Source organism: Ranitomeya variabilis, chromosome 1 (assembly GCF_051348905.1).
Source record: "Ranitomeya variabilis isolate aRanVar5 chromosome 1, aRanVar5.hap1, whole genome shotgun sequence".
In the NCBI taxonomy this organism is placed as follows: Eukaryota; Metazoa; Chordata; class Amphibia; order Anura; family Dendrobatidae; genus Ranitomeya; species Ranitomeya variabilis.
Window position 1 is genome coordinate 497,695,868 of NC_135232.1, and position 288,358 is coordinate 497,984,225.

The 288,358-nt window shown below is 47.8% G+C and overlaps 1 protein-coding gene and 1 long non-coding RNA gene across 3 annotated transcripts; one reads left to right on the top strand and one right to left on the bottom strand.

Moving 5' to 3' along the window:
* Positions 1 to 16,795: 16,795 nt before the first annotated feature.
* Positions 16,796 to 112,173, top strand: HOOK3 (hook microtubule tethering protein 3). Of its 2 annotated transcripts, XM_077252159.1 has the most exons (23): positions 16,796 to 17,222; positions 49,985 to 50,070; positions 52,156 to 52,228; positions 56,431 to 56,481; positions 57,042 to 57,174; positions 73,177 to 73,244; positions 75,401 to 75,463; positions 77,178 to 77,261; positions 84,565 to 84,728; positions 90,136 to 90,276; positions 99,077 to 99,278; positions 99,366 to 99,476; positions 100,467 to 100,554; positions 100,670 to 100,739; positions 101,606 to 101,746; positions 102,042 to 102,129; positions 102,875 to 102,909; positions 103,944 to 104,026; positions 104,618 to 104,718; positions 104,824 to 104,928; positions 106,306 to 106,377; positions 107,065 to 107,201; positions 110,684 to 112,173. In XM_077252159.1, the coding sequence occupies exons 1-23, from the start codon at positions 17,166 to 17,168 to the stop codon at positions 110,697 to 110,699; spliced, it is 2,169 nt and encodes a 722-aa protein (XP_077108274.1). In that variant the 5' UTR covers positions 16,796 to 17,165; the 3' UTR covers positions 110,700 to 112,173. The 2 variants fall into 2 exon arrangements, with proteins under 2 accessions (XP_077108274.1, XP_077108281.1); XM_077252166.1 differs by lacking the exon at positions 110,684 to 112,173 and having other exon boundaries at positions 107,065 to 107,344.
* Positions 112,174 to 120,242: 8,069 nt separating this feature from the next.
* Positions 120,243 to 207,572, bottom strand: LOC143795191 (uncharacterized). The gene is made up of 3 exons (XR_013220435.1): positions 207,323 to 207,572; positions 120,964 to 121,112; positions 120,243 to 120,747 (listed from the first exon to the last, which is right to left on the bottom strand). It is a non-coding gene; the product is annotated as an uncharacterized LOC143795191 (long non-coding RNA).
* Positions 207,573 to 288,358: the final 80,786 nt, after the last annotated feature.

Below are 288,358 nucleotides of genomic sequence, written 5' to 3' on the forward strand. Positions count from 1 at the left end.
CGTCCGGTCGGTGGAACTTTCCTTTGTCATGTGACGCAGCACAGCCGTCATTTTTACCCCCTTGTCGCCGTGCGCCGCCTCCTCAGGGTTGTTTGAATCTGTCCCGGAGCCTGCGCTGTTAGGTTACCCCTTGGCCATGCACACATTTTGCGCTGCCCGTCTTCTGACATCATTTGCTGTCAGGCTGGCTGCGCCTGTGCGGGTGCGCTGTCCGAGATTCAGCCTCGCGGTGTCGTCTAATGTAATCCCACCGCGGGCCTGGGATCCGTGTCCATGCGCAGTGCATATCCTCGCCTCTCACTCCCCTCCCTACGGCTTCTAAAGACTGTGCGGTGTCACGGCCGTGGCATGCTATTAGGGACCAGCTGACACCGAACAGTCTTTAGAAGCCGTAGGGAGGGGAGTGAGAGGCGAGGATATGCACTGCGCATGGACACGGATCCCAGGCCCGCGGTGGGATTACATTAGACGACACCGCGAGGCTGAATCTCGGACAGCGCACCCGCACAGGCGCAGCCAGCCTGACAGCAAATGATGTCAGAAGACGGGCAGCGCAAAATGTGTGCATGGCCAAGGGGTAACCTAACAGCGCAGGCTCCGGGACAGATTCAAACAACGCTGAGGAGGCGGCGCACGGCGACAAGGGGGTAAAAATGACGGCTGTGCTGCGTCACATGACAAAGGAAAGTTCCACCTACCGGACGGTTGAACGCTGTGAGGGGACACATTTCATAAGTGTTAGGTTCAGCATATGCAAGGAGCACCACGAAAAGAGGCACTTTTTCCCTTTGCATCATTACTGCTGCACAAGGTGGCTCCTTCAGTAACAAACGCATGGGGGGGGGGGGGGGACAGGTTCCCTTAAATTTAACTTGTTGTGCCTGCGTGGTGGTCGCAGTACACGTTGCCGTATACACAGCAGGGGAACAGCTGACGTTACTGAACCCCAATAACAGAGGAGGGACTGTTGACTGTGCGTACAGCACTTCTGGACGGCAACTGGCGGTGTTGGAGCCCAGGGACAGGTGGAGGAGGAGGAGGTTGGAGGAGGTAGGAGGGATTGCCACACACACAGCAGGGGAACAGCTGACGTTACTGAACCCCAATAACAGAGGAGGGACTGTTGACTGTGCGTACAGCACTTCTGGACGGCAACTGGCGGTGTTGGAGCCCAGGGACAGGTGGAGGAGGAGGAGGTTGGAGGAGGTAGGAGGGATTGCCACACACACAGCAGGGGAACAGCTGACGTTACTGAACCCCAATAACAGAGGAGCGACTGTTGACTGTGCGTACAGCACTTCTGGACGGCAACTGGCGGTGTTGGAGCCCAGGGACAGGTGGAGGAGGAGGAGGTTGGAGGAGGTTGGAGGAGGTAGGAGGGATTGCCACACACACAGCAGGGGAACAGCTGACGTTACTGAACCCCAATAACAGAGGAGGGACTGTTGACTGTGCGTACAGCACTTCTGGACGGCAACTGGCGGTGTTGGAGCCCAGGGACAGGTGGAGGAGGAGGAGGTTGGAGGAGGTTGGAGGAGGTAGGAGGGATTGCCACACACACAGCAGGGGAACAGCTGACGTTACTGAACCCCAATAACAGAGGAGGGACTGTTGACTGTGCGTACAGCACTTCTGGACGGCAACTGGCGGTGTTGGAGCCCAGGGACAGGTGGAGGAGGAGGAGGTTGGAGGAGGTTGGAGGAGGTAGGAGGGATTGCCACACACACAGCAGGGGAACAGCTGACGTTACTGAACCCCAATAACAGAGGAGGGACTGTTGACTGTGCGTACAGCACTTCTGGACGGCAACTGGCGGTGTTGGAGCCCAGGGACAGGTGGAGGAGGAGGAGGTTGGAGGAGGTAGGAGGGATTGCCACACACACAGCAGGGGAACAGCTGACATTACTGAACCCCAATAACAGAGGAGGGACTGTTGACTGTGCGTACAGCACTTCTGGACGGCAACTGGCGGTGTTGGAGCCCAGGGACAGGTGGAGGAGGAGGAGGTTGGAGGAGGTAGGAGGGATTGCCACACACACAGCAGGGGAACAGCTGACGTTACTGAACCCCAATAACAGAGGAGGGACTGTTGACTGTGCGTACAGCACTTCTGGACGGCAACTGGCGGTGTTGGAGCCCAGGGACAGGTGGAGGAGGAGGAGGTTGGAGGAGGTTGGAGGAGGTAGGAGGGATTGCCACACACACAGCAGGGGAACAGCTGACGTTACTGAACCCCAATAACAGAGGAGGGACTGTTGACTGTGCGTACAGCACTTCTGGACGGCAACTGGCGGTGTTGGAGCCCAGGGACAGGTGGAGGAGGAGGAGGTTGGAGGAGGTTGGAGGAGGTAGGAGGGATTGCCACACACACAGCAGGGGAACAGCTGACGTTACTGAACCCCAATAACAGAGGAGGGACTGTTGACTGTGCGTACAGCACTTCTGGACGGCAACTGGCGGTGTTGGAGCCCAGGGACAGGTGGAGGAGGAGGAGGTTGGAGGAGGTTGGAGGAGGTAGGAGGGATTGCCACACACACAGCAGGGGAACAGCTGACGTTACTGAACCCCAATAACAGAGGAGGGACTGTTGACTGTGCGTACAGCACTTCTGGACGGCAACTGGCGGTGTTGGAGCCCAGGGACAGGTGGAGGAGGAGGAGGTTGGAGGAGGTTGGAGGAGGTAGGAGGGATTGCCACACACACAGCAGGGGAACAGCTGACGTTACTGAACCCCAACAACAGAGGAGCGACTGTTGACTGTGCGTACAGCACTTCTGGACGGCAACTGGCGGTGTTGGAGCCCAGGGACAGGTGGAGGAGGAGGAGGTTGGAGGAGGTTGGAGGAGGTAGGAGGGATTGCCACACACACAGCAGGGGAACAGCTGACGTTACTGAACCCCAATAACAGAGGAGGGACTGTTGACTGTGCGTACAGCACTTCTGGACGGCAACTGGCGGTGTTGGAGCCCAGGGACAGGTGGAGGAGGAGGAGGTTGGAGGAGGTTGGAGGAGGTAGGAGGGATTGCCACACACACAGCAGGGGAACAGCTGACGTTACTGAACCCCAATAACAGAGGAGGGACTGTTGACTGTGCGTACAGCACTTCTGGACGGCAACTGGCGGTGTTGGAGCCCAGGGACAGGTGGAGGAGGAGGAGGTTGGAGGAGGTAGGAGGGATTGCCACACACACAGCAGGGGAACAGCTGACGTTACTGAACCCCAATAACAGAGGAGGGACTGTTGACTGTGCGTACAGCACTTCTGGACGGCAACTGGCGGTGTTGGAGCCCAGGGACAGGTGGAGGAGGAGGAGGTTGGAGGAGGTAGGAGGGATTGCCACACACACAGCAGGGGAACAGCTGACGTTACTGAACCCCAATAACAGAGGAGCGACTGTTGACTGTGCGTACAGCACTTCTGGACGGCAACTGGCGGTGTTGGAGCCCAGGGACAGGTGGAGGAGGAGGAGGTTGGAGGAGGTTGGAGGAGGTAGGAGGGATTGCCACACACACAGCAGGGGAACAGCTGACGTTACTGAACCCCAATAACAGAGGAGGGACTGTTGACTGTGCGTACAGCACTTCTGGACGGCAACTGGCGGTGTTGGAGCCCAGGGACAGGTGGAGGAGGAGGAGGTTGGAGGAGGTTGGAGGAGGTAGGAGGGATTGCCACACACACAGCAGGGGAACAGCTGACGTTACTGAACCCCAATAACAGAGGAGGGACTGTTGACTGTGCGTACAGCACTTCTGGACGGCAACTGGCGGTGTTGGAGCCCAGGGACAGGTGGAGGAGGAGGAGGTTGGAGGAGGTTGGAGGAGGTAGGAGGGATTGCCACACACACAGCAGGGGAACAGCTGACGTTACTGAACCCCAATAACAGAGGAGGGACTGTTGACTGTGCGTACAGCACTTCTGGACGGCAACTGGCGGTGTTGGAGCCCAGGGACAGGTGGAGGAGGAGGAGGTTGGAGGAGGTAGGAGGGATTGCCACACACACAGCAGGGGAACAGCTGACGTTACTGAACCCCAATAACAGAGGAGGGACTGTTGACTGTGCGTACAGCACTTCTGGACGGCAACTGGCGGTGTTGGAGCCCAGGGACAGGTGGAGGAGGAGGAGGTTGGAGGAGGTAGGAGGGATTGCCACACACACAGCAGGGGAACAGCTGACATTACTGAACCCCAATAACAGAGGAGCGACTGTTGACTGTGCGTACAGCACTTCTGGACGGCAACTGGCGGTGTTGGAGCCCAGGGACAGGTGGAGGAGGAGGAGGTTGGAGGAGGTAGGAGGGATTGCCACACACACAGCAGGGGAACAGCTGACGTTACTGAACCCCAATAACAGAGGAGGGACTGTTGACTGTGCGTACAGCACTTCTGGACGGCAACTGGCGGTGTTGGAGCCCAGGGACAGGTGGAGGAGGAGGAGGTTGGAGGAGGTTGGAGGAGGTAGGAGGGATTGCCACACACACAGCAGGGGAACAGCTGACGTTACTGAACCCCAATAACAGAGGAGGGACTGTTGACTGTGCGTACAGCACTTCTGGACGGCAACTGGCGGTGTTGGAGCCCAGGGACAGGTGGAGGAGGAGGAGGTTGGAGGAGGTTGGAGGAGGTAGGAGGGATTGCCACACACACAGCAGGGGAACAGCTGACGTTACTGAACCCCAATAACAGAGGAGGGACTGTTGACTGTGCGTACAGCACTTCTGGACGGCAACTGGCGGTGTTGGAGCCCAGGGACAGGTGGAGGAGGAGGAGGTTGGAGGAGGTAGGAGGGATTGCCACACACACAGCAGGGGAACAGCTGACATTACTGAACCCCAATAACAGAGGAGGGACTGTTGACTGTGCGTACAGCACTTCTGGACGGCAACTGGCGGTGTTGGAGCCCAGGGACAGGTGGAGGAGGAGGAGGTTGGAGGAGGTAGGAGGGATTGCCACACACACAGCAGGGGAACAGCTGACGTTACTGAACCCCAATAACAGAGGAGCGACTGTTGACTGTGCGTACAGCACTTCTGGACGGCAACTGGCGGTGTTGGAGCCCAGGGACAGGTGGAGGAGGAGGAGGTTGGAGGAGGTAGGAGGGATTGCCACACACACAGCAGGGGAACAGCTGACGTTACTGAACCCCAATAACAGAGGAGCGACTGTTGACTGTGCGTACAGCACTTCTGGACGGCAACTAGCGGTGTTGGAGCCCAGGGGCAGGTGGAAAAGCAGAGGAACACAATGTAGGCCGAAGCCTGAGAAAGTCGAAAGGGAACCTTTAACCCCCCCCCCAAGGCGTTTGTAGCTGAAAGAGCCAGCTTGTGCAGCACAAAAGATGCAAAAGGAAAAGGTGGCTCTTTTCATCATGCTCCTTGCAAACACAGAACTAAACACTTATAAAATGTGTCCCCTGAAGCCGTGAAACCGTCCCGGAGGTGGGACTTTCCTTCGTAATATGACGCAGCACAGCCATCATTACTACCCCCCCGCCGCCGTGCCCCGGCTCCTCAGCGTTGTTTGATTCCGTCCCGGAGCCTGCGCTGTTATGTTATCCCGTGGCCAGGCACACTTAGCGCTGCCCATCTTCTGACATCATTTGGTGTCAGGCTGGCTGCGCCTGTGCGGCCGCGCTGGCCGAGAGCCCGCCTCGCAGTGTCTTCTGATGTAATCCCACTGGGGGCCTGGGATCCATGGCCATGCGCAGTGCATATCCTCGCCTCTCACTCCCCTCCCTACGGCTTCTTTTTCAGACTGTGCGGTGTCACGGCCGTGGCATGCTATTAGGGACCAGCTGACACCGAACAGTCTGAAGAAGCCATAGGGAGATGAGTGAGAGGTGGAGGTTCAGATATGCACTGCGCATGTCCATAGATCCCAGGCCCCCAGTGGGATTAAATCAGAAGACACTGCGAGGCGGGCTCTCGGCCAGCGTGGCCGCACAGGCGCAGCCAGCCTGACACCAAATGATGCCAGAAGACGGGCAGCGCTAAGTGTGCCTGGCCACGGGATAACATAACAGCGCAGGCTCCGGGACGGAATCAAACAACGCTGAGGAGCCGGGGCGCGGCGCCGGGGGGGTAGGAATGACGGCTGTGCTGCGTCATATTACGAAGGAAAGTCCCACCTCCGGGACGGTTTTACGGTATCAGTGGACACATTTTATAAGTGTTAAGTTTTGCGTGTGCAAGGAGCAAAACCAAAATAGCTACCTTTTTCCTTGTGCAGCATTACTGCTGCACAAGGTGGCTCTTTCAGTAACAAACGCCTTGGGGGGGGGGGGACAGATTCCCTTACATTTCAGTTGTTGTGTCAGCGTGGCGGTCGCATGACACATTGCCGGCTACACAGCTGGGGATCAGCTGACGTTACTGAAACCCAATAACACTGGGTCGTATGTTTTGACTGTGCAGACGGCACGTCTGAGCCTCAACTGGCGGTGTTGGAGCCCAGGAATTTAAGTTCAGGTGGTAGAAAGATGAACACAACAGGAGACCTGGATAACGTATACAGTGACCTAATTATTTAATCAGGAGGAGGAGTGGCAAATTCCTGCGAGATCCAGGCCTTGTTCATTTTCAGAAAAGTAAGCCGGTCAACGTTATCGGAGGATAGTCGCATGCGACGGTCAGTTAGTACACCACCTGCAGCACTAAAGACACGTTCCGATAATACACTGGCCGCAGGGCAAGACAGCACCTCCAATGCATACTGGCTTAGCTCTGGCCATGTATCCAGCTTTGAGACCCAAAACTTGAAAGGGGAAGAGCCGTCTGGGAGTACAGCAAGAGGGCAAGACATGTAGTCTGTCACCATCTGACGGAACCGTTGCCTCCTGCTGACTGGAGCCGTCTGTGATGGTGTAGACTTTTGTGGGGGGCACACAAAACTGTGCCACAGTTGGGCCATACTGGTCTTGCCTTGGGCAGAGGCACTGCTTCTGCTCCCTCTTTGTGCAGAGCCTCCACCACTGCCTGGACGCACTGAGCTGCTTTGGAATGCAGTAGCAGCACTTCTCTCAGTTGGAATGGAGAAGATGATGGAACTGACCAGTGTGTCTTGGTACTCCCGCATTTTTCGCTCCCGGTTCAACGGTGTGATGAGGCTTTCTACGTTGTCCCGGTAGCGAGGATCGAGGAGGGTGAACACCCAATAATCAGACATGTTGAGAATGTGGTCGATGCGGCGGTCGTTTCTCAGGCACTGCAGCATGTAATCCACCATGTGCTGCAGACTGCCAACTGCCCAAGAAACGCTGTCCCCAGCTGGAGGCGTGATCTCTGCCCGCTCGTCATCACCCCACCCTCGCTGTACACACTGAGTACTGGACAATTGTGTAACTCCCTCCTCTGGACGGATGTCTTCCTCCTCCATTGACTCCTCCTCATCCTCCTCACAAACTGTCCCCTGCCTACGCGTTTGTGAGGAACCACGTGGCGCTGACTGTCCAGAAGATGATGGAAGTGGTGAATCCTCATCCTCCACCTCTTCCACAACATCATCCCTTAGCGCTTGCAGTGATTTTTCAAGCAGGCAGATAAGGGGGACAGTCATGCTGACTAGTGCATCATCTGCACTCGCCATCCGCGTGGAATAATCAAAGGGACGCAAAACCTGGCAGACATCCTTCATAGTGGCCCACTCTGTGGTTGTGAAGTCTGTACGGCGCTGACTGCGACTTTTTTGCGCCTGATACAGCTGGTACTCCATTACAGCTTGCTGCTGCTCACACAACCGCTCCAACATATGTAACGTGGAATTCCACCTGGTAGGTAGGTCACATATGATGCGATGTTCCGGCAGGCGGTGTCGGCGCTGCAGAGCCGCAATGCGCGCTTTTGCCGTGCTGGAACGCCGCAAGTGAGCACACTCTAGGCGGACCTTGTGCAGCAGTGCATCAAGATCCGGATAGTCCCTCAAAAAACTCTGCACGACCAAATTGAGCACATGTGCCAGACATGGGATGTGAGTGAGGTTGCCGAGGCCCAGGGCTGCCACCAGATTTCGGCCATTATCACACACTACCATGCCTGGCTGGAGATTCGCTGGCTCAAACCACACATCGCTCTCCTGCTTGATGGCATTCCAGAGCTCCTGCGCTGTGTGGCTACGATTCCCCAAAAAAATTAATTTCAAGACGGCCTGTTGACGTTTGGCCACGGCTGTGCTCATGTCGGTCGTAACAGGTACACGTTCATCACGGGTCCATGTGGAGGTGGACTGTGACGGCTCCTGCAGCGATGATTCTGAGGAACTGGTGTAAGAGGAGGAGTCAATGCGTACAGAATGGATTCCTGCAATCCTTGGAGTGGGCAGGACACGTCCTGCGCCACTCGCACGGTCTGTACCCGGCTCAACTACATTAACCCAATGGGCAGTGAGGGAAAGGTATCGCCCCTGTCCATGTTGACTGGTCCACGCATCGGTGGTGAGGTGGACCTTGCTACTGACGGCGTTCAGTAGCGCGTGTTTTATGTGTCCCTCCACATGCTTGTGCAGGGCAGGGACGGCTTGCCTGCTGAAGTAAAAGCGGCTGGGCACATTGTACTGTGGGACTGCCAATGACATCAAGTCACGGAAGCTGTCAGTCTCCACCAGCCTGAATGACAGCATTTCCAGTGACAGAAGTTTGGCAATGCCTGCAGTCAGAGCCTGTGCTCGTGGGTGGTTTGACGAGAAAGGCCGCCTTTTCTCCCATGCCTGTACTACCGATGGCTGTAGACTGGGCTGGGAGTGTGTGGATGACTGGGAAAGTGGTGCTGCGGGTGGAATGACAGCGGGTCTCTGGACAACAGGGCCAGAGGTTCTTCCACGGCGATCCTGGGAGGAAGCCGAACCAGCTGCGTGTGAGCTAGAGGAAGAGGCAACACGAGCTGAAGAGGTGGTAGCTGCCGCTGTTGGTTGGCCTAGCTCTTCAGTGTGTTTGTCTAACTCCGCCGGGTGCCTGTTGCGCACATGTTTCCACATGTTGGAGGTATTGAGGTTGGCGACTTTTTGACCTCTTTTGATTTTTTGATGACACACCTTGCATCTGACATAGCAAATGTCATCTGCAACTGTGTCAAAAAAGGACCAGGCACTGCAAGTCTTGGGAGCCCCCCTTTTGACTTTTGGAAGAGACATGCTCCTTACGGGTGCCAAAGCGGAGGCTGCAGGATCCGCAGTCTTCCCCCTCCCTCTCCCTCTTTGGGCCGTACGGGGAATCTCTTCCTCAGAGCTGCTCCCACCACCTTCCTGTCCCTGACGCCAAGATGGGTCAAGGACCTCATCATCTACACTACCCTCTGCCCCCAACTGCTCCTCCTGGGTAGTCTCAGCAGCAGAGCACGCACCAGTAAGTGGCACCTGAGTGTCATCATCAGCTGATGCGGCCTGCGAGGTGGTGACCGGAGCCACTGGCCCACCCGCCTCTTCAGAGGAAGACAGAAAAAGCGGTTGGGCATCACTGCACCCTGCCTCTTCTTCCATTTCTCCAATGCTGCTTGGCTGGCCCCCTGTTTCCAAGCCAAGAGATGATTCAGAGAACAGAAGTAGAGACTGCTCCTGTCCTGGGATCTCTGTCTGCCTGGGCAATTTTGCAGGTGGTGAAGAGACAGATGGCTGCTCTCCAGTGCTCTGTGTCTGAGAGGATGTGGCACTAATGGAAGTTGATGCATTAGCTGCCATCCATCCCACAACGGCTTCAATTTGGTCTTCACGCAGCAGCGGTGTACGGCGCTCGGCGACAAAGCTGCGCATGAACGACTGTTCCCTTGTGAAAGTGGGTGCTGATGACTCACCGGTGCCCGCAGCAGGCACAGAATCCCCACGTCCCCTCCCTGCTCCGCGCCCACGCCCACGCCCACGTGCCTTACTCACTGCCTTCTTCATCTTGGTTGACTGATAAAGATAAGCAGAAAAGTACTAACGGCTTTGTGTGCTTATTCCTGAGCAACTCCTCCTAACAGGTATAAGACACACTAATTTTCTAAAGTGTGGACTAGACTTGAATATGAGCTAATGTGGCCTACACAAATGTAAAGTGGTGTGTAACTGGTGTGTTTGGTGAACTTTATTATTTATTTATTTTTTTGGGGCTGAACTGACAACGGATAGAGCTGCAATCACACGGAGACCGTGCAGACAGCCGTAAACGGCGCTGCAAGGCCCAAAAACCCTCCTCTACTTTATCCTATGTAGTGTTTTTCCACAAATTAGCTGGAGACGGGTGGAAAGACACTAATAGGATTTTTTAAAATAAATTAGCAGCAGACTACACTACTTTGAAAAAAAAGAAAATTGATTTGGCGGTATGACGCAGTGAAAAACCCTGAGCTGCAGACAACCAGGCTACGGCTGCTCACAGACTACAGGGCGAGCTGCAGTCACACGGAGACCGTGCAGACAGCCGTAAACGGCGCTGCAAGGCCCAAAAACCCTCCTCTACTTTATCCTATGTAGTGTTTTTCCACAAATTAGCTGGAGACGGGTGGAAAGACACTAATAGGATTTTTTAAAATAAATTAGCAGCAGACTACACTACTTTGAAAAAAAAGAAAATTGATTTGGCGGTATGACGCAGTGAAAAACCCTGAGCTGGAGACAACCAGGCTATAGCTGCTCACAGATTACAGGGCGAGCTGCAGTCACACGGAGACCGTGCAGACAGCCGTAAACGGCGCTGCAAGGCCCAAAAACCCTCCTCTACTTTATCCTATGTAGTGTTTTTCCACAAATTAGCTGGAGACGGGTGGAAAGACACTAATAGGAATTTTTGGAAAAAATGTGCAGCAGCCTGCACTACTTCAAAAAAAAAAAAAAAAGGACAGTATGAGGCAATGAACCACCCTCCCTGAACTGAATACAACCAGCTATGGATGGCCTATGTGGCTGCACTCAGACTAGAGAGTGGGCTGCACTCACACACACACACACAGAGAGACCTTGCAGATCGCTGTGAAAACAGCGCTACAAGGCAAAAGGAAGGTGAATAGTAGGTGAACACAGCGGTTGCTAAATTATCCTTTGGAAAGCACAAAGAAGCAAATCGCTATCTCTAAACTGTCCCTCAGTCAGCAAACAGCGTCCTGTCACTAACTGAATTCACAGCAGAGTGATCGCAAAATGGCGCCAGCGACTTTTAAACTGCATCATGACATCATTTCAGCAGCCAATCACAGCCATGCCAGTAGTTTCATGCCCTCCATGCTGAACAGGATGTGCCCACACTTGAAATCATTCTCATTGGCTGAATTTCTGCATTTTGAATCTGGGAACTTCCGATTCCGGTATCCGATACGCGGCAAGTATCGGAATCCCGGTATCGGAATTCCGATACCGCTAGTATCGGCCGATACCCGATACTTGCGGTATCGGAATGCTCAACACTACTGATGACATGACACACTGCGAGAGCCCATGAGGTGCCAGAACAGCAGAACCGCCCCCATAAGTGACCTAATTTTGCAAACTACACCTCTCAATGAATTCATCTAGGGGTGCAGGGATCATATTGACACCACAGTTGTGTCAGAGAATTTTATACCATTGGGCAGTGAAGACAAAATAACTAAATTTTTACCACCATCATTTTGTTTTATCCCCGGATTTTACATTTTCACACAAGAAGTGGGTAAAAATGGCACCATAATTTGTCCCACAAGTTCTACTGAACGTGGCAATACCCCATATGTGGCTGCACAGTACAACTTAGCCATACAGAGAGACTAGGGAGGAACAGCGTGCCATTTGCCTCCTGGAGCGCAGATTTTCCTAGAACAGTTTACGGACTCCATATACAGAGCCCTTAAGTGCTAGAAAAGCAGAATCGCCCCTCAAGTGACCTCATTATGGAAATTATACCCCTCGGGAATTTATCTACAGGTGTAGTGACTATTTTGACTCCATGGGTATCTTCTAGAAAGATGCAGCAATGAATGTTGCCGAGTGAAAATTGCAAACTACCGTTGTAGTGACCAGTACGTTGCAGTCACCAGTACTTTATGCCCAGCCCATGCTTCTGTAGACACGCACCTGTAAGTTAGGCGGGCTCTCATCACTTAATAAATGCCAAACGTGGACGCAATATGTGGTTTAGGCATACTGGGGCACTTGTATTTGGGAATGCAGAATCAGCTGAATTTCTTCTGGCTGGTGAGGAGCCATTTTGCTTTTCCAGAGCCTTTGTGCTACCAGTAATGTGGAAGCCCCCTATATTTCCGCTAACGGATGACAGACCTGAGTGGGGACTTGCTTTTTTGTGGATTGAGCTGAAGCTTTTATTGGGAACATTTTGTATCACAGTTATCCAGCACTCTACGCTTAGCAATTACTTTATGGTTTCCATCTAAATCTCGGAGTGACGTGATTCAGATGAAACCCTCGAGGGATCATTCACTATGAGGTAGCAGAGTTACTCTGTATTCCGTCTGGCCTCTGTTCAGCAGTGTCCTTTTCAGAAGAGCCCAAAACTGTGGCCAATGGCACTTTTATGCATTCCTAATTAGACGGACACCGCCGGATCACAGGTCAGACAACGTCCACAGTGCCTCCATCTGCCTCATTATAAGGAATCTTCTGCTGGGGGTTCTGTCTGAATCACGTATTTCAGAGATTTACACACAAATCTCGTTGTAAGCGATCAGCGCAGGAAAAATGTGTGCTGAGCCTTACTGTGATCTTTGGGAGGCAGAATGAAATAAATCAACAGCAGGTGAAGAATTGATTTTATTTTATTTTTTTTGCCCTTCCTCGTGTGGTATAAATGATTAAGTGACTTTATTCTTCGGGTCGGTGCGATTACAGCGATACCAGATTTATATCAGGTTTTATGTTTTGCAGCTGTCACACACTAAAAGACGCATTTTATTGCAAAAAATAGTTTTTGCATCACCACATTTTGAGAGCAATAATTTTTCCATATTTTAGCCGACAGAGTCATGCCAGATCGTTTTTTACGGGATAGGCTGACATTTTTATTGGTACCATTTTATGGCACATGACATTTTTTGATCGCTTTCTACTCTGATTTTTAGGAGGCAGAATGAACAAAAAACAGCAGTTCAGAAATTCCTTTTGGGGGGTTTATGCCGCTACGTGTGTGGTAAAATTGATAAGGCAATTTTATTCTTCGGGTCAGTACGATTACAGCAATACCTAATTTATATCTTTTTTTAAGGTTTTCACGCTTTTATTACAATAAAACCTATTTTATAGAAAAAAATATTATTTTTGCATGGCTTTATTCTGAGAACTACAAGTATAACTTTTTTATTTTTCGGCTGATGATGCTGTATGGTGGCACATTTTTTTGCGGGACAAGATGATGTTTTCAGCTGTACCATGTTTATTTATATCCGTCTTTTTGATCGCGTTTTATTCCACTTTTTGTTCGGCAGTATGATCATAAAGCATAGTTTTTTGCCTTACTTTTTTCTTATGGTGTTAACTAAAAGGGTTACTAGTGGGAGAGTTTTATAGGTTGGGTCATTGTGGAAGCGTCGATACCAAATATGTCTACTTTTATTGTTTATTTTTTCATTGAAATATTTATTTAGCGATACAATAACTTTTGATTTTTTTATTATTTTTGATTTTTTGAAAAATACTTTTAATTTTTTTTTTACTTTTTCATTAACATTTTTACTTTGTCCCACTATGGGACTATCATTTTTTTGCAGGCTGATTGTTTCTACAGCATGGAGATGCAGCAGCATCCCCATGCTGTAGTAACTGTCAGCTCTGCACTGACAGACAAACTTGCTCATCATGCACTGGGCATGATCAGCAAGTTTTCTAGGTCTGGTGACCCATGTCTTCACGTCGTGGGGTCACCGATCCAAAGCCAGAGGGACTGTCAGCCCTCGGCCAGCTCCCGGAATGCTGCGATCTCGTTCGGTCACAGCATTTCGGGGTTTAAAGTGCCGGGAGCAGTGTGTAGCAGCTGCTGGCACTTAGCGGCGATCGCCCGAATACCCCGTGTGCACAGGCGATTGAGCAGATGTAATATTCCGTCCCTGGTCAAATAGGCCCAGGACACAGGGAAGTATTATTACGTCTGATGTCAGAAAGGGGTTAAAGATGAATGTACAGAGAAGCTAAGAGCCTGTTAAAAGCTAAAATGTGCAAAAATTGGTGATGAAACCCAATGAAAAAAAGGGGGCCAACCATTAATATACACCTTCCCACCTGCTTGTTGTCCCTCAGTCTCCTCCCCCTCTATTATGATTGACAGCTGCGACTTCATAGAGCCAGAGAAGGGCTGAGATACAGGTCCTTCTCAAAAAATTAGCATATAGTGTTAAATTTCATTATTTACCATAATGTAATGATTACAATTAAACTTTCATATATTATAGATTCCTTATCCACCAACTGAAATTTGTCAGGTCTTTTATTGTTTTAATACTGATGATTTTGGCATACAACTCCTGATAACCCAAAAAACCTGTCTCAATAAATTAGCATATTTCACCCGACCAATCAAATAAAAGTGTTTTTTAACACCAAACAAAAAAACCATCAAATAATAATGTTCAGTTATGCACTCAATACTTGGTCGGGAATCCTTTGGCAGAAATGACTGCTTCAATGCGGCGTGGCATGGAGGCAATCAGCCTGTGACACTGCTGAGATGTTATGGAGGCCCAGGATGCTTCAATAGCGGCCTTAAGCTCATCCAGAGTGTTGGGTCTTGCGTCTCTCAACTTTCTCTTCACAATATCCCACAGATTCTCTATGGGGTTCAGGTCAGGAGAGTTGGCAGGCCAATTGAGCACAGTAATACCATGGTCAGTAAACCATTTACCAGTGGTTTTGGCACTGTGAGCAGGTGCCAGGTCGTGCTGAAAAATGAAATCTTCATCTCCATAAAGCATTTCAGCCGATGGAAGCATGAAGTGCTCCAAAATCTCCTGATAGCTAGCTGCATTGACCCTGCCCTTGATGAAACACAGTGGACCAACACCAGCAGCTGACATGGCACCCCACACCATCACTGACTGTGGGTACTTGACACTGGACTTCAGGCATTTTGGCATTTCCTTCTCCCCAGTCTTCCTCCAGACTCTGGCACCTTGATTTCCGAATGACATGCAAAATTTGCTTTCATCAGAAAAAAGTACTTGGGACCACTTAGCAACAGTCCAGTGCTGCTTCTCTGTAGCCCAGGTCAGGCGCTTCTGCCGCTGTTTATGGTTCAAAAGTGGCTTTACCTGGGGAATGCGGCACCTGTAGCCCATTTCCTGCACACGCCTGTGCACGGTGGCTCTGGATGTTTCCACACCAGACTCAGTCCACTGCTTCCTCAGGTTCCCCAAGGTCTGGAATCGGTCCTTCTCCACAATCTTCCTCAGGGTCCGGTCACCTCTTCTCGTTGTACAGCGTTTTCTGCCACATTTTTGCCTTCCAACAGACTTACCATTGAGGTGCCTTGATACAGCACTCTGGGAACAGCCTATTTGTTGAGAAATTTCTTTCTGGGTCTTACCCTCTTGCTTGAGGGTGTCAATGATGGCCTTCTTGACATCTGTCAGGTCGCTAGTCTTACCCATGATGGGGGTTTTGAGTAATGAACCAGGCAGGGAGTTTTTAAAAGCCTCAGGTATCTTTTGCATGTGTTTAGAGTTAATTAGTTGATTCAGAAGATTAGGGTAATAGGTCGTTTAGAGAACCTTTTCTTGATATGCTAATTTATTGAGACAGGTTTTTTGGGTTATCAGGAGTTGTAGGCCAAAATCATCAGTATTAAAACAATAAAAGACCTGACAAATTTCAGTTGGTGGATAATGAATCTATAATATATGAAAGTTTAATTGTAATCATTACATTATGGTAAATAATGAAATTTAACACTATATGCTAATTTTTTGAGAAGGACCTGTAGATGGAAACCAAGCAGGTGGGAAAATGAATGTACAGGTACTTCTCACAAAATTAGAATATGATCAAAAAGTTAATTTATTTCAGTTGTTCAATACATAAAGTGAAACTTATATTATATACATTACACACAGAGTGATCTATTTCAAGTGTTTATTTCTGTTAATGTTGATGATTATGGCTTACAGCCAATGAAAACCCAAACGTCATTATCGCAGTAAAGGAGAATACTTTCTGTCATGGCGTCCTATTACCTGACATAATTTGCGCTCTTTGGCGTTTTTGACAAGGCCTGCCCCGGACCACCCTTCTGCTAATGGGGAGATTCTTGTACCTTTACAAGTTCAGAGCAGCTCATGTGGCTCCTATATGGTGTGTGTTGGGGCCACTTCCAATTACTCCCTGTGGTGCTCTCAACCTATACAACCACCTGGTGCACAGACTCCGTATGAGGCCCCTCAGCACACTGGCACAGTATGAGACCCCTTAGAACAGTGGCACAGTATGAGACCCCTCGGCACACTATGAGACCCCTCGGGCCACTGGCAGACTCAGTATGAGACACCTCAACACACTGGCACAGTATGAGACGCCTTGGCACAGTATGAGACCATTGGACACACTGGCACAGTATGAGACCCCTCAGCACACTGGCACAGTATGAGACCCCTCGGCGCACTGACAGTATGAGACCCCTGGGTACACTGGCACAGTATGAGACCCCTCGGCACACTGGCATAGTATGAGACCCCTCAGCACACTGGCACAGTATGCTACCCCTCAGCACACTGGCACAGTATGAGACCCCTGGGTACACTGGCACAGTATGAGACCCCCTCGGCACACTGGCACAGTATGAGACCCCCTCGGCACACTGGCACAGTATGAGACCCCTCGGCACACTGGCACAGTATGAGACCCCTCGGCACAATGGCCCTCTTCTCCTGGGAGAGGCTGCCCAGTAATAACATCTGCACCCAGGGACCGTCCTCCTCACACTGACACACAGCAGCTGTATGAGGGAGAGAACCGGGCCTGCAGAGTATCCGGGGATTGTGCGCAGTGAGCGCTGGGTGTCAGCCGTGCATCACCCACAGACAGGCACTGCGAGCAGGGGAAGAGGAGGAGACCGACCACCCATCCCCCAGTAAGAACGCCAGGCCCGGAGCGGGGGGACAGCACCGGAACCCTCCCAGCATAGCCAGACAACAGCACGGAGGGGCTGCTACCCCGCACACAGCACTGGGAGCGCCGCCCGTTACCGCTGTCTGCACACGGTACATGTGATCTGTGGCTGACTGCAAAGAGGATGTTAAACGTGGAGAGCCTGGACCGGGTGGATCTGTGTGAGAGTCTGTTGACGTGGGTAAGTGTGGAAGGACTGACCCTTCCCCCACCATGGGGAGGCCCAGACTGTAGAGGAGGACACCTCCATCCAGGTCTTGTGCCCTACAAGTCACCATCACAGTGGTTTGGACCTTATGGGTTGGCAGACCGTAGTCCTGGAACCCATGCAATGCCAGCGCGTGCTGGACCACCATAGTCCGGTCTGTGACTCCTGCAATGGAATCCACAGCTGTAACAGATCCCATAAACTGTGACAGGGCACCTCTGGGTCCTCCTTTATGGGACAGTAACCGCACGCGCTGCTATACAGAGGGCCATACACCATGCAGTAGGCGTCCTTACACCGAGAGCCTATGGTGTCGTCTGAGCCTTCCATGCCAGGGACATTGCTGACCCAAGTCTGATGCCATGCACACCGCTAGATCCACAGCTGTAACAGATCCCATAGACTGTGACAGGGCACCTCTGGGTCCTCCTTTATGGGACAGTAACCGCACGCGCTGCTATACAGAGGGCCATACACCATGCAGTAGGTGTCCTTACACCGAGAGCCTATGGTGTCGTCTGAGCCTTCCATGCCAGGGACATTGCTGACCCAAGTCTGATGCCATGCACACCGCTAGATCCACAGCTGTAACAGATCCCATAGACTGTGACAGGGCACCTCTGGGTCCTCCTTTATGGGACTGTAACCGCACGCGCTGCTATACAGAGGGCCATACACCATGCAGTAGGCGTCCTTACACCGAGAGCCTATGGTGCCGTCTGAGCCTTCCATGCCAGGGACACTGCTGACCCAAGTCTGATGCAATGCACACTGCTAGATCCACAGCTGTAACAGATCCCATAAACTGTGACGGGGCACCTCTGGGTCCTCCTTTATGGGACAGTAACCGCACGCGCTGCTATACAGAGGGCCATACACCATGCAGTAGGCGTCCTTACACCGAGAGCCTATGGTGCTGTCTGAGCCTTCCATGCCAGGGACACTGCTGACCCAAGTCTGATGCAATGCACACTGCTAGATCCACAGCTGTAACAGATCCCATAAACTGTGACGGGGCACCTCTGGGTCCTCCTTTATGGGACAGTAACCGCACGCGCTGCTATACAGAGGGCCATACACCATGCAGTAGGCGTCCTTACACCGAGAGCCTATGGTGCCGTCTGAGCCTTCCATGCCAGGGACACTGCTGACCCAAGTCTGATGCAATGCACACTGCTAGATCCACAGCTGTAACAGATCCCATAAACTGTGACAGGGCACCTCTGGGTCCTCCTTTATGGGACAGTAACCGCACGCGCTGCTATACAGAGGGCCATACACCATGCAGTAGGCGTCCTTACACCGAGAGCCTATGGTGCCGTCTGAGCCTTCCATGCCAGGGACACTGCTGACCCAAGTCTGATGCAATGCACACTGCTAGATCCACAGCTTCACGGTTGCATCACAAGGAAAGGTTCAGCGTGCTGCACTTGTCTTGTTTTTTTTTTTTTTCCGTTACAGACACAATAACGGAATTAAAGCAAAACCCATTATTTTTGGTGGGGTCCGTCTGGCACGTTTGTGGTCTAAGGCAGCGGATCTATTTCATTCATGAGTTTAATTTTGCTGTTTTTAGAACAGAGGAAAAGTGTGAACCTGGCCTAACAGACTCGCGAGGGCATCAAAGGGTTATTCCTAAAATATTAAAGCGTTGTAAAAACAAGGCACTTTTTACTAAAAATCCTCTCCTTCTCAAGAACTGAGGTCTTCTTAAGGCCGGCGTCACACTAGCGAGTTTTATGGACGTATGAGAGGCGCAGAAAATATGGATTGCATACGGTACAATGATTCTCTATGGCCCAGCTCCTATCTGCCGTATTTTACGCATCTGTATTGTGCGGCCGTAGAAAATCACAGCATGCTGCCTTTGTCAGCGTATTGCGCAAAAAATCCACCAATGAAAGTCTATGGGGGCGAGAAAAATACGGATTACACACGGACCATGCGTGTGACTTGCGAGAAATACGCACCGGTGTTCTATAGAAAAGCCGGTAATTCAGTGCGGTGTACAGTAAAATCACACTGACAGGTTAGAATAGAATAGCTAAAATAAATAAATGTCTACACATAGTATAGGGGATATATATATATATATATATATATATATATATATATATATATATATATATATATATATATATATATATATATATATATATATATATATATATATATATATATATATATATATTTACACAAATATTTGAGCCCATGGATCCATTGTATGTCCGTTTTGCAAGCCTGCGAGAAAATCTCCCTGTACGGATGCCATACGGATTACATACGGAGGATGCCATGCGCAAAATACACTGCCACACCCTGCCTACGGATCACTGTTTTGGGAACATTTCTGCGTATTACGCATGTAAAATACGGACCGTATTTCCCTACGCTGAGTGTGACGCCAGCCTAAATCTGTAGTTTGCTGCTCAGTGCCTAAGTTACCAGCCACCCCTGCAGTCTATCAGAGGTGGCCAGTTTCCTAGGCAATGAGCAGAAGCTTGGAACTTTTAGAGCTCCAAGTATCCAGACACCTTAAAATGGATGTCCATTACACAGACGACCCATTCTGAATCCCAATGTTTGTCCTCTAAAATAATGAGTTATACTCCCCTCCAAAACGTTCTGACACTGACTCTCCCATGGCTTGAGGAACATTATTATATAATGTGACCCCTGCTGCCAATCGCCGCTGGCTTCATTCTGATCTCCTGTAGACAAATCACGACATCCTGAGGAAGTGAGAGCAGCAGCAGCTCTGTCGGTTCCTGCAGATGTCCGCTACGCCTGTAGGAGAGGAGGGCGAAGCCAGCATTGATTGTGCCTCAGGGATTGCGTCACCTAAGAATGTCACACGAGCCCCAGGAAAGCCCGTGCCAACACCGCTGCAATGGCACCATCACCACAGGAGAGCTTAGGTGTTAATACTTTACTGGAGTAAAACCCCGGGACTCCAGAATGGGTTGCCAGGGTGGTGGACAGCCCCTTTAAGTGCCACTGTGCTCCTGCACTGTTGTGGAGGTAAAGCTTCCATTGCACACAGTTCACACCAGTGTAGTGACAGTGCTGCTGATCCCAACCGCTAATTTTTAGAAGCAGCGGTGCGCTCCTGACTACAGAAGATAAGTACACCCCTTTATGTTATACCCTATAGGTATAAGAGACAAGTTACTGATCTCTACGGGTCCGCCTGCAGGTGTCGGAGGTGTCCCTGAGATCAGTTATCAGGACCCCGGCTCAGCAGAGCTCTGCACTAGAACAGAAATGCTCATGCTTGACTTCCACTCCATTCACTGTCTATGGGACTGCCGGGAAAAGCCAAAACGGGGCTCTGCCAAGTACTGCTTCTTGGGTTCCGGAGCCCTCCTAGCAGTGGTCAGAACCCCAGTGAATCAGTAAGTTATTCCCTATCCAAAAGGAATGAGACAACTTAATAACCCTTCTTTAATCCTTGCTCAGATGAAGTGCATTTTTTAATGCTGGTTTTATCTGGCCTTTAAGGGGATCTGTCATCAAGTAACATCCCCATTTGGTTATGCAGGTCTTCTAAATTTAAATTCAGTGACACCTTTATGTCTTCTATTTGTTGCTGCATTCGTGAGTATTGAGTATTTTATTTCATATGCAAATGAGGTAATAAGCGCTTTGGATGTGCCAGAGCCCCTAACAGGTTATTTCCCTGCCCAGTAACAGACTCTTTTGCTTAATTGATAGCTCACTGTCTGTGTGACCTCAGGTGCTAAGCAAATAAATTAGACATTAAGATATCTAAAGAGGCTAGTGGTGGGTGAGAGGTAGAGGCTTGAGAAGTGCTCTGTCATGTCCAAAGCACTTAACATCTATTTGCGTAAGTATGAAAACACAAATTTCCCTGGAAATGCAGCAACAGATAAAAGAAATGAAGGTGTTTATTGATTTATGTTTTACAGACCTACATGCCTACACTGTATATGCAGTTTGCAGGGTTGATCTTGCTGACAGATTCCCTTTGAGAATATCCATACAGGTGGTTACTACTATTTCTGTGTAGAAGAGGTCAGCTCCGACCAACTGTCATTCTAGGGAATCTTGGGACTATCCGATTAGCACTGATGTCTGCAGCACATATGTAAATCCAATTTAAAGCGTCCGCTGGCTTATTGTCTCCCATACATGCCGGCTTCCCTATGTATACAGGGGAATTGTAGGTGAGGTCAGCACTTGTTTGTACATTGTCTTATTGATGGCACAGTGATAGAGCAGACAATGCCGGCAGTGCTGTCAGTAATGAGGTGCTGTCCATGTGACTGTGTGTACAATGTGGTGACGGACGTGTCAGCTTTGTCACAGCCTCTTTGTCTGACAGGGAGCCTTCTGGATCTATCTCCCATTATTATATCTGCCCTGGGGATTTTACCACTTCTACAGTTCGGCAGTGACCCATTCATTCCTGGCTGTTCCTATGCACAGATGTAGCAGTGCTGACTTTGCCATTGTTACAGTGTATCATTATCAGTGAGACTTTACTGTCAATGATTTATTTGTAATCAAGGTGGAGAAAAAGTGAGGATTCCGCCTCTCTGGTCCTGCAGCATCTAATTGTTCTATTGTAGCAAACAAGATTTTTCACACAATGTAGCGCATAAGGCATTTGACTATTGTTTCATGTTTATTTTTCGGAGGTGAGTGGGATTTAAATGGAATGGTTGTTGTCAGGGTAATCACTATTGTGGTAGTACAAAGTGTGCCTAGGGGCCGACGTCTGTGTTACTGGACAGCCTCTGATTTTATTAGGCCCACGGTCAGTGTTGCTAGCATTCTGGGTGCTATTTTCTCTGCGTCCAAACGCCGTGTTGTACAGTAATACACAGTGGAGGGGATTAATACGAATCCCATGTGCTACTTTACACTGCATAAAATCACCTGCGGTGCGGATTCCAAGCCGCAGCATGTCAATTTCTTATGCGGAAAAGCTCAGTTTGCAAGTCTATAGGGAAATTCCGCACAGAAGACTGTTTCTGTGCGGAATTTCCCCATAGACTTGCATTAGGTGCAGAAAATCAACAGTTAAAAAAAAAGTGTGCTTCCGATGCGAAAACGCGCCCAAAAAACACAGAAAGTGATGTCTCCACACACATACACTTGCAAACTTTAGTACCTTTCATGTGCCACTAAAGGGTGTTTAGCCTTGTTTAACCAAATAAATAAAAATTAAAGTAAATAAATATATATTTATACATACTATTGAACCCCTTAGTGACTGAGTTAATTTTGACCTTAATGTCCAAGGCAAATTTTACAATTCTGACCAATGGTAATAACTCTGGAACACTTCAATGTATCCCACTTATCGTGAGATCGTTTTTCGTGACATATTGTACTTCATGATAGAGGTAATATTTCTTCTATATCACATGCATTTATTTGTGAAAAAAAAATGGAAATTTGGCAAAAATTGTGCACTTTTCAAACTTTAAAATTTTGTGAATGGAAAAAATGAACATTTAACTTTTTTTTCACAAAAAATTTACTTTAGACCCAAGCTTTTTTTTGTTTTTCACCAGGATAAGATAAGAAAATGGACCACAAAAGTTGTTGTGCAATTTCCCCTGAGTACGCCAATACCCCTTATGTGGGGCAAACCTACTGTTTGGGCACATGACAGAGCTCGGAAGGGAAGGAGCGCCATTTAACTTTTTGAACGCAAAATATGCTGGAATAATTAGCGGACGCCATGTCGCGTTTGGAGAGCCCCTGATGTGCCTAAACGGTGGAAACCCTCCACAAGTGGCACCATTTTGGAAACTAGACCCCTCAAGGATTTTATCCAGGGGTATAGTGAGCATTTTGATCCCACAGGTAAGACACAGAATTTGATAACATTTGATCATCATTAGCGTTGAGCGCGGGTGCTTGATTGACATGCTCTAGTCCCTGCCCCGCATGTTTTGCGGTTGTTATAGACAAAAAAACATGTGGGATCTGTGATACTCCATGCTTACCCGAGCACCCATTGCGCTCAACACTAGCCGTCATAGCGTTGTTGTTTTTTTAACGTTTGAAAAAAACCCAATTCTAATTCCAACCCTACCCCTAACTGCAAAGAATAGAAAAAATTTTAAAAAAATTTCTTTTACATAAAAATAACTAACGCGCAACAAAGGTTGATTTGATCAAAAGGAACCAATAGGAAAAATGCGCCCCCATTTTTTTTTTTCCAGGAAGATGATACGGAGCAGGAGGGCCCTGGGAATGGGCCATTTCTCTCTCCTGTTATGTAAGATCATATCAGAGTAGACAGAAATTAATTTTAAATCGAACCCTTTTTTTTTTTCATCCTGTGGTTGCCGTTATGTAATCACGTGACGGGGAACTGTAAAAAACAGCCCTGATCATGTTCTGAGCTGAGACCCCCAAAGATTTTCCGACTCTGGGGGAGGGGGGGGGCCCTATACCCTTATTTCTCAGCGCCGTTAAAAAGCAGTGCTGAGGAATAAGTACTCCCAACTGCCGCCACAACTGCGGTCGTTAAGGGGTTGATTAAGGCTTAAATGCATAAAATATCATCGAGAACACCAAGAACAAAAAATGCAAGCTAATAAAAGCAATGTAATCTTTATTAATATGAAATAAAAAACAAGCACATATAGATGGATGTCTTACTGCTATCTTTATATATTTATCCTCTGTAATTGACGCTTCTTGCTGGCTTACTATGTTATATAGTCACTTGCAGTACATACACTTGTTTGACTCTTATCTCTGTATACTTTGTTGACTTATATACTGATCTGTGACCCCTGTTGAACCTTCCAGGGTCTAGTTTTTCTGGATCATGAGGAAAACAGCATAGAAAAACAACTATTAAAACATAGAGTAACCAGTAGTGCAATAAAATTCTAAGAGGATATTTGACCACCAACGACATAAATTCTACAAATGTTGTGCAGGTATGGGTCAACAGCAGTATATACCGTCAATATAAGCTATGGGAAAAAACACCAAAATGAGAGCGCCTGTGTATTTAAAAATGGAAATTGCTTAGATCTCACCCATTTGAGCCAATGGGCTTCCAATTGTTATATTCTAGGGACAAACAGATCTGATCTTCTTTACTATATGCCCTGTGCCCAAGTTGGCTCTATAATCAAACCCCACAAAAAATGTCCCTCCCAAACTTTGTCGACTTCCCAGTCTATATTCTAAAGTTAATTGTTTAAAACAAATATACCCTGTACGTGGCCTTTTATTTATTATTCATTTATCAAATGTTTTTCATTATGGCTTTATTTTGATAGTGATATCCCCATGTTCTCTTTGCCTGTGGTTTTTTAAATTACGTTTTCATAATTTATGTGCTTGCTTTTTATTTAATATTAATCAAGGTTATATTGATTTTATTGGCTTGCATTTTTTTTTTGGTGTTCTCTAATAAAAAAAAATGATGTGGGGGTGCTCACTATTTTTAATAACCAGTCAAGGTAAAGTAGACAACTGCAGGCTTATATTATCCGGCTTGGAAGGTACCTGGTTATTGAGCAATTCCCAGCTTAAAAATACATGCCTGCAGCTGCCCCAGAATTGGCACATCCATTAGATGCGCCAATTCTGGTGCTTTGCCCTGCTCTTCCTGAGTGCCCTTGTACGGTGGCAATCGGGATAATGGTAGTTGATGTTAGCTGTAATTGAAACACAAGAGACATTCCTTTGTTCATCCATTTATTGGCAAAAATGTCCCCACAAAGCTTCAATGTAGTCCATGCTCCCCGAATCTGGCTTTGGCGAATGTGAATAGCTGTAAAGTTACCGCAGTTCACAGGCGCCAGGTAATGACACCGCTCGTCAGAGCCGCTGGGTCTTGCTGAGCACAGTGTGAGCCAGCGATACTGATGAGTATTGTCAGTACCTGGCACCTGTGATAGCAGGAACTATACTGCTATTCAGAGTTGCCAGAGCCAGATTCGGGGGAACGTGGACTACATTGGAGCTTCGTGGGAACATTTCTGCTAATAAATTGGTGAATGAGGAATTGTCTCATGGTTATTTCTCTTGTTTTATGTTTTCAGGTATCCATTTCTGAACTACATCAGATTAGGTGTGGATTACGGCGGACATCCATGGGATTTATTTTATTTTACAATTCACAGCTGACAACAACCCTGATTGCCACCGCATCAGGGCGATCGTGGAAGAGTCGGTCAAAGCGCCAGAATTTGCTTATCTAATGTTTATTTTTGGGCAGCTGTGGGCTGGTCTCCTTTACCTTGGCTGGTAATCAAAAATATGGGGGACCCCATGTCATTTTTTTCTTTAATTAGGTTAAACAAGGCTAACCACCCTGTAGTGACACATGAAAGGCACTAAAGGTTGAAAGTTTATAATATGTCTGGGGGCTTGTGAAATGATCGCATTCTATCTGTATCTATCCCCTTTGCTTTGGGACACTTTGTTTGCTCTGCTGTGTGTGTTTAAACCAATTTTATTAAGACCTAAAAGCCACAAAAGTGCATGCGGCGAAAACGCATACAAAAAAGCACATGAGCTGAGGTGTGATAATCATGTGAAAATTCAGCTGCATGAAAACCTGAACAAATACTGATCATGGGAACGTACCCTTAAGGCCCCGTCTCACATAGCGAGATCGCTAGCGAGATCGCTGCTGAGTCACAAGTTTTGTGACGCAACAGCGACCTCCATAGCGATCTCGCTATGTGTGACACGTACCAGCGATCAGGCCCCTGCTGCGAGATCGCTGGTCGTGTCGGAATGGCCTGGACCTTTTTTTGGTCGTTGAGGCCCCGCTGACATTGCTGAATCGGTGTGTGTGACACCGATCCAGCGATGTCTTCACTGGTAACCAGGGTAAACATCGGGTTACTAAGCGCAGGGCCGCGCTTAGTAACCCGATGTTTACCCTGGTTACCAGCGTAAATGTAAAAAAAAAACAAACAATACATACTCGCCTTCTGATGTCCGTCAGGTCCCTTGCCGTCTGCTTCCTGCTCTCACTGACTGCCGGCCGTACAGTGAGAAGTGAGAGCGCAGCAGTGACGTCACCGCTGCGCTCTGCTCTCACAGTACGGCGGCTCAGTCAGTCAGAGCAGGAAGCAGACGGCAAGGGACCTGACGGACATCAGAAGGCGAGTATGTATTGTTTGTTTTTTTTGGTAACCAGGGTAAACATCGGGTTACTAAGCGCGGCCCTGCACTTAGTAACCCGATGTTTACCCTGGTTACCCGGGTGCTGCAGGGGGACTTCGGCATCGTTGAAGACAGTTTCAACGATGCCGAACTCGTTCCCCTGATCGTTGGTCGCTGGGGAGAGCGGTCTGTGTGACAGCTCCCCAGCGACCACACAGCGACTTACCAACGATCACGGCCAGGTCATATCGCTGGTCGTGATCGTTGGTAAATCGCTAAGTGAGACGGGGCCTTTAGGCTATGTGTGCACGTTGAGTATTTGCTTGCAGAAATTTCTGCAAAGTTTCTGCATCTCTTGGCAGGAAAAATGCTGTGAAAAAAATGCACGTTTTTGTATGCTCTTTTTTCATGCGTTTTTGTACAGTAATGAATCATTTTTTTAGCTAACTAAGGATATTTAAAAAAAAAATTAAAAAAAATGTTGTGATGTAATTTCTTGGTTCAACACCAACTTTTTCATGCTGATACAGTGTGGTATCAGGGTAATGGGATTAGGGCTTGGTGTTGGCAGCCATCATTGACTCCTAGCTCTAGGCTGAGTAATGAAAAGGTGTCAGCCCGATACCCTCATTTCTAAGCCAATAAGTAAGCACAAACATACAAACACACATTGTCACCAACCTATGTAGCACCTGTTAATTTTAAAGAAAAAAACTCCGGTGAACTCTTATGGCAGCTCAGTGACACACCGCTGGAGCGATTACCTCTTGTCAGTGTATTGCCAGGTAGAGTGATCACATCTGTCAATGTGACTGTTCTATAGGTGAGATCGCAGTGGGACACTCTGGATTACATGGACTATGGCAGACAGGTGAGTATATGATGGTTTATTTTTTATTTGAATATGTATGTAATTTTACTCTTGGTTTTGTTTTTTTAACTGTGAGCACAGGCGCCAGCAGATGGGACTACGTCTCCCATCAGTGTCACCTGCTGTTATCAGTGACAGCAGACGTAGCCTGATGAGAGCAGTAGTCTCATCAGCCCACAGCTGCGTCATCTGACAGCATGACCCTGCAGTGCTCTGACCAACGGTCTTACTGGCGGTTGCGTTATCGCCTATTAGAACAACTGTGCCGGTGTTTCCCATGGTGTCACACAGATGACAGCGTGGGATACGCAATAGGAAAACAAGTAAATCTGCAAACATTTTTATACCTGTGGTTTTGCTGCGGATTTGACTTGCTCAATTGAAGTCAATGGGTGATAAACGCTGCAGAAATGTACAAAGAATTGGCATGCTGCAGAGAAAAACGCATTGAGTTTAATAATGCAGGAGGAGTCACTATGTGCTATGTCAGGCATCATTTTCAGCGGGATCTCAGGTGGGCGCACTAAATGCAACTGACAGCGTTTTGGTGGTTGCCTGAAATGGGTGAGTACTGCCGAAAATAAGCACCTGCATAGCACACATTAATCAATGGCTCTCTCAGCCAAACGTCAGAATCCTATTTTTCAGGTCTTTTGACGTAAGCACTGATGAGTGGAAAACCGTGATGTGAATGTAACCTTAAAGGAAATCTGTCTCCAGACTTTGCTATGTAATCTGAGAGCAGCATGATGTAGAGGCTGGGCTCCTGGGCGGCATGCGTTACAGTTTTGGTAAAATCACTGTTTGACCTCCTGCTGAGCTCCGTGTGACCCCCCCCCGACACACCACTGATTGGCAGCTTTGTGTATACTGCATAGGAAGAAAGCTGTCAATCGCAAATGGCGGAGGCGTTTTACAGATCTAATGAGTATGGTGGACTATATAGCAGTAGTTTTACTTGTTCTCTATTGATGATAATCTGCTGATCAATCTGGAATTTTCCTATACACTAAAGCCAGCAGTCCAGTAAGTGACACATCGCTGGAATCAGGGTATCCATTTCTACATCATATGCTCTTAGATTAGGTGTAGATAACTTGGTGACTGATTCCCCTTAAGCCCCCCATGCACTCTAGATGGTTGTCAGCTGACCAATGGGTCATCCGATTGTTAGCCAGCAGCTCTCTCTCCCAACCCATACACAGGATTTCTCGCATGGCCGAACGCTTCTTAGCTCTGAGAAACTTTTGCTGGCTGCTTATTTCTTAAGAAACTAAATTATTGGCAGCCTAAAATCAGGCGTGCCAGCTTCTTCTGTCACCTCATCTATTGGGACAGTTGAGAGACCCCCCATACTTATTAGTGTTGGTTGTATGCATCGATATTGGCGGGTTCAGCCAAGATTAAACAATTGTCTACGGGGGCCTTTCGGCTGCTTTTTTTCCAGACTCTGTATTAAATGGGCATTGAGTAATTGATCTGCGATATGGCCTTTAGGTTTTTGCCTTTTTAATATATTTTTTTTTTATGGCAAATAACTTATCTCCTTACACAGTAATAAAATGGCCAATTCTTTGTTTGCCATTAAAGGGGTACATTTACTAGGGACCGCCTTCATCTGTAATTCCACAGTGAAATCGCAGCAGAAAATAGAGATGCAGATATTGCTGGGAAAAATAATGTGGGCAAACAGGACATTTAAAGGGCTTGGACCAATATTGGAACTTCTCCCTGGTTTGTAGGATTAGGGATAACTTTGACTGGTGGCGGTCCAGCCACTGAAATAGAGGATACCCTCCAATCTTGGAACAAGCCCTTTAAGTCTTTGTATTGCACAGTGACACACACATTGAACGTTGCAGCATAAGCTGACATGCTACGGATCTGCATGCATATGAGATTTCTTATAGAAGCGTTCCCAGGAAACTTCTTCCTGTCTGAACCTGTGTATATGTAGTGTAGGTTACTCGCTGACCGCTGTCTGTGTTCCTCAGTTTCCAGCACCGTTATGGTCCTCTTCTGGGCCACCGGACTTTTATTCTGACTTGCCTGATAACACTGGAGATAAATTGTGAGCCAGCCATGTTTTGAAGCTCCATAGACTCTTATGTTAATACTAGATGGTGGCCCGATTCTAACGCATCGGGTATTCTAGAATATGCATGTCCACGTAGTATATTGCCCAGCCACGTAGTATATTGCCCAGCCACGTAGTATATTGCCCAGCCACGGAGTATACAGCACAGAGCCACGTAGTATATTGCCCAGCCACGTAGTATATTGCCCAGTCACATAGTATATTGCCCAGCCACGTAGTATATTGCACAGCGACGGAGTATACAGCTCAGAGCCACGTAGTATATTGCCCAGCCCACGTAGTATATTGCCCAGCCCACGTAGTATATTGCCCAGCCCACGTAGTATATTGCCCAGCCCACGTAGTATATTGCCCAGCCCACGTAGTATATTGCCCAGCCACGTAGTATATTGCCCAGCCACGTAGTATATTGCCCAGCAACGGAGTATACAGCATAGAGCCACGTAGTATATTGCCCAGCCACGTAGTATATTGCCCAGCCCACGTAGTATATTGCCCAGCCACGTAGTATATTGCCCAGCCACGTAGTATATTGCCCAGCCACGTAGTATATTGCCCAGCCACGTAGTATATTGCCCAGCCCACGTAGTATATTGCCCAGCCCACGTAGTATATTGCCCAGCCACGTAGTATATTGCCCAGCCACGTAGTATATTGCCCAGCAACGGAGTATACAGCACAGAGCCACGTAGTATATTGCCCAGCCATGTAGTATATTGCCCAGTCACATAGTATATTGCCCAGCCACGTAGTATATTGCACAGCCACGTAGTATATTGCCCAGCCACGTAGTATATTGCCCAGCAACGGAGTATACAGCACAGAGCCACGTAGTATATTGCCCAGCCACGTAGTATATTGCCCAGCCCACGTAGTATATTGCCCAGCCACGTAGTATATTGCCCAGCCACGTAGTATATTGCCCAGCAACGGAGTATACAGCACAGAGCCACGTAGTATATTGCCCAGCCACGTAGTATATTGCACAGCGACGTAGTATATTGCACAGCGACGTAGTATATTGCCCAGCCACGTAGTATATTGCACAGCCACGTAGTATATTGCACAGCGACGGAGTATACAGCACAGAGCCACGTAGTATACAGAGTTAAAGTAAAAAATAAACATATACTCACCCTCCGAAGGCCCGTTGAAGTCCTGGCCCTGTGTGCGATGCACGTGTCAGCTTACCGACGCTGCTCGTGCGCTCCGGTCTGAAGAGTGCATTGCGGTCTCGTGAGATGATGACGTAGCGGTCTCGCGAGACCGCTACGTCATCATCTCGCGAGATTGCAGCATGGACCAGTTACCGGAGCGTCGCGAGTGGGAAAGGCCTGTTGTCGATCCGGGGGCCGACGGACGGGGAGTATATAACGATTTTTTATTTTTTAAAATTATTTTTAACATTAGATCGTTTTACTATTCATGCTGCATGGGCAGCATGAATAGTAAAAAGTTGGTCACACGGGGTTAATAGCAGCGTTACCCGAGTGCGCTACACCACGGTCAATGCTGCCATTAACACTGTGTGAGCGCAGACTGGAGGGGAGTACGGAGCGGGCACTGACTGCGGGGAGGAAGGAGCGGCCATTTTTCCGCCGGACTGTGCCCGTCGCTGATTGGTCGTGGCTGTTTTGCCATGACCAATCAGCGACTTGGATTACATGACCGACCGAGGCCGCGACCAATGAATATCCGTGACAGAAAGACTGAAGTGACCCTTAGACAATTATATAGTAGATGGACTTCCGGCTGACCCCTGTGTGATCGGGCAGGGTGGAATAGATGTCAGGGACGCAGAAGAGGACCAGAGTGGCCCTGGGACCCAGGGAAGACGGCGAGTGTATGACTGCAATCAGACTGCAATACAGACCCACATACACACATTACAGAATGCAAATGTAACGGGAGTGCTACTTTAAAACCTCATCCACAGCACAGCAGATTTTCTGTCTGGCGGATCCGCTGAAATCTGCGTAGATACTAAAATAAGGTGGCAGGCCATAAGCTATGTGTAAAGCTCTTGTGTTCCCATTTGTTTTCCAGTCCGTATAGAGAAGGGTGAAATGAAACTGACCCTCCTTCCAGGCACTGTTTGTTTTTCCTCGTAATGTCGCAGGAAAGTTTCTTGTTGTCGTGGTTTACCCGAATTGCTTCACGGGAAGCCCAGCCTTTTATTGTTTGTTTAATGCTACAAGCCTAAATTATTGGCTGACATTTCTGAGCGGAAAAGATAAGTCACCTAATCGTAAAATAAAGATGATCACATTAGGAAAGCTGCATCGTGTGTGTAAGACCCTCCTTATACAGGGAATAAGGGGGATATTAGGCAGATAGGACCCCACTATATAGGGTCCGATCTGTGTACATCATAGCATAGATATAGGTATGGTAAAACGTGTAATTTATTCATGGAAATCCCTGGTGTTTGTGTACGAGTCCAGTGGGTGGTCCTGCTAGTGACTGACGGCTAGCTCTGCATGTAACGTCATCCAGGAGGAGACTGTCAATCACTGGATACGACCGCCCACTGGACTCATGTATACAAGCACCAGGGTTTTTAATGAACACAATGCAAGTTTTACCGAAACTTTTCCTAAAACATTCTTATCAATCTGCTCAGCTCCTCCTGCTCTAACATCCTGCCTGCATTTTCTACATGATGGGTTTCCCTAACTTAATTGCTTGGGAAGATCGCTCCTCAGTGTACGAAGTATGTATTGACACATTACATCTGCATGTCGTTTAACCATAATCTGCTCTGGTTTTGGGATGCAGTAATTGGTTGTGCAGTTTAATAAACGCTTTTCAACACCTGACCAATTACATACGTTATGTATTATAGATGCCATTCAGAATTACAGGGCCACTGCTGTTTGTGTATATCCATAGAACATATGTCATGTGTAGGAAAAGACATAAACGTCCAGCCCTCCTAGGCAGTGGTTTTGGGGCTCCCCATAGTGTGGGTTACACATTGCCCCTTATAGTGAGGTGATTGTTGGCTTCTTTCTCTGCAGAATCCTGATCAGTACAAGTGAATATCTTGTCCTGTGCATGTGTTCCGTTAGTCTCCCTGCCACCTCTGCAGTTTACCAGCAAGCCCTAAAGGTCAAGGCCTGTGTGAGGCAGCCAATGTCAATGTCAGCAAGGTATGCAGTGTGCTGGCGCCCACCCAGCGGATGACCGGCCCAGATATTCAGAGTTGTCACATTACAAGGAGGTCCTGCTTCCCATGCAGCTGGGAAAATAGTTCAGCTGCACAGTCATGGACAAGATGTACTTTCTGGGGACAGTACTCACTGGGAGCTGAGGAGTAGATTCTATTTTCCTAAACTTGTCTAAGGATACGTCTTCATATACGGTTTATATAATTTCTGTGTAGTACAACTTTCTAGGAATACCCTTTCTTCAATTATCCTCAAAAATTAGCCCTGCGCATGTGAAGGAAGCTTGTGCTTGTTTACTGGTGAGCTGCGCTGTTTTAGATCTTCATCTTCACACTTTTAAGATTGGCAGTGTTTTGTCCTTTTAAACGGAGTTGCCCATGAACAAATTACATTTTAATTAACAGATCATGGAATAATAATAAGTTCCACAATTGGATGTATTTAAACACAAAACAAATTTTTTTTTTTCATGTGCTGAGGAAGCAAAGAGTATACAGACATTACAGTACAGGCAGGGTCAGACTGGGGAGTCTGGGGCCCACATTACAGCTATATGCAAATATCTGTAAGCCGTTATCCCCGTTATAGTGTAGCATCCACTATAAAACACAGGAGGCTGCTGCATATATACCACTATAACTGTAATGTACAATTACGGTTAGTTTACATTAAAGGGGTTATTTTGTTAAAACAAGTTATCACCGATCCATGGGCTCCACAGGATAGATGATCACTTAGTTCCAACCGTTAGAAACTGCATCGGAAGAATGAGGACGTTTTACCCTGATAGGACATTTTAAAATGGAGCAGTAGGTGGGATATCTGACCGCAGCACCATTGATTTTCTTTGGGGCTTCTAGAAAAAAACAAGTGCAGCCACTGAGGGAATGAATGGATTAGTGGTCAAGTAGCACATGCTGCTCCAGTCTAATGGGGATAAAAGTTCCACATTCTGTTGACTGGGTCCAAGTAGTCAGACCCCCACTAATCACTACGTCATCACTTATCCTGTGGAGAGGTGATTACTTTTTTCACAGGAGAACCCCTGTAAGTGCATCTCTGCCGCTGTGTTCCAATTATCTAATCTCAAATGGAAATAAAGAATCTTCTCCTAATTAATATCAGAGAGAATAAATGACTGCCATATACAACTAAATACACTATACCAAGACCAATACTACCACATACAAGTAAGAAACACCACCACACCATGACCAGACCACATAGTGACCGAATAATACCTCATTCAAGGAAAAATACCACAACACCATGACCAGATCACATATTACCACCACAGTGACCAAATAATATCACATGCAAGGGACAAATACCGCACCACCGTGACCAGATCACAAATTACCACAACATAGTGACAGAATACTACAATACTGATCATGAATACAAACCACAATGCTAACACTGTACATAGGAGCTCTGTATATAGTGTCACTGTACAGGTAATACAGTGATCAACAGTGACATTATACACAGGAGCACTGTACACAGTGCATAGTGTGCGAGTACATGTAATATGCTGAGTCGCCAGTGACGTCTGTAGTTGAAATCCTTTATCTTCACTTTTCTTCTTCATCCAGCACAGTCCGCCATCACTTCTTCCAGCCAGGACTCGTCTCTGCAAAAAATAACACACATTCATCAATAGCTGATCGCTTCCAAAGCACATTCCTCACTTTTTCCCCGACTTCGGCACTACGTCAGATGAAGAAAAAAGCGACATAGTGCCGCACTGTAAAGTAACAGGACCCCCTTTTGTTCCCTCCATGGAAAACTATTTGCTCCCAAACAGTATCTAAGTTCCTCATCCTGGCCCCCTTTATTAATAATCTCGCCCAGCCTGGCACCCTTTATTTTATAATATGCCCCCTATGTCCCTCGTCAAGCCTGGCCCCAATATCTGCAGCCTGGACCCCAGATATCCCTCCCCCCCCAAGCTATTCACACTGGCCTCCGTGTGTCGTTTGTCCTGCCCCCCCATATATCCATCCTGGATCCCCCATATATCCAAACTGGTCCCTTATCCTGGCTTACATCTACCTATCCTGGCTCCCCCCCCCCCCCAGTGTATCCATCCTGGCTCCCCCCATGTATTCATTCTGGCTCCCCCCATGTATCCATCCTGGCTACCCCCCCCATGTATCCATCCTGGCTCCCCCTCCCCCCATGTAGCCATCCTGGCTCCCCCCCCCCATGTATCCATCCTGGCTCCCCCCCCCCCATGTATCCATCCTGGCTCCCCCCCCCATGTATCTATCCTGGCTCCCTCCCCCCATGTATCCATCCTGGCTCCCTCCCCCCCCATGTATCCATCCTAGATCCCTCCCCTCCATGTATCCATCCTGGCTCTCCCCCCATGTATCCATCCTGGCTCCCTCCCCCCCATGTATCCATCCTGGCTGCCTCCCCTCCATGTATCCATCCTGGCTCTCCCCCCATGTATCCATCCTGGCTCTCCCCCCATGTATCCATCCTGGCTCCCCCCCCCATGTATCCATCCTGGCTCTCCCCTCATGTATCCATCCTGGCTCCCCCCCCCCCCATGTATCCATCCTGGCTCCCTCCCCCCCCATGTATCCATCCTAGATCCCTCCCCTCCATGTATCCATCCTGGCTCTCCCCCCATGTATCCATCCTGGCTCTCCCCCCATGTATCCATCCCGGCCTCCCCCCCCCCCCCCCCATGTATCCACCTGGCCCCTTGTCCTGCACAGAGAAGAAGAAAAAAAAAAGATTTCTCACCTGTCTGCACTCCCAACGCCAGGCATCGTCATCCTCTGCAGGGCCTGAGTGCTCATATTAAGATGGCCCCTGACCTAGCAGAGGCCGGGGGCTGACTTGTGTGCGCCCGTCGAATGCGGCGCTTGACACTGACTTCATACGCTGGTGACGACAGGCGCACACTAGTTAGTGTTAATTAGGACATGCGCTGCCGCAGTTCAGCTAATGAATGCTGCGTGCGCACTCCTGCATATACTCTGCCTGCGCTTTTAAAGGGCCGTGCCCCTAAAAACTACAGAATTAGTTTTTTTTCCTCCCTCACATCTTTTTCTTCCCTTCTCTTTCGGGTTCATTGCAAGGGCCCATCGGGGATTTCCCCGATACTCTTCCGGGCCAGTCCGACCCGGAGTACAGGGATCGCAACTGCTGCTTTCTGAGTCGTAAACCCTGTATATGTATATATGTGCATGCATGTTTTATATTTCTATGATTTAATTCATGTATACCCATTAAGTGTTTTTCTACATATTATGTCCCTGTACGGTCAGACACAGCCATTACACAGTACACAGCAGGGGCACATGTATAAGATTATCTCAGCACAGGAGCATTTTATTTTTAACAACTCAAATTGTAGAGCTTATAAATACGGTATTCCAAGATCTATTAATTCAAGTGTACTTTGTTCATGGGAAAGCCCCTTTAATGCCCTGCAAAACTTCACCTGCATTCTAGATGGGATATTTTATTTAGTCTGCCCAATTTTTTATTTTTTATTGGTGGGAAGGGGCGAGTGCACATGTGGTCATGTCATATTTAATTCTACATGTACATCATATTTATTGGAAAATGGTCAGAACCAGGAAAAATATGCATCATTTTCTTTTTTCATGTTTCTGTTTGTTTAGTCTTTTTTTTAAAGGTTAAAAGGATTACTTTTAATTCTCTCATCAATATTGATAGCAAACATGTGTCCATTGTGTAGACTGTCTGCCCATCTATATATGTTATTGTCTAAGGTCCACTTCCGTCTGTCTGTCTGTCCCAGAAATCCTGCGACGCTGATTGGTCGCGGCCGCGTTCTTTACGCAGAATGTTTAATATTGGTGTGTGTGACTGGTGTGCATTTCATAGGCGGAAGGGAAATTTTTTGTTTACTACTTATGGAATATTGGGAATTTCACAAGGCGTCTACTTCTGTACATACATGTACTTGTCTTTGGTGAAACCCACTGACAGCACACATTTGGGAAGGTAATGTCAGTATAGCCCTGTCTCAACTGTAATTAATACCAAAAGAGATTTATAAAACGGCACCGCTTTTGGGCTAGACCTCAATATGCACGGTTGTTACCCTCTTCGTTGGATTTCTGTTATACCGCACTTCTAGACTCCGCGTGCTCATCTAGAAAAACAAGACATTCCATGTGCAAAAAATAAAAGTTATAGATAGCACTCACTGGTCCTTAAAACTTCATGCTTATTCAGATACTTAAACCATCATGGCTTGGAGAACGGGTTAACGGGGTGTGCGAGCCAGTGCTGACGACGGCCGTTTTGCGCTGCACGGCGCTTCAACATGACTGACCTGTTGAAGCGCCGTGCAGCGCAAAACGGCCGTCATCAGCACTGGCTCGCACACCCCGTTAACCCGTTCTCCAAGCCATGATGGTTTAAGTATCTGAATAAAGCATGAAGTTTTAAGGACCGGTGAGTAGGGTTGAGCGACTTTCATTTTTTTAAGATCGAGTAGGGTTTTGGGAAACCCGATTTTGTCCAGAGTCGAGTCGAGTGCAGTCGGCCGATTATCGCTAAAAGTCGGGGATCGACCGAAACACGAAACCCAATGCAAGTCAATGGGGAAGCATAGTCGGCAGTGAGTGGAGGCCAGGAAAACACCTACAGTGCCCATTTTAATGCCAAAAACATCCATTCTTGTTTCTGAAGCTTGCCAATCTTAATTAACTGTATAATAATAGTTGGGCATAGGGAATTGGGGGAAAGTTGTGGGGGGAGTAGGGCTGGCTCAAGTTTTTCGTGGGCCCAGGAAATGCGGACTACGTCACGGCGGTGTTGCAGGGAAAGGTAAGTATTTAAACGTTGCAAGTGCTGTGATCCTGAGCAAGCAGGGGGGGGCCCACTCGTTCGCATTGCCACTGGCACAGGGCCCCTCAAAGTACGGCGGTGTGTTTGCATGGCGGGGGCGCCTCCCACCAGCAGCGACACTTTTGCGTACTCTGAGGGGCCCTGTGCCAGTGACGTCGCCAACGAGTATGCCCCCCCACCTGATGAAGGAACCTGCACTTTCATCTGCACCTTCCTCTTTGTCCCTGTGTAAGGTGGTATAACATGCGGGAAGGGGAACCTTACTTTCAGCAGGGTCAGATTCTGGCTGTGTAGAGTACAAGGGGAATGTAGTGGTCTAGGTCAATGTACCAGCAGACTCATTTAGCAGTGGCTGGGCAATGGGCAGGATGAGGAGGAAACAGATATAGGGCCAAAGAATAAAGTAGGCTACATGCAGTTCAAAATTGGTAACAGGACTAAACAGGCGGCATTGCTTTGTTCAGTGGAGTAGCAAACCCAAGAGCAGCAGACACTGTTTCAAGGGCCTAACCACACTAGTAGGCCAAATGCAGTTTAATATCTGATAGTATAGGGCGAAAGCCAGAATGTGGAAGCTCAGCTTTGTTCAGTTGAGGACAACACCAGGGAGGGGCAGACACCTTTAGTAGGCCGGAAAAGCCTATTGCATTTTTTAAAATGGTAATTTGGAGCAGAAGGTTGAAGCTCAGCTTTATTTAGTTGAGGGCAACACCAGGCAGGGGCACACAGACAGACACCTTTAGTAGGCCGGAAAAGCCTATTGCATTTTTTAAAATGGTAATTTGGAGCAGAAGGTTGAAGCTCAGCTTTATTTAGTTGAGGGCAACACCAGGCAGGGGCAGAAGCCGTTAGTAGGCCCTAACCACCATTTTTTTTTTTTAAAACCACTTAATGAGAGCCGGAAGGTTGAAGCTCAGCTTTATTTAGTTGAGGACAACACCAGGCAGGGGCACACAGACAGACACCTTTAGTAGGCCGGAAAAGCCTATTGCATTTTTTAAAATGGTAATTTGGAGCAGAAGGTTGAAGCTCAGCTTTATTTAGTTGAGGGCAACACCAGGGAGGGGCAGAAGCCGTTAGTAGGCCCTAACCAAAGTTGAAGGCCAAATGCAGTTTAATTTCTGATACTATAGGCCGAAAGCCAGAAGGTGGAAGCTCCGATTTAGACAGTGGAGGACAATTTGAATTAGGGACTGCAGACAGACTTAGTAGGCTGTCCCCTGTGGACCATGCATCCACCACCTCAACCCATTGCGCCGTAATGGACACGTAATCTTCCGTGGCCATGCCTACAGGTCCATGCGTCTGTTGTCAGGTGCACCTTTGTACTCACAGATTGCCAGAGTGCATGGACAATGCGGTCTTCTACATGCTGGTGGAGGGTTGGGATGGCTTTTCTCGCAAAAGAAGTGTCGACTGGTTAGCTTGTAGCGTGGTACAGCGTAGTCCATCATGGCCTTATTAATAGTAAATAAAATATATAACTAGGCTCTATGAACTTTTAAATAGGTTCCAGGGGTACACGGGCAGCATTGGTGTGGTCAGTGGAGGAGTATTGCAAGTAGGGGCTGCAGACAGGCTATCAAAGGCCTAAAATAACAAACAGTAGGCAGTCATGGCAGTTTTACATCGGTTACATGGATACACAGGCAGGCACTCCAGGCAGCATTGTGGTCAGTGGAGGAGTATTGCAAGTAGGGGCCGCAGACAGGCTATCAAAGGCCTAAAATAACAAACAGTAGGCAGTCATGGCAGTTTTACATCGGTTACATGGATACACAGGCAGGCACTCCAGGCAGCATTGTGGTCAGTGGAGGAGTATTGCAAGTAGGGGCCGCAGACAGGCTATCAAAGGCCTAACATAACAAACAATAGGCTCATGGCAGTTTTACAGCGGTTACATGGATACACGGGCAGGCAGCTGGTGATGAGTGGAGGAGTATTTAAAGTAGGGACCGCAGACAGGCTAGCAAAGGCCTAAAATAACAAACAATAGGCTTATGGCAGTTTTACAGCGGTTACATGGATACACGGGCAGGCAGCTTGGTGGTCAGTGGAGGAGTATTGCAAGTAGGGGCCGCAGACAGGCTATCAAAGGCCTAACATAACAAACAATAGGCTCATGGCAGTTTTACAGCGGTTACATGGATACACGGGCAGGCAGCTTGGTGGTCAGTGGAGGAGTATTTAAAGTAGGGACCGCAGACAGGCTTCAAAGGCCTAACATAAGAAAATGGGCTGGCTGTAGGCACTTTATAATTGGTTCCAGGGGTACATGGGCAGCAGTGGTCTGGCCAGTGGAGGACTAGTGGAAGGAGGGACCGCAGACAGGCTTCAAAGGCCTAACATAAAAAAACGGGCTGGCTGTAGGCACTTTATAATTGGTTCCAGGGGTACACGGGCAGCAGTGGTCTGGTCAGTGGAGGACTAGTGGAAGGAGGGACCGCAGACAGGCTTCAAAGGCCTAAAATAACAAACAATAGGCTTATGGCAGTTTTACAGCGGTTACATGGATACACGGGCAGGCAGCTTGGTGGTCAGTGGAGGAGTATTGCAAGTAGGGGCCGCAGACAGGCTATCAAAGGCCTAACATAACAAACAATAGGCTCATGGCAGTTTTACAGCGGTTACATGGATACACGGGCAGGCAGCTGGTGATGAGTGGAGGAGTATTTAAAGTAGGGACCGCAGACAGGCTAGCAAAGGCCTAAAATAACAAACAATAGGCTTATGGCAGTTTTACAGCGGTTACATGGATACACGGGCAGGCAGCTGGTGATGAGTGGAGGAGTATTTAAAGTAGGGACCGCAGACAGGCTAGCAAAGGCCTAAAATAACAAACAATAGGCTTATGGCAGTTTTACAGCGGTTACATGGATACACGGGCAGGCAGCTTGGTGGTCAGTGGAGGAGTATTGCAAGTAGGGGCCGCAGACAGGCTAGCAAAGGCCTAAAATAACAAACAATAGGCTTATGGCAGTTTTACAGCGGTTACATGGATACACGGGCAGGCAGCTGGTGATGAGTGGAGGAGTATTTAAAGTAGGGACCGCAGACAGGCTAGCAAAGGCCTAAAATAACAAACAATAGGCTCATGGCAGCTTTACAGCGGTTACATGGATACACAGGCAGCTTGGTGGTGAGTGGAGGAGTAGTGCAAGGAGTGTCTGTCCCAGTACTCCCAAAATATAAATAGATGTTAATGTCTCGCAAAACAACCAAAACAAAAAAAAAGGTGGCATACTTAGGTACAGGGGTGGGCTCATCTACTGAGTTTCTGACATAGTAATTTGGCAGTAACTATTTAATGGTGCCAATATAGGACACAGACACAGACTACTTTAAGTTGCATCATAGATGTCTACAAATTTGTATTGTCAGTGCCAGACATTGAATGATGTCAGCGAATAGACTAAAGATTGGTGGAGCTGTGCGACATAATTTTGCACGTGGTAGAGCACATTTTGAGCTGGGGTAGGGGGGAACTCTCTTGAGGCCGGCGGGACCGCCCCAGGGCCCCTCATGTTACAACGGTGTGTCTGACGTTGGGTGCGCACCACCACCGCTAGAGACACTACATTGTACTATGAGGGACCCAGTAGCAATGCCGTCAACCAAAAGCGAGCACACCCACCTCTTCAGACAAACAGCAGTCTCACGGGTGCTTGCGCCAAGTCGCGATACCACGGCCCCGTGTGGGGAGTTTTGCCATTTAGGGAGGTGTAAACATGTCGTATGCTGTACAATCAGCTGCAGCAAATTAGACATTAGAAAAGTAATTCACAGGCAAGAGCTTTTCATAGGAAAGCTAGGTGTCGGCCGGGCAAGGTGGGGCAAAAGATTTCGAAATCCAGTTGTGGTTCATTTTAATGAATGTTAGATCGTCAACATTTTGGGTAGCCAGACGAGTCCTTTTTTCGGTTAATATTGAACCTGCAGCACTGAATACTCTTTCTGATAGGACACTTGCTGCCGGGCAAGCAAGCTCCTGCAATGCATATTCTGCCAATTCTGGCCAGGTGTCTAATTTGGAGGCCCAGTAATCAAATGGGAATGACGGTTGAGGGAGAACATCGATAAGGGATGAAAAATAGTTAGTAACCATACTGGACAAATGTTGTCTCCTGTCACTTTCAATTGATGCAGCAGTACCTGTCCTGTCTGCGGTCATAGCAAAATCACTCCACAACCTGGTCAGAAAACCCCTCTGTCCAACGCCACTTCTGATGTGTGCACCCCTAACACTCCTAATCTGCTGCCCCCTGGAGCTCGTGTGAGAACGATCACGTGCGCTGTGTGCTGGGAATGCCTGAAGCAAACGGTCAACAAGAGTTGATTGTTTGGTTGCTAATATTAGTTCCAAGTTCTCATGTGGCATAATATTTTGCAATTTGCCTTTATAGCGTGGATCAAGGAGGCAGGCCAACCAGTAATCGTCATCGTTCATCATTTTCGTAATGCGTGTGTCCCTTTTTAGGATACGTAAGGCATAATCCGCCATGTGGGCCAAAGTTCCAGTTGTCAAATCTCCGGTTGTGATTGGTTGAGGGGCAGTTGCAGGCAAATCTACGTCACTTGTGTCCCTCAAAAAACCAGAACCCGGCCGTGACACGCAACCAATTTCCTGTGCCCCCGGGAAAGGTTCGGCATTAAAAATATACTCATCCCCATCATCCTCCTCGTCCTCCACCTCCTCTTCGCCCGCTACCTCGTCCTGTACACTGCCCTGACCAGACAATGGCTGACTGTCATCAAGGCTTTCCTCTTCCTCTGGTGCAGACGCCTGCTCCTTTATGTGCGTCAAACTTTGCATCAGCAGACGCATTAGGGGGATGCTCATGCTTATTACGGCGTTGTCTGCACTAACCAGCCGTGTGCATTCCTCAAAACACTGAAGGACTTGACACATGTCTTGTATCTTAGACCACTGCACACCTGACAACTCCATGTCTGCCATCCTACTGCCTGCCCGTGTATCCTCCCACAAATAAATAACAGCACGCCTCTGTTCGCACAGTCTCTGAAGCATGTGCAGTGTTGAGTTCCACCTTGTTGCAACGTCTATGATTAGGCGATGCTGGGGAAGGTTCAAAGACCGCTGATAGGTCTGCATACGGCTGGCGTGTACAGGCGAACGTCGGATATGTGAGCAAAGTGCACGCACTTTGAGGAGCAGGTCGGAGAACCCAGGATAAGTTTTCAATAAGCACTGCACCACCAGGTTTAAGGTGTGAGCCAGGCAAGGAATGTGTTTCAGTTGGGAAAGGGAGATGGCAGCCATGAAATTCCTTCCGTTATCACTCACTACCTTGCCTGCCTCAAGATCTACTGTGCCCAGCCACGACTGCGTTTCTTGTTGCAAGAACTCGGACAGAACTTCCGCGGTGTGTCTGTTGTCGCCCAAGCACTTCATAGCCAATACAGCCTGCTGACGCTTGGCAGTAGCTGGCCCATAATGGGACAACTGGTGTGCAACAGTGTCATCTGCCGATGGAGTGGTTGGCAGACTGCGTTCTGTGGAAGAGCTGTAGCTTCTGCAGGAGGACGAGGAGGAGGAGGAGGAGGGGGTGCGAACGCCTACAGCCAACTGTTTCCTAGACCGTGGGCTAGGCACAACTGTCCCTAAATTGATGTCGCCTGTGGACCCTGCATCCACCACATTCACCCAGTGTGCCGTGATGGACACATAACGTCCCTGGCCATGCCTACTGGTCCATGCATCTGTAGTCAGGTGCACCTTTGTACTCACAGATTGCCTGAGTGCATGGACGATGCGCTGTTTAACATGCTGGTGCAGGGCTGGGATGGCTTTTCTGGAAAAAAAGTGTCGACTGGGTAGCTCGTATCGTGGTTCAGCGTACTCCATCAGGGCTTTGAAAGCTTCGCTTTCAACTAACCGGTAGGGCATCATCTCTAACGAGATTAGTCTAGCTATGTGGGCGTTAAAACACTGTGTACGCGGATGCGAGGATAAGTACTTCCTTTTTCTAACCAGAGTCTCATGTAGGGTGAGCTGGACTGGAGAGCTGGAGATCGTGGAACTTTCAGGTGTGCCGGTGTACATGGCAGACTGAGAGACGGTTGGAGACGGTATTGTTTCCGCCGGTGCCCTAGATGCAATATTTCCTCCTACAAAACTGGTGATTCCCTGACCCTGACTGCTTTTGGCTGGCAAAGAAACCTGCACAGATACTGCCGGTGGTGCGGAAAATGGTGGCCTTACAGTGACGGAAGGGATGTTGCGTTGCTGACTAGCTTCATTGGCCGAGGGTGCTACAACCTTGAGGGACGTTTGGTAGTTAGTCCAGGCTTGAAAATGCATGGTGGTTAAGTGTCTATGCATGCAACTAGTATTTAGACTTTTCAGATTCTGACCTCTGCTTAAGCTAGTTGAACATTTTTGACAGATGACTTTGCGCTGATCAGTTGGATGTTGTTTAAAAAAATGCCAGACTGCACTCTTCCTAGACTCGGATCCCTTTTCAGGGATTGCAGACTGAGCTTTAACCGGATGGCAACGCTGTGCTCCAACAGGTTTTGGCTTTGACACGCGTTTTGGGCCAGATACGGGCCCGTCAGATGGAACCTGTTGCGATGTTGATGCCTGCTGCGGCCCCTCCTCCACCTCCGCTTCTGAACTACTGCCGCCTGCACCCTGTTCCCCCAATGGCTGCCAATCGGGGTCAATAACTGGGTCATCTATTACCTCCTCTTCGAGCTCGTGTGCAACTTCGTCTGTGTCACTGTGTCGGTCGGTGGTATAGCGTTCGTGGCGGGGCAACATAGTCTCATCAGGGTCTGATTGTGGATCTGTACCCTGAGAGGGCAATGTGGTGGTCTGAGTCAAAGGAGCAGCATAGTACTCTGGCTGTGGCTGTGCATCAGTGCACTCCATGTCAGAATATACTTGTAATGGGCATGGCCTGTTAAATGTTTCACTTTCTAAGCCAGGGACGGTATGTGTAAAGAGCTCCATGGAGTGACCCGTTGTGTCGCCTGCTGCATCCTTCTCTCTTGTTGTAGTTTTTGCTGAGGAGGACAAGGAAGCGACTTGTCCCTGACCGTGAACATCCACAAGCGACGCGCTGCTTTTACATTTACCAGTTTCGGAAGAGGAGGCAAAAGAGCTAGAGGCTGAGTCTGCAATGTAAGCCAAAACTTGCTGTTGCTGCTCCGCCTTTAAAAGCGGTTTTCCTACTCCCAGAAAAGAGAGCGTTCGAGGCCTTGTGTAGCCTGACGACGAAACTGGCTCCACAGCTCCAGACTTAGGTGGAATATTTTTATCCCCACGACCACCTGATGCTCCACTACCACTACCATCATTACCAGCTGACAATGAACGCCCACGACGACCTCTTGCACCAGACTTCCTCATTGTTTTAAAATCTTAACCAAAGTAACTTTATTTGTTGCTGTCAAACAACTTACACGGTGAGCTATAACTTCAGTATGATTTCAATATCCCTTAACAGGTTGGTGAGACCACAAGGAAAATCAGGCACAATGTTACACACTCTGTTTTCTGTGGCACAAAATCACAGAGATGACACACACGCAGGACTGTCACTCAAGCACTAATGTCAATATTAATCTCCCACCTAATTTATTTATTTTTTTTTCTCAGGGAGACTTTAGAAACCAAATAATATTAAAAAAAAAAAAAAAAAAAAAGGCTTTCTATGGCCCACAATTAGAGAGAGAGAGGTGGCACACCCAGGAGTCAAGACTGGCGCACAAGCTGAAAGGGCAATATTACTCTCCCACTGTTTTTTTAAGTTTTTTTTTTATTTCAGGGAGACTTTAGAAACCAAATAATATTAAAAAAACCAAAAAAAAAAAATAGCCTTTCTATGGCCCACTGAATGAGAGAGAGAGGTGGCACACCCAGGAGTCAAGACTGGCACACAAGCTGAAAGGGCAATATTACTCTCCCACTGTTTTTTTATGTATTTTTTGTTTTTTAAGGGAGACTTTAGAAACCCAATAATATTTTAAAAAAATAAATAAATAGGCTTTCTATGGCCCACTGAATGAAAGGGAGAGAGGTGGCACACCCAGGAGTCAAGACTGGCACACAAGCTGAAAGGGCAATATTACTCTCCCACTGTTTTTTTTTGTATTTTTTGTTTTTTAAGGGAGACTTTAGAAACCCAATAATATTTAAAAAAAATAAATAAATAGGCTTTCTATGGCCCACTGAATGAGAGGGAGAGAGGTGGCACACCCAGGAGTCAAGACTGGCACACAAGCTGAAAGGGCAATATTACTCTCCCACTGTTTTTTTATGTATTTTTTGTTTTTTAAGGGAGACTTTAGAAACCCAATAATATTTAAAAAAAAAAAATAAATAGGCTTTCTATGGCCCACTGAATGAAAGGGAGAGAGGTGGCACACCCAGGAGTCAAGACTGGCACACAAGCTGAAAGGGCAATATTACTCTCCCACTGTTTTTTTTTGTATTTTTTGTTTTTTAAGGGAGACTTTAGAAACCCAATAATATTTAAAAAAAAAAAATAAATAGGCTTTCTATGGCCCACTGAATGAGAGGGAGAGAGGTGGCACACCCAGGAGTCAAGACTGGCACACAAGCTGAAAGGGCAATATTACTCTCCCACTGTTTTTTTAGGTATTTTTTTTTTTTCAGGGAGACTTTAGAAACCAAATAATATTAAAAAAACAAAAAAAAAAATAGCCTTTCTATGGCCCACTGAATGAGAGAGAGAGGTGGCACACCCAGGAGTCAAGACTGGCACACAAGCTGAAAGGGCAATATTACTCTCCCACTGTTTTTTTATGTATTTTTTGTTTTTTAAGGGAGACTTTAGAAACCCAATAATATTTAAAAAAAAAAAATAAATAGGCTTTCTATGGCCCACTGAATGAGAGAGAGAGGTGGCACACCCAGGAGTCAAGACTGGCACACAAGCTGAAAGGGCAATATTACTCTCCCACTGTTTTTTAATGTATTTTTTGTTTTTTAAGGGAGACTTTAGAAACCCAATAATATTTAAAAAAAAAAATAAATAGGCTTTCTATGGCCCACTGAATGAAAGGGAGAGAGGTGGCACACCCAGGAGTCAAGACTGGCACACAAGCTGAAAGGGCAATATTACTCTCCCACTGTTTTTTTTTGTATTTTTTGTTTTTTAAGGGAGACTTTAGAAACCCAATAATATTTAAAAAAAAAAAATAAATAGGCTTTCTATGGCCCACTGAATGAGAGGGAGAGAGGTGGCACACCCAGGAGTCAAGACTGGCACACAAGCTGAAAGGGCAATATTACTCTCCCACTGTTTTTTTATGTATTTTTTGTTTTTTAAGGGAGACTTTAGAAACCCAATAATATTTTAAAAAAATAAATAAATAGGCTTTCTATGGCCCACTGAATGAAAGGGAGAGAGGTGGCACACCCAGGAGTCAAGACTGGCACACAAGCTGAAAGGGCAATATTACTCTCCCACTGTTTTTTTTTGTATTTTTTGTTTTTTAAGGGAGACTTTAGAAACCCAATAATATTTAAAAAAAATAAATAAATAGGCTTTCTATGGCCCACTGAATGAGAGGGAGAGAGGTGGCACACCCAGGAGTCAAGACTGGCACACAAGCTGAAAGGGCAATATTACTCTCCCACTGTTTTTTTAGGTATTTTTTTTTTTTCAGGGAGACTTTAGAAACCAAATAATATTAAAAAAACAAAAAAAAAAATAGCCTTTCTATGGCCCACTGAATGAGAGAGAGAGGTGGCACACCCAGGAGTCAAGACTGGCACACAAGCTGAAAGGGCAATATTACTCTCCCACTGTTTTTTTATGTATTTTTTGTTTTTTAAGGGAGACTTTAGAAACCCAATAATATTTAAAAAAAAAAAAAAAATAGGCTTTCTATGGCCCACTGAATGAAAGGGAGAGAGGTGGCACACCCAGGAGTCAAGCCTGGCACACAAGCTGAAAGGGCAATATTACTCTCCCACTGTTTTTTGTATGTTTTTTTTTTTTTTTTTCAGGGAGACTTTAGAAACCAAATAATAAGAAAAAAAATAAATAAATAAATAGGCTTTCTATAGCCCACTGAATGAGAGATAGCACACACAGCAGTGGCACACAAGCCCTGACTGAGGCCAATATTTTTCTCCCACTGATTGATGTAGTGTTTTTGTGTTGAGGTAGATTTTAGAACACAAATCAAGGAAAAAAAAAAAAATGCTTTCTATGGCCCACTGAATGAGAGGGAGAGAGGTGGCACACCCAGGAGTCAAGACTGGCACACAAGCTGAAAGGGCAATATTACTCTCCCACTGTTTTTTTATGTATTTTTTTTTTTTTCAGGGAGACTTTAGAAACCAAATAATATTAAAAAAAACAAAAAAAAAAATAGCCTTTCTATGGCCCACTGAATGAGAGAGAGAGGTGGCACACCCAGGAGTCAAGACTGGCACACAAGCTGAAAGGGCAATATTACTCTCCCACTGTTTTTTTATGTATTTTTTGTTTTTTAAGGGAGACTTTAGAAACCCAATAATATTTAAAAAAAAAAATAAATAGGCTTTCTATGGCCCACTGAATGAGAGGGAGAGAGGTGGCACACCCAGGAGTCAAGACTGGCACACAAGCTGAAAGGGCAATATTACTCTCCCACTGTTTTTTTAGGTATTTTTTTTTTTTTCAGGGAGACTTTAGAAACCAAATAATATTAAAAAAACAAAAAAAAAAATAGCCTTTCTATGGCCCACTGAATGAGAGAGAGAGGTGGCACACCCAGGAGTCAAGACTGGCACACAAGCTGAAAGGGCAATATTACTCTCCCACTGTTTTTTTATGTATTTTTTGTTTTTTAAGGGAGACTTTAGAAACCCAATAATATTTAAAAAAAAAAATAAATAGGCTTTCTATGGCCCACTGAATGAGAGGGAGAGAGGTGGCACACCCAGGAGTCAAGCCTGGCACACAAGCTGAAAGGGCAATATTACTCTCCCACTGTTTTTTGTATGTTTTTTTTTTTTTTTCAGGGAGACTTTAGAAACCAAATAATAAGAAAAAAAATAAATAAATAAATAGGCTTTCTATAGCCCACTGAATGAGAGATAGCACACACAGCAGTGGCACACAAGCCCTGACTGAGGCCAATATTTTTCTCCCACTGATTGATGTAGTGTTTTTGTGTTGAGGTAGAATTTAGAACACAAATCACGGAAAAAATAAATAGGCTTTCTATGGCCCACTCAGTGAGAGATGGCACACACAGGGATGGCACTGTAGCAGAAATGCCAATCTTAATCTCCCACAAAAAAAAACAAAACAAAAAACAGGGACTGTCCTACAATTACTATCTCCCTGCAGTAATCTAAGCCAGGTATGGCAGGCAGCAATAGGAGTGGACTGATGCACAAATTAAATAAAAAGTGTGGACAAACAAAAAAGATAGCTGTGCAGAAAGGAACAAGAGGATATGTGCTTTGAAAAAAGCAGTTGGTTTCCACAGTGGCGTACACACAGCAATACAGCTATCACGGAGCCTTCTAGGGCAGCCCAATGAGCTACAACGCTGAGGGGAAAAAAAAAAAAATAGCTTCCACAGTCCCTGCACACCGAAGGTGGTGTTGGACAGTGGAAATCGCTGCAGCACAAGCGGTTTGGTGGTTAGTGGACCCTGCCTAACGCTCTCCCTGCTTCTGACGAAGCGGCAGCAACCTCTCCCTAAGCTCAGATCAGCAGCAGTAAGATGGCGGTCGGCGGGAACGCCCCTTTATAGCCCCTGTGACGCCGCAGACAGCAAGCCAATCACTGCAATGCCCTTCTCTAAGATGGTGGGGACCAGGATCTATGTCATCACGCTGCCCACACTCTGCGTTCACCTTCATTGGCTGAGAAATGGCGCTTTTCGCGTCATTGAAACGCGACTTTGGCGCGAAAGTCGCGTACCGCATGGCCGACAAGCACAGGGGTCGGATCGGGTTTCATGAGACGCCGACTTAGCCAAAAGTCGGCGACTTTTGAAAATGATCGACCCGTTTCGCTCAACCCTACCGGTGAGTGCTATCTATAACTTTTCTTTTTTGCACATCAACTGTAATTAATAACTACGTCTACTTCATTTTTTAATACAATTCTCAAAAAAGTGGCTTTAACAAGTGATATCTCCCAGAGACACTTTAGCTGTCAAATATGGTATATCTATGGCCAAACTCTGCACATCGCTCTATTTGGTTTGTGTTGGTGGGGAAAAGTATGGTCAGCGTTGGCTTGGCCATTCATTCTTCAAAGGTTGGGCCTACATAAGCTCCTATGACGCTATACCTAGGGTTTTTGTTGTAACAATCCCATGCAATGCTTGTGACCCTTCTTGTTGTTGAGTAAGGCTGCCGTCACACTAGCAGTATTTGGTCAGTATTTTACATCAGTATTTGTAAGCCAAAACAAGGAGTGGAACAAATAGAGGAAAAGTATAATAGAAACATATGCACCACTGCTGTATTATCACCCACTCCTGGTTTTGGCTTACACATACTGATGTAAAATACTGACCAAATACTGCTAGTGTCTGCTGCAGCCTAATTCTGTATAAGTGATATTTAAAATCATTTCTAACTTCCCTTTTGAGCCTTTCATGAGCTGTCCGTTTTTATGTGTATTTTCAGATACAGACGTTTCATGTAGATGCACCATGTAAAACCGTAGAAGACCTTACCAGTGGGGTTGCAATGGCTATGGTCCTTCAGAAAATGTAAGTTGACACATTAGATATATATTATCCGAATCTAAGTCTAGTTTTCACCATTATTCCCTGACTGTTGGTTACCTTTCTTTCCCCCAACATCCTCTGTCAAGTGAGCCCCTTACAGATAAAGTAGATGGTGGGTTTGGAAGACTTTGCTGTAATGTATAGGCATGGATTTAAAGGTAAATATTTGGAATGTTTCAGGAGACAGTTACATAGATTTGATGCCTTGGTTTTCCTTACTATTAGAGATGAGCTAACCCAAACTTTAAAGTTTGGGGTTCGTACTGTCCTGAACTCCGAACACAGACTTTCTCCTGAAAGTCCGTTTCATTGTTCGGCGTTCCGGAAGGGGAAAGAGTTTTTTTCAGCTCCACATTTCAGGTCCCCATTGATTTCAATGGGGTTCAAATTTGGGTACAGTTCTGGTACCTGAACTCTGGATTACAGATTGGTAGGGCAGCAGAACCCTAATATCCACAGATCCGCTCATGCCTACTTACAAGTACACTTATGGTAAGGAAGCCAGTAGGAGTAGTCCTCATAGGAAGTGCCATGTTGTATGGCAAGAAAACATAAAGGGAACCTGTCACCCCCAAAACCGAAGATGAGCTAAGCCCACCAGCATCAGGGGCTTATCTACAGCATTCTTTAATGCTGTAGATAAGCCCCCGATGTATTCTGAAAGATGAGTAAAGGAGGTTATATTATACTCACCCAGGGGTGGTCTGATCCGATGGGCGACGCGGTCCGGGGCCTCCCCATCTTCTTACAATGACGTCCTCTTCTTGTCTTCATGCTCTGGTGCAGGCGTACTTTGTCTGCCCTATTGAGGGTAGAGCAAAGTACTGCAGTGCGCAGGCGCCGGGCCTCTCTGACCTTTCCCAGCGCCTGCGCACTGCAGTACTTTGCTCTGCCTTCAACAGGGCAGACAAAGTATGCCTGCGCCGGAGCCGCAGCGTGAATACAAGAAGAGGATGTCATCGTAAGAAGATGGGAGGCCCCGGACCGGACCGCGATGCCCATCAGACTGGACCGCAGCTGGAACGCCCCTGGGTGAGTATAATCTAACCTCTTTTTCTCATCATTCAGGATACATCGGGGGCTTATCTACAGCATTACAGAATGCTGGGCAAAAGTGTCTCAGTGGGCCCCTTTTAACTCTTACCACAATTCATGATGCACAGATATGTAAGAAGTGAAATCTTTGGCTTTTTACAATACCTACATTTCTTGACTGATATCTATTGTAAATTCTACAATAGCTAAGAAACTGGCAAATACTCACAAATACTCTGGGGGATTCAAAAGCTGTCATTTTAGATTGGAGAGTATAGTCCTCCATACAGTATTATGGGCACCACATAGTCCTCCATACAGTGTAATGAGCCCCATATACTGCTCCATACAGAATAAATAATGGACCCCATATAATGCCCCGTGCAGAATAATGGGGAGCCACGTAATGCCCCGTGCAGAATAATTCGGTGCCACGTAATGCCCCTTGCAGAATAATGGGCTCCGTACATAAAAAAATAATCAAATACTTGCCTCTCCTTGTTTCCACTGGCTGCAGTTCCGGTCTCCTCAGCTCTGGTGTCTTCAGCCTATTCTGACTGCACCGCTCAGGACAGATGGCATGCTTTAGTGATGTCATCCCGCCGTTTGCCCTGAGATGTCAGAGTCAGAAGATGCGAAAGAGACTTGACCTGTGGCTAGTGGGGAGAGAGGAGAGGTGAGTATTTAAAACCGTTGAAAGCAAGGGGCGTTGGAAGGGGCCACAGAGCATGTCAGTGTCCCCAACGGTGAGTGGGCCCCTGCTCGCTTAGGGCCCCGGTGGGCCAGGTGGTGATGCCGGCCCTGCTTGGACTGCATCATTTATTATACATAATATATATGATTTCCGTGATTTTATTTTTTTCTGATAAATATTTTTAAATACTATAATTTAATCTGTGGGACTAATAAGACTAGGCATCATTTTTTTTTTATTATAATAAATCTGTTGTCTCTATAGAAATGCCACTTTTATGTTCCCATCCTTTATTTAGTAGAATATTTTGTGGCATACGATTTGTTTTCTTTTTACAGCGAACCTACATACTTCGATGAGAACTGGTTAAACAGGATAAAAACTGATGTGGGAGACAATTGGAGGCTGAAGGTACAGTTCTTTGGAGAATGTATCCACTATTTGTATGTGTTTGTGCTACCTTTTCCTCACACTACACTGATGTTTGTCACGGTATTCACAATGAACATATTGGAAAGTAATCTTATTTTCACAATTTGTCTGCTGCCATGCGGTGCTATATTAAGCTATACAATAACTATGTGCCAATATTTAAGAGGACTTTACAAAAAGTAGATTCCTTTGGCCTGAAATAGAGAAATAACAGACTTTTCAATATGTGTGATGACTTTTATCATGATCCAGTAACAAACTTCAAGGGACAATGTATGTGTATGTGTACACACACATTTTTCACTCACACTCGCACTCTCTCTCTCACACACTCTCACACTCTGTAAACCACATTTAGTGCCATATGTTTGGCATTTCAGTAGTGATGAGAACCCTCCTAATTTCCGGGTCCGTGTCTCCAGAAGCACAGGCTGGGCATAGTGTACTGGTCAGTACAACGAACTGGTCACTACAACGGCAGTTTTCAATTTTCACTCGACAACATCCACTGCTGATTCTTTCTGAAAAACGCCCATGGTAACCCTAGTTATTAGGGCTTCTGCATATGGAGTCTGCAAACTGTTCTTGGCAAATAGAGCTCCGTCCCTCCCGGGTATTTCTACATTCAGCAGAAATTGTGGGACAAAATTTGGTGCCATTTTTACCCACTTCCCTGTGTGAAAATGTAAAATCTGGGGCTAAAAAACAAAATGTTGCTGGCAAAAATGTAACAATGCCCAATGGTATAAAACTCTGTGAGGCACATGTGGTGTCAATATGATCACTGCACCACTGGATGAATTCATTGGGGAGTGTAGTTTGTAAAATGAGCTCACATATAGGAGGTTTCTGTTGTTCTGGCACCTAAATGGCTCTGCCAATATGACATGGCACCCTCAACCATGCCAAGAGTGTGCAAAGCAGTCATCAAAGCAAAAGGTGGCTACTTTGAAGAACCTAGAATATAAGACATATTTTCAGTTGTTTCACACTTTTTTGTTAAGTATATAATTCCACATGTGTTAATTCATAGTTTTGATGCCTTCAGTGTGAATGTACAATTTTCATAGTCATGAAAATACAGAAAAATCTTGAAATGAGAAGGTGTGTCCAAACTTTTGGTCTGCACTGTGTATGTATGTATGTATGTATGTATGTAAATATATAATTTTTTATTTTTTTTCATTTTCACAGAACAATGCTGTAAAATTCTGTGAAGCACCTGGGGGTCAAGGTTCCCAACCCATATCTAGATAAATTCTTTGAGGGCTCTAGTTTTCAAAATGGGATCACACGTGTGTGTTTTCTAAATTTTGTTGTAAAAATTAGAAATTGCTGGTCAATTCTCAACCCTTCTACCTTCCTAATCAAGAAAATTTTGTCAAAAATTGGGCTGGGAAATGTTATTAATTAACTATTTTGTGTGACCTGACTCTATGATTTAAGAGCATAAACATTAAGGGTTTAAAAATTGCGTAATGTTCGTGTTTATGTGTGAAAAAAAAATCACGTCATATCGAACAAATGTTACCACTAGGGTTGAGCGACCTTTAGTTTTTTAGGGTCGAGTCGGGTTTTGTGAAACCCGACTGTCTTAAAAGTCGAGTCGAGTGAAATCGGCCGACCACAGTGAAAAAGTCGGGTTTCGGCCGAAACACGAAACCCAGTGAAGATAATTTTTTTTTTGTTTGTTTTAAATTATTATTTTTTTTTTTCTCTCTCTCTCTCTCTCTCTCTCTCTCTCTCTCTCTCTCTCTCTCTCTCTCTCTCTCTCTCTCTCTCTCTCTCTCTCTCTCTCTCTCTCTCTCTCTCTCTCTCTCAAAAAATCAATCTCAGAATCGGTGGAATCCATTAATGCGTTCTAAAGTTATTACCTCATAAAGTGACACTAGTCAGAATTGTAACATTTCTGCTGGTCATGAATATGTAAACAGACTTGGAGATATTTTGAAATATTTGTTTTTAAATAAAACATGAAAAATAACTTTAAAATGTTTGATATTTCCACTTTTAAACACTAGGGGGAGCTGCTGATGACATTTGCCATGAAACCCTAGTGTACAACTAGCTCACATTACGACTGCAGTATATGTGGGCGGGATCCGCCACATGTGTGATGTCACTCCTCTCCTCCCCTTCTGGGTGTTTGCAACAGGATAATAAAGGATGAAGTTTAGGATCACACTGCAAAGTAATGCTGACAAGTAGACATTGTCACCGAGGACGGACGGTAGCATCGTTTTTGTTAGTTCTCCATATAGTGCACCATACAGTGTAATGGCCTCATATAGGGCTCAATGCAGAATATAGACTAGAATCACAGTGCAGCGCCATTTTGATGGTGACTGCCCTGATCTACACGTGCTCTATTAAACTGAAGGAACAGCGACAACAGGAGCGTGGCGGTGAGACCACTGGAAAGTATCAGGGCTGCAGCTGTGAAGGGCCAGGCATAGTTATTTTGTGTAGAGTCAAATATGTTAGGGGAGGAGACATGGAATATGCTGTCTTTACCCCCCATCATATTCCCTGCCCTTTTCCCCTCATATTCCATGTCTCCCCCACCCCTCCTCATATTCCATGTCTCTCCTCCACCCTCCTCATATTCCACGCCTCCCCCACTCCTCCTCATATTTCATGTCTCTCCTCCACCCTCCTCATATTCTGTGTCTGTCCCACCCCCCTCATATTCCGTGTCTCTCCTCCACCCTCCTCATATTCCACGCCTCCCCCACTCCTCATATTTCATGTCTCTCCTCCACCCTCCTCATATTCCACGCCTCCCCCACTCCTCCTCATATTTCATGTCTCTCCTCCACCCTCCTCATATTCTGTGTCTGTCCCACCCCCCTCATATTCCGTGTCTCTCCTCCACCCTCCTCATATTCCACGCCTCCCCCACTCCTCCTCATATTTCATGTCTCTCCTCCACCCTCCTCATATTCTGTGTCTGTCCCACCCCCCTCATATTCCGTGTCTCTCCTCCACCCTCCTCATATTCCACGCCTCCCCCACTCCTCCTCATATTTCATGTCTCTCCTCCACCCTCCTCATATTCTGTGTCTGTCCCATCCCCCTCATATTCCGTGTCTCCCCAACCCTCCTCATATTCTGTGTCTTCCCCACCCTCTTCATATTCTGTCTCCTTCACCCCGCCCATATTCTGTCTCCCCCAACCCCCCTCATATTCCGTGTCTCCCCAACCCTCCTCATATTCAGTGTCTCTTCCTCTCATATCCCGTGTCTGTCCCACCCCCCTCATATTCAGTGTCTCTTCCTCTCATATCCCGTGTCTGTCCCACCCCCCTCATATTCAGTGTCTCTTCCCCTCATATTACAATTCACCACCATAGCCCTAATACTCATTAAAGGCTGCTGCATCCTGTTTCCGAAAGTTGACATAACTGCCACTGCCCGTGCTGTTGTCATTGATCCTGGTACTTACTGCTTCTCTGATCCATGCTCTTCTGTCCACCTTCTTCGGCCTCTGCAGCGACTGGTCTGCTGCAGCTTGTCCTCCTCACAACACAGGACCTGTTATGCCGGCAGTGTATGGTCACAGGTCCTGTGATAGAGGATAAGTTGGGCTATAATAAAATGACGCCCGGCCACACCTCCAGCTGTGAATTGTGCAGTCCACAGAGGCGGGCCCAGTTCACAGCTGATGTGGCTACAGTGTTGGAGATGGGGCCGGCGTCCGCTACTGTCTCTTTGCCCAGGGGCTGCCATATTTGCGGCTTGTCGTACAGGGACTCTTACACACCTGCAAAGTAAATTGTCAGCCCCCAGTGGCTGCCAGTGGCTGCATTAAAACATTATAAAAACCCAAAGCCCAAGAAATGGAATTCGGTACAATATTGGTTATAACCACACGTTTTGTAACATTTTTATTTAAATATAAAAACGTGGCACCTTCCGTTTACACTGCTCACATTTGCCCACTGGCTAGCCAACAGTTATTGTAAGTTGTATATCCCTTTTAGAAATAGACAGCCACATATCACACTGCTGTGATTCCTAAACCCTCGCTCCAATTAGAATGTGAGCACCCTCACATTAAAGCTGAGTCTGCACATATAACTGTATCCTAATATATGTTTTGCCAAAAATGCCTAGTCTTGTGTCACTGTCCAAATATTTCTGGAGCTCACTGTGATTCTGATCTCATTGTCTCCTTTTAGATCAGTAACCTGAAGAAGATCTTGAAAGGTATTTTGGACTACAATCATGAGGTAAGCACATTGCAATGCTGAAGATAATGGCAGTGCTTGGGCTATATTGTACTTATTCCCTTTGGAGTCTGAGACATTGAGGCTGGTTTTCAGGTCCCAGATGAGGAATAGCTACCCCACTAGGATGTTGGAGGGGCAATAAGTTTCCCTTTTTTTGCCTTGGGTGGGAATTCAAAATTGCTGGACAAATGTTGGTGTATTAGTCAGAGTAACACCAGTTGACTATTGCAGTTTCAGGAGCAATCCTCCAGGTTTCAACCTTGAGATCCCTGTAATACATAGGTCCAGGCACAGAAGGGACACTCCAGCGGGATTGTGTGCTGAGGTTTGCATGGGCCCAAAAGGTCCGTCTTCCGCTAAATAAACCTGTTGGGAGTGCGGCCTCTTTTTGGAGAGAGATGAACCATATCGTATTATTAGACTTTCTACCACTCCATTCTTGTTATTTGCGCGATAAAATGGAAACTCCTAACAGCTTACGTTTTATTGTTGCTGAATCATGTGCGTGCTTTAGGTCTTGTTCATATTTCCTTTTATTGTTCTATCCCCACTGCTTTCAGATTTTGGGACATCAGATAAATGATTTTGCGCTTCCAGATGTTAGTTTGGTTGGAGAACACTCGGACGCATCTGAACTAGGAAGAATGCTACAGCTTATTTTAGGCTGCGCTGTAAAATGCGAACAAAAGCAAGGTAATCCATGTTTGTCTGTATTGTCCTTTTGATATGCAGTTGTCATAAGTTTAACCCCTTTCTGACATTAGACGTACTATCCCGTCGAGGTGGGGTGGGCCCGTATGACCACCGACGGGATAGTACGTCATATGCGATCGGCCGCGCTCACGGGGGGAGCGCGGCCGATCGCGGCCGGGTGTCAGCTGACTATCGCAGCTGACATCTGGCACTATGTGCCAGGAGCGGTCACGGACCACCCCCGGCACATTAACCCCCGGCACACTGCGATCAAACATGATTGCAGTGTTCCGGCTTTATAGGGAGGCATTACGCAGGGAGGAAGCTCCCTGCGTGCTTCCCTAAGACCCCCGGAGCAACGCGATGTGATTGCGTTGCTCCGAGGGTCTCTTACCTCCTCCTCCCTGCAGCAGGCCCGGATCCAAAATGGCCACGGCATCCAGGTCCTGCAGGGAGGTGGCTTCACAGGGAAGCCTGGATCTGTGCACGTCAGATCGCCAATCTGACACAGTACACAGCAAAGTGTCAGATCAGCGATCTTACACTATAACATGATGCCCCTCCCTGGGGCAATGTTATAGTGTAAAAAAAAAATATTCACATGTGTAAAAAAAAAAAAAATCCCCCCCCCCCAAAAAAAAAAAAAAAAATTAAATCAAAATTGTTCCTATAAATACATTTCTTTATCTAAATTAAAAAAAAACAATAAAAGTACACATTTAGTATCGCCGCGTCCGTAACGACCCCACCTATAAAACTGTCCCACTAGTTAACCCCTTCAGTGAACACCACAAAAAAAAAAAAACGAGGCAAAAAACAACGCTTTATTATCATACCGCCAAACAAAAAGTGGAATAACACGCGATCAAAAAGACGGATATAAATAACCATGGTACCGCTGAAAACGTCATGTCATGTCCTGCAAAAAACGAGCCACCATACAGCATCATCAAAGAAAAAGTAAAAAAGTTATAGTCCTCAGAATAAAGCGATGCAAAAATAATTATTTTTTCTATAAAATAGTTTTTATCGTATAAAAGCGCCAAAACATAAAAAAATGATATAAGTGAGGTATCGCTGTAATCGTACTGACCCGAAGAATAAAACTGCTTTATCCATTTTACCAAACGCGGAACGGTATAAACGCCTCCCCCAAAAGAAATTCATGAATAGCTGGTTTTTGGTCATTCTGCCTCACAAAAATCAGAATAAAAAGCGATCAAAAAATGTCACGTGCCCGAAAATGTTACCAATAAAAACGTCAACTCGTCCCGCAAAAAACAAGACCTCAGATGACTCTGTGGACCAAAATATGGAAAAATTATAGCTCTCAAAATGTGGTAACGCAAAAAATATTTTTTGCAATAAAAAGCGTCTTTCAGTGTGTGACGGCTGCCAATCATAAAAATCCGCTAAAAAACCCGCTATAAAAGTAAATCAAACCCCCCTTCATCACCCCCTTAGTTAGCGAAAAATTAAAAAATTAAAAAAATGTATTTCTATTTTCCCGTTAGGGTTAGGGTTAGTGCTAGGGTTAGGGCTAGGGCTAGGGTTGGGGCTAAGGTTAAGGCTACAGTTAGGGTTGGGGATAAAGTTAGGGTTAGGGTTTGGATTACATTTACGGTTGGGATTAGGGTTAGGGATGTGTCAGGGTTAGGGGTGTGGTTAGGGTTACCGTTGGGATTAGGGTTAGGGATGTGTTTGGATTAGGGTTTCAGTTATAATTGGGAGTTACCACTGTTTAGGCACATCAGGGGCTCTCCAAATGTGACATGGCGTCCGATCTCAATTCCAGCCAATTCTGCGTTGAAAAAGTAAAACAGTGCTCCTTCCCTTCCAAGCTCTCCCGTGCGCTCAAACGGTGGTTCCCCCCCACATATGGGGGGTATCAACGTACTCCGGACAAATTGGACAACAACTTTTGGGGTCTAAGTTCAACTGTTACCCTTGAAAAAATACAAAACTGGGGGCTTAAATATAATTTTTGGGGAAAAAAAAAAGATTTTTTATTTTCACGGCTCTGCGTTATAAACTGTAGTGAAACACTTGTTGGTTCAAAGTTCTCACAACACATCTAGATAAGTTCCTTGGGGGGTCTAGTTTCCAATATGGGGTCACTTGTGGGGGGTTTCTACTGTTTAGGTACATTAGGGGCTCTGCAAACGCAATGTGACGCCTGCAGACCAATCCATCTAAGTCTGCATTCCAAATGACGCTCCTTCCCTTCCGAGCTCTGCCATGCGCTCAAACGGTGGTTCCCCCCCACATATGGGATATCAGCGTACTCAGGACAAATTGGACAACAACTTTTGGGGTCCAATTTCTTCTCTTACCCTTGGGAAAATAAAAAAGATCATTTTTGTGAAAAAATATGATTTTTTTTATTTTTACGGCTCTGCATTATAAACTTCTGTGAATCACTTAATGGGTCAAAGTGCTCACCACACATCTAGATAAGTTCCTTAGGGGGTCTACTTTCCAAAATGGTGTCACTTGTGGGGGGTTTCAATGTTTAGGCACATCAGTGGCTCTCCAAACGCAACATGGCGTCCCATCTCAATTCCAGTCAATTTTGCATTGAAAAGTAAAATGGCGCTCCTTTGCTTCCGAGCTCTGCCATGCGCCCAAACAGTGGTTTACCCCCACATATGGGGTATCGGTGTACTCAGGACAAATTGTACAACAACTTTTGGTGTCCAGTTTCTCCTGTTACCCTTGGTAAAATAAAAAAATTGGAGCTGAAGTAAATTTTTTGTGAAAAAAAGTTAAATGTTCATTTTTATTTAAACTTTCGAAAAATTCCTGTGAAACACCTGAAGGGTTAATAAACTTCTTGAATGTGCTTTTGAGCACCTTGAGGGGTGCAGTTTTTAGAATGGTGTCACACTTGGTTATTTTCTATCATATAGACCCCTCAAAATGACTTCAAATGAGATGTGGTCCCTAAAAAAAAAAAATGGTGTTGTAAAAATGAGAAATTGCTGGTCAACTTTTAACCCTTATAACTCCCTAACAAAAAAAATTTTGCTTCCAAAATTGTGCTGATGTAAAGTAGACATGTGGGAAATGTTACTTATTAAGTATTTTGTGTGACATATCTCTGTGATTTAATTGCATAAAAATTCAAAGTTGGAAAATTGCGAAATTTTCTAAATTTTCGCCAAATTTACATTTTTTTCACAAATAAACGCAGGTAATATCAAATTTTTTTTACCACTATCATGTACAATATGTCACCAGAAAACAGTGTCAGAATCATCAGGATCCGTTGAAGCGTTCCAGAGTTATAACCTCATAAAGGGACAGTGGTCAGAATTGTAAAAATTGGCTTGGTCATTAACGTGCAAACCACCCTTGGGGGTAAAGGGGTTAAAGATCATATTTATCCTCCTCCACACGATCGCAGGTCAGCAAACCCTAGTTATAGTGGCTTGTTTCAGATGCCTACTTTTTAGATAACCCATTTTTCCAACAAATGTTAACAATTAGATAATTTTAATTTATAATTCACTATCTCAAAATTCCATTTGGTCAGAAGATTAACCCCTTCCCGACATTTGACGTACTATCCCGTCGAGGTGGGGTGGGCCCGTATGACCGCCGACGGGATAGTACGTCATCACCGATCAGCGGCGCTCACGGGGGGAGCGCGGCCGATCGCGGCCGGGTGTCAGCTGCATATCGCAGCTGACATCCGGCACTATGTGCCAGGAGCGGTCACGGACCGCCCCCGGCACATTAACCCCCGGCACACCGCGATCAAACATGATCGCAGTGTACCGGCGGTATAGGGAAGCATCGCGCAGGGAGGGGGCTCCCTGCGGGCTTCCCTGAGACCCCCGGAGCAACGCGATGTGATCGCGTTGCTGCGAGGGTCTCCTACCTCCTTCCTGGCTGCAGGTCCCGGATCCAAGATGGCCGCGGCATCCGGGTCCTGCAGGGAAGGAGGTGGCTTACCGAGCGCCTGCTCAGAGCAGACACTTGGTAAGCCTGCAGCCCTGCACAGCAGATCGTCGATCTGGCAGAGTGCTGTGCACACTGCCAGATCAATGATCTGTGATGTCCCCCCCTGGGACAAAGTAAAAAAGTTAAAAAAAAATTTTTCCACATGTGTAAAAAAAAAAAAAAAAAAAATCCTAAATAAATAATAAAAAAAAAATATATATTATTCCCATAAATACATTTCTTTATCTAAATAAAAAAAACAAAACAATAAAAGTACACATATTTAGTATCGCCGCGTCCGTAACGACCCAACCTATAAAACTGCCCCACTAGTTAACCCCTTCAGTAAACACCGTAAGAAAAAAAAAAAAAAAACGAGGCAAAAAACAACGCTTTATTACCATACCGCCGAACAAAAAGTGGAATAACACGCGATCAAAAAGACTGATATAAATATCCATGGTACCGCTGAAAACGTCATCTTGTCCCGCAAAAAACAAGCCGCCATACAACATTATCAGCAAAAAAATAAAAAAGTTATAGTCCTGAGAATAAAGCGATACGAAAATAATTATTTTTTCTATATTTTAGTTTTTATCGTATAAAAGCGCCAAAACATAAAAAAATGATATAAATGAGATATCGCTGTAATCGTACTGACCCGAAGAATAAAACTGCTTTATCAATTTTACCAAACGCGGAACGGTATAAACGCCTCCCCCAAAAGAAATTCATGAATAGCTGGTTTTTGGTCATTCTGCCTCACAAAAATCGGAATAAAAAGCGATCAAAAACGGTCACGTGTCCGAAAATGTTACCAATAAAAACGTCAACTCGTCCCGCAAAAAACAAGACCTCACATGACTCTGTGGAGCAAAATGTGGAAAAATTATAGGTCTCAAAATGTGGAGACGCAAAAACTTTTTTGCTATAAAAAGCGTCGCTGGTTTCACACTTGCGTTTTTGTCTGCAGCGTTTTTTGCACAAAAAAAGCATGCGTTTTTCCCTATATTTAACATTGAAAACGCATGCGGTTTTTTTGTACGCGTTTGGTCGCGTTTTCAAACGCATGCGTTTTTTTTCTGCATGCGTTCATTTTCAGAAATACAACCTGCAGTATTTTCTTGCGTTTTTAAGCACATGCGTTTGTTTGCGTTAAAAACGCATGCATTTTTATCGAAAAAAAAACAGAAAACACACTGAAAAGCCACCCACCACCATCAAGGTGATAAAGGGATCCAAACCCTAACCCTAACTCTACCCCTAACCTCACCCCTAACCGTTTAATGAACATTTTCTGACAGTCATAGTGCCACGTATTTCAGTGCCACGTATTTCAGTGCCACGTATTTCAGTGCCACGTGTTTCAGTGCCACGTATTTCAGTGCCACGTATCACATATTTCAGTGCCACGTATCACGTATTTCAGTGCCACGTATCACGTATTTCAGTGCCACATATTTTAGTACCACGTATTTCAGTGCCACGTATTTCAGTGCCACGTATTTCAGTGCCACGTATTTCAGTGCCACGTATTTCAGTGCCACGTATTTCAGTGCCACGTATTTCAGTGCCACGTATTTCAGTGCCACGTATCACGTATTTCAGTGCCACGTATTTCAGTGCCACGTATTTCAGTGCCACGTATTTCAGTGCCACGTATTTCAGTGCCACGTATCACGTATTTCAGTGCCACGTGTTTCAGTGCCACGTATTTAAGTGCCACGTATCACGTATTTCAGTGCCACGTATTTCAGTGCCACGTATTTCAGTGCCACGTATCACGTATTTCAGTGCCACGTATTTCAGTGCCACGTATTTCAGTGCCACGTATTTCAGTGCCACGTATTTCAGTGCCACGTATTTCAGTGCCACGTATCACATATTTCAGTGCCACGTATTTCAGTGCCACGTATTTCAGTGCCACGTATTTCAGTGCCACGTATTTCAGTGCCACGTATTTCAGTGCCACGTATCACGTATTTCAGTGCCACGTGTTTCAGTGCCACGTATTTAAGTGCCACGTATCACGTATTTCAGTGCCACGTATTTCAGTGCCACGTATTTCAGTGCCACGTATCACGTATTTCAGTGCCACGTATTTCAGTGCCACGTATTTCAGTGCCACGTATTTCAGTGCCACGTATTTCAGTGCCACGTATTTCAGTGCCACGTATTTCAGTGCCACGTATCACATATTTCAGTGCCACGTATTTCAGTGCCACGTATTTCAGTGCCACGTATTTCAGTGCCACGTATTTCAGTGCCACGTATTTCAGTGCCACGTATCACGTATTTCAGTGCCACGTGTTTCAGTGCCACGTATTTAAGTGCCACGTATCACGTATTTCAGTGCCACGTATTTCAGTGCCACGTATTTCAGTGCCACGTATCACGTATTTCAGTGCCACGTATTTCAGTGCCACGTATTTCAGTGCCACGTATTTCAGTGCCACGTATTTCAGTGCCACGTATTTCAGTGCCACGTATTTCAGTGCCACGTATTTCAGTGCCACGTATTTCAGTGCCACGTATCACGTATTTCAGTGCCACGTATTTCAGTGCCACGTATTTCAGTGCCACGTATTTCAGTGCCACGTATTTCAGTGCCACGTATTTCAGTGCCACGTATCACGTATTTCAGTGCCACGTGTTTCAGTGCCACGTATTTAAGTGCCACGTATCACGTATTTCAGTGCCACGTATTTCAGTGCCACGTATTTCAGTGCCACGTATTTCAGTGCCACGTATTTCAGTGCCACGTATTTCAGTCACGTTTAGGGTTAGGGTTAGGGGTAGGGTTAGGGCTAGGGTTGGAGGTAAAGTTAGGGTTGGGGCTAAAGTTAGGGTTGGGGCTAAAGTTAGGGTTAGGGTTTGGATTACATTTACGTTTGGATTAGGGTTGGGATTAGAATTATGGGTGTGTCAGGGCTAGGGGTGTGGTTAGGGTTACCGTTGGGATTAGGGTTAGGGGTGTGTTTGGGTTAGGGTTTCAGGTAGAATTGGGGAGTTTCCACTGTCCAGGCACATCAGGGGCTCTACAAGCGCGACATGGCGTCCAATCTCAATTCCAGCCAATTCTGCGTTGAAAAAGTAAAACAGTGCTCCTTCCCTTCCGAGCTCTCCCGTGCGCCCAAAAAGGGGTTTACCCCAACATATGTGTTATCAGCGTACTCGGGACAAATTGAACAACAACTTCTGGGGTCCAAGTTCTCTTGTTATCCTTAGGAAAATAAAAATTTGGGGGGCTAAAAATCATTTTTGTGGGAAAAAAAAGATGTTTTATTTTCACGGCTCTGCGTTATAAACTGTAGTGAAACACTTGGGGGTTCAAAGTTCTCACAACACATCTAGATAAGTTCCTTGGGAGGTCTAGTTTCCAATATGGGGTCACTTGTGGGGGGTTTGTACTGTTTGGGTACATCAGGGGCTCTGCAAATGCAACGTGACGCCTGCAGACCAATCCATTTAAGGCTGCATTCCAAATGGCGCTCCTTCCCTTCCGAGCTCTGTCATGCACCCAAACAGTGGTTCCCCCCCACATATGGGGTATCAGCGTACTCAGGACAAATTGGACAACAACTTTTGGGGTCTAATTTATCCTGTTACCCTTGTGAAAATACAAAACTGGGGGCTAAAAAATCATTTTTGTGAAAAAAAAAAAAGAATTTTTATTTTCACGGCTTTGCGCTATAAACTTTAGTGAAACACTTGGGGGTTCAAAGTTCTCAAAACACATCTGGATAAGTTCTTTGGGAGGTCTAGTTTCCAATATGGGGTCACTTGTGGGGGGTTTGTACTGTTTGGGTACATCAGGGGCTCTGCAAATGCAACGTGACGGCTGCTGACCAATCCATTTAAGTCTGCATTCCAAATGGCGCTCCTTCCCTTCCGAGCTCTGTCATGCGCCCAAACAGTGGTTCCCCCCCACATATGGGGTATCAGCGTACTCAGGACAAATTGGAAAACAAATTTTGGGGTCCAATTTATTCTGTTACCCTTGTAAAAATACAAAGCTGGGTGCTAAAAAATCATTTTTGAGAAAAAAAATAAAAATTATTTTCACGGCTCTGCGTTATAATCTGTAGTGAAACACTTGGGGGTTCAAAGCTCTCAAAACACATCTAGATAAGTTCCTTAGGGGGTCTACTTTCCAAAATGGTGTCACTTGTAGGGAGTTTCAATGTTTAGGCACATCAGGGGCTCTCCAAACGCAACATGGCGTCCCATCTCAATTCCAGTCAATTTTGCATTGAAAAGTCAAATGGCGCTCCTTCCCTTCCAAGCTCTGCCATGCGCCCAAACAATGGTTTACACCCACATATGGGGTATCAGCGTACTCAGGACAAATTGCACAACATTTTTTGGGGTCCAATTTCTTCTCTTACCCTTGGGAAAATAAAAAATTGGGGGCGAAAAGATCATTTTTGTGAAAAAATATGATTTTTTATTTTTACGGCTCTGCATTATAAACTTCTGTGAAGCACTTGGTGGGTCAAAGTGCTCACCACACATCAAGATAAGTTCCTTAGGGGGTCTACTTTCCAAAATGGTGTCACTTGTAGGGGGTTTCAGTGTTTAGGCACATCAGGGGCTCTCCAAACGCAACATGGCGTCCCATCTCAATTCCAGTCAATTTTGCATTGAAAAGTCAAATGGCGCTCCTTCCCTTCCAAGCTCTGCCATGCGCCCAAACAATGGTTTACACCCACATATGGGGTATCAGCGTACTCAGGACAAATTGCACAACATTTTTTGGGGTCCAATTTCTTCTCTTACCCTTGGGAAAATAAAAAATTGGGGGCAAAAAGATCATTTTTGTGAAAAAATATGATTTTTTATTTTTACGGCTCTGCATTATAAACTTCTGTGAAGCACTTGGTGGGTCAAAGTGCTCACCACACATCTAGATAAGTTCCTTAGGGGGTCTACTTTCCAAAATGGTGTCACTTGTAGGGAGTTTCAATGTTTAGGCACATCAGGGGCTCTCCAAACGCAACATGGCGTCCCATCTCAATTCCAGTCAATTTTGCATTGAAAAGTCAAATGGCGCTCCTTCCCTTCCAAGCTCTGCCATGCGCCCAAACAATGGTTTACACCCACATATGGGGTATCAGCGTACTCAGGACAAATTGCACAACATTTTTTGGGGTCCAATTTCTTCTCTTACCCTTGGGAAAATAAAAAATTGGGGGCGAAAAGATCATTTTTGTGAAAAAATATGATTTTTTATTTTTACGGCTCTGCATTATAAACTTCTGTGAAGCACTTGGTGGGTCAAAGTGCTCACCACACATCAAGATAAGTTCCTTAGGGGGTCTACTTTCCAAAATGGTGTCACTTGTAGGGGGTTTCAGTGTTTAGGCACATCAGGGGCTCTCCAAACGCAACATGGCGTCCCATCTCAATTCCAGTCAATTTTGCATTGAAAAGTCAAATGGCGCTCCTTCCCTTCCAAGCTCTGCCATGCGCCCAAACAATGGTTTACACCCACATATGGGGTATCAGCGTACTCAGGACAAATTGCACAACATTTTTTGGGGTCCAATTTCTTCTCTTACCCTTGGGAAAATAAAAAATTGGGGGCAAAAAGATCATTTTTGTGAAAAAATATGATTTTTTATTTTTACGGCTCTGCATTATAAACTTCTGTGAAGCACTTGGTGGGTCAAAGTGCTCACCACACATCTAGATAAGTTCCTTAGGGGGTCTACTTTCCAAAATGGTGTCACTTGTAGGGAGTTTCAATGTTTAGGCACATCAGGGGCTCTCCAAACGCAACATGGCGTCCCATCTCAATTCCAGTCAATTTTGCATTGAAAAGTCAAATGGCGCTCCTTCCCTTCCAAGCTCTGCCATGCGCCCAAACAATGGTTTACACCCACATATGGGGTATCAGCGTACTCAGGACAAATTGCACAACATTTTTTGGGGTCCAATTTCTTCTCTTACCCTTGGGAAAATAAAAAATTGGGGGCAAAAAGATCATTTTTGTGAAAAAATATGATTTTTTATTTTTACGGCTCTGCATTATAAACTTCTGTGAAGCACTTGGTGGGTCAAAGTGCTCACCACACATCAAGATAAGTTCCTTAGGGGGTCTACTTTCCAAAATGGTGTCACTTGTAGGGGGTTTCAGTGTTTAGGCACATCAGGGGCTCTCCAAACGCAACATGGCGTCCCATCTCAATTCCAGTCAATTTTGCATTGAAAAGTCAAATGGCGCTCCTTTCCTTCCGAGCTCTGCCATACGCCCAAACAGTGGTTTACCCTCACATATGGGGTATCAGCGTACTCAGGACAAATTGTACAACAACTTTGGGGGTCCATTTTCTCCTGTTACCCTTGGTAAAATAAAACAAATTGGAGCTGAAATAAATTGTGTGTGAAAAAAAGTTAAATGCTCATTTTTATTTAAACATTCAAAAAATTCCTGTGAAACACCTGAAGGGTTAATAAACTTCTTGAATGTGGTTTTGAGCACCTTGAGGGGTGCAGTTTTTAGAATGGTGTCACACTTGAGTATTTTCTATCATATAGACCCCTCAAAATGACTTCAAATGAGATGTGGTCCCTAAAAAAAAATGGTGTTGTAAAAATGAGAAATTGCTGGTCAACTTTTAACCCTTATAACTCCGTCACAAAAAAAAATTTTGGTTCCAAAATTGTACTGATGTAAAGTAGACATGTGGGAAATGTTACTTATTAAGTATTTTGCGTGACATATGTCTGTGATTTAAGGGCATAAAAATTCAAAGTTGGAAAATTGCGAAATTTTCAAAATTTTCGCCAAATATTCGTTTTTTTCACAAATAAATGCAAGTTATATCGAATAAATTTTACCACTAACATGAAGTACAATATGTCTCGAGAAAACAATGTCAGAATCGCCAAGATCCGTCAAAGCGTTCCAGAGTTATAGCCTCATAAAGGGACAGTGGTCAGAATTGTAAAAATTGGCCCGGTCATTAACGTGCAAACCACCCTTGGGGGTGAAGGGGTTAAACACACCAAGTTGAATGTTCCTTTATATATCTTGGTAAAATCCTGAAAATTATGTCATGGCTAGTGTTGAGCATTCCGATACTGCAAGTATCGGGTATCAGCCGATATTTGCTGTATCGGAATTCCGATACCGAGATCCGATATTTTTGTGGTATCGGGTATCGGTATCGAAACAACATTAATGTAAAAATGTGTAAAAGAGAGAATTAAAATAAAAAATATTGCTATACTCACCTCTCCGACGCAGCCTGCACCTTACCGAGGGAAGCGGCAGCGTTCTTTGTTTAAAATTCGCGCTTTTCTTTCCTTTACGTGAGTCCCGGCTTGTGATTGGTTGCGTGCCGCCCATGTGACCGGGACGCAACCAATCACAGCAAGCCGTGACGTAATTTCAGGTCCTTCAGGATTTTAAAATTACGTTCCGGCGTTGTGATTGGTTGCGTAGCAGTCACATGGGCGACGCAACCAATCACAGCAAGCCGTGACGTAATTTCAGGTCCTTAAGGATTTTAAAATTACGTCCCGGCTTTGTGATTGGTTGCGTCGCAGTCACATGGGAGACGCAACCAATCACAAGCCGTGACGTCACGGGAGGCTGGACACGCGCGCATTTTAAAATGGGCGCGTGTCCAGCCTCCCGTGACGTCCCGGCTTGTGATTGGTTGCGCCGCGATCAACCAATCACAAGCCGGGAGGCTGGACACGCGCGCATTTTAAAATTTTAAAATGCGCGCGTGTCCAGCCTCCCGACTTGTGATTGGTTGACCGCGGCGCACAAAATGAGTGAGGATGAACTAAACCAAACAAGGGGAAACTGCCAATGTTGTCAAAACATCAATTGTTGCATAATAAGTTTGGTCGAATTTGCAGGATGTGTCTCACATTCCCATGTATCACCTCTCAGCTGATGTATTATACAAGCCTCCCGGCTTGTGATTAGTTGACCGCGGCGCAACCAATCACAAGCCGGGACGTCACGGGAGGCTGGACACGCTCCCATTTTAAAAAGCGCGCGTGTCCAGCCTCCCGTGACGTCACGGCTTGTGATTGGTTAATGGCGGCCATGTTGCCGGGACGCGGACCAATCACAGCAAGCCGTGACGTAATTTCGTCACGGCTTGCTGTGATTGGTCCGCGTCCCGGCAACATGGCGCCGTGACCAATCATAAGCCGGGACGTCACTGGAGGCTGGACACGCGCGCTTTTTAAAAAGCGCGCGTGTCCAGCCTCCCGTGACGTCACGGCTTGTGATTGGTTAATGGCGGCCATGTTGCCGGGACGCGGACCAATCACAGCAAGCCGTGACGTAATTTCGTCACGGCTTGCTGTGATTGGTCCGCGTCCCGGCAACATGGCCGCCCTGACCAATCACAAGCCGGGACTTCACGTAACCAAGTAAAAGCGCGAATTTTAAACAAACAACGCTGCCGGTTCCCTCGCTGAGGTCCAGGCTGCGTCGGAGAGGTGAGTATAGCGATATTTTTTATTTTAATTCTTTCTTTTACACATTTATATGGATCCCAGGGCCTGAAGGAGAGTTTCCTCTCCTTCAGACCCTGGGAACCATCAGGAATACCGTCCGATACTTGAGTCCCATTGACTTGTATTGGTATCGGGTATCGGTATCGGATTAGATCCGATACTTTGCCGGTATCGGCCGATACTTTCCGATACCGATACTTTCAAGTATCGGACGGTATCGCTCAACACTAGTCATGGCTCTAAAGGCTTCTGATAGCCTAATTAACATAATTTGAATTGATCAAAAGTGTACATGTGGCAGTATATTTCACTGAATTCAGTTTTTGTGTTCAATTTATTATTTATATACCATATATGTTTTCATATGCATGTGAATATCATCCGTATTAAAAATGGAAAAAAAAAAAAAAAGAAATCTTGCAGTCTTCCCACTGGCCATTAGTTGTGCTTTTTTTTTTTTTTTAAGACTCTGTTGTTTCAGAAAGTTCACATGTACATTAGCCACAATAAAGTCAGTCCCTCTCTTTTATATTGAAGTATCTAATGAGCGTGTGCAAAGGTCACTGTGAGACTTAGGGTATGTGCACACGTTGCAGATTACCTGCGGATCCGTATAGTTTTTTGCGGTGCAGAAACGCTGCAGATCCGCAAGTGATTTACAGTACAATGTAAATCAATGTGAAAAAAAACCCCGCTGTGCTAATAGTGCGGAAAATTCCATGCGGAAACGCTGCGGATTCAAAGAAGTACCATGTCACTTGTTTTTTGCGGATCTGCAGCGTTTTTGTACCCATTCCATTATAGAAATCCGCAAGGGTAAAAAACGCTCCAAAAACGCACAAAATCCACGACAAATCCGCACCTGCGTTTTCTGCCAAGAGATGCAGAATTCGCACCAGAAATTCCTAAGCCTAATCCGCAACGTGTGCACATAGCCTAAAGAGGCAGACAAAGAAGGCACCACTGTAATTATCCAAATTAAAGTGTATGTGCCCATGGATTAAGTAACCGAGGTTCAATACAATAAGCAATATAATCCAACCTGAAAAAATGTAGACATTGAACCACTATAATATATAAAATATAATTTGATTAAATTTACAAAACAAACAGGTTGCTAAAAAAGGTGATTCTTAAAAAATGGGAAAATCAGTAGGTGGCGCCACAATTCAATTTGCATTGCAGGAGGAAAATGTATGTAATCATAGGTTAAATCCCACAATAAAGAATAATAGTTAAGTCCATTCTTTAGTACATATATACATGCTTTCAATAACTTGCGACAGTCATAATAGAACAAATAGTGTAAGGCTGTGTGCACATGTAGCAGATTTTTCGCATTTTTTTCGCTATAAAAACGCTATAAAACCGCAAAAAAAACCGCTCACATTAAGCATCCTATTTAATAGAATGCAATCCGCATTTTTTGTGCACATGCTGCGTTGTTTTCCTGAGCGGAATCACATTCCAGAAAAAAATGCAGCATGTTCATTAAATTTGCGGAATCGCGGGGATTCCGCACACCTAGGAATGCATTGATATGCTTACTTCCCGCATGTGGCAATGCCCACCATGCGGGAAGTAAGCAGATCATGTGCGGTTGGTACCCAGGGTGGAGGAGAGGAGACTCTCCTCCACGGACTGGGCACCATATAATTGTTAAAAAAAAAAGAATTAAAATAAAAAATAGTGGTATACTCACCTTCTGATGGCCCCGGAGTCTTCCCGCCTCTCAGCGGTGCACGCGGCGGCTTCCGTTCCTATAGATGCTTTGTGTGAAGGACCTGCGATGACGTCGCGGTCACGTGACCGTGACGTCATCGCAGGTCCTGCACACAAAGCATCTATAGGAACGGAAGCCGCTGAGATCGGCTGCCTTCGAAAGGTGAGAATAACCATTTTAAAAAATTTTTTTTTTATTATTTTTAACATTCTATCTTTTACTATTGATGCTGCATAGGCAGCATCAATAGTAAAAAGTTGGTCACACTTGTCACTATGTTTGACAAGTGTGACCAACCTGTCAATCAGTTTTCCAAGCGATGCTACAGATCGCTTGGAAAACGCTAGCATTCTGCAAGCTAATTATACTTGCAAAACGCTAGTTTTTAGCAGGAATACGCTTGCCAATTCCGCATGCGATATACCTGCGGCAGGAGTTGCAGAATTGCCGCGGAAATTTCCGCTGCAATTCTGCGACGTGTGCACTTAGTCTAAAGGTATTTTAGTTGTAATAATTTATAACCATGATTAATAGTAGGTAGATTGCCATAAAATGGCTGCCGTGGGACATAAGTCATAAAATAGAATAAGTAAAGGGGAGGGAGAAACATATTGTAATTACCTCCAGTAGAGACTGGTGCCAAGTCCCGACATACATTTCAACATTTAAGTCTTCTTCTGGGGGTCATTGTGAAAAGAGGGTGAGGAGGGTCAGCTGTGACATTGATTGTTGGATCCTGGGTTATCAGCTGTGCATGTGTTACCTGTCATTATAAGGCCACGCTCACACTATTGGTCAGTATTTGGTCAGTATTTTACCTCAGTATCTGTAAGCCAAAACCAGGAGTGGAACAATCAGAGGGAAAAGTATAATAGAAACATGTCACCACTTCTGTATTATCACCCACTCCTGGTTTTGGCTTACACATACTGAGGTAAAAAACTGACTGTGAACGTGGCCTAATATTACATCTGCTGCTAAGTCTAAAAAAGCCCCAGTGGCCAGTGTAAAAATTACTAATTTTATTTTTCATGATATGAAAAAAAGGGCAACGTTTTTGAAAATACATGTAACACAAAAACCTGATTTAAAAAATAGGTAATTTTCTTATTGTAGCTTCCATTTTAAGACTGGTCTTCAAGGCCCGTTTGCCTCTTTGGCGTCATTGGAAAATCAAAAATTGGTCAGCATGTTAGAAAAAGAATTGTGGACCTCCACAGGTTAGATACATCTTAGTGATTACAGAAGGTAACCCTATATGTACCTATTAAAAGAACAATTTTATTAATTTCAATATTAAACCACTCAAATATATACTCAACAAAATAATTTTTGACATGTATAGGAAGGAGAAATCAATTCACTTAGACGTCCACTAACTGGCTATATTCCTCAAGGGAGTACGTATGTATGTATCTATCTAGTCCAGTAGTGGAGGTTTTGAGTCCTGGTTACCTCTATCTAAAATTGGTGATTTTACCAGTGGAAGGTCTCCCTAAAGAGAAGTATGACATTAATGTGCAATTGTTTATACTTATTTATTAGTAGGAAATTAGTAAAGCACTTTTCAAGGATTTCTATTAGGGAGAGCGGGGGTGACCATATCTAATTCTAGGGTGCCAGCCACCATGCAACACATGTTTTTGTCATTCTAGGGATCTTTTAGGGATCTAATAAATCTAGTAGGTTCCCTTGCCCTTTGTTCAGTCCCTACTTGGACTTCTGTATCAACATGACCTGAAAGGCTGCTCAGCAAGGGAGAAGCGAGGTTACAGTTTGCAAATGCCCATGTATGTGCTTGTGTCCCCCATTGTACATATATTAATGTATGTGACCTTTCTTTGCAGAGTACATCCAAACCATTATGATGATGGAGGAGTCCGTACAGCATGTGGTGATGACTGCCATCCAGGAGGTATGCCATCTTCCGGTATACTTTTCTTCCCTGTTTGCTCTTAATAAAGAATGCTGGCTAGTTTACCAGTTCCTGACCATGTACTGCACCTGCCTATTGGCTTTTACCTCTATGCTACGGAGGACTTAAAGGGATGTTCCTACAAGCAAAAGTTAATTTTAATCAATAGATCTTGGAATAATAATAATTTCCACATTTGGATGTATATAAATAAAATGTTCCTGTTCTGAGATAATCTTATAAACGTGCCCCTGCTGTGTACTGTGTAATGGCTGTGTCTGACAGTACAGGGATATGCAACAAAAATAAATCAGACCGCACCCAATACTGACATTGTCTCTATGGACATCGGGGCGCACGTCCACACCAGGGGGTCCATCCCAGTGGAAGAATCTACGATAGAAATTGAAGAGAAGGACAGCGCCACACCAGGAAGTGGCAAGCAGCAACACACTTTATTCTGCCTCCTGCGGCAACGTTTCGGTCCGAGGACCTTTATCAAGCAAGTGCTTGATAAAGGTCCGAGGACCGAAACGTTGCCGCAGGAGGCAGAATAAAGTGTGTTGCTGCTTGCCACTTCCTGGTGTGGCGCTGTCCTTCTCTTCAATTTCTATCGTGTACAGGGATATGGTCTGATCATACCACAGCTCCTGGGCAGGGGAGGAAGCAAGAGATGATGCAGACATTACAGCACAGGGATTGCAGCTCTGAAGTAAGACATTGCTTAAAACCAGGAAGGGAAATGTTTTACCTCACAGAGAGAATCAGCAGTGACCCCGTACTGTAATGTCTGTGTACATTCTCCCCCGCCCAGGATCTGTGGGATGATCAGGCCATCTTCCTACACGGTCAGACACAGCCATTTATGCTACGTGAGAACTTTGTCTGTCTAAGAGTATTTCCAACTTTCCCGGTGCCACCTGGCATTGCATTTGCCACATAGGAAAAGTATGGAAATTGCTTCCATTTTGAAAGATTATTTCCATCTTCCATAGTGATGGCATTTCTCCCATTTTTGAGCTGTGATCCTGAGAATGAGCAACCTGCAGCGGTGGTGTGTGGTAATTTTTCCCACACAAATGCAGCGTAGGTATGTGCAGCGTATCCTCCTGTAAGTGACGGTGGATGTACACAGCTTAGCGGGTTGTGTTACTGTGCAGGGAAACGCTGAGAGAGGACTACCAGGGGTCTTACAGTAGTGGCCTACAGTATGTCCCACTTCATAACATGGGGAAACCCATTTTATCACTGTATGCTTCACTTAAAGCAAAAATAATTTTAACCAAAATACTTTTTATACTTACTGGCACAGTAAGATTATTTCTTACTACATAATGTTGAATTAATGCTTTGTTCTGCTTTACACTCTTCTGCATTGGCACTGTTGGGTATTTTGCAGTTACACTGATAGGTTTTGGTTCATGATATGCCCTCACATTACGTTAGTTTCCAATACTGTCAATTTTTAGAAATGGGAATGTAGGCAAAACCCCTCTTCACAACTGGGCATTGCCCTGAGCTCCTAATACTGCTGTGGCTGGCGGAATAGATAGCAGCCCTCTGACTCCATTAGGGGAAGCCAAGCCTTACACCTGTGGCAGCCGATAGGCTTAATATGTGATGGTGTCGGGTCCAGCAGAACGGGATCTAAGTGGGCTACTGAGCATGGAAACCAAGTGGCCTGCATCCCTGCTTAGATATTATGGACATAGCTATATATGTAGTCACATTTCCTTTAAAATGAGGCTACTACTGCATTTACCGCACTTTTTATTTTTTCCTAGCCCCTGGATTTACCTGATAGGTTAAACTTTTTTTTTCAGTGTACATTTCATGTGTCACTAACTCCTTCATATTCTCAGGTGGTTTTTGTACTGCAAACCTTGTCCACTTTCCTTTTACCATTCAGTGCGGTACTGTTTGGAGTGGAAGTAAAACGTGGCCACTAAAAAGTAACATTCCCTTTATTTTCCCTGACTCCATCAGCACCTTTTTTGATAGAGCTTTGCCATACTCTGTGATTGCTATTTTATAATTCATTGCTTAGCACAGTTTATTCCTGGAGCCATTTCTTCTAAGCGAAGCGTGGGGCTGAGGAAGGAACTGGTTTGAATATTCTCCAACATGTCTGTTCTAACATTGTGGTCTCTTTCCAGCTAATGAGTAAGGAAACCCCAGTGTCTATTGGGACAGATGCCTATGCCGAACTGGACAAACAGGTAACACTTGGGGGTTGGGGAGGGGATTTAAATAAATCTTTAATACCGGGATTCTGATACAAAAATGTGCAAAATATTTCTCCATTGGCTGAACAGTTTCTTAAAAAGTGGGCAGAGCTTAGCAGTATGGGGCGTAGTCAAATGCAAGCCACCAAATTTCCATACTGGCATAAATTGTAACGGAAATGTCAATTTCTGGGGTATTGATAGCCCAAAATGCATCGGCTTTCTTAAGAGATAAGTGCTTCTCTCTTAATAAATTTGAACCACTTGTGCCATTTGAGGTGTTCTTTTGTTGTTTTTAAGACTGGAGTATCATATGACTGTCTTGATAAAATCACCGAATTTACTCCAGTTTCCCTATAAAGGCCCCGTCTCACATAGCGAGATCGCTAGCGAGATCGCTGCTGAGTCACAAGTTTTGTGACGCAACAGCGACCTCAGTAGCGATCTCGCTATGTGTGACACGTACCAGCGATCAGGCCCCTGCTGCGAGATCGCTGGTCGTGTCAGAATGGCCTGGACCTTTTTTTGGTCGTTGAGGTCCCGCTGACATCGTTGAATCGGTGTGTGTGACACCGATCCAGCGATGTCTTCACTGGTAACCAGGGTAAACATCGGGTTACTAAGCGCAGGGCCGCGCTTAGTAACCCGATGTTTACCCTGGTTACCAGCGTAAATGTAAAAAAAAACAAACAGTACATACTCACCATCTGTTGGCCGTCAGGTCCCTTGGCGTCTGCTTCCTGCTCTGACTGCCGCCGTATAGTGAGAGCGCAGCAGTGACGTCACCGCTGCGCTCTGCTCTCAGCTCTCACTGTACGGCGGCACACAGTCAGAGCGGGAAGCAGACGGCAAGGGACCTGACGGACATCAGATGGTGAGTATGTAGTGTTTGTTTTTTTTTACATTTACGCTGGTAACCAGGGTAAACATCGGGTTACTAAGCGCGGCCCTGCGCTTAGTAACCCGATGTTTACCCTGGTTACCCGGGTGCTGCAGGGGGACTTCGGCATCGTTGAAGACAGTTTCAACGATGCCGAAGTCGTTCCCCTGATCGTTGGTCGCTGGAGAGAGCTGTCTGTGTGACAGCTCCCCAGCGACCACACAGCGACGCTGCATCGATCAGCATCGTTGTCTGTATCGCTGCAGCGTCGCTGTGTGAGACGGGGCCTTAAGACATGATTTTTCACACTTAGGCTTTTCATACGTTGAATGAAAACCCCAATTTGAACCAGAACATGTGCCATAACAAAATAAGTGAAATAAAATAAAAAGCAACAGGTAGCATTAATTTTCTATATTCAGGGAGAATTCCAGTTTGCCAAATGGCACAGAGCAACAGCAGTAATGTAAGTGCAGTAATTGAGGTTCTGTGTGTTTTTCAGAGGATCTACACAACTCTCCTGCTCATGCATCCTTGCTTTACTAATGCAGCATTGCTTCCTATGCTTCATTTGGGACTGGGTTGTAGTTTGTGCCACCTTGTAAGGAGCTACTCTGAGCAGGAAAAATGCCAATGGGTTCTCATGCCTTCATTATAGGGCTAGGTGGGGTCCTTGTGATTGGGCCTTCAAAGAGCAGTATTCCATTCCAGCAATTTCCCTTTATTGTGATTAACTTATTGTGGTTGAAAAAAAAAAAACCCTTTTGGGATAGTTTTACACTAGACCTAATAGCTAAAACAATATTTTTTTGTTAAATTTCTCTATAGCTGAAGAAATCGACAGAAGAACTGAATGAAGCACTGGCAGCAAAAGAGGAAATTGCTCAGAGGTGTCATGAACTTGACATGCAGGTTAGTATCTATGTGTCATCTCAAGTAGCCTGATGTACACTTTTCGGATTAAATATTAATATCATCGAACATATTGATATGACTTCCTTAAAGTGTACCTCTCAGATAGATTTGTCTCACTGTATATATGTCAGGTTCTCATTCCTCTTCTCTGTAAATTAGATAAATTCTTTATGCATTGTTATTATTGTTAGCTTGTGTCGAAGACTAGGTTAACACCATTCATTTTGGTTTTCATAATATTGATGAGACCATAGCACTGCATCTGGCACTCTTCTTTCTGTCAAATGTTCTCAGCCTGACGACAGATACTTCTGATGGCAGTGTGAACCAAGTATTGAAATCAGTAGCCATTATAATCATTTAAAGTGTAACTGATTTTTTTTTTTTTTTTTTTTTTTTATTATTATTATTATTATTATTGCTAATTGGCTTTTGCAAGGTTGACATTTTGTATTTCTATTTAATTACAATAGCTTCTTTTATCTCCTCTCTGAAACACCATGCTTGAGTGCTATTTTAACTTACGTGTTCAAGCTCTCTTAGAATTTGCTTACAATTGTTGCTCAGCTAGAATCTGTAATCTGTTTAAAAAAAATAAAAAAAAGTGTCTGTGTACAGGAATTCCCCTGTCTGATCATGGAGGAATGGAGCAGATGGCGTCAGACACGGAAAGTCACCTACTGATAGGAAATAGAGTACTGAATCTAAAGGTACCTTCACACTAAGCGACTTTGCAGCGAGAACGACGACGATCCGTGACGTTGCAGCATCCTGGATACATAAAGCAGAGCACAGCGGTGACATCACCGCTGTGCTCTGCTTTACTGCTGGCGCTGACACATTCAGTGCAGGAAGCTCTGAGCAGCAGCGCGTAACCCTGTGGACGCCGGGGGACGTGACAGACATCAGAAGGTGAGTATGTACTGTTTTTTTTTTTAGTTTTACAATGGTAACCAGGGTAAATATCGGGTTACTAAGCGCGGCCCTGCACTTAGTAACCCGATGTTTACCCTGGTTACCCGGGTGCTGCAGGGGGACTTCGGCATCGTTGAAGACAGTTTCAATGATGCCGAAGTCGTTCCCCTGATCGTTGGTCGCTGGAGAGAGCTGTCTGTGTGACAGCTCCCCAGTGACCACACAACGACTTGCCAACGATCACGGCCAGGTCGTATCGCTGGTCGTGATCGTTGGTAAGTCGTTTAGTGTAACGGTACCTTTACTGAGCAGCAGTTGAAAGTAGACTCTGAAGGAGCTTGAACCAGGTTGCTAATATAGTACTGTGCTTGGTGTTTATTAGAGTAGGAGGTAAAATAATGAAATTATTTTGCAAAAATTAATAATTTGCAAAGACTGATCAATAAGTGTAATTAAAAAAAAAAAAGGTTCAGTTATTTTTTAGAACTACAGTGTAAAGCAAAGGAGACAGAGGAGCATCACAAACCTTTGGTAAGACAGGATATGAATATCTTGACTACCTCAGACTTTCTTGTATCATAATGAAGCAGAAACAAAACCAATTTCAAGTCCACAATGAAGAAAATTAATTGTGGGAACACATTACCCCTAAGTAATAGCTTACGTGTATTTTTAAAGTCTATAGTTAGACATCTACTTCAGTAACTATAATAAAACGCGCAATCAAAAAGACGAATGTAAAAAAAAAAAAGGTACCGCTGAAAACGTCATCTTGTCCCGCAATAAAACAAGCCACCATACAGCTCCGTCAGCAGAAAAATCAAAACGTTATAGCTCTCTGAATAAAGCAATGCAAAAATAATTATTCTTTTCTATAAAATAGTTTTTGTGTAAAAGCGATAAAACATAAAAAATGATATAAATTGGGTATCACTTTAATCGTACTGACCTGAAGCTGCCTTATCAATTTTACCACACACGGACACGGTATAAAAAAAAAACCAAAAAGACAATTCCTGAAGAGAAAGTGATTAAAAATGTCATGTGCCTGAAAATGGTACCAATAAAAACGGCAGCTCGACTCTCAAAAAATAAGCTATAACATGACTGTTGGCCGAAATATGGAAAAATTATAGCTCTCAAAATATGGTGATGCAAAACTAGTTTTCACAATTAAAAACATCTTTCAGTGTTACAGCAGCCAAATATAAAACCAATATAAATCTGGTATCGCTGCAATCGCACCGACCTGAAGAATAAAGTCATCTAATCGCTTATACCGCACAGGGAACGGTGTAAAAAAAATAAAACCAATTCTTCACATGCTATTGTTTTTTTTTCTTTCTGCCTCCCAAAGATCGCAGTAAGGCTCGGCGCACATTTATCCTGTACTCTACGCTGAGCGCTTGTATGGAGGTTTCCATGTAAATCTCTGAAATACGTAATTCAGACAGAACCTCTGGTGGAAGATTCCCTATAATGAGGCAGATGGAGGCACTGTGGATGCTGTCTGACCTGTCATATGGCGGTATCAGTCTTTTTAGGTGTCCATAAAAGCACAGTGTTTTGTGCACTTCTGAAAAGGACACCGCTGAACAGAGGCCAGACGGAGTACAGAGTGACTCTGCTGCTTCATTATAGTGAATGGATCCATCGGGGGTTTCATCTGTCACGTCACTTGGAGATTTAGATGGAAACCCCAATATAAGTGCTCAGCGTAGAGTGCCGGATAAATGTGATCATAAATGTTATGTAAAATGTTCCCAGTAAAAGCTCAAACTCAATCCACAAAAAAGCAAGTCCCCACTCAGATCTGTCATCTGTTAACGGAAATATAGGGGTCCTCCACGTTACTGATAGTACAAAGGCTCTGGAAAAGCTAAGTGGCTCCTCGTCCCCCAAAAGAAATTCAGCAAATTCTGTGCTCGCAAATCCAAATACCCCCTCCCATCTCAGCCCCAGTCTGCCTAAACCACATTTAACGCCCACATGTGTGGCATTTCTGTAGTGATGAGAGCGTGCCTAATTTACGGGTGCATGTCTCCAGAAGCATGAGCTGGACATAATGTACTGGCCACTACAATGGCAGATTGCAATTTTCACTCAGCAACATCCACTGCTGCTTGTTTCTGGAAAACACCCATTGATTCAAAATCATCACTACACTTGTAGAAATGTTCCCAAAGGTTTATAATTTCTAAAATGGGGTCACTTGAGGGGGGATTCGGCTTTTCTAGCACTTAGGGGCTCTTTATATAGAATTCCCAAACTATTCTAGTAAAGTCTACGTTCCAGGAGGCAAATGGCGCTCCTTCTCTCCGTATGGCTAAGTTGTACTTTACAGCCACATATGGGGTGTTGCCACGTTCAGTTGAAATTGTGGGACAAACTTTGCTTCTGTGATCAAGACAATGAAACTTTGAAATTTGTTTGTTTTCGGGAAAATTCTCCATTCGTATTCAATACTGAGTAGTCTTCATTGTCCTGATCACAGAACATAGAAGTTTTCTATTTGTTTTAGGCATAACGGGTTAGGAAAACACACTTTGGACCCAGGAACAAAAAAATAAATGAATTTGTTACATAGTGAGTGCGAAATAAGCTAACTAATAGGTGGTGTGAGCTTGAAGCAGATGGCTGATAGATGCATTGGATTTCTCATTCATGACGAGTCACAGTAATCCCTTTGACACATTTCTAGATTGCTACCCTATGAAAAAAGTAGACATATTAACATTAAAAGTATATTTTGTAAATGCCCTCTGTTGTTATCAAGGCAAATATTCTCTTTCACAACCAGTATGACAGTTACTCAAATGTCCCTAATATTTTGTTTAGCAAGTTGCCCAAAGATATTACTTGAACTACCTTCTTAGCCTTCATGAACATGAGCATGCACCCTTGTGTGAAGACCGTTACCACCTCATGTAATGTTTGTGAGCACCTTTGTAGAATCTATAGCATTACACTAATCTTACAGTATATCAGTTGATTGCCGCCATATTCTAGTCACATCTTTAGTTGACTACACATAAAATAGTAAATCTGTATTATGTTATGCTAGACTCCAATGAAATCCATTAACTGCTTTTTTTATTTTGCTTTCCGTGCCAATAAAGGCGTACTCTATCCAAGAGGAGCGAGATAAGCTGAGATATGAATGTAATGAGCTAGAAGAAAGGGTAAAGTTGTGAATGCCCACACCCCAGCATCAAACACTTGGACCTCATTCATGTGTCCATTTTTTTTTCCACATACATGGTTTCTAATCAATGTGTTGGGTCAGAATTTCATCAGTGTTTGGTCAGTGTGTCCATTTTTCACATTAGTAATTTTCCCATCTGCCAGTGAATAAAAAATTGCACAGCTCCTCTTACCCATTGCAATGTTAAAAAAGGACAGCCCACTGACATCAACACTGGCATCCATGTGTTGGCCTTCATGTTGACAGACCTGACCTGCAGACTTATGTGAGTGATTTTGATCCATGAGTCAGATCAAGAACAGACAGTCAGCAAAAAAAACTCTGACCTAAATAGCCCCCATAAACTAACGAGTACATGTTCTATGCATGAAAAACATGGATGGAACGTGCTTGGAAAAATGGACATGTGAATGAGGCCTTATTAACACAATGCTGCTTTGGTTTGCATATGCACTGTGCTTTTCTACTCAGAAATACTAACATTGGTTAACTCTTCTGTCAGAAAAATGTTTCCCAAGATTGCACTTCCAGCTGTATTACATCAGTAGAACCCAGCGGAGGGCAACAATTTAGTAGCATGACTTCTGTTTCTGCATCAGATGTTAATATATGATGATGAAATATGGTTTTATGGTCTGGTACTGAGGTTGGACTTGCTGACTGAATGTTTGTTGTGTTTTTTTTTTGTTTGCTTTTTTTTTTGTTCTGCTAATAACCGTTGATGCTGCTGTCAGCATTAAAAGTCTGGACCAATCTGTGACATTTATGACAACTTGACAGGGGTACGCCTACATCTTTTTAAAAAATGGGCCCCTGTTGAACACTTGTGTTAGATGAGAGGAGGTCATGCATGTGCGGCTCTCTATTCATGTCTATGGGAGCTTCAAAAATTGGAGAGCAAAAAACTTTCTGACTTCGGAGTGAGAGACCATGCACGGTCACCTCTCATTCCTGGCAGTGTGCGTCTGGGTTTCTCGCTCTCTCTCTCCAACTACTTGGACTCTGCATTTATCAAACGGTTATGTCATATCTTGTCACTGTGCCCTTCAATTGGCAGAAGTGGGTACCAGCATAACATATTAAAACCCTTTTTTGGTGAAAAATGCATTATATGTGAAAGGAATCTGTAAAGTTTGTTCTTTTTACATGGGACATACTGCTGGTAGTTTAAAGGGAATCTGTCAGCAGAATCCCCCCCAAAAAAAAACCATTTCTATGCGAATATACAGGTGCTTCTCAAAAAATTTGAATATCGTCAAAAAGTTAATTTATTTCAGTTCTTCAATGCAAAAAGTGAAACTCGTAAATTATATAGTCATTACAGGGTGATCTATTTCAAGTGTTTATTTCTGTTAATGTTGATGATTATGGTTTACAGCTAATGAAATCCCAAAAGTCAATATCTCAGTAAATTAGAATAATTAACAAAAAACACCTGCAAAGGCTTCTTACGCATTTAAAAAGGTCCCTTAGTCTATTTCAGTAGGCTCCACAATCATGGAGAAGACTGTTGACTTGACAGATGTCAAGAAGGCAGTCATTGACACAATCTACAAGGAGGGTAAGCCACAAAAGGTCATTGCTAAAGAAGCTGGCTGTTCACAGAGTGCTGTATCTAAGCATATTAGTGGAAAGTTGAGTGGAAGGAAAAAGTGTAGTAGAAAAAGGTGCACAAGCAACCAGGATAACCGCAGCCTTAAAGGATTAAGAAAAGGCCATTTAAAAATATGAGGGAGATTCACAAGGAGTGGACTGCGGCTGGAGTCATTGCTTCAAGACCCACCACACACAGACATATCTAGTAGGGCTGCAAATGTCACATTCCTTGTGTCAAGCCACTCATGACTAATAGACAACGCCAGAAGGTTCTTTCCTGGGCCAAGGAGAAAAAGAACTGGACTGTTGCTTAGTGGTCCAAGGTGTTGTTTTCACATGAAAGTAAATTTTGCATTTCATTTAGAAATCAAGGTCGAAGAGTGGAGAGGCCACAATCCAAGCTGCTTGAGGTTTAGTGTGAAGTTTCCACAATCAGTGATGGTTTGGGGAGTCATGTCATCTGCTGGTGTAGGCCTACTGTGTTTTATCAAGACCAAAGTCAGCGCAGCCATCTACCAGGAAATCTTAGAGCACTTCATGCTTCCCTTTGCCGACAAGCTTTTTGGAGATGGAAATTTTATTCTCCAGCAGGACTTGCACCTGTCCACACTGCCAAATGTACCAATACCTGGTTTAAAAACAACAGTATCACTGTGCTTGATTGGCCAGCAAACTCACCTGACCTTAACCCCATAGTGAATCTATAGGGTATAGTCAAAAGGAAGATGAGACACCAGACCCAACAATGCAGACGAACTGAAGGCTACTATCAAAGCAACCTGGGCTTCCATAACACCTCAGCAGTGCCACAGGCTTGAGTGCATTTACTGAACATACATTTCAGTAGGCCAACATTTCGGATTTTAAAATCATTTTTCAGCTGGTGTTATAAAGTATTTTAATTTACTGAGATAATGACGTTGGGGTTTTCATTGGCTGTAAGCCATAATCATCAACATTAACAGAAATAAATACTTGAAATAGGTCACTCTGTTTGTAATGATTCTATGTGAGTTTCACTTTTTGTATTGAAGAACTGAAATAAATTAACTTTTTGATGATAATTTTGTGAGAAGCACCTGTAGCTCTATCAAAGACAAGTCCAGTAATACCTTTACATGGCCAGTCTGTTTCTCTGTTACTGAGAAATCAGTATTTGAAGTGAAGTGAAATGCAAATGAGAATGAAGAGCTATCTGTAAATCCAAAGACTCTGTCACTCCAGCTTTATGTACTGTATGTAGGGGGGAGAAGAACTTTCACCTGAGCCAACAACTACCTAAAATGTATGACAATTTTTTATTTTTTTTTACTCTGGAATTTGCTTATGTCCTGACTTCAGCTTTTTATGTGATCTGCCAAGAAGATTGTAATGTTTTAAAATCTAAGCAATTTTACAATGATTAATACAATTATTTGTACTTGTTATAAATGTGGTTGCAGTGCCATCATATACTGTAATAACAGTGTGACGGTTACACGAGTGCTCTGAGTGGATGGCATGTTCCCTGGATTGCACAAGAAAATGTTGTCTCCTACAAGTACTTCTTTTAATTGAATAATGAATTTTTGTTTGCTTTTTAAGGTCGCTGCCCTCCAAGAAGAGAAGAGTAGTTTACTTGCTGAAAACCAGGTTCTTATGGAACGTCTAAATCAGTCTGATTCTTTAGAAGATCCTAATAGTCCAGCTGGAAGAAGGCACCTCCAACTTCAGACACAGCTAGAGCAACTACAAGAAGAAACCTTTAGGTAGAATGCATATTATTTTATGTTGAGTCCAGGTTTTAGATGAAAGTCTACAGTCACTATATACTGCAGACTTCTGAATCCTCACAGCACGCGCATTGCATGCTGTCAGGATTCTCCGATTGCGAGAGCGGGCAGTCTTGTGAATACAAATATGTGATTTGCATGCTTCCGGTCACATTCACATCCACTTGCACCAGTGACCCCATTCTGTCACATCTCCTCCAGTCCCTTTCCCCGGCTGTCACCTCTCACCTGACAAAAATATTCAACCTTTCTCTCACTTCCGGTATTTTTCCCTCCTCATTTAAGCATGCCATCATACATCCATTACTTAAAAAACCATCCCTCGACCAAAACTGTGCCGCTAATTATAGACCTGTCTCTAATCTTCCCTTCATCTCCAAACTCCTTGAACGCCTGGTCCACTCCCGTCTTAGGCTACGTTCACATTTGCGTTGTGCGCCGCAGCGTCGGTGACGCAACGCACAACGCAAACAAAAACGCAGCAAAACGCATGCACAACGCTGCGTTTTGCGACGCATGCGTCCTTTTTTTGCTTGATTGTGGACGCACAAAAAATGCAACTTGTAGCGTCCTCTGCGCCATGACGCGTGCGCCGCAGGGATGCATGCGTCGCAAAACGCAAGTGCAACGCATGTCCATGCGCCCCCATGTTAAATATAGGGGCGCATGCTGCGGCGCCCGACGCTGCGGCGCAGAACGCTAATGTGAACGTAGACTTACCCGCTATCTCTCAGATAACTCTCTTCTCAACCCTCTTCAATCTGGCTTCCGCTCTTTACACTCTACTGAAACTGCCCTCACTAAAGTCTCTAATGACCTACTAACAGCTAAATCTAATGGTCACTACTCCATGCTAATTCTCTTGGATCTCTCCGCAGCATTCGATACTGTGGATCATCAGCTCCTCCTCACTATGCTCCGCTCCATCGGCCTCAAGGACACCGTTCTCTCCTGGTTCTCCTCCTATCTCTCTGACCGATCCTTCACTGTATCTTTTGCTGGTTCCTCCTCCTCTCACCTTCCCCTTACTGTTGGGGTTCCTCAAGGATCAGTCCTAGGCCCCCTCCTCTTCTCTTTGTATACTGCCCCTATTGGACAAACAATCAGTAGATTTGGTTTCCAGTACCATCTCTATGCTGACGACACCCAATTATACACCTCTTCTCCTGTTATCACGCCGACCTTTTTAGAAAACACTAGTGATTGTCTTACCGCTGTCTCTAACATTATGTCCTCCCTCTATCTGAAACTGAACCTGTCAAAAACTGAACTCCTCGTGTTTTCGCTCTCTACTAACCTACCTTTGCCTGACATTGCCATTTCCGTGTGCGGTTCCACCATTACTCCAAAGCAACATGCCCGCTGCCTTGGGGTCATCCTAGACTCTGAGCTTTCATTCACCCCCCACAGCCGATCACTGGCTTGCTCTTCTTATCTGCATCTGAAAAACATTTCTAGAATTCGCCCTTTTCTTACTTTTGACTCTGCAAAAACTCTTACTGTTTCACTTATTCATTCTCGTCTGGACTATTGTAACTTTCTACTAATCGGCCTCCCTCTTACCAAACTCTCCCCGCTCCAATCTGTCCTGAATGCTGCAGCCAGGATCATATTCCTCACCAACCGTTACACCGATGCCCCTACGTTGTGCCAGTCATTACACTGGCTACCCATCCACTCCAGAATCCAGTACAAAACTACTACCCTCATCCACAAAGCACTCCATGGCTCAGCACCACCCTACATCTCCTCTCTGGTCTCAGTCTACCACCCTACCCGTGCCCTCCGCTCCGCTAATGACCTCAGGTTAGCATCCTCAATAATCAGAACCTCCCACTCCCGTCTCCAAGACTTTACACGTGCTGCGCCGATTCTTTGGAATGCACTACCTAGGTTAATACGATTAATCCCCAATCCCCACAGTTTTAAGCGTGCCCTAAAAACTCATTTGTTCAGATTGGCCTACCGCCTCAACACATTAACCTAACTATTCCTGTGTGGCCTATTAAAAAAAAAAACAAAAAACATAATCAGGTTCCTCGCATCATGTTCTCATACACTTTATGCAGTTAATAGCCCTCTGTGTCTGTACTGTTACATACTTAGGCAGTTAACTGGTTCATGCAGCTTTACATGAACACCCGATCCTTACACTATGGCTGATCCAAATAACTAAAGCAATTGTTACCATCCACCTCTCGTGTCTCCCCTTTTCCTCATAGGTTGTAAGCTTGCGAGCAGGGCCCTCATTCCTCTTGGTATCTATTTTGAACTGTGATTTCTGTTATGCTGTAATGTCTATTGTCTGTACAAGTCCCCTCTATAATTTGTAAAGCGCTGCGGAATATGTTGGCGCTATATAAATAAAAATTATTATTATTATTATTATTATTATTATTATTCCGATTCGCTTAGTTGTGCGCAGCCTTGTTTAACGCAAGTGAATTGAGTGAGGCCGTTCACATCCAATCGTCACATGACTGCCTGTATGCTTTCGGCATCATTACGGAGAATTCTGACAGTGTGCGGTGTGCGCTCTTTCAGGATTCAGAAGTCTTTAGACTTTCATCCCAAACCTGGACAACCCCTTTAAACTTATAGATCATGTCCAGCATGGTCAAATATAGCATACACCATGTTCCAAATTATTATGCAAATTACATTTTTCTCGGATTTTCCTAAATGGTTGGTGCAAATGACAGTCAGTCTAATAAGTCATCACCTGTTAGATTATACATCGAATTTTATTGAAGAAACCTCCCAATGATAACAGTATAATCTCCAAAATGAATAAAAACTCAAAATGCACTGTTCCAAATTATTAGGCACAGTAGAATTTGTAAACATTTGATATGTTTTAAAGAACAGAAAATTTGCAGCATTAGGAGGTCACATTCACTGAACAAAAAAGCTATTTAACTCCAAAACATCCTAACAGGCCAAGTTACATGTTAACATATGAACCCTTCTTAGATATCACCTTCACACTTCTTGCATCCATTGAACTTGTGAGTTTTTGGAGAGTTTCTGCTTGTGTTTCTTTGCATGAAGTCAGAATAGCCTCCCAGAGCTGCTGTTTTGATGTGAAACGCCTCCCACCCTCACAGATCTTTTGCTTAATGATACTCCAAAGGTTCTCTATAGGGTTGAGGTCAGGGGAAGATGGTGGCCACACCATGAGTTTATCTCCTTTTATGCCCATAGCAGCCAATGACTTAGAGGTATTCTTTGCAGCATGAGATGGTGCATTGTCATGCATGAAGATGATTTTGCTCCTGAAGGCACATTTCTGCTTTTTATACCATGGAAGAAACTCTATATACTTTGCAGAGGTCATTTTCACACCTTCAGGAACCTTAAAGGGCCCTACCAGCTGTTTCCCCATGATTCCGGCCCAAAACATGATTCCGCCTCCTTGCTGACGTCGCAGCCAAGTTGGGACATGGTAGCCAACCACCAACCATCCACTACTCCATCCATCTGGACCATCCAGGGTTGCTCGACACTCATCAGTAAACAATACTGTTTGAAAAGTAGTCTTCATGTATGTCTGGGCCCACTGCAACCGTTTCTGCTTGTGAACACTGTTTAGGGGTGGCTGAATAGTAGGTTTATGCACCACAGGAAGCCTTTGAAGGATCCTACACCTTGAGGTTCGAGGGACTCCAGAGGCACCAGCAGCTTCAAATAACTGTTTGCTGCTTTGTAATGGTATTTTGGCAGCTGCTCTCTTAATCCAATGAATTTCTCTGGCAGAAACCTTCCTCATTATGCCTTTATATGCATGAACTCTGTGCTCAGATTCAGTCACAAATCTCTTCACAGTACGATGATCACTGTTAAGTTTTCGTGAAATTTCTAATGTTTTCATCCCTTGTCCAAGGCATTGCACTATTTAACGCTTTTCAGCAGCAGAGAGATCCTTTTTGTTTCCCATATTGCTTGAAACCTGTGGCCTGCTTAATAATGTGGAACATAATTTGTAAGTAGTTTTCCTTTAATTAGAATCCCCTGGAAAACGAATTATCTCATGTGTTTAAGATTGATTTCAATGATCCATTGAGCCCTGAGACACAATACCATCCACGAGGTTATTTGAAAAACAAAACAATTACCGTAAACCTTTATGACACTTAAATCCAATTTGCTTAATAATTTGGAACATAGGGTATACCAGACAATGTAGAGCCAGGTTTATATGGTTAGGAAAATATCTGGCAGCCATTGAGCTTTCCACAAAATCCTCTTAACGGTTTGCTGTCCATCCTAAAATCTGTGTGAACTTTCTTTGCAGAGTTTAACATCTGTGGCATACCTTATGGGTTATTCAGATAGCTTTGAAATTTCAAACATTAAAGTTTTTTTAAGGGAAAATCTACTTCACATACAGAATGCAAATCCTCCATCAGATTTACAGTGCACATCCTTGGCAGATGATGTGAACATAAGGGTGCAACAGTGTAGGTAAATGTTCATATTCAGCAGTCTTTAGTCTACAGACCAGAATTTGTATAGCATCTTTTACCAGACAGGTTTTCTATTACATTGATTAGCTAGGTGCTAATATTGTGCTACTTGCCATTCCCTCACTCTTCATGTATATTGATTGTGGGGCACCTTTTGAACTTTACTGTCTATTGACTGTCTTGACTGTAGTAGCAGCCACACACTAGTACAGATGCGTTGTAATTCTGTGACTCGCCGAGTATTAAATGGTTAAGCTTTAATAAAAAAAATCATTTTACTTACTTGAGATGTTTTCATCGATGACATTGATTGCTTTGGAGTTCCGGTAGAATAGTTTCATTCCTGTAGAAAGGGTATTTTATTAAATATGGTGCAACATACAAACCTATATTTGACTATCAGCACAAATTTCTTATTTTTGTGAAATCTCCCACTTGTTTGTTAGCACAGCCCTTTCCAAGGACCTTACAGTACTCCTGTCCTGAAAATGGCCAATGGTTGAGGGGCATATGACTAGAGTCGTCCATTAGCAACCTCCATTTAAAAAACGCCATTGTTTACTAGTTTCACGGTCTGTTTAAACTAGCGCCATGGCTTACTTTTATAATTGTCATGACATGACCTGTTTTAAGTGATCCAAATGACTTGTATGAATGTCTGTCTGTCTGGTTTCTCTGGTTCAATTTTTTTGATAAGCTAGAAAAACACTGCAGATAAGACTATTCTTGTCATCCAGAACACTGGACAGTCTTCCAAAAAGCAACTGGCCCCATTGTGAACAGGATTTGACAACTTTGTAAACCAACACAAGAGACATAAGATTATGTGTAGGTAATACCAGTCATTTTTGCGAACTTATATCTATTTTTTCTATTCTTGTTTTGTTACCCTAAACAAAGGTTTTCATCTTCTCTAGGCTTGAAGCGTCCAAAGATGATTACAGGATACGATGTGAAGAGCTTGAAAAAGAGATCACAGAGCTAAGGCAGCAAAATGAAGATTTAACAACACTAGCCGATGAAGCACAGTCACTGAAAGATGAAATGGACGTGCTAAGGTACAGGCCAAGACTTTATCTCATTTTTATTTTGTCAAACTTCCAACCAGCTTATCCGCTGTGTTCTGTTGCTAAAAACTATTTCTCAGATTTAGATAGATGGCTATACAGATATAAATACACCCCTCAACATTTGAAATAACAACACCAATAAGGAAAAGCTGTGGAATTATTAAAATCGCAGGAACAATAAAGATGTAAATGATATGCAAATGATGAAAAAATGGAAACCAAATTTTCAAAACATCTCCATTTTTTCAGTGCCCTGTGCAGAGATGCACACACTTTACATGCATGCCTTTGCTGCTATCAACATAATATCACCAGGACACATGTTGCTTGTGCTACTGTGAGTGGCCTGCATGGTCTGAACGTGCTACTATGTGCTACAACTATGGTCTGCAGTATCTCTGAACTTGTCTCTCATCGAATACATCCAGATGTCATTGGTTAGCAAATGAAGAGGAAGCCACCAGCAGCAGATCTTGATGAATTTCCAAGCTGTATTCAGCAAGGCAAAACATTCCTCAGACAACCATTAATAACCTCAGTGAAAGCTGCCAAGGCGTGTAAGACGTGTATTTTGGCTCTCGTACGTAATATTGACTAAATTGAGATTGGTGTTGAAAAATGCTGAAAAGTAGGAATGCTTTCAAAAACAGAAATGTTAATACTTTGTATTTTGTTAAAAGATAAAAATAAAATGAATGCACAAAAGAGAAATATAAATGAAATAAATAATTTGTGTGGTGTGACCACTCTTTGCCTTCAAAACAACATCCATTGTTCTAGGTATACTTCACAGATTTTTTTTTCCAATTCTTTATTTATGATTTTAACAAAAGAAACATATAACACTCGTCATATCATATCTCATAAGGTGCAAAAGTTTGTAGTACAAATAAGGTTATGCGTATATATATAACCCATATAACAAGAGAACTAAAAGAAACGAAACAATCGAAACAGGTGTCACTTGTAGTCCAGAGTTGGCGAAAGACCAGCATCTACGTATCAGTTTACAGCTGAAATTCAAATTATAAAAACAATTTTATCATCAAAGTAGGAATAATAAGTTTGTTTACTGAAGCTAAAATAGGGGAGGGAGACTCCGTCACGATAGCATAGATGACTAAAACACCGTAGTACACAAAAGAGAAAATTTAAGTCTGATAATTATCTAATTTTTTCCTATCCAGTTAGACCAAGGGGACAAGATCTTTAGGAAACGGTCATGGGAGAGCGTTTCCCATACTTCACAGATTTTGTAAGAACTCAGCAGGGAGGTTATTCTAAATATCTTGGAGAACTAACCACAGATCTTCTGTAGATGTAGACTTGTACGAATCCTTCTGTCTCTTCATGTAATCCCAGACAGACTAGATGATGTTGAGATCAGGGCTCTGTTGGGACCATACCATCACTTCCAAGACTTTTTGTTCTTTACACTGATGATACTAAGGGACAATTTTTATATGTCTGGGATCGTTTTCCTGCTGCAGAATAAATTTGGAGCCAATCAGACACCTAACTGAGTACTGCATGATGGAGACTGTATTTCTTTGCAATTTGGTTAAGATTAATTGTGTCTTAAATCCTAACTCCATTTGCTGAAATGGAGCTCCAAACTTGCAAGGAACCTCCACCATGCTTCACTGTTGCCTGCAGACACTCATTATTGTACTACTCTCCAGACACTCCGCTAATAAATTGCCTTCTGATACAGCCAAATATTTCATATTTTGATTCATCAGTCCAGATCACTTGCTGACATTTTTTTAAGCTCAGTTTTCATGCATGGTTGAGTAGCTTGGCCTTGTCTCCATGTTAAAGATGTGGCTATTTGGCCTCATTTCTTCCATGAAGATCATTTCTGGCTAGATAAAAGCAGAAAAAAAACCCCCACATCATTCTATTGAAAATAAAAGCAGCAAAGCCAATATATGACCAACGAATTCAATGCTGCAAATATCCCACATTCATACGAAATGTATATATATATATATATATATATATATATATATATATATATATATATATATATATATATTATACTGCTCAAAAAAAATAAAGGGAACACTTACTGTAAATAACAGAATATAACTCCAAGTAAATCAAACTTCTGTGAAATCAAACTGCCTCTTAGGAAGCAACACTGTTTGACAATCAGTTTCACATGCTGTTGTGCAAATGGAATTGACAACAGATGGAAATTATTGGCAATTATCAAGACACACTCAATAAAAAAGTGGTTCTGCAGGTGGGGACCATGGACCACATCTCAGTACCAATGCTTTCTGGCTGATGTTTTGGTCACTTTTGAATATTGGTTGTGCTTTCACACTCGTAGTAGCATGAGACGGACTCTACAACCCATACAAGTGGCTCAGGTAGTGCAGCTCATCCAGGATGGCACATCAATGCGAGCTGTGGCAAGCAGGTTTGCTGTGTCTGTCAGCGTAGCATCCAGAGGCTGGAGGCACTACCAGGAGACATGCCAGAAAACGTGGAGGGGGCCGTAGGAGGGCAACAACCCAGCAGCAGGACCGCTACCTCAGCCTTTGTGCAAGGAGGAACAGGAGGAGCACTGCAAAATGACCTCCAGTAGGCCACAAATGTGCATGTGTCTGCAAAAACGGTTAGAAACTGACTCCATGAGGATGGTCTGAGTGCAAATAATAATTATGGTAATCCTAATTCACCAAAAACAAGAAGGTTTATTCTGATTTCATGTCAGATATTGAGAAAAACATACATATATGTCTTTTTATATAGTGTATGTGAACTTCTGGTTTCAACTGTACATAGCTTTAATTAACCGAAAGAAACACCTTCACATTGAGCCAGTAAAATATACATAAACTTTATTAACCCCTTAACGACCGCCGATACGCCTTTTAACGGCGGCCGCTAAGGGTACTTAAACCACAGCGCCGTTAATTAACGGCGCTGTGGAAAAAGTGAATAGCGCCCCCCAGAGTCGGATTTTCTCTGGGGTCTCGGTTGCCGAGGGTAGCCGAGACCCCAGAGAACATGATTCGGGGGGTTTTTACCGACCCCCGAGTTGCGATCGCCGGTAATTAACCGTTTACCGGCGGTCGCAACAAAAAAAAACAAAACGCGATTTGCCGTTTAATTTCTCTGTCCTCCGATGTGATCGCACATCGGAGGACAGAGAAATGTGGTCCCCGATGGCCTCCAATAGCCCCCCGATACTTACCTACCTCCCCCGGTGCTCCTCGTGGCTCCCGATGGGCGCCGCCATCTTTTTTCCGGGAAAAAATGGCGGGCGCACGCGCAGTACGCCCGCCGCCTGGCACCCGGAAGATCTTTGGGGTCTCGGCTGCCGGGGGTAGCCGAGACCCCAAAGAACATGATCGGGGTCGGTTTGCACCGACCCCTGCTTTGTGATCGCCGGTAATTAACAGTTTACCGGCGACCGCAAAAAAAAAAAAAGCGATCAGTTATTTCTCTGTCCTCTGATGTGATCGCACATCAGAGGACAGAGAAATAGGGGAATTCGGGGACCCTAACATACTCACCCGGTGTCCCTGGGTCCTCCTGTGTCTCCTCTTGCCGGCCGGCTTCTTCGTCGGGAAAGAAAATGGCGGGCGCATGCGCAGTGCGCCCGCCATCTGCTGCCATCTGCCGGCCTGCAGGAGAAGAGGAGTTGGGGCTAAAATTAGGGTTAGGGTTAGGGTTAGAGTTAGGGTTAGAGTTGGGGTTAGGGTTAGAGTTAGGGTTAGGGTTGGGGCTAAATTTAGGGTTAGGCTACTTTCACACTAGCGTTTTTTGGCTTCCGTCGCAATGCGTCGTTGGAGAAAAAACGCATCCTGCAAAAGTGCTTGCAGGATGCGTTTTTTCTCCATTGGCTTGCATTAGCGACGCATTGCGACATGTCGCATCCGTCGTGCGACGGATGCGTCGTGCTTTGGCGGACCATCGACACAAAAAAAAATACATGTAACTTTTTTGTGCGACGTGTCCGCCATTTCCGACCGCGCATGCGTGGCCGGAACTCCGCCCCCGCCTCCCCGCACCTCACAATGGGGCAGCGGATGCGTTGAAAAAACAGCATCCGCTGCACCCGTTGTGCGGCGCTTACAACGCTAGTGTCGGTACGTCGGCCCGACACACTGCGATGGGCCGAGTACGACGCTAGTGTGAAAGTAGCCTTAGGCTTCTTTCACACTTGCGTCGGTACGGGGCGGTCGCAATGCGTCGGCCCGACGTACCGACGCACGTTGTGAAAATTGTGCACAACGTGGGCAGCGGATGCAGTTTTTCAACGCATCCGCTGCCCAGTCTATGTCCTGGGGAGGAGGGGGCAGAGTTACGGCCACGCATGCGCGGAAATGGCGGATGCGACGTACAAAAAAAAGGTTACATTGAACTTTTTTTGTGACGACGGGGGCTAAAGTTATGGTTAGGGTTGGGGCTAAAGTTAGGGTTGGGGCTAAAGTTAGGGTTAGAGTTGGGATTAGGGTTTGGATTAGGGTTGGGATTAGGGTTACGTTTGGGATTAGGGTTGGGATTAGGGTTAGGGTTGGGATTAGGGTTAGGGGTGTGTTGGATTTAGGGTTTTGATTAGGGTTATGGTTAGGGTTGAGATTAGGGCTGTTTTGGGGTTAGGGTTGTGATTATCGTTAGGGTTGTGATTAGGATTATGGATCGGGTTGAGATTAGGGTTAGGGGTGTGTTGGAGTTAGGGTTGGAGTTATAATTTGGGGGTTTCCACTGTTTAGGTACATCAGGGGGTCTCCAAACACGACAGCCAATTTTGCGCTAAAAAAGTCAAATGGTACTCCCTCCCTTCTGAGCTCTGCCGTGCGCCCAAACAGTGGTTTACCCCCACATATGGGGCATCAGCGTACTCGGGATAAATTGGACAACAACTTTTGGGGTCCAATTTCTCCTGTTACCCTTGTGAAAATAAAAACTTGGGGGCTAAAAATCTTTTTTGTTGGAAAAAAAAATATTTTTTTATTTTCACTACTCTGCATTATAAACTTCTGTGAAGCACTTGAGCTTTCAAAGTTCTCACCACATATCTAGATAAGTTCCTTGGGGGGTCTATTTTCCAAAATGGGGTCACTTGTTGGGGGTTTCTACTGTTTAGGTACATTAGGGGTCTGCAAACGCAACATAACGCCCGCAGACAATTCTATCAAAGTCTGCATTCCAAAATGGCGCTCCTTCCCTTCCGAGCTCTGCCGTGCGCCCAAACAGTGGTTTACCCCCACATATGGGGTACCAGCATACTCAGGACAAATTGTACAACAACTTTTGGGGTCCAATTTCTCTTGTTACCCTTGTGAAAATAAAAATTTGGGGGCTAAAAAAATCTTTTTTGTGGGAAAATTTTTTATTTTTATTTTCACTACTCTGCATTATAAACTTCTGTGAAGCACTTGGGCATTCAAAGTTCTCACCACATATCTAGATAAGTTCCTTGGGGGGTCTATTTTCCAAAATGGGGTCACTTGTTGGGGGTTTCTACTGTTTAGGTACATTAGGGGTCTGCAAACGCAACATAACGCCCGCAGACAATTCTATCAAAGTCTGCATTCCAAAATGGCGCTCCTTCCCTTCCGAGCTCTGCCGTGCGCCCAAACAGTGGTTTACCCCCACATATGGGGTACCAGCATACTCAGGACAAATTGGACAACAACTTTTGGGGTCCAATTTCTCTTGTTACCCTTGTGAAAATAAAAACTTGGGGGCTAAAAAATCTTTATTGTTAAAAAATATATATTTTTTATTTTCACGACTCTGCATTATAAACTTCTGTGATGCACTTGGGCATTCAAAGTTCTCACTACACATCTAGATAAGTTCCATGGGGGGTCTAGTTTCCAAGACCCCTAGTTTAGGCACATCAGGGGCTCTCCAAACGCGACATGGCGTCCGATCTCAATTCCAGTCAATTTTGCATTGAAAAGTCAAATGGCGCTCCTTTGCTTCCGAGCTCAGCCATGCGCCCAAACAGTGGTTTACCCCCACATATGGGGTGTCGGCGTACTCAAGACAAATTGTACAACAACTTCTGGGGTCCATTTTCTCCTGTTACCCTTGGTAAAATAAAAATTTGGAGGCAAAAAAATCATTTTTGTAGAAAAAATGCGATTTTTTTATTTTCACGGCTCTACGTTATAAACTTCTGTGAAGCACCTGGGGGTTTAAAGTGCTCACCACACATCTAGATAAGTTCCTTAAGGGGTCTAGTTTCCAAAATGGTGTCATATGTGGGGGGTCTCTACTGTTTAGGCACATCAGCGGCTCTCCAAACGTGACATGGCGTCCGATCTCAATTCCAGCCAATTCTACATTGAAAAAGTAAAACGACACTCCTTCTCTTCCAAGCTCTGCGGTGCGCCGAAACAGTGGTTTACCTCCACATATGGGGTATCGACGTACTCAGGAGAAATTGCACAACAACTTTTGTGGTCTAATTTCTCCTGTTACCCTTGTGAAAATAAGAATTTGTGGGCGAAAAAATCATTTTTGTGAAAACAAATGCGATTTTTTATTTTCACGGCTCTACGTTATAAACTTCTGTGAAGCACTTGGGGGTTCAAAGTGCTCACCACACATCTAGATAAGTTCCTTAAGGGGTCTAGTTTCCAAATTGGTATCACTTGTGGGGGGTTTCCACTGTTTAGGCACATCAGGGACTCTCCAAACGCGACATGGCATCCGATCTCAATTCCAGCCAATTCTGCATTGAAACAGTCAAACGGCGCTCCTTCACTTCCAAGCTCTGCGGTGCGCCCAAACAGTGGTTTACCTCCACATATGGGGTATCGGCGTACTCAGGAAAAATTGCACAACAAAATTTGTGGTTAAATTTCTGTTTTTACACTTGTGAAAGTTAAAAAAAATGGTTCTGAAGTAAAATGTTTGCAAAAAAAAGTTAAATGTTCATTTTTTTCTTCCACATTGTTTTAGTTCCTGTGAAGTACGTAAAGGGTTAATAAACTTCTTGAATGTGGTTTTGAGCAGCTTGAGGGGTGCAGTTTTTAGAATGGTGTCACACTTGGTTATTTTCTATCATATAGACCCCTCAAAATCACTTCAAAGGTGATGTGGTCCCTAAAAAAAACATGGTGTTGTAAAAATGAGAAATTGCTGGTCAACTTTTAACCCTTATAACTCCCTAACAAAAAAAAAAAAAAATTGTTTCCAAAATTGTGCTGATGTAAAGTAGACATGTGAGAAATGTTATTTATTAACTATTTTTTGTGACATCTCTCTCTGATTTAAGGGCATAAAAATACAAAGTTTGAAAATTGCAAAATTTTAAACATTTTCGCCATATTTCCATTTTTTTCATAAATAATTGCAAGTAATATCGAAGAAATGTTACCACTAACTTGAAGTACAACATGTCACGAAAAAAACAATCTCAGAATCAGCGGGATCCGATAAAGCGTTCCAGAGTTATAACCTCTTAAAATGACACTGGTCAGAATTGTAAAAATTGGCTCGGTCATTAAGTACCAAATTGGCTCTGTCACTAAGGGGTTAAACACCATAAAAACCGCTATAAAAGGCTAGGTATCTTGCCACAAGCACAGGCAAACAAACAGGTGGGTAACCCAGGTTATACCTCCAAATAATGGTACCATGTAAACAATTAGTTACAACTCTAAGGTAAATAGTACATAGTGTTTGTGTGACCATATACACAAAAGGTACAAGTAACAATGAGTAATAAATATAAGGTGCACAGGTTATAACATAATAAGCATAGGTATAGTTACCAATGGAGTACTCCTGAGGACCCACCACACCCGACGCGCATTTCGCAATGACCCCTGGACGAAGCATTTAATTGCGAAACGCGCGTCGGGTGTGGTGGGTCCTCAGGAGTACTCCATTGGTAACTATACCTATGCTTATTATGTTATAACCTGTGCACCTTATATTTATTACTCATTGTTACTTGTACCTTTTGTGTATATGGTCACACAAACACTATGTACTATCTACCTTAGAGTTGTAACTAATTGTTTAAATGGTACCATTATTTGGAGGTATAACCTGGGTTACCCACCTGTTTGTTTGCCTGTGCTTGTGGCAAGATACCTAGCCTTTTATAGCTGTTTTTATGGTGTTTAATAAAGTTTATGTATATTTTACTGGCTCAATGTGAAGGTGTTTCTTTCGGTTAATTATTATTATGTGCTTCATGGCCCTATATAGTGGATATATTTAGGTGTGTGTACATAGCTTTAGATCGTTGTTACCTTTCTTTGTGTTGGTAAGTATATAGCATTGGTTATAAGTTGTTTTTTCCAATTATTTGTCCCCATTGATTTCACCGGGTTCTATAAATGTTGCCAAGAAAGCTTTAATTTTTAATCACAGCTCTCATGCGTCTTGGCATGCTTTCCACCAGTCTCTCACACTGCTTCTGGCACAAAAATGTAAGCAGTTCTTCTTTGTTTGATGGCTTGTGACTATCCATCATCCTCTTGATTACATTCCAGAGGTTTTCAATGGGGTTCAGGTCTGGAGATTGGGCTGTCCATGACAGGGATTTGAAGTGGCAGTTAATTTTTGCCAGAGCTGTATGTGTATTGTGAGATCTCACCAGTTAGTAATAGCGAGCTTGTAGGTTCATTTAGAAAGCTGTTCGAATGAACCGATTGTGGACAATAAACAATAAAAACTGTGTGTGCTGGGCCCTGCTGGTCGACTTATGAGCTATAATGAATTCTTGAAACATCTATGACTAGTTTAATTATGTTTGTAACCTTTAATAACCTTTAATTTGCCTTGTGTTCTGTTCTTTCAGGCATTCGTCAGATAAAGTCGCAAAGCTCGAGAGTCAGGTAGAGTCTTACAAAAAAAAGCTAGAAGACCTGGGAGATCTCCGTCGGCAGGTGAAACTGCTAGAAGAAAAGAACACCATGTACATGCAAAATACAGTCAGCTTGGAAGAGGAGCTCCGGAAAGCGAATGCTGCTCGGAGTCAGCTGGAGACCTACAAGAGACAGGTGCGCCTGGGCCTCTCCATAGTTTTCAGTTAATGTTTTCGGCCTTTGTTTGCCTTTTTAATGTCATGTGGATTCATTTCTTAACAGGCCGTGGAGCTTCAGAATAGACTGTCAGAAGAATCGAAAAAAGCTGACAAATTGGATTTTGAGTACAAGAGATTAAAAGAAAAAATTGACAGCTTACAAAAAGAGAAGGATGTAAGTATTTGTCACCTTGCTCAAGAAGCCAGGTACTGGGGCAGATTTCCCACCGTATTTACTACATACTCGTGAGATCCACATCTCTCCACAACCCATATAATTATCTGGCACACAGTCCAGTGATTCTCGCACTCGGATAGAGATCCCAAATGTGCAGAGCATCAAATGCCGAGCTGAGAAATACGCCTTACAGGTTGAAACTGTGTGTTAAGGATTCACTTTTCTGGAAATTGAGATCTCCACCCTTTCCATTGAAAAGCAGGGTTTTGAATTGATCTGCATATTTCTGGAACACATTGCAGTGTGTCTCTAAATGTGGCAGTCTTCTGTGTATTAGCAGGAAAGGTGCTGAAAAACAATGCCAGGTGTTGATTTTCCACCGAGACATTCATCAGCGGGCAGTGCTCCCTTGTTGATGAAGTCTTGCACACTCTGCCCTATGGGAGAGGCTGTCTCACCCTTTGTATGGTAATAATAAATCTCCTACCATATTCCTCAGTCCATACATAAATCTTCTGTGTTTGAATTCTGTATGTACAAATATTATTAAAGGGGTTGTTCCTATAGCTTCCATTAGTAATTAATGTTTGACATTAAATACCGGGTGCAGAGGCTGGACTTGGGGAGGGTGAGAAAAGCTCAGTTTTTTTGTTTTTTTGTTTTTTTTATTTACTATCAAAACTTATTGGAAAAACTTTTCTGAAAGAGGACAACCACTTTATGCTGCAACGTGGTATACCACACAGAAATCCTGAAAAGTCTGAGAATCCTAGCAATGAATGTTCAGCTGTCACATTTGCTTTGCGTTTAGTTGTGTGCAGTAGCATTGTTACAGTTAATCACGCCATTATCCTCAGTATTGTGTATGCCTAAACAATGTGTGCGTGCATACAGGTGGAACATCCGAGATGTGTTAATGCTGACATCATTGTTGTCTATCATTGTCCATTCTCCCTAAAACCTTATTTTTGTATTCTTCTAAAACAGAGGCTAAGATCAGAAAGGGATTCTCTGAAGGAAACTATTGAGGAGCTAAGATGTGTGCAGGCTCAAGAGGGTCAGCTTACTACAGCAGGTAACAACATGTCCGTGACCACAGCCATATCGTCCATTGGGTTCTTCCATAGGGCGCATACTCTTATGTATTCAGTTAGACTTTCTTTTTAATATTTCTTTCTATACCTTCACAGGGTTAATGCCATTAGGTAACCAGGAACCAGCAGATAGCTTGGCTGCAGAAATTATTACCCCGGAAATAAAGTAAGAGTAGTTTGGACTTATTTCCTGATATTTTACTTGTCTAAGAGGACTCTGTATATGTCTCTCTTGCCACCCAACAGATAATTTGCCAAAAGCAAGGAGTTTGTGAAAGAAGTAATAACTCTTGGCTTCCTAGCATTATACCTTACAGGAGGTAGTGCTATTTAGCCCACCACGATAATTAGCTCTGGGGGCTGAAGAATAAGTCCTCTTAATCTGGAAGTTGTGGCAACATTTAAGTTACAAGTACCCTTTAAATGTCGTAAATGAAAGGTTTCAGATTCTGTCATTGCTTGTCGTTTCTGTTCCATGAGCAATATTTGTGTCCGCTTTTCTATTGTATCATAGACCCAACTTCATACATAGATGGTATCGCGTATATAATCCCCAATTGATGGAGATATAATCCCACCATGGGCCTGGGCCTCTAACAGCAGCCAGCAGAGCTGAGCTCCATGCTCTTCTGTTAACCACTGTCATTATCTGATAACAGCACTTAAAGCACACTGTGTGTGAGTAGGTGCAATACCAAATCAGCCTTTCCCCCCACTGAGATTAAAGAAATAAAGAATAAATATAAGTGGTATGGTGTAAATGACGTAACAAGAAATGATGGTGATGAAATAATTGTCCTATCCTTCATTGTGTTTTGGGGCAGTTGATGTATTTTGTGTATGTACAGTAGCTAGATACTCCCAATTTCTGCAAAGAGCGAGTGAGCTCATTTCTCATAGGAAGTATAATGAATGATCTCTGGCTGCTGTCTGGAAAGCTGCATACACGATACGGCCATGAACATGCGGTAATTGCGGAGGCATGCAGAAATGAAGGAGCAGCAACTAATCTTCCTGTGTTTTTTTCTCAAGGGAGAAACTGATTCGCCTTCAGCATGAAAATAAGATGTTAAAAATTAATCAAGAAGGATCAGACAATGAGAAAATCACTCTGTTACAGAGCTTGCTTGATGATGCAAACACGCGGAAAAATGAGCTGGAGACGGAGAACAGGTGTGACAAACCATATACCGCTTTGGCCTTGCTCTGAGAAAGACTGAGGAAGAACACAAGCTGGCAAGAATCTGTCTTTCTCAAAGCAACGGTGTGTGTTTCTATTATGTACAGTGTAGCACACCTGACATACAATTATGTGCACATGAATATTTCTGGGCACCAAGCACTAGCTGTTCTTTCTGTATAGATAATAATGTATATTTTCCTGCTGACCTGTTTTTCCACAACCGTTTCTATCCTTTTCCATTAGTTCATGTATGTGATTTCCATTTCACCCTTTGTGTTTTTCCAGACTTGTTAATCAGAGACTGATAGAAGTGCAGTCACAAGTAGAAGAATTGCAGAAGTCCCTACAAGAACAAGGAGCAAAGGCAGAAGATGTAGGTCTCCATGCATGTTCCCATCAGTGCTGGCAGGCTTCTCTTACTAGCACGTGTCCTTACTATTCTAGTGCTATTGTACCTTACATAGAGAGATATTATAGAGTGTAATCACAGCATCATGGTTGGGAAAACATCAGCAAGTATAGATCAGTCTGTGTTCACATTTCAGACCAGTCATCATTTTTTTGAGTGACATGTCACACTCCGCAAGGAGAAACGATACTTCTTGGTTCCCGGTTAGATGCCTCTCACTCAGACAAACCAGATCTCCACTTTGCACTGACGAGGGGCAGTACCCTAAAACACAGTGTCTGCAAATTGAGATTCTGGTTTGGCTATTATCCTAAGTCATGTGACAAGGCTCGTTAAAGGGTCGACATTGACTCTTAGGATTGCTACTTCCAATAGGTGGCACTAGAGTTCTAGTCCTCTTCCTCTCTGAAGAGGCAATTTGAAGAAGCTGTGCATGCTCACTGTTACTTTAATAATTGTGTGCATGTCGCCCTCTACTGGAGGTAGAAGAAAACCTTTACACAAAAAAGTACTTTGAGCTGTAATAACTCCATTTACTTTATTCTCCTTACAATGCTTCTCTTAATTGGACTTTCACAAGGCAATAGTAAGTACAGGATTGTGATTACCAATTACTTTTTAGTACCTTAAATAATAGGTGTATAGAATTTTAATAGAAATTGTGTACATTGCTGGAAAATGATCCTTCTTCTTTTTTTTTTTGCTAAAGTCACTTCTCTTAAAGAAGAAGCTTGAAGAACATTTGTAAGTATACTCTCTCTCCAAAAATTAAGATATAAGGTATAATTGCCGTCCTGTATAAGCTAATTTAAAGGAGCTGGTTTTGTGCCCTTATGCCAGGTGCACATGATCCGGCACTAGCAGCGCTGTGGACTCAGTGCATCCAAAACACTGCGGTCTATTGAGCACAGGTAAATCTGCATGTGTTCACTGAGCCATGTGGATTCACCACGTCCAGTGCATTTTATGGATGCAATTTCTCTTGCGGAGACTCGCATCTCCACGAGATAACTAGACATGCTGCAGTATGGAAAGACGCGCCTCATGTCCGTCTCCACAGATGAGCCGCGGGCGTCTGTGCACACATTATGCTGCAACATTTGGACGCTGCACAAGTACGCCACATCCAACCCGCAGTGTTTACTGATCATGTGCACATACCCTTACAGTGCACCGGTTGTCTCTATGCAAGTCAATCAGTGGTTGCTTACTGGCTTGTTCACATGGGGTGTCGAAAACCTATGGAAACGGAACGTTGGTTAACATGATAGTTCTGTCTCCATACAGTATTTTGCTGCCAGCATATTCCCCTTTGAAATGGGAGACCTGCTTCTGTTAACAATGGTTTTTATGAATGATCCGGTCAAAAAGCAAATTAATTAACATGGACAGGATGAGTTTAACGTAACTATCTAGGCATGTTATAAAATAATCAGAAAAGCTAATAGTCTTAAAATATTTCTTTTTTTCGCGCTACTGATCAAAGGATAGAGTAATCCCACATTCACAGATATTGTGCTGTTGACTTTGTGTTAAATACATTATAAAAAAAACTGCAGCAAATTCTCCACATCTCGGCATGAATTTTTTTAAATTAATATAGTAAGTTGTAGTATTTTATTTTTCTTTACCTTTCTTTAGTTTCAATCTCTTGAGCCTGCATGTGTTATTAAATTTGCTACTTGGTAGAGAGGCTTAATCTGGTTGTGCGGTTTCAGTGTTAGGATAGTGTATTTGAATACTCTGCCATCGTAACTGTTTCGTCGGTATATTTCCAGAGAGAAGCTTCATGAAGCCAACAATGAGTTACAGAAGAAGCGAGCAATTATTGAGGATTTGGAGCCACGTTACAACAACAGCTGTAGGTTTCTTTTTTCGGATTAGAAGAACATTATGTCAAAGTGACTAAAATGAATAGGATAGTCTTTGGACCAACCAATTTTTCCCATTAGTAATGGGATATAATATATTGACATGCTCCTGCATCCTAATACATTATGTCCTTTCCTCTATGATGCATTGGCTGCTATTTGGGCAACACTTGTGGTACTATAATAACAGGCTTAAACTTCCAGGGTCCTTTGTAGGTTCTAGGGCAAATGATTCTCCCGGTGACCTGATCAAAGCAGGGAGTCTCTTATTATCCCTCCTCCTCCTAAGCTGCATAGTTTCTGTGACTTTTTATGACCACCAGAGGTCATCGGGCTTAGATTTGGGGAGTAGCGCCAGTCTGTGAATTACATTTTTTTTTTTTAACTTTATGCAGCACTTTGGGAACATTCATAACAGTTGTCCAGTAGGGGACAAGCACTTTTGGATGAATCTATTTTCAGGCTGCATTTGGCAGAAAATATATTTCTTATTTTTCTACAAGTTTGAAAGAACAAAGCTTCTCCTCTGTCTATTAATCGTACCAAAATGTACTCATTGTATAACTTTGCTTCTAATAAAGCGATGAAAATTGAAGAATTGCAAGAAGCTTTAAGGAAGAAAGATGAAGATATGAAACAAATGGAAGAACGCTACAAAAAATACCTAGAAAAAGCGAAAAGTGTAAGACTCTAAATGAATCCTAATACATGTGTTTCTGATGCTGTGATTGTCAGTTAAGTAGCCCAGAGCTGGTCTTCAGTGGACTGTTTGTTTCTGATTCCCTAGGTTATTCGTACACTGGATCCCAAGCAGAATCAAGGAACAGGGCCAGAGATCCAAGCTTTAAAAAATCAGCTGCAAGAAAAGGATAAAATGTTCCATTCTTTAGAGGTGAGGCTTTAGAGGTCTTTGATTTAGAAATGTGTTTGTTTTTTTTATAACTGCAGAAATCCATACTGCAGACAGGTTTGAGAACACAATGGGGATTATTAGACATGGGCCCATCTGGTGCCACCTCCCTACTTTTCTTCCCTTCCTGGAAAAATGTTCCCAAGGACAATTGAGCCAAATTATTTATTTTGTAGTTTATCCACAGAAATAATGGGGGGTGGAGTATACTGCAGCAAATGTGTAAAGTTTTGTGTAGTGGTCCTAGCAGCTCCACTGTATTGTTGGTACATACCTTAGGTCAGCGGCCTTACTTGTGCCATCTGTTACCGACAAGTCATGCATAGTTGTTTTTAGTTGGAGCTACGCCTCATAAAAGTAATTGCAGTTTTGAGAAAATCATCTAATAGGAGCGTACGGCTCATAAATTGAAATTGTGATTGATTGCTATTGCGTTAAGCACTATGCTATATCCCAGGGTGTTAAACTGTGTATTCAAGGCGGTATCGTCTTCGTACAGTACCCTGTATGCCCTATAATACACAATACTAGTTATATTTAATATTAAAGTGTCTCAAAGGGGTTTAAAGGGGCAGTGCCGTAAGTAGCATTAATAACAGTCATAAATAACTAATAAGTGGGGGATCTCTTTTCTAGCACCTGCAACACACACCCATTTGCCTTCTGAGCCTTCCGATTCAATGAATAGATGGATGTGGTCCTGAACACCACCTTCCATTGTAGTCTCTTATTCCTATAAATGTCAGTGGGACCCCCTCAACCGGTAATATATGGCTTGTTCTGTTGACAGGCATTTAAAGGGGTTGTCCACTACTGGACAACTCCTGCATAATTACTGCAGGGTCCCATATAAAAATAAAAGCCACGTGTATTTACCCCCACAGCGGCACCGTACCAGCTATGTCGATGCTTCTATTCTCAGCAGGTCACATGGAGCTGTTGTGTCACAGGCGTGCTGCAGCCAATCAGCTGTGGACGACCGCTCTGGCAAAATAGTGAGGGCTGCCGCAGCCAACAAGATTCCTCTGATTGTCTGCATCAGGCCTGTGAACCACCAGGACTAGCCGCACCATCTAGCTGGAAGGGAGACACTATGGGAGGTAAGTATACATTGTTTTATCTAATATGGGATCCTGTAGTGATTAAGCAAAGGTTGTTAATTAGTTAATAACTCCCTTTAAGGTCTTAAAATGAGTGTCCCTTAACTATTTTGAGTGAAGCTAATATAGCTTTAATAATACCGTGAAATGTTTTCTATTTTTCATATTTACTTGTATAGTTTATTATGTTCCAAGTTAAAATAAAGTATGACTTTTTTATTTTTTTCCTAATTTATTTATTTGATTTATATTTGTATAGAAAGAGTATGAGAAAACAAAGTGTCAGAGAGATCAAGAAGAAAAGCTGATTGTCAGTGCGTGGTATAATATGGTAAGGTTCTCCACTTTTCTAGTATGTTCCGTTTTTGTAGACTAGTTAGAGGGTAGGGGGACAAGCTTTGAGAAGGCTAATGTCGATAGGTTGTCAGTGATGAGTGAACGTGCTCGGATGAGGTGTTATCTGAGCATGCTCAGGTGCTAACCTAGTGTCTTCGGCATGCTCAAAAAATATTCTTGAGTCCCCGCGGCTGCATGTCTCGCTGCTGTTCGACAGTCACAACACATGCAGAGATTGCTTGTTTGTTAGGGAGACACGCATGTGTTATGACTGTCGAACAGCCGCGAGACATGCAGGCATGGGGACTCAGGCATATTTTTTGAGCACGCCGAAGACACTCGGTTAGCATCCGATCATGGTCTGATAAGTCCTTATCCGAGCACGTTCGCTCATCACTAGTTGTCAGTACTTCCGACCTTATGAAAGGGATCAATAATGGCAGTGTCAGACGCCAAGCAATATGCCCTTCAGAGTTAACTTGTAACAGGGCCCTTTATTGATCGAAAATGCATTCACTAGCTCATCTTCGTTGATTCTAGAAGCCTTTTAAAGGGAGTCCGTCAGCACAAAACGACCAAGCACAGGCATTTGGTGCACCCTTGGCATGGGGCACTTTATGCTACGTAACAAATGGTTAAGTGGGCTAGAGCTCCCTAGTGATCGGAGTATTTTTCTTTGCAGGGTATGACCCTACATAAAAAAGCCGCAGAAGACAGACTGGCAAGTACAGGCTCAGGCCAGTCATTCCTTGCAAGACAGAGGCAAGCTACAAGTTCCAGAAGGTCTTACCCAGGGCATGTACAGCCGGCCACAGCGAGGTAGAAGAGCCTTATGCCAGGAAATCTGCACCATAACCTTGTGTTGCACATAGCTGCATTTCAGGAAATGTCACCATTGTGCTTTTACTTTGTTTCTTCTCTTTTTAATAAGTTTTTCAGAATTCTGTCTCCTTTTTGTTCTTTATTTTACATGTGCCAAATCGCTTTACACCATAATGACGTGTAAAGAGTTTCCTTTCCTGTGACTTTTAAATAACAAACTGTAACTGGCTGCTCTTTCTATGTGATCTTATGACGATTCCCACCAGTGATCTGCTATCTGGGTGGAAATTGTCTTCTATATGAGAACGGAGGAACAAATCCCACACTGCTGGGAGGGCAATTACTGTTATTTCATGGACTTCCAAAATTAATTTCAGGAGGGATTCTTTACCAAAAACATCTGTGGGCAGCCAGGCACCAAATGACAAGGGCTGAAGTGGTCATGTCACTTTAGAAGGAGGAACTGAATGTTTGCGCTAGTCTGTGCACTGTGCCCATGCAGCAGTTTCAAAACCACTTGTGGTTGATGGCACACGTTACATTTGCACATGTCCTCCTCTTAAGTGTACATACATGCAAGCGTGTGGTTACATTTCCTAGAGAGAATCTTTTGTCTTGTTAAAGGGTGATTGATTTACTGCCTGAAAAATGCCATTTGTAAGCACAGAATGTTCAACTATATTTTCAGGAATATGTATATAACTCATAGGTGCTACAATTGGCCGGGTGGACAGGATGCACTTTGCCTCAGTAACTCGCTCTGACCACACACTTACCATACTTTTATTTTACAAGGGTTTTATGTAATTTATCTTTTTTAAAAAAATTCTGAACAGACTGATAGATGTATTAGAGTTGAGCAAACAGATTTGCAGGACCTTCTCATAAGAGGAGGTGGGCATCCCACCCAGCAGGTAAGAGAAGGTTCTCAGGGCTCTGGTTTGGTGGTCACGGACTGCCAACAATGCCACCGGAACAGGGTCCTGCAAATCTTTTTGCTCAACTCTAATTGGCAATCATTTAGACATTTTTGTAACAAAAATGGGCCCATGTAAACTAGGGCACCTATAGGGTGCCAGAATTGAAATGCATGTTTAGACTTTAGTGGGTGCTGATACAGTGCCTAAAAGACCTAGGGACATTATGTATGTGCCTAATGTAAAGGTGTTTGTCCCTGATAGAGAGGCCCTTTATATGGAGTTTACAAAGTTGGTAAACCGTTGATCTGCATGTCTTCAGTAATTTATTCGGCGTATAAAATGAACATAATTTGTGCCACTCTGAGTGTTTGGGGGTGTGCAGTGACTGGTTCATTACGTGTACAGTAAGGTAGCACTTTAAATAACCTGTCACTTGGCTCTACCTTGTAATGTTCGTTAGTGTTTTTTGTTTTGTTTTACTTGTTAAGTAAGGCTACACCTATGGTTCTGTAAATTTAGACTAGATTTGTCTCTTCCACGTTCTGAAATATTTTGGGTGAGACCCCGCGGGGTGAAAAATAAAACTCAACAGCTTTGCTGTTGCGGATCTGTGTACAGAAAACACTTTGCGCTTTTCAGTAGCACAATTATGAAAGAAATGATTATGTTTAATAGCATTAAATTACTTGTCTGGATGCGGGGAACCTTTCAAAGTTTCACACATGTAAATTATTATTTTTTTATCATTTTAATGAAAACTGCAAGTTTCACTCTTTGCAGATGGGAGTTTGGGTTGTATTGGTATTCCATTCATTATTTCTTTGAAACTTTGACAACCAGTTGTGAGACACAGGAATCCATGGTGAATGTATACCTCCGGAAAATAATGTATACACATATTAATGTATAGATGAGTCAATACTGTCCATTAATCTTATTTATACTGAAGCGAGCACAGGGTTGCCAGCCATCCTTTCCCTGGCTTGCCCTTACTGCTATAACAGACCTGTTGATGATTAGCTAGATCTCATGGGAGAAAATTATGGCAAGTCAATGATTGCAGCCAGGCTTTAATGTTAGCCCTATTTGTATGCGATGATCAACAACCTTACATTCTGACTATCTCTTGTTATCTATACTCAGTTAATAGTCTTAAAAGGGTTGTCCACTACTCCACAAATGCTGATACTCTAAGTAATAGAAACACAAACACCAGGCACGTTATGGTACATAAGTATCAGGCCATAATAAACCATAAAACAATGGGCAAACATGCTTGAAAAAGAGCCACTCCTAGATCAAATGACAACAAGAGAAGTAAATGGAGTTTTAAGGCTAGAAATTCCCGTATTAATGAGATATATATATAATATATATATATTCACTTAAATAAAACTAACACAAACAAACAGGTAACAGAGACAGAGGGGGAGAAGAATAAATACTGAACCAGTGAAAGGCATACAAATCCTGTAGGTGGATAAGGAGGGAGAGATAAAGAATATTATTTTTTTTCATAGTCTGGTAAAAGACATGTGTTGTCGTAAAGTATGTAACTCCTCCGTTCCCCAAAATATCTACGAATATTTAACGAAGGCATATCAAAAATTGCCAAGCCTTACCCATTCCATTGGACAAGCCCCTGAGATTAAACAAGATCCCCAATGCACGTTTTGCTTCTTTGTAATATCTCCCCTTGAGAAAGCCATGGAATAAAGAAGCAAAACGTGCGTTTTGGATCCTGTTCAATAATGTAACTTTATTTACTTTATAGTTACTTTTCAGTAAAATTACTTTTGAGTGCATTGCAGCACAGTAGCATGATACTCGTCTTCCGCTTGCAGCAGAGAAGGAGCTGAGGGTCATTAGCATTTTGCATCGGATGCCATTCACTGGTGTGACTCCAGCCCAAGTTTGACATCCGCCAGTATGTGTGATTGACTTTGATACTTCATCTGCATATCTTGTGGGCGACTGTCCTAATTCTTATTTTTGCAGTACTAGATTACAGATCTACTTACATTAATGCTAATATTACAATCTAGTCTTTCTATAGCCACATATTTATGGGAATTACGACTGACAGACCTTTATAAGCAATGTACATCAGAGTTGACATTCTTTGACTGCCATGATTTTTATCGAAAAGGCGTAAGACTTCCTAACTGTCATAGACCACCTTTCAGAGTGACTCTCCTCCAACATAGTAGGGAGATTCGTTGGCAGATCAGATGGCAGGCCAGTAGATAGAACTGTATAGAAAGGAGCTGAGAAACAAGTAGACAAAGATATCTCATTCTTGTTTGGAATAACCCCAAACTGGGCGAAATACATGATATCCATAAGCCTTACTGCATTGACCAGCCACAGAACAATTGTAATACCACCATCTTCCTTCCCTGAGGTTTTCAGCCATGTGTAAATAAAACGAAATTGTCATCGTCTACTTATTTCTGTACAGGTATATTGCACGTGTATGACTTGCATTGGATTGAGGGGTTTTAGACTTAATGCTCATCTTCACGCCATTAATATTTTCTCCTTGCTATTTATTTTCAGTGATGTCATTGCATGACCGTGGCATGATGTGCAGTCAGATATTTCATGAAAATTTGTGTGCGGACGGCCTAACCAGCAGACTAACCACCATTAGGGGCAGTGGTCTAACCTATGCTTGCTTCCTTCCATTTATGCTTCTAATTGAAGCGCTTTGTATCTTTGTCACAGCTTGGCATCAAGGTATTGTGCTTTTTTTCTTTATATATTTGATAACAAAGTGCACCTCATATGGATCGGACTCCAATCATGTAGCCTATCTGGCTACCATGTAATAAAATGAGTGGCACAGCTTCTTCACGTACTATACCCAAAGTAAAGCATGGAGGGGACTGACACTGGTTATGGGCAATGCTGCCTTCAAGCTTGCTAATGTAGAGCGAACATTTAACCACTTGTACACACAAAATGGCTGCCAAGAAGGACTGGCGAGTATACCTACTTAATAAAGTTTGTTGTACACTTCCTGTTGTATAGATCATTGCAATATGTAATTAGTACATTTTGTTAATATGACTGTTCAACTAAGAAATGACTTGTTTACACTTTCATGTTCTCACTTTTCTTTAAAAAAAAAAAATCACATTTTATTTGAACTTCTCCAACTTATTGTATGTCATTGCCACTTAGGATTCATTTTCCGATATATACTTTCTAGGGACTCATTTGGATATACTTGCTGCCTTAGCCTTTATTTAAATAAACCAAGCTCATATTAACGTATTTCTACTTACACTTCTTGTATTTATATGAATATATTTGTATTTAGACCCGCCGCGTCTTTGGCTATAGTTCTGCCTGTTTTATTGTATAGATTAAAATGCAACTTTTTACTGCAGTGTTACTTCAAATAGAACAGTACATTTACATTTTTAATACTGAAGCCGATGCAATGTACATTATATTTCAGCCTTTATCGGATTGTAAAAAAAAACAAAACAAAATCCTTTAACTGTATGTGCGACATCCCTTCGCAATGTCAGTGGTTTTAATATTTTGTAAAAGTAAATACAAAAATGATGATTTAGCCTTTACAAACCTAGAAACATGATCAAGACACGATGTCCTTTTTATCACAATGGCGAACAAACTTCTAGTCAACTTTTATAATGTAACGGCAACTTCCGTCCAATTGGAGACGCTTAGAGCGTTGTTGTTGTACCATACTCTATCAAGCGTGATGGATTATGTCTACCCAGCATGCACTAATTTTCCTTTGTACTCTAGTTGCTTGCCATTTCTTTTATGGTCCCTGCTTGAAAATTGGATAGCGAGTAGAAAAATTGTATTCTTTTCTGTAACTTGCATAACCCATATCACTACATCTGTGGTCAGCGGTACATAGTAGGACATGTTGGAATCAGTCGTGACAAGGCTCGTGTATATAAGATGAATGGTTATCATTATGAACATGAAATGTACATTTTTCAGTCAATTCTTCCAGTGTAACCAGAAGTGTACTTTTGTTAAGAAACTTGTAAATAAACTATTTTAAAAGAAATTAACTCTGTATAATCTGTGTTTCCTCTTCATGCAAATGCTACTTGTAATAGGTGGCACAAGAGTTTCTGCCCTCTTCCTCTTTATGAAATTAAATATGCAAATTGCTTCTTCAGAGGTGCATTGCGTAGCCTATAAGACTCCTCATACCAGCATGTTACTTTCCACATGGAGAGATGTCGTCCCTTAGATTCCTCATCCAGCCATATCATACCTCTTACTTTGCACTAATGAGAGGGAAAACATTGTTAAATGGAATTTGTCAGTAGGATCAACTTTCCTAAGCTGTCTATATGGGCATGTAGGTAAGAGAAAGCTGAATAAAATTATACCTTGGCATCTCCAAAGTGTTGTTTTTTTCTGTGAAATCTGTATTTTTTCCTTCCCCACGACAGCACCATGGAGAAAGAGAGGGGATCAGCACCCAGTGACAGGAAAACCTACAGCTTTAAAAGGCAATTCATCTCTTCCCATTTCAGTGGTTTCCTGTCATTGAAGGGAGATCTGCAGCCCCCAGTACTGCCAGGGGATATTAGTTTTTTAGTTCCAGTTACTAGGAGGGGGGTTGGTTATACCTGCGGAGCCCAGCATATAGGCGCTGTAGTTGGAAGGAGGCTCTGGGGGTGGAGTCCTGGGACGTCGATTTCCTGCAAGGAAAAGATTTTCTAGGGTGTTTGGAAACCGGTTTCCGCTGGGATGGACTCGCATAGAAGGAGGGGGATGCTGACCTGAGGCTGAAAGTCAGGGATAACTTCCAGAGAGTGCAACCTAGTAGGGCGCGGTTGTTCTAGAGCTAGCACTAGCATACCCTGATGCAGAACGTCAGTGGTCACGTCTGGGAGAGGGCTGAAGAAGCAACTCCAAAGCAGGCTTCCCAGAGAGATAAAGTTTGCGCTCTGTATTGCAGTGTGGCCATGAAGGACTTCAGCCAGTCCAGAGATCCTGGGAAAGATCCAGCCCCACTAAGCATGGTTGTTCCTGCTTTAAAAACGTGGGTGTTATAAGCTTTTGGATTGCCAGTCTAATACTGTTATTTCTTCAAATGTATTCCAAGACAGGCCTAAGAAGGCACAAGCAAAAAATAAGGAATGTGACCTACAGTACAGACCAAAAGTTTGGACACACCTTCTCATTTAAAGATTTTTCCGTATTTTCAGGACTATGAAAATTGTACATTCACTCAGAAGGCATCAAAACTATGAATTAACACATGTGGAATGATATACTTAACAAAAAAGTGTGAAACTGAAAATGACTTATATTCTAGGTTCTTCAAAGTAGCCACCTATTGCTTTGATGACTGCTTTGCACACTCTTGGCATTCTCTTGATGAGCTTCAAGAGGTAGTCACTGGGAATGGTCTTCCAACAATCTTGAAGGAGTTCCCAGAGATGCTTAGCACTTGTTGGCCCTTTTGCCTTCACTCTGCAATCCAGCTCACCCCAAACCATCTCGATTGGGTTAAAGTCTGGTGACTGTGGAGGCCAGGTCATCTGGCGTAGCACCCCATCACTCTCCCTCTTGGTCAAATAGCCCTTACACAGCCTGGAGGTGTGTTTGGGGTCATTGTCCTGGGGTGAGAAAGGCAGTAGCCGAAACGCGCGTCGGGGTGGACAGGGGTGAGGTGCCTATCTGTACTGGATATACTCCTGCATTAACCGGTATGTATTTTGTGCATATTCTGTGTGGACTTTGCTGCTAATGTGGACCTCATTGTTCTTTACATGCAGTTACTATTTATTAGTCTTACACGACTACTGGTTTTTCATTATGGTTAATGTGTGGACTTGTTTATGCTAGAGGCACCTATCCCCTGCCCTTTTCAGGTGCATGCCATGGGTAGCACGGGGATTGCTTCCTTCTGTCATATTTTTATCTGTCATTATTAATAATAAAGCTTTTTGTAAATTTATATATATTTGGACTATTGACTGTATTTTCTTGGTTGGTTTGGTGTTTATTGTCGCAGTCTGTCCATTATGGTCCTATTTTTGGTCCCATTGTATTGTATTCTGTTATGAGTATACCTCATTTGAGGTGAATAATAATGTTGGTGACCTCTTTGTCTTCCACAATATCTTTTTGCTTAGAACTCTGTGTGGCATTGACCTGGTCTCTAATCTGAGCTGCTGTTAACCTGCGATTTCTGAGGCTGGTGACTCGGATAAACTTAGCCTCAGAAGCAGAGGTGACTCTTGGTCTTCCTTTCCTGGGGCGGTCCTCATGTGAGCCACTTTCTTTGTAGCGCTTGATGGTTTTTGCCACTGCACTTGGAGACACTTTCAAAGTTTTCCCAATGTTTTGGACTGACTGACCGTCATTTGTTAAAGTAATGATGGCCACTCGTTTTTCTTTACTTAGCTGCTCTTTTCTTGCCATAATACAAATTCTAACAGTCTATTCAGTACAACTATCATCTGTGTATCCACCAGACTTCTGCACAACACAACTGATGGTCCCAACCCCATTTATAATGCAAATCCCACTTATTAAACCTGACAGGGCACACCTGTGAAGTGAAAACCATTCCGGTGACTACCTCTTGAGGCTCATCAGGAGAATGCCAAGAGTGTGCAAAGCAGTCATCAAAGCAAAAGGTGTTTACTTTGAAGAACCTAGAATATAAGACATAATTTCAGTTGTTTCACACGTTTTTGTTAAGAATATAATTCCACGTGTGTTAATTCATAGTTTTGATGCCTTCAGTGTGAATGTACAATTTTCATAGTCATGAAAATACAGAAAAATCTTTAATGAGGTGTGTCCAAACTTTTGGTCTGTACTGTATGCAAAAGTAAACTGTTACTGGCATATGATAAGAAGTTATGTCAGCAGTGTATTGATATAGATTATCAGAAGAATCCCCATCCTTAATGGAAAATTTGAGTTCCATTGTTAAATTCAAAATTTAACTTATTGGATTCAGGGGTAAAGCGTTCTGAAAGGCCTCATCAGGGAAACAGGACATCACGCTAGACTATAGCTCTGATTGAGAGATTAATTATGGAGAATTAGGTGTTTTATTCAGATGTGTTTACCTCTTGACTTTGTCGTTTGACGACTATAAAGGCCAGCCATGTTTTCCCGCTGAGGCTATGGGTGAGCTACTAAAAACAGATCCACAATGAAGATAGAGGATATAAAAGAACCTAAAGTCATGCAAGATTTGATGTTCGGCGGCATAAAGGTCAGTTAACAAAAATATTTTCTCGATCATAAAAAAAAAGTGTTCTCCTTCGTAAAGAAAGTGAAAGAGCACCGATAAATTCATTTATTCCAAACAGTGTGAAAAGAAAGTACCCGTCAGTCAGCTGGCACTAACCAGGTCCCTATAACTAGTGGTGCCCTAGTCTATGCCTGTTTGCTCAGATTACTCCTGAAGGTGGAAATGCAGAGTTCACATGCCTTGCTATGCCCAGAGATCAACCCTTATCTGTCCCCTACTAAACCTAGGATAGTGGTATGCAACAGTGTATAGGAACACACTAACCAGACAAACAAGGCAAGATGTACAGGGATACATGAAAATGCTAGCCATACAAAATACTCACCAGAGTGAGACATGGGAGGGAATTAAATGAAGGAGAAACAAAATAGGTGGGGATGAGGATGTGCATAAAAGCAAACACCAAGCAACAGTCTCCTGAACAAAGCTCCAAATGCCTACTCCAACCACAAACTACACCTACAACTCCAGAACCAAGCACCAAGAACACTGGCAATCCCTAAGCACCAGAAGCAAGCATATATAGCAGAGGGGAGTGACCAACACTGATCAGTGAGACAATCTAAGTAGGAAAGCTCAGGAGCTTCAACTGAGGTTTAACCCTTTCACAGCAAGTTAAAAACCTGCTCTGTTTAATAAGAGGGTGACATTCTTCTAACCAGTGTAGGTGTTTGAGAAGCCAGAAATCGGTCTTCTGGTCACTCTGTCATATCCCTTTGACAGTTCCTCCTCTTCTGAGACCACAAGGCAGGGTTTATCAGGGTGTGCCGCGTGAAGAGACCTTACCAACCTAACCACATGGACATTTGATGCTGGTGCCTATGTTATCTCTTCAGGACCGTATGCCTTCCAGTCTACCAGATACTGAAGAGACCGATGAACCAAGCGAGTATTGATAATCTTATCTAGCTGAAATTCCAAATTCCCATCAACAATAACCAGGGATGATGGTGGTGGTGATGGTTCAGAAAAATCATTGTATATTTTTGAGTAGAGAGCGTTGAAACACATTGAGTCTTAAAAGTGTGTGGCAAAGCAAGGCGAAGCGCTACTGGACTGACGATGGCCACAATATCATAGGGACCGATGAATCTTGGTCACAATTTCCAAGAAGGAACCTTTAACTTAATATAATAGATGAAGAAAACCGTTCCTCCTCAGATACTCCTGAAGAACGATACCTATTGAAAGAGCAGAACTGAGGATAAAATCCGTATGCACCACAGTGCAGGGACTAGTCAGTAGACTCATGACAACGGTTATTCACCGTGAACTTAGCTAGAGGTAAGAAATCCAATATTCCTGATTATCAGGCACAAAACACCTTAGATAAGTTTCAAGATTTTGGTTTACACGTTCAGTTTGCACATTAGACTGTGAATAAAAGGCTGAAGAAAATGAAATATGGATCCCCAAACGAGCACAAAATGCTTCTAAAATTTGGAAATGGTTTCCAAAAGGGTGGTGCAATTTGTCAGTAAAAATCCCATGATAACTTCCTGATTTCTTTTATATAAATTTGTGCCAAAGTCTAGGTATTCGGTAAAGCAGGTACCGCAATCAAATAAGCCATTTTGCTGAATCTGTCCACCACCACCTTTTTAACAGTATTAACCTGCCTATACAGGTACATAAATTAATAAATATACCTACAAATGAGTCCAAGGTCTACTGGCAATCGCCAAGGGTTGAAGAGCCCCATATGGACGAGTATGAGGGGTCTTAGATTGCAGGCAGCTACATACTCTCGAACATCCAGGTGCACCCCAGACCACCAAAAACGCAGTGTAAGGAAATCTGTGGTGACTCTTCTACCAGGATGCCCGGCAAAGACCGAATCATGATGTTCGCTTAAAACTTTAAGACGGAGACAAGAACAAACAATTTACTTAAAGGACAGGCAGCAAGGGCATGCCTCTGAACCTCTACAACCTCCCTCTCCAGAACACATGATATAGTAGCAATAACTACCCTTTTCTGTAATATATGAACTGGAAAACAATTATCTCCACCCCCATGAAAAGAACAAGATAAGGCATCTGCCTTAATGTTCTTATTCCCCGGCCTACACATCACAAAAAAGTTGAATCTGGTGAATAACAGTGACTATCTTGCCTGTCTACGTCTCGGACACTTAGCAGATTCCAAATATAAAAGATTTTTATGATTGGTGATTACCATGACCAGATAAACTGCCCCCTCCAAAAAATGTTGCCACTCTTCAAAAACCCACTTTATTGCCAAAAGGGAACCTATTACCAATGTCATGTTTTTTCTCAGCGGATGACAATTTCTTTGAAAAGTATGGACACTTGACGCCATTGACTTGGAGATGCGCTCTATGACAATACACACCCCACCGTCATGTCTCAGACATGACAACCTCTACAGTGAATGGCTGTGTGACAGCAGTATAAGAATTGGCACGGAAGGTAAAAATTTCTTTAAAATATCAAATGCCTCACTGGCTGGACTGGACCATTTGGAAAAGTCCATCCCTTTCCTGGTCCTATCTGTCAGAGGTTTGGCCATTACATAAAAGTTCTTGATAAAGTTACGGTAGTAGTTGGTCAAACCTAAAAACCTTTGTAAAGCCTTTAAGTCCTCAGGATGATCCCAATCCAGTATCGCCAAGACTTTAGCTGGATTAATGTGACAACCAGTGGGTGATAATAATGTGGTTTGGGATTCCATTATTAATGACCTTGTGGATGGGATTGAGAGTAAAGTGTCAGTCTTTGCTGATGACACCAAACTGTAAATTATTCTAATTTGAGTCATATGTGTCACATTTGGTCAAAACATTTAGAATCCAAAATTTGTATGCTGAACATAGTGTGAAACAGGGTGATATCTAGAAACACCAAAGTTACCAAAGGTAATCCTATATTTGTAAGGGGCACTGCTAATAAAGTGCATGTGCAAAATATAAATACTCTATTACAATGATTAAGGAGCTAAAATCATCAGCTCTAAAGGTGATCAATGACATCCCCATCAATCTATTCCCCAGTTGTAAATTGCAAGTCTATTATCTCAATAACGTGCATAATGAAATTGTCAGTATAAAGTAATTGCTTCCTACATGCAACAATGATCTCCTAAAAATCACATTACTAGAGCAGTCAGACTGGAATGCCTTACCTCAAGATGTAGCAATGGCAGACACTATGAGACATTTAAAAAAAAAAAGGCTGGATGATTTCCACCTATGTAACAAATAATAAACCAGAAAAAGGATCTCCTGAACTGAGAGCATACATTTCACTGGTTAGACAAATAATTTATTATCTGAGTATCTGTAAGACCTGCCTGACATGTACCTCATGGGACTTGAGGTCAGGCGAATAAATCAATATGTCAACAAGATAGAATTGTTGTGGACTATCTGCCAGGTGACAAAAACAGTCATTCACAAACTGCTGAAAGACAGCAGGGGCATATTTCAACCCAAATGGCATAATCAGGTTTTCATAGTGTCCCTCAGGTGTATTAAAGACTGTCTTTCACTCACCCACGCCCTTATTAATTTGAATGAGATTATATGCCCCCCTGAGGTCCACTTTAGAAAACCATTTTGACCCGACAATCTGATTAAACCAGTCCGGAATGAGAGGGAGAGGATTTGAATCCTGGACCGTGATGCGATTAAGTTTGCTGAAATCTAGGCAGGGGTGTATAATCCCCCATCTTTTTTCTTAACAATGAAAAATCCAGCAACAATGGGAGATGAGGAAGGTCTGATATGTCCCTTTTCCTGACTTTTGGCAATATAGTACTTCATAGTACTTCATGGCCTGCCTCTCCGGACCAGAAATATTATATAACCTGCTCTTAGGCAGCTTTCCCCCAGCCATAAGATTAACGGTGAAATCATAAGGAGGATGAGGACAGAGTTCTTAGAATAAAGAGGATAGGAGGAGACATGTATATACACAGGGATCACAAAAGATAAGGAATTATAATAATTTATTTAATTTTGCAGTGGTGTGTATAATTATTATAAACCTTTAAAATAAGCCAAACCCAATAAGCCCATGATAAGGCAAAGACCTACCCCCTCCTCTCTCAATAACAAGAATATACCTTCACACAAATCAAATCATGATTTTTTAGTGAGGTAGCAGTATGCACATATGCAAAAATATCCTTGATATGAATGTGATTGTAAATCAAAACCCAAGGAAACCCTTTAATACAGAGCAGGCAATACACTAATGTAAGCAAATATCACAGGGCAAATGAGTTCCATAGGTAAGAGGCACCCAAATAAATGTAAGTATAATACAACCTGTGGTCGTCCAAACAATCCTTTTGGTAGACAGGGAGCCATGTGTATTAAGAGATCCTTGGTATCAGAGCGGTGGAGAAAGGAAAGGGGAAGGACAAAAATTGCCCAACACGTGTCGCCAGACACTGCTGGCTTCTTCAGGAACTGAAGATGCAATAGTGTGAGTTCAGTATAAGTATCATTCATGATAAACTATTGATAAGGCACAGCTGAGGAACTTACTTGGAGCCGCAGTCATGTCAGTTTCGCTGCGCACTTCAGAACCGGAAGTGACACAACGCCTCTGTTTGCATTGGTTACCGAGGGAGCGACCGGATCGCGCATGCACTTAGGAACCAGAGCAGTGTGAAGCCCAGGCAAGTGGCGTAGCCAGGTAACAAATAAACAAGCCGAAATTATGCTTGCGCAAAATGTACAACCCCAATGGCATCAAGCAGGAATAAAGTGTAAGATGAGGTGGCAGTAATGTGATTTTCAGAGGGTGAGGTTTGAGGCTCGTGGTTGTAAGGTTTAATGAAAGAGACCATGGTCTATTGCAGATCGAACCCAGTTCATCTGCTAATGTAATTTGTACAAAGTGGCATAATGAGTCAGGAAATAAGGAGAAGAATTTAATGTGAAGTACATTTCAGGAGACAATATTTACTGGAATGAAAAATTAATAAAAAATAAATACAGAAAAATACGTGAAAAGTTGAACACCATCTGCTGGAGATGAAAAATGTAATAGAAAAAATGTGAGTAAAGAAACTAAAAATAAAAGTAGGAATTAATATATACTATTCTCATTCATTGACGCAATTGTCAGTGATACAGAGTAAGAAGATACTATAAGACTGCAAAAATTAAAGAGGAAATAATGTTTTAGAGGTAAAAAACGTAGAAGGTTATGAAGGAGAAGGTGATCCATATTTTCTTCGATTTGAAGTCCTGGGTAACATCTTGAGTTGGACGTTTCAAGAGGCATAGATTCCCTGGGTGGTAGAAAGGATGTTCTTGGGTTCTTGAAGTTTTCAGTTTATTCCTCATGTCTTGCTGGGCTGGGCTGGGCTGGGCTGGGAGAGGACAAAAAAGAGAGAAAAAGTTGTTTTGAGTCAGACAGTAAAACACAGATTATTTATAAAAGCCTGTAAACAACAATTCCCCGTTTAGTCCATGGGGTGCTAGGCTGTGTAAATTGTGGATCCATCTGGATTCGCATCTTAGGAGCTTGTTGGTGATATCTCCACCCCTGATGTTCATTGATATCTCCTCGAGGCCCATTACCTTCAGTCTGATCACATGACTTCTATGTGATTTCAGGCAGTGTGAAGCTATCGAGGCGAGAGTTTTTCCTTTTTCTTGGTCTTTTTTCACCGTAGATATATTGGACAGGTGTTGTTGGGTTCTTCTTCAAATCTCTTGTGTCGTCTGGCCTATTTAAATTTTTGGACAATTACAAATTAGATCATATACCACATTATGAGATCTGCAATAAAAAAACTGTTTTGGGGCAGATCTTGAATGGAGTGATAGAGATGGAGAGATCTTCTTGTGCAATAGTGTGCTGGCAGATGTTACAGATGCCACATGGGTACGTCCCAAATGTTCTGACACCCCTATTCAGTTTTGTCGAAGGATGAGTGTAATGGCTGTGACATAAAGTGTATTTTTACTTTTCTTGCTCGTCTAGCTACCAGACTTGGCACTGAATGCTATTCTTTCCCCGAGGAAGCCGCAACTTGTGCGGCGATACGCGTGGGAACCTATCCCACATCTCTTCCCCCACTGCTCACATGGCTCCATTCTGAACCCTTGGACTGTTGGTATGAGGGTATATTGGTTTGAGGATTAGGCTTTCTCATATTAGTCCAGAGAAAAAGAAAAAAATGGTTTGCACTCACCAAGCCCGATAAAACAGATAAGACTTTATTAGGACATATGCGAAATGGACAAGGAGATCATGGATGACAGCTGTTTCGCGCACGCAGCGCTTCCACAGATCCCGATTCTGTGGAAGCGCTGCATGCGCGAAACAGCTGTCATCCTGTGGTCAACATGATCTCCTTGTCCATTTCGCATATGTCCTAATAAAGTCTTATCTGTTTTATCGGGCTTGGTGAGTGCAAACCATTTTTTTCTTTTTCTCTGGATTTCAAGCACTTTTTTGGTTATGCACCCGAAGCACCCGTGTATGGAGTAGGTGGTATGGGTTCTGGCATAGCAGCTTAAGGCAAGCTGATAGGTGATCGCAGAAAGCGGCAGTGCGGGTATATATATATATATAATTTTTTTAATTTTTTTATTTTTTCTTATATTAGTCCCCTTTCCTCTTATTACTCTCTCTCCCCACTCCACATGTCCAATTGATTTTTCTCTTTTGGTGCCCTGGACTAGGCACCACATTTTGTGTCAGAGTGATATATCTTTTTATGGGCCCATATGGTACTGTGATATTGACACAGTTATGTATATAAATTGATTGCAGACCGTGGTTCAGATTGATTTCATTTTAAGAGCAACATATCATGCCATATCAGGGCATGATACTTGTATAGGCTTATGTTGCATGTTTGCAATTTTTAAGTGTTTTTAATTCTTCCTGTGTTTTATCTTTCATGTATTTTTTATACCTACCAATAAAGTATTGTATATTTTTTTTATACATTGAGGTGTTCCCCTATATGTGGGCATGATCTTTTCTTGTTTTTTGTTACCAGACTGGGCACTGTTGCAATATGGGGGACTCAGTAGAACAAGAAATTCTGTTACTGTTGAAGAAGGGTGTCCTAGCTCCAGTTCCCAAATCAGAACATTGAAAAGGTTTCTACAGCTCTTTATTTTTGTAACAGAAACCAGATCTTTTGTTCAGGACTGTTGTAAACTTAAAACTGTTCCTAAAAGTAAAACATTTGAAAATGGAAACTATAGGGTTGGATGTAAAACTTCTGTTCCAGGGACATCTTTTGGTCACATTAAGTCTCCAGGATGCCTATCATCATGTGGTAATCTTTCGAGATCATCAAAAATTTCTGAGGATGGTGGAAAATATTCCTGGGGTTTAACACTTAATTTACAATTCCAGGCCCTATCCTTCAGCCTCTCAATGACCCCAAGGGCATTTACAAAAAATTGTTTCAGAAATGTCAGCCAATATCGGGGAAGAAACATCGACAATGCTTTTAAGATTTAATTGAGGGGGTGGGGGAGGATACTGATGTATTTCAAAAACATGAGACTAATTCTGATTCACTTTCAATTCTTTTTCTAGGAACTGAAAATTAGCTTCTAAAATACGAAAGGTAATGTGATCCAATCCTCTGAGCAGTAGCATAGTGCATTTACTTGTCAAGTTGACACACTGTCCAAAAAATATTCTCAAAGGAGAGCATTCTTTATATTTATGTACTGAAATCTGTATTTTCATAGAGAAAGTTCTCCATAATGTAGGTACCTTTGAGAGGGGTCAAAGTCCAGGTTGGTCCCATACAAATTCACTGTGCATGCTGTTCTTAACCCCTTTACCCCCAAGGGTGGTTTGCACGTTAATGACCGGGCCAATTTTTACAATTCTGACCACTGTTCCTTTATGAGGTTATAACTCTGGAACGCTTCAACGGATCCCGGTGATTCTGACATTGTTTTCTCGTGACATATTGTACTTCATGATGGTGGTAAAATTTCTTTGATATTACCTGCGTTTATTTGTGAAAAAAAACAGAAATTTGGCGAAAATTTAGAAAATTTAGCAATTTTGGAAATTTCGCAATTTTCCAACTTTGAATTTTTATGCAATAAAATCACAGAGATATGTCACACAAAATACTTAATAAGTAACATTTCCCACATGTCTACTTTACATCAGCACAATTTTGGAAACAAATTTTTTTTTTGTTAGGGAGTTATAAGGGTTAAAAGTTGACCAGCAATTTCTCATTTTTACAACACCATTTTTTTTTAGGGACCAGATCTCATTTGAAGTCATTTTGAGGGGTCTATATGATAGAAAATAACCAAGTGTGACACCATTCTAAAAACTGCACCCCTCAAGGTGCTCAAAACCACATTCAAGAAGTTTATTAACCCTTCAGGTGTTTCACAGGAATTTTTGGAATGTTTAAATAAAAATGAACATTTAACTTTGTTTCACAAAAAATTTACTTCAGCTCCAATTTGTTTTATTTTACCAAGGGTAACAGGAGAAAATGGACCCCAAAAGTTGTTGTACAATTTGTTCTGAGTACGCCGATACCCCATATGTGGGGGTAAACCACTGTTTGGGCTCATGGTAGAGCTCGGAAGCGAAGGAGCGCCATTTGACTTTTCAATGCAAAATTGACTGGAATTGAGATGGGACACCATGTTGCGTTTGGAGAGCCCCTGATGTGCCTAAACATTGAAACCCCCCACAAGTGACACCATTTTGGAAAGTAGACCCCCTAAGGAACTTATCTAGATGTGTGGTGAGCACTTTGACCCATTAAGTGATTCAAAGAAGTTTATAATGCAGAGCCGTAAAAATAAAAAATCATATTTTTTCACAAAAATGATCTTTTCGCCCCCAATTTTTTATTTTCCCAAGGGTAAGAGAAGAAATTTGACCGCAAAAGTTATTGTACAATTTGTCCTGAGTACGCTGATACCCCATATGTGGGGGTAAACCACTGTTTGGGCGCATGGGAGAGCTCGGAAGGGAAGGAGCGCCGTTTGATGTTTCAATGCAAAATTGACAGGAATTGAGATGAGACGCCATGTTGCGTTTGGAGAGCCACTGATGTGCCTAAACATTGAAACCCCCCTCAAGTGACACCATTTTGGAAAGTAGACCCCCTAAGGAACTCATCTAGATGTGTTGTGAGAGCTTTGAACCCCCAAGTGTTTCACTACAGTTCACAACGCAGAGCCGTGAAAATAAAAATTATTTTTTTTTCCACAAAAATTATTTTTTAGCCCCCAGTTTTGTATTTTTCCAAGGGTAACAGTTGAAATTAGACCCGAAAATTTGTTGTCCAATTTGTCCTGAGTACGCTGATACCCCATATGTGGGGGGGAACCACTGTTTGAGCGCATGGCAGAGCTCGGAAGGGAAGGAGCGTCATTTCAAATGCAGACTTAAATGGATTGGTCTGCAGGTGTCACATTGTGTTTGCAGAGCCCCTAATGTACCTAAACAGTAGAAACCCCCCACAAGTGACCCCATATTGGAAACTAGACCCCCCAAGGAACTTATCTAAATGTCTTGTGAGAACTTTGAACCCCAAGTATTTCACTACAGTTTATAACGCAGAGCAGTGAAAATAAAAAATCCTTTTTGTTTCCACAAAAATTATATTTTAGCCCCCAGTTTTGTATTTTCCCAAGGGTAACAGGAGAAAGTGGACCCGAAAAGTTGTTGTCCAATGTGTCCTGAGTACGCTGATACCCCATATGTTGGGGTAAACCCCTGTTTGGGCGCACGGGAGAGCTCGGAAGGGAAGGAGCACTGTTTTACTTTTTCAACGCAGAATTGGCTGGAATTGAGATCGGACGCCATGTCGCGATTGGAGAGCCCCTGATGTGCCTAAACAGTGAAAACCCCCCAATTATAACTGAAACCCTAATCCAAACACATCCCTAACCCTAATCCCAAAGGTAACCCTAACCACACCCCTAACCCTAATCCCCAACCCTATTCCCAACCGTGAATGTAATCCAAACTCTAACCCTAACTTTAGCCCCAACCCTAACCCTAACTTTAGCCCCAACCCTAACTGTAGCCTTAACCCTAGCCCTAACCCTAGCACTAACCCTAGCCCTAACCTTAGCCCTAACCCTAGCCCTAACCCTAACCCTAATGGGAAAATGAAAATCAATGAATTTTTTTAATTTTTTAATTTTTCGCTAACTAAGGGGGTGATGAAGGGGGGTTTGATTTACTTTTATAGCGGGTTTTTTAGCAGATTTTTATGATTGGCAGCCGTCACACACTGAAAGACGCTTTTTATTGCAAAAAATATTTTTTGCGTTACCACTAGTGTTGAGCATTCCGATACTGCAAGTATCGGAATTCCAATACCGAGATCCGATATTTTTGTGATATCGGGTATCGGTATCGAAACAACATTAATGTAAAAATGTGTAAAAGAGAGAATTAAAATAAAAAATATTGCTATACTCACCTCTCCGACGCAGCCTGCACCTTACCGAGGGAAGCGGCAGCGTTCTTTGTTTAAAATTCGCGCTTTTCTTTCCTTTACGTGAGTCCCGGCTTGTGATTGGTTGCGTGCCGCCCATGTGACCGGGACGCAACCAATCACAGCAAGCCGTGACGTAATTTCAGGTCCTTCAGGATTTTAAAATTACGTTCCGGCGTTGTGATTGGTTGCGTCGCAGTCACATGGGAGACACAACCAATCACAGCAAGCCGTGACGTAATTTCAGGTCCTTAAGGATTTTAAAATTACGTCCCGGCTTTGTGATTGGTTGCGTCGCAGTCACATGGGAGACGCAACCAATCACAAGCCGTGACGTCACGGGAGGCTGGACACGCGCGCATTTTAAAATGGGCGCGTGTCCAGCCTCCCGTGACGTCCCGGCTTGTGATTGGTTGCGCCGCGGTCAACCAATCACAAGCCGGGAGGCTGGACACGCGCCCATTTTAAAATTTTAAAATGCGCGCGTGTCCAGCCTCCCGGCTTGTGATTGGTTGACCGCGGCGCAACCAATCACAAGCCGGGACGTCACGGGAGGCTGGACACGCGCCCATTTTAAAAAGCGCGCGTGTCCAGCCTCCCGTGACGTCACGGCTTGTGATTGGTTAATGGCGGCCATGTTGCCGGGACGCGGACCAATCACAGCAAGCCGTGACGTAATTTCGTCACGGCTTGCTGTGATTGGTCCGCGTCCCGGCAACATGGCGCCGTGACCAATCATAAGCCGGGATGTCACTGGAGGCTGGACACGCGCGCTTTTTAAAATGGGCGCGTGTCCAGCCTCCCGTGACGTCCCGGCTTGTGATTGGTTAATGGCGGCCATGTTGCCGGGACGCGGACCAATCACAGCAAGCCGTGACGTAATTTCGTCACGGCTTGCTGTGATTGGTCCGCGTCCCGGCAACATGGCCGCCCTGACCAATCACAAGCCGGGACTTCACGTAACCAAGTAAAAGCGCAAATTTTAAACAAACAACGCTGCCGGTTCCCTCGCTGAGGTCCAGGCTGCGTCGGAGAGGTGAGTATAGCGATATTTTTTATTTTAATTCTTTCTTTTACACATTTATATGGATCCCAGGGCCTGAAGGAGAGTTTCCTCTCCTTCAGACCCTGGGAACCATCAGGAATACCGTCCGATACTTGAGTCCCATTGACTTGTATTGGTATCGGGTATCGGATTGGATCCGATACTTTGCCGGTATCGGCCGATACTTTCCGATACCGATACTTTCAAGTATCGGACGGTATCGCTCAACACTAGTTACCACATTTTGAGAGCTATAATTTTTCCATATTTTGGTCCACATAGTCATGTGAGGTCTTGTTTTTTGCGGGACAAGTTGTCATTTTTATTTGTAACATTTTCGGGCACGTGACATTTTTTTATCGCTTTTTATTCCGATTTTTGTGAGGCAGAATGACCAAAAACCAGCTATTCTTGAATTTCTTTTGGGGGAGGCGTTTATACCGTTCCTCGTTTGGTAAAATGGATAAAGCAGTTTTATTCTTTGGGTCAGTATGATTACAGCGATACCTCATTTATTTTTTTTATGTTTTGGTGCTTTTATACGATAAAAACTATTTTGTAGAAAAAATAATTATTTTTGCATCGCTTTATTCTGAGGACTATATCTTTTTTATTTTTACTTTGATGACGCTGTATGGAGGCTCGTTTTTTTGTGGGACAAGATGACGTTTTCAGCGGTACCATGGTTATTTATATCCGTCTTTTTGATCACGTGTTATTCCACTTTTTATTTGGCGGTATGATAATAAAGCGTTTTTTGCCACTTTTTTTTTACGGTGTTCACTGAAGGGGTTAACTAGTGGGACAGTTTTATGGGTCGGGTCGCTACGGATGCGGCGATACTAAATATGTGTACTTTTATTGTTTGTTTTTTTTATTTAGATAAAGAAATGTATTTATAGGAACAATATATTTAAATTTTGGGGGTTTTTTTTTTTTTTTTTTTTTTTACACATGTGCAAATTTTTTTTTTTTACACTATAACATTGCCCCGGGGGGGGGGGGGGGGGGGGGCGGGCATGATGTTATAGTGTAGTGTATCTGACACTTTGCTGCACAGCTCCTGGAGGCTTCTCGGCGCCTGCTATGAGCAGGCGCAGTGAAGCCACCTCCCTGCAGGACCCGGATGCTGCGGCCATCTTGGATCCGTGGCTGCGTTGCTCCGGGGGTCTCAGGGAAGCCCGCAGGGGGCCCCCTCCCTGCGCGATGCTTCCCTATACCGCCGGAACACTGCGATCATGTACGATCGCAGTGTGCCGGGGTTTAATGTGCCGGGGGCGGTCCGTGACCACTCCTGGCACATAGTGCCGGATGTCAGCTGCGATAGTCAGCTGACACCCGGCCGCGATCGGCCGCGCTCCCCCCGTGAACACGGCCGATTGCGCTGGACGTACTATCCCGTTGGTGGTCATACAGGCCCACCCCACCTCGACGGGATAGTACGTCCGATGTCAGAAAGGGGTTAAAAGACACGGTAATATAACCATATAATGAAGAAAGAACTACCTTGAGACCATGCCCGAGTATTGATATCTTTTATCTATGAATGGTGATGCATGATGGTGGAGTATACTGTCTGCTTCAGGGGACTGATCATTAGTGCACACTTTAGAGCAATATACTGTGTATACTTGAGTATAAGCTGCCCTAGTATAAGCCAAGACTCCTAGTTTTGCCACAAAAAAACTGGAAAAACTTATTGACTCGAGTATAAGCCTAGGGTGGTAAATGCAGCAGCTACTGGTAAATTTCAAAAATAAAAATAGATACCAATAAAAGTAAAATTAATTGAGACATCAGTAGGTTAAATGTTTTTTAAAATCCATATTGAATCAGGAGCCCCATAAGATGCTCTATACAAAATACGCCCCATATTATGCTCCATAAAGTTCATGATGGGCCCCATAAGATCCTCCTTACAAAAAATATGACCCATATAATGCTGCACAAAGGTTAATAGTGGCCCCATAAGATGCTTCATATTAAAATATGCCCCATGTAATGTTAATGATGGCCCCATAAGATGCTCCATAGAATAATATGCCCTATATAATGCTCCATAAAGGTTGATGGCCCCATAAGATGCTCCATAGAATAAAATGCCCCATATGCTGCTGCTGCAATAAAAAAAAAATGACATACTCACCTCTCGTCACTGGGGGCCAGGTGCTGGTGTCACCGCTGGCTTGGGCCCCTGGCACTTGCGAAATTCACCTGTCCCTGTTCCACCGCCGCGCTCCGCTGTGTCTTCCGGGTCTTCTGGCTGTGACTGTTCAGGCAGAGGGCGCCTTCTTGTGTCTTCCTGCAAACACATTTTTTGCTTCTCTCACAGTTCTGCTGTATTGCAACAATATAGCAACCTTGTCTGCCTGTGAGATGGAAGCTGAAGCACTGGAAGGAACCTGCAGATGTGTCAGGTATAGTCACACACAGCTCTGCAGTGAGATCAGGAGAGCAGAGAGCGGCCATCACACATCACACTGGTAACTCCCCCTTTTATATAAAATAAGCTCTGGAGGCATGGTTATAATAATTAATAATTTTAATAATAATTTTTATTTATATAGCACCAACATATTCCGCAGCACTTTTCAATTAAGCGGGGACATGTACAGACAATAAATTCAATAAAAGTTAAGACAAGTTAAACAGTGACATTAGGGGTGAGGTCCCTGCTTGCAAGCTTACAATCTACAAGGAAATGGGGGGACACAATAGGTGAAAAGTGCTTGTTATTTCAGGTCTGGCAATTATAATAAATAGGGATTTTCATATAAAGCTGCATGATCCGGTCATCAGCCCGTGTGTTTAAGTGCAGTAGTCAAGTATCAAGTGCAGTTATCATGTGCATGGGGGGGTGTGGAGACAGATGAATAGTAGGGTGCAGATTCAGAATAATATTTGGAAGGAGGGAACAGGGCAAAGTTAGTTTACGGAGTAGTTGATGTGGTAGGCTTGTTTGAATAGATGGGTTTTCAAAGCGCGCTTGAATAGGTCGGGGCTAGGTATCAGTCTGATCATCTGGGGAAGTGCATTCCAGAGAGCTGGCGCAGCACGAGAGAAGTCTTGGAGACGGAGGTGCGAGGTTCGGATCACGGGAGATGTTAGTCTTAGGTCATTTGTAGAACGGAGGGCACGTGTAGGGTGATAGACAGATGAGAGAGGAGATATAAGGCGGTGCAGAACTGTGGAGAGCTTTGTGGTGAGAGAGATGAGTTTATACTGGATCCTGTAGCGAATGGGTAGCCAGTGTAATGACTGGCACAAGATAGAGACATCGGTGAAGCGGCTGGACATAAATCTGACCCTGGCTGCCGCATTCAAGATGGATTGGAGAGGAGAAAGTTTGGTAAGAGGGAGACCGATCAGAAGAGAGTTGCAGTAGTCCAGACGAGAATGAATATTAGCGACCATAAGAGTCTTAGCCGTTTCAAAGGTGAGAAAAGGTCGGATTCTGGAGATGTTTGTAAGATGCAGGTGACAAGAGCGAGTGAGTGATCGGATATAGGGGGTAAATGAAAGTTCGGTGTCGATTATGACCCCAAGACAGCGGGCATGCTGCTTGCGAGTTATGGTTGAACCCTCCAGGGTAATTTCGATGTTGGGTAGAGTGAGGTTAGTAGACTGGAGAAACACAAGAAGTTCCGTTTTGGAAAGATTTAGTTTCAGATAGAGGAAGGACATGATGTTAGAGACAGCAGACAGACAATCCTTGGTATTTTGAATTAGGGTAGGGGTGATGTCAGGGGAAGAAGTGTATAATTGGGTGTCGTCAGCATAGGGATGATACTGGAACCCAAATCTGCTGATTGTCCAATAGGGGCAGTGTATAGAGAGAAGAGGAGGGGGCCTAGGACTGAGCCCTGCAGAACCCCAATAGTAAGGGGACGAGGAGAGGAAGAGGAGCCGGCAAAAGATACAGTTAAGGAGCGGTCAGAGAGGTAGGAGGAGAACCAGGAGAGGGCTGTTTCCTTGAGGCCTATAGAGCGGAGCATATTGAGGAGGAGCTGGTTATCCACAGTGTCAAATGCGGCAGAGAGATCCAGGAGAATCAGCAATGACCTTTGGATTTAGCTGTTATTAGATCATTAGAGACTTTAGTGAGGGCAGTTTCAGTGGAGTGTAAAGAGCGGAAACCAGATTGTAAGGGGTCGAGAAGAGAGTTATCTGAGAGATAGCAGATTAGATGGGAGTGGACCAAGCGTTCCAGGAGTTTAGAGATGAAGGAAAGGTTAGAGGCAGGTCTGTAGTTAGCAGTGCAGTTGTGTTCCAGGGATTGCTTTTTAAGTAAAGGGGTTATGATAGCATGTTTAAATGAGGAGGGAAAGATACCCGAAGAAAGAGAGGGGTTAAATATTTTAGTCAGGTGAGTGGTGACCACTGGTGAGAGAGACTGCAGGAGATGTGAAGGAATGGGGTCACTGTTGCAGGTTGTAGGCCGAGCAGAAGCGAGGAGATTGGAAACTTCTTCTGAAACAGGCTCAAAGATGTCTAGTGAGCTTAAGGTGCGGCAGTGAAGGTGATCCAGGCAGTGAGGAGATTGGGCTGAGATATCCTGATGGATGTGGTTGATTTTTTCTAGGAAATTAGTGGCCAGATCCTCACTGCTGAGGTTGGTGATGGGGGTCTGTACTTTAGGCTTCAGGAGGAAGTTTATGGTTTCAAAAAGTCGATTTGGGTTGTTGGATAGTGAGGTGATGAGGGTGGTGAAGTAGGATTGTTTGGCCAGATGAAGGGCAGAGTTATAGGTTTTGAGCATGAACTTATAGTGGATGAAGTCTTCTGCTAAGAGAGATTTTCTCCACTGCCGCTCTGCACACCTTGAGCAATGCTGAAGAAAGCATGTTTGCATAGTGTGCCAGGGTGTTATGGACCTGGTGGTTAGGTGCACCTGGAATGACCTGATGGTTAAACTAGAAGACAGGACGAGCTCTGGGAAGTGGGAACTCTGCTGACCGCAAATCCTAATCCTATAACACACACACTAGAAATAGCTGTGGAGCGTACCTAACTCTCCCTAGACGCCTCTTCACAGCCTAAGAGCTAACTACCCCTAAAGATAGGAAAATAAGCCTTACCTTGCCTCAGAGAAATTCCCCAAAGGTAAAGGCAGCCCCCCACATATATTAACTGTGAGTTAAGAGGAAAGTCATAAACACAGGGATGAAACAGGTTTCAGCAAAGGAGGCCAGACTTACTAGATAGACTGAGGATAGGAAAGGGATCTATGCGGTCAGCACAAAAAACTACAAAAAGCCACGCAGAGTGTGCAAAAAGACCCCCGCACCGACTCACGGTGCGGAGGTGCCACTCTGCAACCCAGAGCTTCCAGCTAGCAAGGCAATATCATGTTAGCAAGCTGGACTAGAACTTAGCAAGTACTAAGAAGTATATTCAGTACAATATGAACAACAAATGAACTAGCAGGGACTTAGCTTCTGCTGAAGTAGACAGGTCATCAGAAAGATCCGAGAGAGATCTGAACCAGTGCTAATACATTGACAGCTGGCATGGAGTAACGATCTGAGTGGAGTTAAATAGAGAAGCCAACCCAGCCGCAAACGAGGGCAGCTGAGGAGGCAACTTCAGAACCAGCAGTTCCACTCACAGCCACCAGAGGGAGTCCATGGACAGAACTCGCCGAAGTATCATTCATGACCACAGGAGGGAGTTCAAGAATGGAATTCACAACACCAGGGCTGCCGTTGTCTGTCGGGTCTTTCTGTGTGTAGAAGGTGCTGCTTCATCTAGGGGATTCTTCAGTGTATTATTGAAGTGTGACAATGCTAAGTCTGGACAGGAGAGGGAGGAGATGGGGGCTAAAGATGTGTGGAGATTGTCCATAAGCTGCTGGGTATTAATGGTACATGTATTCCGATAAGTGTGGTAGGTGGGGATGTTCCGGGTGAGAAGACAATTCTTGACAGAGAAGGAAAGAAGGTTGTGGTCCGAGAGCAGGAGAGGGGAGTTAGTAAAGTCATGCAGCGAGCCAGGATGGGAGAAAACCAGGTCCAGAGTATTCCCGTCCTCATGCGTAGGAGAATTAGCAAACTGTGAGAGGCCGAATGAAGAAGTTCGAGAAAGAAGATGAGAGGCAGATTGGGAGAGGGGATCATTGATGGGGATGTTAAAGTCTCCCATGATAAGGGCGGGGATGTCACAGGATAGAAAGTGAGTAAGTCAGGTGGCAAAGTGGTCTAGAAACTGGCAGGAGGAGCCAGGAGGGCGATAAACAACCGCCACTCGCAAGGAGAAGGGCTTAAAGAGTCTGACGCATGGACTTCAAAGGAAGGAAATTTAAGTGAGGGAACTGGGGAGGATGACCTGGAAAGCACATTGTGATGAAAGGAGCAAACCAACACCTCCACCCTGTCTGTTCTCAGGTCTGGTGGTATATGAAAATTTCAGCCCACCAAGCGAGAGAGCGGCGGTGGTGTCTGAATGCTGGATCCAGGTTTCTATAATAGCGAAAAGGTTAATGGAATTAGAGTTATCTTCAGGCATCATCCTCCCCAGAGCCTGGAAGAGGTCATTTATATAAAGTGATAAAAGATGACTTCTCAGCAACAAGGCACCTGATATGAGACATACAGGTATCATTTTTTTCAGCAGTTTATAACCTGTATGCCCATATTAATAGTTTAGATAGGTCAAATGTGGTGACAGATTCCCTTTAACTTTGTTCTGCTTGACTGTTTAGGCTTCAGTTTAGACAGCATGCAATTGTATAGTTGTTTTTTCGTGACATATTGTACTTCATGTTAGTGGTAAAATTTCTTCGATATTGCGATTATTTATGAAAAAAATGGAAATATGGCAAAAAAAATTTTAAATTTAGCAATTTTCAAACTTTGTATTTTTATGCCCTTAAATCAGAGAGATATGTCACAAAAAATAGTTAATAAGTAACATTTCCCACATGTCTACTTTACATCAGCACAATTTTGGAAACAAATTTTTTTTTTGTTAGGGAGTTATAAGGGTTAAAAGTTGACCAGCAATTTCTCATTTTTACAACACCATTTTTTTTTAGGGACCACATCACATTTGAAGTCATTTTGAGGGGTCTATATGATAGAAAATAACCAAGTGTGACACCATTCTAAAAACTGCACCCCTCAAGGTGCTCAAAATCACATTCAAGAAGTTTATTAACCCTTTACGTGCTTCACAGGAACTGAAACAATGTGGAAGGCAAAACTGAACATTTAACTTTTTTTGCAAACATTTTACATCAGAACCATTTTTTTTTATTTTCACAAGTGTAAAAACAGAAATTTAACCATAAATGTTGTTGAGCAATTTCTCCTGAATATGCCGATACCCCATATGTGGGGGTAAACCACTGTTTGGGCGCACTGCAGAGCTTGGAAGAGAAGGAGTGCCGTTTTACTTTTTCGATGTAGCATTCGCTGGAATTGAGATCGGACGCCATGTCGCGTTTGGAGAGCCCCTGATGTGCCTAAACAGTGGAATCCCCCCACAAGTGACACCATTTTGGAAACTAGACCCCTAAAGGAACTTATCTAGATGTGTGGTGAGCACTTTAAACCCCCAGGTGCTTCTCAGAAGTTTATAACGTAGAGCCGTGAAAATAAAAAATCACATTTTTTCTACAAAAATGATCTTTTCGCCCACAAATTTTTATTTTCACAAGGGTAACAGGAGAAATTAGACCACAAAAGTTGTTGTTCAATTTCTTCTGAGTACATCGATACCCCATATGTGGGGGTAAACCACTGTTTGGGCGCACTGCAGAGCTTGGAAGAGAAGGAGTGCCGTTTTACATTTTCGATGTAGAATTGGCTGGAATTGAGATCGGACGCCATGTCGCGTTTGGAAAGCCCCTGATGTGCCTAAACAGTGGAATCCCCCCACAAGTGACACCATTTTGGAAACTAAACCCCTTAAGGAACTTATCTAGATGTATGGTGAGCACTTTAAACCCCCAGGTGCTTCACGGAAGTTTATAGCGTAGAGTCTTGAAAATATAAAGTCGCATTTTTTCTACAGAAATGATCTTTTTGCCCCCAAATTTTTATTTTGACAAGGGTAACAGGAGAAATTATACCCCAAAAGTTGTTGTGCAATTTCTCCTGAGTACGTCGATACCCCATATGTGGGAGTAAACCACTGTTTGGGCGCACCGCAGAGCTTGGAAGAGAAGGAGTGCCGTTTTACTTTTTCAATGTAGAATTGGCTGGAATTGAGATCGGACACCACGTCGCGTTTGGAGAGCCCCTGATGTGCCTAAACAGTAGAAACCCCCCACAAGTGACCCCATTTTGGAAAGTAGACCACTTAAGGAACTTATCTAGATGTGTGGTGAGCACTTTAAACCCTCCAAGTGCTTCAAAGAAATTTATAAAGTAGAGCCGTGAAAATAAAAAATCCTTTTTTTTTTTTCCTCAAAAATGATTTTTTAGCCTGCAATTTTTTATTTTCTCAAGGGTAACAGGAGAAATTGGACCCCAAAATTTATTGTGCAATTTATGCTGAGTAGGCTGATACCCCATATGTTGGGTAAACCACTGTTTGGGCGCATGGCAGAGCTCGGAAGGGAAGGAGCGCCGTTTTGGAATGCAGACTTTGATAGAATGGTCTCCGGGCGTTATGTTGCGTTTGCAGAGCCCCTGATGTACCTAAACAGTAGAAACCCCCCACAAGTGACCCCATTTTGGAAACTAGAGCACCCAAGGAACTTATCTAGATGTGTGGTGAGAACTTTGAATGCCCAAGTGCTTCACAGATGTTTATAATGCAGAGTCGTGAAAATAAAAAAAAAAAAATTTTCCACAAAAAAGATTTTTTAGCCCCCAAGTTTTTATTTTCACAAGGGTAACAAGATAAATTGGACCCCAAAAGTTGTCCAATTTATCCCAAATACGCTGATGCCCCATATGTGGGGGTAAACCACTGTTTGGGTGTACGGCAGAGCTCGGAATGGAGGGAGCACCATTTGACTTTTTGAGCGCAAAATTGGCTGTGGCGTTTAGAGACCCCCGATGTACCTAAACAGTGGAAACCCCCCAAATCTAACTCCAACCCTAACCCCAACACACCCCTAAGGCTTCTTTCACACTTCAGTTGTTTGGCGTCAGTCAGCTCCGACATAGTGACGGATCGACGGATCCGTCACAATTGTTGAGAAAACGGTTCTAACGGATCCGTTTTTTTGACAGATCCGTTACTTGGGGGTTGTCTGGGAAAAGTATCTACTTTTTGGAGCATGCGCAATTGAAAAAGTGGATTGGGGCGACGGATCCGCCGAAATGATGGTAACGACGGATCCGTCGCCCATAGGCGGCTATTCTATGGAATGACGAAAGCGACGGATCCGTCGCGAACCACAATTTCGGCGTAGACAAAAAACGTTACAATGGCCGTCAATGTCTAGATGACGTCTGCCAAATCTCGACGGATCCGTCGCATGGCGGATGGAACGGACGACCATCCGCCACAATCCGTCGCTAATGCATGTCTATGGGAAAATAGCAGATACGCCAAAAAAAATGGCGGATCAGCTATTTGACGAAAATGGCGGTTTCAGACTGACGCCAAAAGACTGAAGTGTGAAAGAGGCCTAACCCTAATGCTAACCCGATCCATAATCCTAATCACAACCCTAAGGATAATCGCAACCCTAACCCCAAAACAACCAGAACCCTAATCAGAACCCTAAATCCAACAGACCCCTAATCCTAATCTCAACCCTAACCTCAAACCTAACCCTAATCCCAATACACCCCTAATCCCAACCCTAACCTTAACCCTAATCCCAAACCTAACCCTAATCCCAAACCTAACCCTAATGCCAACCCTAATCCAAACCCTAATCCTAACTCTAACCCTAACTTTAGCCGCAACCCTAGTCCTAACTTTAGACCCAACCCTAACCCTAACTTTAGCCCCAACTCTAACTCTAGCCCTAACTTTAGCCCCAACCTTAACCCTAGCCCTAAATTTAGCCCCAGCCCTAACCCTAAATTTAGCCCCAACCCTAACCCTAAATTTAGCCCCAACCCTAGCCCTAACCCTAATTTTAGCCCCAACTCCTCTCTCCTGCCGGCCGGCAGATGGCAGCAGAGAGCGGGCGCACTGCGCATGCGCCCGCCATTTTCTTTCCATAGGAAGAAGCCGGCCGGCAGGAGAGGATGCAGGAGAACCCAGGGACACCGGTAAGTATGATAGGGTCCCCGAATCCCCCTATTTCTCTGTTCTCTTTTTTTTGCGGTCGCCAGTAAACAGTTAATTACCGGCGATCGCAAAACAGGGGTCGGTAAAACCGACCCCGATCATGTTCTTTGGGGTCTCGGCTACCCCCAGCAGCCGAGACCCCAAAGATCTCCCTGGTGCCGGCCGGCGGGCGCATTGCGCATGCGCCCGCCATTTTTTTGCCGGAAGAAGATGGCGGCGCCCATCGGGAGCCACGAGGAGCACCGGGGGAGACAGGTGAGTATCGGGGGGCCATCGGGGGCGATCAGGGACCCCATTTCTCTGTCCTCTGATGTGCGATCACATCGGAGGACAGAGAAATTAAATGGGAAATCGCGTTTTGGTTTTTTTTTGTGACCGCTGGTAAACGGTTAATTACCAGCGATCGCAACTCGGGGGTCGGTAAAAAACCCCCGAATCATGTTCTCTGGGGTCTCGGCTACCCCCGGTAACCGAGACCCCAGAGAAAATCCGACTCTGGGGGGCGCTATTCACTTTTTCCACAGCGCCGTTAATTAACGGCGCAGTGGTTTAAGTACCCTTAGCGGCCGCCGTTAAAAGGCGTATCGGCGGTCGTTAAGGGGTTAAAGGGAATGTGTGATTAGAAAATAACCTAGTTATTTTTTATGGTACATAACGAATAAATTTTTTTGGTGGCGTTTTTATTTTTAAATCTGTGTGACTATTACAACAAATAACAAGAATCTGAAATCCTGCAGTTTTCTCTTTGATCATTGAACCTAATATTAGTCTACTACTTCTCGATCTCTTAATAATCACTATTCAGAAGTTATATTATAATCACAAGCTTTATTGCAAAGCCAGTTATTATCAATACATAGATATCAGATCACACCATGCATGATAGGTGATAGTCACAGTGCATTACTATGGCATACAACATAAAGAACTGTGAGAAATGTGCACATCTAATCTAATAATTATAAGCTCATTTTAAGACATTATAATTAAATCTGTCCCAGTAAAAGTAAGTATCTGGTTTTATTTTGTAAAAAATATATAATTGATATGAGCCTGAGCACTTGTCATAGAGATAAAGGGGTCTTCCCCACAATTAAAGGGGTTTTCTCAACATCATATATAGGTAGAAGTACTTGTTAAACAAGCAGCTGGCTTATAATTAAAAGTTCTCTAACTTCTCAAAAACTAAGTTATTTTTCATTTCTATAGTTTACTGCTGTATTTTCACGAAATTGTTTCATTTAGTTTTACTATATTTTGTTCTGTAATGTTTTTTCTATAATTTGTTTTGTTCATTCTAAACCTGATAACAACAATTACAATTATGGGCATAATTTGAAAATCATAGAAGAACAATATTAAATCTCAAACAGGTTCTCTCTCTGAAGGGAGGTTTTTTTTCTAATGCAAAATGGAAAATGTACCCAACATTCCAGAAATATGGTAGACAGTGCCTTTCTTCTCTTTGCAATGCTAGCTAGTGTCGGAGATCCTTGTGTGCCAGCTGAAAAGGTGTGATGAAGACCTTGTGCAGATATCTAACTAAAGATTCTTTTTACCTTTCTTTTCTGTAACGCTCAGTAGGTGGCGCTCTAAACTTATCTTTAACAGTTTCTGTACTGTTAACATGAACTATTTCTGGCACAAAGTTTATTTTTTATTTAAGCGATGTCTGCAACAAAAATTTTTTTTACAAACAAAGATATGCATTGTTAAATGCATGTAATATTTGTCACATACATTAGATATTTGCTATGTCAACAGGATCTACTAATGATCTAAAGTTTATGCAGAGGCTTAGTGTCTACACAGCTAAACAGTCTTTTACACATTAGATAGCTGTCAGTTGAATGATTGTTTGGGTGACAGCCATCTTTCCCAGCTTCCTCATACATAAGCACAGTCAGCAAAACGCTCGTGTGTTCTCATAGAGAGCGCAGCTGGTATAGACTTATCTCTGTGTTGAACAAAAGGATTAAACTTTTGAAATTTAACAAGTCGAATCTTAAGGTACCTTCACACGAAGCGACGCTGCAGCGATAGCGACAACGATGCCGATCGCTGCAGCGTCGCTGTTTGATCGCTGGAGAGCTGTCACACAGACCGCTCTCCAGCGACCAACGATGCCGAGGTCCCCGGGTAACCAGGGTAAACATCGGGTTGCTAAGCGCAGGGCCGCGCTTAGTAACCCGATGTTTACCCTGGTTACCAGCGTAAAAGTAAAAAAAACAAACAGTACATGCTCACCTGCGCGTCCCCCAGCGTCTGCTTCCTGACACTGACTGAGCTCCGGCCCTAACAGCACAGTGGTGACGTCACCGCTGTGCTTTCACTTTCACTTTAGGGCCGGCGCTCAGTCAGTGTCAGGAAGCAGACGCTGGGGGACGCGCAGGTGAGCATGTACTGTTTGTTTTTTTTACTTTTACGCTGGTAACCAGGGTAAACATCGGGTTACTAAGCGCGGCCCTGCGCTTGGTAACCCGATGTTTACCCTGGTTACCAGTGTAAAACATCGCTGGTGTCGTTGCTTTTGCTTTCAAACACAACGATACACAGCGATCGGACGACCAAATAAAGTTCTGGACTTTATTCAGCGACCAGCGACATCACAGCAGGATCCTGATCGCTGCTGCGTGTCAAACTAAACGATATCGCTAGCGAGGACGCTGCAACGTCACGGATCGCTAGCGATATCGTTACAAAGTCGTTTCGTGTGAAGGTACCTTTACTCTTTCCCCCATAATAGACTCAAAGCCTATTAGTGACGCCATATGGCGGGCTTAATCAGTGCTGACTAATGCATCCTGTGTGAACAGCGGCCACAGTATACAGAGCCAACTAGGGTCCAACTGCACCCCGAAAGATATAAAGTGCACAAAAACATAATAATGTATGCAAGGTATTGGTTGAGTCAGATGCTCGGCATTTCTGTGTGAACATGCCACATACAGATTATTTGTCTGCACTGGTGTGCCAAGCGGCCAATCCCTGATTGTAGGCTGGCTGCCTCATCGGTATTATTGCACCTGTGTATTTGCCATCTTAACTTGGGTCCGCTGCACCTTGATAGTGCATTTGTTTGGAGGCCGCGACAGGTAAGCACCTTTACCTGTGTACTGTTTTTTTTTCTAGAAGTTAGTGGAGGTTTTTCCTCTTATGGTGTTTTTTGTTTAGAGTAGGACCGGCAAGATACAAGGACCCTTGACGCGGGTTGCCGGCTTAAGTATTGTGGCCATAATATAAACCAATACCTTGCATACATTATTATGTTTTCGTGCACTTTATATCTTTCGGGGTGCAGTTGGACCCTAGTTGGCTTTGTATACTGTGGCCACTGTTCACACAGGATGCATTAGTCAGCACTGATTAAGCCCGCCATATGGTGTCACTAGTAGGCTTTGAGTCAGATGTTCTGCATTTCTGTGTGAACATGCCACATACAGTTTATTTGTCTGCACTGGTGTGCCAAGCGGCCAATCCCTGATTGTAGGCTGGCTGCCTCATCGGTATTATTGCACCTGTGTAGTTGCCATCTTAACTTGGGTCCGCTGCACCTTGATAGTACATTTGTTTGGAGGCCGCGACAGGTAAGCACCTTTACCTGTGTACTGGTTTTTATTTCTAGAAGTTAGTGGAGGTTTTTCCTCTTATGGTGTTTTTTACATTAGATTGTTGGCCGATATTGGTGTTTTTGGCCCTCTTTAGTCTACAGTCAAGGCCAAAAGTTTTGAGACTGACAAAAATTTTGGTTTTCACTGCTCTATTGTATTTAGATCTTAGATGTTTTGATGATTACAGAAATACACTGCAGAAAAAAATAACGGGAACACTTAAACAACAGAATATAACTCCAAGTAAATCAAACTTCTGTGAAATCAAACTGTCCACTTAGGAAGCAACATTGATTGACAATCAGTTTCACAAGCTGTTGTGCAAATGGAATAGACAACAGATGGAAATTATTGGCAATTATCAAGACACACTCAATAAAGGAGTGGTTCTGCAGGTGGGGACCACAGACCACATCTCACTACCAATGCTTTCTGGCTGATGTTTTGGTTACTTTTGAATGTTGGTTGTGCTTTCACACTCATGGTAGCATAAGACTCTACAACCCACACAAGTGGCTCAGGTAGTACAGCTCATACATGTGACAGATGTGACAGAGTCTGGAGACTCCGTGGAGAGCGATATGCTGCCTGCAACATCCTTCAGCATGACCGGTTTGGCAGTGGGTCAGTAATGGTGTGGGGTGGCATTTCTTTGTATGGCCGCACAGCCCTCCATGTGCTCACCAGAGGTAGCCTGACTGCTATTAGGTACCGAGATGAGATCCTCAGACCCCTTGTGAGACCATATGCTGGTACGGTTGGCCCTGGGTTCCTCCTAATGCAGGATAATGCCAGACCTCATGTGGCTGGAGTGTGTCAGCAGTTCCTGCAAGATGAAGGCATTGAAGCTATGGACTGGCCCGCCCGTTCCCCAGACCTAAATCTGATTGAACACATCTGGGAAATCATGTCTCGCTCCATCCACCAACGTCATGTTGCACCACAGACTGTCCAGGAGTTGGCGGATGCTTTAGTCCAGGTTTGGGTGGAGATCCCTCAGGAGACCATCTGCCGCATCATCAGGAACATGCCCAGGCGTTGTAGGGAGGTCATACAGGCACATGGAGGCCACACACACTACTGAGCATCATTTCCTTGTCTTGAGGCATTTCCACTGAAGTTGGATCAGCCTGCAATTTGATTTACCACTTTGATTTTGAGTATCATTCCTACTCCAGACCTCCATGGGATATTAGTTGTCATTTACATTGATCATTTTTAGGTTTTACTGTTCTCAACGCATTCCACTATATAATGAATAAAGATTTACAACTGGAATATTACACTCTAGGATGTGGGATTTTAGTGTTCCCTTTATTTTTTTGAGCAGTGTATAATTATGAGTGTAAAGTTCTTTAATTCATCCTGACATGCAAGATAGCTTCTAGGCCAAATCCTGACTAATGACAACCCATTCTTACCTAATCAGTAGGGTTGAGCGAAACGGGTCGGCCATTTTCAGAAGTCGCCGACTTTTGGCAAAGTCGGGTTTCATGAAACCCGACCCGACCCCTGTGTGGGGTCGGCCATGAGGTCGGCGATCTTCTGAATCTGGTATCGGAATTCCGATACCGAGTTCCGATATGTTTGCGATATCGGGAATCGGTATCGGAATCCATATTTAAGTGTTAAATAAAGAATCAAAATAAAAAATATTGATATACTCACCCTCGGACGCGCCCTGATACTAATCGGCAGCCTTCCTTCCTAAGAATGAGCGCGTGAATGACCTGCGGTGACGTCGCGGCTTGTGATTGGTCGCGAGCGGTCACATGGACAAGCCGCGACGTCATCTAAGGTCCTTCACGCGCTCATTCTTAGGAAGGAAGGCTGCCGGAAAGAAGCAGGGCGCGTCCGAGGGTGAGTATATTCCTATTAGGTATATACTCACCCTCGGACGCGCCCTGCTTCTTTCCGGCAGCCTTCCTTCCTAAGAGCGCGTGAAGGACCTTAGATGACGTCGTGGCTTGTCCATGTGACCGCTCGCGACCAATCACAAGCCGCGACGTCACCGCAGGTCATTCACGCGCTCATTCTTAGGAAGGAAGCCTGCCGGTTAGTACCAGGGCGCGTCCGAGGGTGAGTATATCAATATTTTTTATTTTGATTCTTTATTTTACACATTAATATGGATCCCAGGGCCTGAAGGAGAGTTTCCTCTCCTTCAGACCCTGGGAACCATATTATCCCATTGCACTGCATTGGGTTTCGTGTTTCGGCCGACCCCGACCCAGACTTTTTTATAGGATCGGCCGATTTCACTCGACCCGACTTTTGAGAAAGTCGGGTTTCGTGAAACCCGACCCGATCCTATAAAAATAAAAGTCGCTCAACCCTACTAATCAGTGCTTGGTGTTTATCACAATTCTTGTGTTTTTGTTTGTCCATCTGCTTTTTGTGGATTTACCAAAGGGTCTCAATGGGATTGAAATATGGAGCGTTTTCTAGTTGTGGACCCAAAATGTCAATGTTTTGCTCAAAGATCCTCTAAGTTATCACTTTTGCCTTGCCTTGAGACATGGTCTCCATGATGCTGGAAGAAGCATTGTTAATCACCAAATTGCTCCTGGATCATTCGGAAAAGTTGTTCTTGGAGGATAATATTTAGACACTATTATTATTCAGGCAGTGTTCTTAGGTAAAATAGTGAGTGAGATCACTCACTTAGATGAAAGTCAACCGCACACTTGAATGGTCTCAAGATGCTTTACTGTTGGCATGTCACAAGACTCATGATAGTGCTCACCTTTTCTTCTCCAGACAATCATTCTTCAAGCTGTACCAAACCGTTTGAAAAAAATTACTTTTCCCAAGTCCTCTGGAGTCCAATTTCTGTACTTTCAGCAGAATGTCAGTCTGCCTTTAAAGGGGTATTCCCTTCTCCAAGATCATATCCCAATATGTAGTAGTTGTAATAATAATATCTTTAGCAAATATCTCCAATTAGAAATGTAGCATAGTTTTTCTGATTCGTTATATCTCTTTCCTCATGTGCAAGTGGAGCGCCCCCAGACGCAGGGCCGTGAGGCACTCGGTACCGGGCCTCTCTGTCTCGGTCTTGGGGTTGTCACGGTGGCCTGACCCGGTCCGTGACCCTGCTAAGGGGCGTCCAATTAAAGGTGGTGGTGCGATGAAATAACGAAGACACAGGGTTGCAGTCTCTTTACCTCTTTACTGTAGGCTTCAGGATCCACAATCCGGAGCACTGCTAACAGGGCTGGCTGAGACCGGCCGGTCCGAAGGCACGTCCAGAGTTCCCTTTGCAGGTGGAAATCGGTGCCTACCTTCTAGCGCCTGTGTGTTGTAGTACTTCCCTGCTAAGCACCACGGGATAGTCCTCACAACTGTTGTGTCTGTTTCTGATGTTCTTTCTCACAACTCTCGTTTCTATTCTGATGTTCCTTCTCTCCGTCCCCCAGATGATTTGGCTAGGACGCACCCGTATGATGGTTAGGCCTGGAGTTCTTCTGGGACCCTAGTGTCGCCCCTCTCCCACAATTGCCTCCTATGTCTGCTTAGGTGAGACAGCCAACCTATAATTAACTGTCCTGTCGTTGGTTTGAAGTAATGCTTGGAGCCTAATACTTCCTCGGCGTTCTGGCCACCGGCTATGCACCTCAGTAGGATGTTGCCTCGATCTTACCGCTCGACTCCTACTGGTATTATCTCCTTTTTGCTGTGATCTCGTTTCTCACTTCTCCACAATAAACCTCGCTTCTTGTCCTTTCTTGAGATACCGCCGCAATGTAGTGCAGGCGCGGTTCTTTAACGTTCTGTCTTGTTCGCTAGGCCTCTGTCAGGATCCCACCCCTGACAGGGACCCCCCTGAATCTTCCCCCACAACACCCTCTGCCACAGGATGTTGCCTGGTTCCAACCCAGTCAGCTTCTTTCTAACTTCCTATCCAACCCCCAGTTTTACCAGATTGCGAGGAGTGGCCTAATACATAGTACCCTTTGCTCCCCCTGGAGGTCACACTGTGAAGTGTATTGGTGCCTGTGATACCTGGTCAGGTGAACTCCTTCACTGCAATCAGACGTACCATCACTCCCCTTAGTGGCAGAGCGATGTTACTGCAACGACCAGGTCTTTGGGGCGCTGCACAAGCATTGCAGGGCCTTAGGTATCCATGGTTATGACCACTGATAAGATGACAGCTAGCTGCTAGTGATCGTAACCATGGATGCATAAGGTCCTGCAATGTCTGCACCTGTGTTAGGCCTCTTTCACACTAGCGTCATGCACTGCACGTCGCTATGCGTCGTTTGGTTGAAAAAACGCATGCTGCAAAAGTGCTTGCAGGATGTGTTTTTTCACCATTGATTTGCATTAGCGTCGCATTGCGACGCTTTGCCACACGTCGCAACCGTCGTGCGATGGTTGCGCCGTGTTGTGGCCGACCGTCGGCTGCAAAAAACGTTACATGTGACGTTTTTTGCTGCCGACGGACCGCCATTTCCGACCGCGCATGCGCAGCCAGAACTCCGCCCCCACCTTCCCACACCTCCCCGCACCTCACAATGGGGCAGCAGATGCGTGGAAAAACAGCATCGGCTGCCCCCGTTGTGCGGCGCATTCACTGCTAGCGTCGGTACATCGGCCCGACGCACTGCGACGGGCCAAGTACGACGCTAGTGTGAAAGTAGCCTTAGCTAGCTGCTAGTGATCGTAACCATGGATGCATAACGTCCTGCAACGCCTGCACCTGTGTTAGCTAGCTGCTAGTGATCATAACCATGGATGCATGAGGTCCTGCAATGCCTGCACCTGAGGAAAGAGACGTAGTGAATCAGAAAAGCTATACTACATTTCTAATTGGAAGTATTTGCTAATATTATTACATATTGAGATATGATCTTGGAGATGGGAAGACCCTTTTAAAGTTTTCCTTTGATACGACTGGCTCCTTGGATACCTTTCTTGATGCCAGGCCAGTCTCCAAAGCCTTTTCCGAGCTGTGAATGCAGATGCGCTGACACTTGCGGCCATTTCTGAGCAAGCTCTGCACTGGTGTTGAACTCGTCTTACATCTGAATTCTCTTTAGGAGACTCCTAACACTTGCTAGACTTTCTTGGGTGCCCTGAAGCCTTCTTCACCAAAATGTAACCTTTCTCTTGAAAGTTTTTGATGATCTGATAAATAGTTGATTTATGGGCAATCGTACAAGCATCAGTGTTCTTGCCTGTAAAGTCCTTTCGATGCAAAGAAATGATGACTGCACATGTTGGAGATAACCATGGTTTGCAGAAGAAGACAGTGATTTCCCCCTTCTAACCCCTTCATGACCTATGATGTATAGATACGTCATAGGTTGTGTCACTGTATTTGATGAGGGCTCCGGCACTGAGACCGCGTGTTTTCCAGCACATGACAGCTGATTTGATCAGCTGTCATGTGCCCCTAACAGCCGTGGCTGGAATCGCAATCCACCCACAGCAGTTAACATTTTAAATGCCACTGTCAATCTCTGACAGCAACATTTAAAATGCGTACGTCGGAGGCGCGTCACAAACCCTGTCCATCGGCGCCCTTGTCACATGATCGCTGTTTGGTATCTGCAAACTCAGAATGACCTGGAGAATCATATTGCAAGCTCAGGGTTAGCATTTAGTGAATATGGTTAAAAAAATAAATAAATTGTGGAAGTGCACTTTTTTTTGCAATTTCACCACACTTGGATTTTTTTTCCTGATTTCTAGTACACTACATGGTAAAAATCAATCAAGAAGGTAAGGAGAGGAGTCGAGATAAAAACATAATTATTCATTATAATTATATATTATAATGAATAATTATGTCTATATCTGACTCCTCCCCTTACGTTCTTGTCCCTCCCACTATTTTTTACATTTAGAATTGCTTTAGGTAATATGAGTTGCTATAAATCACATATGTTTTGCAGCTAGTGACAATCGCAATAACATGACCTGGAAGGGTTGATCACTTGACATCATGGGGGAAGTCTTGATGCCGTGGTTACCACTGTGGCTTTGAGGACACCCTATGATGTTGCTGAATGTTGTGCACTGGCCACACGTGTGCACTGTGCTCGCGCATCATCGGGCTTGTGGCCATGTGACGAATGTCATGTGACTAATAGTAAGAGAGCTAGCACTCAACTTTAGGTAAGATGCAGCAGGAAAAATTCCGAATGTCATGTGACTGACCTCTCCTGTGTGACACGTGATTGCGAGAGATGAGTGGGTATGGTGGGCAGATCATGTATGAGAGGGATGTAACGATAGGTCTGCGGGTCCGTGATGACAATATGATGCGGCCATATCACTGGATGTGATAGGCTATCACTATGTCACGCCTGTTTATTTATGATTTTGGCACACTTTTTTTGGCGATCCGCTATTGGCTCCCCTAATGGTGCTAATTACATATTTATGATCCACTCTAGAGTGATTGGGTCTTGGTAACCATGAGTATGGGGATGCCATTATCTGATTGGCTGATCACTCTTAGCAATTTATGTAAACAATGGGTGTGCTGCATTACATAGGTGATTTTTTCCACCTTTTAAATTCACAATGTGTAGACTATGTATTTTAATTAGAGTGTGTGTAATATTTGTACATATGATGTATTTAATATGAGTGGGTTTGACTTTCATGGTGATTGGTACAGATATGGTCCCCACACTATATAATTCAGCCCCTGGTGTTTTTGTGTATACTTGATAGAGACCTATTAGGCCATGTTCACACTTTGCGGTGTGTTCTGCGGGTTCTCCCGCAGCGGAATTGATAAATCTGCAGGGCAAAACCGCTGCGGTTATCCCTGCAGATTTATCGCGATTTGTTTTGTGATTTCCGCTGCGGGATTACTCCTATACTATTGATGCTGCATATGCAGCAATATGCAGCATCAATAGTATGTTAAAAATAATAAAAATGGTTTATACTCACCCTCTGATGTCCGGATCTCCTCGGCGCTGCACGCGGCGCTCCGGTTCCAAAGATGCTGTGCCGAGAAGGACCTTCGTGACGTCACGGTCATGTGACCGCGACGTCATGGTCATGTGACCGCGACGTCATCTCAGGTCCTGCTCGCACAGCAACTGAGACCGGACGGCCGCGTGCAGCGCTGAGAGGTGAGTATAGCATAATTTTTTATTTTAATTCTTTTTTTTTTTACACTATTTATGCTTCCCAGGGCCTGGAGGAGAGTCTCCTCTCCTCCACCCCGGGTAGCAACCGCACATTATCCGCTTACTTCCCGCATCGTGGGCACAGCCCCATGCGGGAAGTAAGCAGAACAATGCATTCCTATGGGTGCAGAATCGCTGCGATTCTGCACAAAGAAGTGACATGCTGCGGGTTGTAAACCGCTGCGTTTCTGCGCGTTTTTTCCCGCAGCATGTGCACTGCGGTTTGCGGTTTCCATAGGGTTTACATGTTAATGTAAACGCTATGGAAACTGCTGCGGACGCGCAGCATCAAAATCGCCGCGGATCCGCGGTAAAACCCGCAAAGTGTGAACATGGCCTTACAGGTCGAATCTTTGCATTATGATGGCGGAATAAAATAATAGTAAATAAAACTTTGTTCTTTGAAACTCATCACCTGGGACTGGACAGCTGTTTTCTTCCACTTCGATGTTGCTGACCTATAAAACTGTCACATTAGTTAACCCCTTCAGTGCACACCCTAAAAAAAACTTCAAAAAGTGGAATAAAATGTGATCAAAAAGTCAAACGTAAATAAAAATGGTACCGATGAAAACGTCATCTTGTCCTGCAAAAAAACAAGCTGCCATACAGCTCCATCAGCAGAAAAATAAAAAAGTTATAGCTCTCAGAATAAAGTGATGCAAAAACAATTATTTTTTTCTATAAAATACTTTTTATTGGGTAAAAGCAGCAAAACAGAAAAAAAATATAAATGTGGTATCGCTGTAATCACACTGACCTGAAAAATAAAGCTTAGTTATCCATTTTACCACACAAAGAATGACAATAAAAAAATCCCCCAAAAAACAATTCCTGATTTGCTGTGTTTGTTCATTCTTCCTCACAAAACTCTGAATAGAAAGCCATAAAAAAAGTCCTGTGCCCAAAAATGGTACCAATAAAAATGTCAGTTGACATATGGAAAAATTATAGCTATCAAAATATGGCTATGCAAAAACTTGTTTTTGCGAAAAAAAAAACAAAAACATGTTTTAGTGTACGACAGCAGCCAAACATAAAAAATCTGGTATCGCTGTAATTGCACCGACCCAACTAATAACTTTGTCTAATCACTTATACCACACGAGGAACAGCGTAAAAAATAAATAAAACCAATTCTTCACTTGCTTAGGCTCGGTTCATATTTATCTTGCACTCTATGCTGAGTGATTACTCCAGGGTTTCTGTGTAAATCTCTGAAATACAACAATTTGTTCTAAAAGATTTTGTGTAAATCTCTGAAATACAATGATTTGTTCTCCAAGAGTCAAATAGCACTCCTTCCCTCTCTGTTTGGCTAAGCAGTACTGTACAGCCACATATGGAGTGTTGCCACATCCTGCAGAAATTGTGTGACACATTTTGGCTCCATTTTTTACCCATTTCCCAGTGTGAAAATGTAAAATATGGGACTAAAACTATTTTTTTGTGATAAAAATGTAATTATTTTTTCTTCAGTGCCCAATGGTATAAAATTCTGTGACCGCCCCTGTGGTGTCAGTATAACTGCACCTCTAGATAAGTTCATTGAGAGAGGTTATTTGTAAAATGGGTTCCCTTATGCAGGTTTCTGCTGTTCTGGAACCCCAGGGGCTCTGCCAATTAGACATGGTACCCTCAAACCAGTGCAGCAAAATATGCACTTTAATATGGCGCTCCTTGCCTTCTGAGCTTAGCACTGTGCCTCAAAAGTTGTTTTCGACTACTTATGGGGTATTGATGTACTCAGGAGAAATTGCATAATAAATTGTATTGTTTGTTTTCTCCTATTGCCCCTTTTGAAAATTTAAAACTTGGTGTGAAAGCAACATTTTAATGGAGAAAATAGTAATATTTAATTTACTTAGCCCAGTGTTATACGAGTTTGTGACTCGCCTGAGGATTAAAAATACTTATTACTGACCTAGATGAATTCCGTGAGGGGTGTAGTTTACAAAATGGGATCAATTGTGGGGGTTTCTGTTGTTTTGGCATGTCAGGGGCTCTTCAACTGTGACATGGTATCTGCAACCTATACCAACCAAAATAGCCCTTATTCCTTTTCCAGCTAGTTTTTCTCTACATATATGGCATTGGCATACTTTTTGGGGTCCAATTTTTCCATCCTTGGGAAAATTTGGGGCTAAAATAACATTTTTGTGGGAAAAAATTTGTTTTTTTAATATTCATGACTCAACATTATAAAATTCTGTGAAACCCCTGAGGGTTCAAGGTGTTCACCACATATCTAGATAAATTCCTTGGGGGGGTGTAATTTCTAAAATGGGGTTATTTGTGCAGGATTTCAACTGTTTAGGTACTTCAGGGGCTCTCCAAATGTGACATAGCATCCGCAATCGAGTCCAGTCAATTTTGTATTCCAAAATTCAAATGGCACTTCTTCCCTTCCAAGCTTTGCAATACGCCCAAACAGTAGTTTTCCTTCACATATGTGTTAGTGGCGTACTCAAGAGAAATTGTGCAACAAATTTGTGGTCAATTTTTTCTTGCTACATTTGTGAAAAAAAAATTGGGGCTAAAATAACATTGTTGTCTATATGTGTATTTGCGCTGCAGGTATCGTACAACTCCACTCTAAAATTCCAAGTGATGACAGTAATTACAGATAATAACACCACAATGTGTACCAAGAGGTACCGTGTATTATTCCTCACACGTACCTTTACCGTTCTTAGTGTGGTTATAGCAGTTTTCATAGAGCGTTGTCGAAGGTCCTTGTGGCTTCCAGATAACTTTGTAAAAAATGTCCAAACTGTAACTCATCCACAGTATTTCCAAAGCATGGAGAGTGGGGTGTAATACTGTCCCGGCCGGTGACAGTCACCCCTATTCCCTAATGAACAATTTGCTCGCTCACTTTGCAGTGACACACGCTTATAATAGCAAATTGCCGGCGAGGTGCAGTGAAGCTGCAGGACCTCGCGTGACGTCACAACCCCGTGATACCTCACGTGATCGGCTTCAGAGTTAGTACAGAACGCACCATAGACCAAAATACATCCGACGCGTTTCGGAGTCGGATCATCCCTGAGGAAGGAGTCTGCCGACTCCGAAACGCGTCGGATGTATTTTGGTCTATGGTGCGTTCTGTACTAACTCTGAAGCCGATCACGTGAGGTATCACGGGGTTGTGACGTCACGCGAGGTCCTGCAGCTTCACTGCACCTCGCCGGCAATTTGCTATTATAAGCGTGTGTCACTGCAAAGTGAGCGAGCAAATTGTTCATTAGGGAATAGGGGTGACTGTCACCGGCCGGGACAGTATTACACCCCACTCTCCATGCTTTGGAAATACTGTGGATGAGTTACAGTTTGGACATTTTTTACAAAGTTATCTGGAAGCCACAAGGACCTTCGACAACGCTCTATGAAAACTGCTATAACCACACTAAGAACGGTAAAGGTATGTGTGAGGAATAATACACGGTACCTCTTGGTACACATTGTGGTGTTATCTGTAATTACTGTCATCACTTGGAATTTTAGAGTGGAGTTGTATGATACCTGCAGCGCAAATACACATATAGACTATAATTTGGGCCTCCTTTTGCCTCTTACTGGACTATTTGGTAGTTGTGTCCTGATATTTGCTGCAGCAGGTTCAGTTAGTATACTGGTTATGCAGCGCCCTTAATTTTTGTTCACTTTTTAAAATAACATTGTTGTAGGAAAAAATGTGTTTAATTCTCACAGCTCAACATCATAAAATTCTGTGAAACCCTGAGGGTTCAAGATGCTCAACAATCATCTAGATCAATTCCTTGAGGGGTCTAGTTTCCAAAATGGGGTCACTTGTGGGGTTTTTCCACTGGTTAGGCACATCAGGGGCTCTGCAAATGCAGCATGGTGTCCGCTACCGATTCCATCCAATTTTGCATTCCAAAACTCAAACGATGCTCCTTCCCTTCAAAGCCTTGTTATGCACTCAAACAGTAGTTTTCCACCACATATTGGATACTGGCATACTGAGGAGAAATTGCACAATACAATTCATGGTGCATTTTCTCATGTTACCCTTGTGAAAATGAAAAATTTGGGGTTAAAGTCACATTTTTGTGGGAAAAATGTAGATGTTCATTTTTTAATTCTTTCATTCCATTAATTCATGTCAAGTACTTGAAGGGTTAATACACTTCCTGAATGTGGTTTTGAGCACCTTGAGGGGCGCAGTTTTTAGGATGGTGTCACTTTTGGATGTTTTCTGTCATATAGGCCCCTCAAAGTGATTTCAAATGTGATGTGGTCCACAAAAAAATGGTTTTGTTAATGTTATAGAAAAATGAAAAATTGCTGGTCACCTTTACACCCTTCTATCTTCGTAACAAAAAAAAATGTTGAAAAAATTGTGCTGATGTAAAGTAGACATGTGGGAAATGTTATTTATGTACTTTTTAGTGTGACATAACTCTTTTGTTTAAGGGCATAAAAATTAAAAGTTTGAAAATTGTTAACATTTTCACCAAATTTCGGATTTTTTCAGAAATAAGTGCATGTTGTATCGAACAAATTTTACCACTGTCATGAAATACAATATGTCACGAAAAAGCATTCTCAGAATCACTGGGACACGTTGAAGTGTTCCAAAGTTATTACCTCATAAAATGACACTAGTCAGAATTGAAAAAATTGGCCCGGTCACAAAGGCGAAAACAGTCTCTGGCGCTAAAAGGTTAATTTGTTCATGACTGTATAATTCTTAGGTCTTGCAACTCTGTGCTTTAACTTTTATATTTTTCTTTCGCTAAAGCTTTGTGAGGGCTTTTTTATTGTAGTATGGACTGACATCCAACCATTCAGTTTACTATATAATGTACTTTTAGAGTTTGTTGCACAGTGAAAATTACCTGGAAGCTTGATGTTCATGTCTGTGATACCAAGTGTAATTTTTTTGCATGAGTTAATTCATTTTATATTTTCAGAGATTGGACTTTTAAAGACACTGCGATACAAAATGTTAATTTTTTTATTTTTGAATTGTGGAAATGAGGGGTGATTTAAATTTCATTTACATTTTTTTTAATTTTTATTTATTTTTACTTATTTTTATTTAATTTTATTTATTTTTACTTTAATATTACCGTATTTTTCGGACTATAGGATGCACTTTTCCCCAAAAATATTTTCCCCAAAAATGTGGGGGTGCATATTATAGTCGGAATGTACTTACAAAATAAAGTGGCAGCGGTCCCGGTCCGATGCTGCAGGGCGATGCAGCCTCCCTTCCCAGGCTGGTGCGGCGGTCGTGCTCTGTGGTGAGGCAGTTGTGCTCTGTGGTGCGGCGGTGGTGTGGGGGGGGGGGCTCCGCAGACATTTTTTGAAAGCTTGGAGGCCCAGCAGATCCATTGCTTTGATGCAGTGGACTCTGGGAAAATGGCCACCGGGGGTGGCGCATGCTCAGATTGAGATCTCGGCAATTTAACCCCTCAGATACTGCTGCCAATATTGGTAGTGGTATGTGAGGAGTTTGACAGAGGGAGATCACTCCTTTGTCAGTCCTTGGCCACCACCACTTCGCAATATGCCTAATATGAATTGAGCAATCCTGTTGTATTTGTACATAGAGATGTTACCTTTCACTGCAATCCTGCCTGTGATGACTGATATAATAAATGGAGCTAGTTAAGGCCGCCCAAGCTACGGGCATAATGAATCGGAACCTGGCGGTGTAATTACAGTCAGTTATATTTTTTCTGAAACGCTCCCATATTGAGAGAATTGTTAGTTATCTACAGTTGGTCTGTGAAGAGCCGGCTAGTCTCCGGCTATGGTCACCAGTTACATAGTTACATAGTTATTAAGGTTGAAGGAAGACTTTAAGTCCATCTAGTTCAACCCATAGCCTAACCGAACATGCCCTAACATGTTGATCCAGAGGAAGGCAAAAAAAACCCATGTGGCAAAGAGTAAGCTCCACATTGGGGAAAAAAATTCCTTCCCGACTCCACCTACGGCAATCAGACTAGTTCCCTGGATCAACGCCATATCAAGGAATCTAGTATGTATACCCTGTAACATTATACTTTTCAAGAAAAGCATCCAGTCCCCTCTTAAATTTAAGTAATGAATCACTCATTACAACATCATACGGCAGAGAGTTCCATAGTCTCACTGCTCTTACAGTAAAGAACCCGTGTCTGTTGTTATGCTTAAACCTTCTTTCCTCCAGACGTAGAGGATGCCCCCTTGTCCCTGTCACCGGTCTATGATTAAAAAGATCATCAGAAAGGTCTTTGTACTGTCCCCTCATATATTTATACATTAACATAAGATCACCCCTTAGCCTTCATTTTTCCAAACTAAATAGCCCCAAGTGTAATAACCTATCTTGGTATTGCAGACCCCCCAGTCCTCTAATAACCTTGGTCGCTCTTCTCTGCACCCGCTCTAGTTCAGCTATGTCTTTCTTATACACCGGAGACCAGAACTGTGCACAGTATTCTAAGTGTGGTCGAACTAGTGACTTGTATAGAGGTAAAATTATTTTCTCCTCATGAGCATCTATGCCTCTTTTAATACATCCCATTATTTTATTTTACACCGAAAAAAAGATGGACACTAAAGCTAAAATTTATAATTTATTAATGAACCATAAAACCAGTTGGAAACTGCACAAATGTAGCAAATAACAATAAATATACAAAAAGGGTATAGAAGAAAGGCAACACTAGTGCCGCATACAAAATAACATAGTAGTACCTGATAAATATAAATATAAGTAAATGGGATATGTGCCACAAAGTGACCAATCAATATAAATAGATATTAATAAATATTCATAATGGCACACATACAATGTGTCCAGCCGAATATAACCACCCAAATAAAAACAGGTACGAGGGGACAAAGAGTGTGCATGTAAGTAATAACAAATGTCTCATATATAGTAAAAAGTTGCAAGTAAGTCATATATATCTCTATAACATATATATCTCTATAGGGCGCCCCCCGAGGAAGCAATAAGTGCGAAACGCGCGTCGGGGCTCCCCCTTTTCCGCATACCGCAACAGCGAGGACTCAGTGTGTGCCTGCATCTTTATATTGTTTGTAAGTATAAATACGGCTCTATTTATGTGGTTTTATGGGACTCTTCCCGGTATACTTATACACATTTGTTATAGAGATATATATGACTTACTTGCAACTTTTTACTATATATGAGACATTTGTTATTACTTACATGCACACTCTTTGTCCCCTCGTACCTGTTTTTATTTGGGTGGTTATATTCGGCTGGACACATTGTATGTGTGCCATTATGAATATTTATTAATATCTATTTATATTGATTGGTCACTTTGTGGCACATATCCCATTTACTTATATTTATATTTATCAGGTACTACTATGTTATTTTGTATGCGGCACTAGTGTTGCCTTTCTTCTATACCCTTTTTGTATATTTATTGTTATTTGCTACATTTGTGCAGTTTCCAACTGGTTTTATGGTTCATTAATAAATTATAAATTTTAGCTTTAGTGTCCATCTTTTTTTCGGTGTACTATATATGTTGATGGCAGAGCGCATACTTTGAGCGCCCTCTTTATAGGTTTAACCATTATTTTATTTGCCTTTGTAGCAGCTGCCTGACACTGGCCACTGAATGTGAGTTTGTCATCCACCCATACACCCAGGTCTTTTTCAGTTGGCTCTTCAAACTATATATACCATGCTCCAAATTATTATATAAGCCTATGGGTGCGAGTGACACAGCGCACATCACTCAGATATCATCCGAGTGATGTGCGTTATACACTGACCCCGGCAATGGAGGAGATGGAGAAAGTAATTTCTCCGCCTCCTCCGCAGCTGTGCTCTGATATGCTCTCTGCGAGAGGCTCAGAGCACAGATGCATGATACTCGGCTCCTGCTGACAGCAGAGCAGGAGCCGAGGGTCATTAGCATATCGCATCGGATGCAATACGCTAGTGTGACCCTGGCCTTATGATCAGACCATGTCCCTGTACTGTCAGACATGACAATTACACTATACACAGCAGGGACACATTTACAAGGAACATTTTATTAACCCCTTCATCCCGAAGCCTATTTTCACCTTCTTGACCAGGCCAATTTTTACAATTCTGACCACTGTCACTTTAGGTCATAACTCTAGAACGCTTTAACAGATCCCTCTGATTCTGAGATTGTTTTCTAGTGATATATTGTATTTATTTGTGAAAAAAACAGACATTTGGCAAAAATTTTGCAATTTTTAAACTTTAATTTTTTTATGCCCTTAAATCAGAGAGTCATATCGCACAAAATAGTTAATAAATAATATTTCCCACATGTCTACTCTACATAAGCTTTTTAAGGAAATTATAAGGGTTAAAAGTTAACCAGTGATTTCTCATTTTTACAACAAAATTTGCAAAACCATTTTTTTTTAAGTGACTTTGAGGGGCTATATGACAGAAAATACCCCAAAATGACAACATTCTAAAATATGCACCCCTCAAGGTGCTCAAAACCACATTCAAGAAGTTTATTAACCCTTCAGGTGCTTCCCAGGAATTTTTCGAATGTTGAAAAAAAATAGATCTTATCCAAAGTCATATTGCAAGACTCGTTAAAGGGTTGATTGTGACTTGTAGGATCGCTACTTCCAATAGCTGGTGATATATAGAGCTCAAGTCCTCTTTTTCTCTGAAGAGGCAATTACTACTCTTTCAAAAAATTTTCCTTTAGACCTAATTTTGTTTTACTTTTGCAAGGGCAACGGGAGAAAATAGACCATACAATTTGTTGTGTGATTTCTCCTGAGCATGCCGATATCCCGTATGTGGGGGAAATCTACTGTTTGGGCGCATGGTAGGGCTCGGAAGGGAAGAAGTGTCATTTCACTTTTTGAATGCAAAATATGCTGGAATAATTAGCAGATGCCATGTCGCATTTGGAGAGCCCCTGATGTGCCTAAACAGTGGAAACCCCCAAAAAGAGACACCATTTTGGAAACTAGACCCCTTAAGGAACTTATCTAGATGTGTATTAAGCACCTTAAACCCACATGTGCGTCACAGAAGTTTATAAAGTTAAGCTGTGAAAATAAAAAAATCCAATTTTTCCCGCAAAAATCTATTTTAGCTCCAAGTTTTGTATTTTCACAAGGGTAACAGGAGAAAATGGACCCCAAAATTTGTTGTGCAATTTCTCCTGAGTTCGTCGAAAACTATTTTGAGGAACAGTGCGAAGCTCAAAAGTGAGGAAACGCCATATTACAGTGCAGATTTTGCTGCACTTGTTTGAGGGTGGCAGCAGAACCCCCCCATAGGTGACCCCATTTTACAAACTAAACCTCTCAATGAATTCATCTAGTGATGCGGAGATTATATTGACACCACAGGTGTGTCACAGACTTTTTTTATCATTGGGCAGTGAAGATAAAATAATTTACATTTTTACCACCAAGATTGTGTGTTAGCCCCAAGTTTTACAGTTTCATACTGGTAAATGGGTAAAAATGGCACAAAAATTTGTCCCGTAATGTCTACTGAATGTGGCAATACCCCATATGTAGCTGTACAGTAATGCTTTGCCATACGGAGTGACTCGGGAGGGACAGAGCGCTATTTGCCTCCTGGAGCGCAGATTTTCCTAGACTAGTTTGCAGATTCCACATAAAGAGCCCCTCAGTGCTAGAAAAAGCAGAATTAAATCCCCCTCAAGTGACCCCATTTTGGAAATTATTCCCCTTTGGGAATTTATCTACAGATGTAGTGATGATTTTGATTCCATGGTTGTTTTCCAGAAACAACCAGCAGTGGATGTTGCTGAGTGAAAATTGCAAACTGCCATTGTAGTGACCAGTACATTATGCCCAGCTCATGCTTCTGGATACATGCACCTGTAAATAAGGTGGGCTCTCATCACTACAGAAATGCCAAATATGTGGGCGGTAAATGTGGCTTAGGCACACTGGGGCTGAGATGGGAGGGGGGCTTTTGGATTTGATGGCAGAGAATTTGCTGAATTTCTTTTGGGGGGTGAGGAGCCATTTCACTTTTCCAGAGCCTTTGTGCTACCAGTAATGTGGAAGCCCCTATATTTCCATTAACAGATGGCAGACCTGAGTGATGATTTGTTTTTTTTTGTGGATTGAGTTGAAGCTTTTATTGGGAACATTTTACATAACATTTATGATCACATTTATCCGGCACTCTACGCTGAGCACTTACATCGGGGTTTCCATCTAAATCTCGGAGTGACATGACAGATGAAACCACCGATGGATTCATTCACTATAATGAGGCAGCAGAGTCACTCTGTACTCTGTCTAGCCTCTGTTCAGCGGTGTCCTTTTTTTCAGAAGTGCGCAAAACTGTGTCTTATGCCACTTTTAAGCAATCCTAAAAAGACGGATACCGCCAGATCACAGGTCAGATGGCGTCCATAGTGCTTCCATCTGCCTGATTATAGGGAATCTTCCACCGAGGGTTCTGTCTGAATAACAGATTTCAGAGATTTACACGGAAACCCCGATGTAAGCACTAGGCGTAGGGCGCAGTATAAATGTGCCCCGAGCCTTACTGCGATCTTTGGGGAAAAAAAAATCAACAGCATGTGAATAATTGGTTTTATTTTTTTTGTACACTCGTGCAGTATAAGTGATATGGCGACTTTATTCTTCGGGTCGGTGCGATTATAGCGATACCAGATTTATATCGGGTTTTTATGTTTGGCTGCTGTCACACACTAAAAGATGCTTTTTATTGAGAAAACTAGTTTTTACATCACCATATTTTGAGAGTTCTAATGTTTCCATATTTCGGCCAACAGTCATGTTGTGGCTTGTTTTGTTGCGGGACGAGGTGACGTTTTCATTGGTACTATTTTCGGGCATATGAATTGGTACTATTTTCAGGCATATGACATTTTTTGATCGCTTCCTATTCTGATTTTTGAGACAGGATGAACAAAAACCAGCCATTCAGGAATTGGTTTTTTTTTACACCGTTTCACATGTGGTAAAATTGGTAAGCAGCTAACTAGCTGTCATGATATAAGTGGTTATAACCATGGATATCTAAGCTACTGCAATGTCTGCATATGGGGTAGTGTCATGTCGAACGCTGTTCAGACCAGGTCGTTCGACAGACAGCGGTAATTCCGCTTTTGACCACTATGTGCTCATTGGCGTCGGCTAGATTTTATCTAGCTGGTCCGGGGTTAATTTACCTGATGCTCGGATTGGAAGCTGGGCCATGCCCATTGCCTTTAAATAGTTCTCCTGAACATTGGGCGTCGCCGATTATAGCTTCTGTCTTGTGCGTTGTTATCTCGGTCTGGAGTGGTGAGCTAGCAGTTGGAGTATCGTTGCTGGTGGTGTATTTCCCTTTGTCTTATTTACTCCTTCGTATATTTGTATTTATTTTGCCCTGCGCATTTATAGTGTATTCCTGAGTGACTGCTGCGTGGTGTATATTTTCCGTTATCCTTGTCTGTTCTAACTGTGGGTATTGGTGTATGATCTTTTCACTGGGTGGTGGGCGGTGGTTTCAGCCTAGGGTTGAAACAGGAGACAGGGCGAGGGTCGAGGCCTAGACATGCACACCATCAGTGTAAACTCTAGGTAGAGGGTCAGTCAGGATTTCCCTAGTCTGAGGGAAATTGCAGGGGCCCGGGTTATTAGCTCTTGCCCACCTAGTCTCCCCGTGACATTATAATCGGCCTTTAAAACAAAAAAAAAAAAAAAGGGGTTTCCTTTTTTTTGTCTTGTCATGGATCCCATGACCCGCCAGTTGGAGGCGCTGTCCCTACAGGTCACTGAGTTGAGGGGGGCAGTGCAGCAACAGGGACTAGCAGTATCTAATGTTCAAGCTGGAGTGACAGGTAGAGTTGCTGAGCCTAAGTTTCCTTTGCCTGAAAAATTTGCTGGGGAACGCAGTAAATTTGTTTCTTTTCGTGAAGCTTGCAAACTATATTTCCGTATGCGCCCGATCTCCTCAGGTAATGAGGCTCAGCGTGTGGGCCTGGTGTTGTCATTGTTAAGCGGGGATCCCCAAGCATGGGCGTTTTCTTTGCCATCTGATTCTGCTGCATTTGACTCTGTGGAGAGTTTTTTTTTCCTTTCATGGAAATATTTACGATGAGCCAGACAGAATGGCTCTAGCAGAATCTAAGATACGCACTATTCGCCAGGGGGAGCGAGTAGCAGAGGATTACTGTTCTGAATTTCATCGCTGGGCGATCGATAAACAGTGGAATGATCCAGCGCTGCGGAGTCAGCTTATTCATGGGATTTCTGGAAGGGTTAAAAAAGCCCTTCTGATGTACGAGACTCCTACTTCTCTAGATTCCGCGATGAGTCTGGTTGTCCGTATTAATCGCCGTTTGCGTCAGGGGGAGCATGAGACACCGCCTATGGGAGAGGGTTTAGGTTCATGTGTTGCTGCAGGTGAGCCCACGGAGCCTATGCAAATTGCAGGAGTGTCACATGTGAAGCGTCGAGCCCCTGAGCTCAGGAAACAGGGAGCCTGTTTTTACTGCGGTAAGACTGTTCATTTTATTAACATCTGTCCTCTACTGTCTAAGAAAGACGCAACGGCGGAAAACTTCTAAGCTCAGAGGGTGTGGAGGAGACCAATCTGAGCTTATGTATATCCTCCATGGTGGTTTCTCAATGCATGCTCCCTGCTAAGGTTATAATCGCTGGCAGTGAGCTGCCAATTACTGTGTTTGTGGATAGTGGTTCAGCCACAAATCTCATTGATGAGGAGTTTGCGCACACAGCAGGTTTTAGGATTGAAAAACTGCCTCATCCTATCCGCGTGGTCACCATCAATGCTGCTCCTCTCTCACAGGGGGAGATTACTGAATTTGTGGCTGAGGTGAAACTCTACATTGGGGTTCTACATTCCGAGCAGGTTACATGTAAGGTGCTCAGGAATCTTCCTGCTCAGGTGGTTTTGGGTTTTCCATGGTTGTCTATGCACAACCCGGTAATTGACTGGAAAACTCAGGACATAATTCAGTGGAGCGAATTCTCCCAGGAGAATTGCCTGGCCACATGTGTGTCTGCTGTGACTTCAAACGTTCCGGAGTCACTTCTGGATTTTGTGGATGTGTTCTCTGAGAAGGGTTGTTCAGAGTTTCCGCCACATCGCCCCTATGACTGTACTATCAGATTTAAACCAGGGGCCAAATTGCCTAAAGCAAGGATGTTTAACATCTCCGGTCCGGAGAGACAAGCATTAAAGCTTGACCTCAGGGGGGCGTACAACCTCATAACAGTCCGTCAAGGTGATGAGTGGAAGCCGGCTTTTAATACCCCTGAGGGTCATTTTGAAAATTTGGTGATGCCATTTGGGTTGACTAACGCACCTGCAGTGTTCCAACATTTCATTAATGATGTGTTTTCGCATGTTTTGGGGAAATTCGTTATCGTGTACCTTGATGACATTCTCATATATTCTTGCAACTGTGATACTCATTTAGATCATGTCAGGCAGGTGTTACAGCTTCTCAGAGAGAATAAGCTGTATGCTAAACTTGAGAAATGTGTATTTTCTGTTCAAGAGTTGCCTTTCTTGGGTTATATTGTGTCTGCTTCTGGTTTTAAAATGGACGCCGCTAAGATGCAAGCGGTGATGCATTGGGAACGGCCTGATAACCTGAAAGCACTTTAGTGGTTCCCTGGGTTTTCTAACTACTATAGGAAATTTATCAAGGATTTTTCCATCATTGCTAAACCGCTAACTGACATGACTAAAAAGGTAGCAATTTCTCTTTTTGGCCTGAGGCTGCTGTGCGCGCATTTGAATTTCTTAAGAACCGTTTTGTTTCGGCCCCCATTCTTGTGCAGCCAGATGTGTCGAAGCCTTTTGTTGTGGAGGTCGATGCGTCTGAGGTTGGTGTGGGGGCGGTGCTGTCACAAGGCTCATCTTTGAGTGATTTGCGTCCATGCGCCTATTTCTCCAAGAAACTGTCGTCCGCCGAACGTAACTACAATATCGGCAACAGGGAGTTGTTGGCAATCAAGTTGGCCTTTGAGGAATGGCGACACTTCTTGGAGGGGTCGGTACATCAGGTTACTGTTATTACCGATCATAAGAATCTGCTGTATTTGGAGTCAGCCAAGCGTCTGTTCCCCAGGCAGGCTCGCTGGGCATTGTTTTTCACGCGGTTCAATTTTGTTGTCACTTACAGACCGGGGTCTAAAAACACTAAGGCGGATGCTCTATCCAGGTGTTTTCCGGGGGGAGAACCTCGGGAGGATCCAGTACCCATCCTCCAAAAGGGTGTTGTGGTTTCGGCTCTCACTACCGAGGTTGAGGCTTAGATTGCCGAGGCTCAGGAGGAGGTACCATCTGAGCTTCCCATCAACAAATCTTTTGTACCGCTTCATCTGCGCCTAAAGGTTTTGGCGGAGCATCGTGATGCTGTCCTGGCTGGCCACCCAGGTGTTAGAGGTACCTTGGAGTTGGTGTCACGTCGGTTTTGGTGGCCCAAGATCTGACAGGACATGGTCTCATACGTGTCAGCTTGTACCACGTGCGCTAGGGCTAAGACGCCCCCGCTCCCGTCCTGTTGGCACACTACTTCCTCTTGAGGTACCTAGTAAGCCATGGACGGAAATCTCCATGGATTTCATCACTGATTTGCCCTCCTCAGCTGGGAACACGGTCATCTTGATGATTGTTGATCGGTTTTCAAAAATGTCGCACTTTGTGTCTTTGCCTTCGTTGCCTAACACTAAGACTCTGGCTCAGGTATTCATGCATGAGGTGGTCAGACTTCATGGGGTTCCGTCTGACATCATGTCTGATAGGGGTACTCAGTTTGTGGCAAAATTTTGGAAAGCATTTTGCTCACGGCTGGGGATCAAGTTGTCTCATTCTTCGGCGTTTCATCCTCAGTCAAATGGTCAGACTGAGCGTATGAACCAAAATTTGGAACAGTACTTACGCTGCTTTGTCTCTGATAACCAGGATGAGTGGTCTACCTTTCTTCCTTTGGCTGAGTTTGCCATCAATAATCACCGCCAGGAGTCATCTGGGGAGTCTCCGTTTTTTTGTGTTTACGGGCTACATCCTCAATTTTGTACTTTGAGTCAGAGGGGCTCTTCTGGCGTTCCGGAGGAGGACCAGTTAGGAGCACAATTGTCATCAGTCTGGAGGAGAGTTAAACAGCGCCTGTTGAGTGTGGGTGCTAGGTACAAACGTGTGGCTGACAGTAGGCGTGTGCCAGGTCCGGACCTGAGTGTGGATGACTGGGTGTGGTTATCCACAAAAAACATAAGACTCAAAATACCATCCCTTAAATTGGGTCCACGGTTTATTGGTCCATTTAGGGTCACCGCCATCATTAACCCAGTAGCGTACCGATTGGAGCTTCCTACGGTGTATAAGATACACAACGTGTTCCACAGGTCTCTTTTAAAGAAGGTGGTGGGTTCTGTGGACGCGGCCCCTATGCCACCTCCAGTCTTGGTGGATGGTAATTTGGAATTTGAAGTCTCCAAGGTGGTTGACTCTCGTGTAGTGCGCCGCACTTTACAGTACTTGGTACACTGGCGTGGTTATGGGCCTGAAGAGAGGTCCTGGGTACCAGCCTCGGACATTCATGCGTATCGACTGGTCAGGTTTTTTCACCATCGCCATCCGGACAAGCCGGGTCCTATAAGCCGTGAGGGCCCTGGGGTCCCTCGTAGAAGGCGGGGTACTGTCATGTCAGACGCTGTTCAGACCAGGTCGTTCGACAGACAGCGGTAATTCCGCTTTTGACCACTATGTGCTCATTGGCGTCGGCTAGATTTTATCTAGCTGGTCCGAGGTTAATTTACCTGATTCTCGGATTGGAAGCTGGGCCATGCCCATTGCCTTTAAATAGTTCTCCTGAACATTGGGCGTCGCCGATTATAGCTTCTGTCTTGTGCATTGTTATCTCGGTCTGGAGTGGTGAGCTAGAAGTTGGAGTATCATTGCTGGTGGTGTATTTCCCTTTGTCTTATTTACTCCTTCCTATATTTGTATTTATTTTGCCCTGCGCATTTATAGTGTATTCCTGAGTGACTGCGGCGTGGTGTATATTTTCCGTTATCCTTGTCTGTTCTATCTGTGGGTATTGGTGTATGATCTTTTCACTGGGTGGTGGGCGGTGATTTCAGCCTAGGGTTGAAACAGGAGACAGGGCGAGGGTCGAGGCCTAGACATGCACACCATCAGTGTAAACTCTAGGTAGAGGGTCAGTCAGGATTTCCCTAGTCTGAGGGAAATTGCAGGGGCCCGGGTTATTAGCTCTTGCCCACCTAGTCTCCCCGTGACAGATAGGTGACATACAGTGCTTTGCGAAAGTATTCGGCTCCCTGGAACACTTCAACCTTTTCCCATATATCATGCTTCAAACATAAAGACACCAAATGCAAATTTTTGAAGAATCAACAACAAGTGGAACACAATTGTGAAGTTGAACGAAAATTATTGGTTATTTAAAATTTTTGTGGAAGACAAATCTCCGTCCCAGTCTCAGGTCTTTTGCAGACTCCAACAGGTTTTCTTCAAGAATGATCCTGTATTTGGCTCCATCCATCTTCCCATCAATTTTAACCATCTTCTCTGTCCCTGCTGAAGAAAAGCAGGCCCAAACCATGATGCTGCCACCACCATGTTTGACAGTGGGGATGGTGTGTTCAAGGTGATGAGCTGTGTTGCCTTTACGCCAAACATATTGTTTGGCATTGTTGCCAAAAAGTTTGATTTTGGTTTCATCAAACCAGAGCACCTTCGTCCACATGTTTGGTGTGTCTCCCAGGTGGCTTGTTGCAAACTTTAAACAACACTTTTTATGCTTATCTTTGAGAAAAGGCTTTCTTCTTGCCACTCTTCCATAAATGCCAGATTTGTGCAGTGTACGACTGATTGTTGTCCTATGGACAGATTGTCCCACCTCAGCTGTAGATCTCTGCAGTTCATCCATAGTGATCATGGGCCTCTTGGCTGCATCTCTGATCAGTCTTCTCCTTGTTTGAGATGAAAGTTTAGAGGGACGACCGGGTCTTGGTAAATTTGCAGTGGTATGATACTCCTTCCATTTCAATATGATCTCTTACACAGTGCTCCTTGGGATGTTTAAAGTTTTGGAAATCATTTTGTATCCAAATCTGGCTTTAAACTTCTCCACAAAAGTATCACGGACCTGCCTGTTGTGTTCCTTGGTCTTCATGATGCTCTCTGTGCTTCAAACAGAACCCTGAGACTATCACAGAGCAGGTGCATTTATATGGAGATTTGATTACACACAGGTGGATTATATTTATCATCATTAGGCATTTAGGACAACATTGGATCATTCAGAGATCCACAATGATCCTCTGGAGTGAGTTTGCTGCACTGAAAGTAAAGGGGCCGAATAATATTGCACGCCCCACTTTTCAGTTTTTGAATTTCCACAAAATTTAAAATAACCAATACATTTCGTCCAACTTCAACTTTGTGTTCCACTTGTTGTTGATTCTTCACCGAAAATTTACATTTGGTATCTTTATGTTTGAAGCATGATATGAGGGAAAAGGTTGAAAAGTTCCAGGGAGCCGAATACCTTCGCAAGTCACTGTAGCTAATCAAAAAAATGATACTACATTTCTAATTGAAGGTATTTGCTAATATTATTATTATTATTATTATTATCAACATTACACTTACTACATATTAGCATAGGATCTTGGAGATGGGATTACTCCTTTAAGTCCATTGAGTTCAACATATCTCCTAACATGTTGATCCAGAGGAAACTGTTGTGTATAATAATTTGGGACAGTTCATTTGACTTTTTTTAGTTTTGAAAAAAGTTCTGTCCTCCCATCGATGTGTCTGGACGAAGTGAATGACAATTCTACCTTCCAATCTAGGACAGGGTGTGCTGAGATTGATAGCTCAGCCATCCAATCGGATGCGGGAGAGTGCTGAGCTGACAGTTTAGCCAGCTTTCGGCCTTAGATTGTTGCCAATTTTAACTTTGCTCAAGAGGAATGTGTTTGCTTTGTGCACCTAGTCTTCTATTCTGATCTTTGCTGCTCGACCTTGGATTTGCCTTGACCATCTGTAGCTCCGGCAGTCCCTCTCTGTTTTGTGTGCGGTCCCTCTCTCTCCCTGCAAAGACACCAGCATGCTCACCCCCGCGGCCCTTGACCTGCTCCATCTTTTCCTTCCGGGTCTGCAGCTGCCCGGGGTGCGTGCACCACACACAGGTCCCCGGACACTGTGCTTATGGCTCTCATGTGCACACTTCCCCTTTCTTAAAGGGGTCGAGCGTGTTACCCTAAAGTGTCCCCTGCCAATAGTTGGAGGACACTTACTATTTAAGGCTCAGCCTCCAACATGGAGATGCCTGTGCAATGTTGTGAGTTTGTTTCCTAACACTCTTGTGAGTTCTCATGTACCTGTTTAAAGCCACATCAGCTGGTCCCGCTGCACCTGCCTGTGCCCATCTCAACATCAGCCAGTTCCATTGCACCTGCAGTGCTAATCTCAATGTCAGCCGGGCCTGTTGCATCTTCTAGTGCTCATCTCTATGTCAGCCAGTCCCGTTGCACTTGCCAGTGCTCAGCTCAATGATAGCCGGTACCGTTGCACCCACCAGTTCTCATCTCTACGTCACCTGCTCCAGTTGCACTTGCTAATGTCAGCTCTCTGTCAACCGCTCCAATCTGCATCCATGGTTCCTGTCCTCTTACACTGTCGGGCCATCTCAGCTACCCATTCCTAGAGGGTCAGCTGCCACCTACCCAAGGTCAGTCCTGGAGTAACATCTAGACCACCTCCCTTGTCTCTCCTCATATCTCGGTATAGTATGCTGCTGCATATCCATGGTCAGATTAGGGGAGGCTCCCAGTCCCTCTTCTCCAGGTCTTCCTTGGGCTCAGCACAGTGGTTCCACCACCCAGCCCATTATACCATCCGTTTATCTAACCCATTTGTCGTGATCCGCTACCTTCTTGGAATTCTAACCTCGGACTGTTACCTGATTATTATACAAATTAGGTCACCTGTGCTAACAAAATGAAAAAGGGTTCAATGAGCAAATGAGACAACGACTTTAGTAAGCCTTAGAAGGCTAGTATGCATGAGTATGAGTGGATGGCCAAACAAAAAAAAACAAAAAAACAAACAAACAAAAAAAACAATAGTGCACTGGCTGGTTTCACAATGCCAGATAATAATAAAACATTACCTCACAGTAACCAGTGATAGCAGTCGGATGTTATAAAGCAACAACAAGTGAATGCCTGAATAAATATAGCAATTGGAGCAGATATATGTGAAGCAAACACTTACTGTTGTTGCACAGCTGCAGTGTCAGTCCTATAACTACTCCGGAATGGTAAAATGTCGGAGGGGAAGGGGCGACCTGCGGCCTGTTTGTCCAGGGCTTTGGGGGTCGGAGCAACGGTGTAAGGTGGCAGAGCTGCGGGGAGCGTCCTCCCCTGCTGCTGCTCAGCCACCACATGCACCTGGAGCACCGCTGGGCGGCAAGCCTCGGCCGAAGGCGCCGCTAGATGGAAGCGGTGTGTGAAGGGGACGTGGTCTGGGTGACGTCACCTAGAGTGGAAAGCAAAGAGCGGGGGACGGGTGCCGAGCTGGACCAAATTTCCTACGCGTTTCGAAGGTCACCGGACCTTCTTCGTCAGGGCTAGAGGTCCCGGCAGTCTCCTGCTCTCTATATATAGACCCAACCCACCGTCACTTGGGAGAAAAAAAAAAAAAGATAAAAAATGGTAAAAAGATTTTTGAAGTGTGGGTGATATTAAATCCTACAAAGAAAGCGCATGCGATGCACATGATAACAAACAAAACAAAACAAAACTTTTATTAAATTCGAGTGAATAAAAATGGGGATTTTACATACAAATTTGATTAAAAACCAATATAATATAAAAAATCAAACCAAGTTAAAAATATGAGTATTAGCCAACTCATAAAGGTAATTAAAAAAAAAATAAAAAAATTGGGTGACCCAATACACGCAAGGTCCTACCAGGAGCAAAGAAGGAAAAGGGGAATATAAAGAAAAAGGGGAAAAGAGGGGGGGGAGGGGTTGGGGGAATATTGTTAGGGATAGTTAAAACGAATGGAGAGCAGTGAAGGATTATAAAGGCAATGATTTATTCATTAATAAAAATCTAAATTATTATTTAAAAGCATATAGCTCTACCTCATGGTTCAAACCCCTGGGGGTTAAACTGTCCAGCATAAAAATCCACTTGGATTCAGTGCGCGACATTGATTTTATATAGTCACCTCCCCTCCAATTCTTATGTACCACCTGGATGCAACAAAATGTTAGCTCTCTTGTGGACTTCCCGTGGTGCTCTTTGAAGTGTCTCGAAAGAGGATGACCTACAAAGCCTTTTTCTATATTATTGAAATGCTCCTTTAGTCGGTCCATAAGCTTACGCTTGGTGCGGCCTACGTAGGTTTTATCGCAAGGGCATTTAATTAGATAGATAACTCCAGATGACCAACACGAAATGCCGTCCTTAATTAAAAATTCCTGGGTACCATGTGCATCGCATGCGCTTTCTTTGTAGGATTTAATATCGCCCACACTTCATTTACTGCCCATTTATTCATCTGCATTTAGACTGAAACTAGACCTCCAGCTTGGGGATGCAGTGCGGTTTAAAAATCTTTTTACCATTTTTTTATCTTTTTTTTTTTTCTCCCAAGTGACGGTGGGTTGGGTCTATATATAGAGAGCAGGAGACTGCCGGGACCTCTAGCCCTGACGAAGAAGGCCCGGTGACCTTCGAAACGCGTAGACAATTTGGTCCAGCACCCGTCCCCCGCTCTTTGCTCTTCACTCTAGGTGACGTCACCCAGACCACGCACCCTTCACACACTGCTTCCATCTAGCTGCGCCTTCGGCCGAGGCTTGCCGCCCAGCGGTGCTCCAGGTGTACGTGGTGGCTGAGCAGCAGCAGGGGAGGACGCTCCCTGCAGCTCTGCCACCTTATACCGTTGCTCCGACCCCCAAAACCCTGGACAAACAGGCCGCAGGTCGCCCCTTCCCCTCCGACATTTTACCATTCCGGAGTAGTTATAGGACCGACACTGCAGCTGTGCAACAACAGTAAGTGTTTGCTTCACATATATCTGCTCCAATTGCTATATCTATTTAGGCATTCACTTGTTGTTGCTTTATAACATCCGACTGCTATCACTGGTTACTGTGAGGTAATGTTTTATTATCGTCTGGCATTGTGAAACCAGCCAGGCATTATAACATCCGACTGCTATCACTGGTTACTGTGAGGTAATGTTTTATTATCGTCTGGCATCGTGAAACCAGCCAGGCATTATAACATCCGACTGCTATCACTGGTTACTGTGAGGTAATGTTTTATTATTATCTGGCATTGTGAAACCAGCCAGTGCACTATTGTTGTTGTTTTTTTTGTTTTTTTTGGGCCGTCCACTCATACTCATGCATACTAGCCTTCTAAGGCTTACTAAAGTCGTTGTCTCATTTGCTCATTGAACCCTTTTTCATTTTGTTAGCGCAGGTGACCTAATTTGTATACTACTCTTTTCTTTTGTTTTATGACAGATCTAGCACAGTGACTGTCTAGGCACCAGCAGCTTTCTACCTACCTACTTATATATTTCTTTCTTACACTTTCTGTGAGTGCCGGTGTGTTCTTATCCCTTTTTTGTTACCTGATTATACCTTTGTCTTGCCCCTCTTTCTATGATGTACTCTCCAGCATTTTGACCTTGCACCTCTTGACTAACCTGCCTCACGGCATGTCCATGAGTAGTGACTAGGGTCACATTATCCTTGGGAGGTTTGTCCAATAAAATGTGATTTATCCTCTAATGGTTGATGATTTGAATATTACACTGACTCATTTTCATTGATCCTTTAGGAAAATCAGAGAAAAATAGCATTTGCATATTAATTTGGAATGCTGTGTATTCTCTGAAACGCTAGAACTTTTCAAAGAAAGACATACCTGGCTGCATAATTGGCTGAACCTGAACCTGATTCTTGTTGCCAAGTTGGTCAGTATTATGCCAGGTTCCTTTAAAATAGCCCAAACAATAAATTAGGAAAGTTATTATGTCCCTGAGTATTCTAAGCATTTCTGTGTTATGTGCTATTATGTGACATATGACATGTTGTATATTTTATATACTTTTTATACATAGTTTATCTCGTTATCAGTTTAATCTTGGCTTATGTCTATGTTCCTTAAATGCAAAATGGAAAGATAGCCAGAGAGTTGTTTTTTAGAACCCAGGTTTGATTGAACATGAGCATCCCCAGACATGGAAATGAAAGGAGGAAGATGAGCAACACTAACTACAATATATCTTTGACTAAGGCCAGCTGCAAAGGAGCATATGAAAAATCGTGTACGTGTCATCCAGAAAATACAGACAATTTTCAACTAATTTTCATTTGTGTGTCCATTTCTCACATCTATCTGACATCTGCAATCTGACTGCATGACTAAGCTGCAAGCGTAGGGCACTGTGAGACACCATTTCTAGGCTGCCTCTTTTAAACCGTACTCACACGCAGTGATGTCCTCAGATAGTTTTAACTCAACTGTAGGAAGCACTCATGAAGATTCCAGAAGAAGGTGTCACGGCGCCACCTGCTGCCGCTCCTGCCGCTGCGCCTGCCGCTCTCTCTATGTGCCAACATATTTACCCGTCCCGGCGCGCTCCAGCGGTGGGCGCGCGCCTTCCGGTCTCTTCTCTTGACTCGCCGCAGGTCCCTGGCTCTCGTCGGGTGTGCGCCTCTCACTGCGCATGCTGTTATGGACCTGGTGGTTAGGTGCACCAGGAATGACCTGATAGTTAAACACGGAATCGGGACGAGCTCTGGGGAAATGGGAACTCTGCTGACCGCAAACCCTACTCCTATCAACACAACTAGAAATAGCCATGGAGCGTGCCTGACTCTGCCTAGACGCCTCTTCACAGCCTAAGAGCTAACTACCCCAAAGAAAGAAAACAAAGCCTCACTTGCCTCAGAGAAATTTCCCCAAAGGTAAAAGCAGCCCCCCACAAGTATTGACTGTGAGTTAAGAGGAAATCACAAACACAGGATGAAATAGGCTTTAGCAAAGGGAGGCCAGTCTAACTAAACAGATTGAGGATAGAAAAGGGATCTTTGCGGTCAACACAAAAAACTACAAAACCACGCAGAGTGTGCACAAAATACCCCCGCACCGACTCACGGTGCAGTGGTGCCACTCTGCACCCCCAGAGCTTCCAGCTAGCCAGGCAGTTTCATGATAGCAAGCTGGACTAGAACTTAGCAAGAAAAACCATATGTAACAAATGAACAAGCAGGAACTTAGCTTCGCTGGAGTAGACAGGTCCTCAGAAAGATCCAGGAGAGATCTGAACCAGTACTAGAACATTGACAGCTGGCATGGAGTAACGATCTGAGTGGAGTTAAATAGAGAATCCAGCCTAGCCCTAAACGAGGGCAGGTGGGGAAGGAATCTCAGAACCAGCAGCTCCACTCACAGCCACCAGAGGGAGTCCACGGACAGAACTCACCGAAGTACCATTCATGACCACAGGAGGGAGTTCGAGAACGGAATTCACAACAGTACCCCCCCTTGAGGAGGGGTCACCGAGCCCTCACCAGAGCCCCCAGGCCGATCAGGACGAGGCAAATGAAAGGCACGAACTAAATCGGCAGCATGGACATCAGAGGCAACAACCCAGCAATTATCCTCCTGACCATAGCCCTTCCATTTGACCAAGTACTGAAGTTTTCGTCTCGAAATACGAGAATCCAAAATCTTCTCCACCACATACTCCAACTCCCCCTCGACCAACACCGGAGCAGGAGGATCAATGGAGGGAACCATAGGTGCCACATATCTCTGCAGCAACGACCTATGGAACACATTATGGATGGCAAAAGAAGCAGGAAGGGCCAAACGAAATGATACAGGATTAAGAATTTCAGAAATCTTATAAGGACCAATGAAACGAGGCTTAAACTTAGGAGAAGAAACCTTCATAGGAACATAATGAGATGATAACCAAACCAAATCCCCAACACGAAGTCGGGGACCAACACGGCGACGGCGGTTAGCGAAACGTTGAGCCTTCTCTTGGGACAAGGTCAAATTGTCCACCACATGAGTCCAAATTTGCTGCAACCTGTCCACCACAGAATCCACACCAGGACAGTCCGAAGGCTCAACCTGCCCTGAAGAAAAACGAGGATGAAAACCAGAATTACAAAAAAAAGGCGAAACCAAAGTAGCCGAACTGGCCCGATTATTAAGGGCGAACTCAGCCAATGGCAAGAAGGTCACCCAATCATCCTGATCCGCAGAAACAAAGCATCTCAGATAGGTTTCCAAAGTCTGATTGGTTCGTTCGGTTTGGCCATTTGTCTGAGGATGGAAAGCCGAAGAAAAAAACAAATCAATGCCCATCTTAGCACAAAAGGACCGCCAAAACCTTGAAACAAACTGGGAACCTCTGTCCGACACGATGTTCTCCGGAATGCCATGCAAACGAACCACATGTTGGAAAAATAATGGAACCAAATCAGAGGAAGAAGGCAATTTAGGCAAGGGTACCAAATGGACCATTTTAGAGAAGCGATCACAAACCACCCAGATGACCGACATCCTTTGAGGAACAGGAAGATCTGAAATAAAATCCATGGAAACATGCGTCCAGGGCCTTTTCAGGACCGGCAAGGGCAAAAGTAACCCACTGGCACGAGAACAGCAGGGCTTAGCCCGAGCACAAGTACCACAAGACTGCACAAAAGAACGCACATCCCGCGACAAAGAAGGCCACCAAAAGGACCTAGCCACCAAATCTCTGGTACCAAAAATCCCAGGATGACCAGCCAACACCGAACAATGAACCTCAGAGATAACTCTATTAGCCCATCTATCAGGGACAAACAGTTTCTCCGCTGGACAACGGTCAGGTCTATCAGCCTGGAACTCCTGCAGCACCTGCCGCAAATCAGGGGAGATGGCAGACAGAACTACCCCCTCTCTGAGAATACCAGCTGGCTCAGGAACCCCAGGAGAATCAGGCACAAAACTCCTTGAAAGGGCATCAGCCTTCACATACTTAGAACCCGGAAGGTACGAAACCACAAAATTGAAACAGGAGAAAAACAGCGACCAACGAGCCTGTCTAGGATTCAACTGCTTGGCAGACTCGAGATAAGTCAGATTCTTGTGATCTGTCAAGTCCACCACGCAATGCTTGGCTCCTTCAAGCCAATGTCGCCACTCCTCGAATGCCCACTTCATAGCCAACAACTCCCGATTGCCAACATCATAATTACGCTCAGCAGGCGAAAACTTTCTTGAAAAGAAAGCGCATGGCTTCATTACAGAGCAATCAGAACTTCTCTGAGACAAAACAGCCCCTGCTCCAATTTCAGAAGCATCAACCTCGACCTGAAACGGGAGCAAAACATCTGGCTGACACCACACAGGAGCCGAAGAGAAACGATGTTTCAACTCCTGAAAAGCCTCAATGGCCGCAGAGGACCAATTCACCACATCAGCACCCTTCTTGGTCAAATCAGTCAACGGTTTAACAACACTAGAAAAATTAGCAATGAAGCGACGGTAAAAATTGGCAAAGCCCAGAAATTTCTGAAGGCTCTTCACAGATGTAGGCCGAGTCCAATCATAAATAGCTTGGACTTTAACAGGATCCATCTCGATAGTAGAAGGGGAAAAAATGAAACCCAAAAAGGAATCCTTCTGAACTCCAAAGAGACACTTAGTTCCCTTCACAAACAAGGAATTAGCACGAAGGACCTGGAACAGCATTCTGACCTACTTCACATGGGACTCCCAATCATCCGAAAAGACTAAAATATCATCCAAATATACGATCATGAATCTATCCAGATACTTTCGGAAGATGTCATGCATAAAGGACTGAAACACAGAGGGAGCATTAGAAAGGCCGAATGGCATCACCAGGTACTCAAAATGGCCCTCGGGCGTATTAAATGCTGTTTTCCATTCATCGCCCTGTTTAATACGCACGAGATTATACGCCCCTCGAAGGTCTATCTTGGTGAACCAACTAGCCCCCTTAATCCGAGCAAATAAATCAGACAGTAGAGGCAAAGGGTACTGAAATTTGACCGTGATTTTATTAAGAAGGCGGTAATCTATACAAGGTCTCAGAGAACCATCCTTCTTGGCCACAAAAAAGAACCCTGCTACCAATGGTGACGACGACGGGTGTTGTGAATTTGGATTCTGGGCTCCCCCGGTGGCTACTGGTGGAATTGAACTGGTGTCTTCATCTTCTCTGTTCACCTGTTCCCATCAAGATGTGGGAGTCGCTATATAACCTTGCTGCTCTGTTAGTTGCTTGCCGGTCAACAATGTTATCAGAAGCCTCTCTGTGCTTGTTCCTGCTCCTAGACAACTACTAGATAAGTTGGACTCTTGTCCATGTTTGTTTTTGCATTTTTGTTCCAGTTCACAGCTGTAGTTTCGTTACTGTGTCTGGAAAGCTCTTGTGAACAGGAATTGCCACTCTGGTGTTATGAGTTAATGCCAGAGTTTTAAAGTAATTTCTGGATGGTGTTTTGATAGGGTTTTCAGCTGACCATGGAAGTGTCCTTTCTGTCTTCTGCTATGTAGTAAGTGGACCTCAAATTTGCTAAACCTATTTTCATACTACGTTTGTTATTTCATCTTAATTCACCGCCAATACATGTGGGGGGCCTCTGTCTCCTTTCGGGGTATTTCTCTAGAGGTGAGCTAGGACTAATATTTTCCTCTGCTAGCATTATTTAGTCCTCCGGCTGGTGCTGGGCATCTAGAATCAACGTAGGCATGCTACCCGGCCACTGCTAGTTGTGCGTTAGGTTTAGTTCATGGTCAGCTCAGTTCCCATCTTCCAAGAGCTAGTTCCTTTATATGCTGATGCTATGATCTCTTGCCATTGAGATCATGACAGTTTGACCGGCCCACTAAAGGGTTAAAATCCTTGGCTGAGAAAGGAGAGAAATAAGTAGTCTGCTGAAATTTTTTTTTTTTTTTCTCTCCTTCTAATCTTTGAATGGTTCTGTGTCCACCTGTTTGTAATGGATCTTCAGAGTGTAACTGCAGGTTTGAATAATCTCGCCACGAAGGTACAAAATTTGCAAGATTTTGTTTGTCATGCACCTGTATCTGAGCCGAGAATTCCTTTGCCGGAATTTTTCTCGGGGAATAGATCTGGGTTTCAGAATTTTCGAAATAATTGCAAATTATTTTTGTCCCTGAAATCTCGCTCTGCCGGAGACCCTGCACAGCAGGTCAGGATTGTGATTTCCTTGCTCCGGGGCGACCCTCAAGACTGGGCTTTTTCATTGACACCAGGGGATCCTGCGTTGCTCAATGTGGATGCGTTTTTTCTGGCCTTGGGGTTGCTTTATGACGAACCTCATTTGGAGCTTCAGGCAGAAAAAACTTTGATGTCCCTATCTCAGGGGCAAGATGAAGCGGAAATTTACTGCCAAAGATTCCGTAAATGGTCTGTGCTTACTCAGTGGAATGAGTGCGCCCTGGCGGCGACTTTCAGAGAGGGTCTCTCTGATGCCATTAAGGATGTTATGGTGGGGTTCCCTGTGCCTGCGGGTCTGAATGAGTCCATGACAATGGCTATTCAGATCGATAGGCGTTTGCGGGAGCGCAAACCAGTGCACCATCTGGCGGTGTCCACTGAGAAATCGCCAGAGAGTATGCAGTGTGATAGAATTCTGTCCCGAAGCGAGCGGCAGAATTTTAGACGGAAAAATGGGTTGTGTTTCTATTGTGGTGATTCTACTCATGTTATATCAGCATGTTCTAAGCGCACTAAAAAGCTTGGTAAATCTGTTTCCATTTGCACCTTACCGTCTAAGTTTATTCTATCTGTGACCCTGATTTGCTCTTTGTCATCTATTACCACGGACGCCTATGTCGACTCTGGCGCCGCGTTGAGTCTTATGGATTGGTCCTTTGCCAAACGCTGTGGGTATGATTTAGAGCCTTTGGAGACTCCTATTCCTCTGAAGGGGATTGACTCCACCCCATTGGCTAATAATAAACCACAATACTGGACACAAGTAACTATGCGTATTAATCCGGATCACCAGGAGATTATTCGCTTTCTGGTGCTGTGTAATCTACATGATGATTTGGTGCTAGGATTGCCTTGGCTGCAATCTCACAACCCAGTCCTCGACTGGAGAGCTATGTCTGTGTTGAGCTGGGGATGTAAGGGGGCTCATGGGGATGTACCTGTGGTTTCCATTTCATCATCTATTCCCTCTGAAATTCCTGAGTTCCTGTCTGACTATCGTGACGTCTTTGAAGAATCCAAGCTTGGTTCGTTACCTCCGCACCGAGAGTGCGATTGTGCCATAGATTTAATTCCGGGTAGTAAATACCCAAAGGGTCGTTTATTTAATCTGTCTGTGCCTGAACATGCTGCTATGCGAGAATATATAAAGGAGTCCTTGGAAAAGGGACATATTCGTCCATCGTCATCTCCCTTAGGAGCTGGTTTTTTCTTTGTGTCAAAAAAAGACGGCTCTTTGAGACCATGTATTGATTATCGGCTTTTGAATAAAATCACTGTTAAATATCAATACCCATTGCCGTTGCTGACTGATTTGTTTGCTCGCATAAAGGGGGCCAAGTGGTTCTCTAAGATTGACCTTCGTGGGGCGTATAATTTGGTGCGAATCAGGCAGGGGGATGAGTGGAAAACCGCATTTAATACGCCCGAGGGCCATTTTGAGTATTTAGTGATGCCTTTTGGTCTTTCAAATGCTCCGTCAGTTTTCCAGTCCTTTATGCATGATATTTTTCGCGATTATTTGGATAAATTTATGATTGTGTATCTGGATGATATTCTGATTTTTTCGGATGACTGGGACTCTCATGTCCAGCAAGTCAAGAGGGTTTTTCAGGTTTTGCGGTCTAATTCTTTGTGTGTGAAGGGTTCTAATTGTGTTTTTTGGGTACAGAGGATTTCCTTTTTGGGATATATTTTTTCCCCCTCTTCCATTGAAATGGATCCTGTCAAGGTACAAGCTATTTGTGATTGGACGCAGCCCTCTTCTCTTAAGAGTCTTCAGAAATTTTTGGGCTTTGCTAACTTTTATCGTCGATTTATTGCTGGTTTTTCGGATATTGCTAAGCCATTGACCGATTTGACTAAGAAGGGTGCTGATGTTGCCAATTGGTCCCCTGATGCTGTGGAGGCCTTTCGGGAGCTCAAGCGCCGTTTTTCCTCTGCCCCTGTGTTGCGTCAGCCTGATGTTGCTCTACCTTTTCAGGTTGAGGTCGACGCTTCTGAGATCGGAGCTGGGGCAGTGTTGTCGCAGAAAAGTTCTGACTGCTCCGTGATGAGGCCTTGTGCCTTCTTTTCCCGTAAATTTTCGCCCGCTGAGCGGAATTATGATGTTGGGAATCGGGAGCTTTTGGCCATGAAGTGGGCTTTTGAGGAGTGGCGCCATTGGCTTGAGGGGGCCAGACATCAGGTGGTGGTATTGACTGACCACAAAAATTTGATTTATCTTGAGACCGCCAGGCGCCTGAATCCTAGACAGGCGCGCTGGTCATTATTTTTCTCTCGGTTTAATTTTGTGGTGTCATACCTACCGGGTTCTAAGAATGTTAAGGCGGATGCCCTTTCTAGGAGTTTTGAGCCTGACTCGCCTGGTAACTCTGAGCCCACAGGTATCCTTAAGGATGGAGTGGTATTGTCAGCCGTTTCTCCAGACCTGCGGCGGGCCTTGCAGGAGTTTCAGGTGGATAGACCTGATCGTTGCCCACCTGATAAACTATTTGTTCCTGATGATTGGACCAGTAGAGTCATCTCTGAGGTTCATTCTTCTGCGTTGGCAGGTCATCCTGGCATTTTTGGTATCAGGGATTTGGTGGCAAGGTCCTTCTGGTGGCCTTCCCTGTCATGAGATGTGCGAGGCTTTGTGCAGTCTTGTGACGTTTGTGCTCGGGCCAAGCCTTGTTGTTCTCGGGCTAGTGGATTGTTATTGCCCTTGCCTATTCCTAAGAGGCCTTGGACGCACATCTCGATGGATTTTATTTCAGATCTGCCTGTTTCTCAGAAGATGTCTGTCATCTGGGTGGTGTGTGACCGTTTCTCTAAGATGGTCCATTTGGTTCCTCTGCCCAAGTTGCCTTCTTCTTCCGAGTTGGTTCCTCTGTTTTTTCAAAATGTTGTTCGTTTGCATGGTATTCCTGAGAATATCGTTTCTGACAGAGGGACCCAATTCGTGTCTAGATTTTGGCGGGCATTCTGTGCTAGGATGGGCATAGATTTATCTTTTTCGTCCGCTTTCCATCCTCAGACGAATGGCCAGACCGAGCGGATTAATCAGACCCTGGAGACATATCTGAGGTGTTTTGTGTCTGCTGACCAGGATGATTGGGTTGCTTTTTTGCCATTGGCGGAGTTCGCTCTCAATAATCGGGCCAGCTCTGCCACTTTGGTGTCCCCGTTTTTCTGTAATTCGGGGTTTCATCCTCGATTTTCCTCTGGTCAGGTGGAATCTTCGGATTGTCCTGGAGTGGATGCTGTGGTGGAGAGATTGCATCAGATCTGGGGGCAGGTGGTGGACAATTTGAGGTTGTCCCAGGAGAAGACTCAGCTTTTTGCCAACCGCCACCGTCGTGTTGGTCCTCGGCTTTGTGTTGGGGATTTGGTGTGGTTGTCTTCTCGTTTTGTCCCTATGAGGGTCTCTTCTCCTAAGTTTAAGCCTCGGTTCATCGGCCCGTATAAGATATTGGAGATTCTTAACCCTGTTTCCTTCCGTTTGGACCTCCCTGCATCCTTTTCTATTCATAACGTTTTTCATCGGTCATTATTGCGCAGGTATGAGGTACCGGTTGTGCCTTCCGTTGAGCCTCCTGCTCCGGTGTTGGTTGAGGGTGAGTTGGAGTACGTTGTGGAGAAAATCTTAGACTCTCGTGTTTCCAGACGGAGACTCCAGTATCTGGTCAAGTGGAAGGGATACGGCCAGGAGGATAATTCTTGGGTTAATGCATCTGATGTTCATGCCTCTGATCTGGTTCGTGCCTTTCATAGGGCCCATCCTGATCGCCCTGGTGGTTCTGGTGAGGGTTCGGTGCCCCCTCCTTGAGGGGGGGTACTGTTGTGAATTTGGATTCTGGGCTCCCCCGGTGGCTACTGGTGGAATTGAACTGGTGTCTTCATCTTCTCTGTTCACCTGTTCCCATCAAGATGTGGGAGTCGCTATATAACCTTGCTGCTCTGTTAGTTGCTTGCCGGTCAACAATGTTATCAGAAGCCTCTCTGTGCTTGTTCCTGCTCCTAGACAACTACTAGATAAGTTGGACTCTTGTCCATGTTTGTTTTTGCATTTTTGTTCCAGTTCACAGCTGTAGTTTCGTTACTGTGTCTGGAAAGCTCTTGTGAACAGGAATTGCCACTCTGGTGTTATGAGTTAATGCCAGAGTTTTAAAGTAATTTCTGGATGGTGTTTTGATAGGGTTTTCAGCTGACCATGGAAGTGTCCTTTCTGTCTTCTGCTATGTAGTAAGTGGACCTCAAATTTGCTAAACCTATTTTCATACTACGTTTGTTATTTCATCTTAATTCACCGCCAATACATGTGGGGGGCCTCTGTCTCCTTTCGGGGTATTTCTCTAGAGGTGAGCTAGGACTAATATTTTCCTCTGCTAGCATTATTTAGTCCTCCGGCTGGTGCTGGGCATCTAGAATCAACGTAGGCATGCTACCCGGCCACTGCTAGTTGTGCGTTAGGTTTAGTTCATGGTCAGCTCAGTTCCCATCTTCCAAGAGCTAGTTCCTTTATATGCTGATGCTATGATCTCTTGCCATTGAGATCATGACAGTTTGAACGGCCCATTAAAGGGTTAAAATCCTTGGCTGAGAAAGGAGAGAAATAAGTAGTCTGCTGAAATTTTTTTTTTTTTTTCTCTCCTTCTAATCTTTGAATGGTTCTGTGTCCACCTGTTTGTAATGGATCTTCAGAGTGTAACTGCAGGTTTGAATAATCTCGCCACGAAGGTACAAAATTTGCAAGATTTTGTTTGTCATGCACCTGTATCTGAGCCGAGAATTCCTTTGCCGGAATTTTTCTCGGGGAATAGATCTGGGTTTCAGAATTTTCGAAATAATTGCAAATTATTTTTGTCCCTGAAATCTCGCTCTGCCGGAGACCCTGCACAGCAGGTCAGGATTGTGATTTCCTTGCTCCGGGGCGACCCTCAAGACTGGGCTTTTTCATTGACACCAGGGGATCCTGCGTTGCTCAATGTGGATGCGTTTTTTCTGGCCTTGGGGTTGCTTTATGACGAACCTCATTTGGAGCTTCAGGCAGAAAAAACTTTGATGTCCCTATCTCAGGGGCAAGATGAAGCGGAAATTTACTGCCAAAGATTCCGTAAATGGCCTGTGCTTACTCAGTGGAATGAGTGCGCCCTGGCGGCGACTTTCAGAGAGGGTCTCTCTGATGCCATTAAGGATGTTATGGTGGGGTTCCCTGTGCCTGCGGGTCTGAATGAGTCCATGACAATGGCTATTCAGATCGATAGGCGTTTGCGGGAGCGCAAACCAGTGCACCATCTGGCGGTGTCCACTGAGAAATCGCCAGAGAGTATGCAGTGTGATAGAATTCTGTCCCGAAGCGAGCGGCAGAATTTTAGACGGAAAAATGGGTTGTGTTTCTATTGTGGTGATTCTACTCATGTTATATCAGCATGTTCTAAGCGCACTAAAAAGCTTGGTAAATCTGTTTCCATTTGCACCTTACCGTCTAAGTTTATTCTATCTGTGACCCTGATTTGCTCTTTGTCATCTATTACCACGGACGCCTATGTCGACTCTGGCGCCGCGTTGAGTCTTATGGATTGGTCCTTTGCCAAACGCTGTGGGTATGATTTAGAGCCTTTGGAGACTCCTATTCCTCTGAAGGGGATTGACTCCACCCCATTGGCTAATAATAAACCACAATACTGGACACAAGTAACTATGCGTATTAATCCGGATCACCAGGAGATTATTCGCTTTCTGGTGCTGTGTAATCTACATGATGATTTGGTGCTAGGATTGCCTTGGCTGCAATCTCACAACCCAGTCCTCGACTGGAGAGCTATGTCTGTGTTGAGCTGGGGATGTAAGGGGGCTCATGGGGATGTACCTGTGGTTTCCATTTCATCATCTATTCCCTCTGAAATTCCTGAGTTCCTGTCTGACTATCGTGACGTCTTTGAAGAATCCAAGCTTGGTTCGTTACCTCCGCACCGAGAGTGCGATTGTGCCATAGATTTAATTCCGGGTAGTAAATACCCAAAGGGTCGTTTATTTAATCTGTCTGTGCCTGAACATGCTGCTATGCGAGAATATATAAAGGAGTCCTTGGAAAAGGGACATATTCGTCCATCGTCATCTCCCTTAGGAGCTGGTTTTTTCTTTGTGTCAAAAAAAGACGGCTCTTTGAGACCATGTATTGATTATCGGCTTTTGAATAAAATCACTGTTAAATATCAATACCCATTGCCGTTGCTGACTGATTTGTTTGCTCGCATAAAGGGGGCCAAGTGGTTCTCTAAGATTGACCTTCGTGGGGCGTATAATTTGGTGCGAATCAGGCAGGGGGATGAGTGGAAAACCGCATTTAATACGCCCGAGGGCCATTTTGAGTATTTAGTGATGCCTTTTGGTCTTTCAAATGCTCCGTCAGTTTTCCAGTCCTTTATGCATGATATTTTTCGCGATTATTTGGATAAATTTATGATTGTGTATCTGGATGATATTCTGATTTTTTCGGATGACTGGGACTCTCATGTCCAGCAAGTCAAGAGGGTTTTTCAGGTTTTGCGGTCTAATTCTTTGTGTGTGAAGGGTTCTAATTGTGTTTTTTGGGTACAGAGGATTTCCTTTTTGGGATATATTTTTTCCCCCTCTTCCATTGAAATGGATCCTGTCAAGGTACAAGCTATTTGTGATTGGACGCAGCCCTCTTCTCTTAAGAGTCTTCAGAAATTTTTGGGCTTTGCTAACTTTTATCGTCGATTTATTGCTGGTTTTTCGGATATTGCTAAGCCATTGACCGATTTGACTAAGAAGGGTGCTGATGTTGCCAATTGGTCCCCTGATGCTGTGGAGGCCTTTCGGGAGCTCAAGCGCCGTTTTTCCTCTGCCCCTGTGTTGCGTCAGCCTGATGTTGCTCTACCTTTTCAGGTTGAGGTCGACGCTTCTGAGATCGGAGCTGGGGCAGTGTTGTCGCAGAAAAGTTCTGACTGCTCCGTGATGAGGCCTTGTGCCTTCTTTTCCCGTAAATTTTCGCCCGCTGAGCGGAATTATGATGTTGGGAATCGGGAGCTTTTGGCCATGAAGTGGGCTTTTGAGGAGTGGCGCCATTGGCTTGAGGGGGCCAGACATCAGGTGGTGGTATTGACTGACCACAAAAATTTGATTTATCTTGAGACCGCCAGGCGCCTGAATCCTAGACAGGCGCGCTGGTCATTATTTTTCTCTCGGTTTAATTTTGTGGTGTCATACCTACCGGGTTCTAAGAATGTTAAGGCGGATGCCCTTTCTAGGAGTTTTGAGCCTGACTCGCCTGGTAACTCTGAGCCCACAGGTATCCTTAAGGATGGAGTGGTATTGTCAGCCGTTTCTCCAGACCTGCGGCGGGCCTTGCAGGAGTTTCAGGTGGATAGACCTGATCGTTGCCCACCTGATAAACTATTTGTTCCTGATGATTGGACCAGTAGAGTCATCTCTGAGGTTCATTCTTCTGCGTTGGCAGGTCATCCTGGCATTTTTGGTATCAGGGATTTGGTGGCAAGGTCCTTCTGGTGGCCTTCCCTGTCATGAGATGTGCGAGGCTTTGTGCAGTCTTGTGACGTTTGTGCTCGGGCCAAGCCTTGTTGTTCTCGGGCTAGTGGATTGTTATTGCCCTTGCCTATTCCTAAGAGGCCTTGGACGCACATCTCGATGGATTTTATTTCAGATCTGCCTGTTTCTCAGAAGATGTCTGTCATCTGGGTGGTGTGTGACCGTTTCTCTAAGATGGTCCATTTGGTTCCTCTGCCCAAGTTGCCTTCTTCTTCCGAGTTGGTTCCTCTGTTTTTTCAAAATGTTGTTCGTTTGCATGGTATTCCTGAGAATATCGTTTCTGACAGAGGGACCCAATTCGTGTCTAGATTTTGGCGGGCATTCTGTGCTAGGATGGGCATAGATTTATCTTTTTCGTCCGCTTTCCATCCTCAGACGAATGGCCAGACCGAGCGGATTAATCAGACCCTGGAGACATATCTGAGGTGTTTTGTGTCTGCTGACCAGGATGATTGGGTTGCTTTTTTGCCATTGGCGGAGTTCGCTCTCAATAATCGGGCCAGCTCTGCCACTTTGGTGTCCCCGTTTTTCTGTAATTCGGGGTTTCATCCTCGATTTTCCTCTGGTCAGGTGGAATCTTCGGATTGTCCTGGAGTGGATGCTGTGGTGGAGAGATTGCATCAGATCTGGGGGCAGGTGGTGGACAATTTGAGGTTGTCCCAGGAGAAGACTCAGCTTTTTGCCAACCGCCACCGTCGTGTTGGTCCTCGGCTTTGTGTTGGGGATTTGGTGTGGTTGTCTTCTCGTTTTGTCCCTATGAGGGTCTCTTCTCCTAAGTTTAAGCCTCGGTTCATCGGCCCGTATAAGATATTGGAGATTCTTAACCCTGTTTCCTTCCGTTTGGACCTCCCTGCATCCTTTTCTATTCATAACGTTTTTCATCGGTCATTATTGCGCAGGTATGAGGTACCGGTTGTGCCTTCCGTTGAGCCTCCTGCTCCGGTGTTGGTTGAGGGTGAGTTGGAGTACGTTGTGGAGAAAATCTTAGACTCTCGTGTTTCCAGACGGAGACTCCAGTATCTGGTCAAGTGGAAGGGATACGGCCAGGAGGATAATTCTTGGGTTAATGCATCTGATGTTCATGCCTCTGATCTGGTTCGTGCCTTTCATAGGGCCCATCCTGATCGCCCTGGTGGTTCTGGTGAGGGTTCGGTGCCCCCTCCTTGAGGGGGGGTACTGTTGTGAATTTGGATTCTGGGCTCCCCCGGTGGCTACTGGTGGAATTGAACTGGTGTCTTCATCTTCTCTGTTCACCTGTTCCCATCAAGATGTGGGAGTCGCTATATAACCTTGCTGCTCTGTTAGTTGCTTGCCGGTCAACAATGTTATCAGAAGCCTCTCTGTGCTTGTTCCTGCTCCTAGACAACTACTAGATAAGTTGGACTCTTGTCCATGTTTGTTTTTGCATTTTTGTTCCAGTTCACAGCTGTAGTTTCGTTACTGTGTCTGGAAAGCTCTTGTGAACAGGAATTGCCACTCTGGTGTTATGAGTTAATACCAGAGTTTTAAAGTAATTTCTGGATGGTGTTTTGATAGGGTTTTCAGCTGACCATGGAAGTGTCCTTTCTGTCTTCTGCTATGTAGTAAGTGGACCTCAAATTTGCTAAACCTATTTTCATACTACGTTTGTTATTTCATCTTAATTCACCGCCAATACATGTGGGGGGCCTCTGTCTCCTTTCGGGGTATTTCTCTAGAGGTGAGCTAGGACTAATATTTTCCTCTGCTAGCATTATTTAGTCCTCCGGCTGGTGCTGGGCATCTAGAATCAACGTAGGCATGCTACCCGGCCACTGCTAGTTGTGCGTTAGGTTTAGTTCATGGTCAGCTCAGTTCCCATCTTCCAAGAGCTAGTTCCTTTATATGCTGATGCTATGATCTCTTGCCATTGAGATCATGACAGACGGGCGAATATGCCCTTTCTCCAAGGACTCCTTTATATAACTCCGCATAGCGGCGTGTTCTGGCACAGACAAATTGAAAAGTCGTCCCTTAGGGAACTTGCTACCAGGAATCAAATTAATAGCACAATCACAATCCCTATGTGGAGGTAGGGTACTAGACTTGGGCTCATCAAATACATCCCGGTAATCCGACAAAAACTCAGGGACTTCAGAAGGAGTGGAGGAAGAAATTGACAACAATGAAACATTCCCATGTACCCCTTGACAACCCCAACTGGACACCGACATTGATTTCCAATCCAATACTGGATTATGGACCTGCAGCCATGGCAAACCCAACACGACCACATCATGCAGATTATGCAACACCAAAAAGCGAATATCCTCCTGATGTGCAGGAGCCATGCACATGGTCAACTGGGTCCAGTACTGAGGCTTATTCTTCGCCAAAGGTGTAGCATCAATTCCCCTCAAAGGAATGGGATGCTGCAAGGGCTCCAAGAAAAAACCACAGCGCCTGGCAAACTCCAAGTCAATCAAATTCAGGGCAGCGCCTGAATCCACAAATGCCATATCAGAATAGGATGACAAAGAGCAAATCAGAGTAACGGACAAAAGAAATTTAGGCTGTACAGTACCAATGGTGAAGGACTTAGCGAACCGCTTAGTGCGCTTAGGACAATCAGAGATAGCATGAGTGGAGTCACCACAGTAAAAACACAGCCCATTCTGACGTCTATGTTCTTGCCGTTCAGCTCTGGTCAAAGTCCTATCACATTGCATAGGCTCAGGCCTCTGCTCAGAGGATACCGCCAAATGGTGCACAGTTTTGCGCTCACGTAAGCGCCGATCGATCTGTATGGCCAAGGACATTGATTCATTCAGACCAGCAGGCGTGGGGAACCCCACCATAACATCCTTAAGGGCTTCAGAAAGACCCTTTCTGAAAATTGCTGCCAGGGCACACTCATTCCACTGAGTAAGCACAGACCACTTTCTGAACTTCTGGCAATATACCTCCGCTTCATCCTGACCCTGACACAAAGCCAGCAAAATTTTCTCTGCCTGATCCACAGAATTCGGTTCATCATAAAGCAATCCCAGCGCCAGAAAAAACGCATCTACATTACACAATGCAGGATCTCCTGGCGTCAGGGCGAATGCCCAGTCTTGAGGGTCGCCACGCAACAAAGAAATAATGATTCTTACTTGCTGAATAGGGTCACCAGAAGAGCGGGGTTTCAGAGCAAGAAACAGTTTACAATTGTTTTTGAAATTCAGAAATTTAGATCTATCCCCAGAAAACAAATCAAGAATTGGAATTCTAGGCTCCAACATAGGATTCTGAACTACATAATCTTGAATGTTTTGTACCTTTGCAGCGAGTTGATCTACACTAGAGGACAGACCTTGAATGTCCATATCCACACCTGAGTTCTGAACCACCCAGAGTTTAAGGGGAAAAGAAAGGCAAAACACACTGCAGAGGAAAAAAAAAATGGTCTCAGAACTTCTCTTTTCCCTCTATTGAGATGCATTAACACTTTGTGGGCCAGCTGTACTGCTATGGACCTGGTGGTTAGGTGCACCAGGAATGACCTGATAGTTAAACACGGAATCGGGACGAGCTCTGGGGAAATGGGAACTCTGCTGACCGCAAACCCTACTCCTATCAACACAACTAGAAATAGCCGTGGAGCGTGCCTGACTCTGCCTAGATGCCTCTTCACAGCTTAAGAGCTAACTACCCCTAAAGAAAGAAAACAAAGCCTCACTTGCCTCAGAGAAATTTCCCCAAAGGTAAAAGCAGCCCCCCACAAGTATTGACTGTGAGTTAAGAGGAAATCACAAACACAGGATGAAATCGGCTTTAGCAAAGGGAGGCCAGTCTAACTAAACAGATTGAGGATAGAAAAGGGATCTTTGCGGTCAACACAAAAAACTACAAAACCACGCAGAGTGTGCAAAAAATACCCACGCACCGACTCACGGTGCGGTGGTGCCACTCTGCACCCCCAGAGCTTCCAGCTAGCCAGGCAGTTTCATGATAGCAAGCTGGACTAGAACTTAGCAAGAAAAACCATATGTAACAAATGAACAAGCAGGAACTTAGCTTCGCTGGAGTAGACAGGTCCTCAGAAAGATCCAGGAGAGATCTGAACCATTACTAGAACATTGACAGCTGGCATGGAGTAACGATCTGAGTGGAGTTAAATAGAGAATCCAGCCTAGCCCTAAATGAGGGCAGGTGGGGAAGGAATCTCAGAACCAGCAGCTCCACTCACAGCCACCAGAGGGAGTCCACGGACAGAACTCACCAAAGTACCATTCATGACCACAGGAGGGAGTTCGAGAACGGAATTCACAACAGCATGCGCACTTCCTCTCTCTGGTCTGCAGACGCTCCATTCCTCCACTCTATGATTCTGGAGGATCTTGACCCAGTAGTTCTGCTGCACTCGGTCTATTTAAGGTAACTCCTTCCTCTGCTCCATGCCTAATTGTCATTTGTCCTCATTTGACCCAGGTCCCTCTGTACCTTGCTCTGTCCTGTGCGTCTGTCATACCTTTCTTTGTCCTGTGCGTCTGCCATACCTTGCTTTGTCCTGTGCGTCTGTAATACCCAGCCTGTCCTGTCTTCCCACCATACCCCGCCTGTCCTGTGTTTACGCCATACCCCGCCTGTCCTGTGTTTCCGCCATACCCTGCCTGTCCTGTGTTTCCGCCATACCCTGCCTGTCCTGTGTTTCTGCCATACCCTGCCTGTCCTGTGTTTCCGCCATATCCGGTCTGTCCTCGGCATCCGCCATATCCTGCCTATTCTTAATCTCAGTTGTTGCCAGTCAGTCCTGTGTCTCCATTATAGCCAGTTCTGCATCTTTTCCGCTCCTACTTCCTGTCCCCGGGTATCAGCTTCTGCAGCAAAAGTCTCCCTTGGGCCTGCCCCTAACACTCCCTGTATTGGGGGTGGTCCACCAGGCCAGCTCACTCTTGGGAGGTTCGTTGTTGTGGTTCTGCGGGTTCACTTTAGGTATTCCAAAAGATATGACAGAAGGTTTATTTTTCATCTGAATTCTTCAAGATATGCACACACACAGCAGGTAAAAAAGACTTTTCAGAAACAGGACTGCATACACTTGAGCTTCTAAGATGGCTGTTAGACAGTGAATGAGGAAGGAAGGGATGGGTTAGTTAAATCAGAGACAGACATGGAAAGAGGAAGGACAACCTTATAAAAAGGGCAAACCTTATTGCATAGCAACAAAACAGCACAATAAAACAACACAATGATAATGCAAAACTGTCTGTATGATTCCTAAATCATGGGACATGGCAATCCATGTGACATGTGGATTTTCTATGTATGACCTATTTTTTTTTTTTACTCACTTATAGATTTAAATGGATGGCTCGGAAAAAAGTAGTGCATGCTGCGATTTTTTTCTTCTCGTGGACACTCGGACCGAGAAAAAAATAATCTGAACAGCATTACTGAATGACATCGGTCAATGTGCTGTCCGATGAAAAATCTGACATCACACGGTCGATTTATGCACTCATCTGCATGAGCCCTAAAGATGAGATTTGGGGAAAAACAACAGGGCGGTGACAGAAATATAAATTTCAGCAGACTATGATCTCTGATTGACAGAGAGAGTATATTGTTCACATTGCTTACTCCATATATAGGAGCAACGTGGGCCACAATACAAAATATGTAACAGGCCTTCCCACCTACCACGTGCCATTTATAATTATGGTTTATAAATGACCCCTCAGGCACCAAAGCAGGTTATACTGCCACTACTTCACCCCAATAGTTTTGCCCACAGCTGCTTGAGAAATACTTTATTGCCATCACTATAGATTCCATGTGAAATAAACAAATCCACAAATTTGTCTCATTCATCCAGTTTTATATTGCACCTGGGTTACTTTGTATTCTTTAATGTATTCTTTCTTGGAAGAAAGCTGATTGATGCATAATCTTCATTTTATATCACTGCACTTAGCTGCTATTTTTATCTACATCAGAACATATTATGCAGTTTCTTTCTAGGTGCACATTATTATTTCTAATATGGCTTATTCTGTGTAAATTACATGTAAAATAATGGTCCATGACTAGAGATGAGCGAACCTTTCAAGGTTCAGTTCGGCGAACATTCCGATGGTCGCCGAACATATTGGGGCCCCATTGAATTCAATGGGAGGATAAACCAAAGGCCTAGACAACATCTTAAGGGGAGCCAAAAAGCTTCACAAACAGCTTAATTTAGGGGCAGACACCAGGAAAAGTGGCATCAATTGACCCAGAGTACAAATAGTATAGTTGTGCAGCACGGATGCATGGGACAGGGTTTAGACTAGCATTTTTAGCTGAAACATTGATCAGTAACAGGTGGATGAGTGACAGGTGTAGGTCTGGTGCTCTGAGAGCCCTGCCAAATTCAGGCAACACACATGAAGGAGACTCAACTAGGAGTCCAAACATTTTACAAAATTAAGGGCAGACAACAGGAAAAGTGGCATCAGTTGACCCACATTAGAATATTTTATAACGGCACAGCAGCACTCAGCCATGGACCGGTGTAAGCCTGTTAAACTGGGAGAATACCTATAGAGAAAATAAGTACCATCAATATATAAATATCACGGCAGCGAAACGTGCGTTGGAGTGGTGTGTGCATTGGACAGTGGAGCTTCAGACTGGTTGGTATTATGGATTGACATCTGCATTTATTATATCAGCGATCCTTAGGTCTTTTGATCACTTGATCATTGAATTGTATACTAGCTATTAGGTACTGTATGGACATAAGTTTTTCATTTTATGTTTCATGATTTAATATTTTTGGTATTCGCCATATATTTGCTATTATGTATTGCACTAAAAAATAGACTTATTGATTATTTTTTTGTGTTGGTTATACCTCACTTTTCAACACACATTTATAATGAAATTTTGTTTTCACAAGGTAATCATCACTTATCTAATTTTTATACACGTGGTGATGTCCTACAAGATTTAGCTATATATATGTTGCTGGTATATAGATTTTTTTATATTTTATTTTATTTTTTTACCATACAGTCTGTTGTTACTTGTCCCTTGCTAAACATTTTATAAATACTAAATGTTGATTTTTATTTGTCATTTATTTTAATTAATTGTAATAAATTCTTTTTGTATCACCAATTGTTTCCTGTATGTGTACATTATTATGATAACACTTTTTTAATCTCTGTGTAATCATGATTTTATAATTATCAATAAAAGGGAATCTATTATCTATTCTGTTTTTTTGAATACTTTGTTTGGGTAATATGTTGTACTGGGAACCCTGATACCTCATGCAACACCTCAAACAACTTTTCTGCTCAGCCACACTCAGGTGGCACAAATATCAGCTTCGTAGACCACAACTGTTAGAAGCATTTAAGGATAGGAGTGCAGCGCCCCAGAGTCCTGGTCGTTGCAGTACTGTCGCTCCGCCACTAAGGGGGGTGATGGTACATCTGATGGCACTTAAGGAGTTCACCTGACCAGGTATCACAGACACCAATACACTTCATAGTCTGGCCTCCAGGGGGAGCTAAGGGTGCTCACTCCTCACAATCTGGTAAAACTGGGGGTTGGATAGAAAGTTAGAGAGAAGCTGACTGGGTTGGAACCAGGCAACATCCTGTGGCAGAGGGTGTTGCAGGGGAAGATTCAGGGGGGTCCCTGTCAGGGGTGGGATCCTGCAGTAAAGAATAATAATAACGGTCCTAGGAGCCCTGGAAATGAGACCAAAACAAGGATTTTAGTGTTGAACCACAATGCGTTTCAACGGTTAAACCGTCTTCATCAGGTGGAAGTTTATTCATGGAGAGCAGGAAGGGGTATTTAAACACATAGCAACCAATAAAATTCAAAGTCAGCAGGTCACATGATAATAACAAGTCACATGATACTGACTTTGAATTTTATTGGTTGCTATTTGTTTAAATACCCCTTCCTGCTCTATTTTACTGCATTTTGTATCCTCCTAGAAGGTTAACGCCTGGAGCTGCGGTGGACCCTTTGCTTTTAATTTTAACTGTGACCCTCACAGCGCTCCCCAGTGACCGCTTTCTTTTCCCTTGAATTTCAGGGGTGGGATCCTGACAGAGGCCTAGCAAAAAGGACAGAACGTTAAGGAACCGCGCCTGCACTACATCGCGGCGGTATCTCAAGAAAGGACAAGAAGCGAGGTTTATTGTGGAGAGTGAGAAACTAGATCAAAGCAAAAAGGAGATAACACCAGTAGGAGTCGTGCCGTAAGATCGAGGCAACATCCTACTGAGGCGCGTAGCCGGTGGCCGGAATGCCGAGGAAGTATTGGGCTCCAAGCATTACTTCAAACCAACGGCAGGACAGTTAATTATAGGTTGGCTGTCTCACCCAAATCACCTAAGCAGACATAGGGGGCAACTGTGGGAGAGGGGCGTCACTAGGGTCCCAGAAGAACTCCAGGCCTACCTGTCATACGGGTGCATCCTATCTATATCATCTAGGGGACGGAGAAGAACATCAGAACAGACATAAGTTGTGGGAAAGAACATCAGAAACAGACACAACGGTTGTGAGGACTATCCCGTGGTGCTCAGCAGGGAAGTACTACAACACACAGGCGCTAGAAGGTAGGCACAGATTTCCACCTGCAAAGGGAACTCTGGAGGTGCCATCGGACCGGCCGGTCTCAGACAGCCCTGTTAACCGTACTCTGGATTGAGGATCTTGAAGCCTTCAGTAAAGAGACTGCAACCCTGTGTCCTCGTTATTCACCGCGACCTGCACCACCACCTACACCTTTCACTGGACGCCCCTTAGCAGGGTCACGGACCGGGTCTAGCCACCGTGACAATCCCAGAACTGAGACAGAGAAGCCCGGTACCGAGTACCCCGCGGCCCTGCGTCTGAGGCGCTCCACAACTTGGCGTCACGAACAGGATCTACTTAAGCCTGAAGAATCAGGTCATGTGTGCCTTGGAACTGTGATTTATTGTGCTTGGACTGTGAGTTATTGCAAAGACTGTGTATTGCCACTTGCCGCCTGTCATGAATCCCCAATGGCTAGGGATAGCACAGGATTAGCAAAGTATAATAAATATCGGACGAGCTCTAGGGTGATGGAACCTGGGCTGACCGCTGCCCTACGCCTGACAAACGCAACTAGAGATAGCCAGGGAGCGTGCCTACGTTGGTTCTAGACGCCACGCACCAGCCTAAGAGCTAACTAGTACTGCAGAGAAAACAAAGACCTCACTTGCCTCCAGAGGAATTAACCCCAAAGATATAGTTGCCCCCCACATGTATTGACGGTGAAATGAGAGGAAGGCACACACATAGAGATGATGTATATAGCTTTAGCAAATAGAGGCCCGCTGAAAACTAGAAAGCAGAATGACACAAAAGGGGACTGAGCGGTCAGCAAAAAACCCTAATCAAAAAAACCATCCTGAGATTACAAGAACCCATGTGCCAACTCATGGCACATGGGGAGAACCTCAGTCCACTAGAGCAACCAGCTAACAAAGAGACATTCTAAGCAAGCTGGACAAAAAAAAACCAAACAACTGAAAATCAGCACTTAGCTTATCCTGAAAGATCTGGGAGCAGGTAGGCAGGAACCAAACAGAGCACATCTGAACACATTGATAGCCGGCAAGGGAAATGACAGAAAGGCCAGGTAAAATAGGAAACACCCAGCCTCTGATGGACAGATGGAAACCAAAGGCCGCAACCCACCAAAGTCACCCAGTACCAGCAGTAACCACCAGAGGGAGCCCGCAAACAGAATCCACAACAGTACCCCCCCCTTGAGGAGGGGTCACCGAACCCTTTTTGTGCGTTTAGAGCATGCTGATATAACATGAGCTGAATCACCACAATAAAAACACAAACCATTTTTCCGCCTATAATTTTGCCGTTCACTTCTGGACTGAATTCTATCACATTGCATAGTCTCAGGTGCCTGTTCAGAAGACACCGCCAACTGGTGCACGGGTTTGCGCTCCCGTAAACGCCGATCAATCTGAATGGCCATAGCCATAGACTCATTCAGACCTGTAGGCGCAGGGAACCCCACCATAATATCCTTAATGGCCTCAGAAAGACCATTTCTGAAGTTTGCAGCCAGGGCGCACTCATTCCACTGAGTAAGCACCGACCATTTCCGAAATTTCTGACAATATATTTCCGCTTCATCATGCCCTTGAGAGAGGGCTAATAAAGCCTTTTCAGCCTGAATCTCTAGGTTAGGTTCCTCATAGAGCAATCCCAATGCCAGAAAAAACGCATCCACACTGAGCAATGCAGGATCCCCTGGTGCCAATGCAAATGCCCAATTCTGAGGGTCGCCCCGTAGGAACGATATAACAATCTTGACCTGTTGAGCAGGGTCTCCAGAGGAGCGAGATTTCAAAGAGAGAAACAATTTACAATTGTTCCTGAAATTCAGGAAGGTAGATCTATCTCCAGAAAAAAAACTCTGGAATAGGAATTCTAGGTTCAGACATGGGAGTGTGAACAACGAAATCCTGTATGTTTTGAACCTTTGCCGCGAGATTACTCAGGCTGGAAGCCAAACTCTGGACATCCATGATAAACAGCTAAGATCAGAGCCATTCAAGGGTTAAGAGGAGGTAAGAAGCAGCTAGACAGCAATTAAGGGCTAGGCAGCAAAACTCTGAAGGAAAAAAAAAAAAAAAAAAATTTCCCTTGAACACTTCTTTTTCTCCTGCTTCAGCCCAAACAATTAACACTTTGTGGGCCGGCTATACTGTCATGAATCCCCAATGGCTAGGGATAGCACAGGATTAGCAAAGTATAATAAATATCGGACGAGCTCTAGGGTGATGGAACCTGGGCTGACCGCTGCCCTACGCCTGACAAACGCAACTAGAGATAGCCAGGGAGCGTGCCTACGTTGGTTCTAGACGCCACGCACCAGCCTAAGAGCTAACTAGTACTGCAGAGAAAACAAAGACCTCACTTGCCTCCAGAGGAATTAACCCCAAAGATATAGTTGCCCCCCACATGTATTGACGGTGAAATGAGAGGAAGGCACACACATAGAGATGATGTATATAGCTTTAGCAAATAGAGGCCCGCTGAAAACTAGAAAGCAGAATGACACAAAAGGGGACTGAGCGGTCAGCAAAAAACCCTAATCAAAAAAACCATCCTGAGATTACAAGAACCCATGTGCCAACTCATGGCACATGGGGAGAACCTCAGTCCACTAGAGCAACCAGCTAACAAAGAGACATTCTAAGCAAGCTGGACAAAAAAAAACAAACAACTGAAAATCAGCACTTAGCTTATCCTGAAAGATCTGGGAGCAGGTAGGCAGGAACCAAACAGAGCACATCTGAACACATTGATAGCCGGCAAGGGAAATGACAGAAAGGCCAGGTAAAATAGGAAACACCCAGCCTCTGATGGACAGATGGAAACCAAAGGCCGCAACCCACCAAAGTCACCCAGTACCAGCAGTAACCACCAGAGGGAGCCCGCAAACAGAATCCACAACAGCCGCCAAAACCGCCGCCATTGCAGCACCACGGGGGGCGCAGAGGAAGAAGAAGGGCATGCCATGGGAGGAGACTACCAAAGCGGCGCCAAAAGTGGTGACCTCCCCCTTCCGACTACTGCTGCGAGATGATGACCTGCCCAGAAGCAGAGAAGAACCGCCCCCTGATCTGCAACGGCGGGAACGAGGGGAAGAAGAAGCTACGCCCTCAGAAAATGGAGGGGCAGCGTGCATGTGCCACCGAAGATCCCGGAGCAGGGATGGCGACCAGCGAGTCCCAGAGCGACGGCGAAGTGATCCCGCCCTGTCCTCGACTACCGGAGATGGATCCGAACCCACCGCAGCTGGAGGCCCCGGACCTCTTGGAGCCCTGGGCTGCGGAGCCGAGCCAACCTATCCCGAATATGGAGCCAGCCGATGCGAAGCAATGGAGGTCAGAGCTGTGTCAGGAGACCGCCCTGGAAGAACCGCTTTCCGGGCTGCAGCCGATTCCAGTGTCCTTGTCAACGGAACAGATCGACATCGGTGGAATCACATCAGACGCAGGTATGGAAAGCGTCCCTGCTCCCCCACCGATCCTGCTCTCCCGACCGACCCCGCACCCGTGACCGCTCCCCAGCCCGACAATAACCGAGTTTTCACCGCCGAGCTAGTAATACTAACCCCAGGCACCATGGAGAAGCTGGTGCCTCCGTTACCAACAACGATGGGGAAACCGCTAGACGTGAGCTCAGAGGGGGTGACCTTTCAGTGGGATACCCCACGGATCGGGCCGGATGGGGCCAGGCAGGAGGGCCTCAGCATTGCTGCGCTCACCTGGGAACAGTATAAGCAATGCTTAATTCGACAATGGCAAAACCAAAAAGAGACAGAACCAAATGACCCACCGAAAGTACAAAGACCAAGGACTGAACACAATAAGAGGAACTCGGTAAGGCAGTGGACTGTACTAGCCTTTCACCCGAAGTGGGGTTGGGGCTCCATACAAGAACCGGGACTGCCGACTGAAATCTTCTTTACCAGCTACAATGTGAAAACCCCGTCCCGCAATAGATGTGACAACCAGCTACCATGTAAAGGGGACCAGGTGACCTACACTCGCCACTGGAGTGCGCAGGGGTGGTGCTCTCGAGACGTCCAACGATGCGAGCCGGCCGTAGCGCCACCTGCTGTCCCGACTACGACTAACCAAGATTTGACCAATGCCACTACTGTCGCCACGGTGTGTATCATCGCCGCTACTGAACTTGCAACCACAGCCGACATCCGAATCCAGACACCGGGTGATCTGACCGTGTCTGGGAGACCAACCAATCATACTGATTCTGCATCCGCTGAGGACAGAGGACCGCAGCCTTCCCGGCCGGCGAGTGTCCGTCACCAATTGATGCAGTGTAACCTTCTGTGAGGATAAACCTCGGAACCACGAGTATGTAAATAGTTAACTGTTCGTCTTTTGTGTCTTCTGCTGCTAGTATCCGACCAGGGTTGTTCTTAAAGGGATCCCTTTGTTTACCCGGGATCCCTATTGCTTTTTATTTTTGCTTTTGGTTTTCCTTTTTACTCCTTTATACCCCCTATTTTGAAAAGACTGCCGAATCATGGACGGTGAATGGTGCACAAACTGTGATGTAAATAGTTCGCACCCTATTAAGGGTGCCCCCTACTGGTTTTACAAGAAAAAGAACTCTTTGCGAAGAAACTGTTCCTGGAAACAGTGCCGGAGTTCCTGCCCTACACGGACTTGCAACTTGAGCAGTTGCACTACCTCAAAGAGACTTGGTTCCCTCTTAAAGGGAATGTTCACCATTTGCACTTAATGTACAATGTTGCTTTAAAAGAGAGTGAACAGTAATAATGTTTTACATAGTAAGTTATATGTAGCCAGTTAGTTAGTTATAGAAAATGTTTGATAATGTTGCTAGAAGATTGAGGACAGGAAGTGAACCCGTAGGGGTTAGTGGGTGAGTCCTCCTAGGAGCCATAGAGAGATGGCTCAGTGATCCTGTACTACGAAAAGAGGCAGTAGGCCTGGGCAGATAGACAGGCGGTCCTGCATTAGACCAATCAGAGAGTAAGAAGAAAATATTGCACTTAGAAGAGAAAAATGAAGAAAAGTTAATTTATATTTTAGGAGTTTATTAGTAAGCCTTTAGTGGATCCAGCTTATACGTCCTTAAAGGAGAAGTTAAATTATTGTTGAGAATTTGCACTTAAGTAGAATACCCGGCTGGGTAAGCAAAGTTATTTATAGACTGTTATTTAAAATATTTAACCATGTTTCAGTTTGTAACGTTCAAGTGCCCTCACCTCACATAAAGGGAAGCTCTGTTCAAATGTACTTGTTTCATGCATTTCAAAATTTGTATGTCTTTTTGCTGACATGTATTGTTATTTTCTTCCCAGTCCAGGAGTACTGGATTTAACCGGGGGGGGGGGGGGAGTGCAGCGCCCCAGAGTCCTGGTCGTTGCAGTACTGTCGCTCCGCCACTAAGGGGGGTGATGGTATGTCTGATGGCACTTAAGGAGTTCACCTGACCAGGTATCACAGACACCAATACACTTCATAGTCTGGCCTCCAGGGGGAGCTAAGGGTGCTATGTATTAGGCCACTCCTCACAATCTGGTAAAACTGGGGGTTGGATAGAAAGTTAGAGAGAAGCTGACTGGGTTGGAACCAGGCAACATCCTGTGGCAGAGGGTGTTGCAGGGGAAGATTCAGGGGGGTCCCTGTCAGGGGTGGGATCTTGACAGAGGCCTAGCGAAAAGGACAGAACGTTAAGGAACCTCGCCTGCACTACATCGCGGCGGTATCTCAAGAAAGGACAAGAAGCGAGGTTTATTGTGGAGAGTGAGAAACAAGATCAAAGCAAAAAGGAGATAACACCAGTAGGAGTCGTGCAGTAAGATCGAGGCAACATCCTACTGAGGCGCGTAGCCGGTGGCCGGAACGCCGAGGAAGTATTGGGCTCCAAGCATTACTTCAAACCAACGGCAGGACAGTTAATTATAGGTTGGCTGTCTCACCTAAATCACCTAAGCAGACATAGGGGGCAACTGTGGGAGAGGGGCGTCACTAGGGTCCCGGAAGAACTCCAGGCCTACCCGTCATACGGGTGCGTCCTATCCATATCATCTGGGGGACGGAGAAGAACATCAGAACAGACATAAGTTGTGGGAAAGAACATCAGAAACAGACACAATGGTTGTGAGGACTATCCCGTGGTGCTCAGCAGGGAAGTACTACAACACACAGGCGCTAGAAGGTAGGCACAGATTTCCACCTGCAAAGGGAACTCTGGAGGTGCCATTGGACCGGCCGGTCTCAGACAGCCCTGTTAACCGTACTCTGGATTGAGGATCTTGAAGCCTTCAGTAAAGAGGTAAAGAGACTGCAACCCTGTGTCCTCGTTATTCACCGCGACCTGCATTACCACCTACACCATTCACTGGACGCCCCTTAGCAGGGTCACGGACCGGGTCTAGCCACCGTGACAATCCCAGAACTGAGACAGAGAAGCCCGGTACCTAGTACCCCGCGGCCCTGCGTCTGGGGGCGCTCCACAGTAACACAGGTAGTTGACTGAAAGTAAGTGCAGGCCTGGTGGTCTGGGAGTCCTACAATTGCTACAGGCAACACACATGAAGGAGATCCAACTTGGAGTCTAAACATTTCAAAAAATTATTGACAAACATCAGTAGAGTGGCATCAATTTTCCCAGAGTAGAAATTAGTATAAAGGGCCTCTCAGACCCCTTCCACTTTAGGTAACCCATCCACGAGATAGAGACCCAACTTGGAGTCTCAACATTTCAAAAATTTTTTGGCACATACTGTAACAGGCTGGGTGGTGGAACCACTTTGTCGAAGCCCAAGGAAGACCTGGAGGAGTGTGACTAGGAGCCTCACCCAATCTGACCACCAGGGCCAGTTTTAGACAAATTGGGGCCCTAGGCAAAATTTAAAGTGGGGCCCCCATGTCAATATAAAACACGTACATGATACACTGATATCGGTGTCACCAGTGTTTTCAATCAGTGTGCCATCCATGTGCCATCCATGTTAAACACGGATGGCACATGGACGGCACATGGACAGCACGTTTACACGGACTCATAGACTTCTCATCTGTGCTGCTGGTAAAACACAGACATGAGTGCAGCACCGTAGGTCAAATAGGGCACATGTGGCATCCGTGAAAAACATGATAGGTCGTGTGAAGGGGCCGTATAGTCACGTCTTTTTCTACATCCTACCTCACTAACAGCAGAATAAAAGGCGATTAAAAAAAACTCCTACATGTCCCCCACCCTACTTTGCTAAATCCCCTCTGGCTCTGTGGCCGATGGTTCGGGGTCTCTGATGGTTATTATTCACTTTGCAGCTATAATATAAGGTGAAGCCACAAGACTCCTTCAGCCCAGTGCTGAGACTGGCAGAGACCCCCAAAGCCACAAGACCCCTGCAGCCCAGTGCTAAGACTGGCGGAGCCCCCGGAGCCACATGACCTCTGCAGCCCAGTGATAAGACTAGTGGAGACCACCGGAGCATCAGTGCTGGAGCCACTGGGGATTTATAATTTCATGCTAATTATTTTACATTCTCAGAAAGCCCTTGTAGACACTGTTCACATGCACGGATTGATCTACAGTGTTGGCAGGAAATTTTCTGGCCGCTGTCTGTGTCTGGCAGAACGCACTGGGAGCAGTAAAGAAAGTGTGGACGGGCCCTAATATAAGACATCAGACATACCGTATTTTTTGGATTATAAGACGCACTTTTTTCCCCAAAAATTTGGGAGGAAAATGGGGGTGCGTCTTATAATGCAGATATACCTTACCAGCCGCGGAGCAGGGTCCAGGGTCTATGCAGGCCGCAGGCTGGGATAAAGGGGTGATTGCATGTGCGGTGTGCCGCTGTGGGTGTACGGTGCTGCGGGGGCTCTGTTGACATTTTGTGAAAGGCCAGAGCGCCCGCAGTTGGATGGTTTCCTATGGGTGGACTCCGGGAAAATGGCTGCCCGGGGCGGCGCATGAGCAGATGGAGATCTCGGCACCAAGATCTTGGGAGATGCCCCCGGCAGCCATTTTCCCGGATTCCATCGCATAAGAAACCATGCCATGCAACTGGAACGGCACGGTGGCTCAGTGGTTAGCAGTGCAGCCTTGCAGTGCTGGGGTCCTGGGTTCAAATTCCATCAAGGACAACATCTGCAAGGATTTTGTATGTTCTCCCCTTGTTTGGATGGGTTTTCTCCGAGTTCTCCGGTTTCCTCCTACATTCCAAAGACATACTGATAGGGAATTTAGATTGTGAGCCCCTTTGGGGACAGTGCCACTAATGTCTGTAAAGCCCTGTGCAATTAATAGCGCTATATAAATAAGTAAAAATAAATAAACTGCGGGGGTTTTGGCCTTTCACAAAATGTCGGCAGAGCCCCCGCAGCACTGAACACCCGTAGCCGCACATCCGAACACCCTCACATGCCAGCCTGCGGCCTGCAGCAACGCTCCAGCAGCCACCACCCCTGGTAAGCAATAAGACGCATGGATTACAAGAAGGACCACCATTTTATTAAAAAAAGGTTTTTTCCTATTTTTCTCCTCAAAATTTGGGGTGCATCTTATAATCTGGAGCATGTTATAATCCGCAAAATACGGTAAACTACTGATTTCTATTATAGCGACACTACAATTGAAGCACCGCCTTGTGAGATGCAGGGCCTAGTATCTCGGAGGATGGTTCAGTCACGGTGACTCCGATGGCTCTAACAATCAGTGGCAATTATAAAGGGGAGACGACGGATATATGAGACTATGAGTTATGTTGATGCCCGCAAGGGATGAGGCCACGGACGAAAGAAGAATACACCGGGGTCCCATGCAAACTTGAAAGATGAACTTTACTGAAGACTTGTAACAATTCTTAGGCCATGTTCACACGTTGCGGTTTTTACCGCAGAACCGCAGCGATTTTGCCGCTGCGGGTCCGCTGCAATTTCCATTGCGTTTACATTTACATGTAAACCTATGGAAACCGCAAACCGCTGTGCACATGCTGCAGAAAAAAAAGCGCAGAAACGCAGCGGTTTATATTCCGCAGCATGTCACTTCTTTCTGCAGAACTGCAGCGGTTCTGCACCCATAGACCTCCATTGTGAGGGTCAAACCCGCAGTAAAACCCGCAGATGAAAAAATATCTGCGGGTTTTCTGCGGTTTTGGGTGTAGAAACCGCTGCAGCAGGAAGTGCAGGGAAGCGGGCGGAAGTGCGTGGGCGGAAGTGCGTGGGCGGAGTGTGACCGTCAGCATGGAGGCATGTATGTGTGCGTGTGTGTATGTAGGTTAAGTCTGTGTGTGTGCGTCTGTCTGTGTGTGTGTGTGTGTGTGTGTGTCCCCATGCGACGATAGTGCCACCCAATTGTGCTAAGTTGCCGTATGGGATTACTACTCCCATCCGATATTAGGATGGGAGAGTTGTCCCTGTGTTTCCGGCGACTTAGCACAATTGTCAGTAAAACACAAACACATACAATACACGTAACATACATGACAGACATTACATACAACATATAACATAGAGTATGTACTCACCATACAGCACACTGGTACGCGAAGCCCTCGGTCCCCTAGCGAAAAAATCCAAAAAAAATAAACCAAATCCATACTCCCTGTCCGCAGAATCCAATACCGAGTGTCCCACGCCGATCGCTTGCTCTCCGGCGATACACTACCAGGAGCGAAGCTCCTAGCAGTGTATCACGTCCTTTACCGGAGTTCAGCGGCTCTGGCGTCTCTATTTACGGCAGTACATGGAGCGCCCCCACACCGCCGCAGGGCCAAGGGGTACCCGGAGCCGGGCCTCTAGGTCTCAGTCCTGGGGTTGTCACGGTGGCTAGACCCGGTCCGTGGCCCTGTCTGTCAGTGGGGGACGTCCGGTGCAATAAGTCGTGTTGTAACGGTGCAGTTGTGGGGTGCAGGTCGCGGTAAATAACGAGGACACCAGGTTGCAGTCTCTTTACCTCTTTACTGGAGATCTCTGAGTCCTCAGTCCAGAATACGGTTCACCAGGCTGCGCAAGTCCGGCCGGTCCAATGGCACCTCCAGAGTTCACTTCACAGGTGGAAATCGGTGCCTTCCTTCTTAGCGCTATGTGTTGTAGTCCTTCCCTGCTGTGCTTACGGAAAGTACCCCACAACCGTTGTGTCTGTTTCTTAAGTTCCCTCACAACTCGATTAAATGATGTTCTTCTAATCTTCCGTCCCTTCCTGATGTTACAGTTGGAACGGCACCCGTTTGTCGGATAGGCCTGGAGTTCTTCCGGGACCCTAGAGACGCCCCTCTCCCGCAATTGCCTCCCAAGACTTCATAGGTGATATGTGTTAGACAGCCCGCCTTAAACTGACTGTCCTGCCGCTATTTAGAGTATTGCTTGAAGCTGAATGTTATAATACTCCCTCGGCGTTCCGGCCACCGGTAATGCGCCTCAGTAGGGTGTTGCTCCGGTCTTACAGCACGACCCCTACTGGAATTCTCCTATTGCTTGATCTCGTTTCTCACTCAGCACAATCTATCTCGCTTCTAGTCCTTTCTTGGGTCCCGCCGCTTCCCGGAGCTGGCGCGGACCCGTTACGTTCTTTCCAATGCCAAGCCTCTGTCAGGATCCCACCCCTGACAGAGACCCTACTGTCTCTTCCTCCACGACACCCTCTGCCACTAGGTGTTGCTTCGTCCAATCCAGTCAGCTTTCTGATCTAACTTCCTGCCTGACCCCCGGTTTACCCACTATGGTGGGGAGTGGCCTAATGAATAGCACCCTTAGCTCCCCCCGGAGGCCCTGCTGTGAAATGTATTGGTGTCTGTGATACCTGATCAGATGAACTCCTTCAGTGCCATCGGACGCACCGTAGCTCCCCATAGTGGCGGAGCCACAGTACTGCAACGACCAGGACTCTGGGGCGCTGCACTCCCCCCTGGTTAAACACAGTACTCCGGGACTGGGAAGAAAACAACAATACAAGTTAGCAAAAAGACATACAATTTTGTTGAGTGCAATAACAATAAGTATACTTGAACAGGCTTCCCTTTATGGGAGGTAAGGACACTTGAACGTTACAAACATGGCAAAAATATCATAGCAACATGCTATAATTAACTTCTGTTACCCAACCGGGTATTCTATTAAGTACAAAAATTGTTGAACAATAATTTAACTTTGCCTTTAAGGACATACACTCTGTATCCACCAAAGACCTTCCTATAATCACATTATAAGGCAATTTAACTTTTACATTCTCCTACTTTGAATCTGCAGGACCGCCTGTCCTATCGGCACCAGACCCACTGCCTCTCCTTTCTGTTACAGGACCGCCCCGTTCAGCCAGGGCCTACTGCCTTTTCAACTACTATACACAGTATAGAACATAACTTTTCTTTCAGTTTGAGAACACCGAGCCGGCTCTACTTGGCTCCCATAAGGACTCACCCACTAACCCTTACAGGTTCACTTTCTGTCCTTAGTAACACATTACTAACTTTCGATGGGGAACGCAGGGTTTACCTTCTATCCCCCCCCCCCTTTTCTTATCAACATTATCAACTATCTTCTTTTCACAACATTAAACTTTCTCATTTCTTCCTTCTACTTTTTCTTTCAGAGAACATTATCAATATTTCTTCACATTTAACCAGTTAAACACATATAACTTTTCTCATATAAACATTATCATTATTTCCTTCGGTCAAGACATTATTGCTACTCATCTTAAGCAATATTACTATCGAAGCATAACAAATGAACATCCCCTTTAAGAGAAGACCAAGTCTCTGTGAGGTAGCACATCTTCTCAAGCTACCAGTCCATACTTATCAAAGGTTCCAGTACGGTATCTTCGCAAAGAGTCCTTGTTTAAGTAAAACCAGTAGGGAGCACCTTTAATAAAGGTGCAAACTATATACAAAAGAGTTCGGATCATGCACTGTTCATGATTTCTCAGTTTTTAAAACTTGTGCAAAACTTTTGGTAACAAAAACAAAACAAACAAAACAATAGGGATCCCAGGTCCGTAGAAGGATCCCCTTAAGAGTTTACCCTGAACGGGTGTTAGCAGTCATAAAGGCAATAAAATAGTAACTATTTACAAATAAAAGAAGTACAGTAAAATCTTACTGTGGTGAAGCGGAAGGTGATCTCCTATCCGGTCTCACCAGGGCAACAGCTCGCACTGGTGAGCCAGGACGCGGTTCTGGTCCCAGCAACGCTAAGATCCCTCGCCGGGAGGCCCTTCTTGCTGGCAGGCGCACACGTCCCTCCGGGGCACGGCGAGGCCGGGCTTCTCGAGGTTCCGCGGGGCCGGGCTCTGCTGCTTTCCCCACGGGAGCATCCTCTTCCGGTTTTCCGGCAGCAGCCTGGAGGGCAATGCATCGCTGCACGCCTCGCGCCATCCAGCCAGCCTCTCCCGTAGCCCTCCTCCATCGGGTGTAAGTCACCGCATCACCGGGTTCCAGATCGCGGGGAAATCTTCCGCTGCAGGGCTCCACCTCTTCCCGATCCACGTGGATCTGTAGCGGCTTCCCGATTTCCTGGATAACCCCGCGTCCGTATTGGGGGTTAAAAGAAATCATGACCCCCCAGTGGGATGAGGGAACCTCTGCAGTGGGGGTCAGGTCCACCTGCACGGCCGGCCGAGGTCGGGTTCGCCATGCAGCCATCAAGCGCCGCAGATGTTCGGCCTCTGGCGTGATCTTTAGGCCCGATGCCTGCGGCATACCTTCAGCCGCGGCCAGGTTGGGAGAAGCAGGGGGCACTGGAACCAGGCAGATCTCTGTGGGCTGGCCCAGCCTAGCAATCACGCGGGCATCGGCCTCCAGGCGGGTAGCAATTTGCCGGGCCTCTGCCGCGGCCATGCTTTCTTCCGACGGCGGCCGGGGAGGTCGGCCCATCGTTGGTCCTGCTAGGGTCAGTCCCCTCAGCGACGGCGTACCCGGAGCTACATTGGACTGTCCGACCTCTCTCCGCACCCGATCCTTCTCATGCGGGGCTTCTGGCGTGGCCATCTTGGTCTCTTCTCCCGCGGTCTCTTCCGTGGGCGGCCCCGTCCCCATGGTCTCCACCCTCCGACCAGAATCAGGAGGCGGACCTCAGCTGTTGACGGACACGTCCTCAGGACACAGAAATATTTGGACTGGGCGGCCATTGTTGTTCGCGCTCTCCAGATTGTCTACGCCCACCTCACGCCCCTCTTCTCTTCCTGCGCTCCCCTCAGTGCTGTAATGGCGGCGGATTTTGGTGGCAAATGACACGGCACACAGTCTTTGTAATAAAGTACAGTCAAAGCACGGTAAATCACAGTTCCAAGGCACACATGACCCGATTCTTCAGGCTTAAGTAGATCCTGTTCGTGACGCCAAGTTTGGAGCGCCCCCACACCGCCGCAGGGCCAAGGGGTACCTGGAGCCGGGCCTCTAGGTCTCAGTCCTGGGGTTGTCACGGTGGCTAGACTCGGTCCGTAGCCCTGTCTGTCAGTGGGGGACGTCCGGTGCAATAAGTGATAACGGTGCAGTTGTGGGGTGCAGGTCGCGGTAAATAACGAGGACACCAGGTTGCAGTCTCTTTACCTCTTTACTGGAGATCTCTGAGTCCTCAGTCCAGAATACGGTTCACCAGGCTGCGCAAGTCCGGCCGGTCCAATGGCACCTCCAGAGTTCACTTCACAGGTGGAAATCGGTGCCTTCCTTCTTAGCGCTATGTGTTGTAGTCCTTCCCTGCTGTGCTTACGGAAAGTACCCCACAACCGTTGTGTCTGTTTCTTAAGTTCCCTCACAACTCGATTAAATGATGTTCTTCTAATCTTCCGTCCCTTCCTGATGTTACAGTTGGAACGGCACCCGTTTGTCGGATAGGCCTGGAGTTCTTCCGGGACCCTAGAGACGCCCCTCTCCCGCAATTGCCTCCCAAGACTTCATAGGTGATATGTGTTAGACAGCCCGCCTTAAACTGACTGTCCTGCCGCTGTTTAGAGTATTGCTTGAAGCTGAATGTTATAATACTCCCTCGGCGTTCCGGCCACCGGTAATGCGCCTCAGTAGGGTGTTGCTCCGGTCTTACAGCACGACCCCTACTGGAATTCTCCTATTGCTTGATCTCGTTTCTCACTCAGCACAATCTATCTCGCTTCTAGTCCTTTCTTGGGTCCCGCCGCTTCCCGGAGCTGGCGCGGACCCGTTACGTTCTTTCCAATGCCAAGCCTCTGTCAGGATCCCACCCCTGACAGAGACCCTACTGTCTCTTCCTCCACGACACCCTCTGCCACTAGGTGTTGCTTCGTCCAATCCAGTCAGCTTTCTGATCTAACTTCCTGCCTGACCCCCGGTTTACCCACTATGGTGGGGAGTGGCCTAATGAATAGCACCCTTAGCTCCCCCCGGAGGCCCTGCTGTGAAATGTATTGGTGTCTGTGATACCTGATCAGATGAACTCCTTCAGTGCCATCGGACGCACCGTAGCTCCCCATAGTGGCGGAGCCACAGTACTGCAACGACCAGGACTCTGGGGCGCTGCATACAGCTGCGTGTGAACTTTCCCACGCAGCACTGCCGTAAAGCGAGAGTACCGTGGTCAATGAACGCCGGTAAACGCTCGCGCATGCGAAGTTACACACCAACAGGAGCCGGAGCTCATGTCAGTGTGTTGCTGCAGCCGTGGAGAGCAGACACATCTCTGGATGTGTCTGCTCTCCATGGCAGATCATCGTGGGACCCTCGTTGGATTTCTGCGGACAGGGCCAGGGAGTATGAATTTGGTTTGTTTTTTTATTTCTTTTGCAGGTCGAGGGTCTTCAGATAGATTGAGCGTATAATAAAGGAATTGTCAAAAAGTGGGTGTCTTTATTTCATTAAAATATTTTTTTCTAGTGTCTGTGTTTTTTTTAACCCTTTAATAGGATTAATAATGGATAGGCGTCTTATTGATGCCTCTCCATTATTAATCTGGCTTAATGTCACCTTACAATAGCAAGGTGACATTAACCCCTTATTACCCCATATCCCACCGCTACATGGGAGTGGGAAGAGAGGGGCTAAGTGCCGGAATTGGCGCATCTTTTAGATGCGCCTTTTCTGGGGCGGCTGCGGGCTTCTATTTGTAGCCGGGGGGGGGGGGGGGGGCAAATATCCATGGCCCCTTTCCTAGGCTATGAATATAAGCCCACAGCTGTCTGCATAGCCTTTCTGGCCTAAAAATATAGGGGGACCCCAACACTTTTTTTGGGGGGCTCTCCCTATATTTGAGAGCCAGAAAGGCTACGCAGACAGCTGTGGGCCTGGGAACAGCCATGGGTATTTTAACCCCTTCCCAGGCCAAAAATATTGGCCTACAGCTGTCTGCCTAGCCTTTCTGGCCTAAAAATATAGGGGGACCCTACGCAATTTTTTTTTCGGGCCCCCCTGTAGTTTAGAGCCATAAAGGCTACGCAGACATCTGTGGGCTAATATTCCTAGGCTGGGAACAGCCATGGGTATTTTAACCCCTTCCCAGGCCACAAATATTGGCCCACAGCTGTCTGCTTAACTTTTCTGGCCTAAAGATACAGGGGGACCCTATGTCATTTTTTTTTTTGGGTCCCCCTATATATTTATTTAACCTTTTAATAGGATTAATAATGGATAGGTGTCTTATTGACGCCTCTCCATTATTAACCGGGCTTAATGTCACCTTACAATAGCAAGGTGGCATTAACCCCTCATTACCCCATATCCCACCGCTACAGGGGAGTGGGAAGAGAGGTGTTAAGTGCCGGAATTGGCGCATCTCATTTTGATGTTTTCACAGGGTTGGACAAGGAAATGACATCATGTGTTTTGTTTTCCCACTGCAGTTCAAGCTTTATTTGTGTCAAAAACACAGACAATCTGCAGGGAAAAACGCATCAAAAACCGCACTAAAAAACGCATAAAAAAACACACCAAAAACGCACCAAAACGCACCAAAAACCGCACCTGCGTTTTCTGCCAAGATATGCAGTTTTTAGTGCAGAAAAATCCGCAGGAAAATCTGCAACGTGTGCACATAGCCTTATATTTATTCAATATAAGAGTCATGGGTAGCTGATAAAATTTTTCTTACACATTGCGATGGTCAAAGCCTTTTCTCGGTCCCGGCTTTGGGAGGATGGTGGTAACTTTCCATTTGACTAACTGTGCTGCGTGAAGGGGGAGGATCAGCCGACCTTAATCAGATCGGAGTATCCAGGGAATCTGCTGCGCAGTTCTGCAGTTCCTTTTCTTGTCTCAGCCCTCTGTTGCTGTAAAAACAGGGCACTCCGAATAGGGTGCTATTTGTACTCCCCGCTTATCTCAATCCAGGAGCCCCAATTTTCTACCTCCTCTCCTCACCAAAACTGCCCGTAACAAACTTTTTCGTCCCCCACGCACCACCTCCAACTGCCACTTATTTTCAAATCAGAAAAACAAGTTGCAATGCCAAACTAAGGCAGAAGAGGGCAGCATAGTACTACAAGTTGTAATACCAAAACAAGGCAGGAGAGGACAGCATAGAATTAAATATAATTTACCTCCTCCAAAGGCAAGACGGGGAGCCAGTGTCACAAGTGCAATCATGTAAGGAATAGAGAACACACTTACCATTTGACATATAACATACATTAGTAATGGTTTTTCTGGCCACTACACAATTACAGAACTATATACTGTATGCAGCACAGATATACACTATACATGTACACACATTATATATACATTATAAATATAAAAACACACGCTATATAACGTATATACACAGAAACATTCAGTTTATATACAGTATATACAGTATGCTCACATACTTATACAGTTTATATATTTACACAATATACTGCACACATACAGTATACAAATATAGTATACATACACATACTATATACTGTATGTGCATGTGTGTGTGTGTGTGTATACAGTACAGACCAAAAGTTTGGACACACCTTCTCATTTAAAGATTTGTCTGTACTTTCATGACTATGAAAATGGTAAATTCACACTGAAGGCATCAAAACTATGAATTAACACATGTGGATTTATATACTTAACAAAAAAGTGTGAAACAACTGAAAATATGTCTTATAATTCTAGGTTCTTCAAAGTAGCCACCTTTTGCTTTGATGACAGCTTTGCACACTCTTGGCATTCTCTTGATGAGCTTCAAGAGGTAGTCACCAGTAATGGTTTTCACTTCACAGGTGTGCCCTGTCAGGTTTAATAAGTGGAATTTCTTGCCTTATAAATGGGGTTGGGACCATCAGTTGTGTTGAGCAGAAGTCTGGTGGATACACAGCTGATAGTTGTACTGAATAGACTGTTAGAATTTGTATTATGGCAAGAAAAGAGCAGCTAAGTAAAGAACAACGAGTGGCCATCATTACTTTAAGAAATGAAAGTCAGTCAGTCTGAAAAATTGGGAAAACTTTGAGTGTCCCCAAGTGCAGTTGCAAAAACCATCAAGCGCTACAAAGAAACTGGCTCATATAAGGACCACCCCAGGAAAGGAAGACCAAGAGTCACCTCTGCTTCTGAGGATAAGTGTATCCGAATCATCAGCTTCAGAAATCGCAGGTTAAGAGCAGCTCAGATTAGAGACCAGGTTAATGCCACACAGAGTTCTAGCAGCAGACACATCTCAACAACAACTGTTAAGAGGAGACTTTGTGCAGCAGGACTTCATGGTAAAATAGCTGCTAGGAAACCACTGCTAAGGACAGGCAACAAGCAAAAGAGACTTGTTTGGTCTAAAGAACACAAGGAATGGACATTAGACCAGTGGAAATCTGTGCTTTGGTCAGATGAGTCCAAATTTGAGATCTTTGGTTCCAACCACCGTGTCTTTGTGCAACGCAGAAAAGGTGAACGGATGGACTCTACATGCCTGGTTCCCGCCGTGAAGCATGGAGGGAGGATGCCTGATGGTGTGGAGGTGCTTGCTGGTTACACTGTTGGGGATTTATTCAAAATTGAAGGCATACTGAACCAGCATGGCTACCACAGCATCTTGCAGCGGCATTCTTTTCCATCTGGTTTGCATTTAGTTGGACCATCATTTATTTTTCAACAGGACAATGACCCCTAGCACACCAGGTTGTGTAAGGGCTATTTGACCAAGAAGGAGAGCGATGGGGTGCTACGCCAGATGACCTGGCCTCCACAGTCACCAGACCTGAACCCAATCGAGATGGTTTGGGGTGAGCTGGACCGCAGAGTGAAGGTAAAAGGGCCAACAAGTGCTAAGCATCTCTGGGAACTCCTTCAAGATTGTTGAAAGACCATTTCCAGTGACTACCTCTTGAAGCTCATAAAGAGAATGCCAAGAGTGTGTAAAGCAGTCATCAAAGCAAAAGGTGGCTACTTTGAAGAACCTAGAATATATATATTTTCAGTTGTTTCACACTTTTTTTTGTTAAGTATATAATTCCACATGTGTTAATTCATAGTTTGATGCCTTCAGTGTGAATTTGCAATTTTCATAATCATGAAAATACAGAAAAATCTTTAAATGAGAAAGTGTGTCCAAACTTTTGGTCTGTACTATATATATATATATATATATATATATATATATACACATACTCACATGCACCACAGATATACACAGTCATACTATATACTGTATATATGTACATACCTACTATATACACATATACAGACACACACTGTATACTGCACATGTACACACACAGATACACATATACATGTATACTAACCAGGTTCTGTGGCTTCACTTGTACAGATCCATTGCCATGATGTGTGTCATCTTGGAGAAACGATCCACCAGCTGGGATGATTTTGCTCCCCACAGGTGGAGACTGGCCCCAGGGCTACCAATGCAGTTCTGTACGGGACTTGTGGATGTTGGGGTGCAGGACTGAGGGTCCAGGACTGAGGGTGAGAGAATAACTAGAGGACACAAGGGTTGCAGTTTCTTTACCTTTAATCCCAGGCTGAAGGTGCACTGCGGGGCACAAGTCACAGCTGGTGATGGAGATCCGGGCAGCCTGGAAGCAAATCAGAGTCCCCCTAGCCAGGTGGGCTTGGAGGCCTTCCTACTGTGCGGTTCTCTGGGTGCTTGGTGCCTTTAGTTCTCCTCAAGCCCCTCTCTCAGTCTGTCCACTAAGTGAAACACTACCTGCATGGCAGGCAGCTTGAGCCTGTTCCAGGTGTCACTCCCTCGTGGTGACTCCGGGCTCTTGTATGCTGCTGTGCCTTTGGGTGTCAGCTGGGGCCAGGAGACCTGCAATCTCCTGTCCTCCAGATTTGATTGTGGGGTCTGAAGTTCCCACACAAACATAGACTCCGGTGTCCAGTCTTTGGTGTTTAGTCCTGGGGTGAGTTCAATCGCAGCTCCTATCCCCAGATTCTCCTCACTTCTTGCCTCTTCCTCCTTCACTGTCTGCTCTCTGACTGAAAACTGAAACTAAACTCACTAACCCCGCCTCCAGGCCAGAATTTATAGGGAAGTTCCCCTGAAAACCAGGTTAGAGCTCCCCCTTCTGGTCTGGAGTCAGGAAAGGTGTTGTATGCTGAAATTACCTGGAAGGGGGATCCCTCTTGCTTCCAGGCATGGCATCACCCCCCCTGAGGAAGGCGATGCCACTGTGGCAACCGGACTCATGGGGTGCCACAAGTGACCCCAGAGAAGAACCCGCTTCCTGCCAGATGACAGATAAGTCCAGTGGAGTGACTGTGATTATTTTGGAGAGCTTGATGATGTGTTTAAGCCCCTCCTCCTAGATGGAGACCTGGAAGGGCCTGTAAAGCACCTCCACCTTAATTTTTTTATAAGGTGGATGAAAATGGAGAGTGATGTTGAAGCGAGTGAAGAATAAAGACCACATGGCTTGAGTGGGTTTAGCCGCTGTGTGGACTGCAGATAACCAAAATTCTTGTGATCAGTGTATATTAACATAAGGTGCATCTCTCCTTCCAGCAAGTATTGTCACTCCTCCAGAGCTAGCTTGTTCGCAAGCAGTTCTCTATCGCTAATAGGGTAATTGCATTCTGGTGCAGAGAAGAGCTTAGAGAAGAAGCCATAGGACACCATGATGCCCCATGACCAGATGAAGACTTCTGTCTAAGAACAGCACCAGCCCCTGACCATCCACTTCCAGGAAGAACTGCTTGTTGCAATGGATAGCCTTAAAACCATCTGGATGAGGCCACTTTAGGACGGTGGATACCTTCTCGGGATCCATTGTCAGACCATTCTCAGAAACGATGCATCCAAGAAATGGAATTGAGGACTGTTAGAAAACGCACTTTTCATATTTGGCATAGAGACGGTTAGTTACATAGTTTCCTCTTTTATTATGTATTACACCGTCCCTTATTACATATCATCCTCTCTAGTTATATATGGTGCCATCCCTTATTATATAGCTTCCTCTGCTATTATGTACAGTGCTGTCTCTTACATTGTTGTTATTTTTGTTATTCACATTGCCCTCTTTTATTACATAGTCCCCTCTCTTTTTAGATATAAAATGACTGCTGATGGAAGTGCTGGTGACCAGACGACTAGTCCATCAGCTCCTCCATTAGAAAAGAAGCTTTCCCATGCTCCATCAACCATCATTGCATTATACAGCTAACAAGACAGGACGGTATGTAATAAAAAAACAGGGCTCTATATAATCCAATATGTAAGGGACGGTACTGTACATAACAAGAGAGGGCACTGTATAATAAGGGACAGCAATATACATAATAAAGGAGACTATGTAATATATATACATGTATGTGTGTGTGGCAATATATATATAGCTTTGTTGCCATAAAAGGAGGGGGGCCCAGGCACATTTCTTGCACAGGGGCCCCAAGCTGTCAGTGTCCGCTCCTGCTGCCGGGTCAAAGCCATGCCATCAACGTGATCAGATCATGTGATCATGCTGCTAACGTCACTCGCCCGCGCTGCAATGGTGAACACTGGTGGTAAGTGCTCGAGTGGAGCTGAAGTCACCAAAGATTAAGTGCAGAGGGATGCTTTATTTTGTGTGGGGAGAATTTGAGTGGGGATGGGGGGCTTTATTATGCGTGGGGAGAATTAGAGTCAGGATGGGGTCTTTATTACGCGTGGGGAGAATTGGAGTGGGGATGGGGGATTTATTGTGTGGGGGAGAATTAAAGTGGGAATGGTGTGTCTAATGTGTGTGGGGAGATTTTCAGTAGGGATGGGGGTGTTTAATGTGTGTGGGGAGAATTGGAGTGGGGATGGGGGATTTATTGTGTGTGGGAAGAATTTGAGTGGGGATGAGGGGCTTTATTATGTGTGGGGAGAATTTGAGTGGGGATGGGGGGATTTATTGTGTGTGGGGAGAATTTGAGAGGGGATGGGGGGATTTATTGTGTGTGGGGAGAATTTGAGAGGGGATGGGGGATTTATTATGTGTGGGGAGAATTGGAGTGGGGATGGAGCGCTTTATTGTGTGGGGGAGATTTGAGGACACACAAAAAGAAGAGCAAAGGGGTAGATGGGGGGGCCTGTATGAGGAAACAGTAAAGGGGAATGGGCAGCATGTATGAGGAAACAGTACGGAGGAATGAAGGTATGTATGAGGAAACAGTACTGGGGAAAGAGGAGCATGTATGAGGAAACAGTATGGGGGAATGGGGGGCATATATGAGGAAACAGTATGGGGGATGGGTGCAGACAGTATGGGGAGCGAAGGGGGCATGTGTGCGGACACAGTATGAGTAACAATGTGAAAAATATATGTGGACAGAGTACGGGGAGTGAGGGCCATGGGATTTGTGCGAACACAGTATGGGGAGTCAGGTGAGCAGGCAGTATATAAAGTGAGGGGGTAAATATATGAGGAGACAGTATGGTGAACAGGGGGATGTGAGAGAAGACAGTATGAGGAGGGAGGGGAATAGTGTGATGAGACAGTAATGGGGGAGAAAAGTGAGTGGGCACAGATTAGAAACTGAGCAGTAGGGGCATAGGATGGGGGGACAGTGTAAGGGCACAGTCAGGAGGGGACAGTATACCAAGGAGGGGAGTGTGATGAGAGGGTACAGTATAAATACTGGGCCCTATAGGGGGAACACAGTATGAGAGGACAGTGTGAAGAGGGGGGCCGTATGGAAAGGAGAATTCAGTGTACAGAGCATGTACCATAAGAGGGATAGTGCGGGGGTCATATTTTGTGCAGACAATATAGTTAGGGGCAATTTTTTATTCAGGAGCATTATAATGACACGTCTATCTTTAAGGGCATCATGTGGAGATTTTCTGCAAAAGAGCGGAGAAGATGGAAGTCTGCAGCGACGAGCTGTGGATGAGAAAACTCATCATGGGATCTGGACAAGATGAAGAAAGGAAGGAGAACGACTCCAGAGACGACGTCATCTATAAGGTACCTGGATATAAATTTTATTTGTGATACTAACTAATTCTCATGTGTTTATTTATGATAGGAGCATTAAAGGAGTTGTCCAGGTTTGTAATGAGTCTGCAGTCATTCTTTGTGACTGCAGTCTTCTGAATTCTCACAGTGCGCCCTGCATGCTGTCAGGATTCTTTCATGCTGGCAATTTACATACATGTGGTCACATGCTGACTAGACGTGTGTGGACTCACTCAATGAAAATGAACTGAGTGAGGCCGGGCACATCTAGTCAGAAAGTGGCCAGAAGTATACAAATCACATACTTGTGCTGACTTGTGTCCACTGGCAAGGGGGAATCCTAAAAGTGTGCAGTGCATTCGTTGTAAGAATTCAGAAGCCTACGATGTCAGGATTCAGCTCTGCAGGTTCCAGAAGTCATCACATGGACACTTCACTCGTGCGATTTTCATACTTATGGTCCTGTAACAACGAGCTTCTCTTCCTGCTTCTTATAGGTTTTTCACTGAACATTGAGAGCATTAGGGAGAGGAGCTTGTGGGTACATGACTAAGTGGACTAAGTGTGCAACTCGCATATGCCCTTGTGGGGGGGTGCGCCAAACTTAATTCTTGCCCGGGTGCCAGAAACCCTAGATACACCTCTGGTCTGGGTAACAGCTTTGGAAGGATATTGACACAACATTTCACCCTATCACCACTCAGTGTTCAGTGTGAGCTGAGCAGCAACAGGATCCTCCACACATGGGTGATGACAGCAGATGCAGGGAGGAAAGGTCCTGGATGAGTTGAGTATCAGTGGCGAAGAGGTGTGATCGCAGCCTGACATCAGTAGTAGAGTACCAGGTTGCTGATTACCACTCACTGTCATATTCAGAGCACTACAGAGAAATCATCACTCTGCTGTGCTCTGAACATGCTGACACAGTTCTGCTATATCACTAAAAACATTATGTTTTGGGGGTGTTTCTCTGCTAAGGGCACAGGATGGAGCCATGTACTGTAAAATCCTGAGTGACAACCTCCTTCCCTCCGCCAGGACATTAAAAATGGTTCATGGCTGTGTCTTCCAGCAAGACAATGACCTAAAATATGCAGCCAAGGCAACAAAGGAGTGGCTCAAAAAGAAGCAAATTAAGGTCATGGAGTGGCCTATCCAGTCTCTAGACCTTAATCCCATAGAAAACACGGCAGCTCGGTGGCGCAGTGGTTAGCACAGCAGCCTTGCGGCGCTGGAGTCCTGGGTTCAAATCCCACCAAGGACAACATCTGCAAAGAGTTTGTATGATCTCTCCGTGTTTGCGTGGGTTTCCTCCCACATTCCAAAGACATACTGATAGGGAATTTAGATTGTGAGCCCCAATATGTGCAACCTGTAAAGCGCTGTTGAATATGTTAGCGCTATATAAAATTAAAGATTAAAGATTATGGAGGGAGTTGAAGCTCCGAGTTGCCAAGTGGGTCACTGATGGGTCGGCATGACAATCAGAGGTCTCCAGCAGACCTCTATGGTTGTCATAGCCAGATTGCTATGAGCGCTGCCGGGTGAACGGCGCTCATAGCAAGTGAGCATTTCTGCTACATACAGGTGATGTGATCATCGCTTGTATGTAGCAGAGCCGATCAGACTGCAGCTTTTAGTCTCCCATGGAGACTATTGAAGCATGCAAAAAGTAAAAAAAAAGTTTTTAAAAATATAAAAAGATATTCAAAATATAACAATAAATCAAATATACAGATATTTGGTATCACAGCATTGAGAATCGCCTGATCTATCAATTAACTAAAGAATTAACCCTATTGTCAAACAGCGTAATAAGATTAAAAGTAAAAATGCCAGAATTATGTTTTTTTTGGTCACCACAACATTGCATTCAAATGCAATAACGGACAATCAAAAGATCGTATCTGTACCAATATGGTATCATTAAAAAACGTCAACTCAGCATGCAAAAAATAAGCCCTCACCGAACCTCAGATCACAAAAAATGGAGACGCTATGAGTATCGGTAAATGGCGCTTTTTTTATTTTATCAAACTTTGGAATTTATTTTCAACACTTAATTAAAAAACAATGTATATTTTTTTGGTGTCTATGAACTTGTAATGACCTGGAATATCATAATGGCAGGTCAGTTTTAGTATTTAGTGAACATGGTAAAAAAAAAACCAAAAAACAACTGTGGGATTGCACTTTTTTGCAATTTCACCGCACATGGGATTTGTTTTCCTGTTTTCCAGTACATGGTAACCAATAGCGTCATTCAAAAGTACAACTCATCCTGCAAAAATCAGAACATCACATGGCTATTTTGACCAAAAAATAAAAAAGTTATGGCTCCTTCAAGAAGGGGAGCAAAAAACGAAAATGCATAAAGAAAAATACCTCTGGTTGTTAAGGGGTTAAAAAATGGCGTTTCTTTATCTAGCAGTTGTGCGACTGGCGCAATCTGGGTAGAGATAATCTTACGTGACAATTTAATGGGGGCAATAATCTTCATTACTCAGCATTTGGAGTGTGTCAGCAAGACGATTGAAAAAAATTCATAATTTCTATTGTTTTAAAAATGGTGTTGCTTTATCTAGCAGTTGTGCGACTGGCGCAATCTGGGTAGAGATAATCTTACGTGACAATTTAACGGGGGCAATAATCTTCATTTCTCAGCATTTGAAGTGTGTCAAGACGATTGAAAAAAATTCATAATTTCTTTTGTTTTAAAAATGGTGTTTCTTTATCTAACAGTTGTGCGACTGGCGCAATCTGGATAGAGATAATCTTACGTCACAATTCAGCAGGGGCAAAAATTTTCATTACTCTGCATTTGGAGTGTGTCAGCAAGGCAATTGAAAAAAAATAAATTTTCTTTTGCCTTAAAAAACTGTGTTTCTTTATTTAGTAGTTGTGAGACTGGCGCAATGCCTGAAGAGATACACAAAAGTGACTATTTACCTGTAATTATTGTCAGTGTGCTGTTGACGGCAAACTCCAAAAAAATAGCCACACATTGCTAGATACAGTGAATTTCTATATAACACCTTTGTAAGGGTAGTTGTGAAAAAAATCCAGTATTTTTTGGTTTCATTAACATATCACATTAGAGATGAGAAAGGGTGACATTAAGAGACGTGGATGTGGTCGTGACTGCCAAAGCAGTGTGACAGAGCCAAAGGTGACTGTATATCGTTCTAGGTTTCTGTCAAAATTTGGTCAATGCGCTACACCACTTATGAACCCAGACAAGTGCGAGGATGTTGTGGATTGGATGGCAGACAAAGGCTCCAGTGTGTTGACAAGCAGCACCACGAAGTCTTAAACACGGCCCGGTCTCAGTAGTCAAGAGGCTGGACCTCTGAATCCTCAACCTGGTCCTTCTTCCTGCCAACCTCAAGTGTCACAGGAGACAAACGCTGGCCACACTGAGGAGATGGAGTGCAGTGATGCCCAAACATTTGAGCAGCCAGGAGAAAGCCACGTTGGGGAAGGTCAATTCATGTCTGAAGAGGTGGAGGATAATCATGAGGCACAGTTGCCATCAGTTCAGCCTCAAATCGCATCTCAGGAGGATCAGATTGAGGAATTGGAAGACAACATGGTTGATGATGAGGCCACTGATCCAACCTAGCATAGTGGCACGTCTAGCCAGCACAGCAGTGCAGAAAGGGATGAATCCGTAACAAGAAAACAGGCAATAAGAGGTAGTGGTGTGCCCAGTAGGGTTGAGCGACTTTCATTTTTTTAAGATCGAGTAGGGTTTTGGGAAACCCGATTTTGTCCAGAGTCGAGTCGAGTGCAGTCGGCCGATTATCGCTAAAAGTCGGGGATCGACCGAAACACGAAACCCAATGCAAGTCAATGGGGAAGCATAGTCGGCAGTGAGTGGAGGCCAGGAAAACACCTACAGTGCCCATTTTAATGCCAAAAACATCCATTCTTGTTTCTGAAGCTTGTCAATCTTAATTAACTTTATAATAATAGTTGGGCATAGGGAATTGGGGGTCATTTGGCAAAAGTTGTGGGGGGAGTAGGGCCGGCTCAAGTTTTTCGTGGGCCCAGGAAATGCGGACTACGTCACGGCGGTGTTGCAGGGAAAGGTAAGTATTTAAAAGTTGCAAGTGCTGTGATCCTGAGCAAGCAGGGGGGGGGCCCACTCGTTCGCATTGCCACTGGCACAGGGCCCCTCAAAGTACGGCGGTGTGTTTGCATGGCGGGGGCGCCTCCCACCAGCAGCGACACTTTTGCGTACTCTGAGGGGCCCTGTGCCAGTGACGTCGCCAACGAGTATGCCCCCCCACCTGATGAAGGAACCTGCACTTTCATCTGCACCTTCCTCTTTGTCCCTGTGTAAGGTGGTATAACATGCGGGAAGGGGAACCTTACTTTCAGCAGGGACAGATTCTGGCTGTGTAGAGTACAAGGGGAATGTAGTGGTCTAGGTCAATGTACCAGCAGACTCATTTAGCAGTGGCTGGGCAATGGGCAGGATGAGGAGGAAACAGATATAGGGCCAAAGAATAAAGTAGGCTACATGCAGTTCAAAATTGGTAACAGGACTAAACAGGCGGCATTGCTTTGTTCAGTGGAGTAGCAAACCCAAGAGCAGCAGACACTGTTTCAAGGGCCTAACCACACTAGTAGGCCAAATGCAGTTTAATATCTGATAGTATAGGGCGAAAGCCAGAATGTGGAAGCTCAGCTTTGTTCAGTTGAGGACAACACCAGGGAGTGGCAGACACCTTTAGTAGGCCGGAAAAGCCTATTGCATTTTTTAAAATGGTAATTTGGAGCAGAAGGTTGAAGCTCAGCTTTATTTAGTTGAGGGCAACACCAGGGAGGGGCAGAAGCCGTTAGTAGGCCCTAACCACCATTTTTTTTTTAAAACCACTTAATGAGAGCCGGAAGGTTGAAGCTCAGCTTTATTTAGTTGAGGACAACACCAGGGAGGGGCAGAAGCCGTTAGTAGGCCCTAACCACCATTTTTTTTTTTAAAACCACATAATGAGAGCCGGAAGGTTGAAGCTCAGCTTTATTTAGTTGAGGACAACACCAGGGAGGGGCAGAAGCCGTTAGTAGGCCCTAACCACCATTTTTTTTTTTAAAACCACATAATGAGAGCCGGAAGGTTGAAGCTCAGCTTTATTTAGTTGAGGACAACACCAGGGAGGGGCAGAAGCCGTTAGTAGGCCCTAACCACCATTTTGTTTTTTAAAACCACATAATGAGAGCCGGAAGGTTGAAGCTCAGCTTTATTTAGTTGAGGACAACACCAGGGAGGGGCAGAAGCCGTTAGTAAGCCCTAACCACCATTTTTGTTTTAAAACCACTTAATGAGAGCCGGAAGGTTGAAGCTCAGCTTTATTTAGTTGAGGACAACACCAGGGAGGGGCAGAAGCCGTTAGTAGGCCCTAACCACCATTTTTGTTTTAAAACCACTTAATGAGAGCCGGAAGGTTGAAGCTCAGCTTTATTTAGTTGAGGACAACACCAGGGAGGGGCAGAAGCCGTTAGTAGGCCCTAACCACCATTTTTTTTTTTAAAACCACATAATGAGAGCCGGAAGGTTGAAGCTCAGCTTTATTTAGTTGAGGACAACACCAGGGAGGGGCAGAAGCCGTTAGTAGGCCCTAACCACCATTTTTGTTTTAAAACCACTTAATGAGAGCCGGAAGGTTGAAGCTCAGCTTTATTTAGTTGAGGACAACACCAGGGAGGGGCAGAAGCCGTTAGTAGGCCCTAACCACCATTTTTTTTTTTAAAACCACATAATGAGAGCCGGAAGGTTGAAGCTCAGCTTTATTTAGTTGAGGACAACACCAGGGAGGGGCAGAAGCCGTTAGTAGGCCCTAACCACCATTTTTGTTTTAAAACCACTTAATGAGAGCCGGAAGGTTGAAGCTCAGCTTTATTTAGTTGAGGACAACACCAGGGAGGGGCAGAAGCCGTTAGTAGGCCCTAACCACCATTTTTGTTTTAAAACCACTTAATGAGAGCCGGAAGGTTGAAGCTCAGCTTTATTTAGTTGAGGACAACACCAGGGAGGGGCAGAAGCCGTTAGTAGGCCCTAACCACCATTTTTTTTTTTAAAACCACATAATGAGAGCCGGAAGGTTGAAGCTCAGCTTTATTTAGTTGAGGACAACACCAGGGAGGGGCAGAAGCCGTTAGTAGGCCCTAACCACCATTTTTGTTTTAAAACCACTTAATGAGAGCCGGAAGGTTGAAGCTCAGCTTTATTTAGTTGAGGACAACACCAGGGAGGGGCAGAAGCCGTTAGTAGGCCCTAACCACCATTTTTGTTTTAAAACCACTTAATGAGAGCCGGAAGGTTGAAGCTCAGCTTTATTTAGTTGAGGACAACACCAGGGAGGGGCAGAAGCCGTTAGTAGGCCCTAACCACCATTTTTTTTTTAAAACCACTTAATGAGAGCCGGAAGGTTGAAGCTCAGCTTTATTTAGTTGAGGACAACACCAGGGAGGGGCAGAAGCCGTTAGTAGGCCCTAACCACCATTTTTTTTTTTAAAACCACATAATGAGAGCCGGAAGGTTGAAGCTCAGCTTTATTTAGTTGAGGACAACACCAGGGAGGGGCAGAAGCCGTTAGTAGGCCCTAACCACCATTTTTGTTTTAAAACCACTTAATGAGAGCCGGAAGGTTGAAGCTCAGCTTTATTTAGTTGAGGACAACACCAGGGAGGGGCAGAAGCCGTTAGTAGGCCCTAACCACCATTTTTGTTTTAAAACCACTTAATGAGAGCCGGAAGGTTGAAGCTCAGCTTTATTTAGTTGAGGACAACACCAGGGAGGGGCAGAAGCCGTTAGTAGGCCCTAACCACCATTTTTTTTTTTAAAACCACATAATGAGAGCCGGAAGGTTGAAGCTCAGCTTTATTTAGTTGAGGACAACACCAGGGAGGGGCAGAAGCCGTTAGTAGGCCCTAACCACCATTTTTGTTTTAAAACCACTTAATGAGAGCCGGAAGGTTGAAGCTCAGCTTTATTTAGTTGAGGACAACACCAGGGAGGGGCAGAAGCCGTTAGTAGGCCCTAACCACCATTTTTTTTTTTAAAACCACATAATGAGAGCCGGAAGGTTGAAGCTCAGCTTTATTTAGTTGAGGACAACACCAGGGAGGGGCAGAAGCCGTTAGTAGGCCCTAACCACCATTTTTGTTTTAAAACCACTTAATGAGAGCCGGAAGGTTGAAGCTCAGCTTTATTTAGTTGAGGACAACACCAGGGAGGGGCAGAAGCCGTTAGTAGGCCCTAACCACCATTTTTTTTTTTAAAACCACATAATGAGAGCCGGAAGGTTGAAGCTCAGCTTTATTTAGTTGAGGACAACACCAGGGAGGGGCAGAAGCCGTTAGTAGGCCCTAACCACCATTTTTGTTTTAAAACCACTTAATGAGAGCCGGAAGGTTGAAGCTCAGCTTTATTTAGTTGAGGACAACACCAGGGAGGGGCAGAAGCCGTTAGTAGGCCCTAACCACCATTTTTGTTTTAAAACCACTTAATGAGAGCCGGAAGGTTGAAGCTCAGCTTTATTTAGTTGAGGACAACACCAGGGAGGGGCAGAAGCCGTTAGTAGGCCCTAACCACCATTTTTTTTTTAAAACCACTTAATGAGAGCCGGAAGGTTGAAGCTCAGCTTTATTTAGTTGAGGACAACACCAGGGAGGGGCAGAAGCCGTTAGTAGGCCCTAACCACCATTTTTTTTTTTAAAACCACATAATGAGAGCCGGAAGGTTGAAGCTCAGCTTTATTTAGTTGAGGACAACACCAGGGAGGGGCAGAAGCCGTTAGTAGGCCCTAACCAAAGTTGAAGGCCAAATGCAGTTTAATTTCTGATACTATAGGCCGAAAGCCAGAAGGTGGAAGTTCCGATTTAGACAGTGGAGGACAATTTGAATTAGGGACTGCAGACAGACTTAGTAGGCTGTCCCCTGTGGACCATGCATCCACCACATTAACCCATTGCGCCGTAATGGACACGTAATCTTCCGTGGCCATGCCTACAGGTCCATGCGTCTGTTGTCAGGTGCACCTTTGTACTCACAGATTGCCAGAGTGCATGGACAATGCGGTCTTCTACATGCTGGTGGAGGGTTGGGATGGCTTTTCTCGCAAAAGAAGTGTCGACTGGTTAGCTTGTAGCGTGGTACAGCGTAGTCCATCATGGCCTTATTAATAGTAAATAAAATATATAACTAGGCTCTATGAACTTTTAAATAGGTTCCAGGGGTACACGGGCAGCATTGGTGTGGTCAGTGGAGGAGTATTGCAAGTAGGGGCTGCAGACAGGCTATCAAAGGCCTAAAATAACAAACAGTAGGCAGTCATGGCAGTTTTACATCGGTTACATGGATACACAGGCAGGCACTCCAGGCAGCATTGTGGTCAGTGGAGGAGTATTGCAAGTAGGGGCCGCAGACAGGCTATCAAAGGCCTAAAATAACAAACAATAGGCTCATGGCAGTTTCACAGCGGTTACATGGATACACGGGCAGGCAGCTTGGTGGTGGTGAGTGGAGGAGTATTTAAAGTAGGGACCGCAGACAGGCTTCAAAGGCCTAACATAAGAAAATGGGCTGGCTGTAGGCACTTTATAATTGGTTCCAGGGGTACACGGGCAGCAGTGGTCTGGTCAGTGGAGGAGTATTTAAAGTAGGGACCGCAGACAGGCTATCAAAGGCCTAACATAACAAACAATAGGCTCATGGCAGTTTCACAGCGGTTACATGGATACACGGGCAGGCAGCTTGGTGGTCAGTGGAGGAGTATTTAAAGTAGGGACCGCAGACAGGCTATCAAAGGCCTAAAATAACAAACAATAGGCTCATGGCAGTTTTACAGCGGTTACATGGATACACAGGCAGCTTGGTGGTGAGTGGAGGAGTATTTAAAGTAGGGACCGCAGACAGGCTATCAAAGGCCTAAAATAACAAACAATAGGCTCATGGCAGTTTCACAGCGGTTACATGGATACACGGGCAGGCAGCTTGGTGGTGGTGAGTGGAGGAGTATTTAAAGTAGGGACCGCAGACAGGCTTCAAAGGCCTAACATAAGAAAATGGGCTGGCTGTAGGCACTTTATAATTGGTTCCAGGGGTACACGGGCAGCAGTGGTCTGGTCAGTGGAGGAGTATTTAAAGTAGGGACCGCAGACAGGCTTCAAAGGCCTAACATAAGAAAATGGGCTGGCTGTAGGCACTTTATAATTGGTTCCAGGGGTACACGGGCAGCAGTGGTCTGGTCAGTGGAGGAGTATTTAAAGTAGGGACCGCAGACAGGCTATCAAAGGCCTAACATAACAAACAATAGGCTCATGGCAGTTTCACAGCGGTTACATGGATACATGGGCAGGCAGCTTGGTGGTCAGTGGAGGAGTATTTAAAGTAGGGACCGCAGACAGGCTATCAAAGGCCTAAAATAACAAACAATAGGCTCATGGCAGTTTTACAGCGGTTACATGGATACACAGGCAGCTTGGTGGTGAGTGGAGGAGTAGTGCAAGGAGTGTCTGTCCCAGTACTCCCAAAATATAAATAGATGTTAATGTCTCGCAAAACAACCAAAACAAAAAAAAAAGGTGGCATACTTAGGTACAGGGGTGGGCTCATCTACTGAGTTTCTGACATAGTAATTTGGCAGTAACTATTTAATGGTGCCAATATAGGACACAGACACAGACTACTTTAAGTTGCATCATAGATGTCTACAAATTTGTATTGTCAGTGCCAGACATTGAATGATGTCAGCGAATAGACTAAAGATTGGTGGAGCTGTGCGACATAATTTTGCACGTGGTAGAGCACATTTTGAGCTGGGGTAGGGGGGAACTCTCTTGAGGCCGGCGGGACCGCCCCAGGGCCCCTCATGTTACAACGGTGTGTCTGACGTTGGGTGCGCACCACCACCGCCAGAGACACTACATTGTACTATGAGGGACCCAGTAGCAATGCCGTCAACCAAAAGCGAGCACACCCACCTCTTCAGACAAACAGCAGTCTCACGGGTGCTTGCGCCAAGTCGCGATACCACGGCCCCGTGTGGGGAGTTTTGCCATTTAGGGAGGTGTAAACATGTCGTATGCTGTACAATCAGCTGCAGCAAATTAGACATTAGAAAAGTAATTCACAGGCAAGAGCTTTTCATAGGAAAGCTAGGTGTCGGCCGGGCAAGGTGGGGCAAAAGATTTTGAAATCCAGTTGTGGTTCATTTTAATGAATGTTAGATCGTCAACATTTTGGGTAGCCAGACGAGTCCTTTTTTCGGTTAATATTGAACCTGCAGCACTGAATACTCTTTCTGATAGGACACTTGCTGCCGGGCAAGCAAGCTCCTGCAATGCATATTCTGCCAATTCTGGCCAGGTGTCTAATTTGGAGGCCCAGTAATCAAATGGGAATGACGGTTGAGGGAGAACATCGATAAGGGATGAAAAATAGTTAGTAACCATACTGGACAAATGTTGTCTCCTGTCACTTTCAATTGATGCAGCAGTACCTGTCCTGTCTGCGGTCATAGCAAAATCACTCCACAACCTGGTCAGAAAACCCCTCTGTCCAACGCCACTTCTGATGTGTGCACCCCTAACACTCCTAGTCTGCTGCCCCCTGGAGCTTGTGTGAGAACGATCACGTGCGCTGTGTGCTGGGAATGCCTGAAGCAAACGGTCAACAAGAGTTGATTGTTTGGTTGCTAATATTAGTTCCAAGTTCTCATGTGGCATAATATTTTGCAATTTGCCTTTATAGCGTGGATCAAGGAGGCAGGCCAACCAGTAATCGTCATCGTTCATCATTTTCGTAATGCGTGTGTCCCTTTTTAGGATACGTAAGGCATAATCCGCCATGTGGGCCAAAGTTCCAGTTGTCAAATCTCCGGTTGTGATTGGTTGAGGGGCAGTTGCAGGCAAATCTACGTCACTTGTGTCCCTCAAAAAACCAGAACCCGGCCGTGACACGCAACCAATTTCCTGTGCCCCCGTGAAAGTTTCCGCATTAAAAATATACTCATCCCCATCATCCTCCTCGTCCTCCACCTCCTCTTCGCCCGCTACCTCGTCCTGTACACTGCCCTGACCAGACAATGGCTGACTGTCATCAAGGCTTCCCTCTTCCTCTGGTGCAGACGCCTGCTCCTTTATGTGCGTCAAACTTTGCATCAGCAGACGCATTAGGGGGATGCTCATGCTTATTACGGCGTTGTCTGCACTAACCAGCCGTGTGCATTCCTCAAAACACTGAAGGACTTGACACATGTCTTGTATCTTCGACCACTGCACACCTGACAACTCCATGTCTGCCATCCTACTGCCTGCCCGTGTATCCTCCCACAAATAAATAACAGCACGCCTCTGTTCGCACAGTCTCTGAAGCATGTGCAGTGTTGAGTTCCACCTTGTTGCAACGTCTATGATTAGGCGATGCTGGGGAAGGTTCAAAGACCGCTGATAGGTCTGCATACGGCTGGCGTGTACAGGCGAACGTCGGATATGTGAGCAAAGTGCACGCACTTTGAGGAGCAGGTCGGAGAACCCAGGATAAGTTTTCAATAAGCACTGCACCACCAGGTTTAAGGTGTGAGCCAGGCAAGGAATGTGTTTCAGTTGGGAAAGGGAGATGGCAGCCATGAAATTCCTTCCGTTATCACTCACTACCTTGCCTGCCTCAAGATCTACTGTGCCCAGCCACGACTGCGTTTCTTGTTGCAAGAACTCGGACAGAACTTCCGCGGTGTGTCTGTTGTCGCCCAAACACTTCATAGCCAATACAGCCTGCTGACGCTTGGCAGTAGCTGGCCCATAATGGGACAACTGGTGTGCAACAGTGTCATCTGCCGATGGAGTGGTTGGCCGACTGCGTTCTGTGGAAGAGCTGTAGCTTCTGCAGGAGGACGAGGAGGAGGAGGAGGGGGTGCGAACGCCTACAGCCAACTGTTTCCTAGACCGTGGGCTAGGCACAACTGTCCCTAAATTGATGTCGCCTGTGGACCCTGCATCCACCACATTCACCCAGTGTGCCGTGATGGACACATAACGTCCCTGGCCATGCCTACTGGTCCATGCATCTGTAGTCAGGTGCACCTTTGTACTCACAGATTGCCTAAGTGCATGGACGATGCGCTGTTTAACATGCTGGTGCAGGGCTGGGATGGCTTTTCTGGAAAAAAAGTGTCGACTAGGTAGCTCGTATCGTGGTTCAGCGTACTCCATCAGGGCTTTAAAAGCTTCGCTTTCAACTAAACGGTAGGGCATCATCTCTAACGAGATTAGTCTAGCTATGTGGGCGTTAAAACCCTGTGTACGCGGATGCGAGGATAAGTACTTCCTTTTTCTAACCAGAGTCTCATGTAGGGTGAGCTGGACTGGAGAGCAGGAGATCGTGGAACTTTCGGGTGTGCCGGTGTACATGGCAGACTGAGAGACGGTTGGAGACGGTATTGTTTCCGCCGGTGCCCTAGATGCAATATTTCCTCCTACTAAACTGGTGATTCCCTGACCCTGACTGCTTTTGGCTGGCAAAGAAACCTGCACAGATACTGCCGGTGGTGCGGAAAATGGTGGCCTTACAGTGACGGAAGGGATGTTGCGTTGCTGACTAGCTTCATTGGCCGAGGGTGCTACAACCTTAAGGGACGTTTGGTAGTTAGTCCAGGCTTGAAAATGCATGGTGGTTAAGTGTCTATGCATGCAACTAGTATTTAGACTTTTCAGATTCTGACCTCTGCTTAAGCTAGTTGAACATTTTTGACAGATGACTTTGCGCTGATCAGTTGGATGTTGTTTAAAAAAATGCCAGACTGCACTCTTCCTAGACTCGGATCCCTTTTCAGGGATTGCAGACTGAGCTTTAACCGGATGGCCACGCTGTCCTCCAACAGGTTTTGGCTTTGACACGCGTTTTGGGCCAGATACGGGCCCGGCAGATGGAACCTGTTGCGATGTTGATGCCTGCTGCGGCCCCTCCTCCACCTCCGCTTCTGAACTACTGCCGCCTGCACCCTGTTCCCCCAATGGCTGCCAATCGGGGTCAATAACTGGGTCATCTATTACCTCCTCTTCGAGCTCGTGTGCAACTTCGTCTGTGTCACTGTGTCGGTCGGTGGTATAGCGTTCATGGCGGGGCAACATAGTCTCATCAGGGTCTGATTGTGGATCTGTACCCTGAGAGGGCAATGTGGTGGTCTGAGTCAAAGGAGCAGCATAGTACTCTGGCTGTGGCTGTGCATCAGTGCACTCCATGTCAGAATCTACTTGTAATGGGCATGGCCTGTTAAATGTTTCACTTTCTAAGCCAGGGACGGTATGTGTAAAGAGCTCCATGGAGTGACCCGTTGTGTCGCCTGCTGCATCCTTCTCTCTTGTTGTAGTTTTTGCTGAGGAGGACAAGGAAGCGACTTGTCCCTGACCGTGAACATCCACAAGCGACGCGCTGCTTTTACATTTACCAGTTTCGGAAGAGGAGGCAAAAGAGCTAGAGGCTGAGTCTGCAATGTAAGCCAAAACTTGCTGTTGCTGCTCAGCCTTTAAAAGCGGTTTTCCTACTCCCAGAAAAGAGAGCGTTCGAGGCCTTGTGTAGCCTGACGACGAAACTGGCTCCACAGCTCCAGACTTAGGTGGAATATTTTTATCCCCACGACCACCTGATGCTCCACTACCACTACCATCATTACCAGCTGACAATGAACGCCCACGACGACCTCTTGCACCAGACTTCCTCATTGTTTAAAAATCGTAACCAAACTAACTTTATTTGTTGCTGTCAAACAACTTACACGGTGAGCTATAACTTCAGTATGATTTCAATATCCCTTAACAGGTTGGTGAGACCACAAGGAAAATCAGGCACAATGTTACACACTCTGTTTTCTGTGACACCAAATCACAGAGATGACACACACGCAGGACTGTCACTCAAGCACTAATGTCAATATTAATCTCCCACCTAATTTTTTTTTTTTTTTTTCTCTGTGAGACTTTAGAAACGAAATAATATTTAAAAAAAAACAAAAAAACAAGGCTTTCTATGGCCCACTGAATGAGAGATGGCACGCACAGGAGTGGCACACAAGCCCTGACTGAGGCCAATATTTTTCTCCCACTGATTGATGTAGTGTTTTTGTGTTGAGGTTGATTTTAAAACACAAATGAAGGAAAAAAATAAAAAGGCTTTCTATGGCCCACAATTAGAGAGAGAGGTGGCACACCCAGGAGTCAAGACTGGCACACAAGCTGAAATGGCAATATTACTCTCCCACTGTTTTTTTATGTATTTTTTTTTTATTTTCAGGGAGACTTTAGAAACCAAATAATATTAAAAAAAAAACAAAAAAACAAGGCTTTCTATGGCCCACTGAATGAGAGGGACAGAGGTGGCACACCCAGGAGTCAAGACTGGCACACAAGCTGAAATGGCAATATTACTCTCCCACTGTTTTTTTATGTATTTTTTTTTTATTTTCAGGGAGACTTTAGAAACCAAATAATATTAAAAAAAAAAAAAAAAACAAGGCTTTCTATGGCCCACTGAATGAGAGGGACAGAGGTGGCACACCCAGGAGTCAAGACTGGCACACAAGCTGAAAGGGCAATATTACTCTCCCACTGTTTTTTTATGTTTTTTTTTTTTTTATTTTCAGGGAGACTTTAGAAACCAAATAATATTAAAAAAAAAACAAAAAAACAAGGCTTTCTATGGCCCACTGAATGAGAGGGACAGAGGTGGCACACCCAGGAGTCAAGACTGGCACACAAGCTGAAATGGCAATATTACTCTCCCACTGTTTTTTTATGTATTTTTTTTTTATTTTCAGGGAGACTTTAGAAACCAAATAATATTAAAAAAAAAAAAAAAAAAAAGGCTTTCTATGGCCCACTGAATGAGAGGGACAGAGGTGGCACACCCAGGAGTCAAGACTGGCACACAAGCTGAAAGGGCAATATTACTCTCCCACTGTTTTTTTAGGTTTTTTTTTTTTTTTTCAGGGAGAATTAGAAACCCAATAATATTAAAAAAAAAAAATAAATAGGCTTTCTATGGCCCACTGAATGAAAGGGAGAGAGGTGGCACACCCAGGAGTCAAGACTGGCACACAAGCTGAAAGGGCAATATTACTCTCCCACTGTTTTTTTATGTATTTTTTGTTTTTTCAGGGAGACTTTAGAAACCCAATAATATTTAAAAAAAAAAATAAATAGGCTTTCTATGGCCCACTGAATGAGAGGGAGAGAGGTGGCACACCCAGGAGTCAAGACTGGCACACAAGCTGAAAGGGCAATATTACTCTCCCACTGTTTTTTTAGGTTTTTTTTTTTTTTCAGGGAGACTTTAGAAACCAAATAATATTAAAAAAAAAAAAAAAAAAAAAAAATAGGCTTGCTATAGCCCACTGAATGAGAGATAGCACACACAGCAGTGGCACACAAGCCCTGACTGAGGCCAATATTTTTCTCCCACTGATTGATGTAGTGTTTTTGTGTTGAGGTAGATTTTAGAACACAAATCACGGAAAAAATAAATAGGCTTTCTATGGCCTACTGAATGAAAGGGAGAGAGGTGGCACACCCAGGAGTCAAGACTGGCACACAAGCTGAAAGGGCAATATTACTCTCCCACTGTTTTTTTATGTATTTTTTGTTTTTTCAGGGAGACTTTAGAAACCCAATAATATTTAAAAAAAAAAATAAATAGGCTTTCTATGGCCCACTGAATGAGAGGGAGAGAGGTGGCACACCCAGGAGTCAAGACTGGCACACAAGCTGAAAGGGCAATATTATTCTCCCACTGTTTTTTTAGGTTTTTTTTTTTTTTTTCAGGGAGAATTAGAAACCAAATAATATTAAAAAAAAAAAATAAATAGGCTTTCTATGGCCCACTGAATGAAAGGGAGAGAGGTGGCACACCCAGGAGTCAAGACTGGCACACAAGCTGAAAGGGCAATATTACTCTCCCACTGTTTTTTTATGTATTTTTTGTTTTTTCAGGGAGACTTTAGAAACCCAATAATATTTAAAAAAAAAAATAAATAGGCTTTCTATGGCCCACTGAATGAGAGGGAGAGAGGTGGCACACCCAGGAGTCAAGACTGGCACACAAGCTGAAAGGGCAATATTACTCTCCCACTGTTTTTTTAGGTTTTTTTTTTTTTCAGGGAGACTTTAGAAACCAAATAATATTAAAAAAAAAAAAAAAAAATAGGCTTGCTATAGCCCACTGAATGAGAGATAGCACACACAGCAGTGGCACACAAGCCCTGACTGAGGCCAATATTTTTCTCCCACTGATTGATGTAGTGTTTTTGTGTTGAGGTAGATTTTAGAACACAAATCACGGAAAAAATAAATAGGCTTTCTATGACCCACTGAATGAAAGGGAGAGAGGTGGCACACCCAGGAGTCAAGACTGGCACACAAGCTGAAAGGGCAATATTACTCTCCCACTGTTTTTTTATGTATTTTTTGTTTTTTCAGGGAGACTTTAGAAACCCAATAATATTTAAAAAAAAAAATAAATAGGCTTTCTATGGCCCACTGAATGAGAGGGAGAGAGGTGGCACACCCAGGAGTCAAGACTGGCACACAAGCTGAAAGGGCAATATTATTCTCCCACTGTTTTTTTAGGTTTTTTTTTTTTTTTTCAGGGAGAATTAGAAACCAAATAATATTAAAAAAAAAAAATAAATAGGCTTTCTATGGCCCACTGAATGAAAGGGAGAGAGGTGGCACACCCAGGAGTCAAGACTGGCACACAAGCTGAAAGGGCAATATTACTCTCCCACTGTTTTTTTATGTATTTTTTGTTTTTTCAGGGAGACTTTAGAAACCCAATAATATTTAAAAAAAAAAATAAATAGGCTTTCTATGGCCCACTGAATGAGAGGGAGAGAGGTGGCACACCCAGGAGTCAAGACTGGCACACAAGCTGAAAGGGCAATATTATTCTCCCACTGTTTTTTTAGGTTTTTTTTTTTTTTTTCAGGGAGAATTAGAAACCAAATAATATTAAAAAAAAAAAATAAATAGGCTTTCTATGGCCCACTGAATGAAAGGGAGAGAGGTGGCACACCCAGGAGTCAAGACTGGCACACAAGCTGAAAGGGCAATATTACTCTCCCACTGTTTTTTTATGTATTTTTTTTTTTTCAGGGAGACTTTAGAAACCAAATAATATTAAAAAAAAAAAAAAAAAAAAAAAATAGGCTTGCTATAGCCCACTGAATGAGAGATAGCACACACAGCAGTGGCACACAAGCCCTGACTGAGGCCAATATTTTTCTCCCACTGATTGATGTAGTGTTTTTGTGTTGAGGTAGATTTTAGAACACAAATCACGGAAAAAATAAATAGGCTTTCTATGGCCCACTGAATGAAAGGGAGAGAGGAGGCACACCCAGGAGTCAAGACTGGCACACAAGCTGAAAGGGCAATATTACTCTCCCACTGTTTTTTTATGTATTTTTTGTTTTTTCAGGGAGACTTTAGAAACCCAATAATATTAAAAAAAAAAAATAAATAGGCTTTCTATGGCCCACTGAATGAGAGGGAGAGAGGTGGCACACCCAGGAGTCAAGACTGGCACACAAGCTGAAAGGGCAATATTATTCTCCCACTGTTTTTTTAGGTTTTTTTTTTCAGGGAGAATTAGAAACCAAATAATATTAAAAAAAAAAAAAAAAAAAAAAAAAATAGGCTTGCTATAGCCCACTGAATGAGAGATAGCACACACAGCAGTGGCACACAAGCCCTGACTGAGGCCAATATTTTTCTCCCACTGATTGATGTAGTGTTTTTGTGTTGAGGTAGATTTTAGAACACAAATCACGGAAAAAATAAATAGGCTTTCTATGACCCACTGAATGAAAGGGAGAGAGGTGGCACACCCAGGAGTCAAGACTGGCACACAAGCTGAAAGGGCAATATTACTCTCCCACTGTTTTTTTATGTATTTTTTGTTTTTTCAGGGAGACTTTAGAAACCCAATAATATTTAAAAAAAAAAATAAATAGGCTTTCTATGGCCCACTGAATGAGAGGGAGAGAGGTGGCACACCCAGGAGTCAAGACTGGCACACAAGCTGAAAGGGCAATATTATTCTCCCACTGTTTTTTTAGGTTTTTTTTTTTTTTTTCAGGGAGAATTAGAAACCAAATAATATTAAAAAAAAAAAATAAATAGGCTTTCTATGGCCCACTGAATGAAAGGGAGAGAGGTGGCACACCCAGGAGTCAAGACTGGCACACAAGCTGAAAGGGCAATATTACTCTCCCACTGTTTTTTTATGTATTTTTTGTTTTTTCAGGGAGACTTTAGAAACCCAATAATATTTAAAAAAAAAAATAAATAGGCTTTCTATGGCCCACTGAATGAGAGGGAGAGAGGTGGCACACCCAGGAGTCAAGACTGGCACACAAGCTGAAAGGGCAATATTATTCTCCCACTGTTTTTTTAGGTTTTTTTTTTTTTTTTCAGGGAGAATTAGAAACCAAATAATATTAAAAAAAAAAAATAAATAGGCTTTCTATGGCCCACTGAATGAAAGGGAGAGAGGTGGCACACCCAGGAGTCAAGACTGGCACACAAGCTGAAAGGGCAATATTACTCTCCCACTGTTTTTTTATGTATTTTTTTTTTTTCAGGGAGACTTTAGAAACCAAATAATATTAAAAAAAAAAAAAAAAAAAAAAAATAGGCTTGCTATAGCCCACTGAATGAGAGATAGCACACACAGCAGTGGCACACAAGCCCTGACTGAGGCCAATATTTTTCTCCCACTGATTGATGTAGTGTTTTTGTGTTGAGGTAGATTTTAGAACACAAATCACGGAAAAAATAAATAGGCTTTCTATGGCCCACTGAATGAAAGGGAGAGAGGAGGCACACCCAGGAGTCAAGACTGGCACACAAGCTGAAAGGGCAATATTACTCTCCCACTGTTTTTTTATGTATTTTTTGTTTTTTCAGGGAGACTTTAGAAACCCAATAATATTAAAAAAAAAAAATAAATAGGCTTTCTATGGCCCACTGAATGAGAGGGAGAGAGGTGGCACACCCAGGAGTCAAGACTGGCACACAAGCTGAAAGGGCAATATTATTCTCCCACTGTTTTTTTAGGTTTTTTTTTTCAGGGAGAATTAGAAACCAAATAATATTAAAAAAAAAAAAAAAAAAAAAAAAAATAGGCTTGCTATAGCCCACTGAATGAGAGATAGCACACACAGCAGTGGCACACAAGCCCTGACTGAGGCCAATATTTTTCTCCCACTGATTGATGTAGTGTTTTTGTGTTGAGGTAGATTTTAGAACACAAATCACGGAAAAAATAAATAGGCTTTCTATGGCCCACTCAGTGAGAGATGGCACACACAGGGATGGCACTGTAGCAGAAATGCCAATCTTAATCTCCCACAAAAAAAAAACAAAAAAAAAAAAAAAACTGTCCTACAATTACTATCTCCCTGCAGTAATGTAAGCCAGGTATGGCAGGCAGCAATAGGAGTGGACTGATGCACAAATTAAATAAAAAGTGTGGACAAACAGAAAAGATAGCTGTGCAGAAAGGAAGGAACAAGAGGATATGTGCTTTGAAAAAAGCAGTTGGTTTCCACAGTGGCGTACACACAGCAATACAGCTATCACGGAGCCTTCTAGGGCAGCCCAATGAGCTACAGCGCTGAGGGGAAAAAAAAAAAAAAATAGCTTCCACAGTCCCTGCACACCGAAGGTGGTGTTGGACAGTGGAAATCGCTGCAGCACAAGCGGTTTGGTGGTTAGTGGACCCTGCCTAACGCTCTCCCTGCTTCTGATGAAGCGGCAGCAACCTGTCCCTAAGCTCAGATCAGCAGCAGTAAGATGGCGGTCGGCAGGAACGCCCCTTTATAGCCCCTGTGACGCCGCAGACAGCAAGCCAATCACTGCAATGCCCTTCTCTAAGATGGTGGGGACCAGGATCTATGTCATCACGCTGCCCACACTCTGCGTTCACCTTCATTGGCTGAGAAATGGCGCTTTTCGCGTCATTGAAACGCGACTTTGGCGCGAAAGTCGCGTACCGCATGGCCGACAAGCACAGGGGTCGGATCGGGTTTCATGAGACGCCGACTTAGCCAAAAGTCGGCGACTTTTGAAAATGATCGACCCGTTTCGCTCAACCCTAGTGCCCAGAGGTAGAACTCGGTCAAATCTTCCACAGATCCCTCCACTCGGCTAGATAACAGGCACAGGGTGCGTTGTTCCCCGGTATGGCAGTTTTTTCTGAAAGTCCTTCAGATAAAACAACTGTAATTTGCAGCATCTGTCAAACCAAGCTAAGAAGAGGCAAGAATACTGCCAACCTGAGCACCACCAGCATGCAAAAGCACATGGCAGCCAAGCACCCCAGTAGGTGGGCGGAACGCCTGGGCACCAAATTTGTGCCTGAGGGTGAAACCACTGCCCCTTCCCCTGTGTTACCACCTTCCCAATCTGCTGACCATGAAGCAGGCGCTGACGTCTCCTGCCCACAACCAGCGGTTGTCATGCCCTGCCGCGCGTGTGTTGTCTGAGCGGGTGTTTAGTTCAGCAAGTGCAATCATAATGGATAGGCGCACACGGCTGTCAACGGAAAATGCAGATAGGCTGACTCTTCTAAAATTGAACAAGGGCTGGATTTCCTCCGACTTTGTAACCCCTACGGATGACAGCAACTTTATGTAAATGCAGGCCAAATGTTTTTTTTTTGGAAGATTTCTTAAAGTCCATCCCTTACCATCCAAAACCATTTTTTTCAGGAAATCAAAATTCTCAAAATTCTCCACCTCCTCCTGCAACAAGTACTTAGTGTTCATCTACGTATACCCCATGTGGGTATTGTTTTATACTTTTTGAAACCTTTGCAAATTGTGCAATGGTAAAACTTGTACTCCCTATCTGTAATAATTATAGGGGATAACTCAGGAGACTCTTTACGTGGAACAAGACAACTACAGGACACAGTTTTATAAGTGGTAAAGTCTATATTATCACACGGTGATTCAAACAGGTGCAGAGAGAAACTCAAGTCCACAACACTTGGTGTAAATATTAAACGCAGCTTAGCAGTCTATAGGAACTTAAGAGGAAAATGCAATCAAGCAGAAAGTCTATGAAGCACAGTTATTCTTGAGGATGCTTGACACGAATAAATCCTTGTCTTAGTCCAAACACAGATAGATAAGCTTATAAGGCAGTTCAAATAATATCTTAGCTCAACCAGGGATGCCTGGTTAATAGTCTCAGGTTTTTGCAGAGCAGCAAACGCTTACATGTCCAGCAAATGCAGATGGAAGTAAATACGAGCAGCAGATGAAGGAGGATTACTGGAACTGGTGTATGCAGCAGGAACTCAGAGCAGAGTAGCAGGATCACCACACAGGTTCACAGGAGCAGGTATATAGCCAGGGAGTAATTAGAGGTCAGAAGCTGGATGCAAGGCAGAATACTCTAGCAAAGACTGAAGGCTGGGGTGGAGTTTTATAGCAGGAAGACACAGTGCACATGAGACCAAAGACGCCATCTTGGAAAAGGGCAGTAATGCACAAAAGGTAAAAAATGTTCAGAGTCCTGACATTACTCCCTCCTTAGAAGCGGCCTCAGGATGACCCTGGAACTGGTTTCTCAGGGAATCTCTGATGAAAATGAGAAACCTTCTGTTGGGCATTGATGTTTTCCACAGGTTCCCAAGAGTCTTCCTCAGGGGGATATCCCTGTCATCTTATCAGATATTGGAGCCGATTCCTGCGAATCCTGGAATCAATAATTTCCTCCACCACAAATTGTTCTTGCCCATCAATCACCACAGGCTGCGGAGGTGGCACAACACGTCCCTAGAAGGTATTAGGCGATACAGGCTTTAGTAAAGATGCATGAAAAACTGGGTGTACCTTCATAGTCCTAGGCAGCTTCAGCCGGCAGGCCACAGAGCTCACAATACCGTTGATCTTGAAAGGGCGAATGAATTTCTGTCCAAGTTTTTGTGAAGGAACGTTTAACTTCAGATTCTTAGTTGCTAACCACACGGAATCTCCTACCTTGAACATGGGTGCAGGTTTACGGAATCTATCAGCCAATCTCTTATAACGTTCTTGAGCTGTGGTCAGGGATTCCTTCAGAACCTCCAGATTTTGTCTCATCGCAGTCAGCCTTTCCTCCACTGCCGGAACCGGAGAATTAATTGGAGACCTAGGTAAAATACACGGATGATAAACCAGATTGGCAAAGAAAGGTGTAAATTTAGTGGAGGCGCTCTGAGAGTTATTATATGAAAATTCGACTAACGGCAGCAACTCCAACCAATCATCCTGGAGATGGCTGACATAGCATCTTAGATATTGTTCCAGCGTCTGGTTGGTACGCTCAGTCTGACCATTTGTCTGGGGATGGTAAGCGGAAGAGAGACAGACATTAATATTGAGAGCAGAGCAAAACCCCTTCCAGAATCTTGAAGTGAACTGTACTCCACGGTCAGAGATGATCTCATCCGGAACCCCATGCAACCGAAAGACATTCTGTATAACCAATATCACTGTATCTTTAGCTGAGGGGAGGCCGGTGCATGGAACAAAATGGGCAGCTTTTGTCAGGCGATCAACTACCACCATGATTGTATTCATGCCCCCCGATGTAGGCAGCTCCACAATAAAGTCCATTGATATAGACCCCCAAGGGCGGGACAGAACAGGTAATGGCTGTAGAAGACCTGTAGGTGCCACATGAGGAGTCTTGTAATGGGCACATACCTCGCAAGAGAGAACATAGTCCTTGGTATCCTTCAGGCAAGTTGGCCACCAGAAGAATCGGCTCAGGAACTCTTGTGTCTTCTGTACCCCCCTGTGACCAGCCAACTTGGAGTCATTTACCAACTTGAGGATCTGCAGACGGACAACCTCAGGGACGTAGATACGTCGATCTCTGAACCACATGCCACCCTTAAAGACAAGATTAATATCCACAGGTGGGTTGGCCAGAAATACATCACCGTCATAGGCCTCCCTGCACTCCTTCCACAAGTCCTGATCGTGGATAACTCCGATGAAATTGGCATCAGATAGAATGGTCTTGGACGGGGCTCCAGGTACGGAATCCACAGCATGGATTCGGGATAAAGCATCAGCCTTCCCATTACGAGAACCTGGACGGTAAGAGATAACAAAGTTAAATTGATTTAAAAATAAGTTCCAACGAGCCTGAGGAGGAGAAAGACATCTAGCGGATCTAAGGAACTCTAGATTGTGATGGTCAGTTAGCACTATGATCTGTTGTGCAGCTCCTTGCAGATGATGCCTCCATTCTTTGAAAGCTCCAATAATAGCCAGCAATTCCTTGTCTCCCATATCGTAATTCTTCTCTGCTGAGGTTAGTCTACAGGAAAAGAAAGCACAAGGATGTAGCAGACCCTTCTCTCCAGTTCTTTGGGAGAGAATAGCCCCCAAAGCATTATCAGAAGCGTCCACCTCCACAATGAATGAAAGTGTTGGATCTGGGTGTATCAACAGCGGTGCTGATGTGAAACAGATCTTAAGCCGATCAAAAGCTTCTTGAGCCTGTGATGACCACTTAAAGGGCTTTTCCTTCTTAGTCAATGAAGTAATCGGACGGACAATATCAGAAAAATTTCTAATGAAGCGTCTGTAGAAATTTGCAAAACCAATAAAACATTGGACCTCCTTAATGTTCTTGGGTACCGGCCAGTCAAGGATAGCCTGAATCTTACTAGATTCCATGTTCAGCCCCTGGGGAGAGATGATATAACCTAAGAACTGTATCTCAGAACGATGGAACTCGCATTTCTCTGGCTTAATATTCAGATGGTTCTTTTTCAGACGTTTTAAAACAGTTTTGACATGTTCTTCATGTTCCTGTAGAGAGTCAGAAAAGATTAGTATATCGTCCAAATAGATCACCACAAACTGGTCCAACAAATCTCTGAAAATGTCATTAGCAAGGTGTTGAAACGTTGCAGGGGCGTTACAAAGCCCGAAGGGCATCAAAAGAGATTCAAAGTGTCCATACCGGCATCTGAATGCTGTCTTCCACTCATCCCCTGGATGAATACGCACCAAATTATAAGCCCCACGAAGATCCAGTTTAGAGAACACCTCAGCATGGCGGACTCTTTCCAGTAATTCAGGAATCAGAGGCAAAGGGTAACGGTTTCGTACGGTTACCATATTAAATTCCCAATAGTCAACACAGGGTCTCAGGGTCCCATCCTTCTTTTTTACAAAAATTATTTTTTAGAAAAATATAGGTGCCCCTGCTGGTGAGGAAGAAGGACGTATGAAGCCTTTGGCCAGATTTTCATCAATATACTCCTTTAAAGCTTGAAGCTCAGGTGCCGCTAAAGGGTATACGTTACCAAAAGGAATAGCTGCCCCAGGAAGCAACTCAATGGGACAGTCATAATGCCTGTGTGGAGGAAGCTGATCTGCATTCTTCTTGTCACAGATGTCAGAGAACTCTTTATATGCTGGAGGTAAAGAAAATACCTGTACATGTGGTTCCGTAGCCGTGGACTCCGGGACAGCTTCTGTTAACGCTGAGTTGCTCCTTGTTGGAAAGGTAATCTCCTTGCTCTCCCAGTTGATAATTGGGTTCTGAGAACGCAACCAAGGAATGCCTAAAATCACAGGAAAATGAGGAGAAGAAATTAGCAAGAAAGAAAGTTGCTCCTGATGATTAGGCTCCAACACAATTTCAAGGGGTACGGTCTCCTGATCCACAGGCCGAGAGATTAAAGGTGACCCATCCAGTGTTTCCATGGTAATTGGAGGGGCTCTTTGCTGAATTTCAATACCATGTTCCTTGGCAGATGCGATATCCATGAAATTGCCACCTGCACCAGAGTCAATCATAGCTGCACTGGAAATCCACTGTCCTGAACACTTATTAGGGAGAGAACAGTGAGAGTTCTTTTCCTTCAGCTCCTTGGGGGGTGAAGTCATAGAAAGTGAATGGAATACAGCGTTTAAAGGCAGGCTACATTCAGAGATGTCAGATTCATCATCACAGTTGTCATACTCCCCTACTGCTGCTAGCACCTTGTTAGGCCGTCTAAGACACTTAGGACAATTGATCAAGAAGTGGTCAGACTGGCCACAGTAGAAACATAGACTTTCACGAAGGCTATGCTCCCGGCGCTCATTGATCTCGCGCCTCTGAACGGAATCAATTTGCATGGGCACCTCCTCCACCTCCCGAGATGTTTTACCTGCAGGCTCTTTGGAAGGAAGGGAAAAGTTAGAAATACGGTTATATGCAGCAAATTTCTCCTGCCTACGCTCAGTAAGGCGAATGTCAATGCGCACACAATGCTGTATAAATGTCTCAAGCTCTTGTGGTGACTCAGAGCGAGCTAGTTCATCTTTTATAATACTAGACAGACCCCTTTTAAAAATAGGCAATTGTGCATAACTGTCCCAATTGGTATATACCGCTAATCTCCTGACAACAAAGTGGATTCAGTGGTTGCACGGTGATTAGGGTCATCAAACATTAATGACATAGCGGCCAAGAAATCATCCAAGTTATTTAACCGTGGGTCACGAGACTCAATCATCAGATTTGCCCAGGCGAGCGCTCGTGAGGTCAGTAGCATTATTACACACAATACTTTGGATCTATCAATAGGAAAACGGTCAGCATGCACATCAAATATAGCATACATTGATTCACAAAGCCACAAAATTTGTCGCGATCACCATTAAATCTGAATGGGGCAACTTAGGTGGGCTAGCTGGTGGCGGTTGCCCAGAGGGTAAAGTCACTTGTGCAGCTATTTGCGTGCTTATGTCCTGAAAAGCCCATCCATACTGGGACTCTATGCCAGCAAGTTTGTTTTCCTTGGCTGCCGTGCAGTTGCCTAAGTCCTGCAAACTTTGTGCAAACACTTGTTGATTGTGTTCAAAGCTTCCAAACTTCTTTTGCAGACCTTCCACATCTTTCTGCAGTGATCTAATTATGGAAAACTCCTGCTCTAGTCTGCTTTCTGCAGTCATTGTTCCAGCAGTCTCCTTTTTTTATGGCTAGAGTATCCTGTAATAATTATAGGGAATAACTCAGGAGACTCTTTGCATAGAACAAGACAACTACAGGACACAGTTTTATAAGTGGTAAAGTCTATATTATCACATGGTGATTCAAACAGGTGCAGAGAGAAACTCAAGTCCACAACATTTGGTGTAAATATTAAACGCAGCTTAGCAGTCTATAGGAACTTCAGAGAAAAATGCAATCAAGCAGAAAGTCTATGAAGCACAGTTATTCTTGAGGATGCTTGACACGAATAAATCCTTGTCTTAGTCCAAACACAGATAGATAAGCTTATAAGGCAGTTCAAATAATATCTTAGCTCAACCAGGGAGGCCTGGTTAATAGTCTCAGGTTTTTGCAGAGCAGCAAATGCTTACATGTCCAGCAAATGCAGATGGGAGTAAATACGAGCAGCAGATGAAGGAGGATTACTGGAACTGGTGTATGCAGCAGGAACTCAGAGCAGAGTAGCAGGATCACCACAAAGGTTCACAGGAGCAGGTATATAGCCAAGGAGTAATCAGAGGTCAGGAGCTGGATGCAAGGCAGATGTGAGGGTTAACTGTGGAGACAAAAGAGTGAACCCACTGGACCCCGACAACGAACCTCCCACGGGCGAGCTGACCAAGTGAACCACCCCTTATACAGGGAGTGTTAGGGGCAGGCCCGAGGGAGACTGTCGCCAGGGCAGCTGGTACAGAGGGACTGACAAAAGGCAGCTAATAAGAACCTGAAAGGAGTAATGAGGAGACTGAGACGGGGAAGGCATGAAAATAAGGACTGCCCGAGAGAAATGAGCAGAAAGGTAAAACATGGAAGGAGGAACCAGATGGAGGACTAGAGTGGACAGGCTGAGGACTGAACACAGACAAGGGGGAGAACGGAGAAAGGCAGGCAGACAAGGACACTGGAAAACGGACGAGACGGAGGACACCGGAGGAGGAACCTAAGAGGAGGCAACGGAGAAGACAGGATTAGCTACGGAACACAGCTACAGGAAGTGAGCGCCAAGCACGGAGGCAGGTAGGAATGCAGAGAAGACATGGAGCCAGATTCACTTGCAGAGCACAAATGACCATCAGGCAGCGCCGAGAGGAAGAGGCGGCCTGATAAAGGGAGCGAAGACATACCTTCTGGGTTGGGGTCACAGAGCGGCACAGAAGGCAGGCCAGGATCACAGAGAGACGCGTGCACGAGCGCCGCAGAATCCAGAGCGCGCGCGTGCCCGAGAAGGAGCAGGAGCCGAGCACGCAGGAAGAGCAGAAGACCGGAAGCGAGGGGAGACGCGCCGGGACGCCGCAGAGAGGTAAGTAAGAGACACACGTGGCGAGGCCGGCGGTACAATAACAGTACCCCCCCCCCCTTATGCCGCTCCTTCCTAAGACCCGAAAGAAATCTTGCCAAGATTCGAGGAGCCTGGATGTTCTCCCGAGGCTCCCAAGATCTCTCCTCAGGACCAAAACCCCTCCAATCAACCAGGAAAAAGGTCCTCCCTCTAATTCTTTTCATAGCAAGAATGTCCTTAACCTCAAAGACATCATTACAAAAATTAGGGTGAGGAGAAGGATTGAGATTGAAATGGAACTGATTGAGAACCAAACTCTTCAGGAGGGAAACATGAAAAGAATTGGGGATGCAGAGCGAAGCGGGAAGTTTCAACTTATAAGAGACATTATTGATATGGGATAAGACCTCGAAAGGTCCAATGTAGCTGGGACCCAGTTTGTGTGAAGGCACTTTTAAGCGGACAAACTTGGAAGATAGCCACACCTTATCACCGGGCTGAAACAAAGGAGAGTCCAAGCGCCTCTTGTCCGCATGTTTCTTCATTCTGGCACAGGCCAGTTCAAGAGCGGTCCTGGTCTCCTGCCAAATCCTAGAGAACTCCCCGGACAAAAGATCGGCCGCTGGGACACCAGTAACAGGAGGAACCGGAAGAGGTACACCAGGATGTTGCCCGTAGACATTAAAAAAAGGAGACTTGGAAGTAGATTCGCTGGTATGATTGTTATAAGTGAATTCGGCCCACGGAAGCAAATCTACCCAATCATTCTGATGAGAGTTAGAGAAGTGACGAAGATAAGTCACCAACGTTTGATTGGTACGTTCCACTTGGCCATTGGATTGTGGGTGGTAGGCAGAAGAAAAATCAAGCTTGATGTACATGAATTTGGAGAGAGACTTCCAAAAGCGAGAGGTAAACTGTACTCCTCTATCCGAAACAATATGTTTAGGAAGACCATGAATGTGAAAAATATGATGGATAAAAACTTTCGCCAACTCAGGTGCAAAAGGTAAACCCGGAAGAGATATAAAGTAAGCCATCTTGGAGAACCTATCTACAACAACCAGAATGACAGTGCAACCGGAAGATCGAGGCAGATCGGTGATAAATCCATTGCAATGTGCTGCCAGGGAGCAGATGGAATAGGAAGCGGATGAAGCAGACCGGAGGGCAGATGCCTGGGAATCTTGTTCTTGGCACAAGACGGGTAGGAGGAGACAAAGCTTCGGATATCCTGAAGAAGAGTCAGCCACCAATAAAAGCGAGACACAAACGACAGTGTCTTCTTGAAGCCGACATGACCTGCCAATTTGAAAGTATGTCCCCAGCGAAGGACTAGTCTTCTGTTGCACACAGGAACAAAAGTTTTACCAGGAGGTAGAGAAGACAAACTAATAGGTGCCACCATGATGACTTTAGATGGATCCAAGATATGTGAGGGCTCCTCCACAGAATCAGAGGATAAGAAAGACCTGGACAAAGCGCCAGCCTTGAGATTTTTGTTACCCGGACAAAAATGTAACTCAAAATTAAAATGGGCAAAAACAAAGACCATCTGGCTTGCCGAGGATTAAGTCTCTGAGCAGAACGGATATATGCCAGGTTCTTGTGATCCGTGAAGACTTTAAATGGATGAACAGCTCCCTCCAAAAGGTATCTCCACTCCTCAAATGCCAACTTGATGGCTAAGAGCTCTCTGTCGCCAATAGAGTAGTTCCATTCAGCAGAAGAGAATGTCTTGGAGAAGAAACCGCAGGGAACCAGCCTCCCAGAAGACGACCTCTGAGAAAGTACAGCTCCAGCACCAACGGCAGATGCATCAACCTCCAGAACAAAAGGTTTATTCACCTCCGGACGATGTAGTACTGGAGCAGAAGTGAAGGCTTGTTTCAGAGAGGAGAAAGCATCTAGGGCTTCAGACGACCAGATATGAGGATTAGACCCCTTACGTATCAGAGCGGTGATAGGTCCAGACAAAGAGGAGAATTGAGGGATGAACTGTCGATAGTAATTTGCGAAACCAAGAAATCGCTGGATAGCTTTGACACCATTTGGACACGGCCAGTTGAGCACGGCAGACTGCTTCTCCGGATCCAAGCAAAGACCTGAGTCAGAGATGATGTAACCCAAGAAGGGAAGAGACGGCTGTTCAAAAGCGCACTTTTCAAGCTTGGCATAAAGGTGATTCTGTCTCAGGCGCAGTAGGACAAGACGAACATGCTTCCTGTGGGAAACCAAATCCAGAGAAAAAATAAGGATATCATCCAAGTAAACCACCACACAGGTGTACAGAAGATCTCGAAAAATTTCATTCACGAATTCCTGGAACACTGTAGGAGCATTGCATAATCCAAAGGGCATGACTAAATACTCATAGTGCCCATCTCTGGTGTTAAAAGCAGTCTTCCACTCGTCACCAGAACGAATATGGACTAAATTATAGGCTCCACGGAGATCTAGTTTCGTAAAAATGCGTGCCCTTCTAAGTCGATCGAAAAGTTCCGGAATAAGAGAAAGTGGGTACTTATTCTTAATTGTGATTTTATTGAGGCCCCGATAATCGATGCAGGGATGAAGAGACCCATCCTTCTTCTCGACAAAAAAGAAACCCGCACCTGCGGGAGAAGACGACTTCCGGATAAAACCCCTGGCTAAATTCTCCCGGATATACTCAGTCATAGCTTGAGACACAAGAGGATTCAGTGGGTAAATTCGCCCCCTGGGTGGTATGGCGCCGGGTACAAGGTCGATCGGGCAATCAAAGGGGCGGTGTGGAGGCAAGTTCTCCACCTCCTTTTTGTCGAAGACATCCGAGAAGGACCAGTAGGGAGAAGGCAATCCTGCAGGTACCAGGTTAGATTGAGGAGTCTTAACAGGTAGCTCGGGAAGAAGGCACTTGGTCTGACAGGCATGACCCCAGCGTAGGACATCACCAGATCGCCAGTCCAGGACAGGCTCATGAGTTCTTAACCAGGGAAGACCCAGCAGGAACGTATGAGACAAAGAAGGCAACACATAGAAGGCAATCTTCTCCTGATGCAAGGCTCTGATCTGTAATTCCACCTCTTCTGTGATGAGGGTAACGGTCTCCCGCAAGGCCCTACCATCGACCGAAGCTAACTGCCGGGGAGTCTCCAAGGATTTGACAGGAATCTGGAGTCTCTTGACTGCCTCAAGCTGAATAAAGTTCCCTGCAGCACCAGAATCAACATAAGCCACTTCAGAAAAACAACTGGCACCAAAACAAACTAAAACAAAAAGAGTTAAAGGTAGAGAGGTTTCACAAATACCTAGGGAGGCCTCTCTTACCTGACCTAGGCGGAAGCATTTCCCGGCCTCACCAGACAAGAATGCAGGAGATGAGATGCACTGCCGCAGTAGAAGCAGAGACCTTGAGCGATTCTCTCTTTGCGGCGTAGTTCAGCTGGGCAAAGACGATCCACCTGCATGGGTTCAGGAGCTGGGGCCGGAGGCGAGGAAGCCGATCTCAACAGGGAAGAACAGGATGAAACCGAAGATGGACGAGACGATCTTCTTTCTCTAGCTGTTTCACGAAGCCGTTCCTGAAAACGAAGATCGGTGCGAGTAGCCAAGGATATAAGATCCTTCAGCGACGTTGGTATGTCACGACCCGCAAGCTCGTCCTTAATCCGAGAAGACAGGCCCCGCCAAAAAGCTCCCACCAAGGCCTCGCTGTTCCAACCTAGCTCAGAAGACAAAGTACAAAATTGAATGGCGTACTGACCGACAGAAAGAGAGCCTTGATGAAGATTAAAATGGGACTCGGTGGTAGAGGCCAAGCGTCCGGGCTCATCGAACACCTTACGGAAAGTTTCCAAGAAATTGGCTAGTTGGGAAACTAAAGGATCATCCCGTTCCCAAAGTGGGTTAACCCAGGACAAAGCCTCCCCTTCCAGGTGTGACACAACAAAAGCCACCTTGGCCCGATCAGTGGGGTATAGTTGCGGCAATAGCTCAAAGTGTAGTTGGCACTGATTTAAAAATCCACGGCACAACTTAGGATCTCCACTATAGCGTGGAGGTTTGGCCAGGCGAGGTTGCGGATGGGGAGTGGGGACGGAAGCCGAAGAGGACGTCTGCAAGGCGAGCAGACGATTATCCACAGAAGCAATGTAATTAAGTATGTGACCCTGGGTGTCGCGTTGCTGGACAAGCTCTTGCTGGAGACTTGCCATCTGAGACGCGTTAGCAGGATCAGAGTGCTGTAACGCTGATAAGCAGGACTCCATGGCTTTTAAAAAGGCCATGATCCTGGTCTGGTTTTTCCGAAGAACCCAAAGCTCTTTCTGAGCGGAAAAAGGAGTACCAGCGGGGTCCGTGGCCTGATGGTACTGTGAGGGTTAACCGTGGAGACAAAAGAGTGAACCCACTGGACCCCGACAACGAACCTCCCACGGGCGAGCTGACCAAGTGAACCACCCCCTATACAGGGAGTGTTAGGGGCAGGCCCGAGGGAGACTATCGCCAGGGCAGCTGGTACAGAGGGACTGACAAAAGGCAGCTGATAAGAACCTGAAAGGAGTAATGAGGAGACTGAGACGGGGAAGGCGTGAAAATAAGGACTGCCCGAGAGAAACGAGCAGAAAGGTAAAACATGGAAGGAGGAACCAGACGGAGGACTAGAGTGGACAGGCTGAGGACTGAACACAGACAAGGGGGAGAACGGAGAAAGGCAGGCAGACAAGGACACTGGAAAATGGACGAGACGGAGGACACCGGAGGAGGAACCTAAGAGGAGGCAACGGAGAAGACAGGATTAGCTACGGAACACAGCTACAGGAAGTGAGCGCCGAGCACGGAGGCAGGTAGGAATGCAGAGAAGACGTGGAGCCAGATTCACTTGCAGAGCACAAATGACCATCAGGCAGCGCCGAGAGGAAGAGGCCGCCTGATAAAGGGAGCGGACATACCTTCCGGGTCGGGGTCACAGAGCGGCACAGAAGGCAGGCCAGGATCACAGAGAGACGCGTGCACAAGCGCCGCGGAAACCAGAGCGCGCGCGTGCCCTTTAAGGAGCAGGAGCCGAGCACGCAGGAAGAGCAGAAGACCGGGAACGAGGGGAGACGCGCCGGGACGCCGCAGAGAGGTAAGTAAGAGACACACGTGGCGAGGTCGGCAGTAGCATAACAGCAGAATACTCTAGCAAAGACTGAAGGCTGGGGTGGAGTTTTATAGCAGGAAGACACAGTGCACATGAGACCAAAGACACCATCTTGGAAAAGGGCAGCAATGCACAAAAGGTAAAAAATGTTCAGAGTCCTGACACTATCTCTACGGCCGGCGTCACACTGGCGTGTTTTACGGACGTATGAGAGGCGCAGAAAATACGGATTGCATACGGTACCATGATTCTCTATGGCCCTGCTCCTATCTGCCGTATTTTACTGATCCGTATTATACTGTCTTGTACGGCCGTAGAAAATCGCAGCATGCTGCGTTTGTCAGCGTATTGCGCAAAAAATCCGCCAATGAAAGTCTATGGGGGCGAGAAAATTACGGATTACACACGGACCATGCGTGTGACTTGCGAGAAATACGCAGCGGTGTTCTCTAGAAAAGCCGACAATTCAGTGAAGTGTACAGTAAAATCACACTGACAGAACAGAATAGAATAGGTAGAATAAATGTGTACACATAGAATAGGTATATATATATATATATATATATATATCAGTGAGACACATATATATATATTTATATTTAACTCAGCGCTAGATAGCAGAAAAGCCGGTAATTCAATTGCCGGCTTTTGCTCTCTCCTTCACAAACCCGACAGGATATGAGACATCGTTTACATACAGTAAACCATCTCATATCACTTTTTTTATTACATATTCCTCTTTACTAATGTAACAAGTGTCTGTGTGTAAAATTTTGAAGCTCTAGCTATTAAAAGGTTTAAATCCCGGAAAAAATTGGCGTGGGCTGCCGCGCAATTTTCTCCGCCAGAGTGGAAAGCCAGTGACTGAGGGCAGCTATTAATAGCCTAGAGAGGGACCATGGTTATTGGCCCCCCTGGCTAAAAACATCTGCCCCAGCCACCCCAGAAAAGGCACATCTGAAAGATGCGCCTATTCTGGCACTTAGCCTCTCTCTTCCCACTCCCTTGTAGCAGTGGGATATGGGGTAATGAAGGGTTAATGTCACCTTGCTACTGTAAGGTGACATTAAGCCAGGTTAATAATGGAGAGGCGTCAATTATGACACCAATCCATTATTAATCCAATAATATGAAATGGTTAATAAAACACACACACACATTATTAAAAAGTATTTTAATGAAATAAAGACACAGGGTGTTTTAATATTTTATTATACTCTTAATCCACCTGAACACCCTTGTCAACTGAAATAAAGTTAAACAAAACAAACAACAATATTCCATACCTTCCATCGATCAGTCTTGTCCCACACTGTAAATCCATCTGAAGGGGTTAAATAATTTTACACCCAGGAGCTCTGCTAATGCAGCTGTGCTCCTGTCTGTAAAATTTTGTGAATGAATGGAATGCAGGGGAATGTCCTGTAGTTACCTCGAGTCGCGGTGATGCGCCCTCTGCTGGATGAACTCATATGAACGCGAGCGTGGGAACTTTTCTGAAAGTGAAAGAATAGGCGCATCTTACAGATGTGCCTTTTCTGGGGTGGCTGGGGGCAGATTTTTTTAGCCAGGGGGGGCCAATAACCATGGTCCCTCTCTAGGCTATTAATAGCTGCCCTCAGTCACTGGCTTTCCACTCTGGCGGAGAAAATTGCGCGGCAGCCCACGCCAATTTTTTTCCGGGATTTAACCCTTTAATTTAATAGCTAGAGCTTCAAAATTTTACACACAGACACTTGTTACATTAGTAAAGAGGAATATGTAATAAAAAAAGGGATATGAGATGGTTTACTGTATGTGAACCGTGTCTCATATCCTGTCGGGTTTTTGAAGGAGAGCGCAAAAGCCGGCAATTGAATTACCAGCTTTTCTGCTATCTACCGCTGAATTAAATATAAATATATATATATGTCTCACTGATATATATATATATATATATATATATATATATATATATATATATACACTCACCGGCCACTTTATTAGGTACACCTGTCCAACTTCTTGTTAACACTTAATTTCTAATCAGCCAATCACATGGCGGCAACTCAGTGCATTTAGGCATGTAGACATGGTCAAGACAATCTCCTGCAGTTCAAACCGAGCATCAGTATGGGGAAGAAAGGTGATTTGAGTGCCTTTGAACGTGGCATGGTTGTTGGTGCCAGAAGGGCTGGTCTGAGTATTTCAGAAACTGCTGATCTACTGGGATTTTCACGCACAACCATCTCTAGGGTTTACAGAGAATGGTCCGAAAAAGAAAAAAAATCCAGTGAGCGGCAGTTCTGTGGGCGGAAATGCCTTGTTGATGCCAGAGGTCAGAGGAGAATGGGCAGACTGGTTCGAGCTGATAGAAAGGCAACAGTGACTCAAATCGCCACCCGTTACAACCAAGGTAGGCCTAAGAGCATCTCTGAACGCACAGTGCGTCGAACTTTGAGGCAGATGGGCTACAGCAGCAGAAGACCACACCGGGTACCACTCCTTTCAGCTAAGAACAGGAAACTGAGGCTACAATTTGTACAAGCTCATCGAAATTGGACAGTAGAAGATTGGAAAAACGTTGCTTGGTCTGATGAGTCTCGATTTCTGCTGGGACATTCGGATGGTAGGGTCAGAATTTGGCGTAAACAACATGAAAGCATGGATCCATCCTGCCTTGTATGGAGCATCTTTGGGATGTGCAGCCGACAAATCTGCGGCAACTGTGTTATGCCATCATGTCAATATGGACCAAAATCTCTGAGGAATGCTTCCAGCACCTTGTTGAATCTATGCCACGAAGAATTGAGGCAGTTCTGAAGGCAAAAGGGGGTCCAACCCGTTACTAGCATGGTGTACCTAATAAAGTGGCCGGTGAGTGTATATATATAGACTGTATATATGTTTTTGGGAATATTTTAGCCTATGGATCCATGATTTTTCCATTTTGCAAGCCTGCACAAAAAAATCGCCGTATGGAAGCCATACGGATGACACACGGATACATTTGTCCGTAAAAATCGCATCCTCGCATTGAATACGCAACAGTGTTTTGGGAAAATTACTGCGTATTACGGCCGTAAAATACAGACCGTATTTCCCTACGCTGGGTGTGATGCCGGCCTACCTCTTGTAATAACTGCAAAGTATATTGTGAGGTCCCCTGTTGTGGATTCTGTTTGTGGGCTCCCTCTGGTGGTTACTGCTGGTACTGGGTGACTTTGGTGGGTTGCGGCCTTTGGTTTCCACCTGTCCATCAGAGGCTGGGTGTTTCCTATTTTACCTGGCCTTTCTGTCATTCCCTTGCCGGCTATCAATGTATTCAGATGTGCTCTGTTTGGTTCCTGCCTACCTGCTCCCAGATCTTTCAGGATAAGCTAAGTGCTGATTTTCAGTTGTTTGGTTTTTTGTCCAGCTTGCTTATTATGTCTCTATGCTAGCTGGTAGCTCTAGTGGACTGAGGTTCTCCCCATGTGCCATGAGTTGGCACATGGGTTCTTGTAATCTCAGGATGGTTTTTTTGATTAGGGTTTTTTGCTAACCGCTCAGTCCCCTTTTGTATCGTTCTGCTTTCTAGTTTACAGCGGGCCTCAATTTGCTAAATCTATATATATCATCTCTATGTGTGTGCCTTCCTCTCATTTCACCGTCAATACATGTGAGGGGGCAACTATATCTTTTGGGGTTCATTCCTCTGGAGGCAAGTGAGGTCTTTATTTTCTCTGCAGTACTAGTTAGCTCTTAGGCTGGTGCGTGGCGTCTAGAACCAACGTAGGCACGCTCCCTGGCTATCTCTAGTTGCGTTTGTCAGGCGTAGGGCAGCGGTCAGCCCAGGTTCCATCACCCTAGAGCTCGTCCGTTATTTATTTGTACTTTGCTTGTCCTGTGCTATCCCTAGCCATTGGGGATTCATGACAGTCCCCATTACGGCATCTCTCAGCTGGTCTGAGAGAGACCCCTTGGCTAATTTTTTGAAACCTTTGCACATTGTGCAATGATGAAACTTGTACTCTCTTTATCTACCTCTTTTAATACCTGCCAAATGTATTGTGAGGTCCCCATCACGACCTCTTTCAGCATGTATGATACAGACCCCTTTGGGTAATTTTTGGAAACCTTTGTACAGTGTGCAATGGTAACATTTCTACTCCCTATCTCTATATATCTAATATATAATTGCCTAGAATACTACTTCCTGCAATTTGTGCCAACTTCCGTGGCTTTGTCCGGAGCTAATGTCCGGAGATAATGTCCGGAGCTAATGTCCGGAGCTAATGTCCGGAGCTAATGTCCGGAGATAAGTGACGTCACCAGTGTCCTACACCCAGGCAGAGCACAGGGGCCCCAGGCAGCATATGGGGCCCCAGGCAGAGCACAGTGGCCCCAGGCAGAGCACAGGGGCCCAAGGCAGCATATGGGGCCCCAGGCAGAGCACAGTGGTCCCAGGCAGAGCACAGGGGCCCCAAGCAGCCTATGGGGCCCCAGGCAGAGCACAGTGGCCCCAGGCAGAGCACAGGGGCCCCAGGCAGCATATGGGGCCCCAGGCAGAGCACAGGGGCCCCAGGCAGCATATGGGGCCCCAGGCAGAGCACAGTGGCCCCAGGCAGAGCACAGGGGCCCCAGGCAGAACATGGGGCCCCAGGCAGAGCACAGGGGCCCCAGGCAGAGCACAGGGGCCCCAGGCAGCATATCGGGCCCCAGGCAGAGCACAGGGGCCCCAGGCAGAGCACAGGGGCCCCAGGCAGCATATGGGGCCCCAGGCAGAGCACAGGGGCCCCAGGCAGCATATGGGGCCCCAGGCAGAGCACAGTGGCCCCAGGCAGAGCACAGGGGCCCCAGGCAGAACATGGGGCCCCAGGCAAGGCACAGGGGCCCCAGGCAGAGCACAGGGGCCCCAGGCAGCATATGGGGCCCCAGGCAGAGCACAGTGGCCCCAGGCAGCATATGGGGCCCCAGGAAGAGCACAGTGGCCCCAGGCAGAGCACAGGGGCCCCAGGCAGCATATGGGGCCCCAGGCAGAGCACAGTGGTCCCAGGCAGAGCACAGGGGCCCCAGGCAGCTTATGGGGCCCCAGGCAGAGCACAGTGGCCCCAGGCAGAACATGGGGCCCCAGGCAGAGCACAGTGGCCCCAGGCAGAGCACAGGGGCCCCAGGCAGAACATGGGGCCCCAGGCAGAGCACAGGGGCCCAGGCAGCATATGGGGCCCCAGGCAGAGCACAGGGGCCCCAGGCAGCATATGGGGCCCCAGGCAGAGCACAGTGGCCCCAGGCAGAGCACACACCAAATCGGAGGCCGAGGGGCCCCGCCAACCAAATCGGAGGCCGAGGGGCCCCGCCAACCAAATCGGAGGCCGAGGAGCCTCGCCCACCAAATCGAAGGCCGAGCGGCCCCGCCCACCAAAGCGGAGGCCGAGGGGCCCGGCCCCGCCCACCAAAGCGGAGGCCGGGGGGCCCCGACCACCACATCGGAGGCCGAGGGGCCCCACCCACCAAATCGGAGGCCGAGGGTCCCCGCCCACCAAATCGGAGGCCGAGGGTCCCCGCCCACCAAATCGGAGGCCGAGGGTCCCCGCCCACCAAATCGGAGGCCGAGGGTCCCCGCCCACCAAATCGGAGGCCGAGGGTCCCCGCCCACCAAATCGGAGGCCGAGGGGACCCGCCTACCAAATCGGAGGCCGAGGGTCCCCGCCCACCAAATCGGAGGCCGAGGGTCCCCGCCCACCAAATCGGAGGCCGAGGGTCCCCGCCCACCAAATCGGATGCCGAGGGTCCCCGCCCACCAAATCGGAGGCCGAGGGTCTCCGCCCACCAAATCGGAGGCCGAGGGTCCCCGCCCACCAAATTGGAGGCCGAGGGTCCCCGCCCACCAAATCGGAGGCCGAGTGGCCCCACCAACCAAATCGGAGGCCGAGGGTCCCCGCCCACCAAATCTGAGGCCGAGGGTCCCCGCCCACCAAATCGGAGGCCGAGGGGCCCCGCCCACCAAATCGGAGGCCGAGGGGCCCCGCCCACCAAATCGGAGGCCGAGGGTCCCCGCCCCCCAAATCGAAGGCCGAGAGTCCCCGCCCACCAAATCAGAGGATAAGGGGCCCCGCCAACCAAATCGGAGGCCGAGGAGCCCCGCCCAACAAATCGAAGGCCGAGCGGCCCCGCCCATTACACAGGGGCCCCAGGCAGCATATGGGGCCCCAGGCAGAGCACAGTGGCCCCAGGCAGAGCACAGGGGCCCAAGGCAGCATATGGGGCCCCAGGCAGAGCACAGTGGTCCCAGGCAGAGCACAGGGGCCCCAAGCAGCCTATGGGGCCCCAGGCAGAGCACAGTGGCCCCAGGCAGAGCACAGGGGCCCCAGGCAGCATATGGGGCCCCAGGCAGAGCACAGGGGCCCCAGGCAGCATATCGGGCCCCAGGCAGAGCACAGGGGCCCCAGGCAGAGCACAGGGGCCCCAGGCAGCATATGGGGCCCCAGGCAGAGCACAGGGGCCCCAGGCAGCATATGGGGCCCCAGGCAGAGCACAGTGGCCCCAGGCAGAGCACAGGGGCCCCAGGCAGAACATGGGGCCCCAGGCAAGGCACAGGGGCCCCAGGCAGAGCACAGGGGCCCGAGGCAGCATATGGGGCCCCAGGCAGAGCACAGTGGCCCCAGGCAGCATATGGGGCCCCAGGAAGAGCACAGTGGCCCCAGGCAGAGCACAGGGGCCCCAGGCAGCATATGGGGCCCCAGGCAGAGCACAGTGGTCCCAGGCAGAGCACAGGGGCCCCAGGCAGCTTATGGGGCCCCAGGCAGAGCACAGTGGCCCCAGGCAGAACATGGGGCCCCAGGCAGAGCACAGTGGCCCCAGGCAGAGCACAGGGGCCCCAGGCAGAACATGGGGCCCCAGGCAGAGCACAGGGGCCCCAGGCAGAGCACAGGGGCCCAGGCAGCATATGGGGCCCCAGGCAGAGCACAGGGGCCCCAGGCAGCATATGGGGCCCCAGGCAGAGCACAGTGGCCCCAGGCAGAGCACACACCAAATCGGAGGCCGAGGGGCCCCGCCAACCAAATCGGAGGCCGAGGGGCCCCGCCAACCAAATCGGAGGCCGAGGAGCCCCGCCCACCAAATCAAAGGCCGAGCGGCCCCGCCCACCAAATCGGAGGCCGAGGGTCCCCGCCCACCAAATCAGAGGCCGAGGGTCCCCGCCCACCAAATTGGAGGCCGAGGGTCCCCGCCCACCAAATCGGAGGCCGAGGGGCCCCGCCTACCAAATCGGAGGCCGAGGGTCCCCGCCCACCAAATCGGAGGCCGAGGGGCCCCGCCCACCAAATCGGAGGCCGGGGGTCCCCGCCCTCCAAATCGGAGGCCGAGGGGCCCCGCCCACCACATCGGAGGCCGAGGGGCCCCGCCCACCAAATCGGAGGCCGAGGGTCCCCGCCCACCAAATCGGAGGCCGAGGGTCCCCGCCCACCAAATCGGAGGCCGAGGGTCCCCGCCCACCAAATCGGAGGCCGAGGGTCCACACCATCCAAATCGGAGGCCGAGGGGCCCCGCCCACCAAATCGGAGGCCGAGGGTCCACACCATCCAAATCGGAGGCCGAGGGGCCCCGCCCACTAAATCGGAGGCCGACGGGCCCCACCCACCAAAGCGGAGGCCGAGGGTCCCCGCCCACCAAATCGGAGGCCGAGGGTCCCCGCCCACCAAATCGGAGGCCGAGGGGCCCCGCCAACCAAATCGGAGGCCGAGGAGCCCCGCCCACCAAATCGAAGGTCGAGGGGCCCCGCCCACGAAAGCGGAGGCCGAGGGTCCCCGCACACCAAATCGGAGGCAGAGGGACCCCGCCCACCAAATCGGAGGCCGAGGGGCCCCGCCCACTAAATCGGAGGCTGACGGGCCCCACCCACCAAAGCGGAGGCCGAGGGTCCCCGCCCACCAAATCGGAGGCCGAGGGTCCCCGCCCACCAAATCGGAGGCCGAGGGGCCCCGCCAACCAAATCGGAGGCCGAGGAGCCCCGCCCACCAAATCGAAGGTCGAGGGGCCCCGCCCACGAAAGCGGAGGCCGAGGGTCCCCGCACACCAAATCGGAGGCAGAGGGACCCCGCCCACCAAATCGGAGGCCGAGGGGCCCTGCCCACCAAAGCGGAGGCCGAGGGTCTCCGACCACCAAATCGGAGGCCGAGGGTCCCTGCCCACCAAATCGGAGGCCGAGGGTCCCCGCCCACCAAATCGGAGGCCGAGGGTCCTCGCCCACCAAATCGGAGGCCGAGAGTCCCCGCCCACCATCTCGGAGGCCGAGGGGCCTGGCCCCGCCCACAACATTGGAGGCCGAGGGGCCCCGCCCAGCACATCGGAGGCCGAGGGGCCCCGCCCACCAAATCAGAGGCCGAGGGTCCCCGGCCACCAAATCTGAGGCCGAGGGTCCCCGCCCACCAAATCGGAGGCCGAGGGGCCCCGCCAACCAAATCGGAGGCCGAGGAGCCCCGCCCACCAAATTGAAGGTCGAGGGGCCCCGCCCACGAAAGCGGAGGCCGAGGGTCCCCGCACACCAAATCGGAGGCAGAGGGACCCCGCCCACCAAATCGGAGGCCGAGGGGCCCTGCCCACCAAATCGGAGGCCGAGGGGCCCCGCCCACCACATCGGAGGCCGAGGGGCCCCGCCCACTAAATCGGAGGCCGACGGGCCCCACCCACGAAAGCGGAGGCCGAGGGTCCCTGCCCACCAAATCGGAGGCCGAGGGTCCCCGCCCACCAAATCGGAGGCCGAGGGGCCCCGCCAACCAAATCGGAGGCCGAGGAGCCCCGCCCACCAAATCGGAGGCCGAGGGGCCCTGCCCACCAAAGCGGAGGCCGAGGGTCTCCGACCACCAAATCGGAGGCCGAGGGTCCCTGCCCACCAAATCGGAGGCCGAGGGTCCCCGCCCACCAAATCGGAGGCCGAGGGTCCTCGCCCACCAAATCGGAGGCCGAGAGTCCCCACCCACCATATCGGAGGCCGAGGGGCCTGGCCCCGCCCACAACATCAGAGGCCGAGGGGCCCCGCCCAGCACATCGGAGGCCGAGGGGCCCCGCCCATCAAATCGGAGGCCGAGGGTCCCCGCCCACCAAATCGGAGGCCGAGGGTCCCCGCCCACCAAATCGGAGGCCGAGGGTCCCCGCCCACCAAATCGGAGGCCGAGGGTCCCCGCCCATCAAATTGGAGGCCGAGGGTCCCCGCCCACCAAATCGGAGGCCGAGGGTCCCCGCCCACTAAATCGGAGGCCGAGTGGCCCCACCAACCAAATTGGAGGCCGAGGGGCCCCGCCCACCAAATCGGAGGCCGAGGGTCCCCGCCCACCAAATCGGAGGCCGAGGGGCCCCGCCAACCAAATCGGAGGCCGAGGGGCCCCGCCCACCAAATCGGAGGCCGAGGGTCCCCGCCCACCAAATCAGAGGCCGAGAGTCCCCGCCCACCAAATCAGAGGATAAGGGGCCCCGCCAACCAAATCTGAGGCCGAGGGGCCCCGCCAACCAAATCGGAGGCCGAGGAGCCCCGCCCAACAAATCGAAGGCCGAGCGGCCCCGCCCATTACACAGGGGCCCCAGGCAGCATATGGGGCCCCAGGCAGAGCACAGTGGCCCCAGGCAGAGCACAGGGGCCCAAGGCAGCATATGGGGCCCCAGGCAGAGCACAGTGGTCCCAGGCAGAGCACAGGGGCCCCAAGCAGCCTATGGGGCCCCAGGCAGAGCACAGTGGCCCCAGGCAGAGCACAGGGGCCCCAGGCAGCATATGGGGCCCCAGGCAGAGCACAGGGGCCCCAGGCAGCATATCGGGACCCAGGCAGAGCACAGGGGCCCCAGGCAGAGCACAGGGGCCCCAGGCAGCATATGGGGCCCCAGGCAGAGCACAGGGGCCCCAGGCAGCATATGGGGCCCCAGGCAGAGCACAGTGGCCCCAGGCAGAGCACAGGGGCCCCAGGCAGAACATGGGGCCCCAGGCAAGGCACAGGGGCCCCAGGCAGAGCACAGGGGCCCCAGGCAGCATATGGGGCCCCAGGCAGAGCACAGTGGCCCCAGGCAGCATATGGGGCCCCAGGAAGAGCACAGTGGCCCCAGGCAGAGCACAGGGGCCCCAGGCAGCATATGGGGCCCCAGGCAGAGCACAGTGGTCCCAGGCAGAGCACAGGGGCCCCAGGCAGCTTATGGGGCCCCAGGCAGAGCACAGTGGCCCCAGGCAGAACATGGGGCCCCAGGCAGAGCACAGTGGCCCCAGGCAGAGCACAGGGGCCCCAGGCAGAACATGGGGCCCCAGGCAGAGCACAGGGGCCCCAGGCAGAGCACAGGGGCCCAGGCAGCATATGGGGCCCCAGGCAGAGCACAGGGGCCCCAGGCAGCATATGGGGCCCCAGGCAGAGCACAGTGGCCCCAGGCAGAGCACACACCAAATCGGAGGCCGAGGGGCCCCGCCAACCAAATCGGAGGCCGAGGGGCCCCGTCAACCAAATCGGAGGCCGAGGAGCCCCGCCCACCAAATCAAAGGCCGAGCGGCCCCGCCCACCAAATCGGAGGCCGAGGGTCCCCGCCCACCAAATCGGAGGCCGAGGGTCCCCGCCCACCAAATTGGAGGCCGAGGGTCCCCGCCCACCAAATCGGAGGCCGAGGGGCCCCGCCTACCAAATCGGAGGCCGAGGGTCCCCGCCCACCAAATCGGAGGCCGAGGGGCCCCGCCCACCAAATCGGAGGCCGGGGGTCCCCGCCCTCCAAATCGGAGGCCGAGGGGCCCCGCCCACCACATCGGAGGCCGAGGGGCCCCGCCCACCAAATCGGAGGCCGAGGGTCCCCGCCCACCAAATCGGAGGCCGAGGGTCCCCGCCCACCAAATCGGAGGCCGAGGGTCCCCGCCCACCAAATCGGAGGCCGAGGGTCCACACCATCCAAATCGGAGGCCGAGGGGCCCCGCCCACCAAATCGGAGGCCGAGGGTCCACACCATCCAAATCGGAGGCCGAGGGGCCCCGCCCACTAAATCGGAGGCCGACGGGCCCCACCCACCAAAGCGGAGGCCGAGGGTCCCCGCCCACCAAATCAGAGGCCGAGGGTCCCCGCCCACCAAATCGGAGGCCGAGGGGCCCCGCCAACCAAATCGGAGGCCGAGGAGCCCCGCCCACCAAATCGAAGGTCGAGGGGCCCCGCCCACGAAAGCGGAGGCCGAGGGTCCCCGCACACCAAATCGGAGGCAGAGGGACCCCGCCCACCAAATCGGAGGCCGAGGGGCCCTGCCCACCAAAGCGGAGGCCGAGGGTCTCCGACCACCAAATCGAAGGCCGAGGGTCCCTGCCCACCAAATCGGAGGCCGAGGGTCCCCGCCCACCAAATCGGAGGCCGAGGGTCCTCGCCCACCAAATCGGAGGCCGAGAGTCCCCGCCCACCATATCGGAGGCCGAGGGGCCTGGCCCCGCCCACAACATCGGAGGCTGAGGGGCCCCGCCCAGCACATCGGAGGCCGAGGGGCCCCGCCCACCAAATCGGAGGCCGAGGGTCCCCGCCCACCAAATCGGAGGCCGAGGGTCCCCGCCCACCAAATCGGAGGCCGAGGGTCCCCACCCACCAAATCGGAGGCCGAGGGTCCCCGCCCACCAAATTGGAGGCCGAGGGTCCCCGCCCACCAAATCGGAGGCCGAGTGGCCCCACCAACCAAATCGGAGGCCGAGGGACCCCGCCCACCAAATCGGAGGCCGAGGGTCCCGCCCACCAAATCGGAGGCCGAGTGGCCCCACCAACCAAATCGGAGGCCGAGGGACCCCGCCCACCAAATCGGAGGCCGAGGGTCCCCGCCCACCAAATCGGAGGCCGAGGGGCCCCGCCAACCAAATCGGAGGCCGAGGGGCCCCGCCCACCAAATCGGAGGCCGAGGGTCCCCGCCCACCAAATCGGAGGCCGAGAGTCCCCGCCCACCAAATCAGAGGATAAGGGGCCCCGCCAACCAAATCGGAGGCCGAGGGTCCCCTCCAACCAAATCGGAGGCCGAGGAGCCCCGCCCAACAAATCGAAGGCCGAGCGGCCCCGCCCATTAAAGCAGAGGCCGAGGGGCCCGGCCCCGCCCACCACAGCGAAGGCCGAGGGGCCCCGACCACCACAACGGAGGCCGAGGGTCCCCGCCCACCAAATCGGAGGCCGAGGGGCCTCGCCCACCAAATCTGAGGCCGAGGGTCCAGGCCCACCAAATCAGAGGCCGAGGGTCCCCGCCCACCAAATCGGAGGTCGAGGGGCCCCGCCTACCAAATCGGAGGCCGAGGGTCCCCGCCCACCAAATCGGAGGCCGAGGGTCCCCGCCCACCAAATCGGAGGCCGAGGGGCCCCGCCCACCAAATCGGAGGCCGGGGGTCCCCGCCCACCAAATCGGAGGCCGAGGGGCCCCGCCCACCACATCGGAGGCCGATGGGCCCCGCCCACCAAATCGGAGGCTGAGGGTCCCCGCCCAACAAATCAGAGGCCGAGGGTCCCTGCCCACCAAATCGGAGGCCGAGGGTCCCCGCCCACCAAATCGGAGGCCGAGGGTCCCCGCCCACCAAATCGGAGGCCGAGAGTCCCCGCCCACCAAATCGGAGGCCGAGGGGCCCCGCCAACCAAATCGGAGGCCGAGGGGCCCCGCCAACCAAATCGGAGGCCGAGGAGCCCCGCCCACCAAATCGAAGGCCGAGCGGCCCCGCCCACCAAAGCGGAGGCCGAGGGGCCCGGCCCCGCCCACCAAAGCGGAGGCCGAGGGGCCCCGCCCACCACATCGGAGGCCGAGGGGCCCCGCCCACCAAATCGGAAGCCGAGGGTCCCCACCCACCAAATCGGAGGCCGAGGGTCCCCACCCACCAAATCGGAGGCCGAAGGTCCCCGCCCACCAAATCGGAGGCCGAGGGTCCCCGCCCACCAAATTGGAGGCCGAGGGTCCCCGCCCACCAAATCAGAGGCCGAGGGTCCCTGCCCACCAAATCGGAGGCCGAGGGTCCCCGCCCACCAAATCAGAGGCCGAGGGTCCCCGCCCACCAAATCGGAGGCCGAGAGTCCCCGCCCACCAAATCGGAGGCCGAGGGGCCCCGCCAACCAAATCGGAGGCCGAGGAGCCCCGCCCACCAAATCGGAGGCCGAGGAGCCCCGCCCACCAAATCGAAGGCCGAGCGGCCCCGCCCACCAAAGCGGAGGCCGAGGGGCCCGGCCCCGCCTACGAAATCGGAGGCCGAGGGTCCCCGCCCACCAAATCGGAGGCCGAGGGGCCCCGCCCACCAAATCGGAGGCCGGGGGTCCCCGCCCTCCAAATCAGAGGCCGAGGGGCCCCGCCCACCACATCGGAGGCCGAGGGGCCCCGCCCACCAAATCGGAGGCCGAGGGTCCCCGCCCACCAAATCGGAGGCCGAGGGTCCCCGCCCACCAAATCGGAGGCCGAGGGTCCCCGCCCACCAAATCGGAGGCCGAGGGTCCACACCATCCAAATCGGAGGCCGAGGGGCCCCGCCCACCAAATCGGAGGCCGAGGGTCCACACCATCCAAATCGGAGGCCGAGGGGCCCCGCCCACTAAATCGGAGGCCGACGGGCCCCACCCACCAAAGCGGAGGCCGAGGGTCCCCGCCCACCAAATCGGAGGCCGAGGGTCCCCGCCCACCAAATCGGAGGCCGAGGGGCCCCGCCAACCAAATCGGAGGCCGAGGAGCCCCGCCCACCAAATCGAAGGTCGAGGGGCCCCGCCCACGAAAGCGGAGGCCGAGGGACCCCGCACACCAAATCGGAGGCAGAGGGACCCCACCCACCAAATCGGAGGCCGAGGGGCCCTGCCCACCAAAGCGGAGGCCGAGGGTCTCCGACCACCAAATCGGAGGCCGAGGGTCCCTGCCCACCAAATCGGAGGCCGAGGGTCCCCGCCCACCAAATCGGAGGCCGAGGGTCCTCGCCCACCAAATCGGAGGCCGAGAGTCCCCGCCCACCATATCGGAGGCCGAGGGGCCTGGCCCCGCCCACAACATCGGAATCCGAGGGGCCCCGCCCAGCACATCGGAGGCCGAGGGGCCCCGCCCACCAAATCGGAGGCCGAGGGTCCCCGCCCACCAAATCGGAGGCCGAGGGGCCCCGCCAACCAAATCGGAGGCCGAGGGGCCCCGCCAACCAAATCGGAGGCCGAGGAGCCCCGCCCACCAAATCGAAGGCCGAGCGGCCCCGCCCACCAAAGCGGAGGCCGAGGGGCCCGGCCCCGCCCACCAAAGCAGAGGCCGAGGGGCCCCGCCCACCACATCGGAGGCCGAGGGGCCCCGCCCACCAAATCGGAAGCCGAGGGTCCCCACCCACCAAATCGGAGGCCGAGGGTCCCCACCCACCAAATCGGAGGCCGAAGGTCCCCGCCCACCAAATCGGAGGCCGAGGGTCCCCGCCCACCAAATTGGAGGCCGAGGGTCCCCGCCCACCAAATCAGAGGCCGAGGGTCCCTGCCCACCAAATCGGAGGCCGAGGGTCCCCGCCCACCAAATCAGAGGCCGAGGGTCCCCGCCCACCAAATCGGAGGCCGAGAGTCCCCGCCCACCAAATCGGAGGCCGAGGGGCCCCGCCAACCAAATCGGAGGCCGAGGAGCCCCGCCCACCAAATCGGAGGCCGAGGAGCCCCGCCCACCAAATCGAAGGCCGAGCGGCCCCGCCCACCAAAGCGGAGGCCGAGGGGCCCGGCCCCGCCCACCAAAGCGGAGGCCGAGGGGCCCCGCCCACCACATCGGAGGCCGAGGGGCCCCGCCCACCAAATCGGAGGCCGAGGGTCCCCACCCACCAAATCGGAGGCCGAGGGTCCCCACCCACCAAATCGGAGGCCGAGGGTCCCCACCCACCAAATCGGAGGCCGAGGGTCCCCACCCACCAAATCGGAGGCCGAGGGTCCCCGCCCACCAAATCGGAGGCCGAGGGTCCCCGCCCACCAAATTGGAGGCCGAGGGTCCCCGCCCACCAAATCGGAGGCCGAGGGTCCCCGCCCACCAAATTGGAGACCAAGGGGCCCCACCAACCAAATCGGAGGCCGAGGGGCCCTGCCCACCAAATCGGAGGCCTTGGGGCCCCGCCAACCAAAGCGGAGGCCGAGGGTCCCCGCCCACCAAATCGGAGGCAGAGGGACCCCGCCCACCAAATCGGAGGCCGAGGGGCCCCGCCCACTATAGTGGAGGCCGAGGGTCCCCGCCCACCAAATCGGAGGTCGAGGGTCCCTGCCCACCAAATCGGAGGCCGAGGGTCCCCGCCCACCAAATCGGAGGCCGGTTCCCGCCCACCAAATCGGAGGCCGAGGGTCCCCGCCAACCAAATCGGAGGCCGAGGAGCCCCGCCCAACAAATCGAAGGCCGAGCGGCCCCGCCCACCAAAGCGGAGGCCGAGGGGCCCGGCCCCGCCCACCAAAGCGGAGGCCGAGGGGCCCCGACCACCACATCGGAGGCCGATGGGCCGCACCCACCAAATCGGAGGCCGAGGGTCCCCGCCCACCAAATCGGAGGCCGAGGGTCCCCGTCCACAAATTCGGAGGCCGAGGGTCCCCGCCCACCAAATCGGAGGCCGAGGGTCCACACCAACCAAATCGGAGGCTGAGGCGCCCCGCCCACCAAATCGAAGGCCGAGGGGCCCCGCCCACCAAAGCGGAGGCCGAGGGTCCCCGCACACCAAATCGGAGGCAGAGGGACCCCGCCCACCAAATCGGAGGCCGAGGGTCCCCACCCACCAAATCGAAGGCCGAGGGGCCCCGCCCACCAAAGCGGAGGCCGAGGGTCCCCGCACACCAAATCGGAGGCAGAGGGACCCCGCCCACCAAATCGGAGGCCGAGGGGCCCCGCCCACCAAAGCGGAGGCCGAGGGTCCCCGCCCACCAAATTGAAGGATGAGGGGCCCCACCAACCAAATCGGAGGCAGAGGAGCCCCGCCCACAAAATCGAAGGTCGAGGGGCCCCGCCCACGAAAGCGGAGGCCGAGGGTCCCCGCACACCACATCGGAGGCCGAGGGGCCCCGCCCACCAAATCAGAGGCCAAGGGTCCCCGCCCACCAAATCGGAGGCCGAGGGTCCCCGCCCACCAAATTGGAGGCCGAGGGTCCCCACCCACCAAATCGGAGGCCGAGGGTCCCCGCCCACCAAATCGGAGGCCGAGGGGCCCCACCAACCAAATCGGAGGCCGAGGGGCCCCACCCACCAAATCGGAGGCCGAGGTGCCCCGCCCACCAAATCGGAGGCCGAGGGTCCCCACCCACCAAATCGGAGGCCGAGGGTCCCCACCCACCAAATCGGAGGCCGAGGGTCCCCGCCCACCAAATCGGAGGCCGAGGGTCCCCGCCCACCAAATTGGAGGCCGAGGGTCCCAGCCCACCAAATCGGAGGCCGAGGGTCCCCGCCCACCAAATCGGAGGCCGAGGGGCCCCACCAACCAAATCGGAGGCCGAGGGGCCCTGCCCACCAAATCGGAGGCCGAGGGGCCCCGCCCACCAAATCGGAGGCCGAGGGGCCCCGCCCACCAAATCGGAGGATAAGGGGCCCCGCCCACCAAATCGGAGGCCGAGGGGCACCATCAACCAAATCGGAGGCCGAGGAGCCTCGCCCACCAAATAATCGAAGGCCGAGGGGCCCCGCCCACCAAAGCGGAGGCCGAGGGTCCCCGCACACCAAATCGGTGGCAGAGGGACCCCGCCCACCAAATCGGAGGCCGAGGGTCCCCGCCCACCAAATCGAAGGCCGAGGGGCCCCGCCCACCAAAGCGGAGGCCGAGGGTCCCCGCACACCAAATCGGAGGCAGAGGGACCCCGCCCACCAAATCGGAGGCCGAGGGGCCCTGCCCACCAAAGCGGAGGCCGAGGGTCCCCGCCCACCAAATTGAAGGCCGAGGGGCCCCACCAACCAAATCGGAGGCAGAGGAGCCCCGCCCACAAAATCGAAGGTCGAGGGGCCCCGCCCACGAAAGCGGAGGCCGAGGGTCCCCGCACACCAAATCGGAGGCAGAGGGACCGCGCCCACCAAATCGGAGGCCGAGGGTCCCCGCCCACCAAAGCGGAGGCCAAGGGTCCCCGACCACCAAATCGGAGGCCGAGGGTCCCTGCCCACCAAATCGGAGGCCGAGGGGCCCCGCCCACCAAATCAGAGGCCAAGGGTCCCCGCCCACCAAATCGGAGGCCGAGGGTCCCCGCCCACCAAATTGGAGGCCGAGGGTCCCCGCCCACCAAATCGGAGGCCGAGGGTCCCCGCCCACCAAATCGGAGGCCGAGGGGCCCCACCAACCAAATCGGAGGCCGAGGGGCCCCACACACCAAATCGGAGGCCGAGGGGCCCCGCCCACCAAATTGGAGGCCGAGGGTCCCCACCCACCAAATCGGAGGCCGAGGGTCCCCACCCACCAAATCGGAGGCCGAGGGTCCCCGCCCACCAAATCGGAGGCCGAGGGTCCCCGCCCACCAAATTGGAGGCCGAGGGTCCCAGCCCACCAAATCGGAGGCCGAGGGGCCCCGCCCACCAAATTGGAGGCCGAGGGTCCCCACCAACCAAATCGGAGGCCGAGGGGCACCATCAACCAAATCGGAGGCCGAGGAGCCTCGCCCACCAAATAATCGAAGGCCGAGCGGCCCCGCCCACCAAATCGGAGGCCAAGGGTCCCCGCCCACCAAATCGAAGGCCGAGGGTCCCCGCCCACCAAAGCGGAGGCCGAGGGTCCCCGCACACCAAATCGGAGGCAGAGGGACCCCGCCCACCAAATCGGAGGCCGAAGAGCCCCGCCCACCAAAGCGGAGGCCGAGGGTCCCCGCCCACCAAATTGGAGGCCGAGGGGCCCCACCAACATAATCGGAGGCCGAGGAGCCCCGCCCACCAAATCGAAGGTCGAGGGGCCCCGCCCACGAAAGCGGAGGCCGAGGGTCCCCGCACACCAAATCGGAGGCAGAGGGACCCCGCCCACCAAATCGGAGGCCGAGGGGCCCCGCCCACCAAAGCGGAGGCCGAGGGTCCCCGACCACCAAAGCGGAGGCCGAGGGTCCCTGCCCACCAAATCGGAGGCCGAGGGTCCCCGCCCACCAAATCGGAGGCCGAGGGTCCCCGCCCACCAAATCGGAGGCCGAGGGTCCCCGCCCACCAAATCGGAGGCCGAGGGGCCCGGCCCCGCCCACCAAAGCGGAGGCCGAGGGGCCCCGACCACCACATCGGAGGCCGATGGGCCGCACCCACCAAATCGGAGGCCGAGGGTCCCCGCCCACCAAATCGGAGGCCGAGGGTCCCCGTCCACAAATTCGGAGGCCGAGGGTCCCCGCCCACCAAATCGGAGGCCGAGGGTCCACACCAACCAAATCGGAGGCTGAGGCGCCCCGCCCACCAAATCGAAGGCCGAGGGGCCCCGCCCACCAAAGCGGAGGCCGAGGGTCCCCGCACACCAAATCGGAGGCAGAGGGACCCCGCCCACCAAATCGGAGGCCGAGGGTCCCCGCCCACCAAATCGAAGGCCGAGGGGCCCCGCCCACCAAAGCGGAGGCCGAGGGTCCCCGCACACCAAATCGGAGGCAGAGGGACCCCGCCCACCAAATCGGAGGCCGAGGGGCCCCGCCCACCAAAGCGGAGGCCGAGGGTCCCCGCCCACCAAATTGAAGGATGAGGGGCCCCACCAACCAAATCGGAGGCAGAGGAGCCCCGCCCACAAAATCGAAGGTCGAGGGGCCCCGCCCACGAAAGCGGAGGCCGAGGGTCCCCGCACACCACATCGGAGGCCGAGGGGCCCCGCCCACCAAATCAGAGGCCAAGGGTCCCCGCCCACCAAATCGGAGGCCGAGGGTCCCCGCCCACCAAATTGGAGGCCGAGGGTCCCCACCCACCAAATCGGAGGCCGAGGGTCCCCGCCCACCAAATCGGAGGCCGAGGGGCCCCACCAACCAAATCGGAGGCCGAGGGGCCCCACCCACCAAATCGGAGGCCGAGGTGCCCCGCCCACCAAATCGGAGGCCGAGGGTCCCCACCCACCAAATCGGAGGCCGAGGGTCCCCACCCACCAAATCGGAGGCCGAGGGTCCCCGCCCACCAAATCGGAGGCCGAGGGTCCCCGCCCACCAAATTGGAGGCCGAGGGTCCCAGCCCACCAAATCGGAGGCCGAGGGTCCCCGCCCACCAAATCGGAGGCCGAGGGGCCCCACCAACCAAATCGGAGGCCGAGGGGCCCTGCCCACCAAATCGGAGGCCGAGGGGCCCCGCCCACCAAATCGGAGGCCGAGGGGCCCCGCCCACCAAATCGGAGGATAAGGGGCCCCGCCCACCAAATCGGAGGCCGAGGGGCACCATCAACCAAATCGGAGGCCGAGGAGCCTCGCCCACCAAATAATCGAAGGCCGAGGGGCCCCGCCCACCAAAGCGGAGGCCGAGGGTCCCCGCACACCAAATCGGTGGCAGAGGGACCCCGCCCACCAAATCGGAGGCCGAGGGTCCCCGCCCACCAAATCGAAGGCCGAGGGGCCCCGCCCACCAAAGCGGAGGCCGAGGGTCCCCGCACACCAAATCGGAGGCAGAGGGACCCCGCCCACCAAATCGGAGGCCGAGGGGCCCTGCCCACCAAAGCGGAGGCCGAGGGTCCCCGCCCACCAAATTGAAGGCCGAGGGGCCCCACCAACCAAATCGGAGGCAGAGGAGCCCCGCCCACAAAATCGAAGGTCGAGGGGCCCCGCCCACGAAAGCGGAGGCCGAGGGTCCCCGCACACCAAATCGGAGGCAGAGGGACCGCGCCCACCAAATCGGAGGCCGAGGGTCCCCGCCCACCAAAGCGGAGGCCAAGGGTCCCCGACCACCAAATCGGAGGCCGAGGGTCCCTGCCCACCAAATCGGAGGCCGAGGGGCCCCGCCCACCAAATCAGAGGCCAAGGGTCCCCGCCCACCAAATCGGAGGCCGAGGGTCCCCGCCCACCAAATTGGAGGCCGAGGGTCCCCGCCCACCAAATCGGAGGCCGAGGGTCCCCGCCCACCAAATCGGAGGCCGAGGGGCCCCACCAACCAAATCGGAGGCCGAGGGGCCCCACACACCAAATCGGAGGCCGAGGGGCCCCGCCCACCAAATTGGAGGCCGAGGGTCCCCACCCACCAAATCGGAGGCCGAGGGTCCCCACCCACCAAATCGGAGGCCGAGGGTCCCCGCCCACCAAATCGGAGGCCGAGGGTCCCCGCCCACCAAATTGGAGGCCGAGGGTCCCAGCCCACCAAATCGGAGGCCGAGGGGCCCCGCCCACCAAATTGGAGGCCGAGGGTCCCCACCAACCAAATCGGAGGCCGAGGGGCACCATCAACCAAATCGGAGGCCGAGGAGCCTCGCCCACCAAATAATCGAAGGCCGAGCGGCCCCGCCCACCAAATCGGAGGCCAAGGGTCCCCGCCCACCAAATCGAAGGCCGAGGGTCCCCGCCCACCAAAGCGGAGGCCGAGGGTCCCCGCACACCAAATCGGAGGCAGAGGGACCCCGCCCACCAAATCGGAGGCCGAAGAGCCCCGCCCACCAAAGCGGAGGCCGAGGGTCCCCGCCCACCAAATTGGAGGCCGAGGGGCCCCACCAACATAATCGGAGGCCGAGGAGCCCCGCCCACCAAATCGAAGGTCGAGGGGCCCCGCCCACGAAAGCGGAGGCCGAGGGTCCCCGCACACCAAATCGGAGGCAGAGGGACCCCGCCCACCAAATCGGAGGCCGAGGGGCCCCGCCCACCAAAGCGGAGGCCGAGGGTCCCCGACCACCAAAGCGGAGGCCGAGGGTCCCTGCCCACCAAATCGGAGGCCGAGGGTCCCCGCCCACCAAATCGGAGGCCGAGGGTCCCCGCCCACCAAATCGGAGGCCGAGGGTCCCCGCCCACCAAATCGGAGGCCAAGAGTCCCCGCCCACCATATCGGAGGCCGAGGGGCCCCGCCAACCAAATCGGAGGCCGAGGGGCTTCGCCAACCAAATCGGAGGCCGAGGAGCCCCGCCCACCAAATCGAAGGCCGAGCGGCCCCGCCCACCAAAGCGGAGGCCGAGGGGCCTGGCCCCGCCCACCACATCGGAGGCCGAGGGGCCCCGCCCACCACATCGGAGGCCGAGGGGCCCCGCCCACCAAATCGGAGGCCGAGGGTCCCCGCCCACCAAATCGGAGGCCGAGGGTCCCCGCCCACCAAATCGGAGGCCGAGGGTCCCCGCCCACCAAATCGGAGGCCGAGGGTCCCCGCCCACCAAATCGGAGGCCGAGGGTCCCCGCCCACCAAATCGGAGGCCGAGGGTCCCCGCCCACCAAATCGGAGGCCGAGGGGCCCCACCAACCAAATCGGAGGCCGAGGGGCCCCGCCCACCAAATCGGAGGCCGAGGGTCCCCGCCCATCAAATCGGAGGCCGAGGGGCCCCGCCAACCAAATCGGAGGCCGAGGGGCCCCGCCCACCAAATCGGAGGCCGAGGGTCCCCGCCCACCAAATCGGAGGCCGAGAGTCCCCGCCCACCAAATCGGAGGATAAGGGGCCCCGCCAACCAAATCGGAGGCCGAGGGGCCCCGCCAACCAAATCGGAGGCCGAGGAGCCCCGCCCAACAAATCGAAGGCCGAGCGGCCCCGCCCATTAAAGCGGTGGCCGAGGGGACCGGCCCCGCACACCAAAGTGGAGGCCGAGGGGCCCCGACCACCATCTCGGAGGCCGAGGGGCCCCGCCCACCAAATCGGAGGCCGAGGGGCCCCGCCCACCAAATCGGAGGCCGAGGGTCCCCGCCCACCAAATCGGAGGCCGAGGGTCCCCGCCCACCAAATCGGAGGCCGAGGGGCCCCGCCTACCAAATCGGAGGTCGAGGGTCCCCGCCCACCAAATCGGAGGCCGAGGGTCCCCGCCCACCAAATCGGAGGCCGAGGGTCCCCGCCCACCAAATCGGAGGCCGAGGGGCCCCGCCAACCAAATCGGAGGCCCAGGAGCCCCGCCCACCAAATCGAAGGTCGAGGGGCCCCGCCCACGAAAGCGGAGGCCGAGGGTCCCCGCACACGAAATCGGAGGCAGAGGGACCCCGCCCACCAAATCGGAGGCCGAGGGGCCCCGCCCACCAAAGCGGAGGCCGAGGGTCTCCGACCACCAAATCGGAGGCCGAGGGTCCCTGCCCACCAAATCGGAGGCCGAGGGTCCCCGCCCACCAAATCGGAGGCCGAGGGTCCTCGCCCACCAAATCGGAGGCCGAGAGTCCCCGCCCACCATATCGGAGGCCGAGGGGCCCCGCCAACCAAATCGGAGGCCGAGGGGCTTCGCCAACCAAATCGGAGGCCGAGGAGCCCCGCCCACCAAATCGAAGGCCGAGTGGCCCCGCCCACCAAAGCGGAGGCCGAGGGGCCTGGCCCCGCCCACCACATCGGAGGCCGAGGGGCCCCGCCCAGCACATCGGAGGCCGAGGGGCCCCGCCCACCAAATCGGAGGCCGAGGGTCCCCGCCCACCAAATCGGAGGCCGAGGGTCCCCGCCCACCAAATCGGAGGCCGAGGGTCCCCGCCCACCAAATCGGAGGCCGAGGGTCCCCGCCCACCAAATTGGAGGCCGAGGGTCCCCGCCCACCAAATCGGAGGCCGAGGGTCCCCGCCCACCAAATCGGAGGCCGAGTGGCCCCACCAACCAAATCGGAGGCCGAGGGGCCCCGCCCACCAAATCGGAGGCCGAGGGTCCCCGCCCACCAAATCGGAGGCCGAGGGGCCCCGCCAACCAAATCGGAGGCCGAGGGGCCCCGCCCACCAAATCGGAGGCCGAGGGTCCCCGCCCACCAAATCGGAGGCCGAGAGTCCCCGCCCACCAAATCAGAGGATAAGGGGCCCCGCCAACCAAATCGGAGGCCGAGGGGCCCCAACAACCAAATCGGAGGCCGAGGGGCCCCGCCCAACAAATCGAAGGCCGAGGGGCCCCGCCCACCAAATCGGAGGCCGGGGGTCCCCGCCCACCAAATCGGAGGCCGAGGGTCCCCGCCCACCACATCGGAGGCCGATGGGCCCCGCCCAGCAAATCGGAGGCTGAGTGTCCCCGCCCAACAAATCAGAGGCCGAGGGTCCCTGCCCACCAAATCGGAGGCCGAGGGTCCCCGCCCACCAAATCGGAGGCCGAGGGTCCCCGCCCACCAAATCGGAGGCCGAGAGTCCCCGCCCACCAAATCGGAGGCCGAGGGGCCCCGCCAACCAAATCGGAGGCCGAGGGGCCCCGCCAACCAAATCGGAGGCCGAGGAGCCCCGCCCACCAAATCGAAGGCCGAGCAGCCCCGCCCACCAAAGCGGAGGCCAAGGGGCCCGGCCCCGCCCACCAAAGCGGAGGCCGAGGGGCCCCGCCCACCACATCGGAGGCCGAGGGGCCCCGCCCACCAAATCGGAAGCCGAGGGTCCCCACCCACCAAATCGGAGGCCGAGGGTCCCCACCCACCAAATCGGAGGCCGAAGGTCCCCGCCCACCAAATCGGAGGCCGAGGGTCCCCGCCCACCAAATTGGAGGCTGAGGGTCCCCGCCCACCAAATCAGAGGCCGAGGGTCCCTGCCCACCAAATCGGAGGCCGAGGGTCCCCGCCCACCAAATCGGAGGCCGAGGGTCCCCGCCCACCAAATCGGAGGCCGAGAGTCCCCGCCCACCAAATCGGAGGCCGAGGGGCCCCGCCAACCAAATCGGAGGCCGAGGAGCACCGCCCACCAAATCGGAGGCCGAGGAGCCCTGCCCACCAAATCGAAGGCCGAGCGGCCCCGCCCACCAAAGCGGAGGCCGAGGGGCCCGGCCACGCCCACCAAAGCGGAGGCCGAGGGGCCCCGCCCACCACATCAGAGGCCGAGGGGCCCCGCCCACCAAATCGGAGGCCGAGGGTCCCCACCCACCAAATCGGAGGCCGAGGGTCCCCACCCACCAAATCGGAGGCCGAGGGTCCCCACCCACCAAATCGGAGGCCGAGGGTCCCCACCCACCAAATCGGAGGCCGAGGGTCCCCGCCCACCAAATCGGAGGCCGAGTGTCCCCGCCCACCAAATTGGAGGCCGAGGGTCCCCGCCCACCAAATCGGAGGCCGAGGGTCCCCGCCCACCAAATCGGAGGCCGAGGGTCCCCGCCCACCAAATCGGAGGCAGAGGGACCCCGCCCACCAAATCGGAGGCCGAGGGGCCCCACCCACCAAAGCGGAGGCCGAGGGTCCCCGCCCACCAAATCGGAGGTCGAGGGACCCCGCCCACCAAATCGGAGGCCGAGGGTCCCCGCCCACCAAATCGGAGGCCGAGAGTCCCCGCCCACCAAATCGGAGGATAAGGGGCTCCGCCAACCAAATGGGAGGCCGAGGGGCCCCGCCAACCAAATCGGAGGCCGAGGAGCCCCGCCCAACAAATCGAAGGCCGAGCGGCCCCGCCCATTAAAGCGGAGGCCAAGGGGCCCGGCCCCGCCCACCAAAGTGGAGGCCGAGGGGCCCCGACCACCACATCGGAGTCCGAGGGGCCCCGCCCACCAAATCGGAGGCCGAGGGTCCCCGCCCACCAAAACGGAGGCTGAGGGTCCCCGCCCACCAAATCGGAGGCCGAGGGGCCCCGCCTACCAAATCGGAGGCCGAGGGTCCCCGCCCACCAAATCGGAGGCCGAGGGTCCCCGCCCACCAAATCGGAGGCCGAGGGTCCCCGCCCACCAAATCGGAGGCCGAGGTGCCCCGCCAACCAAATTGGAGGCCGAGGAGCCCCGCCCACCAAATCGAAGGTCGAGGGGCCCCGCCCACGAAAGCGGAGGCCGAGGGTCCCCGCACACCAAATCGGAGGCAGAGGGACCCCGCCCACCAAATCGGAGGCCGAGGGGCCCCGCCCACCAAAGCGGAGGCCGAGGGTCTCCGACCACCAAATCGGAGGCCGAGGGTCCCCGCCCACCAAATCGGAGGCCGAGGGTCCCCGCTCACCAAATCGGAGGCCGAGGGGCCCCACCAACCAAATCGGAGGCCGAGGGGCCCTGCCCACCAAATCGGAGGCCTTGGGGCCCCGCCAACCAAAGCGGAGGCCGAGGGTCCCCGCCCACCAAATCGGAGGCAGAGGGACCCCGCCCACCAAATCGGAGGCCTTGGGGCCCCGCCAACCAAAGCGGAGGCCGAGGGTCCCCGCACACCAAATCGGAGGCAGAGGGACCCCGCCCACCAAATCGGAGGCCGAGGGGCCCCGCCCACCAAAGCGGAGGCCGAGGGTCTCCGACCACCAAATCGGAGGCCGAGGGTCCCCGCCCACCAAATCGGAGGCCGAGGGTCCCCGCTCACCAAATCGGAGGCCGAGGGGCCCCACCAACCAAATCGGAGGCCGAGGGGCCCTGCCCACCAAATCGGAGGCCTTGGGGCCCCGCCAACCAAAGCGGAGGCCGAGGGTCCCCGCCCACCAAATCGGAGGCAGAGGGACCCCGCCCACCAAATCGGAGGCCGAGGGGCCCCGCCCACCAAAGCGGAGGCCGAGGGTCCCCGCCCACCAAATCGGAGGTCGAGGGTCCCCGCCCACCAAATCGGAGGCCGAGGGTCCCCGCCCACCAAATCGGAGGCCGGTCCCCGCCCACCAAATCGGAGGCCGAGGGTCCCCGCCAACCAAATCGGAGGCCGAGAAGCCCCGCCCAACAAATCGAAGGCCGAGCGGCCCCGCCCACCAAAGCGGAGGCCGAGGGGCCCGGCCCCGCCCACCAAAGCGGAGGCCGAGAGGCCCCGACCACCACATCGGAGGCCGATGGGCCCCACCCACCAAATCGGAGGCCGAGGGTCCCCGCCCACCAAATCGGAGGCCGAGGGTCCCCGTCCACAAATTCGGAGGCCGAGGGTCCCCGCCCACCAAATCGGAGGCCGAGGGTCCACACCAACCAAATCGGAGGCCGAGGTGCCCCGCCCACCAAATCGAAGGCCGAGGGGCCCCGCCCACCAAAGCGGAGGCCGAGGGTCCCCGCCCACCAAATCGGAGGCCGAGGGTCCACGCCCACCAAATCGGAGGCCGAGGGTCCCCGCCCACCAAATCGGAGGCCGAGGGTCCCCGCCCACCAAATCGGAGGCCGAGGGGCCCCACCAACCAAATCGGAGGCCGAGGGGCCCCGCCAACCAAATCGGAGGCCGAGGGGCCCCGCCCACCAAATCGGAGGCCGAGGGTCCCCGCCCACCAAATCGGAGGCTGAGAGTCCCCGCCCACCAAATCGGAGGATAAGGGGCCCCGCCAACCAAATCGGACGCCGAGGGGCCTCGCCAACCAAATCGGAGGCCGAGGAGCCCCGCCCAACAAATCGAAGGCCGAGCGGCCCCGCCCATTAATGCGGAGGCCGAGGGGCCCGGCCCCGCCCACCAAAGCGGAGGCCGAGGGGCCCCGACCACCACATCGGAGGCCGAGGGGCCCCGCCCACCAAATCGGAGGCCGAGGGGCCCCGCCCACCAAATCGGAGGCCGAGGGTCCCCGCCCACCAAATCGGAGGCCGAGGGTCCCCGCCCACCAAATCGGAGGCCGAGGGGCCCCGCCTACCAAATCGGAGGCCGAGGGTCCCCGCCCACCAAATCGGAGGCCGAGGGTCCCCGCCCACCAAATCGGACGCCGAGGGTCCCCGCCCACCAAATCGGAGGCCGGGGGTCCCCGCCCACCAAATCAGAGGCCGAGGGGCCCCACCCACCACATCGGAGGCCGATGGCCCCCGCCCACCAAATCGGAGGCTGAGGGTCCCCGCCCACCAAATCGGAGGCTGAGGGTCCCCGCCCACCAAATCGGAGGCCGAGGGTCCCCGCCCACCAAATCGGAGGCCGAGGGTCCCCGCACACCAAATCGGAGGCAGAGGGACCCCGCCCACCAAATCGGAGGCCGAGGGGCCCCGCACACCAAAGCGGAGGCCGAGGGTCCCCGACCACCAAAAAAGAGGCCGAGGGTCCCCGCCCACCAAATTGGGGGCCGAGGGTCCCCGCCCACCAAATCGGAGGCCGAGGGTCCCCGCCCACCAAATCGGAGGCCGAGAGTCCCCGCCCACCAAATCGGAGGCCGAGGGGCCCCGCCAACCAAATCGGAGGCCGAGGGGCCCCGCCAACCAAATCGGAGGCCGAGGAGCCCCGCCCACCAAATCGAAGGCCGAGCGGCCCCGCCCACCAAAGCGGAGGCTGAAGGGCCCAGCCCCGCCCACCAAAGCGGAGGCCGAGGGGCCCCGCCCACCACATCGGAGGCCGAGGGGCCCCGCCCACCAAATCGGAAGCCGAAGGTCCCCACCCACCAAATCGGAGGCCGAGGGTCCCCACCCACCAAATCGGAGGCCGAGGATCTCCGCCCACCAAATCGGAGGCCGAGGGTCCCCGCCCACCAAATTGGAGGCCGAGGGTCCCCGCCCACCAAATCAGAGGCCGAGGGTCCCTGCCCACCAAATCGGAGGCCGAGGGTCCCCGCCCACCGAATCGGAGGCCGAGGGTCCCCGCCACCAAATCGGAGGCCGAGAGTCCCCGCCCACCAAATCGGAGGCCGAGGGGCCCCGCCAACCAAATCGGAGGCCGAGGGGCCCCGCCAACCAAATCGGAGGCCGAGGAGCCCCGCCCACCAAATCGAAGGCCGAGCGGCCCCGCCCACCAAAGCGGAGGCCGAGGGGCCCGGCCCCGCCCACCAAAGCGGAGGCCGAGGGGCCCCGCCCACCACATCGGAGGCCGAGGGGCCCCGCCCACCAAATCGGAGGCCGAGGGTCCCCACCCACCAAATCGGAGGCCGAGGGTCCCCATCTACCAAATCGGAGGCCGCGGGTCCCCGCCCACCAAATCGGAGGCCGAGGGTCCCCGCCCACCAAATTGGAGGCCGAGGGTCCCCGCCCACCAAATCAGAGGCCGAGGGTCCCCGCCCACCAAATCGGAGGCCGAGGGGCCCCACCAACCAAATCGGAGGCCGAGGGGCCCCGCCCACCAAATCGGAGGCCGAGGGGCCCCGCCCACCAAATCGGAGGCCGAGGGGCCCCGCCCACCAAATCGGAGGATAAGGGGCCCCGCCCACCAAATCGGAGGATAAGGGGCCCCGCCCACCAAATCGGAGGCCGAGGGGCACCATCAACCAAATCGGAGGCCGAGGAGCCCCGCCCACCAAATAATCGATGTCCGAGCGGCCCCGCCCACCAAATCGGAGGCCGAGGGTCCCCGCCCACCAAATCGAAGGCCGAGGGTCCCCGCCCACCAAAGCGGAGGCCGAGGGTCCCCGCACACCAAATCGGAGGCAGAGGGACCCCGCCCACCAAATCGGAGGCCGAGGGGCCCCGCCCACCAAAGCGGAGGCCGAGGGTCCCCGCCCACCAAATTGGAGGCCGAGGGGCCCCACCAACCAAATCGGAGGCCGAGGAGCCCCTCCCACCAAATCGAAGCTCGAGGGGCCCCGCCCACGAAAGCGGAGGCCGAGGGTCCCCGCACACCAAAACGGAGGCAGAGGGACCCCGCCCACCAAATCGGAGGCCGAGGGGCCCCGCCCACCAAAGCGGAGGCCGAGGGTCCCCGACCACCAAATCGGAGGCCGAGGGTCCCTGCCCACCAAATCGGAGGCCGAGTGTCCCCGCCCACCAAATCGGAGGCCGAGGGTCCCCGCCCACCAAATCGGAGGCCAAGAGTCCCCGCCCACCATATCGGAGGCCGAGGGGCCCCGCCAACCAAATCGGAGGCCGAGGGGCTTCGCCAACCAAATCGGAGGCCGAGGAGCCCCGCCCACCAAATCGAAGGCCGAGCGGCCCCGCCCACCAAAGCGGAGGCCGAGGGGCCTGGCCCCGCCCACCACATCGGAGGCCGAGGGGCCCCGCCCACCACATCGGAGGCCGAGGGGCCCCGCCCACCAAATCGGAGGCCGAGGGTCCCCGCCCACCAAATCGGAGGCCGAGGGTCCCCGCCCACCAAATCGGAGGCCGAGGGTCCCCGCCCACCAAATCGGAGGCCGAGGGTCCCCGCCCACCAAATCGGAGGCCGAGGGTCCCCGCCCACCAAATCGGAGGCCAAGAGTCCCCGCCCACCATATCGGAGGCCGAGGGGCCCCGCCAACCAAATCGGAGGCCGAGGGGCTTCGCCAACCAAATCGGAGGCCGAGGAGCCCCGCCCACCAAATCGAAGGCCGAGCGGCCCCGCCCACCAAAGCGGAGGCCGAGGGGCCTGGCCCCGCCCACCACATCGGAGGCCGAGGGGCCCCGCCCACCACATCGGAGGCCGAGGGGCCCCGCCCACCAAATCGGAGGCCGAGGGTCCCTCCCCACCAAATCGGAGGCCGAGGGTCCCCGCCCACCAAATCGGAGGCCGAGGGTCCCCGCCCACCAAATCGGAGGCCGAGGGTCCCCGCCCACCAAATTGGAGGCCGAGGGTCCCCGCCCACCAAATCGGAGGCCGAGGGTCCCCGCCCACCAAATCGGAGGCCGAGGGTCCCCGCCCACCAAATCGGAGGCCGAGGGGCCCCACCAACCAAATCGGAGGCCGAGGGGCCCCGCCCACCAAATCGGAGGCCGAGGGTCCCCGCCCACCAAATCGGAGGCCGAGGGGCCCCACCAACCAAATCGGAGGCCGAGGGGCCCCGCCCACCAAATCGGAGGCCGAGGGTCCCCGCCCACCAAATCGGAGGCCGAGGGGCCCCGCCAACCAAATCGGAGGCCGAGGGGCCCCGCCCACAAAATCGGAGGCCGAGGGTCCCCACCCACCAAATCGGAGGCCGAGAGTCCCCGCCCACCAAATCGGAGGATAAGGGGCCCCGCCAACCAAATCGGAGGCCGAGGAGCCCCGCCCAACAAATCGAAGGCCGAGCGGCCCCGCCCATTAATGCGGAGGCCGAGGGGCCCGGCCCCGCCCACCAAAGCGGAGGCCGAGGGGCCCCGACCACCACATCGGAGGCCGAGGGGCCCCGCCCACCAAATCGGAGGCCGAGGGGCCCCGCCCACCAAATCGGAGGCCGAGGGTCCCCGCCCACCAAATCGGAGGCCGAGGGTCCCCGCCCACCAAATCGGAGGCCGAGGGGCCCCGCCTACCAAATCGGAGGCCGAGTGTCCCCGCCCACCAAATCGGAGGCCGAGGGTCCCCGCCCAGCAAATCGGACGCCGAGGGTCCCCGCCCACCAAATCGGAGGCCGGGGGTCCCCGCCCACCAAATCAGAGGCCGAGGGGCCCCACCCACCACATCGGAGGCCGATGGGCCCTGCCCACCAAATCGGAGGCTGAGGGTCCCCGCCCACCAAATCGGAGGCTGAGGGTCCCCGCCCACCAAATCGGAGGCCGAGGGTCCCTGCCCACCAAATCGGAGGCCGAGGGTCCACACCAACCAAATCGGAGGCCGAGGGGCCCCGCCCACCAAATCGAAGGCCGAGGGGCCCCGCCCACCAAAGCGGAGGCCGAGGGTCCCCGCACACCAAATCGGAGGCAGAGGGACCCCGCCCACCAAATCGGAGGCCGAGGGGCCCCGCACACCAAAGCGGAGGCCGAGGGTCCCCGACCACCAAATCAGAGGCCGAGGGTCCCCGCCCACCAAATTGGGGGCCGAGGGTCCCCGCCCACCAAATCGGAGGCCGAGGGTCCCCGCCCACCAAATCGGAGGCCGAGAGTCCCCGCCCACCAAATCGGAGGCCGAGGGGCCCCGCCAACCAAATCGGAGGCCGAGGGGCCCCGCCAACCAAATCGGAGGCCGAGGGTCCCCGCCCACCAAATTGGAGGCCGAGGGTCCCCGCCCACCAAATCAGAGGCCGAGGGTCCCTGCCCACCAAATCGGAGGCCGAGGGTCCCCGCCCACCGAATCGGAGGCCGAGGGTCCCCGCCACCAAATCGGAGGCCGAGAGTCCCCGCCCACCAAATCGGAGGCCGAGGGGCCCCGCCAACCAAATCGGAGGCCGAGGGGCCCCGCCAACCAAATCGGAGGCCGAGGAGCCCCGCCAACCAAATCGGAGGCCGAGGGTCCCCGCCCACCAAAGCGGAGGCCGAGGGTCCCCGACCACCAAATCGGAGGCCGAGGGTCCCTGCCCACCAAATCGGAGGCCGAGGGTCCCCGCCCACCAATTTGGAGGCCGAGGGTCCCCGCCCACCAAATCGGAGGCCAAGAGTCCCCGCCCACCATATCGGAGGCCGAGGGGCCCCGCCAACCAAATCGGAGGCCGAGGGGCTTCGCCAACCAAATCGGAGGCCGAGGAGCCCCGCCCACCAAATCGAAGGCCGAGCGGCCCCGCCCACCAAAGCGGAGGCCGAGGGGCCTGGCCCCGCCCACCACATCGGAGGCCGAGGGGCCCCGCCCACCACATCGGAGGCCGAGGGGCCCCGCCCACCAAATCGGAGGCCGAGGGTCCCCGCCCACCAAATCGGAGGCAGAGGGTCCCCGCCCACCAAATCGGAGGCCGAGGGTCCCCGCCCACCAAATCGGAGGCCGAGGGTCCCCGCCCACCAAATTGGAGGCCGAGGGTCCCCGCCCACCAAATCGGAGGCCGAGGGGCCCCGCCTACCAAATCGGAGGCCGAGGGTCCCCGCCCACCAAATCGGAGGCCGAGGGTCCCCGCCCACCAAATCGGAGGCCGAGGGGCCCCGCCCACCAAATCGGAGGCCGGGGGTCCCCGCCCACCAAATCGGAGGCCGAGGGGCCCCGCCCACCACATCGGAGGCCGATGGGCCCCGCCCACCAAATCGGAGGCTGAGGGTCCCCGCCCACCAAATCGGAGGCCGAGGGTCCCCGCCCACCAAATCGGAGGCCGAGGGTCCCCGCCCACCAAATCGGAGGCCGAGGGTCCACACCAACCAAATCGGAGGCCGAGGGGCCCCGCCCACCAAATCGAAGGCCGAGGGGCCCCGCCCACCAAAGCGGAGGCCGAGGGTCCCCGCCCACCAAATCGGAGGCCGAGGGGCCCCGCCAACCAAATCGGAGGCCGAGGGGCCCCGCCAACCAAATCGGAGGCCGAGGAGCCCCGCCCACCAAATCGAAGGCCGAGCGGCCCCGCCCACCAAAGCGGAGGCCGAGGGGCCCGGCCCCACCCACCAAAGCGGAGGCCGAGGGGCCCCGCCCACCACATCGGAGGCCGAGGGGCCCCGCCAACCAAATCGGAGGCCGAGGGGCCCCGCCAACCAAATCGGAGGCCGAGGAGCCCCGCCCACCAAATCGAAGGCCGAGCAGCCCCGCCCACCAAAGCGGAGGCCGAGGGGCCCGGCCCCGCCCACCACATCGGAGGCCGAGGGGCCCCGCCCACCAAATCGGAAGCCGAGGGTCCCCACCCACCAAATCGGAGGCCGAGGGTCCCCACCCACCAAATCGGAGGCCGAGGATCCCCGCCCACCAAATCGGAGGCCGAGGGTCCCCACCCACCAAATCGGAGGCCGAGGAGCCCCGCCCACCAAATCGAAGGCCGAGCGGCCCCGCCCACCAAAGCGGAGGCAGAGGGGCCTGGCCCCGCCCACCACATCGGAGGCCGAGGGGCCCCGCCCACCACATCGGAGGCCGAGGGGCCCCGCCCACCAAATCGGAGGCCGAGGGTCCCCGCCCACCAAATCGGAGGCTGAGGGTCCCCGCCCACCAAATCGGAGGCCCAGAGTCCCCGCCCACCAAATCGGAGGCTGAGGGGCCCCGCCAACCAAATCGGAGGCCGAGGGGCCCCGCCAACCAAATCGGAGGCCGAGGAGCCCCGCCCACCAAATCGGAGGCCGAGAGTCCCCGCCCACCAAATCGGAGGCCGAGGGGCCCCGCCAACCAAATCGGAGGCCGAGGGGCCCCGCCAACCAAATCGGAGGCCGAGGAGCCCCCGCCCACCAAATCGAAGGCCGAGCGGCCCCGCCCACCAAAGCGGAGGCCGAGGGGCCCGGCCCCGCCCACCAAAGCGGAGGCCGAGGGGCCCCGCCCACCACATCGGAGGCCGAGGGGCCCCGCCCACCAAATCGGAGGCCGAGGGTCCCCACCCACCAAATCGGAGGCCGAGGGTCCCCACCCACCAAATCGGAGGCCGAGGGTCCCAGCCTACCAAATCGGAGGCCGAGGGTCCCCGCCCACCAAATTGGAGGCCGAGGATCCCCGCCCACCAAATCGGAGGCCGAGGGTCCCCGCCCACCAAATCGGAGGCCGAGGGGCCCCACCCACCAAATCGGAGGCCGAGGGGCCCCGCCCACCAAATCGGAGGCCGAGGGGCCCCGCCCACCAAATCGGAGGCCGAGGGTCCCCGCCCACCAAATCGGAGGATAAGGGGCCCCGCCCACCAAATCGGAGGCCGAGGGGCCCCATCAACCAAATCGGAGGCCGAGGAGCCCCGCCCACCAAATAATCGAAGGCCGAGCGGCCCCGCCCACCAAAGCGGAGGCAGAGCGACCCCGCCCACCAAATCGGAGGCCTTGGGGCCCCGCCAACCAAAGCGGAGGCCGAGGGTCCCCGCCCACCAAATCGAAGGCCGAGGGGCCCCGCCCACCAAAGCGGAGGCCGAGGGTCCCCGCACACCAAATCGGAGGCAGAGGGACCCCGCCCACCAAATCAGAGGCCGAGGGGCCCCGCCCACCAAAGCGGAGGCCGAGGGTCCCCGACCACCAAATCGGAGGCCGAGGGGCCCCGCCAACCAAATCGGAGGCCGAGGGGCCCCGCCAACCAAATCGGAGGCCGAGGAGCCCTGCCCACCAAATCGAAGGCCGAGCGGCCCCGCCCACCAAAGCGGAGGCCGAGGGGCCCGGCCCCGCCCACCAAAGCGGAGGCCGAGGGGCCCCGCCCACCACATCGGAGGCCGAGGGGCCCCGCCCACCAAATCGGAGGCCGAGGGTCCCCACCCACCAAATCGGAGGCCGAGGGTCCCCACCCACCAAATCGGAGGCCGAGGGTCCCAGCCCACCAAATCGGAGGCCGAGGGTCCCCGCCCACCAAATTGGAGGCCGAGGATCCCCGCCCACCAAATCGGAGGCCGAGGGTCCCCGCCCACCAAATCGGAGGCCGAGGGGCCCCACCCACCAAATCGGAGGCCGAGGGGCCCCGCCCACCAAATCGGAGGCCGAGGGGCCCCGCCCACCAAATCGGAGGCCGAGGGTCCCCGCCCACCAAATCGGAGGATAAGGGGCCCCGCCCACCAAATCGGAGGCCGAGGGGCCCCATCAACCAAATCGGAGGCCGAGGAGCCCCGCCCACCAAATAATCGAAGGCCGAGCGGCCCCGCCCACCAAAGCGGAGGCAGAGCGACCCCGCCCACCAAATCGGAGGCCTTGGGGCCCCGCCAACCAAAGCGGAGGCCGAGGGTCCCCGCCCACCAAATCGAAGGCCGAGGGGCCCCGCCCACCAAAGCGGAGGCCGAGGGTCCCCGCACACCAAATCGGAGGCAGAGGGACCCCGCCCACCAAATCGGAGGCCGAGGGTCCCCGCCCACCAAAGCGGAGGCCGAGGGTCCCCGACCACCAAATCGGAGGCCGAGGGTCCCTGCCCACCAAATCGGAGGCCGAGGGTCCCCACCCACCAAATTGGAGGCCGAGGGTCCCCGCCCACCAAATCAGAGGCCGAGGGTCCCCGCGTACCAAATCGGAGGCCGAGGGGCCCCGCCAACCAAATCGGAGGCCGAGGAGCCCCGCCCACCAAATCGAAGGCCGAGCAGCCCCGCCCACCAAAGCGGAGGCCGAGGGGCCTCGCCCACCACATCGGAGGCCGAGGGGCCCCGCCCACCAAATCGGAAGCCGAGGGTCCCCACCCACCAAATCGGAGGCCGAGGGTCCCCACCCACCAAATCGGAGGCCGAGGATCCCCGCCCACCAAATCGGAGGCCGAGGGTCCCCGCCCACCAAATTGGAGGCCGAGGGTCCCCGCCCACCAAATCAGAGGCCGAGGGTCCCTGCCCACCAAATCGGAGGCCGAGGGTCCCCGCCCACCAAATCGGAGGCTGAGGGTCCCCGCCCACCAAATCGGAGGCCGAGAGTCCCCGCCCACCAAATCGGAGGCTGAGGGGCCCCGCCAACCAAATCGGAGGCCGAGGGGCCCCGCCAACCAAATCGGAGGCCGAGGAGCCCCGCCCACCAAATCGGAGGCCGAGAGTCCCCGCCCACCAAATCGGAGGCCGAGGGGCCCCGCCAACCAAATCGGAGGCCGAGGGGCCCCGCCAACCAAATCGGAGGCCGAGGGGCCCCGCCCACCAAATTGGAGGCCGAGGGTCCCCGCCCACCAAATCAGAGGCCGAGGGTCCCTGCCCACCAAATCGGAGGCCGAGGGGCCCCGCCCACCAAATCGGAAGCCGAGGGTCCCCACCCACCAAATCGGAGGCCGAGGGTCCCCACCCACCAAATCGGAGGCCGAGGATCCCCGCCCACCAAATCGGAGGCCGAGGGTCCCCGCCCACCAAATTGGAGGCCGAGGGTCCCCGCCCACCAAATCTGAGGCCGAGGGTCCCTGCCCACCAAATCGGAGGCCGAGGGTCCCCGCCCACCAAATCGGAGGCTGAGGGTCCCCGCCCACCAAATCGGAGGCCCAGAGTCCCCGCCCACCAAATCGGAGGCTGAGGGGCCCCGCCAACCAAATCGGAGGCCGAGGGGCCCCGCCAACCAAATCGGAGGCCGAGGAGCCCCGCCCACCAAATCGGAGGCCGAGAGTCCCCGCCCACCAAATCGGAGGCCGAGGGGCCCCGCCAACCAAATCGGAGGCCGAGGGGCCCCGCCAACCAAATCGGAGGCTGAGGAGCCCCGCCCACCAAATCGAAGGCCGAGCGGCCCCGCCCACCAAAGCGGAGGCCGAGGGGCCCGGCCCCGCCCACCAAAGCGGAGGCCGAGGGGCCCCGCCCACCACATCGGAGGCCGAGGGGCCCCGCCCACCAAATCGGAGGCCGAGGGTCCCCACCCACCAAATCGGAGGCCGAGGGTCCCCACCCACCAAATCGGAGGCCGAGGGTCCCAGCCTACCAAATCGGAGGCCGAGGGTCCCCGCCCACCAAATTGGAGGCCGAGGATCCCCGCCCACCAAATCGGAGGCCGAGGGTCCCCGCCCACCAAATCGGAGGCCGAGGGGCCCCACCCACCAAATCGGAGGCCGAGGGGCCCCGCCCATTAAATCGGAGGCCGAGGGGCCCCGCCCACCAAATCGGAGGCCAAGGGTCACCGCCCACCAAATCGGAGGATAAGGGGCCCCGCCCACCAAATCGGAGGCCGAGGGGCCCCATCAACCAAATCGGAGGCCGAGGAGCCCCGCCCACCAAATAATCGAAGGCCGAGCGGCCCCGCCCACCAAAGCGGAGGCAGAGCGACCCCGCCCACCAAATCGGAGGCCTTGGGGCCCCGCCAACCAAAGCGGAGGCCGAGGGTCCCCGCCCACCAAATCGAAGGCCGAGGGGCCCCGCCCACCAAAGCGGAGGCCGAGGGTCCCCGCACACCAAATCGGAGGCAGAGGGACCCCGCCCACCAAATCGGAGGCCGAGGGGCCCCGCCCACCAAAGCGGAGGCCGAGGGTCCCCGACCACCAAATCGGAGGCCGAGGGGCCCCGCCAACCAAATCGGAGGCCGAGGGGCCCCGCCAACCAAATCGGAGGCCGAGGAGCCCTGCCCACCAAATCGAAGGCCGAGCGGCCCCGCCCACCAAAGCGGAGGCCGAGGGGCCCGGCCCCGCCCACCAAAGCGGAGGCCGAGGGGCCCCGCCCACCACATCGGAGGCCGAGGGGCCCCGCCCACCAAATCGGAGGCCGAGGGTCCCCACCCACCAAATCGGAGGCCGAGGGTCCCCACCCACCAAATCGGAGGCCGAGGGTCCCAGCCCACCAAATCGGAGGCCGAGGGTCCCCGCCCACCAAATTGGAGGCCGAGGATCCCCGCCCACCAAATCGGAGGCCGAGGGTCCCCGCCCACCAAATCGGAGGCCGAGGGGCCCCACCCACCAAATCGGAGGCCGAGGGGCCCCGCCCACCAAATCGGAGGCCGAGGGGCCCCGCCCACCAAATCGGAGGCCGAGGGTCCCCGCCCACCAAATCGGAGGATAAGGGGCCCCGCCCACCAAATCGGAGGCCGAGGGGCCCCATCAACCAAATCGGAGGCCGAGGAGCCCCGCCCACCAAATAATCGAAGGCCGAGCGGCCCCGCCCACCAAAGCGGAGGCAGAGCGACCCCGCCCACCAAATCGGAGGCCTTGGGGCCCCGCCAACCAAAGCGGAGGCCGAGGGTCCCCGCCCACCAAATCGAAGGCCGAGGGGCCCCGCCCACCAAAGCGGAGGCCGAGGGTCCCCGCACACCAAATCGGAGGCAGAGGGACCCCGCCCACCAAATCGGAGGCCGAGGGGCCCCGCCCACCAAAGCGGAGGCCGAGGGTCCCCGACCACCAAATCGGAGGCCGAGGGTCCCTGCCCACCAAATCGGAGGCCGAGGGTCCCCACCCACCAAATTGGAGGCCGAGGGTCCCCGCCCACCAAATCGGAGGCCGAGGGTCCCCGCGTACCAAATCGGAGGCCGAGGGGCCCCGCCAACCAAATCGGAGGCCGAGGGGCCCCGCCAACCAAATCGGAGGCCGAGGAGCCCCACCCACCAAATCGAAGGCCGAGCGGCCCCGCCCACCAAAGCAGAGGCCGAGGGGCCCCGCCCACCACATCGGAGGCCGAGGGGCCCCGCCCACCAAATTGGAGGCCGAAGGGCCCCGCCCACCAAATCGGAGGCCGAGGGTCCCCGCCAACCAAATCAGAGGACGAGGGGCCCCACCTGTGAAAATTTTACTGTGAAAATACCTGATGGGCACACAAGTATGCGCCAGTATGGGTACTAAGAGCTTTTCCACATAATAATGAAATATTTTAAAATGTCATAGAACATACCAATATACATAGTTATTGATACATATTATTTATTATTTACATTATTGTTCTTAAGCAAAGAACCGTTGTTGTGGCATTTGCCACAACACGCAAAGTTGTTGTCTGATGTCTTTCATCACTCCCCTCATAAGCATGTTCATGGATCCTGTGTAACTGTACCTTAAATCATAAATTAAATAACAAGAATTGTCAAGAGCTGGTGAGTGCAGCCATTTTTTGTTCTTTCTTACTATTATTTATTAATTGTATTATTCTTACATTTGAATAAATAAAGTATATATGGATTCTAGACTCCCGATTCTTTAGAATCGGGCTGCCATCTAGTTCTATTATAATTTTTATTTATTGTGTTGCCCTTCTCACGGTCTCTTTAAGCGTAGCCTGATGTTGTTTTTTGGATCTGGACTTGGACATTTTTGGAACATAAATGCATTAATTTAATATGCTCCACACAATTCTTCAGGTTTTAGCCTTACACAGAATATGAGTAATGAAACATGCTCTCTATATATGCTGCTAGTTCTAAAATTTACCCACACATCCCTTTATAAAGGGAAATTCAACATAATACTTCTGTTAGCATACGCCATATACTGATCAAATACGCAGGACCCCAGTAGGTGGGCGAAATGACTAGGTACAAAATCTGTGTCTGACTGTGAAACCACTGGCCCTTCCCCTGTGTTACGTCATTCCCACTCTGCTGTCCTGGAAAGAGGCACTGAGGTCTCCTGTCGACAACCTGCAGTTGCACAGACAAAAGTGTCAGCAACCATGTCCTGTTCATTGTAGCAGCGCAGTGTTCAGTTGTCCCTTGTCAGCAGCGTCGGACTGGAGTACCTTGGGCCCAGCAGAGAAGAATAATTCTTGGGGCCCCTCCTTGTAGTTATATAGAAATAATACCAATTATGTTGCAAAATTAGGTAATATCAAACAAAGTGTTTATTAGCATTCCATGGTAACCTTCAAAAGTAACCTGAAGACTAGAGATGAGCGGTGTTTGAGTCGAACTGTTTGCTAATATCAAATTCGAGCTGTTTTGGGCAGTGTTGGAGTCGTTCGACGAACTCGAACAATTTGCTTAAAATTCGTCTGTTCGTGTTTCTGTTCGATAACTGTTCGTTCACCAAAAGCCTAACTTGATTTTCACATTAAAACTTTTATCAATGTTAATAGACTGTTTCAGTGTATAGTGGGCGGGGGGGGGATAGATCTGTGCTGAAATAATGCCGATCTCCATTTTTTGTTTCTTTCCTGCATTTACAGTGGGGCGGTGCAGTCTCTCAGCCTATCAGCAGTGCACACACACACACAGCAATGTGCATGTGATGCACACAAGCAAGGGCATGTGTCATTGGCGGTGTATGTCACATGTCTTTGCCCTATAAGAACCAGCCATTTTCCCGTCGCCACCATTTCCTCACTGCTGCAGCTTAGTGTTAGATGGCACCGCTGTTGCTGTGGGCGCTATACAGTCTAAGAGTCTTTTTTGCGAGCAAATTTTCTGTTAGATAGAGAGAGATAGGTTTAGGGAGTTGGGACTAGTTGTAATATCAGCCCTTTTCAGGGTAGGTTACAGAAGTTCATAGCCCTTTTTGCCAGGCAGGTCTGTGCCAGTGCTGTGCAAGTGTTTGTCACAGCATTTGGTGTAATCTAGCTCAGCCAATCCTTTTGGGCTAGAAGCATTGTCTGATAGTCATCTGAGTAGCCCGCCTGTGAAGTTAGCTACACTGCCTGTGTATCTAAATTTTTACTGCATCTAACCCAGTAAATCGTTTTGGGCCTAGGAGCAGTGTCTGCACATAAGCGGAGTAGCCCACCTGTGAAGCTAGCTACACCACCTGTGTATCTAAATTTTTACTGCATCTAGCCCAGTAAGTCGTTTTGGGCCTAGGAGCAGTGTCTGCATGTCAGCGGAGTAGCCCGCCTGTGAAGCTAACTACACCACCTGTGTATCTAAATTTTTACTGCATCTAACCCAGTAAATCGTTTTGGGCCTAGGAGGAGTGTCTCCACGTCAGCGGAGTAGCCCGCCTGTGAAGCTAACTACACCGCCTGTGTATCTAAATTTTTACTGCATCTAACCCAGTAAATTGTTTTGGGCCTAGGAGCAGTGTCTGCATGTCAGCGGAGTAGCCCACCTGTGAAGCTAGCTACACCGCCTGTGTATTTAAATTTTTACTGCATCTAACCCAGTAAATCATTTTGGGCCTAGGAGCAGTGTCTGCACATAAGCGGAGTAGCCCACCTGTGAAGCTAGCTACACCACCTGTGTATCTAAATTTTTACTGCATCTAACCCAGTAAATCATTTTGGGCTTAGTAGCAATGTCTGCACGTCAGCGGAGTAGCCTGCCTGTGAAGCTACACCGCCTGTGTATCTAAATTTTTACTGCATCTAACCCAGTAAATCGTTTTGGGACTAGGAGCAGTGTCTGCACGTCAGCGGAGTAGCCTGCCTGTGAAGCTACACTGCCTGCATATCTAAAGTTTTACTGCATCTAACCCAGTAAATCGTTTTGGGCCTAGGAGCAGTGTCTGCACGTCAGCGGAGTAGCCCGCCTGTGAAGCTAGCTACACTGCCTGTGTATCTAAATTTTTACTACATCTAACCCAGTAAATCGTTTTGGGCCTAGGAGCAGTGTCTGCACGCCTGTGTATCTAAATTTTTACTGCGTCTAATCTAGTAAATCATTTTGGGCCTTGGAGCAGTGTCTGCACGTCTGCGGAGTAGCCTGCCTGTGAAGCTAGCTACACCGCCTGTGTATCTAAATTTTTACTACATCTAACCCAGTAAATCATTTTGGGCTTAGTAGCAGTGTCTGCATGTCAGCAGAGTAGCCCACCTGTGCAGCTACACCGCCTGTGTATCTAAATTTTTACTGCATCTAACCCAGTAAATCGTTTTGGGCCTAGGATCAGTGTCTGCACGTCAGCGGAGTAGCCCGCCTGTGAAGCTACACCGCCTGTGTATCTAAATTTTTACTGCATCTACTTCCTCACAGCTCCCAAGTCTCCAGCCACCTGTCTGATTATGGGGTAACACAGATGGTTGAGTCTGCAGAGCTGTTTACTCATACTATAGCCTGGGAATCAGAGGTCTGCTCCAGAGCTTCTGTGAATCCAGACGAGGAAATGATCTGCACTGATGCCCAGAATCTTTGTGAGTCGGATCCAGGCCCAGATGAAGAAGGTTCTGAGCATAATGTAGACCCTCGTTCTCAAACTGTAACTCCTGGTGGTTGAGACAATGAGGAAGATGATGAAGAGACTGAGATATGTGATTGGAACGAAAACTTGACTTTTCGGTCAGGAAAGGAAGAGGTTGGCTCTGAGGACGACGGGTGTGAGAACACACAGGGTGATGATGACGAGGTTGGAGACCCCACTTACTGTCAACCCACAGTCTGCCAGTTCATGAGGGCAGCAGAGGAGGTGGAGGAGGATGCTAGGGACGAGTCTGACGATGAGGTTAGGTTGCGCCTTCCTGGACAGAGACGGAGTACTGGAAGCACATCAACAACTGCATCCTCAACCACAACTGTGCCTCTGAGCACAAGTCGTGGTGACTCTTCAGGTCGCATGGGCTCTAAGCCTTGCATAGCCTGGGCATTTTTTGAGATCGCAAAGGATGACCCAACTCATGTTGTATGTAAGATTGTCACCAAAATCTCAGTAGAGTACTTCATGCATGAACCGTCACATGGATATGAGGCATAAGTTGCAGTGGGAAGCTCACTGTGCTACAATGCTGCCTAGTGGGCCGGGCCAACCACCGTCTGCCCCATCAAGTGCATCCGCGGCCTCTTCATCCTCTGTGACTGTGGGGACAGCAGTCGCACATGGTTTTGGGCACAGACCTTCCACCTCTTTACCCGCAACAGCCAGTGTGATTGGCAGGTCGTCAGGACATTTGCAAATGGAAACACCTGCTGGTGTTGAGCGCTCTCCGACATCGAGACCACCACATTTTGATCAAGGCAACATAATATCTCCACCTGCACCTTCCTCACAGGCCAGCAGTTTACTGGGGACACCCTACTCAACCCCTCTAAGCACGGCAGCCAGCCCTCGGTCCCTCAGATGTGGACAAGTAAAAGACCATTTCCTCCTAGCCATGACAAAGCTAAGAGGTTGAATTTCACCATCTGCAAGCTGTTGGCTACAGAAATGCTGCCTTTCTGCCTGGTGGACACAGAGGATTTTCGAGACCTTATGTCCGTCGCAGTGCCCTAGTACCAGATGCCCAGTCGCCACTACTTCTCAAAGAAAGCTGTGCCTGTGCGACACCAGCATGTCGCACACAGCATCACCGCTTCCTTGAGAAACTCTGTGTGTCACAGGGTGCATTTCACGACAGACACTTGGACGAGAAGACATGGACAGGGGCGTTGCATGTCGGTGACTGGGCACTGGGTAACTATGGTGACATCAGGAGAAGGGGCTGCTGTCCAAGTCTTGCCATCCCCACGAGTTGAGCGTCGATCCTCTGTATCTCTAAGTTCCTCCACTGCTTCTGCCTCCTCAACCTCCTCTCAGTCCTCCACTTGCACCCAAAGCCTGTCTGGTAATGCCACCCGCGTTCTAACTGCGCAGAAGGAATCCTGCACACCTCCTTACTATGCTGTCACCAGGCTCAACGACATCAGGTGGTTTTTACCTTGAAATGTCTGGAAAATGTGAGTCACACAGCTGAGGAGTTGTGGTCAGCTTTGGAGACCGAG

What these genes read in the sequence shown, in the direction of transcription:
- HOOK3 (XM_077252159.1), top strand. Translation starts at nt 17,166, where the DNA reads ATGTTAAACGTGGAGAGCCTGGACCGGGTGGATCTGTGTGAGAGTCTG. An exon ending in TGGAGACCTACAAGAGACAG is followed by an intron (nt 99,279 to 99,365) that starts GTGCGCCTGGGC and finishes ATTTCTTAACAG; the next exon opens with GCCGTGGAGCTTCAGAATAG. An exon ending in GGGTCAGCTTACTACAGCAG is followed by an intron (nt 100,555 to 100,669) that starts GTAACAACATGT and finishes ATACCTTCACAG; the next exon opens with GGTTAATGCCATTAGGTAAC.